The following is a 276,289-nucleotide window of genomic DNA, read 5'->3' on the forward strand; positions in this document are numbered from 1 at the left end:
TGATCGCCAAGCCGTTAAGCACCTGTGTTTTAAGTGTGAAACGTAATCATCACTGCTAGTAGCTTTCGAGGAGATGTGCTATCTTTTCAGTGAAGTCGGAAAGTTACAAGAGGCTTTGCAAGATGGTATGGGATAGTAAAGGCACTTGCGTTAGGACCTCATGATCTGAGTTCAATTCTCTAGACCGATATGGTAGAAGAAGACTCCTGCAAGTTGTCTTTTGATCTACACACACACACACACACACACACACACACACACACACACACACACACTAAAAAAGTAATGAAGTTATGTGAAGCCTTGGGCTATAACAGTGCATATCTGTGGGGGTGTAGTTGGGAGGGCTGTGAGTTTGAGGCCAACCTGGGCTACATAGTGAGTTCCAGACTAGCCTTGGCTCATATAAATAATGTGAGCTGGAAAATGCTATCTGTCCTAAGCCGGACATGGGTTCAAATCCCAGTCCATACATGGAAAAGAAAGCACGTTCTCCCCATGTCCGTGTCCTAGCTCACTAGCTAGTGGCAGTTATTCGTGGTTTAACAGCAAACTCTGGCTCAGCCTTTAGCACTTGACTTAACTAAGCAGGACTTTTCAAAAGAGCAAACTATGACATCGTCATCGGCAGCCATTTTGTGGGCACTTAACCCGTTTATTGGCTGGTACATTAATACGGAAGGGATTTGCAAACTGCAGAGAGCCTCTGGTGTTCAAAGTTTAACAACGCATTATTCTTTATTGATTGAATAATTGAGACGGGGGTCTTGCTATGTAGCCCATGGAACTGGCAGCAATTCTTCTGCCTCAGCCTCCAAAGTGCTAGGATTACAGGGATATGAGCCACCAGCCCAGGGAGCTGATGCTGGGGAGACAGGACCCCGTGACCTGGGAGAGATCATCCGTTCCAGGTGGGAACGAGACGGTAGCTTCTCAGATCACCCCCTACCCACCCCAAACGTGGGAATTCCACGCGCTCCGGAGGTCACCCAGATCTGACTCAGAAGTGAGTGGCAACGTGTTGAGGAACGCCAGGGTGAGATAGCTAACACCCTTGAAGGAAATATTGCTTAAATTAGATGAGAGCCCTCTACCTACACATCCCGAGTGTGCTGGGATTACAAGCTATCGCCACCACTCCTGGTTTTCTGCGGTGCCGGGGACTAGAACCCAGGGCTCTGTGCCTGCCAGGCAAGCACTCTGCCAAATGAGCCACATCCTCAGTCCCAAAATGGCCTTTTCCTAACGGAACGGAGCTTGCGGTCCCGAGGAGGGAGGCTGGCAAATCAGCAGCTTTCCTTCTTCATTTAAAAAAGATTCGTTTAACGAAGGTTCTGTCTGTGAGTCGGCGCCCAGTCAAGACTTGGGGCCCTGCGTGGCGACCGTCCTCCTCTCGAGGGTACCCACTGCCCGCCCTCCAGGCCCTGGCCCTCCGCCCCGGCCGCGCCCTGGGCGCAGCCCCTTTTGGCACCGCGGCTCCCAGGTGCCCGGCGCAAAGGCGGAGCCGGACTGCAGCCGCCTGGGTGGCGCCACCGAGACCCCCGGGTGTTCGCAGGTCCCGGCGCTCAGGCTGCGACTCCCGCAGCATCCCCGGCAGCGGCTCCAGCATCCCCGGTAACTCGAGACTCTCCGATCGCGCACAACCAGCGGACGCCACCACCATGAGCGCGGGGCCGCGATGGCCAGCACCCGGCAGCCTGCCTGCGCTCTGCGCCTCGCTACTCCTGCTGGGTCTGCAGCCGCCACCCGCGCGCACCGAGGGTGAGTGTCCGCAGCCGCAGGGGTCCCGGTGCAGCCGGGAGGCCAGCCGGGCCGGAGGTGTAGCCTGGAACCGGCCACCCTGAGCCCCAGCATCACCGGCCCCCACCTTTCCCCACCCTCCCCGCCGCCTGCTTCCCTGAGAGAGATCTCTAGAATGAAGTCACGTCTAGGCTGCCCTCGAACTTCCCCTATTGGGATTGATTTTTCCATCTTCCCTCGGTTTCTCAACGTCTGTAAGGTCGGTGCCCTTCCCGGAGACTGCGGTCAGAAAATATTCGCGTTGTCTAGGAAGGTTTGAAAGATGAGTGAGGATTCGTGTTCCTGGCAAACGGGGAAGCAAAGCGTCCCGGTGGGAGGAACAGCTCGAGCTGAGTCGCTCAGGGGTGTTGGGGAACATGGGACCTAGGATTTAAAAGCAAATAGCTAGGCGGGAGCCAAGCCGCCAGGTTGGGGTGGATGCCTTGGGACAGGCAGTGGAAAGCCAGGTAGCAGCCAGATGACAAGTTGACCCACTGTGTTTTTTTTTTAACCCGAATTCAGCTTTAAAATTTTTTAAACATTTAGTATTTATATGCGTATGTGTTTATTTACTTTAAGTCGAAATTCAGCTTTAATTAAAAACAATTAGCGTGTGTGTGTGTGTGTGTATGCTTACACGCGTACTTGCTGAGCTGAAGGATTCCCTCGTTCCCCACGCACTACGTGGGTTCCCTGGGGTGGAATTCAGGTCACCAGGCTTGGCAGCAAGCGCCTTTATCCACCGAGCCATGTCGCTGGCCCTTGAATTTGGCTTTTGATACTCGCCTTAAGCTAGCAGGATTAGGGCCCTGTGTCAATGCAATTTCCGTTTGAAAAGCTAATTCAGCTGTGTTTAGTTGTTGAAACAAAACCCCCCAGAACGTGGAGCTGGAGAGTTTGAAGGGAGGCGGCTGTCCTCAGCCCCAGAAGGTATTCTGGAAAGTTCACCCTTGGGACGACCTCGACCAATAGGGGAGAAAAGCCTTCGACCGATTTAGGGAGCTTTGCATACATTGAAATATAGTTATTTAAACCTGGTAAAGCCTAGGGTGACGCTAAAGATCAGGGAAAGAAAACCCTGGAACTTGAGGAAATGATGAGGGGGACAATATGTCACTCGACACCTCAGGTGCGCGCTCCGAGTTTGCATGTATGTGCCCTGTTTTAATCAAGGACTTGGACTCTCGGTCAGCGTCTTAGCCATGCCCATCAGCAGTAAGAAGACACTGTTAACTCTAACGGCTGTCAGCGGCCCCTCTAATTAATTACCAATTAATTTATCTGGCAGGGCTCTAGAAGCATCCTGCCACTGAGCTATATCCTCAGCCCCAATTTTAAAAAGAAATCTAGATATGCTTCTGAAAATTTACCATTTAAAAATGTGTAACTGCGGTTTTTAAAATATGCACGTGTAAACATTTTGCTGTGCAAACAATGTTCGTGCATCTGATTCTAGAGCATTTCATCATTGCCACACGGAACAGCACCTCTCTTCGCAGTCCGTGCATTGGGAAAGCTTTAGCATTTCCGGCCTGACGCTGAGCTTGAAAATTAAGCTGGTTTTAAAGAAAGCAAGCAGCATGGGTCGGGTTAGTGCTAACTTTCCAACAAGGTCTACTCTTGTTCTAGTTTTAATTCCTTTGAACAAGATCTCTTTCCATGATGTTTTATAGAGTTTCGCCCCATTATGAACGCTTAAGCAGAATGCCACGCGAATAAGGATCAAAGTTTTGTGCCTATCTGGACTTGGGGAGGGGCATAGAAAACAGAAGGTGGGGTTGCCTACGACAAAGAGAAACCAAGGACTCCTGGTGTGTGTGTGTGTGTGTGTGCGCGCGTGCACTTTTTATTTTTGGGAATGCTTCCTGTTCCCCACCACCACCTTCCTTCTTCCTCTCTCCACTTGACCTATGGAGAATCATGAGCACACTTCATTGTAAGAAAATGCCATTTGCCAAGCCCTCCGGTGTATAGCAGAGCCACAGAACTGTAAGCTGTATTGTGAACAGCTTGCTGCCTGGGTCTGTGCTTACTGCCTCTCTCACCTCTAGTTATCTGAGTGTGTGTGAGGAGGAGGGGAGGATTCTAGTTATCTGAATCTGTGTGAGGAGGAGGGGAGGACTCTAGTTATCTGAGTCTGTGTGGGGAGGAGGGGAGGACTCTAGTTATCTGAGTCTGTGTGGGGAGGAGGGGAGGACTCTAATTATCTGGGCCTGTGTTGACTGAGGTTTTCTGTTCAGCCCATTTCCCACAGTCGTTAAGTCTCAAAGAAATCACACAGGGGTCTACATTAATTATAAATTGATTGGCCTAGTATCTCAAGCTTCTTATTAACTCTTATAACTCATATTAGTCCATCATTTTTGTCTGTGTTAGCCACGTGGCTTGGTACCGTGTTTGGAGAGGCAGTCACATCTTGTTTCCTCTGCATCTGGGTCACAACTGCAGCCTGCATTTCCCCCTTTCCAGCATTTTTGTTGCCCTGCCTCTACTTCCTGCCTGGTTGCCCCACCTCTACTTCCTGCCTGGTTGCCCCGCCTCTACTTCCTGCCTGGTTGCCCCGCCTCTACTTCCTGCCTAGTCCCCCCACCCATGCTTCCTGCCTGGCTACTGGCCAATCAGTATTTTATTAAAAATAATACAAAGGACAGAATAAAAGACCATGGTCCCACAGCACCCCCCCCCTTTTTTTCAAAACAAGAACTCTGAATTGAATCTCTCTTGTTTAGCTGCTTTTTTTTTTTTTTTTTGACCATTATCCATAATAACTAGTAACCAACATTCTAAACAAAGAAAAATACCCATAGTCCATTTTTTGGGAAGGTGGGCTGATAATCTTATGGGGACCTAAAGAATATTTAGAATTATGATCAAGTCATGACTGGAGTATCCTGTGAGGCTTGATCATCTCAAGCAGTGGTCTTGAATCTGTGCTGGATATAGAACTCAGACATCTGGGCCATCCACTCCTATTGGAGATTTCTCAGGGGGTCTTCCTTGATCAAACCTGATTTTTCTTAACCCAGAATGAATCCACAGCCTCTCATTTTCTGTGTAAACAAAAGTAAAACCTCTTCTCAAAAGTAACATACCTTTTGACTTCAATTTTGAAGTCAGGTTATTTTTAAAATACCTATCTTGCTTTAATTTAGCAGCATTTATAAACAAATATCTTTTAGCAGCAGTTGCTCCTTCCTCAGCATTCAAACAATTCAAAGATAACATAATAACATACAGTATTCAGATTCTCTGGGTGTCTTTCATCTTTACTTGGCTTTATTTTAAGCTCTATTTCTTTTATTTTTAATATTTGGCTTTTTGAGACAGGGTTTCTCTGTGTATCTTTATCTGTTCTGGAATTTACTCTGTAGACCAGGTTGTTCTTGAACTCACAGAGATCCACCTGCCTCTGCTTCCAAAGATCTGGGATTAAAGATGTGTGCCACCACACCCAACTACTCTCTTTTTTTTATTTTAAAGACAATTATCTTTTTTTCTATTTCCCAAGCCTATATATATTTTTAAACACACTCTAAACTGTTTAGAGGTTTTTTTTTTTTAATTTGAATCTGTCTTTACTATATCTCTCTCTTTTTTTAACCATATGAGTCTTTAATTTGCTAAGTGATATGGCTAGGACAAAAGCCATGTCTTTGACAGCTGAATCAAACCTATTCCTTAGCTTTTTGAGATTTTAGCCTCTTGGCAGAGGTACCGTGTAGTAGGAGCTGCGGGCCTGCTTTTCGTCCTGCCCGGCTCCTGCATGGCTAGCTTTATACCCGAAATAACAACACACAGATTGTATTCATTTAAACACTGCTTGGCCCATTTCTATTCATGTGTGTAGCACCTTGAGGTGCGCTTACCAGGAAGATTCTAGCCTACGTCCATCCTGGGTCGGAGCTTCATCGCGTCTGCTCTGGAGAGGGGAGCATGGCGTCTGTCTCTCAGAGGAGCAGCCCTGCATCTGAGCTCACTTCCTCTTCCTCCCAGCATTCTATTCTGTCTACTCCACCCACCTAAGGGATGGCCTATCAAATGGGCCAAGGCAGTTTGTTTATTGACAAATGACCTTCCTCCATCAGTACCGGCCAGAGCCATGTTTATTGTCACAACTCTATAGCGTTTTAAGGACCCTGTCACCACCAAAAAGCATGTAGTCAGCTTTTTATTAACACCATTTAAGTATTTCGTGGCAGGATCTCTTAAAAGAGCTGCAAGGTTTGCAGCTAAAGCTGAGTCAGGAAGCCTCTCTTAAATGAGAGTGCTTGCCTCTAGCAAGCAGAGCCCACCTGAGAAAATGCTGATATCAAGAAGCTGTGTTTAACTTTTTTCTTTTTCTTTTGTCTAGAATTATTTTTTAAACTCTTTTAGGTTTTATGTGGATGCAGTTGTCCCACTTTGGATGCCATTCTGTTCACTGAGTTTTTCTGTCCTGCCCTGTTCCCACAGTCATTAAGTCCCAAAGAAATCACACAGGGGTCTACATTAATTATAAATTGATTGGCTTAGTATCTCAGGCTTCTTATTAACTCTTATAACTTACATTAGTCCATCATTTTTGTCTGTGTTAGCCACATGGCTTGGTACCGTTTTTGGTGACACAGCCACATCTTGCTTCCTCTGCATCTGGGTCACAACTGCAGACTGTGCTTCCCCTTTCCAGCATTATTTATTTATTTATTTATTTATTTATTTTTATTTTTTTTTTTTTGATTTTCAAGACAGGGTTTCTCTGTAGCTTTTTTGGTTCCTGTCCTGGAACTAGCTCTTGTAGACCAGGCTGGTCTCGAACTCACAGAGATCCGCCTGCCTCTGCCTCCCAAGTGCTGGGATTAAAGGCGTGCGCCACCACCACCTGGCCTTCTTTCCAGCATTTTTGTTGCTCCGCCTCTACTTCCTGCCTGGTCACCCCACCCATACTTCCTGCCTGGTTGTCCCGCTTCTACTTCCTGCTTGGTTGCCCCACCCATACTTCCTGCCTGGCTACTGGCCAATCAGCATTTTATTAAAAATAATATAAGTGCCGGGTGGTGGTGGCACACGCCTTTAATCCCAGCACTTGGGAGGCAGAGGCGACGGATCTCTGTGAGTTCGAGACCAGCCTGGTCTACAAGAGCTAGTTCCAGGACAGGCTCCAAAACCACAGAGAAACCCTGTCCCAAAAAAGAAAAAATAAATAAATATAATACAAGTGACAGGATAAAAGACCATTGTCCCATAGCAGGCCTGTGTGGGAACAAGGGGAGGACTGTTCAGTTGATACTCATGATTGTAGATATTTGGACAAAAACAGGCTCTAAAAAAATAAAATTTAAACAAAAAACATTCATTTATATTTGACTAATTCAGTATGTATCACATACACAAAGTAGAAAGACTACTGTATTTCTGTATATTTACTTTGTTTTTCATTTGTATTTGTGTTTATTGGGTGCACAAGAGGATGGAGTCCAGCAGTCAGTACCAAGTGTCTTCCTCAATCCCTTTCTAATCTTAGGATTTTTATTTTTTTTATTTATTTTTATTTTTTTAATATATATTTATTTATTATGTATGCAATATTCTGTCTGTGTATATGTCTACAGGCCAGAAGAGGGCACCAGACCTCGTTACAGATGGTTGTAAACCACAATGTGGTTGCTGGGAATTGAACTCAGGACCTTTGGAAGAGCAGGCAATGCTCTTAACCACTGAGCCATCTCTCCAGCCCCTAATCTTAGGACTTTAAAAATTTATTTATTTTAATGTGTGTGTGTGTGTGTGTGTGTGTGTGTGTGTGTGTGTGTGTAGGTGCCTTCTGAGGTTAGTGATGTGGGATTCCCCTTAGAGTGGAATTCCAAGCAGTTGTGAGCCACCCCATGTGGGTGCTAGGAACCAAACTCTGGTCCTTTGCAAGAGCAGTGTGTGCTCTTAACTGCTGAGCAATTCCAGCCTCTCTACCTTGTGTTTTTGAGACAGGGTCTCAGGGGAACCTTGTCATCCAGTCACAGGAATCCTCACATCTCCACCTCCCCAGTACTGGGATTACAGGCATGTGTAGCTGAACACGGAGTTTATGTTTTTGGATGGGGCACACGCCACATTCACATGTGGAGGTCAAAGGCAACTTTGTGGAGCCTTTTCTCTCCTTTTCCCTTTACAGGGGATCCAGGACCAAACTTGGGTTGTCAGATTCATTCAGCAAGCTCCCTTATCCCCTGAGCTATCTTGCCTGCAAGTGTGGGAGCTAGGAATGGAGCGCAAATCTTTATGTTAGAGCAGCAAGCCCTTTGCCAACTGTTATCTTCTCAAACTTAACTTTCTTGAATTTTTGAAATGGGAAAAAGTCTTCATATTAACTAAATGCAAATGAGTGGTCTGGATAATGATTTAAGAGAAAGACTCATCAATTCATTTCATGTTCAAAGAGTAACTACTGCATACCAGGCAAGGTCCTTGCTGACAAAGACAGAATGATGGGGAGAAATGGGTCCTTCTACCAGGGAGTTTAAAACCCACAGGAAGAGAACTGCCAGCAGATAGCTGGATGAGTGCAGCTGCCGCTGCCGCTTCCATCTCTGCTGAGGCTAAAGAGCAGAAGGCAATATGAGAGTCATGGTGGAGGTTGTCGTCTCTTGTTTGTTTGCCTAGGGTCTCAGACCAGGCTGGTCTCCAACTCACAATGATCCCCCTGCCTCTGCCTCAGAGTATGGGCTACTGACGTCAGTATAAGAGACTTTTTACTTAATGCAGGACAACCTGAAACACAAGTAAAACTTACTGAGCATGGGGTGGAGAGATGGTCAGCAGCTAAGAGGTTTGCTGCTCTTCAGAGGACCAGGGCCTGAGTCCCAGCATCCACATGGTGGCTTACAATGCTCTGTAACTCCACACTCACGCAAGGGAACCCAGGACACTGAGCCCTGTCACATCTTTTTTTTTTTTTTTTTTTTTTTTTTTTTTTTTTTTTTTTTGGTAGAAGGTGTAGTAAGGAGAAGCGGGGGCTCCTTGTTTGTCCTGGCCACCCGGCTAGCTTAGCCCCAAAATAATCACACAGAAATTGTATTGATTAAATCACTGCCTGGCCCATTATATCTAGCCTCTTTGGCTAACTCTCACATCTTGATCTAACCCATTTCTATTAATCTGTGTTCACCACGAGGTAGTGACTTACTGGGAAAGATTCAGCATGTCTGACCTGGTGGCTGGCTCCATGGCAGCAATCCCTGACCCTGCTTTCTTCCTCCCAGAATTCAGTTCTGTCTACACCGCCTAAGTTCTGCCCTATCAGGCCAAGCAGTTTCTTTATTAATTAACCAATGAAAGCAACACATAGATAGAAGAACCTCCTATACCAAGAAGGATTAAATGAAACAAAGCAACACACGCACACATACACACACACACATACACACACACACATACACACACACACACATAATCTCATTGTAGACCAGGTTGGCCAGTAGAACTCAGAGAACTGCCTGCCTCTGTCTCCCAGTGCTAGTATTAAAGACAGGTGTCACCACACCTGGCTAATTCAAACCCATGCCAGACCACGGTTGGTGTGGTTGGTGTGTGTGTGAGGGGAAGAATGCACATATGTGTGTGTGCATGTGCACGGGTGCATGGGGAAGCCAGAGAGCAACTTCAGCTGTTGCCTTTAAAATACCACCCACCGTGTTCCCTCGAGACAGGGTTTCTCACTGGCCTGAAACTCCTCAAGCGGGCCACGGGCCAGGCTGGCTGGCCAGTGAGTCCCATAATTCCCCCCCCCCCCCCGCTCCCCGTTTCCACTTCTCAGCACTGCATCCCCAAGTCAACGTCACCCCGGCTCTATTGTTATGTGGTTTCTGCAGATCAGATTCAGGGTCCTTAAGACCCCAAGGCAAACATTTAACCAATGCGTCTGTCTCCCCACCATAGTTAAATATTTGTTGGTTGGGTTGTTTATAGTAGACCAGAACAAGTGAGACATAGTGTTGTACTCTGGTTCTGGATAGGAGGGAGCATGGGGTGGGAGCGCGGTTTGAACTCATGGGCTTGAAACCCATTTGGACAGCAGAAGGAGCACCCACCTCAAGATGCCTAGAGCTGAAATAAGTGAAGACCCCAGCAGAACTGTCACCACCTGGTCCCAGGGACGGAGACGTCTGCAGACAGCGAGCATGGTGGACTCTCAGGGCCTTGGACCTCACATCACATATCCTTCTCGTCCTGGACAGGGAAACTCTTCCTGGTGGAGTCTCAGAACGGTTCTCAGGGCCTGGACCTGGAGGCAGCTCGCCTCTCCTGCAGGAGCAGGGGTGCCCACCTGGTGTCCGCTGGGGAGCTGAAGAGGGTGGTCCAAGACTGTGCTTTCGCAGTGTGCACGACAGGCTGGCTGGCTGACGGCACCCTCGGGTAAGTCAGGGTAGCCAGGGAAGCATTCTTTTCCAACCACCTCAGCTGCGCTACCTAGGTGTATGTGGGGCTCAACGATTGTCCTGCAGGAGTCAGAGGACAACTCTTCAAAGCCAGCTCTCACTTTACTTTGTCAAAGTAGGGTCCCTCTTGCTTCTTCTGCTCTACCTAAAGCTGCCTGTGCAGACTCGAGCGGTTTCCCCCGTCTCTGCTCCCATCTTGCTATTAAGAATTTAATGGATGGATCTAATAGCTGACTGAAAAGAGCCAAAGAAAGAATTAGTAAGCTGGAAGCTATTTGGGAGGGAGATATGCTGAACAAAGAAAAAAGAAAGAATTAAAAAGGTAGAGAAAATGGTAAATGTGATGAAACTGTATGCAATTAGAATTCTAAAAGGAAGAAAAGAGGGAGCTGGAGAGGTCGGTGGTTGGGAAGTTTCACGTCGGAGGCTATCGCTCTCCCAGCACCCACACAGAGAGTCTGCGCACGGAGGCTGCTCTCCGTGTGGAGTCCAGGCTGAGGGACACTGGTTTGGGGCCTCTCTACAGAAGCCTGCGTAACACAGAGGGCATAACCACAGTGTTCTCAGATGATCCCTTCGCAGGCAGACTATGGAGCCTGTCTGCTCCAGCTTGGTGAACTCCAGTTCCCTTCGCCTGGCAGATAGCTCCGTTGTTCTTCCTCCTTTAGTCCTACCTCAGTTTCTGTCTTACCTCAGTTCCCTCAGTTCCCTGCACTGCCCCCCCCCCACCGCTGCCCAGGATCCCATCCTTGCCACAGGTTTCTGCAGACTTCCGAGACGTGTTGGACGAGGTGATTCAGCAAAATAAGTGCACCCTCCTCTTCCCACCCATAGGCCACTCCTCCCAGCTCTCCACCTAGCCACCCAGGCAGACCCCCTGTTTTCTGAACCACAGAATCTGGGTTCTAGGGGACCTCCCATTAAAGGCTTTAGAAGGAAATGCCAAGCTTGGAAACCTTGTCAAGGAGCAATGGTTCTTGGAGAGAATATTCTCTTTTGGAATATCTGAATAAAAAGAACTACGAACCTAGTGAGGTGCCTCAGCGGGACTCAGAACTCTCAAAGGAAGGGAAAACCCAAGAGTAGGTGTCACTTGGAAGACCTTTCCCCTCCCAAGAAGATAGTTATTCCTCCAGCAGGGGTCAGAAAAGGAAAGGTCTGGACAAGACAGCAGCAGTGTCTTGGCTGACGGCTACTCAAAGGGAATCGATTCTGTTGAAGCTGAAGTCTGTACACCAAGGGAATTTTAGATGGCCTTCCAAAAATTAAGAGCCACCCAACCTGCTCCCAGAATAAAGGCCCCCTGGAGAAGCCCCCCAGAAAAAAAGTCCCCTCAGATGAAGCCTCCTCAGAAAAAGTTGAACCCTCATAACCTAGGAAAAGACCCCCACAAGAGAACCCCCCTGGAAAGATCTCTCTCTCTCTGAAGAATGTCACATAGAAATACACCCTCTCCCACTTAGACAGCAAGGACTCTAGGACGTTCCAGAACTTACTAGGGAAGATGACGGTGACTGACTGTGACGTCAGTGGACGCTGGTCCCAAGGGACATAAGAGTTCCTTAGCTCAGTGTGACCCCATCAGCTGTAATAGAGATGTGCTTTACAACAAGCACTGCCCTCACCTTGCTGAGACGCAGGCAGCTGACAGTACCGAGTGGTTCCCTCGAGCACATGGTGAAGGCTGCTTACGCAGCCAGATCTATAAGATATGCCCAGGGAAAACGGGAGTGAAGCATGCCGTTTACAGTGACTTTTCCCTCACATCCCTTGCTGGAGATATCCCCACTCACCCTCACCCCCAACCAGAAGGCCACAGCTTAGAGAATGCCACCATGCCTCCAAAGTGTCTCACTAAGGAAGCTGTTGGACTGTGACATCCAGTCTGAGAAAGTCAGCTATTCTTTGGCAGAGGATGCACTGGTTACCATGGTGACAGGGGACTTTATGCAAATCAAGCTTTTGACTTTCAGCAGGCAGGGCATGATGAAAAATGTTTCCTCGTTGCATCACCACTAGGGTGACCACCTGTCTTTTAGGAGAGGAGGTAGTAGACAGTACTGTGTTACCCAAGCTGGTCTCAAACTCTTTATTTCAAGTGATCCTCCTGCCTCAGCTTGCCAAGTAGCCGATGCTACAGTTGTGTGCCATTATACAAGACACATGCTATTTTACGCCTTCTGTTCTCAAATAATCTGCTAATTTTTAAGCCTTTGGGTTGCAATTGCTTACCTAGAGTGATAGATTGGTTTGACTTAGGTTCCGCTTTGCAAGCTAAACAATTCCATATAATTTTAGTCGATTTTCTAGTCTTTTAGATTCCCCTGAACCTGGAGTTACAGGAGGTTGTGAGCGCCCATACCCGGTGCTGGGAACCAAACCCAGGTTCTCTGCGAGAGCAAGTGCTCCACTGTTGAGCTTCTCTCCAGCCCTTCTATCGAACCTTTCAAAAACTCAAATGAGGACTGGGGAGATGGCTCAGCAGGTAAAGGCACCTTCTGTCAAGGTTGAGGACCTAAGTTCAGCACCTGGGATCTGCATGGTGGACAGTCTTCATACACACATGATCTCCATACACGTATCACCAAAGTAAACACTGAAAATGTAAAAATAAACTCAAGTGACTCCTTGGATGGATTTTTTCTCAGTGAGGGGGTAAAAAGGTGTTGCCTCTGAAAGCTGTCTTCCAGATGTGACCTTTGTCTGAGGAGAACGTTTCTGTGTCTCAGAGCTGACGGCAGAAATGAATTCTTTTCAGCCTGAAGATGGTCCTAACCCAGGGTCCTCCTTTGTCTGTGCAGGACAACTGTGTGCAGCAAAGGGAGCGGCGAACAGCCAATCGCGAGAGCTGTCGATGTGAGAATTGACAGCCACCCTGCTCCCGGTGCCAAGTACAACGCCCTTTGCATTAAGGATGAAGGTCAGTCTTTGTAAGGGTCTGGGAGAGTGAGTGGCTGCTACCGTCTATGTGAACACATTGGGGTGACATGTCTCTGAGCATGCTTCGCGATTCTTCCCAGGGTGAATAGAGGGATGGCTTGGATGCTAAGATCACTAACTGCTCTTCCCAAGGAACTTTGGTTCCCACCACCTATGTTGGGCAAATGCCTGTCACTCTAGCTCCAGGGACTCCAATAACCTCGTCTTTGTGGGCATTAGCAATCATATGTGCACACGTGCACACACACACACACAATTTTAAAAAAATAAAATAAATGTTAAAAAATACAAGTTCAGAAGGAGACTAACTAGGAAAGCAGATAAGGCAGTGAGAACCTGGACAGGAAAGTGAACATGACCAAGCCATGGTACAATATTCAGCAAAGTTCATGGAGGTGGTGAGGGAGCCAGTGTCTCAGAGAACCTCTGGAGGCGGTGTGCATGGGACAGTGTGCATGTATCGAGAACCTCTGGAGGCAAAATATACAAAGAACTCAAGAAATTGGTCATCAAAAGAACAAATAATCCAATAAAAATGGGGTACAGACCTAAACAGAGAATTCTCAACAGAGGAATCTAAAATGGCTGAAAGACACTTAAGGAAATGTTCAACACCCTTAGCCATTAGAGAAATGCAAATCAAAACAACTCTGAGATTCCATCTTACACCTGTAAGAATGGCCAAGCTCAAAAACACTGATGACAACTTATGCTGGAGAGGTTGTGGGGAAAAGGGAACACTTCTGCATGTCTGGTGGGAATGCAAGCTGGTACCGCCCCTTTTGTTGTCAGTGTGGCAATTTCTCAGAAAATTAGGAAACAATCTTCCTCAAGACCTAGTAATACCACTTTTGGGTATATATCCAAAGGATGCTCAATCGTACCACAGGACATGTGCTCAACTATGTTCAATAGCAGCTTTGTTTATCATAGCCAGAACCTGGAAACAACCTAAATGTCCCTCAACTGAAGAATAGATAAGGAAAATGTGGTACATTTACACAATGGAGTACTACATAGCAGGAAAAAATGGCATCTTGAAATTTGCAGGCAAATGGATGGAGCTAGAAAACATCATATTAAGTGAGGTAACCCAGACACAGAAAATCAATTATCATATGTACTCACTCATAAGTGGTTTTTAAACATAAAGCAAAGAAAACCAGCCTACAAATCACATTCCCAGAGAACCTAGACAACAATGAAGACTCTAAGAGAGACATACATGGATCTAATCTAGACGGGAAGTAGAAAAAGACAAGATCTCCTGAGTAAATTGGGAGCATGGGGACCTCGGGAGAGAAAGGGAGGGGAAAGGCAGGAAGGGGAGCAGAGAAAATTGTAGAGCTCAATAAAAATCAATTTATAAAAACCTCTGGAGGCAGTGTACATGTATTGAGAACCTCTGGAAATGATGTATGTGTATTGAGAACCTCTGGAGGCAGTGTGTGTGTGTATTGAGAACCTCTGGAGAAGGTGTGCGTGTATCAAGAACCTCTGGAGGCGGTGTGTGTGTTTTGAGAACCTCTGGAGGCAGTGTGTGTGTGTATCGAGAACCTCTGGAGAAGGTGTGCGTGTATCAAGAAGCTCTGGAGGCGGTATGTGTGTATCGAGAACCTCTGGAGGTAATCGAGAACCTCAGGAGATGGTGCGCATGTATAGTTACTGTCTCGTTGCTGTAACAAAAGGTGACATAAGGGAGTAGGTGTTTACTTTGTTTCACAGTTTGAGGGTGGAGTCTATCATGCTGCAGGAACTTAAGAGCACTGTGGGCAGTGTGTCCACATCTGGGAAGCAGAGAGAGACAATTGCTGCTGGCCATCAGACCTTTCTTTTCCCTGAGGTTGTGGATGGCACCACCCACTCTGAGGACATGTCCCTCCTTCCTCAGTTGAGCACCTTCACAGACCCACCTGGAGCTGTCTCCTATGTGATTCTAAATCCAGCTAAGTTGATAATGAAGATTAATCCTCACAGTACATAATTATGATTTTCCTTATTGGGGTGAGGGAGCTGGGATAGATATACCACTATAGCTGTCAATCATCGCTCAAGGGATATATGAGAAAATACTGACTTCTGGGGGTTTTGTTTGTCTGGGTACAAGTGGCAAGATCCCACAAAGAGGTGCAGGTGCCCACCAGGAGCCCTGTGCTTGGAAAGATCCAGCTCTCTGGGGAATAAGAGCAGAACCCTGGGCTGGGCTGTAATGGCTCATGCCTTTGATCCCAGCACTTGGGAGGCAGAAGCAGGTGGATCTCTGTGAGTTCAAGGCCAGCCTGGTCTACAGAGTGAGCTCCAGGACAGCCAGGGCTACACAGAGAAACCCTGCCTTGACCAAACAAACAAAAAAGAACAGAACCCTGTCCTTGTCCACTTCAGATCCTGATGGTCACAGCTCAGGCTTTAGTCTCTCTTCCTAGTGAGGACCATACTTAAAAATAATTCCTTTCCTAGCTGGGGAATTGGCTCAGAGGTTAAAAGCACTTATTGCTCTTGCAGAGGACTCAGGTTTGATTCCCAGCATCCACATGGAGGCTCGTGACTGTCTATAATGTCAGTCCCAGGGGATCAGGCATCCTTTTCTGAGTTTTGAGGGTTCCGGGAACACATACGGTACATATGCATACACACATGTAAAACACCCATGCACATTCATCAGCGACATGCCCGTCTTCCAGTGCGAGCACTCAGCTAGGAAAGGGTCTGCATTTGCTGGGTTATATGGAAGGCCACCAGAGCCATCTCTCCATCGGCCCAATCAAGTAACCAAGAGACGCTCTCTCTCTCTCTCTCTCTCTCTCTCTCTCTCTCTCTCTCTCTCTCTCTCTCTCTCTGGCAGCTGTATAAGGAAATTCAAATGACCCTTTGGATCCCAAACCTCGCCAGTGTCTGACCCTGAGGGAAACAGAACAAAGCCAGAACCTTGTCCCTCTAGTGATCTCAAGGGAACAGGTCTTCTTTAGCTTTTGTGACATCTTGTGCCACCCAAAGCAGAGTGACTTAAATGACAACTTGGTAGCCCCACAATTTGTGTGGCACTTGTGCTAATCCTGGCTAGGCTCATCTACCAATCTCTAGCCTGCTCGTGGTTCAGAGGTAGCTTTGCTCCTGGGGAGCACAAGAGCTGCAACGGCAAACTTCCAGTTCAAAGGGAAACCCTGTCTGAAAGGAGTGAGACCGGCAGGACACCTAACATCCTCCTTGGCCTCCACACAAGTGTGCTCAGGCATGCACATCTGCACACACACAAGGATACAGACAGACGCACAGATACTGCCCCATGTATCACACATATACACCCCAACACATAAATACATCACACACACAGATCCTCCCCACACAGCACCACACATACACACAGACACACCTACACATATACATCACACATAGATCCTTCCCCCCAGCACCGCACATACACACAGACACACACAGATACCCCACACGCATATACATCACACACATAGACATTCAACCTCCAGCACCACACATACACACACAGACACCCCTACACATATACATCACATACAGACATCCAGCCCCTAGCACTGCACATACACACAGACACACACAGACACTCTCCCACAGACACACACCACACATACAGACACCCCAGCACATACATTCATCTCTCACACACAGAGATACCCACACACAGAGATACCACCTTACACACAGCGACATTCCCCCCATAGTACCATACACACACAGAGCTACACTGTCAATCCCCCCCACAGCAACACACACACACACACACACACACACACACACATTCCCATACACACACTAAAATAAATAATTAAAACAGAGAATTGGAAAACAGAGAAAGGCTAAGCAACTGCCCTGGATTAAATGGGATAAGAGACTTGATAATAAAATGCAATCCTGGGTTGTTTCCTGGACTAACAACAACAACAACAACAAAAAAGACAACTGTATTTGATCGTGTTTGAATATGGATTGTGAATTGCACAGCTTGATATTGATGGCAAGACATCGTGATTTTGATAATTACTGCTGCTGTGCTAAGAGAACATCCTTGCTTTTAGGAAATGCACAGCCGAGTCTCTTAGGGGGTGAAGGGCATCATGTCTACAACCTACTCTAAAGCGGATCAGAGAAGTGTGTGTGTGCGCGTGTGAGTGTGTGTGTGTGTGCGCGTGTGAGTGTGTGTGTGCGTGTGTGTGTGTGTGTGTGTGCCCTCCCATGCGCTGTGAGTTTTTCTTAGTGAGTTGTAAAGAAACATCTTACCTTGAGAGGACACCAGTGACAGGACAAGACATAGCTCCATTCGAGTTGAGCTTGGCGGCGAGTGTCCCAGGGTTACTCACCGGAGCGGGACAACTCAAGAGCAGCTACCGTACAGAAAGCTCACCCCATCATGAGTACCCAGAGGAAGCTGCACCCATACTGCTCTCCTCATAGCTGTCCCTGTGTCCTGCTCTCATGCCCTAGATGGAGTGCGGAAGTCATTGCTCACAACCCTCCGGGTTTCGTGGCGGAGAGGTTGCCCTTCCTTTATGGGGATCTGATGAACGTCCTTGGCGAAAGCAAACAGGCTAGTCAGAAGGTTCCTATGGATTTTCAAGCACTGCTCAACTGAGCTTTCCTGGGGTTTGTTACACACACAGTGCTAAGAGGACCTGAAGGCGGAGAGGCTCAGCTGAGCGGACCTGAGGGCAGGAGGGTTAGCCCAGCTACAGGGTCTAAGGTTCCTACCAGTGCATAGGTGAGGCTCGACTCAGTGTCTCAGCACTATGCCCTCTTTCTACCCCCTCTCTGAGCGGCATGCCATGTCTGTGTCACCACGATACTGCTCCCCTCTGGTAAGACCAGGGGAATGGAGAGTGCTGACTTCAAAACTGGCAGCCATGCTCCTGCTAAAGATGGAAGCTCACACGCACACAGCCCCTCCTGCAGGTCTTCTGAGCAGAGTTCACCACCAACATAGACACATCTTTTTCCCTCTGGTGTTTTGTTTCAGAGGGTGAATTTCCAGCCCCATGCTGATCTCACTTAAACTAGTAAGTGCACAGTTACTTTTACAGACAGGATGTTGCAGCCTCTTCCACTTGGATTTTCCCCCACTCTACTTGGTTAGATTCTCAGCGGGGTCAGTAGCCCAAGGATTGGTGACTTCCAGCTCCCCCTCGATTCTGGCCGCCACACCCCCAGCCCACACATTGCTGCCCCCCTGAGACATAGCTGGCCTCACCTCCCTTCTTTACAGCCATTGTTACCTTTATTTCCCCTAAAGACAGGAATGTTCAGTTCCATGTCGCCTTTAAGAAGAGCTGGATGCTCACTGTCCCCAGCTCTCAGGTCTGTCTAGAGGAGTCCCCCTACCTCAGGAATGGCTTTGGGAGAATTTCCCAGCTGAATCATCTCTTTAGCCCTGCCTCTGCCTATCTTTTAACCTCATCTATGTGGGCATTTTAGAGTCCAGAGCCCGTGGTCAGGGCTAGTCCTCCTCCAAGATTTTGAGTGTTCCCTGCTCAAATTTAGCCTAGTGACTCCATGTCAAAGAAGCAAGTGACAGATGGGTGAGTCTTTTCAACTCTTCCCCATCACCAAGTCAAGGGCTCTCTCCATGCACTGTGCTCTATCTCTTGTGGGCTTTTTAGTCTTCTGGCCTCTGTAGATGGTGCAGTGGTTCTCAGCCTTCTGAATGCTGTAATCCTTTAACAGTTCCTCACGGTGTAGTGACCCCAACCACAAAACTACTTTCCTTGATAATTCATAACTGTAATTTTACTACTGTTATGAATTGTAATGTAAATTCTGTGTTTTCTGATGGTCTTAGTTTGGCCGGGTGTGGTGACATTGTGTTTTCCTGCTGTGGTAAGACACTCTGACCGAAAGTAACTTGGGGAGGAAAAGAATGATTTGGCTCACACTTCCGGGTCACAGTCCATCGCTGAGGGAAGTCAGGACAGGAACTCAAGCAGGAGCTAAGCAGAGACCATAGAGGAATGCTGTTTACTGACTCATTGACTGGTTTGTGTTTAGCTAGCTTTTTTATATGGTCCAGACCCACCAGCCTAGGGATGGCGCCACCCAAGGTGGGCTCGGCTCTCCCACATTATCCACCAATCAAGACAATCTCTCGCAGACCAATCTGATCATGGTAATTGAGGTTTCCTCTTCCCAGATGACTCTAGATTGAGTCAATTTGACAATAAAATCTAATTGGGCCTGAGAGGCCAGTGTCTTTATCCACTGAGCCATCTCACCAACCCAGTGTATCTCTTTTTGAGCGATGTTTTCTCGGGTGACATGAATGCATGGGCACTAAAACAAAGGATGGTAGAATACTAGAGAGGAAATCCGAACTTCAAGTTATTTTCCTTTCTGGGAAAAAAAAAAGATGTCTTCACTTTGATGATGTGGCACTTCTACACCTACAGACTTATCCTAAAAATAACTACATAACATAAATATGGGACTAGGAGATGGCTCAGCGGGTAAAGTGCTTGGAGCTGAGTTCTGTTCTCCAGAATCCATGTTTTTCAAGAGCTCGCAGTGGGGCTGGGTAAAGCATGTGCTGTGTGAGCTACAAGACCTCAGTGTGGATCCCAGCTCCCACATAAACGCACACGTCTGTAACACGTCTGTAACCCCAGCGCCAGGGAGCTAAGACAGGTGGATCCTGGGACTCACTGGCTAGCCAGTCTAGCCCAACAAGTGAGCTCCAGGATCCGTGAGCAACCTTGTCACAAAACGTAAGGTGGAAAGCAATGGAGGGGGGCACAAGGCATAAGACATAAACCTCTAGACATGCACACATGGACAAATACAAATGTACACACACACACACACACACACACGGTGGGGGGTGGGAAGTGTGGTCTTTTGGCCCAACATGTGAACGTCTAAGAAGCTACACCCCAAAATAACAGGCAAAACATGAAGTGAGCCTGCAGATTGATAACACTGTTTAATTAATTAATTTATTTATTGTGTGTGTGTGCAAGCATGTGGGCACCACAGCACTGGTGTGGAGCTGAGAGAACAACATGTAGAAGTCAGTTCTCTTCTTCTGTTAGGTGGGTGGTAGGAATTGAACTCACATCTCCAGACTTTGTGGCAAGCCCCTTTACATACTGCACCATTTCGCTAGCCCTAAATAGAAGTTCTTAAAGAGAACAAAAATAAATGCTAGAGAGAGAGAAAATGTGCATAGACTCACAATTTTTTTAGAAATCTTATAATACATGAATCAAAGAAAAACTTTCAAGAGATTTTCTTTAACTAAAAAAGAATAAAATACAATGTATTAAAATTTATGAGACCATAGTCAGACAGAAATGTACAGCTTTGAATGCTTATATTAGAAAAAAACAAAGATCTAAAATCAGTTATCAGCTGGGCGGTGGTGGTGCATGCCTTTAATCCCAGCACTCGGGAGGCAAAGGCAGGCGGATCTCTGGGAGTTCGAGGCCAGCCTGGTCTACAAGAGCTAGTTCCGGGACAGGAACCAAAAGCTACAGAGAAACCCTGCCTCGAAAAACCAAATAAAATAAAATAAAATAAAATCAGTTGTCTAAGCTTCAGTAAGACACTCAAAACACACACACAAAAAGACACTCAAAACAGAAGAGCACAATGAAATTAAAAAAGGAAAATAAGAGAAAAATCAATAAAACCCAAAGTTGGTGCTTTGAAATGGCAAATGACATTGTCAAACCTCTATCTAGCCAGACTAAGAGGGAGGAAAACCCTAGGAGAAATGAAAAAGGGAGGCAGGAGAGATGGGTCACTGTGCCGGCACTTCCTGATCCTCTGGAGGACCAGATTTTGATCCCCAGCATGCACACTGCATTGGGTGGCTCATGAGCATCTCTAACTCCAGATGCAGGGGAGCTGACACTCTCTTCTGGCCACCATGGGCACCAGCACACATACACACCATACACAAATAATAAGATAAATATTTTTAAAAAGAAGTAAAAAAAAAAAACTTCTGGGCATAGTGGCATTTGCCTTTCATCCCCGCACTCAGAAGACAGAGGCAGGCAGATCTCTACAAGTTTGAGGCCAGCCTGGTCAGCATAGCAAGTTCCAAGCCAGCCAGAGCTACATAGTGAGACCTCCCCACCCCTGGAAGAAAAGAAAAAGAAAAAAAGAAATGGGAAAAGGAGAATCACTACAGACCTTGTAGATGTTAAATGAATCACAAAAACAATATAAATAGGGCTGAAGCAAGGGCTCGGCAGATGAGCTAGCCTGCTGCTTCCGCACAGGACCCGTTTCGGTTCTCAGCCCCTGCAGCAGGCAGGTTGTGTGTCAGTCAGTCTGACTCCTAGCACATCTGCTGGGTGTCTTACAATTGCCTGTAACTCCAACTACGGGGGTTCTGACGCCCTTTTCTCTCCTCTGTACTCAGGTGCACAAACCCCCACACAGACGCACATAAATGCATATGATTAAATATAAATAAGATCTAAGTAGCTGTGCCCTCAGCTTTGAAAACCTAAATGAAATGAACCAATTTGCTGAGAGAACAGTCTAACAAAACAGTTAAGAAGACAGGAGCAATCTCACAAAGCCCCTCTCTGTCAAAGAGCAGAATAAATAATAACTCCGAGACAGAGAGTATCGGGCACAGATGACCTGAACATTTAAGAAAGAAGTTATGCCGATTCTCTACAAAATTTTCCAGAAGTTAAAAGCAGAAGGAATACTTCCTAATTCATTCCATGAGGCCATTATTACCTCTAAACCAAAACCAGACAAGACATTCCAAGAGAAGAGGGCTACAGACCAATATATCTCATGAACACAGACAAGGAAACATTAGCAAATTAGGCTAACAAGATATAAAAGGATTACAAAGCCATGTGGTAGCATGCCTGGAATCCCATCACTTCAAAAGGCAAGGGCAAGAGAATCACAAATCTGAGGTCAGTCTGGGCTATATAGTGAGACCCTGCTCTCCCTCCCACCCCACCCCCCAAATTACAGGTTTTAGGACAATGGCTTAGTGGATAAGGACACTTGCACACTTGCTCCAAAAGTATTAAGTTCTGAGTTCAAATCCTCATCATGTAAGTAAAAAGCTGTACATGCCTGTTACCCAAGAATTAGGGGTGCTGACAGGGGGGATCCTGGGAGTTTTCTGGGCAAGCAGCCTAGTCAAGCTTCATCTTGCGTGAGAGACCAAGTCTGAAAGCTATAAAGAAGGACGCTTGATGTTCTGCATGTGCACACAGGAGTATGTCCATGCAGACATCACACACACACACACACACACACACACAATGACCAAGTGGGATTGCCCCCAGGTGTACTTAACTGGTTTCACATTAAAAGAACAATTGATATAATCCATTACATCAAGAGACCACAGAAGAAAAATCACATGACGATTTTGACCCATGAGAAAAGCAGTTGACCAGATCCAGCACTGGTGGATGATAAAATAAACTTTTCTTTTTTTCTTTTTGATTTTCGAGACAGGGTTTCTCTGTAGTTTTTGGTGCCTGTCCTGGAACTAGCTCTTGTAGACCAGGCTGGCCTCGAACTCACAGAGATCCTCCTGCCTCTGCCTCCCGAGTACTGGGATTAAAGGCATGCGCCACCACTACCCGGCTTAAAACTTTTCACCATTATTGAAAATAATGAGAGACTTTCTCGAGTTGACAAAGAACATCTAGAAAAAACAAAACAAAACAAAACTCTACAGCTCCCATTTCCCTGAATGGTCAGAGGTGAAGTGTTTCTCACGATGGTGAGAGATGAAGGTTTTCTCACTAAGATCAGAACTAACACACCTCTTACCTCTGCCTTCCAACATCAACTGGAGGCTATAGATAGTACTGGAAGGAAGAAAAGGTGTATGGGGAGGGACGGAGAGATGGCTCCGTGGTTAAGAGCATGTACTGCTCTTCCAGAGGGCAAGAGTTTGGTTCCCAGCAACCACATCAGGTTTATGACCACCTGCCTGTAATTCCAGCTCCAGGGACTCCAAGATACACACGCACAAACCCCCACACAAGTATATGTACTTAAAAATAATAAAGATCAATCGTTTTTAAATAAGATAAAATAAAAGGTATGCAGAGTAGTAAAGAAAAGCTAAAATTGACTTTGATTGCAGATGATATGGCTGTGTAGGTACAAAACACTGAACAATGTTTTGATGCTTCTCTGTTTATTTGCTTAGTGGGTAGAGGGCATGTGCCTGCCATGGTGCATGTGTGGAGGTCAGATGATAATGTCTGAGACTTGGTTCCCTCCTCTACCATGTGGGTTCTGGGAACTGAACATAGGTCATTGATGGGGAACCTTGTTAGCCAACCATCTTTAAGAGGTGTGCATCTCTGTGTGCACTCTCTCTGCACCTTTTCCCATGGGACATTGTTGTGCTTGGATTTCTTGTTTCCTGTTTAGTGAGTTTTCCCCTTATAATAAATAAAATATAACAAATATAATTAGCTAGCCTGGTTATTTCTACAGGTCATCAGGCTTGCAGGCAAGTGCCCTTTCCCAGTGAGCCATCTCTCCAATCCCCACACCTAAAATAATTGACAAAGTGTCTTGAAATTGATCATACAAAGTTGCAGGATACAGATTATGATGATATAGAGTCAGCTTTGACTGTCAACTTGACATAACCTCGAATCACTTGGAAAGAGAGTCTCCATGTGGGATCATCAGCGTTGACTATCGTCATGGCTGTGGAAGACTGTCTTAGTTAACTGATGTGGGAAGCTCTGGCCCACTGCGGGTGGCACCATCCCTAGCCAGAAAAGTCCTGAATGCATAAAAGTGGAGTCATTGGACTGAGTACAATCAACAAAGTTATCTAGTGAGCAAGAATTCATTTCTCTCTTCTATCTTGATAGTGAATGCAATGTGACTAACGTCTTCAAGTCCCTACTGTCTTGATTTCCCCTCGGTGGGCTATAACTCAGAATTGTAAGCTGAACAAACCCTTTGTCCCCTAAGCTTCCTTTGGTCAGACTATTTTTTCACAGCAACATAAATTAAACTAGAATAAAACATTAATAAACAAAAGCTACTACTCTGCTTTCCTGTATAACAGCAGTGGGAAGTCGGACTTGAAATTCAAAAGAGTATTTATAGTAGTGACCCCCAAATGAAATTAGATACAAACCTAAATCTGATGGTAAGTATGAGGTGAGCTACAAAACACTGAGGAAATAAGAAAGAAAAACATTCCACGTTAACAGTAAGACTTGATATCGTCAACATGCTGGGTCTTCCCAAGTAGGTTTCCTTTGACACAATACCATAATCAAAATGTCCAGAAGTTAAGGTTATAATCAATTGCTACAGCTACTATAACTAAAGCACTCAGAGCAGCCAATTCAATTGTAAACAACAAAATCAGAGGTCTGTTACTGCTGGGCTTCAGAACCCCTTTAAAGTTACGGTAAGCGAGAGGGGGGTGTTTGTGGGAGGGTAAGTCACATCAGTGGGGCGGAACAGGGAGCTCAAAACTAGACTCACATAAATTCAGGCAACTGGTCTTTGACAAAGGATCAAAGAAACAATGGAATAAAGGCATTTTTATCAACTGGACATCCTGAAGCTGACCTTAAGCCCCTCACAGACATGAACTCAACATGGATCACAAAAGTATATGCTATGCACTCCTGGAGACAGTATAGGAGAAAGCCTAGGTGGCCTTGGGTAGGGCAGTGAGCTACAAAAGGGCAGTCTGTGAAAGATGTAGTTATAATTGGGGCTTGTTAGAGTAAACTCTGTCCTGCAGGTGCACTAACAGAGTGAGAAAATGAGCCACAGACTGGGGGATAGATCTGTGGACAACACGAAGGACCGACAGACAGATGAAGCAAGCAAAGAACTATCAAGACTCGGCAATAATATAAACAAACAGCAGCTTGTTTAAAACACAGACAAAGCTGGGCAGCGATGGGACACACCTTTAACCCTAGCACTTGGGAGGCAGTGGCAGGTGGATTTCTTCGAGTTTGAGGCCAGCCTGGTCTACAAATCAAGTTCCAGGACAGCCAGGGCTCTTACACAGAGAAACCCTGTTTCGGAAAGCCAAAAAGTAAATAAAAATAAAATAAATAAGAATAGAAAATGGACAAAGGACCTGAACAAATACCTCTAGAAATAGACAGATAGCAAGCAAATGTATGAAAAGGTGTTCAATGCCCTTTGCCATTAGGGGATTACAAAGGAAAATACATTCCATTACTGGTCTATTTTCAGTTCTGTTGGCTGTGATAATACACCCTGATGAAAAGCAACTCAGGAAGGGAGGAAGGGACTATTTTAGCTCACAGTATCAGATTAGTCCATGAGCGCAGGGACTTCAAGCAGCTGGTCACATCACCTCCATGCTTAGGAGTAGAGAGAGAAGGAATGCATGCATGCCCATCTGCTTGCTTGCGTGTTTGCAGCCTCCCCCATTCCGTCTCTAGTTTTATTTATTTTTGTTTTTCGAGACAGATTTTCTCTGTCTAGCCCTGAATGGGATGTCCTGGGACTGCCTTTGTAGACCAATTTGGCCTCAAACCCAAAGAGATCCACCTGCCTCTGCCTCCCAAGAGCTGGAACTAAAGGCATGTGCCACCCACCACGCCTGATGTAGACGTCTTGACAACAGACTTATTCCTTCATCCTAACAAGGCAAAAGGAACTGCTCCTAGCCTTGTATGTCTGAGTCATTCAGGGCAGAGGGTCTTGGTGTCTGACAGTCTAAAAATACAAAATGTAGCATTTGGTACCACACTGAGTCACTAGACAAGTTTTCCTTCAGTCAGGCATCAAGGTTGTCCCTGGGATCCTGGTTCTGGGTGTCAAAGGCACTCAGGGAATAGGGTGTCAGGGTAGGTGGGTTCATGCTGCAGTGTTTGTTTTGTTTGTTTGGTTTTTTTTTTTTTTCTCACAGTCTGGAAATGTTCTCTATCATTTGTATATACCTTATGTGACATGATGCTGAGTGGGATACCTGACAAGGTAGACTTCTTTTGTCTCATACTCTGAGGGTGCAGTCCATACATGCTGACAAAGATTCAAGGCTCTTGCATCCCCAGTCAGCTAACTAGCTAGATCTCTTTCTCTTTCTCTCTCTCTCTCTCTCTCTCTCTCTCTCTCTCTCTCTCTCTCTCTCTCTCTGTCTCTCTCTCTTTCTTTCTGTGTCTCTCTTCTGTGTAATCCTGATTATCTTGTTACTTGATAAGTAGACCAGGCTGGCCTTGAACGCAGAGACCCTCCTGCCTCTGCCTCCCAAGATTAAAGGTGCAGGCCGCCAAACCCTGCTACTTTCTCCATTGTTTTCAGTCCTGGACCACAGGACCACAGCTCATTAAATGGTGCCACCTACGTTAAAGTCCTTCTCCCTCAGTTAACCCAGTCTAGAAAATCCCACATAGACATTCATGCCCAGAGATACATTTCCATAGTTATCTTAGGTCCTGTCAAGTTGGCAAGGTTAACCATCACAGTTCAGGGACGCTGACTGTTGCTCCTTCTCCTCAGAGAGGCCGTGTGGAGACCCACCATCCTTCCCACACACCATCCTCCAGGGTCGCACTGGCTTAGAGATGGGGGACGAGCTGCTGTATGTGTGTGCACCAGGCTCCGTCCCAGGCCGTCGAGAGACCGCCTTCACCTTGCTGTGTAACAGCTGTGGGGAGTGGTACGGACTGGTACAAGCCTGCGGGAAAGGTAAGCACCGCCTGCCTGCGTGGAGCCCACACAGGGCTTTCGAAGGTCGCCCCCCTTTCCACCCACAGACATTGAGAGCCTCTACATCTGGGAATATATGTGCCTAGCAACTCACAACTCCCTTCTTCATCTACCTGCTGGAAATGAATGGTTAACAATGCCCCACCCCTCTTCTCTAAGGAGAGACTTGACCCAGGTGTTAAAAAAGTCGTTTTTTTAAGTTTGTATTATATTACTTTATGTCTTATGGGTGCTTTGCCTGTCAACCCAGAGCTCGCCAATATAAACAGAGATAGTCTTGCTATCCAGCTTGAAAAACAAAAAAACAAACAAAAAAAAGTGTCTTGAAAAAAAAACAAAACAAATACAAAGAAAGAAAAAGAAAGAAAAGAAGAAAAAAATGTTCATTTACGTACCATAGGTTTTCTTATGGAATATTTATAGTTAATATGTTATAAATACTTTTCCCAGCCTGGGAGGTATATCTCATTCATAAAGCGTTTGTCCTGGAACTCGCTCTGTAGACCAGGCTGACCCCTAACTCAGAGATCCGCCTGCCTCTGCTGCCCAAGTGCTGGGATTAAAGGCATGTCAGGTTTGTTTTCCCTCCAGTTAAGGAATTATTTATTTATTTATTTATTTATTTATTTATTTATTTATTTAGTGTACAGTATTCTTAGTACTCTGCCTGCAAGCCAGAAGAGGGCACAGATCTCTTTACAGATGGTTGTGAGCCACCATGTGGTTGCTGGGAATTGAACTCAGGACCTTTGGAAGAGCAGGCGGTGTTCTTAACCACTGAGCCATCTCTCCAGCCCCCAGTTAAGGGATCAAAGGGCAGTAGTTTATATAGTCCTGGGTGTCAGACTCAGGGTTACGGAATGGGGCGCTAAGCAAGCAGTCTAAGTGAGCTACACCCTAACCCATAAACAGAGTTGTTAAAAATAAAGATTCTGTCCTAGTCTGCGGCTTAATCTTGTCACTCTTTTAATGCATGGGTTGTTATTTTGTTTTGTTTTGTTTTTATCCATTTACTAACCTTCCAGACCAGAGTGGGTACATTTAGGGTGGTTTAAACTAGCTGCAAACTCTGGGGACTATTACAAGCTTTTTGGTATTAGATAAAAAGATTAAAAAAAAAGTGAATTATATAAACTAAAATGAATTCCCATTACAAATACATTTTTTTTGTTAGCATAGCTTTTTAAATTCCCTGTGAAATTATTCCAGCAGCATCTCCAGCTGTTCTCTCCACTTGATTAGCAGTTTGTGGTAAGGAAAGCCGCATAGAAAGGCGGGTGCTGGAGAGCTCTGTGCCCACCCTCACCCAGACCAGCAGGGCACCGGGCACCGTTCTCCAGAGGCACTGAGGTCGCACCTTCCTGTAAGCCACACCCATCTACCAAATGGCTGGTTTACCGGCCCGAGGAGGATGGGAACTAAAAGCAGGTTTTGTGTGTTCTGGAAGGTGTTTATTTTCTCACTGTGATGAGGAGTCAAAGCTCTCAACTGATTCTGGCTGCTTCACTTGGCTGGTGGACAGACCTCCACAGTTCTCCTTACTCAGAAGAGCTAGCATTTAAATGCCTGTGTCCTAGTAAGAAGTGTGTGTGTGTGTGTGTGTGTTCAACAACATGGTCATAGTGGCACACACCTGTAATCTTGAGAGTGGGAAGGACAAGAAGAGAGGAAGCTGAAGGGCCATCCTTGACTGGATAGCAAGTTCAAGGCCAGCCTGGAATACATAAAAATACACCTGGAAAAGAAACAGAAAAGGACAGGGACTATTGTTCAACTGGTAGCGTGCTTTCCTAGCGCCGTCGGTGGTGACACACACCTGTGACACCTCAGAGCAGTTTGGAGGTAAAGGCAGGAGGATCTAAAGCTCAATGCTGTTCTCAGTTGCACAGTGAGTTCTAAGCCAGCCTGGGCAACATGAGATTTATTTATTTATTTTATTTTATTTTATTTTTTTGAGGATTGGAGAAGATTATTTTGGAAGGAAAGAAGGAAGGAAGGAAGGAGGGAGGGAGGGAGGGAAGGATGGGGAGGAGAGAAAAATTAGACAAGCTTAGGGACAGCCATTCTCCTGACACTACAGAAAACATAATTGGAACCTAAGGAACCTGGGAGGTGGGGATTTACCCGTTTGATAGGGTGTGAGCATTCCATATCAGAAGCCCTAGGTTTGGTCCCTGGCACCACACACAGTGTGCATGGTAGCACACACCTGTCACCCCAGCGCTTGGGAGGTGGAGGAAGGAGGCTCAAACTGTCAAGGTCACCTCTCCGCTACGCAGCAAGTTAGGGAGCAGTCTGGGATACAAGAGACAGTCTTCAAACAAGGACTAAACACACATGGAATGTGGGGTGGAAGGTTCTACTGGCCCTTTGGAGTCTCGGGGCTCACCATGGGGACGAGGACTAAAGGCTTTAGTGTCCAGGTTTCCTGCTTCTGCCTTTCCTGCCCATAGCCATTGTCTCCCACTCTGGTCACGCAGGACGTGTGGCCACTTTTGGAGCCAGGGGCAGAGGCCACGTACGGCTTCATCCCGAGGTCAGGTGACGGTAGCTGTACTGGAGCACACAAGCAAATGGAGAAGAGCGGTCGGGTCTGTGAGCCAAGAGAACCACAGAGGCGCATTAGGAGGCCAACAGAAGGTGCTTGCAATCGGGGTGGGAACTGTTCTCTTTGCACCAGTGGCCCAGAAAGAAAAATGGCCCGAAAGAAGAACCTAGGTTTGGCATAGTAAGAACCCGATAGAAACCAGACCCAGCATGGAAATCTGTGGCATCTGCTCAAGGAGCAGCACGCTGAGGTTTATGTAATTAGAGCAGCAAGCAGTTATAGTTAGATACTGAGCACAGGAAAGAGGCGTGCCAGACAGCGCTGCCAACCTGGGAGTGGAAATCAAGATGTGTGGATTTGGACAGGAGAATGGAAGACTGAATAGCTAGACCCAGACCAGGGCTCTAAAGCCAGAGCTATAAAACACCAGCGTGTGAGAGAGAGCACAGCAGGCTAGTTAGCTCAGCGGTCAGCGCTCGCAGGACCAGCAACACCTGACTAAGTCTAGGAGATAAATCGTTCCCATTCTTTCAGGACTCAGGAAAACAGAGGGGAGTGGCCTGTCTTCAGCCCTCCTCAAACCCTCCTACCATTTCAGTATCCTAAATAAATAATCTTTAAAATGACAAGAGTTAGGGCTGATGGGATGGTTCGGGGGTAAAAGCACTTGCCACCAAATCTGAAGACCTGAGTTTGAGCCCAAGAACATACATGATAGAAAGACAGAACGGACTTCTAACTATCTCCTGACCTCCACACATGTGCGCTCTCTCTCTCTCTCTCTCTCTCTCTCTCTCTCTCTCTCTCTCTCTCTTTCTCACACACACACACACACACACACACACACACAAATTAATTAATTAATGTTTTTTAAAACCAAGCAAGCAAAACCAGTCCTCACACCGCTTGGGCAGCCTGCTCTACCAGCCAGCTCCACCACGTGTCTCCCGTCTCCTCCATGAGAATCAGGGATTAAAAGGTGTCACCACACCTTTAATGCCAGAGCTCAGGAGAGAGGCAGGAGGATCTCTGTGAGTCCGAGGGCCTGGGGAGAGAACATTCCCTTGGTCCCCTTCCTCATTCCCTCTTAATCACTTCATGACTGCAGTACAGCCCTAGTTCACTCCCACTCAAAAAACCCCACTGCACAGAAGGGCCATTGACTCTCCTGAAGCCTGGGAAGCCAAGCACAACTCCTCAGCTTTCATTCCCCCGACTTCTGGAGCCATTAAACCCCTCTGAGTCCTTCTGTGCAGAACCATAGCTTCTTTACTTGTCACCGAAACACCAGCTTCCCGGCTTCTCCACTACCTCCTTGTCCTCTGCCTCATGGGCTTCTTGAGGTGCCCAGTGACTAGCAATTGGTTTGACTCAGCTCTATAGACACACTTAAGAAACTGCCCAATGACAGCACGTGACGTGAGCCAGTCTACCTAACCAGGGTGAGCGCTCATCCAAACCCATGTGCCCCCTCCTCAACGTACTTCCCCAAACAGCTGTTCTCCAATCTGAAGCAGTTCCCTAACCTAAAAAAGATGCTTTCTGGACAAAAAAAAAAAAAACATGAAAGTGAGTAAAATATTTGTTGAAGATGTGTGTGTGTGTGTGTGTGTGTGTGTGTGAGAGAGAGAGAGAGAGAGAGAGAGAGAGAGAGAGAGAGAGAGAGAGAGAGTTGCGTATCTGTGTATGTGTGTATTTATTTTGTTTAGGGGTTTTTGGATTTATTAAGTTATTATTTATTTTGTGTGGACAGATGTGCCATTGCACCTGTGGAGTTCAGAGGACAAACTGCAGGAGTGGGTTTTCTCCTTTTACTGTGTGGGACCCAGAAACCCCACACAGGTCCTTGGAGCTGGCACCTTTACCCCATGAAAAAGCTTGACTTCTCTGTATCATGTTGCCTAAGGGTTTTTTGTTTGTTTGTGTTTTGGGACACTATCCCCTGTTGCTCAAACTGAGCCTAGAACTCACTTGCAACTGGGGATGACCTTAAACTCCACGTCCTCTTGCCTGCACCTCCCACATTCCAAGGTTACGAATGTCTCGGTGTGCCTGGCTTTCTCTAGCCTTTCTTTTTAACGCCCCTAGTGTGATTAGCCATGGACACAAGACACATCACAGTTTGGCACTAAGAAAAGAGCTGTTACCAACCAAGTATCTGTTCCGTGCTATCGCTGTCCTGGGAATTGTGATGTTTTCTTCCTAAACCTTGGTTGACAGCTTCACTTACATATAACATATAATTTATAACATATAACAAACCTCCCACTTCAGATATAAAAGTATTTGACTTATCCCAGGCAGATACACCTGTGAACCCATTATCACAACCAAATACAGAACTCCAAGGTTGGAGAGGTGGCTCAGTGGTCATAGCACTGGCTGCTCTTCCAGAGGACCCAGGTTCTGTTCCCAGCACCTACTTGGAAGCTCACAACTGTCTGTAACTCTACATGAGGTGGGTTCTGGGAACTGAACTTAGGTCCTTTCCTGTCTCTTCCGGCACCAGGCATGCACGTGACGCACAGACATACATGCAGGCAAAACACCTATACACATGAAATAAAAATATTAAAAAATAAGAATATATCTGTGCATCACCCCAACTTTCCCCTGTGCCTTTCTACAAAAGGCGTTTTACACACTCTGCCTCATTTAGTCTTTGAAAGTATGGGTATGTTAGTGGCTAACTCCAATGTGCAGATGGGGAAACTGAGGTTCACAAGCTTCCTTGACTTGCCTATGTCACACAGACATGAAAACAATCACAGAGCTGGGACTTAAAGCAGGCCCGAGTCATTCCACTGTCATCCTGGGATCGTGGTGCCTCTGCCAGGAACCTCAACACTTCTAGCAAGCAAAGGCCAGGAGCTCGCTCCCAAACTCTTTTGCTTGTGCTCTCGCCTCGGAAGACATTCTTTTGGTTTCTAAAATCAACTTCAGTCTCTATTTTTCTCTGCCATTTGGGCTTCGTTTTCCTCATTGACTCAAACATGAGCCCAAAGCTGAATTTAGAATTCCCTCGTCAATATGACCATATTTGTGCAGCGGTTCATTGAGCCACTGGTTATTTCTGGCATGTCTGGGTGTCTTTTTATAAAAAGACTATTTTTAAAGACTATGTAGCCAGGACCAGAGGGCAAAGAAAACCAATATGTAGGTTTTCCAAAATGAGACAGGACAAGGGCCGACAGTGGTGGCATCAGGAGAACCCTGGAGCTCTGGGTTCCTTCTGGACATTGGCCCCTGACCACATCCCTGTGAGAACTACAGACATGCAAGTGTACAGAGGTGGCCACTCCAGCTGAGGATGGGGGTGAAGGAAAGAAGGGAGGGAAAGGTCAGAGATGTCAAGAACAGATCCCATAGGCTGAATAAGTCAGGGAATTGTTTATCTCGTTTTCTGTCTCTGAGGGGATGTAGGGGGGCGTATGTGTGTGTGTATGGGGACCAGAGGACTACTTGGGGTGTCATTCTTCTTGTGCTATTTACCTTTAGAAAAAAATGTTAATGTGTGTGTGTGTGTGTCTATGTTGTGCATGTCACTTGTGTGAATGCCTGGAGAAGCCAGAAATGGGGGGCGGGAGCCTCTAGAGCTGGAGCTAGATGTGGCTGTTAGCCTCCTGATACGGGTGCTAGATACCAAACATGGCTTCTCTAGAAGAGCAGCAAATGTTCTTAGGCACTGAGTCATCTTTACATTTTTATCTGTTTATTTGAAACTTGCCGTCTCACTGGCCTGGAATTCACCAAGCAGGCTAGTCTGGGTGGTCTGTCTTGGTCACTGTTCTGTGGCTGTGAAGAGACACTATGCCCGGCACCACTCTCATAAGAGAAAGCATGTGAATGGGACTGGTTCTCAGTTTCAGAGCTTTAGTCCACTGTCATCACAGTGGGGAGCGTGGTAGCAGCAGGCAGACGTGGTGCTAGATCCACAGACAACAGGAAGAGAGAGACTTAGGCTATTGAAGCCTCAAAGCCCACCCCTAGTGACACACTTCCTGCCACAAGGCCACGCCTCCTAATCCTTCTCAAGTAGTGACACTCCCTGAAGACTAAACATTCAGACATAGCCTATGGGGGTCATTCTTTTTTTTTTTTGGTTTTTCGAGACAGGGTTTCTCTGTGGTTTTGGAGCCTGCCCTGGAACTAGCTCTTGTAGACCAGGCTGGTCTCGAACTCACAGAGATCCGCCTGCCTCTGCCTCCCGAGTGCTGGGATTAAAGGGGTGCGCCACCACCGCCCGGCAATGGGGGCCATTCTTATTCAGACCACCACAGCACCTATCCCTACCTTTCCAGTGCAGAGGTTGGAGAATCAATGCTCCTACACAAGCTTCCCATCCCCTTCTGGGTTCTGGGGACTGAGTTCAGGCCCCTGTGCTAACAAGGCTCAAGTCGTCACCACAGTGTTATTGATTTAGATGGTTTTGCTAATCCCAGAGGGCAAGGGCAGGACCACTGCCATAGTTTTTAGTCAAATTTGAAGCAAAGGTTATTAAACACTGGCCAGGTCCTTGGATACTGGTCAGGTCCATTCCCAGGATTCCCAGAATATGTCACCAACTTACATTAGGCTGGGGCTTAGAAAGGCAAAACTCACAAGACTGTGTGCTTCCTGCCTTCATCCAATCAGAGGCAAGGATACAACCTGAGGTACTTCCTGCCTATGTGTGATCAAGCATACATCCTGTGATGTTAGAGCAACCAAGCTTGTTTACAGAAGAAAAACACAGGGTTTGCTGTCTTACATGAACAGCCCCCCGCATTCCAGGAAATTATTTGTCCTTGGAAAAGTGGGGCTCACAGGTTAGAGGCATTTTTGTTTTATAGACCTCTTAAGCATGGTAATATAAACTTAAAACATGGCTTTAGCTCTCACAACTTTTATTTTGAGACAAGAGTCCATGATGTTGCCTGGCTGGCCTGGAATCTGCTGTATTAGACCAGGCTGGGTTCAAACGGGGTGATTCTCCTGCCTCCGTCTCTTAAATATCTGGAATTGCAGGCAGGAGACTCTACCTGACTCAAGTATAGAGTTAATCATGAGACTCACATGCAATATAACTGTGCTATATAAAATTGTATAATATATTATTGTGAAGTTCATGGCAAATAGATTTTGTAATGGGGATGCTAGTGGCCATGCCCTGGCTCAGAGAAAGAATTGAACATCTCGGGGAGACAAAAGACCAAGCCTCAGAGAAAGGGAGAGTAAACACTTCATTCCTCAAGGATGGGAGAGGCGTGAGACTGAAGTCCACTAAATAGACTTGGGGATTTTATAGGACTCCTTCCCCTGTTGGTCCTGTTTAGATACCCACCCCATGGTTTCCTGGAACAAGAAGCCACCACCTCAGGAAGCTGCTCTCCCCTTCCTTGTCTATGCCCCGCCAACTCTCCTTCAGGTTCTTTTAGTTGCTATTGTACAACAAAACACAGCGTGGATGCCTCTGAGATATCAGGTGCTGATTCCTTAACTGTGTGGCATTACTCTCAATGCGTCCCTTAGCTTACTGTATGCTTTGTTCTTTTCTTTACATTTAGTTATTCTCTCTCTCTCTCTCTCTCTCTCTCTCTCTCTCTCTCTCTCCTCTCTCTCTCTCTCCTCTCTCTCTCTCTCTCTGTCTCTCTCTGTCTCTCTGTCTCTCTGTCTCTCTCTCTCTCTCTCTTGTCTGTGTGTATACACTTGCGCCACAGCACGTGTGGGGAACAGCTTCTACCATTTGGTTTCCTGGGATGGAACTCAGGTCATCAGGTTTGGCAGCAAACACCTTTATTGCCTGAGCCATCTCATCGTATACTTTAACTATACACAATAAACACACGGGGAGATGGCTCAGCAGTTAAGAACACTGGCTGCTCTTCCAGAAGATGCAGGTTTGATCCCCAGCACCCATATGAGATGAACGCTTACAATCATCTGTAACTCCAGTGCTTTTGTTTATTTCAAGACAGGGTTTCTCTGTGTAGCCTTGGTTGTCCTGGATCTCACTCTGTAGATCAGGCTGGCCTCAAACTCACAGAGATCTGCCTACATTTGCCTCCCAAGTGCTGGGGCTAAAGGCGTGCACCACCACTGCCCGACTGTAACTCCATTTCTAAGAGATAAACTCTTTTGACTTCCTTAGGCACTAGACACACACACACACACACACACGGTATGCAGACATATATGCAGGCAAAACAACCATATGAGCTGCCATGTGGATGCTGGGAATCGAACCTGGATTCTCTGAAAGCACAGTCAGTGCTCTTAAACTGTTAAACCCCTAAAACTAGTTTGTTTGTTTGTTTTTGTTTTTCAAGACAGGGTTTCTCTGTAGCTTTGGAGGCTGTCCTGCTAAAACTAGTTTTTAATTTAAAATTTTTATCGATTTGTTTTTCTTTTTGAAATAGATTTTTGTTGTAAAGTCCAAACTGGTCTCAAACTGCCAACCTTGTATCTCAGCCTCCTCAAATATTGGGATCGCTGGCATGTACCATCGTGCCTCAGTAAAACGGATTGATTTTTTTATTCTTTTTTTTGGGGGGGCAGGGTCTCACTCTGTAGCATAGTCTTGACTCAAAAGCAGTGATTCTCCCACCTCAGCCTCTCACATGCTGGGATTACAGGCATGAGCCACTATGTCCAGTTTTAAACTTGATTTTTTTATTTAGAGAAAAAAAAAGCCAGGTTGTGGCACACCCCTTTAATCCCAGCACTTGGGATTGTGAGTTCAAGGCCAAGACAACCAGGGCTACACAGAGAAACCCTGTCTCAGGAAACAAACAAAAAGACACAGGCCAAACCTCTCATTTACTCCTGACTTCTGTATTCTGTTTCCTAAAGTAGCAGTCAAATATAAATGCCTAGCGTCTGACCTGGTTTTTTGCCAGGAAAACCACGATCTCTCTTTTTCGGGCCTTGCTTGTGTTAATTGCAGGCTCCAGGCTGTGTCATTCCAGGCTCCTTGGAGAGTGCCATGTAAGGAAGACCTAGGAGGCTGGGCGTGAAGTCAGCTTTCAGTAAGAACATGGGCGAGCTGAGAGAAGTCGCACCTGAATAGCAAAGGGCTGGCTTTCTGCATCTCTGGGGCAAACGCACTTTCTGGTAGAGTTCAGTCAACAGCAGACTTTGCTGTCTGCTGTTAAAAAAAATGCCTGGGATACTCTTCCATGAGGAAGCTGTTTGTAAACACTTGATGGTCCTTGTCCTCATTTGAGATTTTGGGAAAATAGACACAGATTTGGGGGAAATAGCCAGGACTTTATGGGACCTGGGAATCTGGGGACAGGAAGGTCCTGGCTAGGACACTGGGAGACCATCCAGGGTTATTTAGCCATAGGGAGCTAAAGGCAGATATGCATGTATATACACACAACACACACACACATGAGCTGAGAGTGACTTTAAGTATCTCATGGACACTGTCCATTTCCTAGCCCAAGTGGGTGACCTTCCCCATCCTCAGCACTTCAGACACCATACACAAGGCCAGTGTCTCCTACTCCGGGCAGTGGGACTGAGACCGTGGCTCATCTCTTGTCCCTGCTGAAGATGCTACTTCACTTTGCAACATCCTTAAGGCGAGACGCAGGATAAATCACATAGGAGGAATTGAGCTGTGGTTTTCCCAGTGCTGGAAATCACAGGCTCTGTCCATCTGGCTCACTGGCTTCAGACCCAATAGAGCTTTACAAAAGCTGTCTTCTCACCGGGTGTGGTGGCTGCGTGACTGTGATCCCAGAGCTAGGGAGGCAGAGGCAGGTGGCTCTCTGAGTTCAAGGCCTGCCTGATCTAGATGATGAGTTCCAGGCCAGCCAGAGCTACATAGTAAAACCCATCTCAAAACACGAAATCATCAACAACAAAACTACCATGGCTGAAGAGATCTGAGGCCAGAAGGGTGAACTTAATCATACTGTTTAGCTAAATTGCCATGGTGCCAAGATGCCTTTTAACTATTTATGATGATAACCATATAGACAAATACTGCTCACAGCCTTTAGAAAAGAGTGTGTATGTGTGTTGTGTGTGTGTTGTGTGTGTGTGTACATATACCACAGTACAAGGGTGGAAGTCAGAGGACAACTGTGGCCGTCAGCTCATTCCTTTCACCATGTGGAGAGAGAACTCAAATCACCAGACAGCAAGCGTCTTACTTGCTGAACCATCTCACCAGCGCCCCCCCTCCACTTTTAATTAAAAGCAAATTGGACACTGCCTAGAATAACTTGTAGGGCTGAGAGGAATGCCAAGCTTCTGTGCAGTAAGATTTGATGCTGGTGAAAAATCTCCTCTCTTCCTCTTTATGATGAAGCCGCCAGCAGTGGTCTGCCGGGGTGTTCTGTTAAACTGGGGGAGGGGGGTTCAGGCATCAAGGAGGAGCTGGGCTCTTGGCCTCGTGTGTGTGTGTGTGTGTGTGTGTGTGTGTGTGTGTGTGTGTACCCAACAATGGCGTCTTTTCAGAGGACTTGGTACAAGCCGTCCGTTCCTCATCAGTTGGCAGTGGGCCAGTATCCCCCTTGCGTTTGGCGGGCTGAGCTTCTGGAAATAGGTCTTTGGTTCTGAGTGGTTATGAAGCCGCTTTGGAGAGCAGTTTGGGGTGTGAGCTACTTCAGATTTTCTCCTTCCTCATGCCAGAACAATTTACTCTTTCATTCATTCAAAGATGCCTCTATGAGGCAGACTTGAGGACTAATATCTGTAATCCCAGCAATTTAGGAGATTATGAGTTTTAGGACAGCATGGGCAACACAGCAAGACACTGTCGATAGATAGATAGATAGATAGATAGATAGATAGATAGATAGATAGATAGACAGATAGATATTTTTTAAAATACTCGCAATAGGTCTTCTTATTCTATCCTAAAAATTCAATACCTGGATTCCCTCCTGCAAGCAATCCATTGCCATGTCTTAGCTTTTCTGCATAGTAAACCACCCTCTCCCCAAAACCTGGCTCAATCAATTATCGGGGAACTGGAGAGATGGCTCAGTGGTTAAGAGCAACGGCTGCTGTTCCAGAGGACCTGAGTTCAGTTCCCAGCACCCACGTGGCAGTTCCATGTTGGGTTTCATGGCAGCAATGGCACTAAAGATACTTCGGCCATGTTATAAGAATGAATGATTGGCAGGTACCCAAAGATAGCACTGCTTGGAGGAGTGCATGGGGTAAGGCGAAGAGGAAGAACCCCAAAATGCTGGATAGACAGCATAAAGGAAGACTATGGAACCTTGGGTATGACAGTAACACAAACATCTAGCGCTGTCCAGGATAGGAACAACTGGAGAACACCATAAACGGCCTGCCCATGCATGCTTAAGCATTGCTAGGACATGAATGAATGAATGATGTGGTGGTTCACAACCATCTATAACTCCAGTTTTAGGGGTTCCAATGCCCTCTTATGGCTTCTGTGAGCAGTACACACATGGTGCACGCATGCGCGCGCGCGCGCACACACACACACACACACACACACGCAAAACACCCATATAATATATATAATATACATAATAAAAAATTTAATAAGAAACAATAATCATTTAGAACCATGTGAAGTGTCTAGTAATTTTACAATCTAAGCACTGAAGATGTGGAGGTAAGAGGCTCTGGGGAGAAGTTTAAGACCATGCTCAGCTACTTGCTGGGATGAATACATAATGCCCTGGGGAGGCAGAGACAGATGAACCTCTGAGTTCAAGGTCAACCCAGTCTACTGCATTTCAGTCAGGGCTACATGGAGAGAGCCCAGCTTTTAGAAAAAAACAAAAAGACAAAAGGGAAGAGCGGGGAGCACATCCATGAGCAATGTTTCCGTCAAGGCCAGTCAGTGAACTCAGGCAAACCTAACCTCTTTATTCCTGAGGTCCAAGACGTCACGGAGGCCTTTGTAAATCTCCTCCTGAATCCAGAACAACTGGTCAGTTTCACATAAATTTTAGAGAAAAGTTTTGTCGTCTATCTTGTGTGTTTTGTCTTAAAGTACAGTTTGTAAACAAAACCCCGCTGTTTATTTAGCATGATGAGTAAGACCTCACATATAAAAGCTTGTGAACCTCAACGTGACAGATTTCAAGACAGGCAGTTGGCCTTCCCTCAAGTTCACTAAGTGTTGGAGTTGGGTCAAAGCAGACCTGGAACGATGACAAGGAGCAAGCTCGGGTTCTGGTCCTTTACTCTGAGACAGGTTCATTTTCCTACTGAGACACAAGACCAGCAGGCCGGTGAGCCTTGGACATCCTTTGTGTTTCTCCTTGGAGGAGCACTGGGATGTCACAGGCTTACGACACCCACTGGGCTTTATGTGGGTTCTGGGGATTTGAACTCATGTCCTTATGCTTACATGACAAGCGCATTTGCCCACGGAACCATCTCCCCAGCTCCTTTCCCCTTGTTTTGTTTTGAGACAGTCTCTCACTGTACCTTTAGTTCTGTTTTTGGCTAATCTAGCTGGACAGCAAATTTTGGGGGATTGTCCTGTCCCTAACCTCCAGCACTTGGGTTAGACACATGTGTTCCTGACCTCTTTTTAAATTTTATTCATTCAATATTTTTACATTTTATTGATTTACAATGTGTGTGTGCACGTGCACGCACATGTGTACACGTGTGTTTGAGACAGAGTCCCATATATCCCAGACTGACCTCAAACTCCTTATGTAGCTGAGGATGGCTTTGACTTTCTGATCCTCCTGCCTCCACTCCTCGAGAGCTGGGATAACAGGTAGGCATGGTCACATTTGGTTTATGTGGTGCTAGGGATCAAACCCAGGACTTGTGCCCTGTACTGGTCACTGTAGTTGGCTTGATACAACTTTGAGTCACCGGGGAAGAGCGAATTGCCTTGAGCAGGTTGGCCTATGGGCATGTGTGGGTCACTGTCTAGACTGATGGATATTTAGGAGGGCCCAGCCCATTGTGGACCTGAGCTGTATATGAAAGTTAGCTGAACTCAGGAGACAGAGGCAGGTACATTCGGGTTGGAAGCAAACCCATCTACATGGTGAGTCCCAGGTCAGCCAGGGTTTCTGAGAGGGAGAGGGAGGGAGAAGTTAGCTGAGCACAGCCCGAAGAGCGTACTGGGAAGCAGTGTTCTTCCACGGTTCTGCTTCAGTTCCTGCCCTGATTTCCTTCAAGGAAGGAGTGTGACTCAGAGTCTAAGCTGACCAAATTCCATTTAGTCGTGGTATTTATCACAGGTATAGAAAACCAACTAGACTGTGCATGCTAGCAAACACACTCCTAACTGAGCGACCCCGTCGCGCTCCCCTCCCCCCTCCCCCCCCCCCCCCCCCCCCCGCCACACACACATTCTTTAGACAGGGTCTTACTGCATGGCTTAGTCTCAAACTCATGGCCCTCCTGCCTCATTACTGCAAATGTCAGAATTGCTGGCATACGCTACCATTCCTTAAAACAGTTTCCTGAAAATCCCTTTAAAATGATGGTTTCTAGTATATACAAATATGCTTGATTTTTTAATATTTATAGCGCCCCACTGCCTGTGATAAGCTCATTTTTTAGTTATAATTGCCTAAATGTGCATTCTTCCAGGATGGCTATGGTTCCCGAGCAACACCAGTGCTGTTTATTCTCTCCAGTCTCATGTTCTATTCCCCTTCAGGTTTTCTACATTAATTCCACGTCTTTAGATCTAACGAGGTTTCTCCCCTTTCCCTTCAGATGAGGCCGAGGCCCACATTGACTATGAAGACAATTTCCCAGATGACAGATCTGTGTCACTCAGGGAACTCATGGAAGACTCCCGGGCAGAGGGAGACGAGGAAAAGGCTCAGGAGGACGCCTCTGAGGAGACACCAAAACAAGACCGTCTGGTCTTCACCTCTGTGTCTAAAGAAAACATAGCCCAGGAAAAAGCCTTCATGCCCACCACAGGCTTGCCCGGCACTGGGAGCAGGGTCCACACAGACTGGCCCAGATCCCGCCTAAACAGGAAGTACTCACTCTGGTTTCCTGCGGAGACGTTCCACAAGTCGGAGCTGGAAAAGGAAGTGGGAGATGAGACCAAAGATCCACTTCCTGCTGGAGAAAATCACAGCGAAGGAAAGCTGGTCCCAGGGGAGTCCGAAACCAGGCTGGTCTATGCCACCACCTACAGCCCCTCGGAGCCGTTTGTGGATAGGAACGACAGCAGAGCAGAGGACCCGGTGGTGAGCAGCAGTGACGACTCTTGGTTAGATGGCTACCCTGTGACAGATGGGGCCTGGAGGAAGGTGGAGGCAGGGCGGGAGGATGATGGCTCAGTGGGACTGGACGAAAGTGTTCTCGTGACCCCTGACCAGCCTACTGGGAAAGTTGAGGTGCAGAATGCCACCGTCACCACAAGCGAATCTGTGATACACAGTTCGGTTGTTCCATCTGAAATGCTCGATGTAGAGGCATTGGTTCCAGGGCCCATGGATGTGTCCGAGACTGAGGGTCCCCACACCGGCGATGGTGACTTGACTAAGTATCAATCAACTATACCCCGGAGAGTCACCACAGAGCGGTCACCCATGGCCACCTTACCCTATGAACTCACCATCTCCACCCAAGAGACGGTCCCAACAACTGTGCAGCAGACATTTAAACTCAACCCCTCAACTATTGTGGAGGCCACCCAGCCTCCAGCAGAGGCCACAGCTCCTGAGGTTCAGGACAACTTCCCATACCTACTGTCTGAGGACTTCTTGGGACAGGAGGGTCCTGGGCCTGGTGCAAGCGAGAAGTTTCTTCCAACCTTGGCACCATGTGTGGGGAACGAGTGTCCCAGCTTAAGGAGAGGCCCAGTGATCGCCATCATTGTCACTGTCCTGTGTCTGCTGCTGCTCCTGGCGGTGGTGGGGGCTGTGTGGGGCTACCGCAGGTACCAGCACAAGAGTTCTGTATACAAGCTGAATGTAGGACAGCGGCAAGCTAGACACTACCACCAGCAGATCGAGATGGAGAAGGTCTAGCCTCTGTCAGCATGGCTTTTCACAAAGCCGCTCAGAGGAAGGCTAACTGTGAAGCACCACACTGATAATTCTCAGGATCGAAGGTGGAAAGGGTTCACCCTAAAGTTCAAGTCTTCCTTCTACACACTGAGAAGTGTCTCTGGAGGCACCTAGAGAACGGAAAGGGTCTGGTGGAGTCCCCCTCAACCGTGCTCCCTGGAATTCACTGCCCAAATCACAGATCTCTGCTTTGGCTCTGTTCCAACGTAAGGTTGGGTTGTTGTTTAAATCACCTTCTGTTTTTATCGCACTAATGTCTTTGCATCTTTAGGGAGTCACAGACTCCATGCCCTGAAATATAGGAAAGAGTTTCGATGAGCTGCGCATCCGGGGGCCGTGTTAGGAAACAGACGTCGCGCTGTGGACCGGGACAGGGAAGGGTCATGCTGTTGCCTTTCAGTGTGACAGTGCCGAGGACAAACGAGTCGCGAGCCAGAACATACACTATACACTTTGGAGTTCCTTCTTCTGTTTGTTGAAGTTGGAGAGAATTTAACACTGACATTTTGCCTTGGGGCATGAGGACCAAACAGGCACATGCCCACCCCCGGTCCCGCAGTTGTGGGACAGCCGACTGTTTTCCTTTAAGAACAAGGTGACCTTAGTGCCAGTGAGGACAACATCCGGTGTCCCTGTCTGCTCTGTGCCTACAAGTGCCTGGGATTGCTACCAGGGCTGATGACAAAGCCCAACTCTTAGTCTCTCTCGGGATTAACTGTTTCTCTGAACTCCAGTAAGAGGGAGCGATGTGGAAGGGGGAAATGTCTGACAAAGCACAAAGACTGGCATATTGAATACGGGTGCCTGCTTGGCAGAGAAGCAATGAACGTGGACATGGATTGCCCTGGGTTGATCTAGCCCAGCCATTTCCTGTCACACTGACCGTCGAGTGGCATCTCATCAGGTGTGGTTTCTACAAGGATGTTTATCAGACCAGCAACGCATTACCGGGTGATTGGTTGGAGACATACAGTCTTTTCTTTTGGCATGGAGGGTTGTTTTGGTTTGGTTTTCCAGACAGGGTTTCTCTGCAGCTTTGGAGCCTGTCCTGGAACTCTCCCTGTAGACCAGGCTGGCCTCGAACTCAAGAGATCTGCCTGCCTCTGCATCTCGAGTGCTGGGATTAAAGGCGTGCGCCACCACGAGATGGTGCACTGTAAGATGTAAATTCTCACCCCAGACTCAGGAAGCCTGGGACGGGGCCAGCTCTGAGCTCAGACTCTTCAGATGGCTCTGATGTGTATTCATACGAAGAGCCGTTGGCTTCTGTCATCTGTGGTGGTCTTGGAACCCAGGAAGGACTGGAGACAGGGTGGTGAGCACCTCATGTGCCCTGTCTAGCCTGACCTCAGCATCTCGACAGCGACTTGTAAGGTGTCACCCCCATCTGACTCCAGGGTATTAGCCCAGGAGTAAATACACCATATTTTTCTATATGAATTCCTTCCTGAAGGTGTCAAAGTGACGGCGGCCATACATGTATTCTGAAGCACCATGGGAGTGTCTATTTTTGTATGGCACAAGACATCCTGGCTCATGTCTTTGGTGGTGGTGGTTTTACAGTTGAAAAGGAAGTGGCTTAGTGGGGGTGTGGCTTAGTGACAGGGCACTGTCTGGCAGGTGTGAGGTCCTTGGTTCAATCTCCGGTGTTGTACATGTTTCACTCTTTTGGCTTTTTGGGGGGGCCACCACCCAGTTCCCAAATAAATCATACAAATAGGCTTATTATTACTTACTAACCTCGCCTTAGGTGGACTTGTTTCTAGCCAGCTTTTCTTAATTTATCCCATCTGCCTTTTGCCTCTGGGCTTTTAACTTTCTCTTCTGTAAATCTTTCACTCTTACTCTGTGGCTGGCTGGGTGGCTGACCCCTGACATCCTCCTCTCCTTGTTCTCTTGCTCTCCCTTTTCCTTGTTTCTCCTCCTATTTATCCTCTCTGCCCACCAGCCCCACCTATCCTTGCTCCTGCCTCGCTATTGGCCATTCAGCTCTTTATTAGGCCATCAGGTGTTTTAGACAGGCAAAGAATCACAGCTTCACAGAGTTAAACAAATGCAGCGTAAACAAAAATCACACACCTTAAAACAATATTCCCCAACACTCTTGTACCACAAAAGCAAATGTGTTGGCTATGGGAGTTTACCAAAGGAAGAGAAAAGATCTCACGATGTGTTTTCAGTGCTGTCACGTGTTTGATGGAAGCTTTGGGAAACGGTAGGATCGGTAGCTACGAATCGGCATAGAACATCATACAAAATCCCACTGACCATAACTAGGTTAAACAAAGGCCTGAGGGAGCCTGCTAGGATAGTCTGCTGCAGAGGAAATGGAGAAAATGCTTCCGGTATGTAGCCAAAGAAGAACTCGACGGAATCAACCTAGAGACTGTATATTTTTAAATTAGACTCTAATCTCTTGTGAAGTGGCACTTCTATTTTTATTACTAGTTATATAAAATAACCTCTGTCTCCACATGGGGATTCTGTCAGTAACTCAAATTAACCCAGAACACTGAATTTACAACAACATGTAAGTAGATGGTATTAATACAAGGGTATTAATAAGTTTATTGTAAATTAGTAACCCGTGCCAATGCATTCTTTTGTAGACATGGAGTGTAAAGTAAGCTCAATGCATTAGCTCATAAATTTTACTGACTTGCTGTCTTCTAAATAAAGATGAAAGGACATGAGCCTGCATGTCAGAAGGGCATGAGTGACTGGCTCACTAGGAACCCAAGCTGTTACTGCAAATGCTTTCAGAATGGTAATGCTTGTGAAAATGGGGAGGGAGAAGGGTTTCCTTAATATAAAGCTTTTGATATATTTAAAATAAACAGTTATTTCCCACAAACACTTGATAAATGTATTTAATTTCTACATTATTGTACCATTTTTTAAAGAATTTATTTGTGTATATGATGTGTATGCACGAATTCAAGTCTGTGTATATGTCTGTGTGTTCATGTGTGTCTGTGTTTCTGCATGTGAGCACCTGTATGTGGGTGTCTGTGTGGGTGTGTTTATATCTCTGTGTCTGACTGTGTGTGTCTGTGTGTGAGCATCTGTAAGTGGGTGTGGAGGTGTGTTAATATCTCTGTGTCTGACTATGTGTCTGTGTCTGTGTGTGATCATCTGTGTGGGTGTGTTTATATCTCTGTGTCTGACTGTGTGTGTGAGAGAGCGTTTGTAAGTGGGTGTGGGGAGGTGTGTTTGTATCTCTATGTCTGACTGTGTGTTTGTGTGTGAGCATCTGTAAGTGGGTGTGGGGGGTGTTTATATCTCTATGTCTGACTGTATGTCTGTGTGTGAACGTCTGTGTGGGTGTGTCTATATCTGGTGTCTGTGTGACTGACTGTGTGTGTAGGTCCGAGGGCCATCTTAGGTGTTGGCCCTCACCTTCTGCATTGTTTGAGACAGAGTGTCCTGTTGAGTACCTCTACACAGCCAAGCTAGCTCCCTGTGAGCTTCCAGGGACTTGGTCTCTGGCTCACATCTCTCAGCAGGAGATCTGGTGACACAAACGTGCACTCCTGTGCCTGGGTTTGTGTGGGTTCTGGGGATCAATCCCAAGTCTCACACTGTAAGTGCTTCATCTGCTGAGCCATCTCCCTACCCCACCATAACTGTTGTTTTAAGTATTCACTAGTCATCTTGAAAGCAGTATCTTAGGGCTTGCAATGTTGACAGTGGCTTTCTCTAACTCCTGACCTCAGCTGTGTTACCTCCTTCTGCAGGATGGGGAGGGGGCTACAGAGCTCTTTCCCCCCCCCTTCTATAGTCTGTTCATCTTCCTTATGCCAACCACAGAGGAATTTGGAGAATGTGCTAGAAATAGAGAATTTGGGCCTTCTCCAGAACTGCTGAGCTAGAACCTTGCTGAGCAAGGTACCCGGTGATAAGTGTGTATGGGAAGATCTGAGAGATTACAGCCCATGTCCCCTGTGGAGAGAGAACATGGGTTGTGGAGAGGAGACATGGGCTGTGGAGATGGTGTCCCTGTGGGGAGGGTGTCCCTGTGGAGAGGGGACATGGGCTGTGGACAGGGGACATGGGCTGTGAGTTGAAGGGAGCTGTGGGCTGCGTTCCCGCCTCCCAGCCGCCTGGCTAGCTTATGCCCCGAAATAACAACACACAAACTGTAGTCTTTTAAACACTGCCTGGCCCAGTAGCTCTAGCCTCTTGGTGGCTAACTCTCATATCTTGACTAACCCATTTCTAATAATCTGTGTAGCACCATGAAGTGGTGGCTTACCAGAAAGGATTCTAGTGTACGTCCATCTTGGGCTGGAGCTTCATCGCGTCTGCCTTGGAGAGGAGAGGCATGGCATCTGCCTCACTTCCTCCCAGCATTCTGTTCTCTTTACTCCACCTATCTAATTTTCTGACCTATCAGACCAAGCAGTTTTCTTTATTGATTAACCAATGAATCAACAGATTGACAAATGACCTTCCCACATCAGCTGTGGACAGGGGACATGGGCTGTGGACAGGGGACACCATCTCCACAGGGACACCCCTCCACAGGGAAACCCTCTCCACAGGGACACCCCTCTCCACAGGGACACCCTCTCCACAGGGACACCCCTCCACAGGGACACCCTCTCCACAGGGACACCTCTCCACAGGGACACCCTCTCCACAGGGAAACCCTCTCCACAGGGACACCGCTCTCCACAGGGACACCCTCTCCACAGGGACACCCCTCTCCACTGGGACACCCTCTCCACAGGACACTCTCTCCACAGGGACACCCCTCCACAGGGACACCCTCTCCACAGGGACACCCCTCTCCACAGGTAGACTCTCAAAGGAATAATTAAAGAGGGTCAGATAGAAGTCTCAAAGGTGTGGCCTGAGAGAAGTAGCAAAAGTTGGTAGGGAGCTGGCAAGGAACTCAATGACAGACAATATCAGTAATTGTAAGGATGCTGCAAGGGGAGTTCTAGCCTTGGAGAAGATGCAGCCATGGTCCAGCCACGACCTAAAGCATTTGGGGGTAAAAACCCGACACCTTCTCTCTGCAGCCTTCTGCATATGTGTCCAATTAGCAACAGGAAGTCAGAGAGTGGGGAAGCCCCGTAGGAATTGGGAAAGAGAGGCAAAGAGGTCCGGCTGGGTGGGATGCAGTATGCGGAGAAAGATCTGGCATCAAATCATGGGATAAAACTAGAAAATAATAGCAAAAGAAATTATAGAAACACAGGGATTGAACAGCACACCTGAGTGATTAATAGGTCACTGAAGAAAGGAGACCATAAACTAGATACAAATGATTGTGAAAGCTCAGTTCTTGGTTGCAGCCAAGAAGGAAGTTTACAACTGAATGCTTACGTTTAAAAATCCAGGGCTGTGGGCTGGAGAGGCTCAAAGCGGTAGGAGCACTTGTTCTTGCAGAAGACCCAGGTTTGAGTTCCAGCCCCACACGGCAGCTCACACACAACCGTCTGGAACTCAGTTCCAAGGGCTCTTTTGATCTCCATGAACAACAGGCACGAGGCTCACAAACATACCTGCATGGAAAACACTCACACGTAAAAGAAATAGACCTAAAAAGTACTCTTTAATCAGGGTCAGAAAGATATCTGAGTGGTTAAGATATCTGTTCTTCCTGAGGACCTGGGTCCAGATCCCAGCACCCACAGGGCAATTCACAACTTTCTGAAGCTCTGGTTCTAGGAGATCTGACACCGTATTCTGGCCGACAAAGACATAGAGACAAAACACCTATACATAAAAATAAAATAAGCCGGGCGGTGGTGGCGCACGCCTTTAATCCCAGCACTCGGGAGGCAGAGGCAGGCGGATCTCTGTGAGTTCAAGGCCACCCTGGTCTACAAGAGCTAGTTCCAGGACAGGAACCAAAAACCTACAGAGAAACCCTGTGTCAAAAAATTAAAAAATAAATAAATAAAATAATAACTGTTCTCAAATAAAATCTTTAAAAATCAAAGAGGAAACTGAAGCATTGGCTCATGTTAAAAGCACTCTCTGCTCTTATAGACAAGAGGAGCTTGGTGGCCAGCATCCACATGGGCCTCTCACAGCCACCGTCCGAAGCAAATAACTTAATGAGTATGTCTCGATACTTTTAGTGCGTAAGTCAAACTCCAACCAGTAGATTAATGTAATAAAGATGAAGGCTTGAGAATGAGACTAAGAGAGCAATCCAAAGAATCAAAGAGTTGGTTATCGAGACATAAATAAGGAAAAAGAAAACCTAAATTTAAAAAAATTAGAGATGGGTCAGGCAGCGGTGTCCTAAAACTCACTCTGTAGACCAAGCTGGGTTTGAACTCACAGAGATCCACCTGCCTCTGCCTCCTGAGTGCTGTGATTAAGGGTGTGTGCCACCACTGCCTGACCTACCTGTAAAACGAGATAAGGTCTTGCAACGTAGTTCAAGGTTAGCTCAAACCGCAATCCTCCTGCTTCAGCCTACGGTATGGTAGGCTTGCGGCCATGCACCACCGTGCCCAGCATCCCTTGTTTCTGTACGGGCCAGTTCTTTATTCCTTCCGCTTATTGCTTTTCATTTCTGTCCCCTCCACTGCCTTTTAGTGACATACATGAAGCAGTCACCATGGGCATTCATGTCCAAGAATGCTCTGGGTCCTTGGACTGCAAACATTTTTCCTTCTGGGTCCCCAGATCTCCTCCAGAAGTCTTCCCAGGGAGAGGGATGGGCCTCTCCTGCTTCACCCAATCCTGGCCAGTCCAGGGCTCTGTAGGGAGGCCACCTGGACTTTGGGAGACCCAGGGGTCCTTCTGTGAAGATTCTGCCCTGGTAAGTGAATGTCAGAAATCTCATAGACTTAAGAGAAAGGAGTTCACTGCAGCTGTGTCCTGGAATGACTGGGTGTGGCTATGATCCCCGAGCCCATGGGATGGAAGAGAAAGTGGGAAGGAAGCAAAACAAAACTTTTTAAGTAGCTTTTTTAAAAAAGCTTCTTTTCCCAACTATTTTTCCAAATTCTAGTTTCCTCCGAGACACAGACTGAACATACCACCCTAACTCAAGAGAAAGGCAGGGCCAGAAATAACATTTAGGGCTATTGCTCACCATCTTTGTGGGAAATGAAAGTCTATTTTACATGTACTGGCTGTATTTACTAATAATCCCTCTCCTTTGTGTGTGTACACTGTGCAGGAGGAGGTCAACCTTAAGTGTCGTTCCTCAGGAGCTGTGCTTTGGGACAGAGTCTTTTACTGGGACCTAGGCTGGCCCAGGAATCCCACGGAGGTCCCTGTTTCTCCCTCCCCAGTGCTATGATTATTACCACGCACCACTACATCTGATGGTTGTTGTTGTTTATTTGTGTTTTGTTTGTTTTTCTCTTACACCGCTGGCAATCGAGCTCAGGTCCTCAGACTTGCACGGTGACAACGGAATCATCAAACCTCCCTTTGTTTTTGTTTTCAAGACACAGTCCTGCTATTTACCCCAGGCTGGCCTAAAACTCCCAGTGCTGACTTCGAACATGTGACCCTCCTGGTTCAGCATCCTGTTTGCAAGCTCGGACCACCACAGCTTACAGCTCTTTCCACTTGTAAACTGAGGCACTGATAATCTTGAGTTGCCAGCTCCAAGATGGTACCAAACCAAAGCCACAAGCCACCCAAGCCAGGAATTTGCAGCAGATGGTCTGAGGCACTCGCTATGTAAGAGCTGTTTATGTGCTACTGAGAGAACTTTTTCAAAAGCACTAGCACCGCCTCGCTGGCCCTGGCTGGGGTGTGAGCGGACCAGCCCATGCAAACCTGAGCTGCCCCGGTGTCTGTTCTTGCAGGAACACGCTCTAAAGACAGACATGGGGAGTGGTGCTGCCCCTGGCTGCAGACAGGAAGGGCAATACATAAACCTTTTGACTGAGGCTCACTTAAGGTCCCCCCTACCCCACCCCCTTGTACATAGTTTCTCCTCTCCACACTAGGTCATTCAAGTCTGGAGTCACCAGAAAAATGAAGTCGCTGTTTGGGGGATGGCAGATGATCAAGAGTTCAGACAGCTGCGATGAACGATTAGCTGTGGTTTCTTCTCACAGCCCCGCTACAAACTGTGCTGCCATCCCGTGCTCAAACACTATTAAATGAGAATGTTTTCTCTGGCACCAATCCATCTTCTCCCCACAGTTTAAGTATTGAATTTTTTTAAAAAAAGAAAACTGAAGTAGCTTTGGTTTGCAGCTCACATTTAAAACTTAAAAAACGTTATTTCCATAAAAGTTGGCAGAAACCGGCCACTGTTTATTCCCCCGGTGGCTATAATAAACCCTTGCCCACTGACAATCTAACAGATCTTTTTCTGTTTGCCACTGGGTTGGGCTCACTAACATTTCTGTGCTTAACATTCCCTTAATAAGGGCTCCTAAGAACACAGGTTTCCTTCCTGAGGCAGCCTTTGTGGGTGATATTCCCAAATGCTCTCCTGTAGCCCAGAGGTGTGTGGAGCCCAGGTAGTGCTCATCAGGGTGCCTTAACCCAGAAAGACTTGGGTATTGAACCTAGTGGTCTGGGCTGGGAATGTAGCTCACTGGCTGAGTGTTCACCTAGCATGCACAAGGCCCTAGGTTCAATCCCTATTACTGTCCTCCCTGACGTGCTTTCCAAAGTTCCTGCTACTCCAAGGATGATGGCTCACACCTGTAACCCCAGCACTTGGGAGGCTAAAGGCAGGAGGATCAATCAGGAGTTCAAGGTCATCTTCAGTTATATAAAGAGTCTGAGGTAAGCCTGGGCTATATGAGACTCTGTTTCAAAAAAAAAAAAAAAAGGAAAGGAAAAAAAACAGAAGGGAGAAGGAGAAGGAGAAGGAGAAGGAGAAGGAGAAGGAGAAGGAGAAGGAGAAGAAGAAGAAGAAGAAGAAGAAGAAGAAGAAGAAGAAGAAGAAGAAGAAGAAGAAGAACAACAACAACAACAACAACAACAACAACAACAACAACAACTTGGCATTTCTCCTCTCTGCCAGTCAAGTCTAAGGCTGGTGTGAGGCTCACTGCTATCATCCCAGCACTGGGGAGGCTGAAAGAGGAGGATTGTCATGAGTTCAAAACCAGCCTGGGCTATAAAAGTACGGCTCTAGGTCTCAAAAACAAAAATATTACACTGCTATCATCCCAGCACTGGGGAGGCTGAAAGAGGAGGATTGTCATGAGTTCAAAACCAGCCTGGGCTATAAAAGTACGGCTCTAGGTCTCAAAAAACAAAAATATTACACACAGAGTCTGAGTGACGCCAAGTACAGCCCTCAGGCCCTCTGGAGAGCTGTGACGCTCAGACTGCTGGAGGTTCCTAGGGCTGGAGAGATGCCCCACTGTGGGGGGTTGCCACAGGATAGCCCTTCCTCCATACTGTGGGACACAGGACAAATAAGGCATCTCGAGGCAGACATGGAAAGTCCCTTAAACTTAAACTGCATGCTTTAAAAGAAAACTTTTTCCCAAAAGATAGACCAAGCTGATGTTGGCCCTATGGAATGCAGAGACCGTCTAGGCTCTTCCAAGAACCAGAAGCAGGAAGGCACGAGCTGAGCCACTGAGCGATTGCATGGTAGATACCAAGGAACAAGTTCACATTTATTTTCTCAAGAGAAAAGATTTGGCTTCCTTTGAAATAAAATAATTACACTGGGTTCGGTTGTACGTGCCTAACATCCCACCATTCTGAATGCTAAGGCAAGAAGTACAACTTCCCAGGCCAGCCAGAGAGCTACATTGCAAGTTCCAAGCCAGGCTGAGTTACACAGAGATACCCTGCCTCGAATTCACAAAGTTTAGCAATTCAAATCACAGCATTGTCAAAGTCAACCATCTTGTCACCAGAGATCACATTGCTGGGATGGGAGGCCGACTTCTAGGGGTTCCAACTCAACTCACCAAATCACCCTGACTCCAAAATCAAGGACCAGGTGGCTACTTTAAGGGACTTAGAGAAGTGTGAGTACCTGCAGATGTCACCTTTCCCTTTATCACATGACTGGCAAGAAAACTACAGCCTTAAAGCAAATTTAGCAACTACTGGGTTCTCTGTGCAGACTCTGGAGGTCTGGGGCAGCATCTATACTGTACTTGCAGGGTCGCGTCCCTGACTCGTGACTCCCAACCCCCATCCTCCTTCTCTGGTAGAAGAGTGGGTGGGGCAAGCTGAAGAAGGAGAACACGCCATCCTGTGGTGTTTTTACCATCCACCTTTGATGGAAGCCAGGGCGGGAACTCAAGCAGGAACCCTGCAGGCAGGAATCACTGAGGATCACGGCTCACTGGTCCACTCACAGACTCATGCCTGATTGGCTTTCTATACAGCCAGGACCACTTGCCCAGGAAATGGCTCCACCCACAGTGAATCAGACCCACCTACACCAGCTAAAATAATCCTTCAGGCCTGGAAAGTCGGCTCAGCAGTCAAGAGCACTGACCGCTTTCCCAGAAGACACAGGTTCTATTACCAGCACCTACTGGTGACTCACAACTGTCTGTAATTCCAGTTCCAGGGCATCTTCTGGCAGGTATGCACACTTGACACACATATACAAAGGCAAAAAGCCTTGTGGTGGTTTGAAAGAAAATGGCCCCCAAAGGCAGTGGCACTATTAGGAGGTGTGGCTTTGCTGGAGTAGGTGTGGCCTTGTTGGAGGAAGTGTGACACTGTGGAGGCAGGCTTTGAGGTCTCATAAATGCTCAAGTCCCATCCTGTGGCTTTTAGGGGGAGTGGCTCTTAGAGGGAATAGCTCTAGGGGGAGTGGCTCCTGGGGGGGGGGATGGCTCTTAGGGGGAGTGGCTCTTGGGGGAGTGGCTCCTGGGGGAGGGGGATGGCTCTTAGGAGGAGTGGCTCCTGGGGGAGGGGGATGGCTCTTAGGAGGAGTGGCTCCTGGGGGAGGGGGATGGCTCTTAGGAGGAGTGGCTCCTGGGGGAGGGGGATGGCTCTTAGGAGGAGTGGCTCCTGGGGGAGGGGGATGGCTCTTAGGAGGAGTGGCTCCTGGGGGAGGGGGATGGCTCTTAGGAGGAGTGGCTCCTGGGGGAGGGGGATGGCTCTTAGGAGGAGTGGCTCTTGGGGGAGTGGCTCCTGGGGGAGGGGGATGGCTCTTAGGGGGAGTGGCTCTTGGGGGTGGCTCTAAGAGGGGCAGGGGTGAGGTGAGGGGGAACAGGATGTTGTTGAAAGTTCCCAAGTGGTTAAAAATATATCCTAGGAGCCGGGCGGTGGTGGCGCACGCCTTTAATCCCAGCACTCGGGAGGCAGAGGCAGGCGGATCTCTTTGAGTTCGAGACCAACCTAGTCTACAAGAGCTAGTTCCAGCTTTAAGCTATAGAGAAATCCTATCTCAAAATAAATAAATAAACAAACAAACAAAAAATTAAAAAACAAACAAACAAAAAAAGAACCCTCAAGTTCCAAGACCCCACATCCTCCTGGCCTTCTCTGGCCCAAGGCTAGCTCCTCTGGTCTTTCCTCATCTCCTGCAGGCCTGGGCTCTGTTCTTGGCTCCCCATGGCAGCCTCTCATCATACACAAGTCTTCTGTCACTGATGGCTTTGTGTGCTACTGACATGCTGGGACTCGCCGGTTGGTGGATATCCCAGACACTCACAGAACCCCAGGCATGCTGACTATGACAGACCTGTGGCCTCTCTTGAAAAGAAAAGGCCTTAGCAGCAATCACCAGCCATTAAAGGTTGCCAAAAAGTCCCTGGAAGAGGCTGTCACGTAAATCCTTGAGAGTGCCCCATAAGAAGCCATCTGTGGGGTTAGGGGGATGGTCAGTGGGTAAAGTATTTACCTCACAATAATGAGGACCCAAGCTCAAACCCCCAGAATCACATCTGTAACCCCAGCATTTCTATGCCAGGCATAGGGAAAAGGCAGGGGCAGAAGAATGGCTGGGCCCACACTGGTCAGCTAGCCTGGACTACAGACAAACTACAGTGGACGACACCCAAGGTTGCCTTTTGACCTTCACATGCTTGCTGCGGAATGCACGTGCCCATACACATCCACATAGATGAAAAAGGAAGACCATGTTGCTGGGGTCCCCGCCTCAGGCTCTGCCCTCTGAGTATTCCAATCTGATTTGCAGCCTCCCAGACCAATGTCAGGCCACCAGCCCCGTGCCAGGTCCTTCCCCCACCCACTTAGCTACTCCCCTGGGGCTGAGACCAAACTGCCGACAAGAAGCAGTTTAGGGGGAAAGCGTTTATTTCCGCTTACAGTTCAGGAAGATACACTCCACTGTGGGAAAAGGGGATGGCAGCAGCTGGTTACCCCCAATTAGCTCAGGGAGCAGAGAGAGAGGAGGCTAGTACCCAGCTCACTTTCTTTCTTCCTTTCTTGGGTCTAAGGCCCCAGCCCAGGAGGGAGCCAGGCACAGTTAGGGTGGGTCTTTCTACCTCAGTTTACCTACAGAACCATCCTCATAGGCACGCCTACAGGCTTGTTTCCTAGAGAACCCTAAATCCTGTCAAATTGATGACATCCAGCCCACATGCCTGCCTAGCCATCCCTCCCTGGTGCCTGCCTAGTTGGCCTCCCTGCCACTTCCCAATCACACCTATCTCAGTGCCCTTCCTTCCAGGCACTGCTCCTATTCCTCCTTGGATCCGGAAGGCTACATCCTGAGACCTTGATGCCTCAAAGCCTTGGCTTCAGCATCACCTTCTCAGTGAGTCTGGCCTCGCTTCCCCTCATTCCAACTCCTGCTCTTCCCTGCTTCATTCTCCCCAGCCAGCATCCCACACCCAGGACACATTGGCTCCTACAAACCCATGAATGTCCCTCTTCCTGCAGATTCTAAACTGAGAGAGCAGCATAGTGGTTAACATTGAACGTCAACTTGACAGGATCCAGAATCGCCGACGAGAAGAGCTTCTGGGCATGTCTGTGAAGGAGTTCCCACATTACATTACCTGAAGTGAGAAGACCCACCCTGTGTGTGGGCAGCACCATTCCTGGGGCTGGAGCCCAGACAAAATAAAAAAGGAAGTTATCTTGGTGGTGGCGGGGCACGTCTTTAATCCCAGCACTGGGGAGGCAGAGGTAGGCAGATCTCTGAGTTCGAGGCCAGCCTGGTCTACAGAGCGAGTTTCAAGACAGCCAGGAAGGACGTGACCTAAGCACCAGCGTTCACTGTCTGCAGATGCGACATGACCAGCTATCTCAGGCTCCTGCTGCCATGGCTCCCCCACCATGATGGAATCCACCCTCCAGCTGTGAGACAGAATAAAACCCTGGCTCAGTTGCTGTGTCGGTGTATTGTCCTTGCTCCCGGACCAGAAACTAAGACGAGAAGGCTTTTTTTTCCCTTTGGGTATTCTGTACTGGACCTCTGCTGTGGGTTAAAGGCCCCTGGTGCAGGACAGGAACGTAACAACACTTAGAAGAGCAAATTAAACTAGAGCCCGCCCCTTTCTAACTCAGGGACTTGTAACTGGGCACTGAAACCCATTATGGTCTGAAGACTCAAAGGAACTGGGCCTACGTCTCCTTCTGTGCATCTACTAATTTGTCTCTCAATGGGTGCAGGCGTCGCTTGGGTCAGACCAAGTGAAGACCATCATGAGGTCCCAGGCAGCTTAGCCTTTATCTTCTGCCATCTTTCATCTTTAACAAGTGGCATGAAGGAGACGAGGTCTGGAAGACCAGAGAGACCAAAGAATTCTTCAAATATATTTATCATCTTTTAGTGTTTTTCTTACTTAAAAAATAATACTGATTTTTTTTTTAGGGATTAAAAAAAAAAACAGACCACAGAAGACTGTCTTTCTGAACATGGGGGAAACAGGAGGGGTCAGAGGGAAGAGAGATATGAACGTGGGGAGGACCGATGGGATGACGAGGAAGTATGCGTGGGCAGAAAGACAGGTGTGAACGAAGGAAGATGGCTGGGGAGACATGGCCATGAAGACGAGTGTGAGTGCAGAGAAGACAGCTGGGTGGACAGGTGTGAACACAGGGAGGGCAGGCTGGACCCTGGTTCCGTGTGGTAAAAGGGATGGTGGCCCCCCTTGCCTTTAAAAGGGGAGGCTCTGAGGTATCAACAGCCCAGGCACTTGAAGAAGGAACACGAAGAGAAGTCTCTGTAGTTGCTGTGGACTAACCAGCCTCTTCCATCTCCAGCAGGTCATCCACGTATTCCACAACCTCTCCCTGGAAGAGAGGGCAGACACATCAGGAGGGCCACATGGCAGGAAAGGCATCCAGGAGGCCACCACTGGCTGTCGGCTCTGGGAGAAGCAAGTCCCCCCTAGTGGCTCAGAGCCCAAATGACCCGAGTCCTCTCACTGAACAGAGTCTTATCTTCTACCCAGTGTGACCTCAGCGTCAAGTGACCGGCCACCCCAAAGACGACCCATTTAGGTGGTCTAGCCACCACTCTAAAAGGCTCCAGATGGTTCCCTGCTCTGGGTGTCCTACTGTCTCCCGCCAGACCCCTCAATTCTGCCTCAGGAACCGGCACTTTCTGCTTTGACCAGCAGCCCACACTTCCCATACCACCACAGCCAAACTCACTCTGAGCACATCCCTGGGACTCTCTTCAAGGAGACCCAATCTAAGGTGCAGGCCTGAGAATCATTTATTTATTTAGCAGCCCTGAGGATTGAACCCAGGGCTTTGTGCATCGCAGGTAAATGCGATACTATTGAGCTATGTCCCCAGTCCCCACTTCCTCACTGGTACAGTACTTTCATACCCAACTGGTGCTCCGTTCTCACAACTTATGGTCGCTCCTATTTCACAAAGGGCTGACGCTTCCTTCCTTTGTGGCAATGGCCATGTGAGTCAGCACGGTGAAACTCCCCTGACCCCGTCTCCCTCAGAGGTGGAGAGGAGCAGGGAAGGGGCAGCACAGAGCCACCGGGCCTGGTCCAGTATCTCCCTGAGCTTCCCCTCCCCCAGGCTCTCCCAGGATGTGAAGGGCCAGAGCAAAACCAGCTCCCAGATCTCTTCTGGCTCCAAACACAGCAAGTTCCCAGCTTTTGTACAAAGCATTTTCCAGTTCCTTCCAAAGGCATCCATCTAAATAAATTATAGGGGTATCCACAGATGGCTTCTCCATGGCCCGGATGCCCCTCCTCTCAAGGTCAGGATGCATCAAGAAGAGATATCTGCCGTACAGTAGGTAGAGTGCACGCCTGGCATGTGTCGGGTCCCCGGGTTGACCCTGGGCATGGTGGTACATGCTAGCAACACCAGCACTTGAGAGGTCTCAGCAGGAGGGTCACAAGTTCAAGGTCATCCTCAGCTACACTGCAAGCTGGAGGCCAGCCTGTGCTACATGAGACACTGTCAACACAAAACACCTCCAACAAACAAAGGGCTGGCTAGAGGAGATCCAGTCAGGGAATCGGCTGCCACAACCAAACGAACTGCTGGCAGCAAGGACAAAATTATAATAACCTGGAAGGAGAATGGGATGGGATACAGTGTCTCCAGTGTGAGGAACAAGTGAAACTCGCAAGAGGCGCAAGAAATGATGGTGTGGGAACCTGTGAGATAACTCAGTCGGTAGAGGTGCTTGCTGTGGAGCCCGACGACCTGAGTTCAATCCCTGGCCCCCACGTGATGAAGGAGAGAACCAGCTCCCTCAAGCTCTCCTCTGACCTCCATACTGGGGCTGTGACATGCCCCTGCCCCTCTCACACACATTTAAATAAGGTTTAAAAAAAAAAAAAAAAACATGGCTCAGTGAGACACACACATTCACTAGTACTTGAGACTTGGGCAGGAGAAAGGGCAGTTCAAACCTAGCCTGTGCTACATATCACTTCTGAGGCTAGTCTGGGCACATGGCAAGACCTTGTCTTTAAAAAGGGGAGGGGGGTTGGGGAGATGGCTTCATGGATAAATGCCTGTTTCTCACGCTTAAGGACCTGAGTTCTGATCCCCAGTCTGCATGCAAATACCGCCAAGGCACACGCGTTTGTCACCTCGACACTGGGGAGGACGACAGAGGAAGGCGGACCCGGGAGCTTGCCGCCTGGTCACTCTGGCTGAATGAATAGACTCCGGGTTCTGCAAGAAACTTTGCTTCAAGAAATCAGGTAGAGGGGCCAAGATGGCTCACTGGGTAAGATAATTGCCCTGCAAGTCTGGTGACCTGAATTCAATCCCTGGAACCCACACAAAGGTGGAGGGAGGGAACTGACTCCACAGGGTTGTCCTCTGACCCCCACACATGCAGCGACAAGTGCCCCCAACCTACAGCACACGCGTGTGCGTGCACATACACAGACATGGACACCTGGTGCGTATTCCAAACGCATTTCCCCCCACAGAAGAAATAGCGGCACAGCCTTGGCCTCCTAGAAAGCTGGACTTTTCCACACCAGAGCCCTGGCTTTCATTAAAACCCCCACAGCAGCTGATTCCTTGAGGGCCCTTTCTGTTTCTTGAGGGAGGACTCAGCCTTCGAGGGACTCTGACAGAGACATGAGTCATGGTCTCAGGCAGACGCGTGCAGAGCACGGAAGCTCTTACCTCATCATCATCCATTAGGTGTTCCCGGGCAAAGCTGTACAGCTCCTTCTGGAGCGTCGTCACATTAAAGAACTGCACTGCTTCCTGTCGGACACAAGCGAGAACCATCAGACAACCGGGTTTCTCGTCTGAGAACCGACAGCAAGTGGGCATGCGGTACTGGACTCCATTCAAGGGATGAAAGCGTTCACGAGCGTACATGGAAAGGTTGGACAGATGGGAATGTACCCGACACCCTGAACTAGGCAGACACGAAGGCGAATTCTATCAGACGTAGACGATATCACGGTTCTTAGCGTGGGGGAAGGGTCTGGGCGCGGTTGGTATCACGCTTGCCTGGCATGCTTGAAGCCCTGGGACCCACCCCAGGATGGCATGGACCAACTGTGGCAATGCATGGCTGTAATCCTGGAACTTGGAAAGAGGATCCAGAAGACGTTCAGAGTCATCCTTAGCAAGTTCAAGGCCAGCCTGTGCTATATGAGACCCTGTCTCAAAAACAAAACACAAAACGCTGGGAGTGCAGCTTAGCGGTAGAGCACTTGACCGGTACACATAAGGTCCTGGGTTCGATCCCCACAGCTTAAAAAAAGGAGAAACTGAGTAAATGTATGCATGTGTGTTCAGCAAGGAACTGATATGTGGAAGATTTACCTATGAAAACCTAGTCTGGGTTTCTGTTTTATTGGGACAAGGTGTTGCTTTGTAGCCCAGCCTGGCCTCACACTCACGATAGTCCTCTTGCTTCTGCATCCAGAGCGCTAGAATTACAGTCATAAGCCACTATGCCCAAAAGTGACAAATATATTTTAAGTCACATATAATTAACCCCCTGACAATAGGTATAAAGCCTCAAATTTATCTGCCAAAGGAATTAAGTGATGGTTTACCCATGAACGTCTATAACCCGGGCACTTGGGAGGCAGAGGCAGAGGCATGAGGACTGCAAATTTGGGACCAGCCTGGGCTAGACAGCAAAATTCTAAAGACCAAGGGCTGGAAGTGGCTCAATGGCGGGGCACCTGGTTAGCACATGAGAGCTCCTGGTTTCTAACACCATAAGGGGGGGGGGGGGTGCATGACAAAGTAAGTTACAAAAACAGCACGTGTAGTAGAATCCTAATTTTGTACCAAAAAAAAATGCAGGCAGGCTGAAAAGAGATGGCTCAGAGATTAGGAGCACTGACTGCTCTTCCAGAGGTCCTGAGTTCAATTCCCAGTAACCACATGGTGACTCACAACCATCTATAATGAGATCTGATGCCCTCTTCTGGTCTGCAGGCACACATGCAGACAGAACATTGTAAACATAATAAGCCGGGCGGTGGTGGCGCACGCCTTTAATCCCAGCACTCAGGAGGCAGAGGCAGGCAGATCTCTGTGAGTTCGAGACCAGCCTGGTCTACAAGAGCTAGTTCCAGGACAGGAACCAAAAGCTACGGAGAAACCCTGTCTCGAACCCCCCCCCAAAAAAAATAAATAAATAAATATTTTTAAAACAGTAAGTGCAAGCTGTGTGGATAAGTAAATACAGGGACTCAGAGAAGGAATTAAAAATCTGTGGGGGCCTGGAGAATGGCTCACTGGGTAAAGGTGCTTGCCACCAAGTGTGACCCCTTGGGTTCAATCCCTGGGACCCACATGTGGAAGGAGGGAACTGATTCTCATAAGTTGTCCTCTGACCTCCACACGCATGCTGTTGTGTGCGCAGGACCACATACATACACACGATAAATAAGTAAAAATATAAAAAAAATAAGCAGGGTATGATGGTATAAGCCTCCAATCCTAGCAGTTTGGAGGCCGAGTCAAGAGGGTCTCTGTGAGTTCAAGAACAGCCTGGTCTACACAATGACTTCTGGGACAGCCAGGGTTACAGAATCAGGGCCCGATTCAAGAGGGGCAGGAGAAACCAACGGTAACCAGAAGCAGAGAGAGTTCTTTCATTTCAGAACTGATTCTCTGTCTGAAGGGCAGGCAAGGCAGTCTCCTGAAGGTGGGAAGGAGGAAGGAAGGAGTGGGGCGCGGTCTGGGACACTCACGGCTCTGGGCTGGAAATGCTCGTCCGAGAGGCCCCACTTGTCCCTGTGGTACTGATAGTAGACCAGATTCTGCTGCATGACCTTGTCATCCTTGTCGAAGAGCAGGTAGCTGACGGCACAGGGGGCTGCGTTCTTTAGATCGTTCACTGGAACCAGAGAGAAGAGGCTAAGCAGGCAGGAAAACCATGCCCTAAAGCTCCGGGGCTACCCCAGGACCTTCCTCCAGGAAGAGACCAGGCCTAAGGTTTTCCTCCAGGCTCTCCTCTAGAAAACCCTTGACCTCAGAAGGCGGGTAGGGCACAGGCTAAAGGACACAGAGGCCTCGAGCCACCCTCAGGCTGGGCTGACTTCAGACAATCAGGGCTGGTGGCAGGAGGTGGGTCTCAAGGCCTGGGTCACACTAGGATTGAGGAAGACGGAGGCTGTTTAACTATGCATCTCCCTCTGGAGGCTGAGTTCCTGAGTCCCACCAGGCTAGGACAACAATACGAGAGGAGGTGAGCCCTCCTCCATCCAAACCATATGTGGAAGACATGATGAAGGGCTGGGGGTATGGTTCAGTCGGTAGAATGCTTTCTGAACATCCATGAAGCCCTGGCTTCCATCCCCAGCTCTCCACAAACCACACATAACAGCATATTCCCAGCACTTGAGAGGTGGAGGCAGGAGGCTCAACAGTCAAGGCCATCCTTGGCTATACAGTGAGTTTGGGGCCAGCCTGGGCTACGTGAGACTTGGTTGATAGATGATAGATAGATAGATAGATAGATAGATAGATAGATAGATGATAGATAGATAGATAGATAGATAGATAGATAGATAGATAGATAGATAGATAGATAGATGAAAAACCATTGGTAGGCCCTCAAGACAGGAAGAGTCAAAGGTTACCTTGTCCAGCCATCTCCTGCCCCACTGCTCAGAACTAGACCCCCACATCACCATCAACATAAGGACTCTGCAGAGTGGCATTGTCTTGGGAGGGAGAGGAGTCAGGCAAAGCAGAAATGAGACACAAGACCCAGGGTATTTATTCAGGCACCTTCTAAGGCCACTTCTGTTAGTTAACAAAACTCTGGTTGGCAGGAATGACCCAGCTGAAGATGGCTCAATTGTCCCACCTAGTGGTTGGTTTCCATCACGACAACTTTAAAACCTGAACTTCAAGGCTCTTCCCACACAATTTGAGCGTGAAGGTTTCAAACGTTCAATAAATGTTAATTTTTATGTACACTACCTATCTACATCCCTTGAAAGCAAAGATTTCCCAGGAAACAGGAGTCAAACCGTGAGGCTCAGGGTCTCCGCTCTAATCGGAGCCACAGGCCTCTTCGCGGATAGCATGTACATCGCCTTAATGAGCCTTCTCAGCCACCATAGCTGGTAACAGGACAGTCTTGGGACCTCATTCAAGGTCCTGCACGGGGCTACTTACACTTATAATAGGCGAACTGCAAATAGTGGTACATGGTGGCCACGAATTTCTCCACGGGGTAGCCGCCGATGACCGGGGTGAGGGTCTCCTCGCACTGAACCTTGCATTCCAGAACTTCTACGTAATGGTCTGCAAAACAGATACAAATTCTCAGAACAGTCTCAACCTCTCTCTCTCCTTCCCTCCCTCCTCTCCCCTCCCCTCCCTCCTCTCCCCTCCCCTCCCTCCTCTCCCCTCCCCTCCCTCTCTAGGGATGACACCCAAGGCCTCGTACACTCTCAGCAGTGAGTCTTCCACCACTACTAACTCAGCCCCAGCCCCTTACTACCTTCGGTCTAGCTCTGCCTGCCACACACATACAGGTAAAAGAAAAAAAGAATACATTTAAAATAAAGAACTTGGAGCTAAGGGCTGGCTCAGCGGTGAAGAGCCCTGGCTGCTCTTCCAGAGGACTCAGGTTCAGATCCCAGTACCACGTGGTGGGTCTCAACCGCCTATAATCTCTGTTTTAGGGGATCCCATCACCCTCTTTTGGCCTCCACAGGCACCGAGCACATATGTAGTCCATAGACACACACGCAGGCAAAGTACTGATAGACATAAAAACAAAATAATAAATTAAATAAATCAAGGGACATCCATCTTTAATATTCAAAGTGTCTTTAGATCAAAAGAAAATGACAAACACCTATGATAGAATTGCCAAAAGGGGCTTGGGGTAAAGAAGATGGCTCAGTAGTTAAAGAGGCCACCACCACGACTGCAGACATAAGTTGAATCCTTGGGACCCACATAGTGGGTAGAGAGAACCAACATCCACAACTTGTCATCTGACCACAAGTGTGCCACAGCGCTGGAGCCCCACCCCCTCAGCACAAAATAAATAAGTAAAAACAAAAATACAGCCGGGCGGTGGTGGCGCATGCCTTTAATCCCAGCACTTGGGAGGAAGAGGCAGGCGGATCTCTGTGAGTTCAAGACCAGCCTGGTCTACAAGAGCTAGTTCCAGGACAGGCTCCAAAACCACAGAGAAACCCTGTCTCGAAAAACCAAAAAAAAAAAAAAAAAAAAAAAAAAACTTAAAATATTTTAATGGGGGGGGGGCTGGAGAGATGGCTCAGAGGTTAAGAGCATTGCCTGCTCTTCCAAAGGTCCTGAGTTCAATTCCCAGCAACCACATGGTGGCTCACAACCATCTGTAATGAGGTATGGTGCCCTCTTCTGGCCTGTAGGCATACACACAGACAGAATATTGTATACATAATAAATAAATATTTTAAAAAATATATTTTAATGGCCAAAGAATGCTAATATGCATTAATATGAACAGCAATGGAGCTCTGTCAAGACACGATGGCTCCTCGGCAGCGAGCAGCGCCACTTTCCGAACAGTTTAAACCAGGTCGGGAGTCTAGCTCGGTGGCAGTGGGCTGGCCTGATAGGCCACAAAGGTAACAATAGCAAATTGTCAGTGCTCATGTAGCCCGGGGCTGGCTTCAAACTCCTGTGTAGCTGAGGAAGGCCTTGAACTCCTGATCCTCCTGGCTGAGACAACAGGTGCACCTCCAAGACCAGATAATGCAGAGCTGGGAGTTGAACCCAGGGCCTTGTGCACGCTAGGTAAGTTCATTAACTGAGAGCTACACCCCAAGCCCAAAATAATATAAATTCTATGTATGAAGTTGAAGGTGTGAAATGCAAAAATGAAAACCAGAAGAGAGCTTAACATATTATGGCCTCCTTTATCTAAAATAAGCACACAAAACACAAACACGGGGAAATACTTATATATGCGTAACCTTTACAGAAAAAAAAATGATAGAGGGGAGAATCTCGAGGGGCAGAGCTGGGAAGAGGAGGAGAGGCATCTAAGGAATGTGAAGTCCTTAGGTTTGGCTGTTAACATCAGGAAGTCAGGAGAGAAGGCCAGCCCTGCTCAACCAACAGGGAGAACACTAACTAAATGCTTAAAAAACAAACAGCCCTGGGCTAGGGACAGAGCGTAGGGGTTGAACATTCCTGTAGCATATGTGAGGCCCTAGGCTCAATCCCCAGAATTGCAATAAAAAAATAAATGGCACCTTCTATAAGAAAGTAAAGACATCACACATCTCTGGGTGTGACATTCTGAGGCTACTTCTAGTGCTCTAGCCAAAAAATGGACACTCCCAATAAAACTGTCAGAAACCAAATAAATCTGCTCATTTGTTTGTTTTTGTTGTTATTTTTTGAGAATGGGTCTCACTCTGTATCTCTGGTTGTCCCAGAAGTCACAGAGATCTGCCTGCCTCATGCGTCCCTGCTGCTGGGATTTTTTATTTATTTATTTTTTGTATTTTTTTTGATTTTTCGAGACAGGGTTTCTCCGTAGCTTTTTGGTTCCTGTCCTGGAACTAGCTCTCGTAGACCAGGCTAGCCTTGAACTCACAGAGATCCGCCTGCCTCTGCCTCCCGAGTACTGGGATTAAAGGCGAGCGCCACCACCACCCGGCTTCTGCTGCTGGGATTAAAGTTGAGTGCCATCATGCCCAGCCAAAATGAGAAATATTTACAAACTAATTAGCCTAAATGTCTCTAAAGGATTCTTGGTGGCCCGGCGGTGGTGGCCCATGCTGTTAACCCCAGCACTCAAGACACAGAAAGGAGGATCTCTGTGAGTTCGAGGCCAGCCTGGTCCACAGAAGGAGTTTCCAGGAGAAACCCTGTCTCAAAAAAACAAAAAGAGAAAAAGAAAGGAAAGGAAAGAAAGTTGGTAATGTAGAAAGAAGGAAGCAACATGGATGAGAAATTCTCAAGGAAGTGGAGATGGGGAGGGCAGAACGCTAGAAAATTAAAAACACAGTGAAGTCATTACCAATGATTTCAGAAGAAGGCATGGAGATAGAGAACAGGTTGAGGAAAGACTCGTTCAGATATCAATAAAGAAAAAAGCAAGCATAACCACCTCCTAAGAACTCCACCAGAGTCAAAAGCCAAACCTAAACTGAGTGCAGTGGCCCACACCTTTATTCCCAGCACCCAGGAGGCAGAGGCACGAAGATTTCTTAAGTTTGAGACCAGCTTGGTCTACACAGCCAGGCCAGCCTGGGCTACACAGTGACACCTTGTCAAAAAGAAAACCAAATGTCTTTCCTATCTTAAAAAAGGATTCGTTCCTCTTTTTCGTGGCGCCTCCTAGGCAGCTGGCTGCATGTCATCTCATCCCCTGCCACCAGCTGTCAGAAACTCATTGATGTGGATGAAGAACGCAAGCTTCATACGTTCTGTGAGAAGCACATGGCCATGGGAGTAGCTGCTGATGCTCTCGGTGAAGAGCAGAAGGGTCACGGGGTCCGACTCGGTGATAAGAATGATAAACCTGGCGGTGGCGCAGGCCTACAATCCCAGCACTCAGGAGACAGAGGCAGGCGGATCTCTGTGAGTTCGAGGCCAGCCTGGCCTACAAGAGATAGTTCCAGGACAGGCCCCAAAGCTACAGAAAAACCCTGTCTCGGAAAAAAAAAAAGAATGATAGGCAAGGCTTTCCCACGAAGCAAGGCATTTTGAGCCATGGCAGAGTGGGCCTGCTGTTGCGTATAACAGGGCATTCTTGTTATAGAGCAAGGAGAACTGGAGAGAGGAAGCACACAGGTCTGTTCGTGGACGGATTGTGGATGCCGGTCTGAGTGCTCTCAACATGGTTATTGTAACAAAAGGAGAGAAGAATATTCCTGGACTGACAGATACTACTGTCCCTTATCAGCTGGGACCTAACAGAGTTTGCAGAATCCGAAAGCGTTTTAATCTCTGTAAAGGTGATGTCCCCAGTACGTTGTCAGAGAGCCCTTAAACAAAGAAAGCAAGAAGCCCAGGACCAAAGCGCCCAAGATTCAGTGTCTCGTTTCTCCGTGTGTCCTGCAGCACAAACACTGATGTGTTGCTCTGAAGAAACAATGCACTAGCAAAAACAAGGAGGAGGCTGCAGAATATGCTAAACTTTTGGCCAATAGAATCCAGGATGCCGAAGAAAAGAGCCAGGAATGGACTGCGGAGAGACGTAGGCTGTCCTCGCTGGGGACTTCTGCTCCTAAGTCTGGGTCCAAAAAAAGAAATCTTTAAGGGTAACAACTAACTAGTCATACCTTGGGGGGAAAAAAGTGTTCCTCAGATGCCAATCAAGGCTCCTGGCGCACAGGCCCCGCCCACCACCAACCTGCAATGGACAGGTAGAAGTCCTTGAAGTCCTTAATCTCCCTGGAGCCTTCACAGGCTGCCAGGCACTCATAAAAGGCTTTCAGGAAGTCAGGGAGCGCCAGCTCCATGTCCGTAATGGACGTCCTCCAGTTCTCCCCATTGTAGGCCCGCACCGCACGGACGAACAGGTTCTGGAACGCAAGGGGATGCAGTAAGCCCCCTCCTGGCAAGCAGGAGACACGCTTGTCCCTCCCAAAGAATCATGACCCCTACGGAGCCATGCTTCATCAGCCCTGGATGACCCTTGACTCGGTACAAACCAGGAACCGTGTACACGAGTGTGGATCTGCCTATACACTCACCAGAGGTACGTTCTTATAAAAACAGGACCCAGGGTAGCCCGCGCTGACTTCAAACTCCCAGAGCAGCTGAGAATGACCTTAACCACTTTTTTAAAAACTTATTTTCACAGTCTATTTAGTGTGGACTTAAAGAGTCAGATAACAGTTTAGGAGACATTTCTCTCCCTGTGAGTCCTGGGGATCAAACTCAGGCTCGGCAGCAAAAACCCTTACCCAGTGAGCCATCCTGCCAGCCCAAGAAATCACAGGCATATACCATCATACCCTGTTTTATACAACACTGGGGGCTGAGCTCGGGGCCTTGTGAGTCTAGGTGAGCACTCTACCAATTGAGCTATACCCCAGCCCAAATCACTATATTTCTTCTTTAGTTCAACTTAAAATACTGCAAGTATTTGACAATGAAACCAAAAATCAAACCAAGGAAACAGTAAAAGAAATCAGATCAATGATTCCCAGGAGTCAAGGGCTGGGTGACGGCCAGGAGGAAACTTGTCAGGCTGGTGACAAAGAAACTCCTCGCCGTGCTCTCTGTAGCCGTCACATGACACGTGAAGCTGTCTCCGATCACTGAGTTATGTAAAGTTCATTAACGCTTAGACAAAAGGGCATGGTGGTGCATGTCGTTCAGCCAGGCTTTGAACCTGCAGCCGTCATCAATGCCTCAACCTCCCAAGTGCTAGGATTACAGGCAAAACCACCATGCCCAATTTGTTGATTTTTCTTCATGGGAATTTTGTGCTCAGCCAGTTTCCTACCATCATAACTAATAAATATCACTGAAAACAACAAGAGCATTCTTTAGACATCAGCATCTGGGCCAGCAAGAAAGCTCAATAGATAAAGGTACTTGCCACCAAGCCTGAGGACCTGACTTCAAATCCCAGACCCCCCTGGTCAAAGAAGAGAACTATACGTTGTCCTCTGACCTCCACATAAGCTCGCTTGCCCCACCCCCTCTCTCTCCCCTCTCTCTCTCTCTCTCTCTCTCTCTCTCTCTCTCTCTCTCTCTCTCCACACACACACTTCTCTTCTCTCTTTAAATAATTAGAATGTAATTAAAAGGAAAAACGATGCTAGTTGCTCCCCGAGACATGCCCCTTTAACATATCCTGTTGCACCAACTTTGGGGTGAAGCCAGCAGGTACCTCGTATGACTTGGTCTCCAGGTCTTTAATGTGGTCCTCAGCTCCAGGCAAGCTCTTGTAATACGCCATGTTTCTCTTCATCATCTCATCGTCAGGGTGCTTCAGAAGGTAGGTGTGAGCCGCAGCGATGGCCTTCGGGAGGTCATTGGCCTGAGCGCACAGCGAGAGGGTCACGGTTCAGACGCCTGCTGGACCTTGCATTTTAGAACTGAGAGCTTCATTTCAGCTCTTTCTTCCTTCCTCTCCCCCTCTCTTTCTCTCCTTCCTTTCTCTTGACCCAGTCTTAAGCAGCTCAGGGTGGCCTCAAGGCTGAGGATGACCTTGAACTTCTGACCTCCTGTCTTTACCTCCCCAAGTGCTGGGATCACAGGCATCCAGGAATACAGCCAGTTTTATGTGTTGATGAGGCTCAAGCCCAGGACTGTTGCAAGCCAGGCAAGTACTCAACTGGCTGATCTACAGTCCCAGCCTCTTCAGGGAGCCCTTTGGTTCCTTCTTACCAAATAACACTTCTGGGGGCTGGAGAGATGGCTCAGTGGTTAAGAGCATTGCCTGCTCTTCCAAAGGTCCTGAGTTCAATTCCCAGCAACCACATGGTGGCTCACAACCATCTGTAATGAGGCCTGGTGCCCTCTTCTGGCCTTCAGGCATACACACAGGAAGAATATTGTATACATAATAAATAAATAAATATTTAAAAAAAACAACAACAACAAAAAAAAACACTTCTGGTTAAGAGGTCAAGACCTATCAAGACCTGGGCCAACCATTCTGATGAGCCTTTGTTCCCAGAAGGTGACCGTGCGATGACTTCATTATGCCTTTCCTCGTTTACTGTCCACGGTTCCCACCATCCTGGCCCAGGAGGATGGCCTATTGGCACTGACAGCAGTCCCCAGGCTCTCTGGCTTCCACAGGGGTCCCCCAGGAGGAGCCCAATGGGAAGCTAAAAGGGAGGAGTGTATTCTCTCCCATCTTCTGGCTCTCTCCCTGCGGTCACCCCTGACTGCAATGGTCTCAAACCGAAGGTCACAGATCCTGTCAAGGTGGCCTTCTCTACGTGGTTACTCCTCCCGACTCCTAAGTAACTGCTCACTCCCTCGCTCCTTCCAGCCAAGGGTTGGGTACAACTGAGTGGCTCTACGCTGGGGGATTAAAAATCCCTTGTGGGTCCCTGCACCTGCACCTGCACGCACTTCGAGAAACAACCGTCTTGATAAATTTTCCTCACATCATATCTTCTGAGGCAACCTTGTCAAGCACTGTTTCCAGATCTCTCACAGAACCGTCTGCCTCCCTTCTCAGGGACCCCAACTCCCTCTCTCTGGCTCACCTACTTCACAAATACTCCACAATATTCGTGAGGCATCTCCTATAAGGAGGCACTGTTTTCAGAGATCAGGTCGGTGACAGTTAGTTCATCCAGAGTCTGCAGGAACAGGCAGGTCCGGAGCCCTGGGTTTACAGCTGACCACATGATCAGTATTACCAGGACAGGCAGGTGTGCCAGGGGGTGGGGTGGGGACCTTAGGCGACAGTGTGATAATAAACCTCCATCGCAGACGTGATGGAGTCTAGTACCAGAACCATGAGGACACGAGCCTCTCAGCATGCCATTCTACAGCCTGGGTTCCCAGACTTAAAATAGGGAAGGTGAGCTGATCACCGGCATGCATTTCTCTCTGCCTCTTGACTGGGGACACATTGTGGGCAGCCACCTCATGCATTGATGCCTTGACTTCCCCCCATGATGTCAAACTGTGAGCCAAACAAGCCTTCCTTAAGGTATTTCTGTTGGGCACTTCGTCTCAGTAACCAGAAGAGCAACTAACACAGGCAGGCAGATGGTGATGAGCCAGCTTCCCTGTGGGGACACATTACAGCCTGAGAGTTCCGTGTTGACAGAATCCTGGCAGAGGGAAGGGTTCCCATCATGGGTGCAGATAAGGCCTCCTTCAGCCTACCAAAGGAACACTCTGAGGCAGGGATTGTGGTTAGGGTGAGAGATAGACAGACAGACAGACAGATAGACAGACAGAGACAGAGAAAGAACTTGTGAGACCCATCAAATTCTTGAGAATAAGGTTAGAAAAGGTGACATCCATCTGTACCAGAATGCCCCTAAATTTGAAGCAAGTCATCAGATACAACGGTGGTTTCCCGTGGCGAGGGGGTGGGTGGACAGGAGGGCAGGCTCTCAGGTGTTGGCTGCCACCTAGAGAATGACAGTGTGGCCTGTGGCTGATAGGACTTGGGCGGAGGCCTAGGCTGAGGTACAAGGGCCAGCAAGAGGGCTCAGTGTGTAAAGGTGCTTGCCACCAAACTGGGTGACTAAGTTTGATGCCTGGAGCTGACGTGCTAGGAGAGAGCAGGTCCTAACATGCTGTCCTCTCTGACCTTCACACACGAGTGTGTGCCCCTTGTGCGCACACACACATAAACACACACACAATAAATGAATAAAAGCAAAACATAAATTATCTTTAACCAGAAAAAGCAGAAACTGGGTTTTAGAAGTTTTCTCTCGGCCACGCTCTGTGAAGGCCCAACAAGCTGAGGCCTTTCTGTCCAGCAACTGGGATTCCAACCTCCCAAGCAAGGACTTAAAGGGCAGAGAACTGCAATTTGTAGCTATTTTTAGCAGGCAATCACAGGCAGAAGTTAAGCAGCCATAAAGAGGAGGCAGTGAACTGTGTGCGTTAAATTCTAACAGAGAAGGAACAGAGACGAGCCTGGCGAACCACAGGGCAGAGACTTCTGTGAGCAGAGAGGAGCCTGTCCCCAAAGACCAGGCCACATTATGAAGCCCTTTCTCCAGTTCCAGGTACTTTGCTGGGGCATCCCGAGACATATTTGCCACCTTAGAAGAGGCTGCGACAATTTTCACAGGGGCTGGGAGGGGCGGCGTGTACAGGAGGTATGCAGGCAGGAGGATGAAGAATTCGCCTCAGCCTCAGCTGCAGACCAAGTTTGAAGCCAGCCCAGGTTACATAAGACCATGCTTCAAAAAGAGGGGGGCAAAGGAATTTTCATGTCTAAGATGAGGGAGGAAGGGCAGTGTTGTGAAACAATCTTTCTGTACACTGGGAACTTGTGTTGCACTCATTGGTTTAATAAAGAGCGAAATGGCCAATAGCTGGGCAGGAAGAGGTTAGGCGGGACTTATGGACAGGAAAAAAAGAGTGTGGGGAAGAAGAGCAGAATCACGAGGAGAGGCAAAGTAAGAGGAATATGACATACCACATGGTAGAGCATAGATAAGAAATATGGGTTAATTTAAGATGTAAGAGCTAGGGCTGGAGAGATGGTTCAGAGGTTAAGAGGTCCTGAGTTCAATTCCCAGCAACCACATGGTGGCTCACCACCACCTGTAATGAGATCTGGTGCCCTCTTCTGGTGTGCAGGAAAAACACAGTATACATAATAAATAAATAAATCTTTTTTAAAACAGATGTAAGAGCTAGTTAACCACAAGCCTAAGCTATTGGCTGATCTTTCACAAATAATTATAAAGTCTCTGTGATGTGTTTTGGGGAGCTGGCGGTTCCAAAGAAAAACTCCACCTACAGGGCAGGATTTGGAGAGCTTGGGAAGAGCTGTGTGGAAGAACCTGAGGGAAGGAGATTGGAGCCATTATCTCAGTGGGGAAGGGCACTCAGGTTGCATTGGGTGGCTCCCAACTTCCTCTAATTCTAGCTCCATGGTATTCGCTGCCCTCTTCTGGCCTCCAAAGGCATTCACACATATGTGGCATGGTACACACACATAGAAAAATATAAACAAAGAAAAAAATTTTAATTCAAAGCATTGATGCTCAACGTTGAAGGAAAGGCTGATCTAGAAGAGGCCCGATACGGGATGTTGCTGGTGGGTGCTCAGAAGGGTGGGCTGGGAGAGGCAGGGTGGGGCTCAGTGGAATAAGGTGGAATCTGGGGGTGGTGTGGAGGGAGACTTGGTGAGGTGGGGCTCAGGGGCAGCCTGGAGGCAAGGCTCTGTGGAGCCGACCCTACTGCAGAGGTGGAGAGGTTAGGAGGTGAAGTGTGGCTCCGGGAACTGGTAGGAACCTCAACTGGGCGGGGCTCAGCTGAGGTGGGTTTTGGGACAAGATGGGGACCCTGATCAGTGGGACACGGTTTGAGAGAGGGTGACTGTGGGGAGGACCCTCAGCGGAACCGGAGTGTGACGGGAGGGCGGGGCTCGAATGGGGCGGAGCTCCGCTGAGGGGCGGAGCTATCCGGACTGCAGGCCTGCTGGGCGGGGCTTGGAGTGGAGCGGGAGTGGTTTGGAAGCTGGGTCAGCTAGGCGGAACTTAAGGGGGGGGTCTGTTCTAAATTCAGTCGGAAGGGGCTCGGGTGGGTGGGGCTCAGGGGCAGGGCCATGAGCTCACGGGGTGGGGCTTGAGTTTGTGGGCGGGGCTCCGTGGGACGGGGCTCTGGGTGGGGCGAGAGCACATACCTTAAAGTAAGCGAACTGCAGGAACTTGTAGGGCTCGCGCTGCTGAAAGTCGGCCAGCACCGCGCGGCTGGGCTGCGACTGACGGAAGGCGGGCAGGCCCTGCTTGCAGCGCTTGAGACACTGCGCCCGGCGCAGCACGCTGCCGAAGAGGCGCAGCTCGGCGTGGCCGGCAGCGCCGGCGGGCATGGGAGCGGGCGTAGCCGCGCTGCAGTTGCGGTGGCAGAAGGCCTCGCTGTCGCGCAGCAGACGGTGCAGCCGCAGGCTCACCTCTAGGTAGCCCACGCTCTCGGCCCAGTGCTCGCCGCTGTACTGGTCGAGCGCGTGGCGGTAGGCCGACTCGAGCGGCATCAGCTCGTCCCGCGGGAAGCTGCGGAAGCTGTAGCGCTCGTACTGTGCGCGCCCCGGTGGCAGCGCGCACCCGGCACTCAGCAGCACCAGCAACGCGGCCGCAGGGCTGCGGGACCCCATCGCGCGTGGCCCGATGACCCGAGCCTGAAGCGGAGGACGCGCGACGCGGCAGGCCCGGGAGCGGAGGCGGGGACGCCGACCGTGGCCCGCCCCGTCCGGCAGGCCTCCCCGCCCGGGGACCGAGATGGGTGTGTCTTGGGGAGGCGCTCAGCCCTGGAGTCAGAGGTGGAGAGGAGAGGAGAACCTTAGGGAATTCCAGGCCAGCATGGGGTACATGGGACCCCATCTCTGAAAGGAAAGAAAGTTTGCAATCACTTGAAGGATGTATGGGCCGCGCACCGCTAGTTTCTTGTTCAGCACATCCGGATTGGGGTGCGTTTTCTTTTTTTCCACTGGGTCTCCTTGCTGTAGCCCAAGCTAGCCTTGAACTCACTGTTTAGTCCGATTGACTTTAAATTTGCTCCTGTCCTCCCGCCTCCCCACTGCTGAGATTCACAGACATTCGCCACCACGCCTGCCCTGAACAACTGAGGCTGCGGGATTAGAGACCACACTGTGAATAGCAATGCTACTAAACTAAGATTTTAAAAGATGTTTCATAGATAAAATTAATAAGAATGCCGGTGGCTCTTTGTAAATCGTGTGAGATGTCAGGTTGAGGATGCATTGCATATAAGGCGGAGTACGCTGGAGAAATTTGTGCATGAGCAATGATAAAGACAGTAATTTTTTTAAAAAAAAATCTTTACATTTTTTGAAGTAATTTACAGCAAAGGTGCAGGGACAGAATCCAAAATTCCTATATATTCCTCTTCATGAAAATTTACAAAATTGACGGCACACCTTTAATCTCGGCACTCAGAAGGCAAAGCAATGAATCCCTGGGCTCCAGGCCAGCCCAGGCTACATAATGAGACCTAGTCTAAAACAAACAAACAAACAAAAACCCAAAATTTATTTAGAGCTTTGAGATTAGCAGCTAAAGGCATTTGTTACCAAACCTGAGTTCAATCTTAGGCTACACGCTGGAGAAACAGAGTCAATGTTCCGGGTTGTCCTTTGACCTCCACACGCGTGCTGTGGTACCTGAGTGCTCTGTTCCGAGTCGGGGCCAGAATGATGCTCTTTGGGAGACTCCTCTAGAAGACTGATTAAGACAAACGTTCCTTTTCCAAACCACATTGTCTGTGCTAGTCAATAAACAGATGGCCATTGTTTAGGAATAAGATTAGATTAGAATTAATCTATTAGATTAGAATAATTAGATTCGGAGAGATCAGAAACCTGAATAAATCAGGCACATCTTGGGTAAATAATGCCAACCAAGGATTGGTTTTCTTGTAGGTGTCATGGTCACACCTTATCTCCTATACTAACTAATTAATAATGGGGCTGCAGAGATAACTCATTGGTCAAGAACATTGGCTTCCCTTCCAGAGGTCCTGGGTTCAATTCTCAACACACACATGGCAGCTCACAGTCTCTGTAACTGTAGTCCCAGGGGATTTAAGCTCTTCTACTCCCTCTAAACACCAGGCATACATGTGGTGCACCATGAAGGAAAAACACCTGTACACATAAACTTTAAATTAAAAAGTAGCCGGGCAGCGGTGGTGCACATGTCTTTAATCCTAGCACTTGGGAGGCAGAGGCAGGGGGAGCTCTATGACTTAGGGACCAGCCTGGCCTACAAAGCAAGTTCCAAGACAGCCAGAGCTGTTACACAGAGAAACACTCTCAGAAAACCAAAACACAAAAAACAAAAAGAAAAAAGAAAACAAAACCAATACAGACGGGCTCAGTGGTTGAGTACCTACCTGACATGTGAGGTCCTAGGCTTAGTAATCTATAGATGGAGGCTGCTCTTTCATTTCCCAGCCTCCCAGACTCAAATAATCACACAGAAACTATATTAATTACAACACTGTTTGGCTAATAGTATAGGCATATTCCTAGATATCTCTTACATCTTAAATTAACACATTTCTATTGATCTATGTATCACCATGAGGCTGAGGTTTACCGGTAAAAGTTTTGGGTGTCTTTCTCCTTTGGCAGTTACATGGTGTCTCTTTGACTCCGCCTACTCTCTCTCTATATATCTCTTCCAGCCTGGCTCTATTCTGCTCTGCCAAAAGCCAAAGCAACTTTATTCATTAACCAATAAAAGCAGCACATATACAGAAGGACGTCCTTAGAACTAAGGAGGGTGGGTGTTTGTCCTCCGTACTTTATGTTGCTGTGTTAAAGCATCATGACCAAAAGCAACTTAGCAATAAAATAGTTTATTTGGCTTACAAGTTGTGGTCCATCATCAGAAGCCAATGCAGGAATCTGGATGCAGGAACAGAAGAAGCCATAAAGAAACACTACTTACTGGTTTGCTCTCCATGGCTTGCCCAGCTTGTTTCTTTTTTATACCACCCAGGACCACTTACTCAGAGTGTCACTGCCCTCAGTGGGCTGAGCCCTCCTGCAGCAATCATTATTGGAAAAGAAACACCCCTACAGGCTTGCCGACAAGCCAGTCTGAGAGAGGCATTTTTTTCAATGGACTCGTCCCTCTTCCCAGAAGACTAGTGTGTGTGTGAAATTAACAAAACAAAGCAAAATCAAACAATAAGCAAACAAACGAAAAACCACAACAGCACAGTGTTCTGTTGCTGTGATAAAACACTGGCCAAAACAACTTAGAGAAAATCTTACACTTCCTGGTTACTTACATTTCCTGGTCATAACCCATCATTGAGAGAAATCAGGACAAGAACTCAAGGCAGGAACCCTGCAGGACTGCTGCTTGCTGGCTCACCCAAACTCATGCTTAGCTGCCATTGCCTCCCCAGTGCTGGGATAAAAGATGTGTGCCACCACGCCTGCCCTAGAGAGTTCTCTTGTACAGCTCAGGATCATCTACCCAGGCAATGGTGCCACTCACAGTAGGCCAGACCCTCCAACATCAGTGAATCATCAACACAGTGCCCCACAGACGTGCCCACAGAACAACATGATCTGGGCAATTCCTGAGTTGACGCTTCTCTCAGAAGACTATAGACTGTGTGAAGGGGACAAATCTCGCCAGGACACGAGGTTCCCAGAACTCGCGTGTGGTGTGTCGTGACTCTCTGGGACTTTGGGCCTGGTATGGCCAGATTTTCTCACCTTTCAAGAAAAACTGGAAACACACCTTATGCCACCCTCTGGTCGTGTGTTGACAGCTGTAGAATTAACTTAAAATTAAGACACTAGTGAGCCAACATAGCTCTTCGGGCCACGTCTGGTTATAAGATTTGATCTAGATAGACAACCACTATCATTATCCAGAGACTCAGTGAATCACAGCGTCAGGTGTGGCTGTAAACGCAGAGAGAAGGGTCAACCTAAGGAGCTTCCCCAGAAGAAGAAACAGCAAGATGTGGGGACTGACCAAACATACCAGAAAACTAACCAACGAAAAACTCCAAAGCAAACATTAAAGTGGGTGGCACAAGGAAGCACAAAGAAATTTGGGGAGTATGGTAATGGTGGCGGTCCTTTTTGCCCCCACCCCCTCCGCCCCCTGCCCCAGGCCTCCCATGGGTCCTTGGATGCTGTCAGGCAGTTCAGACTCCTGAAAGGACTAATGAAGACATCGCAGAAGACCTCGCTGTCATGTGCACAAGTCGCTTCCTGACACGTGATCACCAACTTTTGCTTTTGTTTTTGTTTTGTTTTTGTTTTTGTTTATCGAGACAGGGTTTCTCTGTAGCTTTGGAGCCTGTCCTGGAACTAGCTCTTGTAGACCAGGCTGGTCTCGCACTCCCAGAGATCCGCCTGCCTCTGCCTCCCGAGTGCTGGGATTAAAGGCGTGCGCCACCCCCCCCACCCCCCCCCCACCCCCACCCCACCCCCCGGCTGATCACCAACTTTTCCTGGCTTCCTTATTTCACAATTTTCATTGCTTTATACTGAGCCCTTCGCTTGTTGCACAACTTAACCCTGAGATCTGGAGTTCATGGTTTTCTTTATCAGAAAGCTTAAAGAAGTGAGAAAGATAAGAGGACTGTGGAGCCGGGCGGTGATGGCGCACGCCTTTCATCCCAGCACTCGGGAGTCAGAGGCAGTTGGATCCCTGTGGGTTCAAGACCAGCCTGGTCTACAGAGAGAGTTTCAGAACAGCTGTCTGTCTCAAAAACCAAAACACAAAAGGGAAAATGACTGGCACAGTAGAACTGCCCACAGTTTTACCTGGGGCAGGGATGGGAGGGCAATGCTGTTTAGTTTAGATTACTTTTTTTTTTTTCCTGTTTTCAGGCACACACATGCCCCTGCTTGTTATATAGAAGTCAGTGGGCAGCTTGCAGAAGTTGGGTCTTTCTTCCCATCATGTGAATTTTAGGGATTGAACTCAGGACTTCAGGCTTATTGGCAAGGGCCTTCCCTGCTGAGCTGTCTCTGCCATCCTGTTTGATTTGAACATCTCATTCTACAGCTGGGCTGGCCTTAAACCTGCAGTTCTATCAATCACTGTGCCTGGCTTATTCGTTTACCTTTTAGGTGACTTTTAAGTTCATAGCACTAAATGCCCACATAAAGAAGCTGGGAAAATCCCACACTAGTGAATTAACAGAACATTTGAAATCTTTAGAACAAAAAGAAGCAAACTCACCTAAGAGAAGTAGTCAGCATGAAGTAATCAAATTTAGAGCTGAAATCAACAAAATAGAAACAAAGAAAACAATACAAAGAATCAATGAGACAAAGAGTTGGTTCTTTGAGAAAATCAACAAAATAGACAAAACTTTATCCAAACTAACCAGAAGGCAGAGAGAGAATATCCAAATTAGCAAAATCAGAAATGAAAAGGGGGACATAACATCAGGTCATATTTCAAAAACCTGTACTCCACAAAATTGGAACATTTAAAGAAAATGGACAATTTTCTGAATAAGTATCACTTACCAAAATTAAATCAAGACTAGAAAAGCAAATTAAACAACCTATAACTGCTAAAGAAATAGAAATAGTCATCAAAAGTCTCCCAACAAAGCCGGGCAGGTGGTGGCGCACGCCTTTAATCCCAGCACTCAGGAGGCAGAGGCAGGTGGATCTCTGTGAGTTCGAGGCCAGCCTGGTCTACAAGAGCTAGTTCCAGGACAGGAACCAAAAAGCTACGGAGAAACCTGTCTCGAATATCCGAAAAAAGAAAAAAAAGTCTCCCAACCAAAAAAAGCACAGAACTAGGTTTCAGTTCAATTCTACAAGATTTTCAAAGAAGAACTAATACCAATACTCCTCAAATTGTTCCATGCAATAGAAACAGAAGGAACATTGCCAAACTCTTTTTTTTCTTTTTTCTTTTCTTTTTCTTTTAATAAAGATTTATTTATTACATATAGTGTTCTGCTTACATGTATACTTTGCAGGCCAGAAGAGGGCACCAGATCTCATTATAAATGGTTGTGAGCCATCATGTGGTTGCTGGAAATTGAACTCAGGACCTTTGGAAGAACAGCCAGTACTCAACATCTGAGCCATCTCTCCAGCCCTGCCAAACTCTTCTTATGAGGCTACAATTACCCTGATACCCGAACCACATGAAGACATTAGTAAGAAAGAGAATTACAGACCAATCTCACTCATGAACATTGATGCAAAAATTCTAAATAAAATATTGGCAAATCAAATCCAAGAACACATCAGAGCCATCATCTGCCATGATCAAGTTGGCTTCATCCCAGAGATGCAGGGATGGTTCAACATATGAAAATCTGTCAACATAATCCACCACATAAACAAACTGAAAAATAAAAACCACATGATCATTTCATTAGATGCCAAAAAAGCTTTCGACAAAATACAACACCCCTTCATGATAAAGGTCTTGGAGAGAGCAGGGATACAAGGAACATACTTAAACATAATTAAGGCAATATACAGCAAGCCAACAGCCAACATCAAACTAAATGGAGAGAAACTCCCAGCGATCTCACTGAAATCAGGAACAAGACAAGGTTGTCCACTCTTTCCATATCTACTCAATATAGTTCTTGAGGTCCTAGCTAGAGCAATAAGACAACAAAAGGAGATCAAGGGGATACAAATAGGAAAAGAAGAAGTCAAACTCTCACTATTTGCTGATGGCATGATAGTTTACTTAAGCAACCCCAAAAATTCTACCAAGGAACTTCTACAACTCATAAACACATTCAATAATGTAGCAGGATACAAGATTAACTAAAAAAAAAAAAAAAAAAAAAATTAGTAGCTCTCCTGTACACAGATAGGCTGATAATGAAAACAGAGAAACCTAACATAACATATAACCAGGAAATGCCAATCATCTACATCAGTCAGAGGAAAGTCCACTTCTTCAGGGATCAGGGACCCCATCCCTTCACATTTGTGATTAAAAACCTGTGGGTTCAAGCCACCACAGGGAGACCCCATGAACAGCTGACGGAAGATTGCAATGTGTCCCATACATGTCTCATATGAAAAAGGATTGTAAAGAAGCCAGGCAGCAGCTGCGTGGCCGACCTGGCCATCTTCTAAGGAAAGAAGAAAGAAAAGAAAAATGAGGAGCTGGAGAGATGGCTCAGCGGTTAGAACACTGGACCTGGATTTGATTCACATGTGGGCATGGTGGCTCACAACCATCTCTAACTCCAGTTCCAGGGGATCAAATGCCCTGGACTGGCCCCCATGGGCACTGGACATACCCCCTAGTTCATAGACATATATGCGCCTTTACACATAAAATAAAATTAGATAAAAAGCAAGATGGAAGAGAGGGAAGATGGTGCGAAGGTTAACTCAGTAGGGATCTGGGGACTCCATGTTGACTTTGCTGACTCATAGTGGAACCTAATCTTTGCTAGGTAAGTGTTGTGGAAAATTATTTTAAGGTGTGTTATATTTGTTTAAGCTCTGGAACATTTGTTTAATAATGTAAAGATGTGGGCTGGAGAGATGGCTCAGTGGTTAAGAGCATTGCCTGCTCTTCCAAAGGTCCTGAGTTCAATTCCCAGCAACCACATGGTGGCTCACAACCATCTGTAATGAGGTCTGGTGCCCTCTTCTGGCCTTCAGGCATACACAGACAGAATATTGTATACATAATAAATAAATAAATTTAAAAAAATAAATAATGTAAAGATGTGTCGCTTTGGTTTATGCTTCATTTAACTCTGAAGCTGTGTTACTTACTGTGTCCGTATAAAACACTTGATAATCTAATAAAGAGCTGAATGGCCAATAGTGAGGCAGGAAAAAGGATAGGCGGAGCTGGCAGGCAGAGAGAATAATTAAGAGGTGAAATCTGAGATGAGGAAGAAAGGAGGAAAAGGATCAAATAGAACGAGAAGAGAGAGGAGAGAAAGATTTCCAGGCCAGCTACCCAACCAGCCACGGAGTAAGAAAGAAAGATATACGGAAGTTAAAGTCCAAGTGGATCAAAGACCTCAACATAAAGCCAGCCGCACTGAAGAAGAGAAAGTGGGAAGTACACTTGAACACACTGGCACAGGAGACCACTTCCTAAATATAACCCCAGTAGCACAGACACTGAGAGAAACAATTAATAAATGGGACCTCCTGAAACTGAAAAGCTTCTGTAAAGCAAAGGACACGGTCAACAAGACAAAATGACAGCCTACAATATGGGAAAAGATCTTCACTAACCCCACATGAGACAGAGGTCTGATCTCCAAAATATACAAAGAACTCTAGAAATTGGACACCAAAAGATCACGTAATCAAAAAAAAAAAAAAAAATGGAGTACAGACCTAAACAGAGAACTCTCAACAGAGGAATCTAAAATGGCTGAAAGACACTTAAGGAAATGCTCAACATCCTTAGTCATCAGAGAAATGCAAATCAAAACAACTCTGAGATTCCACCTTACACCTGTAAGAATGGCCAAGATCAAAAACACTGATGACAGCTCATGCTGGAGAGGTTGTGGGGGGAAAGGGAACACTTCTGCACTGCTGGTGGGGATGCAAGCTGGTACAACCCCTTCGGATATCAGTGTGGTGATTTCTCAGAAAATTAGGAAACAACCTTCCTCAAGACCTAACAATACCACTTTTGGGTATACACCCAAAGGATGCTCAATCGTGCCACAAGGACATGTGCTCAACTATGTTCATAGAAGCTTTGTTTGTTATTGCCAGAACCTGGAAATAATCTAAATGCCCCTCAATCAAAGAATGAATAAGAAAAATGTGGTACGTTTACACAATGGAGTACTACACAACAGAAAAAAATAATGACAGCTTAAATTTTGCAGGAAAATGGATGGAACTAGAAAACATTATTTTGAGTGAGGTAACTAACCCAGACCCAGAAAGACAATTATCACATGTACTCACTCATAAGTGGTTTTTAAACCTAATGCAAAGAAAACCAGCCTACAAATCACAATCCCAGAGAACCTAGACAACAATGAGGACCCTAAAAGAGACAAACATGGATCTAATCTACATGGGAAGTGTAAAAAGACAAGATCTCCTGAGTAAATTGGGAGCATGGGGACCTTGGGGGAGGGTTGAAGGGGGAGGGGAGAGGCAGGGAGGGGAGTAAAGAAAAATGTAGAGCTCAATAAGTATCAATTAAAAAAAAAAGATATTCGGAGCCGGGCGGTGGTGGCGCACGCCTTTAATCCCAGCACTCGGGAGGCAGAGGCGGGCGGATCTCTGTGAGTTCGAGACCAGCCTGGCCTACAAGAGCTAGTTCCAGGACAGGCTCCAAAACCACAGAGAAACCCTGTCTCGGGAAAAAAAAAAAAAAAAAATATATATATATATATATATATATATGTATGTATATATACGGAAGAAAAAGAAATAACCTAGAGGCATAAGGTAGTAGATGAGATAATTTTTAAAAAGCTGGCTACCCAGGTGGTAGTGGCACATGCCTTTAACTTCAGCACTCAGAAGGAAGAAACAGGTGGATCTCTGTGAGTTCGAGGCCACCCTGGTATACAAGAGCTAGTTCTAGGACAGCCAGGGCTGTTACACAGAGAAAACCTGTCTCGAAAAACCAAAAAAGAAGAAGAAGGAAAAAAAAGCTAGCTAGAAACAAGCCAAGTTAACACAGGGTATTTATAAGTAAGAATAAGTCTGCGTGTGTGATTTACTTGGGGAGCCGGATGGTGGCCCTCTCCCCGCCAAAAGTCAAGAGTAAAAAAAAAAACAAGCAACAGGTAAGAGAGGCTTTGGTGGATCTGAAAAACTCGGACTAGAGAGTAAGTCCAGGTACAGCAGACAAGGAGGCCTGCCTGGGTCACTCACATACAAAAGTGGCCAGTTTCCCAGGGGAAAACTGAGAGAAAGCCAAAAGCTGTCCTGGTAGCCTTTGGAAGCCTGTACAGCCTGAAGGGTCCACCAGAGAGGTGGCCAGCAGGAACTGGCAGTGATGGTGTGCAAAGAAGCAGGTCTCACGAGGTGGGGACCATCCAGCGGCTCCACATTGAACTGCAGATTTATTCGTTCCCTGCTAATAACATGCAGACTATTTGGAGCTTCAGTCAAGGTTGGGGTTAGGTGAGCCTTAATTCGTGGTACCCCAAAGCACCAAAGACAGCAGGGGACGGATGTGGAAATAGGATGCTACAGATGACCAGGTTATGCTTGTCCCTTAGCACCATGTCTAAGACTATGGTGTGTGTGGTCCTCAGTTGCTGGAGGTGAGTGACCTGCCGACCACATCCTGCATGCCACCGTTAGACCATTTTACCCAATCTTGTGTGGTTGGGGAAATGACAGCCTGCAAGGCGAGAGATTATTCGTCTAAGATAAAGCTCTTTAAAATGACAAATGTGGACAACGGAGACTCCAGATGGCCCATGGTGAATGGCCACAGATAATGGAGAGCGAAATAAGCCATGCCCCTCCCGAGCCACTGTACCTAACAAGCTCTTTTGACAAAACAATCAGTGTGATGGGATCTCTTCATGCTGTCTTGGACCTTGCGTGTGTGTGTGTGTGTGTGTGTGTGTGTGTGTGTGTGTGTGTGTAAAATCCTTTCAGCTACTGAATCCCAAGTCCACTTCATACTTCCTTGAACGAAGAAGACTGGGCCTCAGGATTCTACCCTTAGTAAAAAATATATGATTGAAAAGACATCTAAAAGAACAATGAAAATCAATAGTTGTTAAAAACTGATCCAGGCATGTTGGCACACTCTAATCCCAGCACTCAGGAGGCAGAGGCAGGGGGATCTCTGTGAGTACCAGGTCACCCAAAGCTACATAGTGAGACCCTATCTCAAACAAAAACCCCAAACAAACAAGAGTTTGAAATGAGCCAGGCATGGTGATCCACGCCTGTAACCCCAGCACTTGGGAGCCTGAGCGTAGGAGGATCAAGTGACTGTAATCCCAGCATGTGGGAGGCTGAGTACGGAAGAGCTGCATGAGTTCGAGTCCAGCCCGAGTTATATGATGAGTTTTCAGATCTGTTTGGGATAGAGTGAGATTCTCTATGGGAGAAAAATAAATTATTATTATTTTTTTTTTGGATTTTTCGAGACAGGGTTTCTCAATAGCTTTTGGTTCCTGTCCTGGAACTAGCTCTTGTAGACCAGGCTGGCCTCCACCAACACTCGGCGAGAAAAATAAATTTTAAAAAGTGGGTGCCTGGGGCCGGGCGTTGGTGGCGCACGCCTTTAATCCCAGCACTTGGGAGGCAGAGGCAGGCGGATCTCTGTGAGTTTGAGGGCAGCCTGGTCTAGAAGAGCTAGTTCCAGGACAGGCTCCAAAGCTACAGAGAAACCCTGTCTCGAAAAACAAACCAAAAAACAAAACAAGGCACCAGGAGAGCCAGCACCGGGAACCTTCATCTGGCGATGGATGGAGATAGAGACAGAGTCCCACTTTGGAGCACCGGAATGAGCTCCCAAGGTCCCAATGAGGAGCAGAAGCAGGGAGAACATGAGCAAGGAAGTCAGGACCGTGAGGGGCGCACCCACCCACTGAGACAGTGGAGCTGATCTATTGGGAGCTCACCAAGACCAGCTGGATTGTGACTGAAAAAGAATGTAATAAAACCGGACTCTCTGAACATGGCGGACAATGAGGGCTGATGAGAAGCCAAGGACAATGGCACTGGGTTTTGCTCCTACTTCATGTTCAGGCTTTGTGGGAGCCTAGACAGTTTGGATGTTCACCTTCCTAGACCTGGATGGAGGGGGGAGGACCTTGGACTTTCCACAGGGCAGGGAACCCTGACTGCTCTTTGGACTGGAGAGGGAGGGGGAGAGGAGTGGGGAGAGGGAGAGAGGAGGGGGAGGAGGGGGAGGAAAATAGGAGGCTGGGAGGCGGCGGAAAATTTTTTTTCAATAAAAAAAAAAAGTGGGTGCCTGTCTCCTCTCTATCCAGGGGCAGTCCTTTGTCCTCTGGGACAAATACCTCTGCCCCTTTTCCCTTGCTCCCTCCCCCTTCTCCCTCTTCCTTTATCTCCTGTCTTTGTCCCTTATCCCTACCCTCTGTCCCTCTGCAGCAAATGAATCTCCTGTGTGCTGAGAACTTGGTCTGAGAATTTGGTCCTAGGGATCCTGTGCTGGTATTTTCCTTTCTGTGGGGCCAGCATGACGGCTCACTAGGTCAGGTCCTGCCAGCTCTGACAACCTGGGTTTGATCCCTGTGACCTACATGGTAGAAGAGAAGTCATTACTGCAAGTTGTCCTCTGACCTTCACATGTGTGTTTTGGCATGTATGGACCTACACACACGCGCGCGCGCACACACACACATATGCACACACATGCACACATGCACAAATAAATGCATAAATGCAACAATGTGAGATTCTTTTTGTAATTTTTTTTTTTTTTTTTTTTTTTTGGTTTTTCGAGACAGGGTTTCTCTGTGGTTTTGGAGCCTGTCCTGGAACTAGCTCTTCTAGACCAGGCTGGTCTCGAACTCACAGAGATCCGCCTGCCTCTGCCTCCCGAGTGCTGGGATTAAAGGCGTGCGTCACCACCGCCCGGCTCTTTTTGTAATTTTTTAAGTGAGAAAGGGGACTGGAGAAAGCTCAGCATTTGAAAGTTCTGACTGCTCTTGCAGAAGACTAAGGTTCGAGTCTCAGCAGCCACATGGAGGTTTAAGCATCTATAATTCCAGCTCTGGGGGATCTGACACCTTCATCTGGCCTTTGCTGGCAACAGACACACAAGTGGGGCACAGAAGACATACATGCAGGCAAATTACCTATGAAGTAATTTTAAACGTGAGAAAAGGCACTCCTGGAAGCCACAGAATGTTAGGTGAAAATCCTAGGAACAGGAGGATTAAAACCTTACAAGCTGCTGGCCAGGAAGGCACGTAAGGACTTATAGTAAACACCATTGCCATTGTCGGTGGTTGCAGACCAGAGCTGGATGAGAAATCTTTATTGCCCAAATACTATATCCTCTAGTGGAAGGACACAGACGTCAAGCTGGGGCAGAGCTGGAGGCTTCCTTCCTGATGACAGACATATGCAGTACCAGAAGGTACTATGCCGGCTGCTGAGAATGATTGTTGCCATCAGTCCCACTCAGTGGGAGATCCCACTCACCACCACAAGATATTTATTCTACTTACAGTAATGTCATGACAGTTACTGGTACAATCAACTACTGACTGGTTGGATTTAAAGCCCTACTCACTGTAGAGGTCCTGTGTGTCAGGGCCAAACCCTGTGACTGGCTCGTCTTAGGCACCGGCGGGAGGCTAAGGCTGTTGTTTCGGTGAGTGGATGTGTGTTTGTGTCTACATTCAGCTGAGGTCCAGGGAAACTCTTTTCTGGTATGGGGTAGATGTGACTAGAGATTCATAACCAGTCGAGCTGGTGGGAATAAGCAAGCAGACATTCTTTTGGTGTCAAGTCCCAGGGTTTAGGAAAGAATCATACACATATCACCCCTCAAAGACAGAACATGACTGAAGAGGCAGTAGACCTGGAGGAAGGGGTGGAGGGTTGTGGTGCCTCCGTTTCCTTTTCACCAGAAAGCAGAAGCTGCTCAGGGGACCAAACACTACTTGGGTCTTGCAGCCATAGAACAAAATAAGCAAGGCTGTGACAGTTAGGTGCAATGTGGTCATCACGGGTCTGGGGAGAGGGTCACCAGACCCTCACCTGGGATTCCTGCCGCCACTCCTCCCTGCACCCATCTGCTGATGATCTTGGGGAATGCTGAGTGTATAAGGAGAGGAAGGTTGAAGGGTCAAGACCCTGTGACACATTCCACAACCATCTGAGGGTGGTGTGTTTCTCTAATGTAGCTACTCTGAGTCACCCTGGCTCCTCTAATGAACCCCAGTAAAAATCAGTGATCTACCAAGCGGGACTTGGATGGAACCATTTCTTTCCACTGGCTTTCACAGCAAGAGTCTTAACCTGCTGCGCCCTAGCCCTGGCCCCAAGGAAAGTTTATTCTTGCACATTAAAATTGAAGAAGCTGGGCAGTGGTGGCGCACGCCTTTAATCCCAGCACTCAGAAGGCAGAGGGAGGCAGAGGACTCCGTTACGGAATAATCTTATTTATCATCTCTGAAGTATTCTTCTTCGCTGGCTTCTTCTGAGCATTTTATCACTCAAGCCTAGTCCCAACACATGACCTTGGGGGCTGCTGACCACCAACTGGGATCACACCACTAAATCCACTAGAAAAGGCCAGCCTGGTCTACAAGAGCTAGTTCCAGAACAGGCTCCAAAGTTACAGAAAAACCCTGTCTCGAAAACCACCCCTCCCCCCCAAAAAAAGGAAAAAGAAAAGGGAAGAAACAGGGGTTGACACCATTGCAGTAGGAGAGTGATCCAGCTGGTCCCTAAGCAGAGCATACAGCTCTGAACATCCAGCCAGCATGTGAGTGAGGGGCTTCATGTGTGGAAAATTACTAAGAAGAGACATTGGGTCTAGGGATGTCTATCTAAAGTGACATGTAACCCAAGCTAGCCTCTTATTTGTGACAATCCCACCTCAGCCTCTGTAGCATCATGATTACCACCCCCAAGATAGAACTAACTGTAATGGCCAAACTAGAGATCCGGGTGCAAAAATGACAAGGACTTTAAACTCTGGTCTGTCAATCATGTAACTTAGCCACACATTTATTATCAAAATAGAATGTGAGAGTGGACACGGTGGTACACACCCTTAATCAAGACCAGCCTGTTCCATATAGTTTCAGGGCAGCCAGAGCTACATAACAGAGACCCTGTCTTATACAACCCAAACAACAACAAAAACGACTGTAGGAAATTTGAGAACATTCTGTACTACTTGAGATCCTGTTTTTAAAAACTTAAATTTAAAAACCAGCTCTACTTAGGATATTTATTTATTCATATATGTATATAGTGTATATTTCTGTATATATGTTCATGGGTGTATTTATGTGTGTCCATGAGTGTGTGCCATGGTGTACATGTAAAGGTCAGAGGATACATAGTGAGAAGCTGTCTCAGATAAATAAATAAATAAATAAATAAATAAATAAATAATAAAAGCACAAAGAAATAAAGAAATAAACAAACTAGGGATTTGGGGTATGACCCAACAGTAGAGTACTTGCTTGGCATTAATGAGGACCTATGACCACCCGCAGCACTGCAAAAATAAATAGATAAATAAAAATGAGACGGTGCTTAAAATAAATGAATATTGTTAGAAATGACAACTAATTAAAGCTGGAAAATCCTACGTCTGCACACTTAAATGAACTTCACTTAAACCAGGGGAGGTGGCACATGACTAATTCCAGCAAACGGGAGGCAGTAGACCAGAAGTTACCCGTGGGAAGTGCTGCTGTTCTCACCACTAAAATTCAAGGCAGCCTGAGGCTGGCAGTTGAAAATAACTTCACCCTAGCTGAGTCACACTTAGAATTCCTCAGGAACCTAGCGCAGCGCTTCTCCAACTTTAGCGTGCACTGAAACTCAGAGCTGGGTCCTGTCCTAGAGTCTGTGTGTCAGGGCACCGGCGCTAGGTACCAGAGCGCGCCTTTTCCAGGCTTTAGTTGCCAGGTCTGTGAACCACACCTCGTGAGGGTTAGATCACGTGCTAGGGAGGGTCTACCGGGCTAGGCGTCTACTGCCCGGAGCACCGAGGACTGGCTGTTTTCCTTTTCTCTGTTCAGCTCCTTCCTGGTAGCCGGGACATCCTGAAGGCCCTCGTGGATCACCAACCCTTGCGCTTAACCAAGGCTGATTCAGCGGAGCTGCCATACAGATGCGGGAAATGATTAAACAACAGCTGCTCTGGAGTCACGTGGCCAGGAGAGGCTGGGTCTCCATTCCGAGCCAAGAGCCCCGGGGCGGAGTGGGGCGGAGCTGGGGGCGGGTCCTCCTGGGGCGGGTCCAGGCTGAGGGTCCTGAGCCCTCCGAGAGGTGCGGCGGCTGGCCCGAGCGCCCCCGGCCGAGAGGAGAGCTCCCTCCCGATCGCCGTCATGTTCCGGGTCCCGCTATGCACGCTACTTCTGCTACCGGCGCCGCTGCTGCTGGGCGCTGCGCACAGTGTCTATGTAAGTCTTCGGTGCCACCGCGCGGGGACGCTCCGCCGCTGGGAAGCGGCCAGAGGCCGAGGAGAGCCGTGGCTCTGCAAAGCGGGAATCCGGGGGACCTTCGGTCACCCCTCAGAGCAGGCAGGCCGCCGAGGCGCAGGCAGTGGCCAGGCCTCCCGTAGGGGGCGGACCGGCGACCGGGTGGGGCGCGCGTCCTTCCTGGTTGCTGGCGCGCGTGGGTTCCGCTGCGGCTGTGTCCTGCGCGCGGACTTGCTTCCCCGTTTGTGCAAAGCGATCGAGGGCTAGGTTGAGGTGCGCCCGCAGCTTTCCAGCTTCGGTTTCGGGGGAGAGGGGCTCCAGGCTGCGCGGGGGGCTGCGGGAGGGCTCCGCGGGCCGTGGCGCGGAGTGCGATCTTTGCGGAGTTCGGGCTTCACGGAGCGCTCCGGAAGGAGAAAAATGGGGTCAGGAGAGGCTCCTGAAGTGGGGTCACAGAAATATTTGCTTTTTTCCCTTCTCAAATATCTTGTCCGCTTCTCGCTAGCCACCTGCTGGCTGCTTTTCGTTTGGGGTGTTTCATCACCTTGCTGGAAGCCTTTCCTCTTTTAGGGTGGAGGGTGGGAAGAGGCAAACTGCCGCAGGCGAGATCTCGGCGGCGTGGGGGGGGGGGCGGTGAGTGGCTGGGGTGCGTTGGACACGCACCTGGGGAGGTCCGCACCGAACCTGTGAAGGGGACAGTGGGTGGTAGAACGCGGCTGCGGTTTCTTTAGACTTTGAGCGAATAAGCCTGGAGCCCTCCATATGGACTGAGTCGGGGCGAGGGGCGGGGGTAAAGTTAAAGTGCAAGTTAGTAGACTTTGAGCCTTGTAAAAATTACATTCTTGGAAATGGCACGCGTTTATCTAAAACCAGAGGTGAAACTTTAAGATTTTGAAAAACAGTTGCTGAGAAAGCTTTCATTTACGGCTAGTTGAGTGTGCCTGCTGCTCCAGCCGAGCTTGATGTCCTTGAGAACCCGTGAGCCTACGCTAATGGGAGCCGGTCGGGGTAGAGGGCGGAACTCCTTTAGTACCAGTAAGGGAGGGAAGAGATAAGGATTTATGGAGATGCCAGGTAAGATGCCCTGGGAGAGGCCCCTGCAGAGGCTGCTGTCTCGTCGGAATCTAGGTACCCTCTTGACCTGTTAGACTAGAGCCAAAGGAAAATAGCAGTCGACAGCTTTCATTTTTTTTATTTTTTTATTTTTTTGCATTTGCAACATTAATCCTCAACTTTAGTCCTAGATGGTGAGTTAAAATGTGTACTTTCTTTTTTCTGTTTTTGTTTTTTGCAAACAGGGTTTCTCTGTGTAGCCCTGGCTGTCCTGGAACTCACTCTGTAGACCAGGATGGCTTTGAACTCAGAGATCTGCCTGGCTCTGCTTCCCAGAGTGCTGGCATTAAAGGCCATAAAATGTGTACTTTCTTAAGAAGCCATAAATCAATTGAACAAAATACATTGTATGAAAAAGAAGTATCTCAGAGTTTTCAGACAGGGTCATAGTTACGTCCGTTCTTTTGTCTTGGTGTGTAGTCAGACACAGCCTTAAACTTCGGATCCTTCTGCCTTCACCTCTCAAATGCTGGGGACAGAGGTGTGCACCACCATGCCTGCTTATGTGGTGCTGGGGATGGAACCCAGGACTTTGTTCGTGCTCGGTCACTCTACCAACTCCTCAACTACACCCCCACCCCCAGAACTCAGGGACCCTATCCCCAGAGCTCAGCTACACCCCATCCCCAGAACTCAGCGTTTTCTGTTGAACTTTGCAGTCTGCAGGGAACTCACATGTTGGTGGTCTTTGCAAAACTCTATTGTGCACTCACTGGAAGAGAGAATGGCAAGGCAGTGACAGTTTAATATTGTTACGAGAGTAGTTTTGACTCAGGGAGAGACATTTCCTAGACTTCACGCTGACAACTGATCATTTAGAATGTTTCTCCTATCATTCAGAAAAGGCAACAGTTCATACCCGTTGAGGGAAACCTTTAAAATATGAAACACTGTTAAGACAATGGAAACTGAGGCCTGGTTGGTAGGATGCCTGCGGAGCATGCCTGAAGCCTTCGATTCCATCCTCAGAGCCACATAAAGCACCTGCCTGTGGTGGAGCACACCTATAATCCCAGCGCTTGTTAGGTGAAAGGAGGAGGATCAGAAGTTCAAGTGTACTTGGCTACTTTATGGCTTCTAGGCCAGCTTGGCCTACACGAGACCTGTCATGAAAGAACAGAAAGAAGGAAAGAGCAAACTAAAACTGTCCATCGCGCGTCCTGTGATGACTGTGGCGTGGTTTTTTTTTTTTTTTTTTTTTTTTTTTTTTTTTTGGTTTTTCGAGAGAGGGTTTCTCTGTGGTTTTGGAGCCTGTCCTGGAACTAGCTCTTGTAGACCAGGTTGGTCTCGAACTCACAGAGATCCGCCTGCCTCCGCCTCCCAAGTGCTGGGATTAAAGGCATGCGCCACCACCGCCCGGCTTGTGGTGTATTTTAATAAGGAAGCATAGCAAGCAACTGGTATTTGAGTGGCTTGGATCCGAGGCATGCAGGAGCTGTGTGAGTGGTCTCTGGTCCTTTATTGAATGGGGACGAGAATGTTTTAATGACCTATCCCATAAAGCTGATGCCAGTTCCTGGTTGCAGGCGGAGCTGATCTGGAAGTCTCTCATTGGCCACTGTCCTTTCTAAAGAAGTCACTTGCCTTCCAGAGTCCACCTGCCTGAGCTGCTGGGGACTCTTCGTGAGCTGAGAGAATGGCCCTCTTCAGGCAGCTGTCCCTGGGTTCCAAGGCTGCCCTGGCGGCAGCCACTGTCTTCGTGTCCATGATCCTCTCCCGCTCCTTTCTGGCTGAGACCCTTGAGCTCCAGGCCTGGCGCTGGCTGTTCCGCCTGCAGCTGGCCCTGTTTGTCAACTCGCTCATGCTCATTGGTTCCTTGTACATCTGGCGGAGCACCGTAAGCAACCTCAGCCATTCCCCTGCCATGGAATCGACCTGTTTCCAGGTTTGGAAGCTGGTTGTCATGGCATTCCTGGCCCTGGCACATTCCAGTTTCTTCACCATGCTCTTCTTGGTGGCCGAGGAACCTTACGTGTTTTCCTTAGCAGCCTACTCCTGCCTGGGTGCTTACATCATCATGGTTTTCTTCCTTTGTATCTTGAACGCCATGGAGCAGGCCTACCAGTTCTTAGCCTGGCGCAGCGGTAGGGTGGTGGGCAGCCTTGACAAGACAAGGCACCTGGTGCTCAGGCCTGCCCTGGCCGTGGTAGTGACAGCTGTGCTCAGTACCATTGGCCTTCTGAACGCTGCCCAGCCCCCAGTGGTGAAAACCGTGGAGGTGCCCATCCATCAGCTACCCCCCTCTTTGAATAACCTCAAGATAGTGCTCCTTTCGGACATTCACTTGGGGCCCACGGTGGGCAGGACCAAGATGGAGATGTTTGTGAGGATGGTGAACACGCTAGAGCCGGACATCACAGTGATCGTGGGGGACCTCTCCGATTCGGAAGCCTCCATCCTGCAGACGGCAGTTGCTCCTTTGGGCCAGCTCCGTTCCCGTCTTGGCACCTACTTCGTCACGGGTAACCACGAGTACTACACGTCAGATGTTAGCAACTGGTTCACCCTGCTGGAATCCTTGCGTGTTCAGCCCCTGCATAATGAGAACGTGAAGATTTCTGCCCCCAGGGACCAGGGCGGCCGTGGGGCCGACGCGGAGTGGATCTGCTTGGCGGGCGTGGATGACATAGAAGCAGACATCCTTCACTACTCAGGCCATGGCATGGACCTTGACAAGGCTCTGGAGGGCTGCGGCCCGGATGATGCCACCATCTTGCTGGCTCACCAGCCTCTGGCTGCCAAGAGGGCCCTCCAGGTGCGGCCAGATATAAACTTGATCCTTTCCGGACACACTCACGCCGGGCAGATCTTCCCCTGGAATGTTGCAGCCTATCTCCTGAACCCTTTCTTTGCTGGTCTCTACCAAGTGGGCCAGGCTACATTTGTGTACGTCAGTCCGGGCACAGCCTACTATGGGATACCCATGAGGTTGGGGAGCAGGGCAGAAATCACAGAACTCATCCTGTGGCGAGCTCCCTAAGCCTGCCCCAGCGGCCCTGCCCTGCCTTGTCCTTGCTCAGCACCTTTGTCTATCTCCTGCTCCCGCCCAGCCCTGCCACCACCCTTTGGCCCTAGCCTGGTGGGATCAGTGATTTGCAGTGGGGCTGCCTGGCAAGTTCAGGGTGGTTAAACTCTTCAGAAAATCCATTGCTTTTTGGTAGTTTACCTGTGAGTCCACTCGGCCACGTAAATGCGAACACACGTTTGTTTTCCAGCTGTGGTAGAGAAGGGCCCTTGTACAGAGGGTGGGGTGGTGGGAAAGGACACCTCTTGCTCAGATTCAGGGAGGAACAAGAACCCTTGTCTCCTGTGGGTTTAACCCTGGTTAGGACTTGGGTGGATTCTTGAAGTTTCTCGGTCTGCGGGCAGTTGGTTTGGGCAGGGACCAGGTTGAGGTCAGGCGACCTTCCCTCATCTGTGCATCAAGTTCACCTTTGTTGACATCAGCAGAACCACCAGAGCACAGGGCCCTTCCTGTCTGGACCTTGAGGGGTTCTGATTGCTTGGCTTGGTGGCTGGAGAAGCAATCTTGGGAGTCGTGGTGGGTGATGGCTTCGCGGTCTCTTGAGATCTCTGCGGCTCTGAACCCTGCTTCTGTGTCCTCTTGGATACAGAAACCAAGGATAATAAGGACAGGCTGCTTCTGTGTTCAGGGTGAGGAAGGGACACGGGATGTGATGGGGTGTGTTTGAAGGCTGGAAGTGTGGCACGGTACCAGAGCGCTTGTCTAGTTGGAACTCAAATGTGCCCGACTTTGAGTTACAAAACAACTGTATATATATATGGTAGAGAGAGTGAGTGTGTGTGTGGAGTGTGCGTGTGTGCGCGCATACACACATACATACGAAGGGGAAGCTAAGTCCTTCTGAAAGTTCATTTTATGGCCTGATGGTTAAGTAGCTTTATTGGTCATGGTGAATGCAGGATTCTAAGCACAGATAAACATTAAACAAGGCCCTAGAGCCCCACGTTCCCCTCAGTAGTTTGCGTGTTTGAGGCGGCTTCAGTTCATTCATGGCTAGATGGGGGGAGGCTGTCTGTTGAATGAGTCAGGAACTTGGAACCACCCCCAGCCCCACTACCCATTACTTCAGGTTTGGGACTAGGTTTTTTTTTTGTGAGAAGCTGAGGTTTCTTGACCACCCATAGGAAAACTGAAGCCAATATGGTTGAGGTCCAGCTCTGCCCCTGCAGGTTCCTTCAGGTCCTGGCTATGAAATGACAGGTCTTACCTGAGGGGGGAATTCAAATCCATCTACCCTGGCCTTTGGCCACAGAAGCACAGGGTCATCTCTAAGATTTCTAGACCCACAAGAAAAACAAAGTGGGGCTGGAGAGATGGCTTAGGGGTTAAGAGCACTGGCTGTTCTTCCAGAGGTCCTGAGTTCAATTACCAGCAACCACGTGGTGGTTCACAACCATTTATAATAAGATCTGGTGTCCTCCTCTGGGAAGAACACTGTATACATAATAAATAAATCTTTAAAAAAAAAAGAAAAGAAAAGAAAGAAAAGAGACAAAAGGAGCTATTTGTGCACTGCGTAGATTTCTTGGTCTAGCCTTTGCCAGTGGCGAAAGAGAGACTTTGTTCTTTTTATAGCGGAAAGCCATTGAGATGTGCTCAGGACCATCTGGGTAGCTTAGACTCAGGGCCGAGAAGCCTCTGGAAGGAGATGCAGACAGATGCCCTCTGCCTGGAGAGAAGCTTCCTGCTGCTTATGAGGGAGAGTTGATGAATGACAGTGAGTGACCGTTCCTCCTAGATTCTTGGCTTTCTTCAGCCCCGAAATGGGTGTAATTCTTGTATCTACCTCAAGGCTGCTTTGCTGGGAGAGTGTGGGAACTGTATGTGCCCACAGTGAGCACTTAGTGCTCGTCAGAGGCCTGCTGAGGAGTGGGCCTGGAGAGTCTCTGGAGCAGCCAGGCCTGGGGCCTGTCAGTGGGTGGCACACTGCCCACCAACCGAGTCCAGATGTCCGTGTGGTACCTACTGAGAGCTCCTTCCTGTCATGTGCCGAGTGTCCTGTGCACACTCTGCTTTGTCCATCCCCTTCATCTTCTTGTCCTTCTGGTGTGACAGGGTCTCGGGGGTGCAGGAGGCTACTCAAGCATCCTTGTCTCCCAGCAGATAAGATTGACAGTGGACCATCAGTTTTTAAAAACATTATACACCTGTAGCCCCATACTCAGTGGGTGGAGACGGGACAATTAGAAGGTTCAAAGCTACTAGTGAGCATGAGGCCATCTGGGCTACATGAGACCCTGTCTTGAAGAAAAAAGAGAGAAATAGCTTTGTCATGAAACTGTGACAGTCTCGTCGCCCTCCCACCTCTCACAGGATTTCAGTGCCCTGGGAGAGACTTTGTAAAAACCACGATTTATTATTGATGGGATCCTAGGAGAGGCCACCACTCAGCCCCAGCTCTTCCAGACCTGTGGGCACCACCCCTCCACCCTCCAGCCTCACGAAAGTCGCTTTGTTCTCCATTTCTGTCTGGCGACTCGATCCCTTTTGGGATCATGACCGGCCTCTCTGTTCTGCTTTCCTCCAGAGTGATTTTGACATCTTGTGCCATAGGGAACTCTTCGACTCTCACCATTCTTGTTATTTTTACTGGTTCCGTGATCTCTGGGTCTTTCTCTTCAGGGCCCTATACTAGGCTTGATGAAGTTATCTTTGGCCACCCTGGGTCTCTTAGTTGATACTGTCGCCTTGTGGGCCGTGTGCATGTCATCCATTCTGTTGTTTGTTTCTTTCTTTGATGCGCAGGGTCTTGTCATGTATGCCAGATGGTCTTCAACTTACAGCTATCCTCCTGCCTCTGCCTCCCAAGAGCTGGATGCCAGGCCTGTGTCACCACCCCTGGCTCCTTCATCCTCTCTTAACTCTCTGTCTCACCAAACTTTCCTGTTAACAGAGGGGGTGGGATTACAACTCAATGGTAGAGAACTTGCCTTGCGAGTGTGAGGCCCTGGGCTCAGTCTCAGGATCATCAGAGAAAGGAAAAGTTGGCTCAGCGGTGACAGCCCCACAAAACCTGACTTCAGTTCAACCCTGGAACCCCGTGGTGGAAAGAGAGACCTGACTCCACAGAGCTGTCCTCTGACAACCCCACGTGTGTCGTGCCAGGTGTGTGCCCACACTTAACACAAAGATTACATGGCACACACACAGTAATATGAATAGAATAATTCTCTAAAGAGATGATGTTTCCTTATAGAAGGGAAACAGCTACTCTGTTCTCCTCAGATCCTCTCTCTCCTCCTGCTCTGGTCATAAAAGATTATTTCCTCCTTCACTTCCTTCATGCCTCCGGGTTCTGCAGCATGCCTGGGTCACAGGTGTTTGTGGAACTCCCTTCTTCCCTCCCTGACTGGTCTCACTAAGGAGCCGGCTGCCCTGAACTTCACACTCTTCCCGCCTCAGCCCCCTGACTCTCGGGATTACAGACGTGTGTCACCATGTCTTACCGACCGTCATCTTTATTTCTGGGGTACCAGTTGCAGTGTTCCCTCTTCCTTTCCAAATTCAGTTGTTGGAGTGGAGCTAAGGGTTTGTTGATTGTGTTGTTGCCAAATATCTATTTTGCTTTTCCTTTTGTGCTGGTTTTTTTTTTTCCTGGTTATTATTTCATTGATCTCCGTTCTCGTGTTTGTTTTGGTTTCGTTGTTTGTTTGTTTTGGAGACAGGGTCTCAATAGGTATCCCTGGCTGGCCTAAAACTCTAGAAGATCCTCCTGCCTCTACCTCCTGAGGGCCGGAATGAAAGGCATGCACCACCATGCCCAGTTCTTTCTCTAATTTCTCAAGGAACTGTCCCTTTACAATTTTTTTTTTTTACTTATTTATTTATACAATTTTTTTTGTTTGAAACAAAGTCTGAATAAGTTCCATATGTTGTGTGTGCTATGTATGTTTTGCGTGCTATGTCGCTTTAAGTATGAAACATTCCTCTTACACATGTATGCAAAGAAGTAGATGAAAATAATTGAGGGCATTTTTATTTAATGTATTTTTTTGGTTTTTTTTTGTGTATTTTATTTTGTTTGGTTTGGTTTGGTTTTTCGAGACAGGGTTTCTCTGTGTAGCCCTGGCTGTCCTGGAACTCACTCTGTAGACCAGGCTGGCCTCGAACTCACAGAGATCCGCCTGCCTCTGCCTCCCAAGTGCTGGGATTAAAGACATGTGCCATCACCACCCAACTATGTAATATATATTTTAAAATTAATTTGTGTGTGTGTATACAAGTATGTGTTTGTGTGTGTGTGTGTGTACAGTGCTGATATGGAAGTCAGAGGACAGCTTGCAGAAGGTAGTTCTCTCCTACCATGTGGGTCTCTGGAATTGTTCAGCTTGATGCCACGCGCCCTTACTTAACCTTTTTTTCTTTTCTTTTCTTTTCTTTTCTTTTCTTTTTTTTTTTTTTTTTGGTTGTTGTTGTTTTTCGAGACAAGGTTTCTCTGTAGCTTTGGAGCCTGTCTTGGAACTAGCTCTTGTAGACCAGGCTGACCTCGAACTCACAGAGATCCGCCTGCCTCTGCCTCCCAAGTGCTGGGATTAAAGGTGTGTGCCACCACTGCCGAGCTTCAACCATTTTTTTTAAAGATTTGTTTTTATTTCTAATCATGTGTAGGTCTTCGTGTCTTACACGTGGGCGTGTGCACATGATTGCTGGTGCCTGAGGAAGCCAAAGGCCTGGAGCTGGAATTAAAAATGGTTTTGTGTTGCCCGACTCGGGTCCTCACTGAGCCCTTTCTCCAGCTTCCTAGTTTTTTTTTTTTTAACTATACATTTGTCTCTTCATTTCCCCGCTGAGCTTAAGCTGATCACTGGTCAGGAGTGCAGGAAGGTCAGGATCCAGACCCAAGGTGCTCATTGCTCTCTGTGTCCTCCCTCTTGCTGTCCTCTGCCTCTCCCACAGCACTGCCCTCTTTTTAGCCAGACCTTTGAAATGTGAAAAAAAAAAAAAGTTTAACACAAGATGTATATGAATAAACAAAATTAATAAATAGAGATGTGGGGTAGAGCAGGTATCTGTAAATCTGTCCCTTGGGGTATTGTCACCATGGACCTCAATTGCTGCTCTTCCCCAATCCATGGGAAGTGATGTATGGACCCCAGCAGCCTCTGAGCGTCTGGTCATCTGGAATCGCTGTTGACTTTCTCTTTGATTTGTGACCTTAAGGGACTATAGAGGCCTTAGGTATGCAAAGCCCTCCCAGCCACCTCCCCTCCCTTTCCACAGTCCTGGGTTGCTAGCGGATTGCTGGGTCTTTCCAACCTGGAGCTGAGGTGTCCCTGCCCAGAGCTCCACAGGCCCCTAGGGTGAGTTGACAGGGCTTGTGGAGATAGGAATTTCCCAGCTTTCTCCCAAAAGACCTGGAGGCCGAGTTGTGACCCTTCACCTGTGATGTCACCAAGCTGCTTTTACTCTTTGTTCAAGTCCAGGAACGTGCACAAGGGATGCAGATATCTATTCATTTTTAGCCCGAGGACTAGAACTCTTGGAGGAGATGTTCAAGTTACCCATCGATGCCTGTACTGTTACTGTTAACATTTTGTTTTGTTTTTTAAAGAGGCTGATAACTGAAATAAGAAACCCACACTGGTCACTATTGGACTCTTGAGGACTGGCCTAAGGGTGTTTTGTGCATACTGCCTTTTTAAAAAAATCCTCCAATGTTTGTGCATTATGTGTATGGTAGGGGCGGGGACTTGAGGGAGCCTGAACATCCAGTATGGTTGCTTGGAATTACGTTTTGTGTCATATTCCTGTGGTTGTAATCTTTGTAAACACTGATGCCACTGCACCCTGCAGGTGTGAAATAAAGATGTGTCTCTCCTGATGCCATTTCAGTCTCCGTTCATGCAGAAGGAGTTGAATTGTACTCCGGGCAAATTGGAGGGGTTTTCTGACTACTAGAAGCTAGCTCCTGTCTTCCCTTTTCCTCCTTTGCTTTCTTCTTCCTTCTCCCCTCTTCCCTTCTGCCTCCTCGTTTTGAAAAGATTTTATTATTTATTTACATGTGTGTGTGTTGGACTCTAGCATCCAAACACCGAGGAGGAGTCGCCCCCAGAGACCACCTCACACACCACAGCCGATGCAAAAGCATGAGGATTTTATTAATTCTGTCATGACAGGGTCCCCCAGCATTCGGGAAGCCGAGGGACCCCAAATAGCTGGTATAGTCTACTTTTAAAGGGGCCACAGAAGCAAGGGGGGTTGTTCTTTGACTATTTTGATTGGCTTATTCCAAAGGGCTATTACCAATAATTGACTGGAGAGCTGTTGCCAGATCAGGTGAGGTAAGAGGTCATTTTGACCCCGTTTCCCAGGGGACTGAACCAAAACATACGTATATGGGTAATTGTTCAGGAACTGAGTACGTGCGAGTGTAGCTGTTAGGTCCTTGGTTCCCAGGGGAGGAGGGGAAGCACTATGGCGCGGAGGCTGAGAGGATTCAGAATTGTCAAAATGGCTTCAGAATTGTCTTAAAGTCTTACATGTGCCTATGTGAGTTTATATGCACCCTATGTGCAGGAGGCCAGAGGAAGGCGTAGGATCCTCTAGAGCTGGAATTACAGGCAGTGGGCTGTGTGATGTGGATGCCGGGAGCTGAACCAGGGCCTCTGGGTGAGCGGTGAATGTTCTCTTTACCCCAGAACCACCTCCCCAGCCGTCCTCCCGTTTTCTGTTACCCTTCCATGTGTCGATGGTGCCTGGCTCAGTAAGTCCAGAGGAAGCTGGTTGTTGAGGTTGGACCTTCATGGGGTCCTTCAGTGTTGAGAGGGACTGATTGCTGTTGAACCACAAAGTGCATTTTCCTTGGCAATGAAGGTTATAAATGACCGGAGGCTGGGCAGCGGTGGCGCACACCTTCAATCCCCGCACTGGGGAGGCAGAGGCAGGCAGATCTTTTGAGTTTGAGGCCAACCTGGTCTATAGAGTGTATTCCAGGACAGCCAGGACTATACAAAGAAACCTTGTCTCAAAAAACAACCCCCCCCCAAACAAAAAGACAAAAAGAAATGACTGTTGTTTAGATCCCCACCTCTGCTGTTGGCCTTACTGCTCCTTTGAAAATTACCCCCTTCTCTGGGTCCAAATAACATGATGTCGTTCATGTATGGATGAGCAGGACAGTCTTTATATGAGTTATTTTTTCCTTTTCTTTCTTTTTTTTTCTTTTTTTGTTTTTTTGGGGCAGGGTTTCTCTATGTAGCCCTGGCTATCCTGTCCTGGAACTGGCTCTATAGACCAGGCTGGCCTTGAGCTCTCAGAGCCGTGCCTGCCTCTGTCTCTGGAATGCTGGGGCTAAAGGTGTGCACCGCCACACAAGGCTTAAGTTACTTTTCTTATTGCTGTGACAAAAGACTTGGCAAAGGCAATTTATGGAGCAAAGGTTTTGCTGGGGCTCACTTATTAAAAATTATCACATCTATTTGTATATGTATGCACGTATATCCATGTGCACATGCTACACACGTGTGGAGATCACAGGACACCTTTCGGGAGTCAGTTTTTCCCACCATGTGAGTCACAGTTGAAGGAGCCGCAGTCCATCCTGGGGGGAGGCATGCTGAGGTATGGTGGTCACACTGTGTGAGCAGTCAGAAGGTAGAATTGGCCCTACTATACCTTAAGGCCTGCCCGCAGTGACAGGCTTCTCCAACAAGGGCTGACTTTCAAAATGTTCCCCAACGTTCTAAAACAGTGCCATTGTCTGGAGACCAGATGTTTGGACTCTGTGCCTATGGGTTTCACATTCAAACCATAACAAATGCCCTAACAATCATAGCCTCATGTGACACAGAGCTGGGCGGTGACTGTGGCCCTGTGGCAGGAGAAGGTGAGTCACACAGACTGCTTTTGTGCCTCTTGAGGGACAAAAAGATTCCCATGTCATCCAACCAAGTGCTGGAGGCCATGGTCTCTGCTCTTATGATAACCCTGTGGTTCTCGGAGCCGTGCTTTGTTATGAATAGCCCACTGTTGTCCACCGTGATGCTCATGTTATTGGCGCGGCCCTACAGGTGGGTCAGATGGGATTCGATGGAGATGACCTTTAACCCTCGGTGGAGGAGAACCTGGTAGCTCTTCCAGGAGTGTCGTCTCCTCCAGGTTTATCTTAAGGAAGAGTAAGTTCTGGGACTCTCCCTGGATCCATAAAAGCCCCTGTACGTGGTGAGGATTCTAGTAGCTGTTGATAGGGAAAATCATTCCAGTATGGTCCCAGTTTGCATTCAGACAAGGGAAATAACGGTAGGATGCACTCTCTACTTCTGGAAGCCACTGTGTGAAGGACCTGGGCCTTTTGGGAGTGACAAGGGGGATTGATGGTGTGTCACATTTCCTAGTGTAAGTGTTGGCCTAAACTGTGCAGACAGTATTCCTGAGGCCTGGGTGCACTCTTTCCTGAGGACACAGATAGGTACCCTAAGTCTCATTGTTTAGGGCTTGTGCTGGTAGTCACACTGTAGGGTCCTTCCTTCAGATGATCCAGTCACACATAGCCCTTTAGCCACTGTGTTAGGAAACTGAGTCAAAGCTGAGAACTGGAAAAGGCATTTCAGTTTTCTAGAGAAGGACATCAGCCTTTACCTATCTCACTGCATGGGATGCTGTGACTTCCAAGCCATTGCCTAGGATCACTATTGGAAATTGTGTCCCTCAGCTTTTGATGTTTACGATGGTCCCCCTTGATAATGCTGCCATCTTGGCATCCCCAGTAGTAGAGAGGGCTGTTGACGGAGTTTCTGTCCCTCCTGGTCCTGGAGCTGTTCAGTCCCGAATAAACACACAGAGGCTTATTAATTATAAAATGTTGGACCTATTGCTCAGGCTTATTATTAACTAGCTCTTACAACTTAAATGAACTCATAATTCTTTTTTTTTAAGATTTATTTATTTATTTTTACAGTATACTGCCCATAGGCCAGAAGAGGTGGTTGTGAGCCACCATGTGGTTGCTGGGAATTGAACTCAGGACCTCTGGAAGAGCAGTCAGTGCTCTTAACCACTGAGCCATCTCTCCAGCCCCTGAACCCATAATTCTTATCTATGTTTAGCCACATGACTTGGTAACTTTTCTCAGTAAGACATTCTCATCTTGCTTCCTCTGTGTCTGACTTAGGATTGTGTCTTAGCCTTTCTTTTTCCTAGAATTCCCCTAGTTTGGTCACCCACCTATACTTCCTGCTTGACTTCTGGCCAATCAGCATTTTATTAAACCAGTATGAGTGACAAATCTTTACAGAGTGCAGGGAGCCCAGTGTCACAGCCATTCATCTGTCATCATTCATCTTTTGAAGGCACCGCCATGGGGACTCTAAGGTTACCAAAGCCCTCCTCACTGATGTCCTCACTGGCGGCACATCTCTGAGGCGTGTGGTTTATATAGTCACACAGTGGATTCTCTCGTGTCCATCTTTACATTGCTTCCTCCCCGAACCATCACTTCCTAAGGGTCATAGGATCTCCTGGCATCTCCCCTCCCTTCCTGCAGGCTGCTGTCATGGACCAATGGTCCACATGGTCCATGGTGAACTGTGTCTAAGAGCCATTCCTGCTTAGGGATCAGAGCCAAGGTGATAGCTATGGCTCAGGGCAGATACTCCTTCCCAGTATCCTCTATCAGGGCACTATGTCCTTTGCCCCTCCAGATTCATTCCCAGTGTCCCACCATGGTTAAACCCTCCACCTTGCTTTTCTGGTTGGAGGTGAGGGTTTCTGTAGACACCCATCACAGAAGTGTGTATCACTCATAGACTGCCCTGAACCCATCCGTCCCTTTCTTCAGAGTTTCCAAACCTGCTAACCAAGCCAGCCAGCCTTGCAGTCTCTCCAGTTCCTGGTAAGCCAGAAGAGCTAAGTCTCGTACCAGCTCCTGCATGAGGAGATTCTTCCACAGGCAGAGCGCTGGCTGTGCAAGCCTGATGACCTGAGTTCAATCCCACAACCCACAGAGAGGATGAGGGAGAGAACTCACTCCACAGTTGTCCTCTGATCTCCTTGTGAGTGCTGTGGTACATACACAACACCATGCGTGCTACACACACACACACAGATTTAAAAATAAACATGCCAAATCCTGCCCCCCTTAACCTGGGCTTCTCTGTCCAGCATAAGTGAGGAGCAAGGCATGCCTTTGGGGGTCTCCTTTTGCTCGCCCACTAAACACTAGCTGTAAGGTCTGGTTGCTAGTTGATACCTGTAAAAGCTCCAAATGCTGACCCACAACCCATGTCTAGGTGTATTTGTCACAGTTTTCTTTGCTCAGACAGAGGAAACTTAAGGGGTTATTTTTGGCTCACAGTGTGAGGGTGCAGTCCATGTGTTGGGCAGGCAAGATGGCAGGAGTGTGGAGCGCCAGTCACATTGTGTCCACAGTGGAAAGCAAGAAATGAATGCCGGTGCTCAGCTCAGTTGCTCCTTTTTCTTCAGCCAGGGACCCCAGCCCATGGCATAGTGCCACCCACAGAGCGGGTCTCCCATACCTACTTAAAATTTACTGGAAACACCCTTACAGACATGCTGTAAAAAGACACTGTGACCGAGTCAATTTATAAAAATTTTTAATTGGGGGCTGTTTAGCGTTTGAGAGGGTCAGAGTTCACGATGATGGCAGGGAGAATGGCAGCAGGCAGGCAGACATGGTGCTGGAACGGTAGCGGAGAGCTTACATCTGGTCCCCAGAGAGAGCTGCTGTGAGGGCTTGGGCCTTAGAAACCTAGTGGCCACTCCTAGTGGCACACCTCCTCCATTAAGGCCACGCCTCTCCCAGAGAGGCCAGACAGCCTCCAACAAGGCCACGTTTCCCTAGTGGCACACCTCTTCCAGCAAGGCCACACCTTATCATCTTTTCTAAACAACTCTGGGGACCATTCTCATCCAACCACCACATTTACCGCAGAGGTCTCTCCTTGGTGATTCTAAATTCCACTAAGCTGACAGTCAAGGTAACCAACCCTTCACATGAGGCCATTCCTGGTACCACCTGTCCTAATCCCCTGAAAACAGAACCTGAAACAAAGGTTTGGGGCAGGTAGCTTGAGAATCTAAACAGGAGCACAGGAACGAGGGGCAGGGGAAGAAGGGAAAGGCCGTGAGAAGACACCTCATTTTCTAGCCCAGATTGCGGAGGTCAGCCAGTCTGTGTGCCTTTTTCTTCAGCCTCCTGGTGCTTGTGACTGGGTCCTGTATACCAGGGATGAGCTTTTCCAGCTCAGTTTCAGCTTCAGTAGCAGTAAAGTGGTCATGGTCGTGTCTGCCTACATCACACGTCATAATTCCATGTGAAGCGCACAGCCCTGCCTAGACAGTGCTCCTAAGTCATCATTGATTTGACCTTAGTGAGTCTAGCAGAGAGCTAGACCTGAGGGAGAGACGTTCTTCAAGTCCAGCCATCCAGCTGACAAATCAATGGAGCGCTGATCTAGGACTCGGTGCCCTCACGGTTGCTTCCAGATGTTTCCAGATAGCTTCCAAAGCTACCATAGGCTATGATGCTAGCTTAAAGGTGCATGTGGCAGCTTGTCAGCACTGGGCGGGGAGGGGGACAGTAGGCTGATGACTCCTGGTAACCCTGGCTGCAGGAGTTCCTGTTGCCCATTGCTACCTGTCTTTGTCCACCAGGGTGCAGTGTTCCACTTTGCCTGACAGCTCCTGAAGGGAACCCCAAACTGGGTTCCTTGAACTGTCGACTCCTTATTTGACATTTCAGCCAGTGGAGGCATGTGTGTGTGTAATGCCTCACGGTGTAACAAGCATTTTGGGATTAATGCTGTGCTGTGTGCAGCGCACTGTTTTCTGTTCTTGTGAAAAGGCGCTGACTGACTCCGACTCCTCCCCCCAATTCAGATCAACTCACCTACAGCTTTAAACATCTTGCTTTAAAGTTCCTGTCCTCTGATACCTGGTACTTATGGCTGAGATGTAGACCTGGAGAGGACAGTTGCGACCTGGAGAGGACAGTTGCTCGGGTCACTCTGGGACTCAGAACGGCAGCTAGGAGGGGGCTTCATGGATCTGTTGCTTTGTTTGTTTGAGACAGGGTCTCATGTAGCCCAGGCTGACCTCAAATTCTGTATATAGCCAAGGGTCACTAAATTCCTGATCCTCTTGCCTCCGCTTCTCCGTCACTGCACCCCACCACCTGATCCATTGGTTTCTGCCCTGCGTTTTATTCTTAGGCTTTTCTGAATGGATCTTGGTGATCCCAGCGGCATGGCTGTTAGCTTCTGTCTCCGTGCTCACAAACAGCACAGTGGATATAGTCTCAGCTCTAGAACATCTATGGGCTCCAGATTTTAAGAGTAGAGCCAAAGAGGGAGATGGCCTCCTCAGTGACTCTTAACCACGTCACCCCGTGTGCTTGGCTGAGCAGTGGCTTGCTTACTACCCCAGAGACTGGCAGGGCGTACTGAGACATTATGTCACTGAAACAGACAGAAAGCCATCTGCCCCCACCCACAGCTCCGCTTCTGAAGTAAAGGTCCTCATTTTCATGGGGTCCCTTTCTTCTTCTGCAGAATGTCTCCCGGAGGACGTTTGAGCTCGACTACAGCCAGGACCGCTTCCTCAAGGATGGACTGCCATTCCGCTACATCTCAGGGAGCATCCACTACTTCCGGATACCCCGCTTCTACTGGGAGGACCGGCTGCTGAAGATGAAGATGGCTGGGCTGAATGCCATCCAAATGTAAGGAAGGACGTTCGGCTAAGACGCTAATGCTCACACCTCGCTTTATTTCTCCCTTATCAGCTATTCCATTGCTCAGAAGTAGGAGGGAGCCCTGTGTGGATTTCTGAGGGACTTGTCACAAGCTCAACTGGCCTTTTTTCAGATAACGAACCATTTCTCACTTAAACTTTGTCATCAGAAATCATAAAGTAGCCGGGCGATGGTGGCGCACGCCTTTAATCCCAGCACTCGGGAGGCAGAGGTAGGTGGATCTCTGTGAGTTCGAGACCAGCCTGGTCTACAAAGCTAGTTCCAGGATAGGCTCCAAAGCCACAGAGAAACCCTGTCTCGAAAAACCAAAAAAAAAAAAAAAAAAAAAAAAAAAGAAATCATAAAGTAGAAGTCAACTTGAAAAGGCAAAGGTGGGGGCCCGGAGAATGGCTCAAAAGGTACAGCTGCCTACTGCCCAATTTGACAGGCTGAGTTTCATCCTGGGGACCTACATGGTGGAAGAGAAGAACAGACTCGTGCAGGGTGTTGCCTGATCTGCATGTGTACACACACACAACACACACACACACACTCCAATAATAGAGACTTTGAAGGTGTGATAAGATGAACTCTTGGAAAGCGCAGGGTACTTCTGAAAGAGTGGTTCTCTTTGTCTGAGATAGACATCGTATTCCTGTTTATAGCTCATAAAACTTAAATTTCTGCCAAGGTCATTGGTCAGAGGCCCATCAAGGAGCCAAACATGAGGGAGTTTGGAGGCAGCCATAGCTGCTTTGGGTGTAGGGGAGTAAGCCTTGTGCTTGGGTTATTGGAACCCAGCTTGCCTTACTGGGTTAACCTTTTGAGTCTGGGCTGTGGGGACTGTCCCCGTCCCCTCTGGTGCTATGAAATGACTAACTGGGAGGGAAGCCGAGGCAGCTGACCACTCTGGTTTTTATAAGCTGATGTGGATTACTGATACCATCTTTAAAGATAGAGAGAGAAAACCTTAGCTGGTTTAGTAGATAGATACCCAGGGGGAGTCCCACTTTCCTGCTTCTGCAGCCACTGGCAGAATGAATCCAAGTTCACTGACAGAGGTTGACACGCTGAGTTCTAATGGGCTGTGGCTGATTGTTCTGGGGCTACAGGATGCGCATGGAGCTCACCAACAGGGGTTGTGTGCTGAGAATGAATGGTTCACGTGCAAGTGTGTATCTCTACCGGATTTGGTGGAGCCAGTTGAGTTTGGGTCCTTTTATTTCCTGGCCCCAGTATTCCTGACACAAATCTTTTTTCTTCTTGTAGTGGTTGGAGATTTTTCTGTGGTTTGGTTTCAGTGCTGAGAGTCAAATTTAGGCTTCACACATGGTGGGCACATTGCCACTAGACTACTAGGTCTCTAGACTGGGTAGGGGTTTTTGTTTTGTTTCCTTGGTATGGATGTTTTGTATGCATGTATGTCTATGTAGCATATGCATGCAGTGCCCAGAGAGACCAGAAGAGGGAGCCGGATCCCCTGAAACTGTAATTACAGATGGTTGTGGGAGGCCGTGTGGGTGGGAACCAAGCCTGGATTCTCTGAAAGAGCAAGTACTCTTAACCACTGAGCCATTGACCAACAACCCTCCGCCCCCATACACACTTTTAGAGATAAGAACAATGGGCTTTATGTGGGTGCAGTTGTCCACACGTTGGCGCCATTCTATACTATGAAGGGCCAGTTTGTTGGGGTTTCTGTCCTGCCCAGTTCCCACAGTCATTAGGTCCCAAAGAAAATCACACAACCAGTTATAAATTGATTGGCCCCTTAGCTCAGGCTTCATATTAGCTCTTATAACTTACATTAGCCCATTATTCTTATCTGTATTGGCCACATGGCTCAGTACCTTTTTCAGCGGCGTGGTCACATCTTGCTTCTTCTGTGTCTGGACAGGACTGTGGAGAGAACTTCCCTCTTCCCAGAATTCTCCTGTTCTCATTGACCCACCTCTACTTCCTGTCTGATTGCCCTGCCTGTACTTCCTGCCTGGCTACTAGTGTTTATTTAAAACATAATTGACAGAATATAGACATTGTTCCACACCACTCCTGCTGTCCTGGAACTCTCTATGTTGACCAGGCTGGCCTTGAACTCATAGAGATCCACCTGCCTGTGACTCCTGGCTCCCAGGATTAAAGGTCAATGCCATTATGCCAACCATTTCTTTGTTTATTTATAGATATTTCTCATATTACTTTTGCATGATAATTAGGGCTCGTGTGTTTGTGGTGATATTTTGTTTTTGCTTTAACAAATAAAACTTGCCTGAAGATCAGAGTGCAGAGCTAGTTACTAGGTAGCCATAGAGGCCAGGCAGTGGTGGCACAGATCTTTAATTAAAGCAATCGGGGAGACAGAGGTAGGCAATCTCTGTGAGTTCAAGTCCACCCTGGGCTACACAACGCTGAACCGTCTAAAAGAGAAACAGAGCCAAGCAGTAGCGGCTCACACCCTTAATCCCAGCACTAGGGAGGTGGAGACGGGAAGTGCTATGGCTGAGCGGAGAGAGGAATAATATAAGGCAGGAGGAGACAGGAGCTCAGGATTCAGTGTGAGGTTTCACAGAGATGGCATTGAGTCTGAGGATTCCTGGAGACAGGATACCCAACTCAGTCTGAGGATTTCGTAGAGATGAGAACTAGTGGCTGACTGCTCTGTTTCTCTGATCTTTCGACTTTCACGCCCTGATATCTGACTCTGGGTTTTTATTAAGACCAATTAGAATTCGCAATACATATATTTTGTCTTTCTCGGCAAAGTTTTCAGTGTGCTGGAAGGTACTTTTTCTTTTCTGTCAGTTTCTTATTTATTTATTTATTTATTTATTTATTTATTTATTTATTTATTTATTATGTATACAATATTCTGTCTGTGTGTATGTCTGCAGACCAGAAGAGGGCACTAGACCTCATTACAGATGGTTGTGAGCCACCATGTGGTTGCCGGGAATTGAACTCAGGACCTTTGGAAGAGCAGGCAATGCTCTTAACCACTGAGCCATCTCTCCAGCCCCTGTCAGTTTCTATATAGATTGTTCTCATAAAGGGCTATGTTGGCTCTCCATGTTAGAGCATGTCCCTGGCAAGCTCAAAGACTGTGCTCGATCCTCAGAGTGACAAACTAGACAGATACAAAGTGAAACCAAAGGAGAATTGGATGAGGTATACAGAGCTGGCCAAGATAGCCACCTGAAAAAAATCCATCTGGGCGGATGAAGCTGGTGAATCCCATTCATGTCCCTGAATGGGAGTGGTTGTCTCTGAACAAAGTTCAGCATGTGTAGTAGCCCTGTCAGACCACAAACAAACAAAATCTGCAAGTTCATCTCATTTTCACGATCTTCCCCCATCACCAGTCAGTAAGTAAGCAAAGACGACACCATGCCTCTTGCTTTAGGTCAAGTTCTGTCTCCCACACAGGTACTAACCGGGCCCGGCTCTGTTTAGCTTCCGAGATCAGAGGCAATCTGACACTCCAGTGTGTTATTGCCATAAACTGGCTAATGGTTTTCAGTAATGCTCCCACTCATTTTTTTGTGTGTGTGTGTGCGTGCGTGTGTGCACATATGTGTAAGTGTGTACTGCAGCATGTGTTTGAGGGTAGAGGACAAAGTGTTGAAGCTAACACTCTCCTTCCATCATGTGGGTTCCAGGATTGGCACCCACAGGGTCAGGTTGGCAGCAATACCTTTACCCATGAGCCTTTGCAGGGGCCAGCGATCCACCTTGCGCCTGTGTTGTCAAATTGTCCTACCACCTAGGCTCCCCTCGCCTTCTTCCCGCTCAGCTGCCACCTGTGAGGATTTTGGCTGTGTGTATCTTCATAGGTATGTGCCCTGGAATTTTCATGAACCCCGGCCAGGACAATATGAGTTTTCTGGGGACCACGATGTGGAGTATTTCATTTATCTGGCTCACGAACTGGGGCTCCTGGTGATCCTGAGGCCCGGGCCCTACATCTGTGCAGAGTGGGACATGGTGAGTGTGTTAACGTGGGGCTCTGCCTGCCTGGGGGCGGGGGGGTCTGGGCAAAGCAGATTAAAGCAATCCGCGGCTCAAAGACAGGAGCCTGTGGTGCGGGGCCTCCTCAGGTGTCTGTTCCTTTAAAGAGGTGCCAGACAGAAAAGAGCAGGCTTGAGCCAGGGCATCAGGGCTTCCTCTTAGTCACATAAGCTGGTTTCCTATCAGAGGCATGGAGTGGATCCTCTTTGTCTGCCTTGTGGACTAGTTAAGAAACTAGCTAAGAGACGCCGTGTGCATAGAAATGTAGAAGAAACAGTGGGCTGCGTTCCTGTCACCCAGCTCCCGGCTGCCTGGCTAGCTTATGCCCCGAAATCACAACAACACAGAAACTGTATTCATTTAAACACTGCCTGGCCCATTAGTTCTCTCCTCTTAATTGGCTAATTCTCACATCTTCATTAACCCATTTCTAATAATGTGTGTAGCACCACGAGGTGGTGGCTTACCGGGAAAGATTCTAGCCTACATCCATCTCAGGTCGAAGAATCCATGTCATCTGCCTCACTGCCTTCTTCCTCCCAGCATCCTGTTCTGTCTACTCCGCCTATCTAAGCCGCTGTCCTATCAAAAAGCCAAGGCAGTTTCTTTATTAACCAATGAAAGTAACACATAGACAGATGACCCTCCCACATCATAGAAAGAGTTTTGTAGTCCAGTGGTTGGGCACTTGCCTACCATGTACAAAGCCACACAGTCAGTCCCCAGTGCTGCAAAACCAGATAACAGCAAGAAAACTAAAGTAGGAAGAAAGAGAAGGAGAAAAAAAAAAAGAAAAAGAGGCTGGAGAGTTAGTTGGCTCAGCCATTAAGAGAACTGGCTGCTCTTCCAGAGGACCTGGGTTCAATTCCCAGCACCTACATGGTGGCTCAACCCTCTGTGATTCCAATTCCAGGGGCTCCAACACCCTCTTCTGGCCTCTGAGGGCACTGCATGTACACGGTGCACAGACATGCATGCAGACAAAACATCCACATAAATAAGTTTTGAAAGAGGAAGAGAAGGGGGAATTTGTATGGGTGTGGTGATCATGCCTGTAACCCAGGCAAATCAAAACTCTAAGACCAGCCTGTGCTATATAGGGGTTCCAGCTTTAGGCTTAACTACATAGTGAGACTGTCTCAAAACTAAAGGGGAGGGGGTGTTGGTCCTCAGACTATTGTCAATAGAGTGATCTTCATTTCCCTGTATTCCAGTTTCCCAGAAGCCCAGGTCGTTTTCCCCCTCTGTCTTTCCCCTCCCTGCTGACAGGAATCTCATCTCTTTTCATGCAGTCTGATGACTGCTTTTGCTTTTCTGTCTTGTAGGGAGGCTTACCTGCTTGGCTACTAGAGAAAGAAACTATTGTCCTTCGATCTTCTGACCCCGGTGAGTTACTGCCGCCTTTAAAGGATTATAGGAGATTAGACAGTTTATATCAAAAGAGCCAGGCATTTAAAGGTAGGGCTGCTTCTGTACAGCTGCCAGTTAGTGGGGTGGAAATCACCCTTCACCGGACAGTGAGCGTGCAGGAGACATTGCCTCTTCTGTAGGCTTGAACGGATCTCACTGATAAATGGATAACTTTGAATTCGAAACCTGGTTAACCAACTGGGTTCAATAACTTGTTTTCTCTTCCTACACACTTAGTGTATTACACAGCCAGCTAGTCAAAATGGCAGGGTTGGTTCTGGAGTGATGTCACTAGATTTCCTGGTAGCACTGTGTCTGCTGTTACTTCGCATTTGTGGAGGGATTTGTAAATGACAGCTTTGTCTCATCTTTTTAAACCACGAGGGGTTGTTTTAGCGTAAACCCTGAGGAGTCATTCAGTTGCATCTGTCTGTGTGCGTGTGTGTGCATGTGTGTGTAGTGTGTGTGGTGGTGGGGGTGTGTGTTTAGACTCTATGTTTCTCATACTGTATGAACTTCTGTTTTTTGTTTTTTGGGGTTTTTTTTTTGTTTGTTTGGTTGGTTGGTTTTTTTTTTTTTGGATTTTCGAGACAGGGCTTCTCCGTAGTTTCTCCGTAGCTTTTGGTTCCTGTCCTGGAACTAGTTCTTGTAGACCAGGCTGGCCTCGAACTCATAGAGATCCGCCTGCCTCTGCCTCCTGAGTGCTGGGATTAAAGGCGTGCACCACCACCACCCGGCTTTGAACTTCTGTTTTATACTCCTGCTATATTATTGTTGTTTTTACCTGTGTTGCCTCATGAGTCCGCATGAGAACTTTAAGAAGCACGTGTGTTTGTCAGTCTCTTTTGTTTTTTTTTTAATATTTATTTATTTATTTATTATGTATACAATATTCTGTCTATGTGTGTTTGCAGACCAGAAGAGGGCAGCAGACCTCGTTACAGATGGTTGTGAGCCACCATGTGGTTGCCCGGAATTGAACTCATGACCTTTGGAAGAGCAGGCAATGTTCTTAACCACTGAGCCATCTCTCCAGCCCCCGTCAGTCTCTTTTGAAGTCGTAAATATATGATTTATTAGATGTTAATTTTGTCTGGGTGTGGAGGTACAAATTTGTAATCATAACACTTGGAAAGCAGAGGTGGGATTCTGGGGAGGTGGCTCAGAGGTTAAGAGCACTGACTGCTCTTCCAGAAGTCCTGAGTTCAATTGCCAGAACCCACATGGTGACTCACAACCATCCATAACGAGATTTGATACCCTTGCTGGAAAGTAGAGGCAGGAGAATCAGGATTTCAAGGTTATCCTCGGCTACATATTAGGTTTGAGGCTTGCCTGGGCTATATGACCTTGTCTCAAAAACAAACCTTTAAGCAAGTTATTATTTATTTATTTATTTATTTATTTTGGTTTGGTTTGGTTTTGAGGCAGGTTTCTCTGTGTAGCCCTGCGTGTCTATAGACCAGGCTGGCCTTGAACTCAAAGATCCTCCTCCTTTGCCTCCCAAGTGCTGGGAGCATATACCACCATACCTTTATCTTTTTAATGTATATGGGTGCATGTATGTTTGTGCCATGTGTCTGTGGGTGCCCACAGAATTCAGAAGAGAGTGTTGGATGCCCTGGAATGTAGTAAAGACAGTTAGACAACATGTAGGTGCAGGGAATTCAGCCGAACACTCTATATATAGTTGTGGACGATCCTGAAGTTCTGATCCTCCTGTCTCCACGGCGTTGGGATTACAGGTGTGTGCTCCCGTGCCCAGTATAGGCACTGCTGGGGATCAAAAGCAGGGCCTGGAGTATGCTCAGCAGGCCCTCTACAAACCGCGTCACACCTCCCTGTGCCTGTCACACATTGCCTGGTAGCCTGTTCTGGCTCTGAGCCCCGCAGCAGGGTAAGTTGCCAGGTGAACAGGACTACTAGCTTGTAGGACCGTGCCCAGCATCCAGCAGACTGGCTGCTGCATTTTAGAAGACAGTTGTTGAGGCCACCGGCTGCACTGTCGTTCTCCGGGCTTTAAAAATCAGCCAAGATCGCCTAGCTGACTTGACCCCTGAAGCCGACACTGAGACTTTACTCATGCACACTCACACACAATAGAATGTTTGCACGCACACACACACGAGAATGAACTAGTTGACAAAGGTGTGTGACAGTGACCGCACCGTCTTGTTTTGTAGATTACCTTGCAGCTGTGGATAAATGGCTGACAGTCCTTCTGCCCAAGATGAAGCCTCTGCTCTACCAGAACGGAGGGCCGATTATAACCGTGCAGGTACCTGGGGCTGAGCCTGGACTGGGAGGAGAAAGGGGGGGAGCAGCTGTCCATCAACATTATGGAAATGATGGTAGTGGCACCAGGATACAGTGCTAAAAACGACACTTCTGCTGAAGTTGAATTTGGGACAAGCGTTAACCTGTCTGTCTCTTCTCCCTCGTCCCCCCACCCCCACGTCTCTTTGGGCCTCTCTGTCTCTGTGTGTGTGTGTGTGTGTGCGCGCGCGCGTGCGTGACGTAGTTATAGATATATATCATACAGGTTCTCATGACTCTCGGGCAGATTTCAAACTCTCTGTACCTGAGGGTGGACCTTGAACTTCTGACCCCTGTGCCTCTCTAGAGTGCTGACAATACAGGCGTGCACCGCCATACCATTTTCTGTGGTGCTGGGAAACCCAAGACCTTGAGCAGGCAAGCGCTCTACCAGTTGAACTATGTCCACAGCCCAGGATCTACCTTCCACTACAAAATCATTTTACATATTTAAACCACCACCAAAAGAAAACAAAAAAAAAATCCATTCCATGATAGAATTAGAACTAGAAAAACCACAACTTTACTTTTAATGTTTTTATTTGATTGTTTTATCATAAGTTTTTAGATTATTATTCTACATGTGTGAGTGCTTTGTCTAAAGTACGTATGCATGCTATATGTGTGCCTGGTGCCTGTGGAGGTCAGGACCGCATCCCCAGGGACTGGCAATGAGTGATTGTCAGTTATCGTGTGGTTGTTGAGAACTGAACCCGGGTCCTCTGCAAGAGCATCAAGTGCTCTGAACCACTGAGACATCTCTCTAGCCATCTTTTTTTTTTTTGTGTGTGTGTGTGTGTGTGTGTGTGTGTGTATGAACTCACCTGAGTTGATGTGTACCACATGCCTTTGGGAACCTGCAGAGTCCAGAAAAATGTGTCACATCCCCTGGAACAAGTTACAGATGGTTGTGAGCTGCCATGTGGGTACTGAGAATCAAATCCGGCTCCTCCAGAAGAGCAGTCAGGGTCTTCATCACTGAAGGATCCCTTCAACCCCTCCCTATTTTTTTTTTAATTATGTGTATGCATGTGTGTCTGTGTGGCTGTCTGTGCATGTAAGTGTAGTTGCTGGTGGAGGCCAAAAGAGAGTGTTGGATCCCCTGGAGCTGGAGTTACAGGTGGTTATCAAACCCAGGTCCTCTGGAAGAACAGCCAGTGCTCTTGACTGCTGAGACATCTCTCTTGCTCCTCATGCTACTGTTTTTTGTTGTTTGTTTGTTTGTTTTGTTTTTCTCAAAACATGGTCTCTCTATATAGTGCTGTCTGTCCTGGAATTGGACCTTCCAGGAAATGTGGAAATTCCAGGAAATATGGAAAGATAGACCAGGCTGACCTCGAACTCACAGAGATCTGCCTGCCTCTGCCTCCCAGTGCTGGGATCAAAGGCGTGTGCCACCATACCTGGCTCATGTTACTATTTTGTTAATGCCCATGGCTATCTGCTTCTGTTCTGAGTGTCCTGCCAATGCCATTCAGTTCTCCCAGACATCCCCTTTTAAATGAAGAAGTTCAAAAGGGGGACTGGGGAGATGACTCAGCAGTTAAGAGCACTGACTGCTCTTGCAGACGACCTAGTTCTCTCTCCCACTTCCGTTGCAATCTCCTTCTACCTGCTCCAGGCCCTGCATGGCTGTGGTGCATACTGGGCACACAGACACCTGACTGTCAGCAAGTCTTAGTAATATTACACAGGTGAAACATGAAGCCTGGCTCAGCAAATACTGGCCAGGCGTGGTTTTAGTGAAATGAACAAAGTTGTGTGGAACTGCCTGGGTCCTGGGACGCCCAGGGGATGAAGTGTGATTCTCCCTGAGGAGTGTGGTTCATATTTTTGCTTAGGAACTGCTGTAGGGATGAGTCCTGATAAAGAGGGAGCGTGGCCACTGGGTGGCACAAGGTGACGGGAGGGCTGAGTAGGTCAGGCGTCCACTGCGAGAGGCCGGGTGGCTGCTCTTGAGAAATGGAGCTCGTGAACCCTAAGTGCCCCTTGGTCTTTTATTTTTTTATTTTTTTGGTTTTTTGAGACAGGGTTTCTCTGTGGCTTTGGAGCCTGTCCTGGAACTAGCTCTGTAGACCAGGCTGGTCTCGAACTCACAAAGATCCGCCTGCCTCTTCCTCCCAAGTGCTGGGATTAAAGGTGTGCGTCACCATCGCCCGTCTTCCCTTGGTCTTTTATTCAAGAAGAGTTGGCACCAAGAGGCCACAGCTTCCTGTGTGAAGACAGTGAGTCTGAAATGTGGGCATGGCTTTGCTCTGTGCAGCTGGATCTTCTGTGCGCGTGCGTGTGTTTGTGTGTGTGTGCGTGTGTTTGTGTGTGTGTGCGTGTGTTTGTGTGTGTGTGTCCCAGAGGCCTCCTCTCACTGCCGACCCCGACACTGAAGTTACCTGTGCATGTGGACAGGCCTGGCTTTTCACATGGGATTTGAACTTGGGTCCTCGTGCTTAGGCAGAAAGCACTGCTACCCACAGAGCCATCTCCCAGCCCCTTGGCTCTTCTTCCTTTGACCTGGTCTTGGGGGAGAGCCACTTCTCAGCTGCTCTGTCTCTGTCTCTGTCCTGACTACATCTTGAGTCACTTTCAATTTCTGTTCACAACTTTCCAGCATCTTTTGGTTAGAGAAACTTCATCAAAACGATGATCAAACATAGGACATGGTGACACACACTTAAAATCTCAGCGTGTGGAGGCAGAGGTAGATGGATCAGGAGTTTGAGGCTGGCCGCTAACCTATTAAGTTCTTGGCCAGCCTGAGCTACTTGAGACCCTGTCTCAAAAGCCAAGCCAAAGGCTTTTGTCAGGCAACCATTCTGAATGCAGCTATTGTTTTAGCAGATCAGAAGGACTGCAGGAAGGTGTGTGGGCCAGCCTGACCTACATAGGGTGTTCGAGTGCGGTGAGATGGTAAAGGTGCTCACCTCAGGTCTGGCAGCCGCAGTTCCATCCCAGAGTGTGGAGGTCCAAAAATGTGAGCCTGTGCCACCGTGTCTGAAGGTCAGAGAGTTTCAGCTTGCGCCAAGTTGTTGACAACAGCTGTGGCTACACACCCTGACCTAGGGTGTGGTTACTTGGCGTTTTTAGATATTAAGACACACCTTCCCCCTACAGGTAGATCTACTCCGCCCTGACCAAAAGTCAGAGAATTCAAGCATACTTCTGTTCCTTCTTTTGAACTAGGAGGCTTGACCTAGGGAGTGGCTGCCTTCAGGGTACTTGGTCTAGGGTGGGTTCACTGCCTACGCAACAGAATGCTTTTCTCACGAATTACTGGTTTGATCTCCCAAAGTACTGAAACAAGTAAGTGTTCTAGTTGTCCTTTGTATCACGTTAAAGCGGTCTTTTGCCTCCTTCCCCCTTTGTGTACTGGGGTATAAAAGTGTATGGAGTATTAAACATGGGTGGACTCAGTACTCAAAAGTCAGAATTCAACATTCAGGATCCGCTGAGTTGCCCTCCCTGCCCTCCCGGTACTGTCCTATGCTTCTGTTTGTTTTCAGTCGCATCTTCTTTCTCTTTACTGATTTTTCTAATCCTCATGCCCCTACCCTGGAAAGGGATATACTGTTGAAGCTGGTCTCCCACACTGGAGCCCGTGTGAAGGTGGAGGAAGAGAACTGACTACTCAGAGTTGGCCTCTGACCTCCACAGATCCATGGCACTCTTGCTCCCCAACACACGCATGTGTATGTGTGCATGTGTGTGTGCACGCATGTGTGTGTGTGTGCGTGCGTGCGTGCATTCACACGCCCACTCATTTGGGGGACATTTCTTCTGTCCATCTTGGCCACTGCTTCTACCTGGCCACTCTGCCCTCTTCTGGTCCCCCTCCTCATCCCATTTCTCTTCAATCTCTGCCGGTTACCGTTGCACCTGTTCATCCCCACCCCCATTCACTAAGTTAACAAGCAGAGGGAGCAGAAAGCCATGCGTCTGTCCCTCAGCCCTCGGGAGGCAGAAGCAAAGCTCGCCGCTTCGTGGGTTATTTCTAGAGGAGAGTTTGTCTCCCCTGTCTCTTCCTTTCTGCAGTTCCTATGATGTGACCCATTTCCTGTGCGGTGTTTTCACTTCATTCACAGGTCCGAGACCTTTTTCACATCTCCATGTCTTCGCACGTAATTGGGTATTTCCCTGCTTGTCATCCTGGGTGTTTTGTTTTGTGTAAGGCGTAGTTACCCTGTGTGTAACCCAGACTGGCCTCAGACCTGATGGTCCTCCTGCCTCAACCTCCTTGGCCCTAGGATGATGAGTGTGGTCCACCATGCTGGGTCTCACCAGCCTCTAACTCAATGGAGCTGAGACTGGTCTTGAACTCCTGACCCTCCTGTCTGCCTCCAAATGCTGAGATTACAGGTGCACTCCTGTGCCTGGTTTATGCACAGTTGGGAATCCACACCAGGGCTCTTGTACCTACAAAAGCACTTTACCAACTGGGCTACATCCAAGTCCCACCCCATTTACTTTTTGTTTTGTTTTGTTTTCCAAGTTATGGTTGCTCTGAGTAGCCCTGCATGGCCTGGAACTCATTCTGTAGACCAGGCTGGCCTCGAACTCACAGAGATCTGCTGCTGCTGCTTCCCGAATGCTGGGATTAAATGCACCACCACTGCCCAGTTCCCATTTACTTTTTAAAGATAGGATCTCACTGGGGCTGGAGAGATGGCTTAGTGCCGCTCTTCCAGAGGACCTGGGTTCAATTCCCAGCACCCGTATGGCAGCTCACAACTGTCTGTAATTCCAGTTCCAGGGGGTCTAGCATCCTCTTACATACATGCTGGCAAAATACCAATGTACATAAAATAAAGTTTAAAAAAAGAAAGATGGGATCTCACTGAACTTAGAGCTTACAGAGTGACGAGGCTGGCTGATCAGTGAGCCCTGGAGTCTGCCTGTCTCCTCATCTCAGCACTACAGTTACAGATATGAACCACCAGCTTGGGTCTTCATGCACTTGATCTTAACCAAGAGGCAGCCTGCGCCCTTCCAGATTCAGGACACCAGATTTGCCCCAGATATGTAAATGTTTATTTTCAGGAGAGGTAAGCCAGCCAGGGACGCCAAGGGTGGGGTTTCACATGAACTGTTAATCTCAGTTTTCACCTAAAATGAGTAAAGAGGAGTCAGGCTTGCTGGTTCACGCCTATAATCCCAGGACCCAGCAGGCTGACACAGGAAGACTGTGTGAATTCAAGGCCAGCCTGGGCTACAGTGTGAAACACTGTCTCACAACAATGACAGCAAATAAATTTGGCAGCACTCATCTGTTTCCAGGGAGGAGAGGAAGGAGGGCGTCACTGTCAGGACTGAGTGTCCCCAGGTTGCGGTGTCTTCAGAAACCTAGAACCACACAGACTCTGCAGGATGACTACGGAGCGGCAGAAGGGACAACACAGAAGCAGAGCCATCGCGCAGGGCAGGCGCTGCAAGAGCAGCGACTCCTTGAGTTAGAACAGTGGTTCTCAGCCTGGGGGTCGAATGCCCCTTTCATGCATATCAGATAACGGTAGCAAAGTCAGAGTTATGAAGCAGCGGTGAAAATAAGTTTATGGCTGGGGTCACCACAGCATGAGGAGCTATAATAAAGGTTGTAGCTTTAGGGAAGTTGAGAACCACTGAGTTAGAATAAAACTCATTAGTGTCTGAGACCTCTGTCTCAGTCGGGGTTACGGTTGCTGTGATGAACGCCATGACCAAAAGAACTTGGGGAGGAAAGGGTCTATTGAGGGTTTATCCATATCACTGTACTTCTTCAAAGGAGGTCACTTAAGAAAATGCCTTTCAGACTGACCTGCAACCTGAGGCATTTTCTCAGTTGAGGCTCCCTCATCAGGCAGCACAGCCTCCTTCTGGGGGCTCCTAGAGGAGGAGCTGGTTACTAAGGGGTACACTGTCAGTGTGGGTGGGTTTCTGGCCTTTTTCCCAGTTTGTTTCTTTTGTGTGTGTGTCATTGTACACATGTGGAGGTCAGAGGTCAAGAGCCAGGATTGGGTTCATTGCTTACTCCAGGCTAGCAGGTTCGGGACCTCTGGATGAGCTGCCTGTCTCTGCCCACACCCCCTGCCCGCTTCTTGCCACAGAATTATAGATGCGTACTGGCCATCACATATTGACCTGGGATTGTCAGACTTGTGCAAGCTAACTCCTTTACCATCTTCCCACCTGTTTTGATTGACAGACGGGATATGCAAGCTTTTCTCTACTGTATATGTCTTTTCCCACCGTGCGCCCAGTTTTATATGTACATCTAATTAGGCATAGGTCTAAGACTGCAAGTAGGGGATTCTCCCCAAAAAGTTCACTCAGAGGACACAACTTGCTTTATTGCTCACGCACTCCAAACCAGTTCAGGCTGGATCTGCCCCTGCCTCTCTTCCCGGATAGAGGGTATGTTTTGGGTGTGGGAACTAGAGTTCCCAGGGATGCTAAGTCTGTCCTGGCATTTTTCATTCTTCTTTCTAAACGTTTCTACAGGTTGAGAATGAGTACGGCTCCTACTTCGCCTGTGATTATGACTACCTGCGTTTCCTGGCACACCGCTTCCGTTACCATCTGGGTAATGACGTCCTTCTCTTCACCACCGATGGGGCAAATGAAAACTTCCTACGGTGTGGGACCCTGCAGGGCCTCTATGCCACAGTGGATTTTGGAGCAGGTCAGTGTTTGCGACAACTAGAAAATTGGTTTCCGTGCAGCCGCTGTGGGCCCAGCTGTTGCTTAAGTGGCTTGAGCAGATAGAATGAGCTGTCTCAGCAGTTCCTTTATCAATTGAGCTAGTTGGCTTAGCATTGCTGTGACAGAATACCCGAGGCAGCAAGCTTATAAAGAGGGAAGGCTCGGCCGGGCGGGGGTGGTACACGCCTTTAATCCCAGTACTTGAGAGGCAGACACAGGTGGACCTCTGTGAGTTCAAGGCCAGCCTGGTCTACAAAGTGAGTTCTAGGACAGGCTCCAAAACTCTACGGAGAAACCCTATGTGGGGCGGGGAGGGGAGTGTTTGATTTACTTCACAGTTGTGGAAGTTTCAGTCCACAGTCTTGTTTGTTCTGGAAGCGTATGATAAAGGAGACCATTTACCTCAGGGCCTAATATCTTAAGAAACTGAGCCAGAGATGGGACTGCCAGTCTCTTTCAGGAACATGTCCCTAATGTCCTTGAGACAGGGTTTTTCATAACTTAGGCTGGCTTCTTACTCACAGTTTAGCCAAGGATGGCCTTGAGCTTCTGAACCCCTTACTTCCGGCTCCCGAGAGCTGGGGTTCTAGACGTGTGCCTCCCCTCCCCTCAGCTTCTTTGTGCTGTTCTTGCACTACTGCACAAGATTCAAGGTGGCTCCGTAGGTAAGGGTGATTGCTGTCGAGTCTGATGACCTGAGATCGATTCCTGGGACCCTCAAGGTGGAAGGAGAGAACTGGCTTCTATAGGCTGTCCTCTGGCCACCAAGGGCGTTCCATGGCATGTGTGTGCTGATGTGTGTATTCACACACACACACACACACAAGTGACTAAATAAGAATGTCATGAAGAAACAGATTCAAATGGAGATTAAAAAGTTTTAAAGCAGGGCTGAAAAGACTATATAGTCAGACTTTTCTTTCCCACCAGCCGGTTCTCATAGCCACACAGAAACTTATTATTAATTGTAAATGCTTGGCCAGTAGCTCAGGTTTGTTACTAGCTAACCCTTACATTTTAAATTAACCCATATTTCTTACCTACACTCTGCCATGTGGCTTGGTACATGTTGGTAGGTAGAGGTAGACAGGCCGGAGGTACGTGTTGGTAGGTGGGGGAAGACAGGCCTGAGGTATGTGTCGGTAGGTGAGGGTAGACAGGCCGGAGGTATGTGTCGGTAGGTAAGGGCACTGGCTGCTCTTTCAGAGGACCCCAGTTTGATTTCCGGCACCCACATGGAGGCTCACAATCATCTATAGCTCCAGTTCTGAGCAACACTAAGCCTTCTGACCTCCGTGGTCACCCACACATAGGTACACAAATACATACATAAATAAAAATATTTTTTTAATGAGAGTTCAAGGCTGGTTTTGACTATATAGCAAGTTCAAGGCCAGTCTAGGCTACAAGAGAGCCTGACTTCAACAACAACAACAAAACCCTTTCAGGGCATGGTGGCGCATAACTGTAATCCTGGTATTCTGGACACAGGGAGGAGGCAGGAGGATTGCTTTGACCTAGAGACCAGCCTGGACTACAATAGACACGTGATAAATTCTAGACTAGGAAGACTACATATTAAGACCCTATTTTAAAAGATTTACACACAAGGGGACTAACTCAGAAGTCAGGAGTGTTTGCAATTCTTACAGAGGACCTCAGTTCAGTTCCCAGCACCTACAGGCTCACAACCATAGCTCCAGGGTATCCAACACCCTCTTCTAGCCTTGGCAGGCATCATGCATGTGGTACACAGGTGCACACTCAGGCACAAACATGTACACATAAAATAATAAATAGCTCAATCTTTTTTATAAAGAGGATACACACATAAAATGAGAAGAGAAAGAAGAGAGGGGAGGAGAGTAGAGGGAAGGATGATTGAAAACAAGGAGTTGAATGGCTGAGGTGTATAGACTGATATTCAGAACGGTCTCCGTTCATCAGAGAGTAACACAGTTAGAGTGGCCTCGTCCCTATCTGCAAGTTAGCTGGTAGACATCCGGAGCTCCCTTGTGTGGACAGTGCCCTGAGTCACAAGGAAGGTCTCTAGAGCAGGCCCATCCTGGAGGGGAGCAGCTCAGTCAGCTGGCAAAAGACAGACATGGAGGGAGGGGGGAGCTTGGGAAGTGCAGCTTGGAAGGCAGTAGACCTGTGGGCATGCATTCAGGCAAAGCCGTAGCCATGGAGGCCTGCTTGGAGAGACAGCAGAAAGAAGGGGTGTAGGGGAAGACAGGGACTATCTCCCTCAGTTTAAGATGTTATGTTATTGTTGTTGACAGGTCCGTAGTCATGACTGGGCTCAACTCTCTTCATAGGTAAGGGTTACCTTGAACTGATATCCCCGCCCCAGTCCTGGGGATACACAGGCTTGTGTCATTCCCGCAGTTTGTGTGTCTGAGCCCAGAGCCTTGTGCATGCTGGGTAAGCACTCTACCGATTGATCTCCACCCCAGCCCAGTTTGGATTATTACAGTAAATTAATGTGTGGGTGTGGTAGTATACACCTGTTCTCTCTCTGAAGGCTGAGGCAGGGGGATCATGGATTTTGACATCAGTCTGGGTTGCATGGTGAATTCCATGCCAGGCTGAGCTTCACAGTGAGACCCAGGAAAAATTAAAAGAAATAAACAAAAAGCTGCTGTTCTGTTCACAGTTCTGGGTGCTGCAGATCCAAGGTCGGGAGTCCCATGGGTGCCGTGCTGAGCCAGGACCTCTCCTTCTGTGTTACATGTCAGTTTCTTGTTGAGTCCTTACATGGCAGAGAGGGCTGAGAGGTCCCGTCAATTCTAGGACATTAAATATCATTCATTCATAATGGGAAAAGGAGGGACTGGCTAAGTCACTTCCTGGAAACTCCACATCTGTAAGACAATTTTTTCATGCATTTATTTATATTGGGAGGGGGTGCTCAAGAGCCACGGAGCACGTGCCACAGTCAGGGCTAACTGTGAGAGTCATTTCTCTCTTTGTACTGTGTGGGCCCTCGGGATTGAACTCAGGTCATCGACTTGGTGGCAAGCACCTTTTTCCTCTGAGCCCTCTTGTTAACCCTCCGCTTCCTATACATTTTCTTTGGGATTAGAGTCCAGCTTGTGAATTCCGTACCAGTGACCATAGCAGACTGATTGGTTTCTTACGCCTGTGACTGACTTTCCTTCTCCCGCTTGTCATTTCCAGGCAAGAATGTCACACAGGCTTTCCTAATCCAGAGGAAGTTCGAACCCAAAGGACCTTTGGTAAGAGCTGGGGGTGTGGCGTGTAGAGACTCCATCCCAGCTGGTCCCAGAGGAGGTGACAGGCTGCAGAAGAGAACAAGTCCATCTGTGGTTGTTTTTAATATTTTTGGCTCTGGGATGAGCAGCTGATGTAACTTTGGGATGGGGGATAGAGCCCTTCTGGACTCATGAGTGACTGGGTCTGGTGCAGTCCAGGGCTCAGAACTCAGCGTGTGACCTCTCGAGCCTCCTATTTCCTCCTTTCAGACGCTGGGAACAACCGGGCACTGCCACACCCAACTTCCTGTGGTGAATCAAACCCAGGGCTCCCTGCATACAAAGGATGCCAGTCTGCTAACTGAGCTACATCCATCCCTAGGGAGCAGTCAGTGAGGACATAGGAGCAGCTAGGCCAGGATCTGTCTCACGTGTGTGTTTTGTTAAGGTTTAATTTTATGTCTATGTCCATGCGTGTGAGTACTCTCAGAGGCCAAAGAGGCATGCAGGATCCCCTGGAACTGCTCCATGTGGGGTCCTAGGAACTGAACTCCAGTTCTCTGGAGGAGAAAGACATGCCTTAGCCTAAGTAGTCTCTCGCTGGGAGACTTGTTTCTAACACTTTGAGCTTCCCCACCTGGCTTGAGAATCGGGTGAAATACAGAAGTCATTCTGCTGTACTTGGGTGGACCTGAGGAAGAAGCACCAAGAGTGTAGGTTCGCTGAGCAGTTCTGCAGCTGCTTAGGAAGAGAGGGAGGCCGGGGCTGGGCCTGCATCAACCCAGCAGCTTTGCTCTTCCCTCCGGCTGCAGCAGCAGCTACTGTTGTTTTATTTATTTTTTATTTTTTTGGTTTTTCGAGACAGGGTTTCTCTGTGGCTTTGGAGCCTGTCCTGGAACTAGCTCAGCTACTGTTGTTTAGACAAGAGCACAAGTTTTGTTTGCAAAGCAGCACTGCTGGAGTTCTGCGGAGCATGCTCAGATGGGCGGAGCTATTTCCTGGAACCTCTCCAGGGTCCTTTTTTCTTTTCTGATGGTGAACTAATGTTAAGTTGCTTGTGGACAGATCGTCCTCATGTTAACTGGTGGGTCTCAAGATCAATATTCAAGCAAAAAGAGTGAATCGTGTGTAAAGGATGAATTTGGAGCTGTTTTTGTTTTTAATTAAGGTGTTATGGGGAGCACACCAGAGAGGACCACTCAGACTCAGCTTATAGCCAGTTGAAAGTCTTTATTCTAGTCAGCTGGTACGATGCTCAAGGATTGGGGCCTTAATGTGACCCTGACCAAGGGACTTTCATTTTTATTATTTTTTTTAATATTTATTTATTTATTATGTATACAATATTCTGTCTGTGTGTCTGCAGCCTGAAGAGGGCATCAGATCTCATTTCAGATGGTTGTGAGCCACCATGTGGTTGCTGGGAATTGAACTCAGGACCTTTGGAAGAGCAGGCAGTGCTCTTAACCTCTGAGCCATCTCTCCAGCCCCCCAAGGGACTTTTAAAGGCAAAAATCATACCTTACTTGCTCAACGGCAGCAGGAGGGAGATTTCCTCAAACAGACAGTTTAACAGAAGCTAAAGTACACTGTTGGCTGAGGGGTTTGTGCAAGCAGGCAGTTTAACAGAGGCTAAGATAAGCAGTTAGCTGATGCCCTTATCTTGGCCTCAAGGCTTAGAGCAGAGTTGGGTAATTTTTCACTGGATTCTCCATCAAGGAGATTGAATTCTAGTTAAACCTGAAATGGCCTTGCAAGAATACAAGATGGAGGAGCCTGTGCACTGTCTTGCCCCATCACACAGTGATTAAATGCAGGGCTTACACATGCTAAGCAATTTCTCTACCATCGAGATATATCCCCAGCCTTTGTTTGTGTGTGTGTTTTCATTTCCAATACAGTCTTCCTAGGTGGTCTCCAGTTGGTTTCAGATTGATTAATTATGTAACCCAGGTTGTCTTTGAACATATAATCCTCCTGCCTCAGCTCCCCAAATACTTGGGTTATATTTCTGCATCACCATGCCTGACTGGGTTAATTATTTATGAAACTATCTTGTCAGACTAAATGCTTTGGCGTTGGGAGGAGGGGGCATGAAACGTGGGAGCAGCTGACAAAACTGATGTAGGTAAAAAGAACCAGTTGTTCCAACCTGGAGAGATGACTCAGTGGTTAAAAGCACTGACTGCTTTTCCAGTGGACCTGCGTTCAATCCTCAGCACCCACAGAGTGGCTTAGTTGACTTTTTTATGATTTATTTTGTGTTCATTGGTGTTTTGCCTACATGTGTGAAGATGTCAAATCCCCTGGAACTGGAGTTACAGACAGTTGTGAGCTGCCATATGGGTGCTGGGAACTGAACCCAGGTCCTCCGCATGAGCAGCAAGTGATCTTAACCACTGAGCCATCTCTCCAGCCCCCACTCAGTTGATTTTTAAGCCAGGTAGTGGTGATGCAAACCTTTAACCCCAACAATCCCAGCACTTGGGAGACAGGGGCAGGTGGATTTCTGTTGAGTTTGGGGTCAGCCTGGTCTACAGAGTGAGTTCCAAGAAATCTGAGGCTATCTAGAGAAACCCTGTCTCAGAAAGAAGAAGAAAGAAGAGGAGGAGGAGGAAGAAGAAAGGGAAGGGAAGGGGGAAGAGGAAAGGAGAAAGGGAGAAGGTGGAAGAAGGGGGAAGAGGGAGGAAATGAAAGGAAAGGAAGAATCAGTTGTCCCAACTGGAGGATTGATTATGGATGTGAGATTCTAAACCTCAGGTACTGGAATCAGTAGCTGCTCAAGTCCCTTCTGTAAAATGGTGTGGTTCTTGTGAGTTTACCCTGTACATCCTGTCCTAGGCTTAAATCCTCTCTAGGTTGCTTAAACCTGATGTAGCATAAATGCTGTGTGCATTAGGTAATAATGATGGGGAGGGGTGGAGACCGCACCTACTCAGTACTGACGCAAACTTTAAAAAGGATACACACACACACTATATATAGTATATAGTCTCAGGTAGCCCAGGCTGGCCTCTCTAGCTCATCAAGGAAGCTGAAGGTTTCCTTGAATTTGTAACCTCTTGCCTCTATCACCTGAGTACTGGGATTAGAGATGGCTACCACCATACCCAGTTTATACAATTCCAGGGATGGAACCCAGGGCTTCATTCTTGCTAGACAAGCATTCTACTAATTGAGTTACGGTTACGTTTCCAAATATCTCTGATTGGCAGAGGGTTGGGTCTACAATGAGTAAGATGAGATGTCACTACTGGCTGGCACTCAGAGACCCAGGATAGACACTGTTGTAATTGGAAGTCCTCATGGGGCCCTCCGAGCTCCAGGTTAAACATGCGTATCAATTTCCCTTACCACCTGTTGTTTGGAGAAGAGGACAGGGTATGACAGGGACACCTCAGCATTGTTTGAAGGTCGTAAGTGTCTCTTAAGTGCCACCCCCTTTTCCTTTTTCAGATCAACTCTGAGTTCTATACTGGCTGGCTAGACCACTGGGGTGAGCCCCATTCCACCACAAAGACTGAAGTAGTGGCTGCCTCCCTCTATGAGCTGCTGGCCCGTGGGGCCAGTGTGAACTTGTGAGTATCCCGTTCTGGGAGAGGGAGCCCTGTCGCTGTGGCCCACAGTGAAGTACGTGTGTTCTCTTATTTCTCTGTAGGTACATGTTTATAGGTGGGACCAATTTTGCCTATTGGAATGGTAAGATCCATTTAACGTCCATTAGTAAAAGCTTATTCTGTTTCTGGTGCGTGATTTGGGAAATGGTACAATGGCCAATTTTTATTTTCTGTTTCCATTTGTCTTCTAAATTTTCTAACACATAAGAATCATTTATTGTGGAAAAAAAACTTAAAGGGGCATAATTTGATCATTTAATTACTTCCAGCCAGGTCTCTCTGGCAGTCTAATCTGGACTGTGTGTTTGTTTACATACTCTGCTTTGGTCATGTGTGTATGTGTCTATATGTTGTACAGATGCATGTATAATATGTATCTGTGGGTTTCATGTATGTGGATGTAAGCAGATGTTTCTTGTCCCGTCTGCCTGCACCTTGTCCCAACATCTGTTTCCAAATTATCATGTAGAGACTCAATATTATTTATAAATGCTCAGCCGACAGGCCAGGGTTATTACTAACTAGCCCTTACATATTAAGTTAACCCATATCCCTTATTTACGCTCTGCTACGTGGCGATACCTTTCTCAGCACATCACACACATCTGCTCGCGCTGCCCTCTCCTTCCCATCATCCTTAGTCTGGTTGCCCCGCCTACACTTCCTGCCTGGCTACTGGTCATTCAGCATTTTACTAAACCAATATGAGTGACAAATCTTTACAATGTACACGAGGATTATTTCACAGCGTGTGTAGGCCAGGGAACAACTTCAGTTGTCAGTCCTGTCAAAGAGCAACTTCTGGGAGGTGGTTTTCTTCTTCTACCCTGTGGGTCCTGGGGACTGAGCTCAGATATTTGGGCCTGGTGGAACATCTTTACCCCCTGAGCGTCTCCCCCACACCCATTTTAATTGTTTTTAAAAGCCATAAAACTGACGATTCTAAATAAGTATTCCAGGTGTCCTCAAAGTTGTACAATCGTTCCCCTCTACTTCCAGAACCTTCTGCCATCCATTTGAAAGAAAGGCCACCTGTCACAGCCACTCCCTCTCCTCCCACAGCCCCCGGCAGGCCACCATGTTCTTCCCTGCCTGGAGGCTCTCTGCCCTAGACGGTTCATAGAAACAGAACCATGCAATAGAAAGGTTTTGATCTGATTTTTTTCATCTAGCCTAATATTTTCTTTTTTTAAAGATTTATTATATATACAGTGTTCTACCTGCGTGTATGCCTACAGGCCAGAAGAGGGCACTAGATCTCATTACAGATGGTTGTGAGCCACCATGTGGTTGCTGGGAATTGAACTCAGGACCTCTGGAAGAGCAGGCGGTGCTCATAACTGCTGGGCCATCTCTCCAGGCGCTAGCCTAATATTTTCAAGGCTCATCCATATTCTATCACATACCAATACTTCATCCTTATTACTAAATAATATTCTAGAGGTGGGAGGTAGCTTAGTTGTTGAGGTACTTACCTACCTAGCATCCACAAAGCCCTGGATTTGAGCCCCATGCACAAGCCTGTCATGATGATCCGCACTTTAATCCCAGCACCTGGGAGGTAGAGGCGAAAGGGTTAGAAGTTCCAGGTAATTTTTAGCTACACAGTGACTTAGAGTCCTGTCTGGACTACTTGTGACCCTCTTTCAAAGAATCAAGAGAAAGCTGAGTCAGGTGTGGTTGTGTGCACCTATAATCCCAGCATTGGGGAGGCAGAGGCAGGAGAACTACCACAAGTCTGAGGCCAGCCTGGTCTACATAGTGAGTCCTAGGCAAGCCAGGGCTACGTAGTAAGACCGTCTCAAAACAAAACAAAGGGTAAATAAAAATAGAATAGCAACAGCAGCGATGAAAGGCAAAAGCTGTCAGCCCTCCAGGGGCCCTGCCCTACTGTGGCCGGAGAAACCTGTCTCCTGCTCACCTTTTGTTTGGTTCTCTTATCAGGCTTGTTCAGAATAGCGGTTATTGACATCACTTTACAGATAAGAATATAAGAGTGCCAAGAATCACCCCCACACTTCCTCTTCTGCTGGCAAAGGACAGAGCCTGGATTAGAGCCCAGGCTGCAGTGAGCCAAGACACTGCCATTCAGATAATGCCCTACAGCCTGTAGGTCTGGAACAAACCCCAAACCAGCCAGGTTTTGTTCTCCAGGCCTCTGGAGCTGCTTTTGGCAGAGCTGGCCTGAACTTAGCGGCTGTATTTAGACCCACTTCCCAGGGGAGGGACTTGTGCATCCAACCTCAGGAAGTGTGCGTGTCTGTGTGTATAGTGTATATCCCATCCCCATGTGTCCACACCTCAGTACCTAGGGTGCTCCACCCTTCCTGGGGGGAGGGGAGGACCACTCCTGCTCACATTGCTGTCGTCTTCTTGCCTTGAATCCCCACGTATGGCCGCTCCCCAGTGGTACTGATAACTTGCTGCGCAAGACAGCGGCTTGAGTTTGAGCCCCGAGCCCATGTTAAGAAAAGCCGGGCAAGCCAGGTGTGGCGGTGCACACCTTGATTCCCAGTACTCCAGAGGCGGAGCACTTTTAAGACCAACCTAGTCTATAGAACAAGTCTCGGGACAGCTAGGGTCACACAGAGGAAACCTTGTCTCCAACACAAAGTGAAGGGAATGGAAGAAAGGCCAGGCATGGTGAGGTCAACGTCTGTAATCCTAGTGTGAGCAGGGGAGACAGGCAGGTCCCTGGGCTTCCTCGCCAGCCGATGGAGTGGAATTGGGGGCTCCAGGCCGATGAGATACCCTGCCTCACAAACTAAATTAAGGGCCAGGGAGATGGTGCAGTGGCTGAAGGTTCTTGCTGCCAAACCTAATCACCTCCGGGCCTATATGGTGAAGAAAAAAGGGGAAAAAAAATGACTCCTGAAGCTAGCCTTCACATACGTACCATGGTATATATACAAACAAAATTAATTAATTAACTCAGTTTTTTCATCCATTCAAAACCAGATGGGTAGCTCCTGGTCTGTACATGCATTTGCACACATAAACATGTCCACACATGCATGTGCACATATGCACGCCTGCCTACACATACAGTGCACCTGAGTGCATATCTGCCCGTGTGTGCATGCACACACTCACACACACATAAAGAACTAGAAGGAAGAGTCTCCAGTTGACCCATTAGTAACCCCGTTCATTTCACTCCGGCTGTTGCATTTGAGTCTGGAAGTTACACCTGTCATATTCAACAGCATGCTACACACTGATCTCCCCACCCCCATGCCAGGCTTGGGCTGAGGACTCAAGGATCAGCATGGCTTGGTCCTGCCTGTAAGGTGCTGAAACTTAGTGCAGATTGAATCAAATAAGAAACCCTGTCGGAAGAGGAGCCACACAGCAGGTGAACTCCTTAGAAGAGGATGTGGTTTGTGATCTCTGTGTGTAGTGGGGAGGGAAGTGTTTGAACTGTGCTCCTATGCTGCCCTTGGGGCAGGCAGACCGGATGGAGAGCTGTCTCTCAGGAGTAGGAAGGAGGAAGTGTTGGCTGAGTGGTCTTCCAAGGTGAGATTCTGCGCGGATTGATGAGAAAGCGAGGCCAACCTGATCCCCTGGCTCTTTCGTCAGCCGCTCCGACACCAGGTCCTCAGGCCCATCGTTTGGGAACTGATCACTGAGTATTGGCGAACTGTCATAATTTTTGCCTCGTTTACTTACAAATTACTTACAAATTAAAGAGAGCCATCATAAAGCCACTTCATTCTGACATGACTGCGTGGCAGAGGGCTGTCTGAGCTAGAAGACGCACAAGCCTTGCTGGTTCACGGTAGTTGCGGCAGCATGCCTGTTAGAGCAATGTCGCTTGCCCAGCCTGCAGGTGGCCGTGAATTTCACCCCAGCACTGCAAAAACCAGGCTTGGTGATTCACACCTGTGACCCCAGCAGCTGGAGATCAGAAGTTCAAGGTCGTCCTTGGCTACGTTGTAGTTTGGAGTTCACCTGGACGTCTCTGCTCCCACCCCCATGGGAACAAGGCTTTCCATTGCAGGGTTCTAACACCGTTTCTGCAGGTCCCCATATGTCCTTTATCCATGGGTGTATTTTCAGGGAGCCTGAACCTGGGGGCGTCATCTTTGGCAAGCTTAGGAGTTTCTGGTCTAGACTCTGCACTTTGAACAATAATTGCCAGGAAATTATTTTTCTGGTCAGTTTGTGTCCTCAGCCCCGACCTCTCCTGATTGGTCTTTGTCATGCATGGGTCAAGTTCCAGGGAAGTTGTATTGATTATACTTAGCATTGCTGTGATGAAACACGTCACAAAAGCAAACATAAGGAAGTGAGCAGGAACTTCAGGTGGTCATACCACATCTGAAGTCTGGAAGCAGCAGAGACGAATGCCGGTCTCAGCTGGCTTGGTCCTTAGGGTAGGACACCAGCCTGTAGAATGGGAGCTTCTTCCATATTTAGGGTGGATCGCCTCACTTCAGTTAACCGGGCCTGGAAACTCCCCCACAGACATACCACAGAGGCTTGTCTTCTATGTGATTCTAAGTCCCTCGAGTCTCAACCGTCACAGGAGCAGGCCCCCGCGGTAGCCAGACAAGACCATCCTTAATGTGTTCTCAGGAGCAGCGCCTGCCACACGGGGGAATGACTGGGTGCAGAAGGCGGGGTGATGTAGCTCTGAGAGTGGCTTCAGCCAGTCCTGAGGAACTCTGGAGCAAGGGAGGTGGCTTGTCCGGCCCCAGCCTTAATGGTTGATAGATAAAGGCGGTCCCCTGAGGGACACGAGCCAAGGAAAAGCAGGTCCAAGAACCAACTGCTCTTCCAGAGGGCCTGGATTTGATTCCCAGAATCTACATGGTTTCTCACAGCCATAAGTAACTCCAGTCCCAGGAAATCTGACACCCTCTTCTGGCCTAGGTGGATCAAACATGACATATATGCTGAAAAAACACATATACACACAAAATTAAATTAAAATGAGAAGAGAGAATGACCTTGAACTTCTGATCTTCCTGCCCTACCTCCCAAATGCTCAGTTGCAGGCCTGTGCCACCACATCCCGTGTCTGCGGTGCTGGGGAAGCACTTGGCCAGCTGGATCCCAGCTCTGATGATTTGGGCATTTATGTGTCTGTTTATTGTTTGGTTTTTTGTGACAGGATTTCTCAGTGTAGCCCTGACTGTCCTAGAAATCGCTCTGTAGACCAGGTTGGCCTCACAGAAATCTGCCTGTCTCTGCCTCCTGAGTGCTGGGACTAACGGCATGCGCCACCACCGCTTGGCTCTTTAATGTGTCTTGCATTTCTCCTCGCCTTAACCTGAGCCCCTGAGCAAGGCCCACAGTAGTGACCAGTGACATTTTTCATTTTTTTTCTGTCTTCTAGGTGCCAACATGCCCTATGCACCACAGCCCACCAGCTATGACTACGATGCCCCACTGAGTGAGGCCGGGGACCTCACTGAGAAGTATTTTGCTCTTCGAAATGTCATCCAGAAGGTGGGTCCTTTGGATTCTTGGCAAGCTGGATTGGTAGGGAGCCTGCCATGAACTCCTTATGACTCTGTAGGTGACTTCCTGCCTGGAACCTCATTGAAGGGAGGCATGGTTTGGGGTGCAGCCGCACCCAGTGAAGACTCCATGAGTTTATCAGCAAGGCTGTAGGCTCCGTATCCTTTGTCTCCGTAAGAGTGGAGTTAGGTACCTAGTCGAGAGTAGGGAGAGCAAGGGATGTGACTAAAGCCATCCAGGGTGGTCTCTGACGTCCAGCAAGTAGAAGCCAGAATATGTTGTCCTTGTGGGAGCTCACGTGTGTTGGAGGATAAATGGTTGATACCAGCGTGCAGGCAGATGTGCACCGTGCTGGCGAAACACGGTGTTCTATCTGGACCAAGTGACTGCTGCTGCCTCTAGCTGCCTCTGGAACCCCTTGCTCCTGCTAGCAGCCAGCAGCCAGCCTTTGAAGCACCTAAAGTACTCAGGTGGGGTTTCCTGTCTCTGCGGTGAGTTAAAAAAAAGAAAGAAAGAAAGAAAAGAAAACAAAAAAAACCCACAGTTTTTCTGCTCAGTCACCAGAGTTTTGAAGTTTAGAAAAATCTAGGTTTTCTGTCTATAGTGGTAGAACTTAAGTGTTATGTAATGTCAGTTTTAAGCATGTGTTAAGATTTGTATTAGGAAATATTTTCTTTCATTTTTTGGGGGGGTTTCTTGTTTGTGTTCTGAGACAGGATCTCTCTGCATACATGAGGTCGGGACTTTGAACTCACAGAGATCCGCCTGCTTCTGCCTTTCGAGAGCCAGGATTAAAGGATTAAAGCCAGGATTAACATACCATAGCTGTCATGTTCTGGAAAAGCATGATATAAACCAGGTGGGGTGCACAGCTGTAATCTGGAGGTGGAGCAAGAGCACCAGCAGTTAAATAATTCTCGGTTACATGTTCAAGGCCAGCCTGTCTCGAAAGATAGAGAGAGAGAGAGGAATAGATTCTCACCTGAAGTTTCTTTTACTGTTTAAAAGTTTTATTTACTTTTTTAAGATTTATTTTTGTAGCCAGGCAGCGGTGGCACATGCCTTTAATCCCAGCACTCAGGAGGCAGAGGCAGGCAGATCTCTGTGAGTTTGAGGCCAGCCTGGTCTACAGGAGCTAGTTCCAGGACAGGCTCCAAAGCCACAAAGAAACCCTGTCTCAACAAACAAAAAAGTATTTATTTATTGTGTGTGTGTGGGGGGGGTACCTGAGGATGCCAAAAAAAGGCCACTGGACCCCGGAGCAGAGTTACAGGCAGTTGTGAGCTACCCAATGTGGGTTGGTACTGTGAACTAAACTCAGGAGAGTTCACATTTAACCCCTGGACCATGCATCCCAATTCATCATAACTCTTGTTACATGCAGATAGATTTCTATTTTGTATGTGTGCATGTGTATGATTGTAAGTATGTGTTTTGTGTCTTCCTTGTCCTTCCCCACACTACTCTTGAGGCAGAGTCTCTCCCTGACCCTGGAGCTCCCTGATTCAGCTGGCCAGAAAGACCCAGGAACCCTCCCATCTCCACTCCCATCTCTAGGATCATGGGTACATGCCACCCTGCCCAGCCTTTTGTGGGGCGTGGGATTTAACTCAGCCCCTCTTGCTAGTGTGAAAAGTACTTTAACGTCAGAGCCACTTCTGCTGCCTCACACAGAGATTAATTTCAGCTACTTATGTTTTTAATTTCTTCATGTTCTACCTTTTATTTATGTTTTTCTTCTTATTTCTCTTTTGCATTATTTGAGGATGTTTTTGTTTTGTTGTTTTCCTTCTTCTGGTTGGGAAGGGTTTTTGCTGTGTTTTTGTTTTGTTACCCATTCAAGTGTGTTATTACCTGTGCCCTTAGAGGAACTGGGTTCCCAAGGCTACTGTGTATGCAAAGTGAGCAGAACACAGCAACCAACACCCAGTGGGAGCCTCCCTGGTGTTCCTTCCTCATCCTCAGCACCCACCCACCTGCTCTGAGCTTCTGTTGAGTATATTAACTTTACTTGTTTTGACCTTGATATAAATGGAGTTGCACCCCTCTGTGCCTGGCTCTCAGGAAGCGCCAACACTCAGTTGTGGTTCCTAACAGTGAAGAACTCATTAAAAGAGTACTTGCCTGGCTTGCATGGAGCCCTCGATATGATCCTCAGCACTGTGTAGAGGATATGGGGGTGCACACCTGCAATCCCAACATTCGGGAGGTGGAAGCAGGAGAATCAAGAGTCACCCTTGGAGCCGGGCGGTGGTGGCGCACGCCTTTAATCCCAGCACTCGGGAGGCAGAGGCAGGCGGATCTCTGTGAGTTCGAGACCAGCCTGGTCTACAGAGCTAGTTCCAGGACAGGCTCCAAAGCCACAGAGAAACCCTGTCTCGAAAAACCAAAAAAAAAAAAAAAAAAAAAAAAAAAAAAAGAGTCACCCTTGGCAACATAGTAAATTTGAGGTCATCCTGGACTATATGAGACTCTACCTGAAAACATAATTTTAAAATGTGATAAGGAGCTGATGAGATGTATCAGCAGGTAAAGGCACTTCTGGTGGATCTGAGTTTAGTCCCCAGCCCCCACAAAACCTGGGCTGGGCATGACGACAGACACGTGGAACCCCACTTGAGAAGTGGAGGCATGAGGATCGGGAGTCCAAGATCATCCTCAGCTACCTTGAGAATCTGCTACTTGGAATCATGTTTTAATTGATTACTTATTTAGTACTCTTTTGGCTTCAGGTCATGTTTTTATCTATGTGTCTCATTCCTTCACAGATGACTAAGCAGGTATCTGTCATGTACTGATTTATGCTAGCTGATTTTAGCTTCTCGGTACATACAGGCCTCCTACAGAAGGTAATATGTGAGCCAAGACTTGTAGGCAGAGGCGAAAGAGCAGCGTGTTGATGGCCAGGCCTGGAACATTGTCGGAACTCAGCCAGGGAAAGGAAAGTGCCCTGCTTATAGCACGATTGGAAGGAGCCAGCCAGTGCCGTTCAGGGAGATGGATGAAGCCAGGGTCAAGACGGAACTGTTGCATACATCCGCTAGGCCAGACTGAGACTGCTTTACTCAGGGCATAAAGGACAACCGGGGAGTTGAGCATAGCTGCTATAGGCTTGTGCAGCTGCAGGCTTGACCAGGAGGCAGGCACATGTTACAGACTGGTGGTGATTGTGACACGTGCATGCACACCATCAGGCAGACTCAGACCACAGTCTGAAAGTGCAAAGCCGTGTGCTGCGGCTCACACCTGTAATCTCAGCACTTGGGAAGCTGAGGGAGGAGGGTTACCATGAGTTTGAGATCAATCTGGGCTACATAGAGTTCCGGGCCAGCCTAAACTAGCCATAGTGTGAAACCCTGTCTCAGGGAGGGAAGGGAAGGGAGGGGAAGGGTTAGAGGGAAAGGAAGAGAAGCGAGAGTGAAGTACGTGTGTTTCTGAGGCAAATGTGAGAGAAAAGGCAAGAATCAGATGCCTCGGGCTGGTGCGATGACTCAGGAAAGTGCTTCTCTCTGAGGACCTGAGTTCAAGTCCTGGGATTCACAGGGTAGAGAGAGAAAAGTGACTCTTAAAATTGTCCTCTGATCTCTGCGTGCAAGATCATGGCAGTGCATGCACACACACGTGCACACACACACAATAATTTAAATAGAAAAAACCAACAACATGCTGTGCAGTGGCGGCACACACTTTTAAACCCAAAGCTCAAGAGGCAGAGGCAGGCAGATCTCTGTGAGTTCAAGGCCAGCCTGGTCTACAAAGTGAGTTCCAGGACAGCCAGGGAAACAGAGAAACCTTATCTTGAAAAACCAAAAAAAAAAAGAAAGAATGAAAAGAAAAGAAAAAAAGCCAACACAAACCCCATAATAACCAGAATCAAATGTCTCTCACCACTGTCTGGTTTGACAAGTCAAAGGATGAGGTCATCACTTCTGTAGTGGAAATCAAGTGTGGCGTGTGTGTGTGTGTGTGTGTGTGTGTGTGTGTGTGTGTGTGTGTTTGTGCATTGCATGTGGAGCATGAGGGAGAGGAGACGGGGCCATGTAAAAGACCCAGCCAGGAGAGCACATGTATCTACCATCTGGCCAAGTGGGAGACCTGGGAGGGAGAGCCATCTTCACGGTGACTGTGACTGAGTCAGCAAGGCGGCTCAGTGGGTGAGGGCTCTTGTCAACAAGCCTGACAACCTGAACTCAACCTCTAGGCCCCACATATTAGGAGAGAATTGACTCCCACAAACGATCCTCTGACCTCCACGGTGTATACCCATGTAATAATTTTTAATGTAATAAATAAAATTTTTAAAATAAATGTGATAGATTCCAGTTTAAATGTGACGCTCTCATTCCCTCCTCTTCTCGCTTCTCTCTTACCTCCTCGTCTCGTTTCCTCTTGTTCCTTCTTTCTTTTGTGATATTTCAGGTTTATAGGACAGGAATGCCTTCTTTACATTATCATCATCATAGGGTCTAAAGGACAGGAATGGCTGTTTTTTCATTCATTCATTTGTTCATTTACTTATTTAGGTTGTTCGAGACGGGGTTTCTCTGCATAGCCCTAGCTGTTCTGGAATGCATTCTGTAGACCAGGCTGGCCTTGAATTCACAGGGCTCAGCCTGCCTCTGCCCACCCCACAAGTGTTGGGATTAAAGGCTTGGGCCATCACCGACCGACTCTGGGATGGCTTACTTTAAAAGACATAGTGGAGTCTTCTGTTTGTTTCCCCCAGTGCTGGAGATCACGCCTAGGGCCTTGCCCGTGCTAGACAAGTGGTCTACCACTGAGCCAGTCTCTGGCCCTTAGCGGTCTTTCTCACGGGACTTGTAACTGATTTGTTAAAGCGTTTGGAATATTTGCTTGCGTGAGGAAGGGAAATAGCTGATGACCAGTGCCCATGTAGAGTCTGCGGGCCCCTGCCTTCCTCAGAGAATGGAAAGTTTCTCTCTCCCTATGAGTCAGGGTTAAGGGTACCCCAATGGAGATGGGGAGAACGGCTTCCCCGCAGGCTGTGCAAGCCTATAGTCACTGATAAAGGTCACATATGAATCTTCAAATCATCAAGGCTTGACAAAACTTGTGACATTTGCATTTTTCTAAGATACTGTCTTTGGTGTGGGTAAAGCTGAACCAGGCACGGTTAACACTTTGACCATAAAACTATAGAGTAAAGCGGCCCTCCCGCTCCCATCCTAATGAGGTACTGGTAACTCTGTTTTTATGAGCTCTTAAATAAATTAGTAACCTGTTTTAATAGTTCTCTAACGTGTGTGTGTGTGTGTGTGTGTGTGTGTGTGTGTGTGTGTGTGTGTGCACTCCTGTGTGCTTGTCTGTTCATACATGTGTCAGGGACAGAGGCCACTTTCTGGCATCTTCCCCTGTCTCTCTCTGGTTTGTTGTTTGAGACAACAAGCAAGCCCTGGGGATTCACCTCACTTCAGTCTCCCCTGGTGCCGGGTTACACATGTGTAGCACCACACCTGACTTTCATGTAAGTCCTGAGGATCTGAACTCGGGTCCTCATGCTTCCACAGTGGGCACCCTACCCACTCAGCCATCTCCCCCAGCCCAGCCGTTGGCCTCTGACTCGTCTCTGAGCAGAATTGCTCACACTTTCTGGCTGTGTGATAATCTGGGAATCTTGAACACGTGACTTACTACGAGGTTCATACAGCCTATGCAGGTGTTTCTCACTGAACAAGGACTCTTTGTAGCCTTCCACTACCGAGCACCGCCACACGAAAATGCTAAAGAGGCTGTGTGGGAGGATGAACGAGACTGAGCAGAACTAGCCAGTGTCCTCAAGATCTACTGGATTGGGGGGGGGAGCAGCTCTCTGCTGAGTGCGCCCCTTCCAGTGCTGGACAAGCCATATTGACGTTCAGTTTGGAAGCCATGTTTCAGGCATAGATTATGATGGAGAAATAAAGGATAAGAAGTATTGCATTTGTGTGTATTTGCTTATTTTCTGAAACAATTACCTGCATAGGACGTTACGATTTTGCTAAGCAGTAAACTACTACCAATAACACATTATTAAACAGAGATGAGACATGGTGGTACATGATTTTAATCCCTGCGCTTGGGAGGCAGAGGCAGGCAGATTGCTGAGTTTGAGGCCAGCCTTGTCTACAGAGTGGGTTTCAGGACAGCCAGGGCTGTAACACAGAGAAACCCTGTCTAGACAAACAAAAAAGAAAAGAAAAGAAAAAAAAAATAATTTTACAGGTGTTTGTCCAAAGGGTTAACTTTTTTTCCCCCTCTTCTCTCATCCACTCTGTTTTATAGTTTAAAGAAGTCCCGAAAGGTCCTATCCCTCCATCGACTCCCAAGTTCGCATACGGAAAGGTTGCTCTGAGAAAGGTAAGGCACAAGGTTGGGAGTGTAGATCAGTGGGTAGAGTGCTCGCCTGGCATCCGTGGCGTCCTGGGTTCCATCCCCAGTACCTCATAAACGAGGTGTGCTGACACACACCTTCACCCCAGCTTTCAGGAAGTAGAGGCAGGAGGATCAAGTGTTCAAGGTCATCCTTGGCCACACAGTGTGTGAGAGGCTAGCCTAAAAATCCTGTCTCAAAAAGAAAAACAAAGTCAAGACCTCATGGAGAGTCAGATGAGGAGACAGTGAGTGAAAGTGTCTCGGGGCGGGCCGGGGGCTTGCCGGGTTTCTCCGAATCTCTCTTCTGAGAGCTGGCGGAGTGACTGACGTTTCTAGGGGAACGCAGCGATGGGAGATAAGATGTGGATGTCAAGTGACAGGATGCAGAGACACCGCAGGAGAGTGAGAGCTGTTCCTGAGCCACTCGGGTCCCTTGGCTCTCAGAGGCAGAGCTGTGGGCTGCTGTGGGAGGAACATCCTGCTCCTATCCTGTCCAGTGAGGCTTTCTCCCATCGTTCACCTCTTTAATTTCTTTTTTCATTATTGCATTTATTTTGGGGGTTGGGAGAGATGCATACCGTGATGGAGGCCAGTGGGCAACATGAAGCAGTCTGTTAGCTCTTTCTACCGTGAGGTCTGGGGACTCGAACTCAGGTCATCAGACATAACGACAAGAGCTCTTACCTGCTGAACCATCTTGCCAGCCCCATTCACCTGTTTTTAATGAGTTCCTCCAAGCCCCAGGACTTTTGATATTTCTGCCCTTAATTTAGATTCAAAAACCATATCCTAGTAGCTTATGAATGCTAGAACATCAGAGGAAAAATATAGAAATTATTCATTAATAAGAGGTAAGATCCTTTTATTCTGGGAAAACAGGAGAAAGTTACCTAACTGATGGGAGGAAGGTTGTACCAAAATTGGTTTGTTTTTACCCTCTGGGTCTTCAGGTTTTCCCCTCAACCCATCCTTACTCCCACATGTATTCGTTCACCAGAAAAAGAAGAAAACATGAACAGTCACTTATTTCTTAAGAATCTTGAAATTCTAAAATAGCAACATACATTTTTATCTTTAAGCCAAACGCCAAACACCGTAGTGTACTTTTTCCATTCACAGCCTCCTGACTTCTGGTTGGCTGCCTGCGCCTCTGTAATAGTTTCCACCCCGTGTTGTGGAATCTGGGCCACATTCTACAAAGACTGTGGTCTTTGATAGGAATCTCTTCTTAGATTCATTACGCTTGAATCAGACAAGGACGGGGAGCCTGCTCGTCACTGAAGCTGCCTAAGAATGGGTGCTTGGTTTTAAAAAAGTTCTTGTACGTGATATAAAATAGCCCCAGATGTCGAAAACAACAGCAATAATAAGTTGAAAAACATACAGCTTAGTGCCATGAAGGAAATTTGGGCGTGGTGGCTCAGGCCTGAAATCCTAGCACGTTGGAAACTGAGGCAGGAGGATTGCTGTTATGTTCAAGACCAGCCTGTGCTACATGGTTGAGTTTGAGGTTAGCCTGGGCTATAGAGAAAGATTCTGTCTTCAAACAAGAAGGCAAGGCGGTGGGGAGCAGATGTGTCCGCACAAGCTTGGGAGGAGGAGGTAGGAGGTCAGATGTTCAGGTCATCATTTTGCCTGAATAGAGAGTTCCAGCCTGGGCTACAAAAGACACTTGCTGGCTAATAAACTCAAAACAAAAGCACAAAGACGAGGGAGGGGGGGGGAGGAACTAAGTGGAGAACAGTATCCAATTTATACAAAACATAGTTATAGGATTACATTCTTCATTTAAGGTTTTGTGTGGCGTGTGCGCGTGCGTGCACGCGTGCAAGAGAGAGAGCGCGTGCATTGGCACTGACACTCGTGGAGGTCAGAGGGCAGGTTTTAGGCGCCGTCCTATGGGCTCGTGCCACCCAGGCTTGGAAGCCGTGAAGCCACTGTGCAGCGTGTGGTGTGTGGCATGGTGGCAGATCTAATCTTAGAGTCATTTGCCTCTCGCTACTATCTAGGCTGCAGGCCTCTTCCTCACTTGAAAACCTGTCGTCATGCTTTACAGAGTTGCGGCCTCACATCTCGGGTGCCATTCGTTTTGAAGCCTTTCTTAGATAGATAGCGCTGAGCTGTATTTCTGAATGGGGTGCGCGTCAGACTCTTCTTAAGACTTCCATCATTTACATTTTCATCAAGAGTTAGGAGCAGGGCCTACGTCGAGAGCTCAGCAGTTAAGAATACCGACTGCTCTTGTTGGGTTTTTTTTGTTTTGTTTTGTTTTAAGTTTAGCTTATTTTGTTTGAGATAGATTTTCCCTACTCGGTCTTGGGTGTCTCTGAGTCTCAGTATCTAGACCAGGCTGGCCTCTAAGTCACATTTGCCTGTCTCTCAAGTGCTAGGATTAAAGATGTGCACCACCATGCCCATGTTTGACTACTGCTCCAGAGGATCGGGGTTCCATTCCCAGTACCTATGCAGCAGCTCACTCCAGTTCCAAGATCTAATGCCCTCTTCTGGTCTCCTTGGGCACTGCACACACCAGTGCACAGACACACAGGCAGGCAAAACACCCACATACACAAGAGAAAGAAGGAAAGAGGAGCAATTAAAATATAGTGACACCCAGAGACAGAGGCAGGTGGATCTCTGCGTTTGAGGACAGCCAGGGCTACTTACTAAGACCCTGCCTCAAAATAAATAAATAAATAAATAAATAAATAAATAATGTTAAGAACATGGCCTGGGGCTGCAACACAATGGTAGAAAACTTGCTTGTCCACCTCTTGGGAAACCCTGGGTTTGGCCCCCAACACTGCAAAAGATCATAATAGTGAGAAATAAAAGTTGTGTATTAGCTCAGTGAGTGGAGGGCCTGCCTGGCTTGCAGGAAGCCCTGAGTTTGAACTGAGTTCCAATATAAGATGGGTGTGGTGACCCCCGGCACTGGGAGGATCAAGGTCCTCCTTGGCCATTTCGCAAGCTTGGGGCCTACCTGGGGCACATGAAACTCAGAAAGGGGGGGTAAGAGAAGAAAAGGAGGAGTGGGGTGAAATGAAAGGTGATTGGGAAGCCAGCAGAACTTGGGCAATCGAGGCTTACTCAATGTCTTTGATAATTAAGACTAATGTTGCCCCTGCTCACTGGCGATGGTAGAGTCTGTTTTGCTTCTTTTCAGTTCAAGGCGGTGGCTGAAGCTCTGGACATCCTGTGTCCCAACGGACCTGTGAAAAGCCTGTATCCCTTGACGTTCACCCAGGTAAAACAGGTAGGTCTCCAAGGGAGCACTTTGTCTGGTTTCTCCTGGCAACACAGGTGTTTCCTGATCACTTCCTACATGGCTTCTTTGGTAAGGTGTTTGCCTGCCGTGAGCAAGGTCTTGGGTTCGATCCCCAGCACCACATAAACCGGGTATAGTGGTGTGCCTGTAATTCCAGCCCTTGGGAGGTAGAGGCAGGAGGATCAAAAGTTCAAGGTCATTCCCAGCTACACAGTATTTAAAGGTCATCCTGCGCTACATGAAACCCTGTCTCAAAAAAAAAAAAATTCATTTAATTTTTCCTTCTTAGAGGCTCTTTTCCTGCCTTGGAAAGAAGACTGTACGTGTGCTCTGTGCCTCTCTATGCTTCATTTCCTGCTGCTCCCTTGCTCTCTAGAAGTTTCTCTCTACTTTTTATTTTACGAGATTTTGCCTTAGCCACTTTTTTTTTTTTTTTTTTTTTTTTTTTTTTTTTGGTTTTTTTCGAGACAGGATTTCTCTGTAGCTTTGGTGCCTGCCCCGGAACTAGCTCTTGTAGACCAGGCTGGCCTCGAACTCACAGAGATCCGCCTGCCTCTGCCTCCCGAGTGCTGGCTTGCCCTAGCCACTTTTAATCTGATTCTTCAGTTAGGAATAGCCTTTCCTACTTAGTGTGTCTACATAGTGAACTCCTTTTTCCTTTTAAGCATCTGTCTGTCTGTCTGTCTCTGTATGTGTGTGTCTGTCTATGATGACGGATTCCTCAGAGGCTGTGGACAGCCTAGGCTTCCAGGAAGGGAAGCTAAGTGTTCTCTGCAGACGTGGCTCTGGCAGCCCTTGCAGGCACCCTGTGAACGAGTGGGCCCACTTTTTCAGCTTGTACACACATAGTTAAAGTGGAAAGTATTGTATGGACTCGTCCTAGCCAAAACATGGAGGCCCAGACACCCACCCTGTTCCAGAGCTGTATACTGCAGGGGTCCAAAAGCAGAGCTGTGGGGCCGGTGGTTCCAGGGCGGGTGGCCCCTCTACAACGTCATTGCAAAGCCTGGTCGAATGTGGGGCTCGGTCTCCTGGAACTGACTGTGAGATGGTGGTTGAAGCCAGATGAGTATAGACATAGCAGCTGGAAGCAGATACCAGGCTACGATGAGATGTCCTGCTGGGTGTCTCCTTCTCCAGACTTTAAACGCCAGGAAAGTTCAGGTGACCTAACACTTCAGAGAATAGGGCTGAGATCCCAACTATGTGACCAAGTGTGGCAAGGGGCCAAGTGGCCCATGGAATCCCCATGACGTCATCCCTGTGCCCCTCCCCGCCCCATTAGTACATGTCTCCTCTCCTGTGTCCACGTAACAGGTATTTTAATACTCCAGCAAGGGAGGAATGGTCTGGGATCAGTCTGAACCCCTCAACAAATATTGATACCAGTCTAGCCGAGCTGGCCAAATATGTAACTGTGGCATGTGAGAGGCATAGGCAAAGAGATAGAGAGCCAGAGGCCAGTCTGACCTCCAGATTAGCCTCCAGAGTAAGGTCCAGCCTGGCCTGAGAAACAATTTGTCTCAAAACAAAAACAAAATGGAAAAATCCAACACAACAACAAAAATTCCAGTGATCTCATGCATTGGAGACCAAATTTAAGAAGAATTTAAGGGGCTGGAGAGATGGTTCAATGGTTAAGAATAATGGCTGCTTTTCCAGAGGACCTGGGTTCGATTCCCAGTACCCACATATCAGCTCACAACTGCCTGTAACCCCAGCTCCAAGGGATTCAAAGCCTCTGGCCTGCATTCATGAGAACATACCTGCACACACACACACACGTGCGCACATACACACATGCCAAGCGTGGCATGATTATCACGTGTAACCAGGCATGATGGCACTCATATACACGCCCAGCACTTGGGAGGTGGAAGCCAGGAGGATAGGAAGTTCGAGATTGTCCATGGTTGCCTAATAAATGTCAGGACAGCCTAGACTACCAGAGTCTTTGTCTTACAAATACTACTCCTGATTTGATAAAAGTACCCACCCCTATTCTCTCTTTCCTCTTTGCTTCTTTGGTTTCAGATTGAGTCTTGTTTTGTACCCTAAAGCAGATTTAGCCCAAGAACCTGGAGAATGTTTTACTGAGCAGAACTGGGTGTTTGTCCTGTGCTTGGGGCTTTTCCTGGCTTTTAAAAAAAAAAAAAAGTGTGTGTGTGTGTGTGCACATGTGTGTGTATGAGTGCTTTGCCTACTTGTATGTGTGTACATTACCTGCATGCCTGGTCCCTGCAGAGACTGAAAGAAGCCTTCAGATCCCCTGGAACTAGAGTTACAGATTGTTGTGAGCCCAGGTCCCCTGCAAGAGTCACAAGTGCTCTTGATTGCTGAGCCATCTCTCCAGACCCTTTGTAATATTATTACCATACTTATTTACTTATTTTGTTGGTGTGTGTGTGTGTGTGTGTGTGTGTGTGTGCCACAGCACACATATGAAGGTCACAGGAGTGAGAATGGGTTCTCTCCTTCCACCATGTGGGTCCTGGGGATTGAACTCGGGTCGTCAGGCTTGGTGGCGAGCACCCACCCTCACCAGCTCTTCACTGGTTTCTGAGTGAATACTAGTGACTTCTGACATACAGCATATGATTTTCCTAAGTCACTCTCAGTAATGGCTTGACTTTTGTTATCCTGTGTGGTAGAGAAGAGAGTTCCTGGCTGTTCAAATAGTTCGCCAAGATCAAAAAAGTCAGCTTGAGTTTGGCTGTGGGTGGGGGAAGAAGCTTTTCATTCCCTATGGTTTCCAGAAGGTCGCTTTTACCCAGATCAAGGGCAACTAAGTTCTTAGTAGCTGAACTCTGAGAACATTTCTCTTCTGTCCTTTTCTACACAGTATTTCGGGTATGTGCTGTACCGAACAACACTTCCTGAAGATTACAATGGCTCGATGCCCATCTTCTCTTCATCCTTCGATGGCGTCCGCGACCGGGCTTACATCTCTGTGGACGGGGTAAGCGTTATCCTTGAACTATACATCTAAGCCTTGATGAGGGTGGGGCCGGCTACACTTACTAACTTGGCATTTGAAGCTTTCCTCACATCTCCAGTTTCAGCCTCTGTCCCTTGGCAGTGACCTTGCTTGCTGATATGGCCCACGTGCTACAGACTCAGGCCTGTTCTCTGACATTCACACTCTAGGAAATGCGGGGTCTCCTGAACCCAAGGTTGCCTCTTCCCTGTGTGAGCTCAGCATATGTCACCCAGACTGCTTTTTAGGGACCACATCCATGTCTGCCTAGTACCTGTCACCGTACAAAGTGTGTTTAAGTGGGTGTCTCCCCATAAGTGAGATTTTTATACTGTAAAGATTTGCTCATGACCGTTGTAGCTAAAGGTCACCAAGGACTTGATTTCACAGCATACTGCAGGTACATTTTTAAACAGCCTTTCTGTCATCAAGTGTGATAGCGCGTGCCTGCTATCTCAGCTGTCAGAAGGTTGCAATTGCAAGAGACCAGGCCATCCGACATCTGTAGGATGAAACCCAGGGTCTAAAAAACAACAACAACAAACAAAGTTAAGTGCTGGGACTTACAGGTATGCACAGCCACGTTCAGAGCAGTTTAAAGTAAAATACTTTCCTTCTTGGCCAGGAAGATAGCTGGCCTTGCAGGCAAAACACTCAGACACATAAAATAAATAAAATAATAATAAGAAAAAAAACAGGTGTGGCAGCATGCAGTTATAACCTCAGTTCAGGGACAAGAGCATACCGTGGGAGCCTGGCCCGCCAGCCTGGTCTCCTTGGCAGGTTCCAGGTGTGCAGTGGACCATTGCTGAGGAATGCCACCCAGAGTTGTCCCTCTGTCCTCTGCACACGTATACATATGTGCTTCCTGTGAACACACACAGTGTTGGGGAGGGCTTTATTTTATAACCAACCGATTTGATTTCAGTAGGGACAAGCCCCTGCCTGAGATGTGACTTGTCATCCCCTGGCCTTCTAGTTGTGTCTTAGTGACCTGTGGTCAGTGCAACCAATCTAAAAAAATAAACTCGGGGAGGGGGAGGGAAATGGGAGGCGGTGGCGGCGAGGAGGCAGAAATCTTTAATAAATAAATAATTAATTAAAAAATTTAAAGGAAAAAATAAATAAATAAATAAATAAATAAATAAATAAGCTCTTAAATTAGGGATGGGGTTGGAGACTTAGCTCAGTGGGAGAGCGCTTGCCCAGCAAGTCCAAGGCTCAGGGCTCAGTCCTCAGTTCCGGAAAATTAGTTCAGTAATTAATCAATTCAAATAAAAAGTTAGAGATGTGTCGTTGAGAAAATACTGTTGTTCTCTGTGGTTAAGGTATCCTAGCAAGTGAGGTGAGCTGACTCCACCTAACTCCGATCTTATCTGTCTCCTGATTTTATCTGTTCTCTTCTTCACACCTAACTTGGGCTGTGAGATAATCGCGCAGCCATCCTCCCCCACAAGAACACACCCCTGGAATGTCTCGTCTTTCCCAGTCCTTTAAAAATAGAAGTGTGGGAGCCACACTTGTAATCTCGACGTGTGAGACGTGGAAGCCAGAGAATCAGAAGTTCCCGGGAGGTTTACAGAGGGCAGAGCCATCCTGGGCTACTCAAGGCCCTCTCTCAAAAAACAAACAAGCAAACAGACAAAAAGGAATGAAATGAAGAACGCCTACAAGATGGCTCAGTTGATAAAGGTGCTTGTTGTCAAGCCTGAGGACCTGAGTTCAATCCCTGGGCCCCACGTGGTGGAAGGAGAGAACTGTTTTCAAGTTGTCCTCTGACCTCCACATACAACATGGTACACGTGTCTACACGCCTGTGCGTGTGCATACACACCCCCACATACAAATATTAAAAACGCATATACATATATAAAGCAAAAAGATGCCTGAACCTCAAGCACAGTGGTTCACACCTGTAAATCATTTGTAGGTGGATTCAGGAAGGTCTCAAGTTCTGGGCCAGCCTGGGCTACGTCAGAAGACCTTGTTCCCGTTAGAATAGCCCATTCTCAGATAGAGTGTACCCAGAGCTGTGTGTGGCCGTCCTGCCCTTTGGGGAGCAGTGATTGTCAACGTGGCCTGCTGACCTGCGCATATCTGGACTCCCCTGTAAATCTGGCGACATTTCAGGACAGGGAAAGTGACAGATTAACTGTGCACACTGCTGCATTTCTCTACTCTTACCCTCCGTTCAGCCTCTGGCTTCAACCCACAGGTCCCCCAAGGCATCCTTGATCGAGACCCTGGGACAGTCCTGTACATTCAGGGGAAAGCTGGAGCCGTTCTGGACTTGCTGGTGGAGAACATGGGGCGTGTGAACTATGGCAGATACATAAACGATTTCAAGGTAGGACACTTACGTGAGGGATGAATCTGTGCCTGAGTGGTTGGGGAAGTTTTGTGCATGCCGTCAATACTCAAACATGCATCTTTGTATCCGTCTTCCATTTACACAGAAACAGATTTTGAATAGTTTTTTTTCTCTCTTTCTTTGTTCTTTCTTTCTTTGTGGGGGTGGGGTGGGGGGGCGGTTTCTCTGTGTAGCCCTGAGTATCCTGGAACTCACGCTGTAGACCAGGCTAGCCTTCAACTCAGAGATCCGCCTGCCTCTGTCTGCATAGTGCTGGGATTAAAAACTGCACTACTGTGCCTGTTGACTTTGAATTTTTGCTTCTCTGTCTCCATCTCCCAAGTGTTAGGACCACAGCTGCATGCCACCAGTCTGTCTATAAAATTCTGGGGATTGAATACATGGCTTCTTGCACACTAGGCAAGCCCTCTAGCAGCTGAGGTACATTCCCCGGCCCTTCACATTTTGAGGTGTGTGTGCGTGTGTGTGTATGTGTGTGTGTGTGTGTGTGTGTGTGTGACTGGCCACCGCAGAGCTGTCATGCCTCACAGCAGCTCCCTTGCAGAGCCCACACACTTCACTGAAGCTGCGGAGTGAAGCTCTCTGATTTGTTTCTCTAGAAGACGAACTTCTTCGAAGGGCTCCTTTCCTGCCCAGACCATGAGAGCCTTGAGCTTTGCGAGCAGAATGCTCCCCTTGTGCCTGAGCTCAGCTCTTGTGGAGAGGAAACGGAAGCTGTTCCACCATGCTCTTCCTTTGCTTTGAAGACCCACCCAGCTCATCTGGGGCCCTCCGGGCTCGGCTGAGCCAGCAGGGCGTTTGGTGGGCTCTGTTGGACTGGTGGCCTGCAGCAAATCTATGCTGTGCAAAGCCCTTCGCAGCTGCTCTGCCGCTGGCCTGTTGATTGATTGGTCTCTGTCCTGTCACAGTGTGGCGTTCTAACCAGTATCCCTAGATTATTAAGAAACTTTTTGTTTAATTTGGGTTTTTTTTTTTTTAACTCATTTAAGGAAAAGTCTTTAAGCCCAGGCTGGGCTGGAAGTCATTGTGTAGGCGAGGACTCAAACTCCTGAGCCACCCGCCTCTACCTTCCAAGAGCTAGGTTTATAGGCGCGGTCAACCATACCCAGTTTATGTGGGGCTGGGAAGCAAACTTAGGACAAGCAAGTCCTCCACCAGCTGAGCCACATTCCAGCCCAGGAAACTATTTTATCGGGAGGAGGGTGACCAAGAGTAGTCTGGAACTCACAGCAATCCAAATTCTGAGGTTACGGGGTCAACCACCACACCACCCAGTTCAAAAACATTTGTTACAGTTCTGTAGTGTCCCTAAGGTACTTCCGGGAGTACAAAATGGGGTACAGGCTGCTCTCCCCTGGAGAGAAGGCTCAGGTACTGCCAAGTCTCAGACAGTACAGGGATACAGGTTCCTTCCTGACCATGTTTTTACTTTTTTTTTAAACGTGTATGTGTGTGTGCTCATATGCAAGTATCTATGTATTAATATATGTATGGTCATATATGTGTGTGCGAGCACACATGCACATATGTGCCGTGTACGGAACCGAGGTGACACTGGACTTCTTCCTTAGTCTACCCCCACTTGTACTGAACAGGGACTCTCAAGTGGACAGTCACCCAAAGTTCTTTTGTACCATTGGGGCATTCATCTTCAGCCTACAGGCCCATAGTATCCAGCAGACAATTTTATCAAGCAGGAAATTCCAAAGACAGTTCAGTCATTTTTTGCTGTGTCCTGTAGAATGTCTCGCAGACTCTTTCATGAGTCAGGAACCCCGAAAGACCATCTCACCTTTAGGCAAGTTCAACAGTCCTTTTTCTGTGGGTTCTTTGTGTCCAGTTTATGCAACAGTCCAGGCATGAGCAGTTTCATGCCCAAATGGCTATCAAACTCCATAAGGAGCCTCTTTGATGCCCATCATCCTCTTGAAGTAGATTGGTGCTGCCAGGAGCAGACGTGTCTCATTGTCTTGAAAAACCCTAAGTTATTGAAACATTAAATGCCATGTTCTGTAGTCTTTGAAAGATATGAAGAATGCCTAAATGAAATATATCTCTATATATCTAGAAAATCTAACTAACATGACTACAAGCTTGACTATTATTTATGATTATCCATTAGCAACCTATATTTCCTAATTATACATTACATTTTTTAAATGAACTACACAATCACAATACCATAATCAAGATCAGAAATACATATACATATAGCAAAATTGACCTTAAAATCTATACCAATGTATAGTTTTCCTTAGTCATAATAAAGTATAAAATAGATATAAATATTGTAACTAATTCTTGCTTGATAACTGTTTTATGTAATTTTACTATGTTAAAATGAAAGCCTTCCTTTTTTGTTTAAACAGAAAAAGGGGAAATGATGGAGGTGGGTCATCTTTCTATCTGTTGCTTTCATTGGTTAATTAATAAAGAAACTGCTTGGCCTCTGATAGGGTAGAATTAAGATAGGCAGAGTAAACAGAACAGGATGCTGGGAAAAAGAAACCGAGTCAGTGAGTCGCCATGATTCTCCCACTCCAGACAGACGCAGGTTAAGATCTTCCCTGGTAAGCCAGCTCATGGTGCTACACAGAATATTAGAAATGGGTTAGATCAATATGTAAGAGCTAGCCAATAAGAGGCTGGAACTAATGGGCCAGGCAGTGATTAAAAGAATACAATTCCGGTGTAATTATTTCGGGGCATAAGCTAGCCATGTAGGCGGCTGGGTGCCGGGGACGCAGCCCTGCCGCTCCCGTTTTCAACACTCAAGTACGCCCAGAGCTCACATATCACCTAACCCAGTTAGCAGCTTGCCCTGGGGAATTCCGTCTCCTCCTGTATGCTGGGATTACAGGCTGGCTGTCACTCCCAGCCAGCATGTATGTGGGTGCTGGGACCCAACTCCAGTACTCACTCACACAGTAAGCACTTTACCCTCCCCCGCCTCCAGCCATCGCCCAGCTCCCTTCGGGACCCTCTTGTGGGTAATCACTGACCTTGCTGACCGATTGCTGTGGGCCACATTGACTCATAGAGTGATTAGGGTCCTCCTGCTGCATGTGGTGTGTGGGTCCTGGCACACAGCCCCAAGCCTGATACCGACTGAATCACTAAACAGGCAATCGAGACTGGCTATCAGATGGTATCCTTCAAAGATCCAGGGTTCCACTAGAGTAGAGAAGCTCTTCACGTAAGGAGTAGAGAATGAGCTGGGTAGAGGTGACACATGCCTTTAATTCCAACAGAGGCAGGAGCATCTCTGTGAGTTCGAGGCCAGCCTGGTCTATATAGTGAGTTCCAGGACAGCCAGGACTGTTGCACAGAGAAACCCTGTCTCGGGGAAAAAAAGCTAGAGAATGGTTGAGACCTGGCAGATATACACACACTCACACACACACTTGTGACCCCAGCACTTGTGAGGAGACCAGCCTGGGCTACATAGCAAGATCCTGTCTCAACACACAAATAAAAAAGCCCCAAGTGAGAAATTAGATGAGCTGCTGATGTGTCTGCAATCCCAGTGCTCGGGGGGTTGAAGCAGGAGGATTCAGGAGCTCAAGGCTCTAGCCTCAGCTATATACTGGGTTCCAAGATAGCCTGGAACACATGGGCCCTTGTCTCAGTAACAGTGAAACGGTTAGATACATTGTGACCATAAGTTTCCATGTGATGCCTGTATCCAGGGAACCCTCAGCCCCTGGCGTCTGTGGGACAAACAGGACAACTTCCATCCATTCTGCTGTTCATGTCATTGTCCTCATTGCCCCTGACATCCTTTGCTCTCTTTTTTTCTACTTACTTTTTTAAATTTATTTTTTAAACAATCTTTTATTTTTATTTTACATACCAATCCCAGTTCCCTTTTCCCTCCTCCCGCTTCCCCTACCTTCACCCCACCCCACCCCCATCCATTCCTCAGAGAGGGTGAAGCCTTCCATGGAGAGTCAACAAAGGCTGTCACTTGAGGCAGGACCAAGGCCCTCCTCCCTGTATCTAGATTGAGCAAGGTATCCCTCCATAGGAAATGGGCTCCAAAAAGCCAGTTCATGCACTAGGGTACCAGTGGCCCCACAAACTGCCCAAGCCACACAACTGTCACCCACATTCAGGGGGCCTAGTTCAGTCCCATGCAGGCTCCCCTCTGTCAGTTGGTGAGCTCCCACTAGCTCAGGCCAGCTGTTTCTGTGGGTTCCCCTTTTCTCAGTCTTACAATTCCACAGGTGTGGCCCTCACAGCTGGGCAGGTGCTCAGACACTCAGGATCAAGGCTGTCTCCCTGGCTGGTGTGAGGAGCAGAGGCTGACCCCTACCTTCTGCATTGGGGTGAATCTTCCTAGATTCCCCTCCTTATTCGTTCTCCTTTTCCTTGGTCTTTATTTTTTCCTTCTGATCTAGAGAATTCTGAAAGTAGGGGCATTCAGGCTCAAGGGCTCCCTCAGAGACACCTACTTGCCCTAGAGACAGAAATTAGGGTGATTTCGTGGTGATTTGTGGTGAAGCCAGAGCGTAAGGAGGTTACCTCTCCCCCACCAAGTTGTCGTTACAGGAGTTGTAGGAGCCAGAGCGCAGCTGCCCAAAAAGCGGTAAACCGGAACCAGACAATAGACACTAAAAAGCAGAAAGATTTGTTCAGGGAGGGTGGCTGTTTGGGAACAGGAATAAAGAAATAACATCCCCTCTCTCACTCCACCCCAACCCCATTCCATCCTCAGAATCCTAATATGTGGTTTAGGTTTACATAGAAGGCTAGGGATGCTCTAAGCGGCTGGCCAACAATGTGATCCTGCCCATCAATCACTGACCCATCTCCATCCAGCAGGATGCTCTGTTACTAGTCAGCACCTGGTGGCCTCTCTTCCTGGGAGATAAGCTCCCGCTCTCTCTCAGGACACCAGGCTTCAGCCTTTCTTTCTCCCAGCAGATTTTCAAGGAAATTCCAATTCCTAGGGGGTCCATTGTCTCAGTTGTCTGACAGTCAAAGGAAGGGGCATAAGTGTCTCTTTGGGCTGGAGAGGTGGTGGCTCAGGGGTTAAGAACACTTGAGAAAGGTCCGAGTTTGGATCCAAGGACCCAAGTGCCTGTAACTCCAGCTCCAGGGGATTCAGTGCTAAGAGATGCCCTCTTCTGGCCTCCTCGGGCACCTACATGCGTGTACGATCGCACACGCTCACGCACAGCCCAGACACACACAAGTAGAAGTAAATCTTTTTAGAGCCGGGCGATGGCGGCTCCCGAGGCAGATACAGATCTTTGAGTTGGAGGCCAGCTTGGTCGCCAGGGCTGCATAGAGAAACCCATCCTGGAAAAAAAAGACTTATCTGCATTCCTGCCAGGTTGTGACAGCACCTTCGGCCTGACCTGGGTCACCTGGCTGTACAAACAGCTGAGCCGCACCTCCTGCTTCTTCTCCCAGGAATTCAGTGAAACCCATGAGTCCCTTCCTTCCCTGCTAGCTCATGCTTATGTGTTTTTCCTTTACAGGGTTTGATTTCTAACATGACCCTCAACTGTAGTATCCTCACCAACTGGACAATCTTTCCCCTGGACACTGAGGCTGCAGTACGCAGCCATCTTGGGGGCTGGGAGGCCCATGGTGAGGGCCGCCATGATGGACACCTGACCTTCGGCTCTTCCAACTTCACGCTCCCCACTTTTTATGTGGGCAACTTCTCCATTCCCTCGGGCATCCCAGACCTGCCACAGGACACCTTCATTCAGTTTCCTGGGTGGACCAAGGTATGTGTCTTCACGGAAGGAGGTTGGGTCAAGGCTCGAGCACTTGGTTCTCAGTGTCAGAGAAGGAACCTGAAGACTGTTAACAGGATGCTGTGTGACGGTGGGAGGCTTTTCTGCTAGGTCACACTCAAGGACCAGGACTGTGGCAGACCTAAAAGGACCCAGTGTCCAGTGTGGAGGAATCCTTCTCTGTCCTGTTTCTTTGATTGATAACTTCCTTCAGTGAATGGCGGCTCACTCTCTTGTTTCCTCCAGGAGGATCTAGAGCCTATTTATTTTTATTTGTTTGTTTTAATTTTATTTATGGTGTGCATTTGCGTGCATGTTTATAGGCACCCGCGAGGCACACATGTGGAGCTCGGAGCACAGCCCATGTGGGTCCTGAACTCAGGTCACTGGACTTGCTGGCAGGCTCCCTCAGCCGTGGAGTCATCCATCGCCCCATCCCCAGGATCTTCAGATGCTGTTTATGAAAGGAGCAGTTTGTCTACATAGGTTCTCCTGTAGCTCAGGCTAGCCCTAAAGTTACTATGTAAGCCAAGAATGACCTTGAACTTCTGACATTCCTGTCTCTACCTCAGTTGCACACCAGCACACCTGGCTGGGCAGTGGTGGCGCACCTTTAATCCCAGCGCTTGAGGCAGAGGCAGGTGGATCTCCGAGTTCAAGGGCAGCCTGGTCTACAAAGTGAGTTCCAGGACAGCCAGGGCTTCCTGGTTTTTAATAATAATAATAATAATGGGGCTGGAGAGATGGCTCAGCAGCTAAGAGCATTCACTGCCCTTGCAGAGGACCAAAGTTTGGTCCCCAGCACCCACATGGTGCCTCTTAACTGTCCGTAACTCCAGTTCCAGGAGATCTGATGCCCTTTTCTGGCCTTCACGGTTGCTGCTTACACATGGTGCACAGACACATGCAATAAAATAAGTCTTGTGAGAATTATTTAAAGAGAACTTGGCAATAAATGCATTGAATTTTCTTAGTGATGCCAGGAGGTGGTGGCACATACCTTTAGTTCCAGCACTCAGGGAGGCAGAAACAGATGGATCTCTGAGTTTGAGGCCAGCCTGGTCTAGAGAGCAAATTCCAGAATAGCCAAGGCTACACAGAGAAACCCTGTCTCGGGGAAAGAAAGTCTTGGTGCTGAGGTGGAAGGGTGGGGAAAGTTTTTAGTGACAAATTAATTAACAACTGGAAAAAATGTAGATTAAAAAGTATAATAAAAAGCCAGGCATGGTGACACACACTTGGAAAAGCAGTCCTTGAGAGGTTGGAGGCAGGAGAATCAAAAATTTAAAGTTAGCCTCTGATATAATGTAGAGTGGGAAATCAGATAACAACTTAGGAGACTAGCGAGAGCAGGCAGTGTTTAATATACAACTGTGCAGAAAGAGACGCAGGAATCGAGAAAAGGCAAAGCGACTGGGTACTGATTGGCTCACGACAGTGCTTTATGAAGACCCCAATCGTGAGAAATTCCTCAGTTGAAGTTCCGCCTGCCTCGTAAGCATGGCCTTTCTCCACCCAGCCCCCGGGGATCCCCTCTTTTCTGACCTCCAGGTGGGACTTCTTTTTTTTTTTTTTTTTTTTTTTTTTTGGTTTTTTGAGACAGGGTTTCTCTGTGGTTTTGGAGCCTGTGCTGGAACTAGCTCTTGTAGACCAGGCTGGTCTCAAACTCACAGAGATCCGCCTGTCTCTGCCTCCCGAGTGCTGGCATTAAAGGCGTGCGCCACCACTTCTGCTCCCACTTCCAGATGACTCCCTCCACCCTCACTCTTGGAGGAGGAAGGCCCTCTTCTGCCTGCCTTCTTCCTGGAAGCCAAACCGCTGTTCTTACCACTTTCTCTGCCTGCGGCTCATTGACCTTTTCCTCTCTGCTATCTTCTGCTTTGCAGCAAAGAGGCAACATCTTGGGGGGCTCTAGGACCTGAGAACAGGATGTGCAGCCCTGACTCTCACCCGCAGGGACTTTGCCTCCCAGGCCATCTTTGCTTTCTCTCCCTCCAAGTGGAACCTAAATGAGAAGTGAAAGGGGGAAGGACACCTTGGCGAGGTGGCTCTTCGCCTGTGCGGGCTACCGAGCTTGGCTTTGTGCCTAGCACTCTGCCAGCCTTCCTCCAGCTGCCGTGCCACAGAATGTTCTCTTGTTACTTGAGTTCCAGCACAAAATCCCTGGCCTTGGCAGTCCAGCTACTAGCCCTGGCCACCCACAGCAGTACCCTAACCCTAAGAGCCTGGGGGTATAGCCTGGTTGATAGAGGCTTGTCGCGTGTAAGTGGGCTCCGACCTCAGCACCACGTAAAACTAGGCAAAGTGGTGCAGTCCCAGCACTAGAAGGTAGAGAGGAGGATCATAAACTTAAGGTCATCTTTAGCCATGTAGCAAGCTCAAGGCCAGCCTGGGCTACACGGGACCTTGGGTTGACCTCCGGCCTGCACGTATGAACACACTTAAGAAGCCTTCCACCTTGTTTTTGTTTTGTTTTGCTTGATTGATTTTATTTCACTAGGTGTGTTATTACTGTCAATGCACGGGTGATGTGTGTGTGTGAGTGTGGACTGACATGTTACATCTTTAAAGACTGCTAAGGACATTACCCCTTAAAAACTAAAAGGCCAGCATCCTTGCACAGAACACGGAAGGCCACAGATCGCTGTGCCCCAGCCCTAGGCCTGGCTCCTCATCTGCACTCCCATGGCTAATCTCAGTCTTACGTTGCATTTCTATACCTGATATACTTAAAATACCCAAGTGTGCGCACACATGTCCACAGTGGTGCCGCCCGTGATTGTCAACAGAAGGTTACAAGCCGAAAGTCTAGCTAACGAGGAATATTTATACTTTGATCATCCATGCAGTGGAATCATCTGGCAATTTAAAAAAAAAAATGAAGGGGGCTGGAGAGATGGCTCAGTGGTTAAGAGCATTGCCTGCTCTTCCAAAGGTTCTGAGTTCAATTCCCAGCAACCACATGGTGGCTCACAACCATCTGTAATGAGGTCTGGTGCCCTCTTCTGGCCTGCAGACATACACACAGACAGAATATTGTATACATAATAAATGAATAAATAAATAAATATAAAAAAAATGAAATGCATACATGTTACAACACGGGAGAACCTTGGAAACCTTGAGCTAGCCAGGTATGGTAGCACACCCCAGCACTTAGGAGGTGGCACAGACAGACAGGTGGCTCCTGGGGTTTGCTGGCCAGTCAGTGTATCAGCTTTAAGTTCAGTGAACAGACTCTTCCTCCAAAGAAAACAGGGTGAAAAGTAATGGTGAGGGGCTGGAGATGGCCCGGCAGTTAAGAGCACTCAGACCCGGGTTCTATGCCCGCACCCACATGGTTGCTCCCAGCCATCAGCATTCCTAGTTCCAGGAAATCTGATGCCCTCTTCTGGCCTCCATAGGCATCAGGCACAAATATGGTGGACATCTGTGGATTTAGGCAGATATGTACATGAAATTAAATATGTTAATAAAATAGTGGAGGGAGGTCGAAGTCAACTTCCGGTCCCCATACACACACCTGCAAGCAAATGTCTCCATGTGTACCCTCCATGAACACAAATAGAACAACTCCCTATCCCCAGCTTGTGCCGAGGAGCCCTTTAACAGAGAGTATGGGCGTAGAGGGGGCTTTGATCCCTTGAGCCTGAGCAGTTCTCAGACTAGGTTATGCTCACTGGCCCTCTGTCTTCCTCCTCCTCAGAGGCCCCTGCTGAGGGCCACTTGGCTCCTTCTCCATTTGTTACAAAGGAACTAACATTGTTTAGTGAATGAAATCACTGGTAAACTTGATTCATGAGATAAAAGCATCAGTTCTGATTCCTCTGACTTTTCTGGGGTCGGATGTGGCTTTCTGGTTAAGCAAGCATGCTCAGCGGATATCAGTGGTAAGGGGTCAGGCACACCTATCTGTCCACACAGGTCAGCACCCTGTCTGCACCATGTCCCCGCTGACGGTGGACTCCCTCAGAGAGGCGTGTCCTCTAGGGCTTTGGTCATGGGTCAGATGCATGAGTCATGGTGACGTGCCTATTGTGCAGAGGCAGTGGCATTTATTCTGCTCTTCTCCACCTCAGATGACATTAAAATATATGACAAGCTGTGCGTGCTGTAATCCCTGCACCTGGGAGGCAGGGGCAGGCAGAGCTCTAGGAGTTCAAAGCCACCCTGGTCTACATAGTAAGTTCTAAGACACTATTTAGAGAGACCCTGTCTCAAAAAAAAAAAAAAAAGCAACAGTAAATATATATATATATATATATATAGAGAGAGAGAGAGAGAGAGAGAGAGTGTCGTGGGCCAGATATGGTAACACACACATTTGATCCCATTTGATCCCAGTTCTCGGAAGGCAGAGTCAAAGGAATCTCTGTGAGTTCGAGGCCAGCCTGGACTATAAATCAAATTCCAGAACAGCCAGAACTACACAGAGAAACCCTGTCTCAAAAAACAAAAACAAGGGCTGAAGAGATGGCTCGGAGGTTAGGAGCACTGGCTGTTCTTCCAGAGGTCCTGAGTTCAATTCCCAGCAACCGCATGGTGACTCACAGCCATCTGTAATGAGATCTTGTGCCCTCTTCTAGCTGGCAGGTGTACATGCAGATAAAACACTATATACATAATGATTAAATTTTTTTTTAAAAAGTAGTATAGGCAGATTTTTATACCTTACATTGTAAATTAACCCATTTCTATTCCTTTATTTGCTGCCATGTGGCTCAAGGCTTCTTACCTCATTTTGTACACATCCTGCTTCCTCTGCGTCTGGCTGGCAACTCCTCAGACTCTGCCTGTCTTCTTCCCAGAGTCCTCCTAGTCTAGCTCTCCAACCCAAACTCATCCTAGCCAGCTATAGGCCAGTAGGCTCTTTATTAACCAATGTAATACAAATTTACAGTGTACAAAGATTGTTCCACAGCAGAGGAGAGGAAGAGGTGTCAGGTCAAGGTCATCCTCCAGGTACATACCAGCTTTTCGGTTTTCTTCCTTGAAATAAGCTAATGGCTTATTTGTGTAAAGCTTTTTTATTAAAGAAAAAAAATTTTTAAATCTTGTGCCTAGCACAGTATTGTTATAGAATTTACATGTAACCTTTTATATGGTAGTTTAAGTCTGTTGGTTTCTTAATTTTGAAGAAATTAACTGTAACATACCTGCGTCACTCAAGTCAGCCCTGGCGACTAGTAGACACATCAGCATCAGTTCTCCTGGCGTTTGGAAATTCAGGCTCAGCATGAACTCGTCAGGTAGCTCTAGTACCTGGTCTTTGTTTTCTTTCTCATTCTTTTTCCTTCTTTCCTCCTTTTTTTTCCTCCTTTTTTCTTTTTTAGTTGATGTTTAAGAGGGAAAGTACCAGTGTTCAGATTTGAACTGTAATAGTTTGTATATTCAACATTTGAAGTATATTCTATTTTGTTGTACTCTTGTTTCAAAGTGTATTCAAGTAGGTTTTCTGAAATATAGAAGTGAAATTTAAAAAAAAAAAAAAAAAAGAATAAGCCCTCCCTTCAACCCTCCAATCCTTACTGGAACACAAAAGCATCCTGCCTGTCAGTCAATCCTGGATTGAAACCTCCAAACCTTTCTTCTTTCTGAGTTGAATGTTCTGGGTGTTTGTTATGGTAATGACAGTTATCACGGAATACTTCCTAAAATACACAGAAACCAAAAAGTTGTTTTCCTTTTACTACACTAAGCCCTGGGCGAGTCTAAGTGCAGCACCTGCGGCCAGCCACCAGGTCTGGGAAGGAAGCAGTCAGTTCCCCTTGTGTATTCCAGGGGAACAGTTTACGGTCTAGCTCTACCTGCACCCCCACCCTGTGTTTCACCCCATAAAATCAAGCTTTCTCTCAGCTTCACCCAGCACAGTGTGTCATGAGTTAGGAGTGAGAACCTTTAACCTTGGGGCTTGACCTCTGTTTCCCACTTTGAGTCCCCCCAGGTACCTAGACTTCCTTTTAGTCTAATTTATCGACCCTTGTTTGTTATTTTTGGTTTTTAGAGACAGGTTCTCACTATGCTGCCCTGGCTGTCCTCGAACTGGCTACATAGACCAGCCTGGCCCGGGACACAGAGATCCATCTGCCTCTGCCTCCTGAGTGCTGGGATTAAAGTCTTGTGCCACGATGTTAAGTCTATTTTCACTTTTAGAGGAATTTCTGAAGATCTTAAAACAGGATTGAGGGCCAGGTGTGGTGGTGCACGCCTTTGCCAAGCACTCCAGAGGCAGAGGTAGGTAGATCTCTGGGTTCCGGGCCACACTGGTCTACATAGTGAGACTCTGTTTCAGACAGAAACAAAACAAAAGACGGTATTGAAAGTTTCACTCTAGGGTCTGGAGAGATGGCTCAGAAGTTAAGAATCCTGGCTGCTCTTCAGAGGACCCAGGTTCAGTTCCCACATGACAGCTCACCTGTAACTCCAGTTCCAAGGGATCCAGTACCCTCACACAGACATACATGCAGGCAAAATACCAATGCATATATGAAATAAAAATAAATAATTTTTTTAAAAGAAAGGAAGCGGCACTCTAAATACTGCTCAGAAGATTGACCTTATCAAGGTAAGTTAAAACACATGTGCAAACATGCACACACACACATATACACACACACGCAAACATGTACACATCACACACACACCTACACACACACACTTGAGTGTAAAGATCTATATGATCAACTGAGAAGTAGGTCAGGCACTTCCAAGAATTTCAGCATTGCTGTCACCTTAGCATTAGTAGCAGAGGGCAGGAGTGTGCTGGGGTTGAGATGGTCAGAGATAGGCTTTTTCATGGACCATAGAAGCTGGGGCTGCCATGGGACAACCCCTAAGCCACTGATTCTTTTGTTATTAATGCTTGTCCCTAAACCCCTGAAGTCACCTCATTAACATAAACCTTTGGATTTCCCAAGAATAACTTTAGCATATTTCTTTCTTCTTGGTCTTTGGTGACAGGATTTCACACTTAGCCTAGGCTAGCCAAGTCTGCTAAGCAAGAGTCCTTCTACTGAGCTATATTGGAGGGAGAGAACCAACTTCCACAAGTTTTCCTCAAAATCATATACATGATTTTGGCATGTATATCACCACCACCCCCCAAAAAAGTAAATAAATTCTCTCTCTCTCTCTCTCTCTCTCTCTCTCTCTCTTTTTTTTTTTTTTTTTTTTTTTTGGTTTTTTGAGACAGGGTTTCTCTGTACCTTTGGAGCCTGTCCTGGAACTAGCTCTCGTAGACCAGGCTGGCCTCGAACTCACAGAGATCCGCCTGCCTCTGCCTCCAGAGTGCTGGGATTAAAGGTGTGCGCCCCCACCACCCAGCCTAACTCTTACTCTTCATTGAGAGTAGTGGAACTGTCCATTAGGGCTCTATGTCGCCTCTTCGCTGTATCTTTTCATTCGTTTGGACTTTGTCAACCTTTGATTTGATCTGTGTGAGTTTTTGCTTTCTTGTTTGTGCACAAGTGTGCCTGGTTCCCATGGAGGTCAGGGGACAAGAGCATAGGATCCCCCAGAACCGAAGCTACTGGTGGCTGTGGGCTACCATGTGAGTGCTGGGAACTGAACCCCGGTCCCTGGCAAGCACAACCAATGTTCTTAACTGCTGAGCCGTCTCTCCAGCCCCTCTTCACCATGTCTCAAGTAGAATTATCAGCAAACATGACCTAGTGAGTTAGCTGAGTAGACTTTGAATATCTATGTAGTATGCACAATAGTGTATGTTCATGTATGTATTTTTTCCCTTGTATGAGTGCTAGATTATGCCCAAATAACATGAACAAAGTCTTTTTTTTATAGCAAGTCTGTGCTATAGTCTCCAAGTGATTGACAGACCTGTCACCAAACCAATGACATACCCAACATTGGTAATAACTTGGAAGAGGAGAAAGATTAAAGACTTAGACTAGAAAGGCCAAGATGCAGAGGTCATGGCCCTACCCTCTGAGGAGGTACATGGGACTGCAGCTGTGAACTGTGAGCTCAGGAGACTGCGTCTGGTAACAGTACTAGATCTGAGGACGTGCCGGTGCTCAGGCAAGATGAGCAAGTGTGGGTGTTCAGGTAATAGAGGAAGGTGTGGTCCCGGGATGAGCATGGACAGCTGGGGAGGTGCAGAGGCGGGAACGCGGTAGGGAAGCTGAAAGTTGGAGTGGGTGCCTCCAGGGCTGGCTGCCATGTGTGCGTGTTCACACAGTGGAAGAGACCATACTGCAGTTCATAGGCACAGCACCAACTAGGGCTCTGTATTAGTTACTTTCTCATTGTTCTTAACACATACCAGAAAAAAAGCAAGAAGAGTGCACACCTTTTATCCCAGCATTTAGCAGACAGAGGCAGGCCAATCTCTGGTTAGAGGCCAACTTAGCCTATATAGTGAGTCCCAGACTGGACAGAGCTGCATAGTAAGACCTCATCTTGATAAATAAATAGCAATAAGAGTTGGTTTTGATTTACAGTTTGAGAGTACAGTCCTCCGCTGTGGGGAAGGCTTGGTGGCAGGTGCTAAGGCAGCTGGTCACACCGTGTCCACAGGAAGCAGAGAGAGGGGAATGTTGGTGCTTGGCCCACATTCTCCTTTTTTCCAGCCCATGGGATGGTGCCGCCCACCTCAGGGTGGATCTCCCTCCTCAGTTAAACATGTATAGAAACTGCCTTATAGTTAACCTCCAGAGATGTGTGTTCATGATGATTCTACCTCCAGCCAAGTTGATGATGCAGATGAAACAGGCTCCCTGTGGAGCGTGGCTGGGAGGCTGGAGAGATGGTGGAGTATGTCCTGATGAAATCATAGGCCTCCCTCCGTACCTCAGCCCTGTCTTCAGTCAGTGCTGTTGTTTATCTTTAAATCTGATTCACAGTGACATAGCTCAGTGAGGAAGGTGGTTGCCACCAAGCCTGGGGAACCTCAGTCAATCCCTCGGACCCACATGTAGAAGGGGAAGACCGACCCCTACAAGTTGTCCTCTGACCACAACATGTGCCGTGACACACACACAAATGTAATCAAAAGATTTAGAGTAGACGTTATTTTAGCTTATTTTAAAAACTGAAAAAACATTCTCCTTTGCACTCCCGTGCTGGCGGCTGCTCTAAGACACATGACGGCTGGAGATTTGAACTTGGGTGCTCACGCTTGTCCAGCAAGGGCTGTCACCCACTGGGCCATCTTCCCAGCCTGTTTATGTACGGTTACATGTAGTTAAAAAATTTGTCAAAACTAATGCATGGCAAATGAAATCAGGAGCTGGTCTCTAAGACTGAAAACAAAGGCTCTAGCAGAGATGAGCTGATAAAAGCTGGGGAAACTGTTATGGCTTCTGCCTTTCAGGACAGAGGGAGATAACGGATCCCATGGTAAAAACAAGAGCAGAGCAGTTCTGAGAACTTCGAAACTGCTACCCTTTTCTAAATGACTTAATCCAACAGACAGGCAGTTATGAGTCGCTGACCTCCTTCTGTGGGCCGTGCACGCAGCGAGCTTTGCTTTAGTGTCGTAAGAGAGCTGCTCAGATCCATCCAGGAGCACAGCCCCTGCGCCAGGTGCTAGGGTGGCCACCAGAAATTCCCAACAGTCCTCCTGCTGGGGCCTCCCATGTGCTGAAATGGCAAAGCCCACACTTTCATCTTAGGTTGCTGTGGGGATCATTCTCAGACTGTAGACTCTGTTGTCACTGTCCCTGGGATGGGAAAACTGAAGTGGAGACCTGCCTGAGGACAGACAGCTAGGAAGTGGGAGGAATAAGACGGGAAGCCAGGCCAGAAAGTGGTGGTGCATGCCTTTGGTCCTAGCACTTGGGAGGCAGAGGCAGGCGGATCTCTGTGAGTTCGAGGCCACCCTGGGCTACACGAAATTGATCCAGTCTAAAAGAGAAACAGAGCCAGGCTGTGGTGGCTCACACCTTTAATTCCAGTATTTGGGAGACACACGCCTTTAATCCCAGCACTAAGGAGGTGGAGATAGGAAGGGATATGGCTAGACGGAGAGAGGAACATAAGGCCGGAGGAGACAGGAGCTCAGGGCAGTCTGAGGAGGCAGTCTGAGGACAGGATCGCCCCTTTGGTCTTAGCACTGGTAGAGGTGAGAACTCTAGAGGCTGCCGCTCTGCTTCTCTGATCCTACAACTTTCACCCCTTGATAGCTGACTCTGAGATTTTATTATAAAGACCAATATTTATTATGAAGACCAATATTTATTATGAAGATCCATGCTACATAAACACAATGACACGGACACTCTGCTGAGTAGGCCCCGCCCCCATACTCATCTTTTCCCTTTCTGTGACTTAAGCTCACTATATGGCCCAGGCTAGCTCCAGACTCAAAGCAATCCTTCTGCCGTAAGCCACTCAAGTGCCGAGATGGCAGCGCCCGCCCCACACACCCTCACACAGTCATCTTGCGTTGTTTGGAGGACGGTTCTCCGACTGTGGGCTTTATGCACATCAGACAGCATAGCTAAGCCCCTCTGTGGGGCAGGAAGCAGAGACTCACTTGCTGGAGGGCGAGGAAGCTGTGGCAGGGCTGCTGTACAGACGGGCAACACCTGGGAGCCAGGATAGACACAGAATGTGTTGAGGTGCCCCAGGACTGAAGCCGCTAGCTTCTGGAGACTGGGGCCCCAAATGCATTTTTGTTGCAGTAGGGATTGTCATTTGGGGTAAGCCCTGCCAGTCTTCCCTTACAACATGAGATAGTGGGATGCAGGATTGAGGGTGCCCGATCCTCAGCCTGACTCGATGGGGCCCCTCTTGCCCCTTCAGCTACTAGTGTTTCCACGGCTGATGGTTTCTCTCTCTCCTCAGGGTCAAGTGTGGATCAACGGCTTTAACCTTGGTCGGTACTGGCCCGCACGGGGCCCCCAAGTGACCTTGTTTGTGCCGAGACACATCCTGACGACTTCGGCCCCAAACAACATCACGGTGCTGGAGCTGGAGCGAGCACCCTGCACTGATGGGACCTCAGAGCTGTGCACCGTGGAGTTCGTTGACAGGCCAGTTATTGGCAGCTCCCTGGCCGTCAGTGACCGTTTTCCAGATCGGTCTGGTCAAGACTCACAGCTGTGATGACCTGTGATGACCTGTGATGACCGTGAACCTCTGGGACCACAGGCCTGCACTGGCTGCTTGGGTCATCCTTTACTTGCTACAGTGGAAGATAAATGTATGGGGTGTGTACCCTGCTGGTGTCTCTACAGCCTCACATTGCCTGGCCTCCCGCTCTTGTGGCCACCAGGAAGGCCGAAGGGAGCGGACCTCACAGGAACACGCACACCTGGAGTGCAGAGTTTGAACAAAACTTGAATAATTTCCCTTTTGATTTGAAACAATCATGTCTTTCTCCTGAATAAAATTTGTTCTCATGTGGTGATGGCCCTGTTGTTAATATCAGGCTGGTACTGAGCTCCATGGTCTGACTTAAATCTCAACTAGACTTGAGTAGGCTGGATAAAGCCACTTGACTAGCTTGAGGTTCAAAGTGGGTAGAAGAGAGTCCTGGTTTGGACTAGCAAACGGCTGCTTTTCTGGTCCTGATGTGACTGTTTCTGAATCTCTGTGTCCTCCACTGGATAAGAAATCTACGGTTACACAAACCACCTAAATGGTTAACAGTTGCCCCAAGTAGGTGGTATGGTCGCTCTACATAATTGAATAGGGTTGTGTGTGTGTGTGTGTTCATGTATGTATGCAGATGCATGTGTATGCACGTATGTGTATAGGTCAGAGGTCCATGTTGGGTGTCATTGCTCAGGAATGCCTTAGTGTCTAGGCTCATGTTAGATTTATAAAATATACTGCTTGCCGGGCAATGGTGGTGCACGCCTTTAATCCCAGCACTCGGGAGGCAGAGGCAGGCGGATCTCTGTGAGTTCGAGACCAGCCTGGTCTACAGAGCTAGTTCCAGGACAGGCTCCAAAGCCACAGAGAAACCCTGTCTCAAAAAACAAAAAAAATAAATAAATAAATAAATAAATAAATAAATAAAATATACTGCTTGTGTTTGAGGCCCTGCTAATGTGGGGCTGGGATAAAGCTACATTGGTAAAACAACATGTTTACCATGCAGGGAGCACTGTGTTCTGTCCCTGAGACTTCGTAAAACCAGGCATGCTACTACACACCGGTAGTGGCATCCAGGCAGTTTCAGGCTCCTTTTTAGTGGGCTCAAGGCCTTGGGCTACAAGTAACCTGGTCTCAAAACAATGACTATGATTATATCTGAATGGCAAACATTTGAGTAGTTTGTCCCTTTTTCTCAACTATACTTTAAAGGCGGGGAGGAGGGAGGGAGACATGCAGGCATTTGCAACCACATCCATGTCCAGACATGCTTATGTGATCGCATGCATGTGATGGGCAGAGGACAATCAGTGTTGGTCTCTGCTTTCCACCTTGGTTGGAACAGGATCTCCTGTGGTCCACGCACGCACGACATACCGCAGACTAGTTGGCCTAGAAGCTTCTGAGCCTTTTCCTGTCCCCTCCTCCCATTCCTCCACAGGAACCTCAAATTTGCCGACTCATGCACACTACTGCACCCAGGTTTTACGTGACTCCCCGAGGTCCAGACTCCAGTCCTCACGCTTGTTTGGCAAGTGCTTTTACCTGCTGAGCCTTCTCCACGGCCTTCTTTTTGCTTTTTTGGTTTTTTTGTTTGTTTGTTTGTTTGTTTTTTAAAACAGAGTTCCCACATAGCCCAGGCTAGCCTTGAGCTCATCATGTAGCCAAGGATAACCTTTAATTTCTGATCCTTGTGGCCTCACTTCCTGTGTGCTGGGATTACAAGCATACACTACCATGTCATTTTTACCCAGGGCTTCATGCGTGTTAGGCAGACCCTCCGCTGACAGAGCTACATCCCCGGACCTTTTTTTCTCCATGGTCTGGTATCATTTTGTTGTTTGTTGGCCTGTCCATTTTTGTTTCTTGATAATTCCAGTTTATTCAAAATGAAATTGCTTAGCACTGATCTGAGCCTGGGGTTCTAGTATTTCCCCAACCAGGCCTGTGTTCTTTGTCAAGTGACAGGAACAGCAAAGCATCTCCTGTGGTCTTGGTCTTTATTTCTTTCTTCTATGAAAAATAAAAGGTCAATTTCTGAAGTCACTTCTTAGTCACTGTGAGGGATCTGTCTAGGTCATGGTACAATACCATGTGTGGGCTCAGGAGCATCAGGTGACTGTCCAGGAGTGGGAGGGAATGAGCTGGCTTTTGGTGACGTGGTCCCAGCCCCTGAATGTCAGAGCAGCCCCTCGGCTATCTGGAAATTTGCACTGAGGACTCTATATTATCCCCACCAGACATTTTGTTGTTTTTTTTTTTCCTAGACAGGGTTTCTCTATGTAGTTCTAGCTGTCCTGGAACTCACTCTGTAGACCAGGCTGGCCTCTAACTCACAGAGATCTGCCTGTCTCTGCCTGCCAAGTGCTGGGATTAAAGGTGTATATTGCCACAGTCTAAAGAATTTCCCCAAATCTGAGGAAGCATCCCACAAATTTAGGCCCTTCAGACTCTCTGAACCTTCAGAGTGTCTCCACAGGCAAAAAAAAAAAAAAAAAAAAAAAAAAAAAAAGTCACTGGACCAAGGATGTGGCTCGGTGGATTTGCCTAGCACACATGAGACCCTGGATTCCATCACTGAAAAAAACAGGGTATAGTCAGGTGGTCAGGCACCCATGTAATCCTAGCACTCAAAAGTAGAGGCTGAGCCGGGCAGTGGTGGCACACGCCTGTAATCCCAGCACTCGGGAGGCAGAGGCGGGCGGATCTCTGTGAGTTCGAGGCCAGCCTGGTCTAGAAGAGCTAGTTCCAGGACAGGAACCAAAAGCTACGGAGAAACCCTGTCTCGAAAATCCAAAAAAAAAAAAAAAAAAAAAGTAGAGGCTGCAGGAATCCAAACTTCAAGATTATATCCACACAGCAAGTTCTAGGTTAAAACAAAATTAGCAAAAACACTAATAGGCCAGACTTTGTTATGAAAACTCATGTGAGATTCTCCCCCTCCCTCTCTCTCACCATTGGTGACAAGAAAGTGACTCACTTATGCGCCTTGGTCTCCTCAAGTGTGGGCCCCGCTTGGTAGGCTTTTTGGATTGCTTCAACCCTGGGAGCGTCTCAGCTAGCACCTGCCGCAGAGCGCGTTGTTACAGTTTCATTTCTGTTGTTGTGATTTCATTTTTGTTGTGAGAACACCCTGCTGGCAAGTGCAGCTTAAGAGGGAAAAGGTGTGTTTCAACTCCCAGTTCTGTTACTACAGGGTAGCGGAAGTGGCAGGAGAGATCTTGAAGCTAGCCATATACCCCCGCAGTCAAAAGCAGAGGGAGCCGGGTGCATGAGCCTCTGCTGGTTGGCTTATGCTTACCTCAGTTTGGCCACATTGGGCTGAGATCCCTGTCCAGGGAATGGTGCTGCCCACAGTGGGCTGGGGCTTCCCACATCAATTTATTAAGACAGTCCACCACAGACGTGCCCAAAGGCCAACCCATTGCAGTCCACCTCTCCAATCTAAGGCTCTCTTCTCCCAAGTGAATCTACATTGTGTTTAGTTGACAAAGTTAAACATCACACACGTTTCTTGATTCTTTCCATCCTGTCTTCTGCCTGAGCATTCAGTTCAGCAATAGGGAATCTGACTGTGATGAGGCATGGTAGGAGCCAAGAACTGGAGGTTGGGGGAATGAACCTTCTAACCATGACCCGGGGCCATGGTGGACACTCAGCCTATGGAAAAGGCTCCAGGCCCAGGGTTGGCCTCAAGGGCTACAGTGTGACCCTCTTTGGGGTTCTGGTTCCTTAAAACCACTGTGTTCCTGCTCTCAAGCAGCAAGAGTGACTTTCTGGCTCCGGAACAGTGACTTCCTGCCCACTGGGCAAGTGTCACCCTTCACCTGCTGCTTTGAAGGTGTCTGTTGCTATGTAGCAAGACACTGCAGTAAGCTGGAAGAGGCACAAAGCAACTACTCCTCTCTTGTCTTTGAAACAGGGTCTCATGGAGCCCAGGCTGGCCTCAAGTTTACTATGTACCTAAAGATGACATTAAACTTCTGATCCCCCTGCCACTACCTCCCAAGAGCCTGAATTACAAGTCTAAACTACCATAATTGGTATGTTGGGAATCAAACCCAGGGTTTATGTTAGGCAAACTGTCTACCAACAGAGCTACATGGAACAGATAAAACGGCCAGCCCAAGAGGGGTCTTTTTTCTTCTCTTTCTTTCTTCCTTACTTGAAGACAGGGTCTTTCTACTTAGCCTCGGCTGTCCTGGAACTCACAGAGATCCGCCTGCCTCTGCTTCTAACCCTAACCCTGAGTGCTGGGATTAAAGGCCTGTGCCACTGCACCCGACAATAGTGGTTATTTTTAAAAACTGTTAAGAGTATTGAGTTGCAATCATTTTGTATCTGTCTGTCCATCTCACTGCAAGGTCGAGACACTGATCTGAAACGAATCCTATTCCTGTTTGGTACCTGCCCATTGCAAAGCACAGGGCTTGATCCACACTGGGTTCCCTTGGCCTGTGTTTTACAGCGAGATTTCCTTGGGCCATTTCAGCTTGTCTTGGCCCCTGGTGAACTAACCAGATGGGAGGCGGTAGGAACCCGATTACAGGTTAGGAACGTGCCCGCCAGCCCCACACAGGCGTGAGAATCGCCAAGCTGGGTTTCTTTGTTTCTTATCTGTTGGTGAAATCTTTCACTCAGGGTTCTGACAGGCAGTGCTGTCTATCCCATCTGCTTCCTCTTTGCTTTGAATTTTGCTAAGCAAAGAGACTTTGTGCAGGTTTCATTACATCTGTCCTGTCCCCTTTCCTGTGGACTTTAGAATCATGCAATGGCCCAAGGAGCAGCAGCCGAAGGACTTGGGTCCTTCCTCAGGAGCCTGTTATGATGGTACACACTTCTGTTACACACTTCTGTTTCCAGCACTTGGGAAGCAAAGCAGAAGCTCAGAAGTTCAGGGTCATCCTTAGCTACTTAGGAAGTTCAAGGCCGCCAGTTCAAGAGCCTTTAACCCAGCACTCGGGAGGCAGAAGCAGGTGGATTTCCACGAGTTTGAGGCCAGCCTGGTCTACAGAACAAGTTCCAGGACAAGCTCCAAAGCTACACAGAGAAACCCTGTCTCAAAAGTTCAAGGCCATCCTGGGCTACATCACAAAATCTTGCCTCAGAAACAAATGAATAGAACTGTGTGTAGGTGGCTCACACCTGTAATCCAACCGCCGGGGAGGCTGAGGCAAGAGGATTAAAGGGTTCCCAATCCCTCACGTGATGTTTAGTTCCTGTATCCATGGCACCTGGCAGAGCACATCCAGCCCCCAGTAAGCCCTCAACCAAGGCCTGCACACAGTAGGCCCTCAGCCAAGGCTCAGGGGGCTTGGGGCCCCGTGATCCCACCACTCCTTCAGGTGTGTCTGACACCCCAGTGTCGTCCTCTTGAAATATGCAAGATTTCATTTAAAAGAAAAAAACATTTTTAACCCCTCCCGTTGTTTCTTCTGGCTAGACAGTCTGTCTGCGTGTTCCAAACAATTCAGTTCATGAGAGACAGGGGCATCCTACACACTCTGCTGCTGTATCGTGACTCAGATGTGGAGCAGCGGCCTTGAGTTCCAGAAACCCTCACCCACACTGGGCCTTCTGACCTGTAAGACCACAGAAGTCTTGACGCAACGGACGCCATCCACTCCAATTCAACAGCACTGAGAGGCAATACCGATTTTGCTCCCTTTTTTTCTGTGTTTGTGTGTATGTTTGTTTGTGACGGTGTTTCTTGCAGCCCAGGCTGGCCTTAAACTCACCACGTAGCCAAAGATGACCTTGAATTTCTGGTTCTGCCTCTACCTCCAAAGTTCTAGAATTGTAAGTGTGGGCCATCAGGCGTCACTTGTGTGGAGGATTCCAGGGTCTCATGCTTGCTGGGCAAGCACTGTACCAAGTTACATTCCCAGCCTGCTACCTCAGTCTGGAGAGGTTCTCCCACCCTCTGGACTACGTGGCCATCCTTTTGTCTTCTTTACAGACTTTTACCTCCTCATTTCTATCCATTTTCAGGCTATAGATGTCCCATCTGTGTTCCTAAAATGATACATGTGTGTCCTCGGTCCTGGTCCTGAGGATGAGGCCTTGGGAGGCAAGAGGCTTCTAAGGTCAAAGAGAGGGAGAGAGGAGACAGAAGGAAGCAACAGCTAGAGTGTGGTGGCACCTGCTTGCAATCCTAGCAGCAGGAAGACAGACAGACAGATCTCTGGAATATAATGGTAAAAATAAAACACTATAGGTCCCTGAGAGGTGGCAGCAGGCAGTGGGCTATGAGGGGCAGCGGGTCCCAGGCAGGGAGCTGTATGGCGGGTGAGAGACCTCAGCAGGTCAGCCGGTCCCACAAAGAGCCACTGCAGGTGAGAGACAGATGAATAAGCACACCATGCTGAGAAAGTGAGTATTTATTTAGTGGGTTATGGAAGGGAAGGGAAAAGGGGAGAGGGAGGGAGAAGGGGGATGAGGAGAGAGACAGAGACAGAGAGAGATGGAGGAGAGGAGAAGCTACCTCTTCAGGAGAGAGCCAGAAAAGAAGGGAGCTCAGGCTGGAAGCAGAAGGAAAATCCACTTGCCTTTGCAGAGGAGGGGGAAGTGGGCAGGGCTTGTCTCTTAAAGGGACAAGACAGACCATGACATAGAGCCCACAGACTGGCCAACCCAGCCTCCTCAGAAAGTTCTGACCCAGTGAGAGACCCTGTCTCAAAGAAAGAACAAGGCAGGGCCAGTGAGATGGCTCAGCAGGCAAAGACACTTGCTACCAGGCCTCAACCTGAGATTATTCTTTGGGACACGCGTGGTGGAAGGAGAGACTCAACTCTAGCAACGTGTCCTCTGACCTTTACGTGTGTGTGCCTTGGTACACTTGTGTGTGTGTACATATACACACACTTATTTTATTTTAAAAACTTTTAAGACTTCTTATTTTAAATTATGTGTGTGTGTGTATATATATATACATCTGTGTGTGAATGTGTGCATCTGAATGCATGTGCCCAAAGAGGCCAGAGAGGACTGGAGTTACAGGTAGTTGTGAACCCCTGAACTTTGTGCTTGTTGAGAACCAAACCTGGATGTTCTGCAAGAGCAGCAAGTGCTCTTAAATCCTGAACCACGTCTCCAGTCCCACTTTTAAAAAAAAAATTAAAAATTAAAGAACAGAAAGAATTAATTCTTAAAAGAAAGATGGCTGACCTAAGGAACACCTGAGGTTGGCCTCCAACTTCCACATGCATGGGCACATACGTGCGTTCTCCACACTTACATATGCATTATGCACACGAACACACTGAGCCAGGGGCTGGGGAACATCACTAGGCATCCCACAGCCATCTCACCCTTTTGGGTGGGAGGACACAAAATAGCATCTTAGAGTCTAAGCAAGCAGGTCTCTGAGCCACCACCCTCAGGGTCAAGTTGAAAGGGAACAGCACCCCTGAGGTCCCCTCACGGTGTTGGCTCAGAAGTAGTCAATGCGAGTTGACTTTGTGGATGGACCAGGGCCACCTTCAGGTTCAAGTGGACTGGGCACAGAATGGAGAGAGGAGGGAGGCTTCCCACCCCACCTAGAACACAGTGAGGAGAAAGCCTTGAGTAGCCAGCCCCATGACATCATCTGAAGCCACAGGGTAGACCAGGAGAAGTCTAAACATTTCCCAGGTCTCAAGACTGCAAAAGATCTGAGTAAGATGTGGCTCTGTGGGCTGTGGAGATGGCTCAGTTGGTAAAGCGCTCGGCATGCAAGCTGTAGAATCTGAGTTTCATCCCCAAAAAATAAAAAAGCCAGGTATCGTAGCCTGGCCCCTTATCCCCAGTAATGGGGAACCAGAGACAGGTGGATCCCGGGGACTCTCCAGCCAACCAGCCTGCTTGGCAAGCTCCAGGACTGTCTCAATAAACGACAGCAAAGATGGATGGAACCCTAGGCTGCCCTCCATCGTCCACATGCCTAGGCACACACAGGAGCATGCCCAAAATGGACCTGGGGAAGGCCCGCCTTTGAGAGTGGATCCATTCAGTGACTCAGCAGGTAGTGACATCGGCAAATGACAAAAGTCAAAGTCACCTTTCAAAACCACAAGGACTTTAGAGGATCATCAAGTTCCCACCTTCAGAAGGGCTGGAGGCACAAAAGAGAAACTGAGTTCAGCTGTAGACAGCAGTTTGGCACTGATACCCACACGTCTCCGGTCACACCTTTGGGTGGGAACCGCCCTCCTGCCAGCAGCAGCTGTCCTCTCTCTTCTGCTCGTCTTAACGGGTGTTTTCCTCAGCCCAAGTGAGCAGCCTCCCCACACACAGCGTTTCCCACACTATTTTGGTTGCGTGAACTCACGTGCTAATTGCTGATCCTGTCTATTGCTGTTTCTTTCTCGGGCTGAGCTTTGGGTTGGATGCTATTTTTGCAGGCCAGATTCCCTTGTATTTGTAAACATCTCTCTCCTTCTCTTTCTCCTTCTCGTTCTCCCTCTCTTCCCCTCCATAGCAACTCCTCGGTGGCCCTGAATTGGACAAATTTCATCATTGAGAACCCGCCAGGGATGGTGAATCTGCATTGTTAAAAATTTGCCTAAAGCCGGGCAATGGTGGCGCACGCCTTTAATCCCAGCACTCGGGAGGCAGAGGCAGGCAGATCTCTGTGAGTTTGAGACCAACCTGGTCTAGAAGAGCTAGTTCCAGGACAGGAACCAAAAGCTACAGAGAAACCCTGTCTCGAAAAAAAAAAATTGCCTAAATTTAGGGTCACCATGGAAACACAACTTTGGGTGTGTCTGTGAGGGTGTTTTCAGGGAGGCTTATCTGAGGAAGGAAGACCCCCTCACCCTGAATGTGGGCTGTACCTTCTCACGGCTGGAGTTCCAGACTGGGTAAGAAGGACTCAACGTTCATCCCTGGTTCCTGACTGCGGATGCCTGCGACCAGCTCCCGCATGCTGTGGTGTCTCCCCCGCCATGGTGGACTGCACCCTCAGTCTGCGAGAGACTATAAACCCTTCCTCGCTTGTGTCGGTTATTTTGACACAGCAAAAGAGAAGTAACCAACACAGTGTCCTATCCAGAAAACTTCAGAGTAGGCACACCCTCCTCTAGCTCCTAAAAAGATAGCTCCTCTGTTCCTCACACAGCTACTCCTTATATGCCTGTAGTGCCTGCTCTTGGGAGGCTGAGGCAGGAGGATCACCTCCAGTTCAAGAACAGAGTTAAGTGCAAGGTCAGCCTGAGTTGTTGCATCATTGAGAACCTGTCTCAAAAATCAAAACCAGGGGTTGATGAGATGGCTCAGCAGGGAAAGAGGCTTGCTGCAAAGACTGATGACCTGAGTTCGATTCCCAGTTCCCACATGGTTAAGGGAGAGAGTTGTCCTCTGACCTCTGCATGTGCTCCATGACACGGGTGTCCCTCAAAAAATAGATATAATTTAAATTTTTTAAAATTAAAAAAATAAGAAAATTTTAAAAATTAAAAAAAACAAAAACAGGTGTGTGCCGCACACTGCGCCCCCGTGTCTGCGCTCTGTGTGCTGGCACCCAGTTCGCGAGCTTCGGGCAAGGGGGCTGGAGGTTAAAATACACAGATACACACAGACAGAGAGACAGTGACACAGGTCATCCTTGAATTCCCCAAGAATGCCCCCTTTATTGTGTTCAGGGGCAGATTATATAGAGATAGCCACACCCAAGTCAAACCCACCAGAAACCACTCTCCTGCCATCAGGAACTCCTGAAGGTCTCGTGCTCAGAGCAGCTGTAGGCACTCAGATCAGGGGATTACAAGAAATTCAGGATCTGGGGTCTCACTGCTCCAACAGGCATGCACAACCCCAAAGCACAGCTGTCTTTTGGGGACGCCAGCAACCCAGAGGTGGCACCGGAGTTTGTGCCTGAGGCCACACTGCTCTGAGACAGCTGTCCCTTTGAACTGCAAGCACCGCTCCACCAAGCCGAGCCCAACTCCTAGTCACGCTCCTACTGTTGTTGGGATCCTGTTTCTCCATGTCGCCATCGTCAGCCAATGGCTCGTGGGCAATGGACACACCACTGATCTCTGGCAGAATTGTACCATGACTTTCTCTGGAGCTGTCCAACGTTGCTCCTTGCCATCAGCGAGTAAATGGCTGTAGTCTGTCCAGGTCTCCATGGTCCTGTCTGTCATCTTCAGCGTCCTGTCTCTGTGCCTGTTCTTCTGCCAGCTCTTCACCCTCACCAAGGGCAGCCACTTTTACATCACCAGATTCTTCCAAATCCTTGCTGGTCTTTGCGTGATGAGTGCAGCGGCCATCTACAGTGAGGCACAGAGAGTGGCAGGCCAACACTGAATACTCCTATGGCTTCGCCTACATCCTGGCCTGGGTGGCCTTTCCCCTGGCCCGCCTCAGTGGCATCGTCTTCGTAATCCTACGGAAACGTGAATGAGGGCCCGATGCACCATCCGTCTAGGCTCTGAGCGCGCATAGGGTACACGGGGAGGGAGGAAAGAAACTAGAAAACAAACCCAATAAACCAAAAGAGCTAACCCCAAAGCTCAACTCAAGTCAAACTAAACAGAACGCGGTTGAGTGGGGATTGCTGTCAATTTAAGATGTATATAATACCTATGGTTTATAAAACCTATTTATAACACTTTTTACATATATGTACATAGGATTGTTTGCTTTTTATGTTGACTGTCAGCCTCATGTTGAATCTTAAAGAACTTTACATCTTAACACTATAACCAAGCTCAGTATCTTTGTTTTTGTTTTTGTTTTTATCATTTGTTTTGCTCAGACATAAAAATCTCCCATGTGGCCCCTTTCATCTAAAATCAGATACCTCCCTCCCACTCAACCTCAAAGTGTGGGGACAAACCCCCAATGGCCAAAGAAAGGCCTTCACACTGTGGGTGACCTGGTGCATTTCGCAGAAATATCCACTGCCCGAATCGCTGTGTGGAGCCCTAAGCACTCACAGACGAAACGCCCTGACCAGAGCCCTCTGCAGAAACCTCCTGGTGGCTCTGGGACACTCGTCCTTGTAGGCAGAGTACCAGGGTCACACCTTTCAACGAGAAGTTGGAGACAAGGAGTCTGTGAAATGGTGCTATAGATTTACCATTCCTCGTTATTACTAATCACCTAAACCACTCACTGGAAACTCGATTAACAGTTTGATGACATAAAGTAGAATGGAGACCTGAATAATTGCGTGTGGTATAAACGGTTCGTAACTGCTTTCGTACCTAGCTAGGCTGTTGTTATTACTACAATAAATAAATCTCAAAGCCTCCATCACTCCCACAGTTTCCTCACGGTCGGAGTATCAGGACAAGCGTCTAGACCTCTGGGACTGTGAGTTCCCTGGCTTGCTGGGTCTAGAGTGTTCTGTGCCTCCAAGGACTGTCTGGCAATGACTTGTATTGGCCACCAATTGTAGATGTATATACGGTGCCCTTCTGATGCTACGACTCCAGACCTTTCTCTCTCTCTCTCTCTCTCTCTCTCTTTTTTTTTTTTTTGGCTTGCTTTTCCTGATTTTTTATTTACTAGTGTGGACTAGTAAATTATAAAAATACAAAAAGAAAAAAAAGAAAAAGTAAAAATAAATGAAAGAAAGAAAGAAAGAAAGAAAGAAAGAAAGAAAGAAAGAAAGAAAGAGAGAAAGAAAGAAAAAACAGCTCGGCAAGGGGGCGCACACCTTTAATCCCAGCACTTGAGAGGCAGAAGCTGGAAGATCTCTGAGTTCAATGCCATTCTACTCTACATAGTGGCAGGACAGCTGGGGGTACATAGAGAAACACTGTCTCAAAACAAAACAAAACTGCTGGCTACTAACTGGGAAGGGCTCTGCTGAAGGCACATGAGAGACCAGAGACCTTGTGTGGAGATGGGATCCTTTCTGTTGTCCAGAACCAGCTACAGGGGAGATCCTGGCTCTGTGTCTTCCCCCTTTCTGTGTTAACTTTTCTTTTCTTTTTTTCTTTTTGGGTTTTGAGACAGGGTTTCTCTGTGTAGCTTCAGAGACTAGAAATTGGTCTGTAGACCAGGCTAGCCTCGAACTCATAGAGATCTGCCTGCCTCTGCCTGCCGAGTGCTGGGATTAAAGGCGTGCGCCACCACCGTCTGGCCTGTGTTAACTTTTCTATCTTCCTCCAATGCCCTGAGGAGCAGCCTTGAAATTCCTTAGACTATGTAATGTTACTTTTCTCTTGGGGACAAAAAGGCACAGCTTGCAGCTGGAGACGTGGCTCCAAGGTAGCGTGCTGGTCTAGCTCCTAACTCCTGGGTTTACAGGTGTATACCACCATCCTAACCCCAGCTTGCCTATTTTGAGCGTGTGATATAAAAGTGTTGGCAAATGTGTGTGTATACCCACATCTCCCGTATGCAATGAAATGCAGCAAGATTCTATTGAGCACTGTTAGAAGTTTTTTTCAATAGGTTGTTTTTCCTGTTTTATGATTTCGCGTGGACATATGATTATGCAAAGACCCGTGCACTCTGCTTCCTTTTGTGTCTTCTGAGCCACGTGAGGATGCAGCTCAGGATAGAGGGTCTGTCTATAGGCATGAGATCCTTACTTCAACAAATAAGTTTGGACCTGATTAATCAGGCGTGGTGGATGGCACCTGTAATCTCAGCATGTGGGAGGCTGGGGTAGCAGGGTCTTGAGTTCAAGGCTAGCCTTATCCATTAGTGAGACGCTGTCTGAAAAAATAAAAATCGGGAATTTATGGCTTTTGAATTTATTCTTCTTGATGTTATTTTACAACTTCCCAGAGGTGAAACTACAGACTCTCAGCTCTCACACTTCTGCTCATATCAAAAGTCTCGATGAAGTAACTTTTTTACCCAAAACCCGCCTCTGCTTCTGGAACAACTGGGTCACTCTTTGAACCGGGTCACATAAAGTTTTATTAGAAACACACTTGGGGGATTTTGGAACTAGAGGTCCGCGTCTCTTTATACTTAAAGCGAAACTGGGCTTACTAGAGCAGAGGCCTTAGGCAGACAGAGGAAGCGCATTCACAAGGTGAAAAACAACCAGCCAGTGTTTCTTTCGCCCGTTTCACTACACCTGGACTTGGTGGCTACTGCCGGTGGAGTTAAATACATGGTTACAATATTGTTTCCCTGATCCTCAATTTATTTATTTGCTTGTTTAATTTCTATCATCCCATGTAGCCCAGGCTGGCCTTGAACTCAATGTTGTAGGTGCCTATGAACTTGAACTCCTGATCACTGGGCCAGTGAGATGGCTCTGTTGGTAAAGTTGTGCTGCCAAACCTGATGGCCTGAAATTGATACTTGGGACATGGTAGAAGCAGAGAACTGACTTCTGCAAATTATCCTCTGAATTCCACACACATGCCATGCACAGACAGACAGACAGACACACACACACAACAAGTAAATGTAACTGAAGTTTTGCCTTACTGTTTTACACTGACTCCCCTGCCTCCAGCTCCCCAGTGTTGAGCCTCACAGGCTGTGCCCCGTGCCCCTTTTACGTAGCAAACCCAGGGCTTCACTGGTGCCAGTCAAGACCCTGCCAGCTAAGCTGCATCCCCAGGCCGCTGAACCCCAATTCTGGAAATCATTAAAGTGACCCTATCTCCTTTTTGAAAGTCTGAAATGAGTCTCAGCTTGTGAAAGTACTAGGTGGATTTCTGGGGCTCCGAAGGGGGAATTTGGAACTGTCAGAAACGTTTAAGCAGTAAACTGTTGTGGGTCGGGGAAGCGGCTAAGCCTGCGTTCGACCCCAGGACCCAGCAGAGGGAGGAGAGATGGAACTCCTGTGAGTCACCCTCGGATTGTCAGCGCACAGTGGCAAGTGTGTGCTGCCACACCCACTAGATCATAATAAATGTGAGTTTTAAAAAACAAATGAAGTGCTGTACAAAAAGGGGTTCATTTTGTTGAGGGAAGATTGCAGAATGGGCAGTCGCTGGCAAGCTGCGTCAGACGGCAGAGTCCGGCAGATGGCAAACAGTCGTGAGGAAAATACCTCAGGGTTTAGGCAGGTCACCAGGGTCCTGAAGAGTGCAGGAGCAAGGATCAGGTGTGGCAGATGTTTAGGGGTGATGAAGGAAGGATGCCCTGGTGCAAGGACCAGGTGATGCTTGGTGTCGTGTTTGGCCTTCACCTCCCTGGAAACAGCCTGAGACTCTGAAAGCAGCACACAGGGAACCACACGACACCCCTCTCGGAAACACCTGTATGGGCATGAGTGGCACCAGTTTGGGCAGTAAGAAAGGCTCACCATGGCCGGGTGGTGGTGGCGCACGCCTTTAATACCAGCACTCGGGAGACAGAGGCAGGTGGATCTCTGGGAGTTCGAGACCAGCCTGGTCTACAAGAGCTAGTTCCAGGACAGGCTCCAAAGCTACAGAGAAACCCAGTCTCAAAAAAACAAAAACATGAAATAAAATATACCAAAGAAAAAAAGAAAGGAAGGCTCACCATGACGGGGTACAACAGCAGCCTCAGATAAACTTAGGGGAGCTCAAGAGTTGCTGGGATCCTTCAGAGCTGTCCCAAAGCTGAGTGAGGAGAAAATGCTGCTTGCCTCCATTCATAATGCGGTCACTAGATATAAACTGTCCCCAGAAGATGACCATTCCTGAATAAATAGTGGCTGAACTGTCAGCTGTCAATCTCCTAATAAGTAGTAGAGGAAATGCTTCTGTCCTGAGCTAGAGTGGAGTGGACAGGGATGGAGTGGACAGGGATGGGGTGGACAGGGGTGAAGTGAGTGGGGATGGGGTGGACAGGGGTGGAGTGGACAGGGATGGGGTGGACGGGGATGGGGTGGACAGGGGTGGAGTGGACGGGGATGGGGTGGACGGGGATGGGGTGGACAGGGGTGGAGTGGACGGGGATGGGGTGGATGGGGATGGGGTGGACAGGGGTGGAGTAGACGGGGATGGGGTGGATGGGGATGGAGTGGTCAGGGGTGGAGTGGACAGGGGTGGAGTGGACGGGGATGGGGGGTGGACGGGGTGGAGTGGTCAGGGGTGGAGTGGACGAGGGTGGAGTAGACAGGGGTAGAGAGGACAGGGATGGGGTGGATAGGGGTGGAGTGGACGGGGTAGAGTGGACGAGGGTGGAGTGGACAAGGGTGGAATGGATGGGGGTGGAGTGGACAAGGGTGGAGTGGACGAGGGTGGAGTGAACAGGCTGCTGTCCCATCTTTGAGGCCACTGCAGGATGGTAACTCCACACAGCTGCCTCCTTTGTGAGTGAGTGGAGACAAGAGGAGATCCCACCACAGTAGAAGGATGGGAGCCATGGACCACAATGCAGCATTGCTCGGTCTTCTATGTGCTGGGGACAGGCAGCAGATCCTTTACCAGTCACCACGCTTCTGTGTCACGATGCTAAAATGAGCAAAGCTCTGCCAGGAAACAGGAGGCAGCCGCCGGCTGAGAAACTCCCACACCCTCTGTACAAGCTTGGAACATGCTTGGCATGAGTCCTCTTACCAATTTCTTTCAATCATCTAGAAATACATTTCACGGGCAAGGCGGTAGTGGCACATGCGTTTAATCCCAGCCCTTGGGAGGCAGAGGCAGGCAGATCTCTGTGAGTTCGAGGCCAGCCTGGTCTACAAGAGGGAGTACCAGGATAGCCAGGGCTATACAAAGAAACCTTGTCTCGGGAAAAAAAAAAAATACATTTCATGGCCCAGATGGGGAAACTGGAGCTAAAGGGAACAGCAGCAACATGCTCAGGCTCGCCATGGAGAAGGGGAGCCTAACACACTAGGAGCTAATTTTCTCTGTGTGTGTGTGTGTGTGTGTGTGAAGGTGGGTGTGTAGCAGATGTGTTCACGCGTGTATGGATGTAGAGGGCAGTGTCAGGTGTCTTCATGAATGTCTCTCCTCCACGTGTGTGTGTGTGTGTTTTGTTTTTTTGGGAGATGGGGCCTCCCCCTGGCCCTGGAGCTCGCAGATCCTGCTAGACTGTCTGGGCAGCAAGTCTCCTGCAGTCTCTGCTGCCACCACTTTGGGATGACAAGTACACGCCACCATGCCTGGCTTCTTAAAAACTATCAGAGTTCTAGGGATGCCACTTGGGTCTTTGTGCACTGCAAGCGTTTTACCACCTATTAGCCACCTTAGGGCCAAAGTTTCCTCTTTTTGTTTGTTTTTGACGTTGCTCTTTTATACTTGGCTTCTTTGTGTAGCCCTGACTGTCCTGGAACTAGATTTGTAAACCACGTTGTCCTTGAACTCACAGATCTGCCTGCTTCTGTCTCCCTGCCTCCCGAGTACTAAGGTTAAAGACTTGTGCTACCTCTGCACAGCAAGTCAAAGCTTTCTTTTTTTTTTTTTTTTTTTTTCGGTTTTTCGAGACAGGGTTTCTCTGTGGTTTTGGAGCCTGTCCTGGAACTAGCTCTTGTAGACCAGACTGGTCTCGAACTCACAGAGATCCACCTGCCTCTGCCTCCCAAGTGCTGGGATTAAAGGCGTGCGCCACCACCGCCCGGCTAAGTCAAAGCTTTCTAAGAAAACAAATAAGAGCTACTCCTAAACCAGGCAATGGTGGCGCACACTTTTGATCCCAGGACTTGGGACGCAGAGGCAGGCAGATCTCTGAATTTGAGGCCAGCCTGGACTACAGAGGGAGTGAACAGCCTGGTCTACAGAGGGAGTTCCAGGATAGCCAGGGCTACATAGAGAGACCTTGCCTAGAAAAAAACAAAAGGAGAAAAGAAAAGTCTGGACAAAACCTATATACCCTTCTCCTGCTATCTTTTAGATAGGTGCGGGATGCAAGTACATGTTTATGAGGAACAGTGAGAATCCAGCACATGACTACAGTGTGTAATGGATCATATCTGAGGAGGCAAAGACTGATTGCTGCATGTCATTTCCTAGAGGGAGAAAGCAAAATTTCACACCTATATACACACAAAGTCAGGAGCCGCTCCAACCTCTGTGTCCTCACCTCCCAGTGCACAACACAAGGGCTCCTCTTGGCCCAACTGGGCTCTTAGCTTTCCATTTCTCTCTGTCTCTCTCTGTCTCTCTCCTCTGTCTCTCTCTCTCGTGTGTGTGTGTGTCTATGCATGCACACATGTACACACATGTGCCATGGCACAGATAAGGAGGTTAGAGAACACCTTTTGGGAATCAGTTCTTCTTTCCACCATGTGGATCCCAGAGATTAAACTCAGGTCACCAAGCTCAGTGGCAAGCTCCTTTGCCAGTTGCGCCATCTTGCCAGCCCCCACGTGGAGAATTTAACAGTTAACTCATCCATTCTTCTCTTGGACTTACAGCACGTGGCTAAACCTCTGGTGGACCAAGAACTCCAACTCCCACCCACCCCAGAAGCGCGCACAGAGACACGGCCAGGAGCGGAGGCTTAGTGCAGCTGAATACGCGACTTTATTTTGTTTTCCATAAAGTTCTCAAATTTTCCTCTTGAAGCCACTCTTCAGAAAATAAACTTCTAGAAATGTGTTCTTTATAAAGGCAGCAAGTGCTACAATGTGCACACTTAACAGACGCATTTTAACCCAGTATCTCTCCAGATTGGCTCTTATTTTGGGAGGGATCTGCTCTCACAAGCTTTTTGGAGTTTTCGCTCAATTCTGAGCAGTTAAACTATGGAGCTGGATGTGAGGCTCACATCTATAATCCCAGTACATGAGGACTGGGAAAAGTCAGAGCCAGCTTGGCTACACACTGAATCCTAGGGCAGGTTATGCTCCCGGTGAGGCTGTCTAAAAAACAAAACAAGGGGCTGGAGAGATGGCTCAGCAGTTAAGAGCACTGCCTGTTCTTCCAGAGGTCCTGAGTTCAATTCCCAGCATCTATAGGACAGCTCACAGGCATCTGTAACTCCAGTTCCAGGGGGTCCAACACCCTCTTCTGGCCTCTGCAGGCACCAGGTACACATGTGGTACACAGATATACATGCAGGCACACACCATACATGTAAAGTAACTGGGAAGACTTTAAATTACTTGAGTAAAAACAGACTTAGCAAATTATCTTAATGATGTAACATGATAAATTATTAAAATATTATAAGAGTAACTGTTCTAACCCCAGCTGTCCTGGAATTCACTCTGTAAACCAGGCTGGACTCAAACTTGGAGCTCGCCTTCCTTTGCCTCCTGAGATCTGGGATTAAAGGAGTGTGCTACCACCGCCCAGCACAACTTTATAATTTAATAGCTATTTTAACACCCACTAGTAATGACTTTTTTTGTTTTTGTTTTTTTGAGACAGGGTTTTTCTGTAGCTTTGGAGCCTGTCCTGGGAACTAGCTCTTGTACACCAGGCTGGCCTCATACTCAAAGATGAGCCTGCTTTTCCCTCCTGAGTGTTGGGATTAAAGGCGTGCGCCACCACCTCCCAGCTCAATAATGACTTTTTTATCCTTATCTCAATAGATATTGTCATACTTTATTAATATACCATCTTCTTTCCTTCCTTTTTGTTGCTACAAAGTGTCACTATGTAGCTTTGAGAGACCTGGAACTCGCTCTGTAGACCAGGCTGGGTTCACATTCACAGAGATCCACCTGCCTCTGCCTCCCAAGTACTGGGATTAAAGGTGTGCGCTACCACCACCTGGCTCATAAAGCTCATGGGTTTTGGTTTTTGTTAATGTTTTTGTTTTTCAAAACAGGGTTTCTCCGTATAGCCTTGGCTATCCTGGAACTAAATTCATACACCAGGCTGTCCTCAAACTTGGAGATCCTCCTGCCTCTACCTCCCAATTGCTGGGATAAAAAACACTTGCCACCATGATCACATTTAAAAAGAGAGAGAGAGAGGGGAGAGAGAAAGAGAGAGAGAGAGAGAGAGAGAGAGAGAGAGAGAGAGAGAGAGAGAGAGAGAGAGATGAATTTATGGTACTCAGAAGAGCCTTTCAGAGCTAAACATTGGGGTTTTGCTTGGATCTGGTTTTGGTATTATCCAGGTAATCCTTGAATCTAAAATCCCTTGGTCTCAGCCACAGAGCAGTTAAGATTACAAGGGCATTTCACCCCCTACCCTGATTTGAATAACCACCACCTGTCATAATTAAAACATATATCAGTGCCAGGCGTGGTGGTGCACGCCTTTAATCCCAGCACTCGGGAGGCAAAGGCAGGCGAATCTCTGTGAGTTCTAAAAGCCGGGCGGTGGTGGCACACGCCTTTAATCCCAGCAACTCGGGAGGCAGAGGCAGGCGGATCTCTGGAGTTCGAGACCAGCCTGGTCTACAAGAGCTAGTTCCGGGACAGGCACCAAAGCTACAGAGAAACCCTGTCTCGAAAACCCCCCCGCCAAAAAAAAGAATCTCTGTGAGTTCGAAGTCAGCCAAAGATACACAGAGAAACCCTGTCTTGAAAAAACAAAAACAAATATATATATTTGCATATATATATGCAAGCTAAGCTGCATGTGGATTTTAACAGGTATGCTCTAAATGCCTGTTTCAAGTGGAGACAGGATCATCTGAATGCCTCATCACCTTCATGTATAGCCAGGCATCAATGAACAACCCTCTATAGCAAAAGAACCATGACCTAAAATCCTTATTTCTCTATACATCTGTCTTCATGGAGTACCACTGGAAAAACACCAGGACAACAGCAAGCCAAAGTCATCAAGACAGTTCTACAAAAACTGGAGATTCATTCAAAGGCTCATTTCCACGGCGGAAGAGTGATTTCCTCCACCCATCAGGGCTCTGGATCTCTCTGGAGAGTCCCCTAGCGGGGGAGGCTGGGAAGAGGGGAGGTGTCTTCAGTGCAATCTACAAGCCCACTGAAACTGGACAGGCCTCCCCAGGTTCCCCTCTCCCTGTAGGCAGACCTGGTGTGTGAACAAACTCAGACAGCTAAACACATTTTGGACTGCACTTCTCCAAGGAAAGAGGAAGAGCCAGCTGCAGAGTGAGAAGCCAGCCCTCCATGAGTTTTGCTTGTTTGCTTTCCTCAGACACCTGCTCGGGGCACCCTTGCTGAAAACAAGGTGGGCTAGCGCTGGCTGTGGAGAGCTTGTTAATGTCATGATACCCCGTTCACGTGGTTACAAAGCGTCCCGGAGGTCATGATCCACAGTGGACTGCGTGTAAGAGGAGCTGGGGGTGTTGGCTGAGTAGATCTGAAGGAAGTCACAGTATTGGCAGAGCACAAGAGGACCCCGGCATGTTCTGAAGAGCTGGGCGATGTACTTTCGGAATTTCTCCCCGAGAAAGAAGTAAATGACGGGGTTGAGGCAGCAGTGGATGAAGGCCAGGGTCTCTGTGACCTGGATGGCGTAGTCTAGGTGCCTCTCCAAGCTGCAGTACTGAAGGACCTCAAGCTCCATCAGGGTCTGCAGGAAAAGTACCACGTTGTACGGCGTCCAGAAGCCGAAGAAGAGGACCACCACAGCAAAGATCATCCTGACTGCCCTGCTCTTCTTCTCGTTCTTGCAATGCTGCAGGGTCCGAATGATCATGGAATAACAGAACAGCATGATCCCCAGCGGGATGACCAGCCCCAGGACGTTGATCTCCAGGGAGCTGAGGACCTTCCAGGTCGTCGAGTTGACTGAGTACTTGGTCTTGCAGTACGTGCGATTGTGCTCCGTGTAGCAAGTGCTGAACAAGAGGCCCGGAAGGGAGGCGAACACAGCCACTGACCACGTGACCAAGCTGGTGATGACCCCATAGGTCAGAGTCCTCGCTTTCAAGGAAAACACCGCGTGCACGATGGCCAGGTACCTATCGATGCTCACGAGCATGATGAAGAAGATGCCGCTGTAAAAGCCCACCAGGTACATCCATGACACAATCTTGCAGAGACCCAATCCAAAAACCCACTGGTCGGCGGCGTAGTAGGCCCAGAACGGGAGCGAAAGAACAAACAGCAGATCTGAGATGGCGAGGTTCAGCAGGTACACGTCGGTCATGGACTTGAGTCTCTTGTACTTGAGCAACACCAGAACTACAACGGAGTTTCCAAACAGACCCAACAGAAAGACCAAGGAATAAAGAGGAGGCAGGAAGAGCTCCCCAAAGGCCTTGATACCTTCCTTGGTGCAAGGTTTGGGAATGTTTTCGTCGTGGTAGTAACTATGGTACCCGTTTTCATCCTGGGAGGTGGTGTCTGCTACATCCGTGGGGTTCATCTTCGGGATCTCTGGGCTCCAGGTACAAGCAGAAGAAGCCAATGAAAAGAACAAATGAGATGCCTGGAAGAATGAAAAGAAATCAAAAGATTGCGTAATGCTAGGAACAGCTGTACATGATGCTGCCCCAAACTGTACACCCTGTCCAGAAGGGACTGCAAGGTCAGAGAAAATCACCTCCGCCTTGGGAGTCAGCCAGAAGCGTTCACCTCCTGGACTTCTCTCTCTCTGCTGGGAAGCTCATTTCCCTCAGGGATAGGTAAGGATTGGACTCCTCCCTCAAGGTGGTACAGTTTAAAATGTTCTCTGGCCAGTGGGATGTCCCAGCAGGTAAAGGCACTTGCCACTGAGGTGAAGGAGAGACCTGACTCTCAAGAAAGCTGTCTTCTGGCATAAATGCACCCCCCACACACATACACAATAAATGTAAAAGAATAAAAGGAAGCAGGGCACGGTGATGCTTGCTTTTAATTCCAGCACTCAGGAGGCAGAGACAGAGTTCTGTGAATTTGAGGTCAACCTTGTATACATAGAGGGTCCCAGGCCAGCCAGGGCTAGATAGATAGACCTTGTCTCAAAAATAAACAAGGAGCTAAAGGTGCTGGAGAGGTGACTTAGTGGTTAAGAATTCTGGTTGTGGCCGGGCGGTGGTGGCGCCCGCCTTTAATCCCAGCACTCGAGAGGCAGAGGCAGGTGGATCTCTGTGAGTTCGAGGCCAGCTTGGTCTACAGAGCTAGTTCCAGGACAGCCAGGGTTACATAGAAGAAACCCTTTCAAATAAGTAAACAAAGAATAAAAATGAGTAAGTAAATTGGTAGATACAGAGATTAAAACATTTTTTTGCAGTTATTCACACAAAATACTCACCTGAGCATGGCTGGAATAAGCGGCTTTCTGACCCAGGACCACCCCCCACTGCTTCCTGGTCTGTCTCTCTGGCACCCTGGCAGTCCCTACTAAATCCTTCTCATTTTGTTCAGGAATTCACATCTAATCCCTCCCCATTCTTCACTATTACATGCCTGAATCCTATAGTGCTCCTATGTATATGTCTTTGTGCCGTGTAAACATATGTGTACACATCTGTGGACATATGCAGTCATCTCTGCCTGCGTTTATGGGGCCAGAGGGTCTTTCTCTGTCGCGTTCCACCTTCTCTTTGTGAGACACAGTCTCATCTCTGAGCCCGAAGCTCTCTGTTCTGGGTAGACAGGCTGGTCAAGGAGCACCCAGGTTCCCATCTCCACCCTGCAAGGTTAGGGCTACAGGCACGCGCCACCACACCTGACTTTTGCTTACCTGCTGGAGATCTGAACTCAGGGCCTTGTGCCCACTGAACCACCTCCCTAGCCCCTGCCCTGGTGTTTCTCAACAGAGATTTTGTTCATTTGTTTTTCTTGGAAAGGCACATTGAAGACTTGCTGCATGGCAGGGTCTCCTGAGAGAAGTCTGTCGATGACTAAGAGCACTTCACTAGTGAAAATGGAAGGGAGAAACAACAGGAATGAGGATAGTCTCAGAAGAGCAAACAAAAACGGTCAGCCTGGCACAGTGGCTCCTACCAGCACTTGAGAGGTAGGGGCAGGAAGACCAGGAGTTCAAGGCCAGCCTCGGCCACACAGTGAGTTTGGGGCCAGCCTCGGCCACACAGTGAGTTTGGGGCCAGCCTACACTATATCAAACTCTCACAGACGAGTGAGGCAGAACTGACGGCTCAGCAAATGTAGACACTTGCCATCAAGCCCGAGTCTAATCTCCTGGGTCCACAAGGTAGAAGAAAACAGTCATCTGTAGCAGATCATTCTCTGCGCTCCACACAAGCACCCTGGCAAGTGTGTACACACAAATAAACATATACATACCATATATAAGTAAATGTAATCAAATAATCTCTTTTTAAATTTTTTGTCATTCATTTTAGTTATGTGTGTGTGGGTATGTGCACATGAATGCCGGTGCCCACAGGGGTCAGAGGTGTGAGACTCCCTTGGAGCTGGTGTGACAGGCAGTTGTGAGCCACCTCATGTGAGTGGTAGGAATTGAACTCAGGACCTCAGGAAGAGCAGTATGTGCTCTGAACCACTGAGCCATCTCCCCAGCCCTCAAATACATCTTAAAAGAAAAGTAATACATAAGTAAATAACTTGCTTACAGTTCTGTAATCCCACGTTGTGTGGCATTGCTTGACTTGTTAGTAGAAGCAGTAAAGTTAGCAATCCTAGGGAAAGTTTCGGGTTTGGGGGCAGAGCCAAGTCTACGCGAAAGCCTGGCTAAGGAAGCCTTGGGAGGCACGCAAGCAGGTAGAAAGTGTGAACACTCCAGGATATAGGCCAGCGAGCACCAACAAGAACAGAAGCCTGCATGTGGGGTTGGAGGAACGGCTCAGTGACTAAGATCACTTGCTGCTCTTGCAGAGGACCCAGGTTCAATTCCTAGCATCCACAAGGTGGCTCACAGTCAGCTATAACCCCAATTCCAGGTGATCCAAAGCTCTCATCTTATGACTTCCATGGCGCAGGCACACTTATGGGGTACTTACACATAGGCAGGGAAACACTCTCACATAGAAAATAAATCTTAAAAAATAAATAAACACCTGGATGTTGGACTGGAGCAGGCACCTGTTCGTGCTGCGCACACACCTGCAATCAGATAGCCACAGAGTTCACAAATGTCCCGTCTCCACTTACCTTGCTCTTTTGAGTGTGGTCCTGGAGGCGGTCTGTGAGGCAATGCCAGGATCCCTAAAGCAGCTCAGGTACTTTGAAGGGTTTGTGACTTCCTGTGACATACCAGCTCTTCCCTTACCCGTATGAGGCTTCGTAACAAAAGGAAGAAGTAAAAAGAAAAGAGAGAAAAAAACCCTGAGTGACTCATTTCCCCAAACTCAAAGGTAGGGTGGTATGGTTTGTTCTGTGGGAAGGAAGAAAAATGAAAAGAAAAGCTGGGTGCAGTGCGCATGCCTGTAATCCCAGTACTTTGGAGGGGGAGGCAGGAGGTTTAGGAGCCCAAGGTTATCCTTGGCTACATAGCACATTTAAGGCTAACCTGAGCTACATGCCTCAAAACAGAAGGGAAAGGAGGGAGGGAGAATGGGGAGGGAGGGAGGGAGAATGGGGAGGGAGGGAGGATAAAAAGAAAATATTCTAAAGCTTTTTTTTTTCATTTTTCTACTTTCAAAGCTTTTTAAATTTTAAAATGTAAGCCGGGCGGTGGTGGTGCATGCCTTTAATCCCAGCACTTGGGAGGCAGAGGCAGGCGGATCTCTGTGAGTTCGAGACCAGCCTGGTCTACAAGAGCTAGTTCCAGGACAAGCTCCAAAAACCACAGAGAAACCCTGTCTCGAAAAAAGAAAAAAAAAATTAAAATGTATTTTTGGTGACTTAGGGAGGTAGAGAATTGACAGTGTGATCAAGGTCCCCAGTGCCATACAGAGACTGCCGTTTAAAAAAAAAAAAGTACTGCCGGGCGGTGGTGGTGCACGCCTTTAATCCCAGCACTCGGGAGGCAGAGGCAGGCGGATCTCTGTGAGTTCGAGACCAGCCTGGTCTACAAGAGCTAGTTCCAGGACAGGCTCCAAAGCCACAGAGAAACCCTGTCTCGAAAAACCAAAAAAAAAAAAAAAGTACTGGGCGGTGATGGCACACGCCTTTAATCCCAGCACTAGGGAGGCAGAGGCAGGAGGTTCTTTGTGAGTTTGAGGCCAGGCTGGTCTCCAAGAGCTAGTTCCGAGACTATTATTTCCCTCTTGCAAATATGCAAGGCAAACAAGTCAAACCTGGAAAGCAGAGTCAGGTGGCCAGTGTCATCTACATAGTAAGTTCCAGGAGAGCTAGAGCTGCAGAGAGAGTTTATATTTCAAAAATAATAAATATATATGTATACATATATATTTAAATGCCAGACAGGCACTCGACTGTGTGATGCTCTCCAAATGACTTGGCCTAAATCCCCAGATACTTTCCAGATCTGCCATGGCCAGAGCAAGAAGCAGGGAGCGTCTCAGGGCAAAAGGCACTGATGCATATGTAGAGTAGGGGAAGTTGATCTAACTGTGTCTGTCTGACCTGGAAGGTGACTTTAATTTAATAAGGAGGCTGGTTGTCCTGGATAAGGGGTCGGGCTGTAGTGATAACTCTGATTCCAGAGGATCAGATGCCTCCTCCTGGCCTCTGCGAGCAGGTGCTACACAGATACGCATGGAGGCAAACTACCCATCCACGAAAGAAATAGACAGAAATGGTTGAGCCTGCCATGTCCCCCTTAGCCATTCCTGGGTCCCAGCTGCTGCTTCAGTGAACCGTGAGCTGCTCTTGAGACCAAGGGCCGCTTGCAGCCTTTGAGATGGAGCAGTTATTAGCCCAGAGGTAGCCAGCAGTCGGGGCGGTAAGTAAACCACAGTCCAGAGAACACTAGTCAGGCTCCAAGGCTCCATGACTGAGTGCACTGGCTGTACTTCCAGAGGACCTGGAATGGGTTCTCAGTACCCAAGTGTCTGTAACTCCAGTTCTACATGTGGTACACTTACATACATGCAGGCAAAACCCTCATATACGTACAATGAAAATAAATGATTTTTTTTTTTTCAGAGGCAGGGGTTCTGGAGTTTGAGACAAGGCCTCACCATGTAGCCTTGGCTACCCTAAAATTCATAGAGATCTGTCTTGCCTGCAGAAGCAATACAAGTACTGGGATTAAAGGCGTGTTCCCCTAAACCTGACGAAAACAAATCTTAAAAACCAACAGTAATCAGGACAGGCTCCAAAACCACAGAGAAACCCTGTCTCGGGGAAAAAAAAAAACAAAACCAGTAATAATAAATTAAAAATCAAAAATATGATTGAGGGCTGGAGAGATGGCTCAGTGGTTAAGAGCATTGCCTGCTCTTCCAAAGGTCCTGAGTTCAATTCCCAGCAACCACATGGTGGCTCACAATCATCTGTAATGAGGTCTGGTGCCCTCTTCTGGCCTGCAGGCATACACACAGACAGAATATTGTATACATAATAAATAAATAAATATTTAAAAATATGATTGAGCCAGCCTGGTCTACAAGAGCTAGTTCCAGGACAGGCTTCAAAACCACAGAGAAACCCTGTCTCGAAAAACCAAAAAAAAATAAAAATAAAAAAAAAAATAAAAAATAAAAATATGATTGAGTAGGTAACCAGGATGCATTTTGTGTACATGTATGAAATTTTTTTTCACTATGTCCAGACCACATGTGAAGAAATAGGAAACCACAGGGAAGAAGGCTCGTCCCAAGCCAGAGGGGCACACTTAGGCCTACGATTTTGCTCTTGACGTTTTCATAGCCGCTTTAGGCTTGATTTCCAAAAAAGGAGCCCATGGAAGGAATAAAACTCAATGAAAAGCCTGCCCAGACACCACCACGCCAGGCCTGTGTCCGGCATGGAGCTGTAGCGCCCCCTTGTGGACCAAGTCTGAATCAAACACCAAAGACTGAAAATAATTCGGGCTACCGGTGGGAGCAGCATATCGGAACTAGGAAGCCCACCCCATCAGGCCTCCTGGAGACCCTTGGGATTCTGCGGCGGAACCACAGTGGCTTAGTCCGGTGGCTAAACAGCCAGAAACAGCTAGAAGCGAGAGAAGTCGGCCAGGCAAGGCTGACAGAGCTAGAAAAGCAGGTTGGGAGGACTTCCAGGTGAGGTTAGTTAGTCGCCTGTTGATTGGCTAACCGGAGTAACTCAGCACAGGGGCTAACCCCAGCCATCTACACCTGGGGGATGGTGGGGGTGGGTGGCTGGGGGAAGGGCTGCTCACAGTGGCACCAGACCATGAGGACCTGCCTAAGGGAGAGATTTGGAAAGTGTTTTTTTTTTTTTTTTTGGAAAGTGTTTTTTGCTGCTGAGAGGGGAACTGACTGGATCAAGCCAGGGACTCAAAACTGAGTCCAGGCCGGGCGGTGGTGGCGCAGGCCTTTAATCCCAGCACTCGGGAGGCAGAGGCAGGCGGATCTTTGTGAGTTCGAGACCAGCCTGGTCTACAGGAGCTAGTTCCAGGACAGGCTCCAAAACCACAGAGAAACCCTGTCTCGAAAAAACCAAAAAAAAAAAAAAAAAAAAAAAAAAAAAAAAAAAAAAACTGAGTCCAAACTGGATGTGATGACACACGCCTATAATCTGACCCTTGGGAAGTAGAGACATGGGGGCGGGGGGTGGGGGACGACGACGACGTGAGTCCAAGGTCATCCTCAACCAGATATACTAATTCCAGCTAGTGAGATCCAGTCTCAAGAACAAAGACGACAAGCAAAAACAGAAACTTTGTAAATGAAAAGCTTAGTGAGTTGGATAAAATACATAATGAGAGGCGGGAGAGATGGCTCAGCTGTTAGCAACATTTACTGCCTTTAAGGACACAGGTTCGGTTCTCAGCACTCCCATGGTGGTTGCCAACCATTTGTAACTCTAGTTCCAGCAGGTCACCAGCCACACAGATGGTGCCAGCCACACATGCATGAACAACACGTGTCTGCATAGAATAAATCAATCTATTTTTTTTATTTGAAAGTTTTTTTTTATTTTACATACCAACCACAGTTCCCTCTCCCTCCCCTCCTCCGGCTTCCCGCCCCCATCTAATTTTTTAAACAGGTCGCTCTGACTGTGCTGGAACACAATATGTAGATCAAGCTGGCTTCAAACAGAGATCCTCCTGCCTCTGCTACCCAAGTGCTGAGAAGAAAAGCAGATGCCACCACTCCTGGCTTTAAGGTGGGGGGGGGGGATGAATATAATGAAAAGCAGACACCAGCTGTGGCGCTAAAGACTGGGAAAGTAGGGACAGCATGGGAGGGTTCTATCCCTGGAACAAAGTCATAGAGATTTCAGGGGAGAGTCAAGGCAACGCACTCAAAAAGTCAAATGACAGCATTCGCACTATTGGACAGATGCAACGAAGGCTGAGGATCACCGTGTCGCCTCAGCTAATCCTTGGATGGGGAAGGTGGAGACAGGGTGACAGATCTTTTTTGTTTGGTTAATTTCTGGTTTGTTTGTGTTTTTGAGGTTTCTCTGTGTAGCCCTGGCTGTCCTCAAACTCTCAGATCTCCCTCCCTCTGCCTCCCGAGCGCTGGGATGGGGACTGAGGCTCCTCTGCCCAGGTGGCTGCTGGGAGAAGCAGGAGCCGCAAGGGCTGCCGGGAGGCACAGGAAAGATGGCCTCCCTTTGCTCCGGGTCCCTTCATTTCCAGGGTGCTCCAGGGTCATGCTCTTCATTGAGCCGCATGGGCTTCGACCTGAGCTCTGAGAACTCTCCCGATGGGATGATCTGGGCATCATTCCAGATCACATCACCGAGAACTCAGCCCTTGCCCCCGGAGGAAGGCGTCTAGGGCCACTTACTGGATGTCCCTGAGCCTCCTTTGTGTGAGCTACAGAGGACTCTGGCCCACTCCTCACACGTTCCGCTCAGCTCTTCCCTGACAAAGGTTGGGTTGGTCCTTCAGCCCCAAATTGGCTGTAGAAACTATAGGGGCCAGCAGATGGCAGCATTTCCCACTTTTCAACGACGTCATTTAGGAAGTGGGTTTCAGTATTAAAGAGCTGGAACCAGAGTCCGATGTTGTGCCAAGCTTTTAATTCCAGCATTCCGGAGGCAGAGGTGGGCAAATCTCTGGGGGATTCAAATCCGGCCTGGTCTACCTAGTAAAACCCTATCTCAAGAACAAACTTTTGTTGTTGTTTTTGGGTTTGTTTGTTTTGGGTTTTTTTTTTTTTTTTTTCTTTTTAAAGACAGGGTTTCTCTGTAGCATTGGAGTCTGTCCTGGAACTCACTCTGTAGACCAGTCTGGCCTCGAATTCACAGAGATCCAGAGATCCGCCTGCCTCTGCCTCCCAAATGCTGAGATTAAAGGCGTGTGCCATCACTGCCGGGCAAGAAGTATTATGTATGTATGTATGTATGTATGTATGTATGTATGTATGTATGTATGTGAGGTAGCATGCACTAGCCATGGTTCATGTGTAGGGGTCAGAAGACAACTTCTGGGGGATCCTTCTCTCCTCTCACCATGTGCATCCAGAAATTAAATTTAGGTTGTCTGGCTTGGCAGCAGCACTTTTACCTACAGAGCCATCTTGCTGTCCTCTCTACTTTTCTTCACTGCTGTGGCAGCGCTCAGCGGTAAAGTACATGCCTAGCAGGCTCTGGTCTCTGGGTTCTATTCACACCAGGGAAAAAATCGTGCTCTGTATTTATGATCCATTTCCTCACCCTTCGTCTTTATCTCCTCAACTCCATGAATTCCTGGCTTCAGAGATGACTCAGCAGTTAAGAGCACTTGCTGTTCTTCCAGAGGACTTGGACTGGGCTCCAGCACCCATGATAGGGGACTCACAGCTGTGGCTAACTTCAGCTCTGGGGGGTGGTGTGTGTGTGTGTGTGTGTGTGTGTGTGTGTGTGTGTGTGTGTGTGATCCAATTCCCTCTTCTGGCCTCCATGACTTTTTCTTAAAGATGATTCCTGATAGGGAGGGTTCCCCCTGTACCCTCAGCACGGCAGGATCTTGAGTCAGAGCTACACAAGGATACCCTGTCTCAAGAACTTCCTAATGGAAGTTAAGTATGTAGGCTCCCTGCTGGTGAGGTCTCCATGACTGACACCTCAAGCCAGACCATTGTTCCACAGCCAGGCACCCCACATTGTCACTATGCCCACCACCCCCCACTTGGCAATGAAAGAGATGCCAGTAACCATCCTTTTCTTTTTTCCCCCTTTTTGGTTTTTTAAGACACTGTTTTTCTGTAGCTCTGGAGTCTGTCCTGGAACTTGCTCTGTAGACCAGTGTAGCTTTGAGCTCAGAGATCTACCTGTCTCTGCCTCCTGAGTACTGGGATTAAAGGTATGCGCCACCACCGCTCAGCTATGCTCAGATACCGGTGATCATCTTCAGAGAATGTTACAGATTGGAATGGATGCTTTTTTTGTTGTTGTTGTTTTTGTTTTTTTGAGACAGGGTTTCTCTGTGGTTTTGGAGCCTGTCCTGGAACTAGCTCTTGTAGACCAGGCTGGTCTCGAACTCACAGAGATCCGCCTGCCTCTGCCTCCCGAGTGCTGGGATTAAAGGCGTGTGCCACCACCGCCCAGCTGGAATGGATGAATTCTTTATCACAGCAAGCCAGGGCAGAGCTTAGTGGCTTGGGCCAAGTCTTGTTTGTGGTTTACTTAGAAGATAAGGTATTTAAACCCCAAATGAGATAGGTTTAACACATAGTCAGAGGCTACGGGACCTGAAAGCTGGGTTTATGCATTAAGGCCACAAGTGGGTAATATATTTACAGCGAGAATCTCCCTCGGTTCTGCAGAATGAGATAGATAGGTCAGGAACACAGCTGGAATCAAATCTTTTCTAGCCTAAGTCAAATCACTGACCTATGAATTAGAACAGAATCTTCCAACTGGATCTTCAACTACACCTGGTCCCTACCTGCTCTCAGGATCTCTCCAGGAGCTCCCCCACACACACACACTCCTGTCTGTGTCTCTCCTTCAGGCCTGCCTCTGCCTTTTCACCCACCACACTGGGCTCCTGTACCTGACACGGACCACCCTGTTCTGGAATTACTCCATACCTTGAAGCCAACATGCTTAGCAGTTTAAGCTCCAAAAAGCTTGCTCTTCAGAACCCTATGGGCTACTGGTGCCAAATGAGGGGCCCCAACCCCCATTGCTGTCATGCAATGAACTCATTTCATTCTTTCTAGGATCTTCTCTCCCAATCCAGTCTTCTCCAGGCCACAGCCTCAGTCCTCGGCTTGGATCCTCTGTGTTCTGGGCTAAGCTATGATTGGTGTCCTGGAGGATGGATGTGAAAACAGAGATGAGGAACAGCCATGTGAAAGTCTAAAATAAAACACTGTGTGTGGCCACTGGGATAAAGAATTGAAATAATAACAGATCTCTTGGGCTGGAGAGATGGCTCAGTGGTTAAGAGCACTATCTGTTCTTCCAGAGGTCCTGAGTTCAATTCCCAGCAACCACATGGTGGCTCACAACCATCTGTAATGAGATCTGGTGCCCTCCTCTGGCGTGTTGGCATACATGGAGGCAGAATGATGTATACATAATAAATAAGTAAATCTAAAAAACAAAACAAACAAAAAAAAAAACCAACCAGATCTCTTCAGTGAAACCCCAGCAAACTACTCCACCCAAGAAAAAGAAATTGTTGTTGGGCCACCTGTCCTAGCTATCACCCAGGAGTGCTAATGGGGCATAATGCAATCACATTACAGGACCCAAGAGTCAACACCCAACTACAGCATTGCGCAGTGGCTTCTTCAACACATTGTCACACCTCCAAAGAGCTCTTTCCAAACAGTTTCTCCCGGGAATGTCTGTTTTCACACTGGGAGGGGGAACATGTAGAATTACCACCTGGGGCCGGGCGGTGGTGGCGCACGCCTTTAATCCCAGAACTTGGGAGGCAGAGGCAGGCGGATCTCTGTGAGTTCGAGACCAGCCTGGTGTACAAGAGCTAGTTCCAGGACAGGCTCCAAAAACCACAGAGAAACCCTGTCTCGAAAAACCCAAAAAAAAAAAAAAAAAAATAGAATTACCACCTGGGAAGTTGAGGCAGGAAGATCAAGAGTCCAGGGCAGGGTCTGAAAAAGAGTTGCAGGGCCGGGCGATGGTGGCGCACGCCTTTAATCCCAGCACTCGGGAGGCAGAGGCAGGCGGATCTCTGTGAGTTCGAGACCAGCCTGGTCTACAAGAGCTAGTTCCAGGACAGACTCCAAAGCCACAGAGAAACCCTGTCTCGAAAAACCAAAAAAAAAAAAAAAAAAAAAAAAAAAAAGTTGCAGGGAATCCGACCCCCTCTTCTGGCTTCCTCAGACACCAGGCATGCACGTGGTACAGACGTGTGTGTGTGTGTGTGTGTGTGTGTCCCATTCAGTAATCCTAGCAAGAAAACAAGGGTTCCAGCCTCTCCCCATATCCATGTAAAATACTTGGTTTATATGTATTACTGGGTGTTCACTTTTAATTAGGGGTCTGCTACCTGGTGTCATCAATTCAGCCCTTCGGCTCACTGCGCCAGAGACAGTAGAATCACATGGAACTAAACTTTTTAATTTATCATTAAAAAAAAAAATCACACACACAAAACAGTATGTGGGGGCACATGTGCCACGACACTTCTGTGGGCCAGGAAAACTTCTATCCCATGGGTCCCAGGAACCAATCCCAGCATTCATCAGGCTTGGTGGCAATCACCTTAACCTGCTGAACCGTCCTGCGAGCCTATGAACTTTCGAAATGTCTCCTCCAGGACCTAAGAAAAATCTCCGGGAACCTCCCACTGTGCCCAGTTATGGACGACAGGCAACTAACCAGACCGGATGGAGACGGTGAAGGAAGAGGGAAGAACCAGAAAGGGCACAGGCTCAGAGACCATCCACGAAGTTACGGGCTCTCCAGAAATGCAGGTGTTCTTTATTTTGGCCACATTAGGCAAGTGGCAAATGACAACAAATTTTAGGAAAAATGCAGAATTCCATCAAATGAGTGATCTCCAGTCCCTGCTTTGAGAAACACAATCAGGCTAAGACTTAGCTCTACTAAGTAAATCCCAAATATACCTTAGAACATGCAGGGCTTGGCTTCAATCTTTAAAAACTACTTCCTATGTATGGTCATTTTACCTCCATGTAGGTCTGTGTAGCACAGGTGTGCCAGGTGCCCAGAAGAGGGCACTGGATCCTCTGGAGTTGGGAATCCAGCCTGGGTCCTCTGCCCCCCAAGCAGGAACTGCCAGGAGGGAGTCGCTCACCCTCCTGGGGCAGCAATTTAGCTCTCAAATGGACCCTTCCCATCACTGCAGGTGGATAAAAGGCCAGTACCCACCAGAAAGGAAAAAAAAGAAGGCAGTGGCAGCTGGTGAGTCGCACTCTCCCCTCTGGAGAGACATCTGTTGCCCTCCTCCTTTGGGAGTATGAAGGAGGGGGTGTAAAGCCCGCTTTTTGTTTTAATTTAAATACGGACTCACACAGCTGTGGGGTGTGGGGGGCATGTCACAGTGTCAATGTGGAGGTCAGAGGACAAATTGTGTGAGTTGGTTCTCTGGCTCTACCACCGAGTCATGGGGACTGAACTTGAGTTCTCAGGCTTGGAGGCAAGGTCTTTACCAGTCGAGCCGCCTGCCTGCCTCTAGCCTGTCGTTCTGTTTTCTTTATTTAAAACAATAAACTACCGACCCCTAGTTCAGCAAATGTGCCCATGCAGTCCTGGGGCGGCCACACCAGGGAGTCATCGTCCTGCCCCCTCCACCAAGAAGGTAGATGCACCCATATCTAATCCAGATGGAAAGATCACACAGACACGGTTTCACAGGAAGACCCTCTTTATTTGATTAAACAAAAATAAAATAAGCTGCATAGGAACAATTTTAAAGTCCATAGAGACACCGGCTTTGTTTTAAGGCTGCAGTAGCTGATACGTCGCCTTGCTACTTCCCCAGCCTTCTCTGTGGACCACAGAGATACATTCAGAAGCCTGTGAGCTCACAGGAGGTTTGGAACGCTGCTCCACTGGCTCGTCACCTGCTCATTGCCCGTCATGCCTGCGGCTGGCAATAATAACATTTAAGGTTTTAAAAGGTAAAAGTCCAAAAGCAGGGAAAGGGACTTGCTCCCCCCCTAAAAATTTCTTAATTTAAAAAAAAAAAAAAGTCTTTTGCTTTGAGGTTTGGGGATAGGTCCCCTAACGACCCACTGCCTTGATGAGCTCTGAAATGCCACAGCAATTCTTAAGAGTGGCAGGGGCAGCTGGAGCCCCAGGTGGGCTCTGGTGCCGGGGGGGGGATGCTGGCAGAGCTCCTTGTGTGAGAAGAGACATCAGGCGACACTCCTCCAAGAATCCCACCCAGATCTGACTATTCTTTAAAGAGAAAAACAAACCAAAAAAAGGGGAGACCCAACTGAGTCATATATTCTATAGTTACTTAAAAATTAAAGTTTCTTTTCTTCTTTTTTTGGCTGACCAGGCATGAGAGCTAATGAACAGTATTAAACAAGATCCATAAAAACAAAAACCGAACCCTCCCACCCACAACTACATGTAACATGCTAGTTAAACATCGCTAAATCACCCACCCTCACCAGCACTGACGTCAAGGGAAAAGACATTTACCATCCTAAAAACAAGAGAGTCCCATAGGTATGAAGAGTCTCCCTCTAGAGGAGGCCAACTACCCAGACTGCTAGAAAACATCAAGAACCATTGCAAAGCTGGTTACAGAGAAAAGTAAACGCATTGCTGCCACGAGCGCCAACATTCAGCCAGTGTGCTCTGAGATAGCCTTAAGATACGACCTGAGCTCGTAAGTTAATACAATCATTAAAAGAAGGTCTAAGACCATGCGGATACACAAAAACATTTAGAACCATTGCTGGTTAAATGATGATGGAAAACAGCCCACGAGGCTGGATCTGTTAACCCGTAAGACCAGTTTTAAAAATAGACATTACTGAGGTATTTCTTCATGGTGACATTTGTTACTCTGGTGGCCTTCAGGATGCTCTCATCCAGGTAGACCCGAAGGCTACTGGGACGTACAGAGGTAGAAGGTTAACAGTACAGCATTTCCTGATAATGTGCTTCTCAAATTTATCAAGTATTTAACAAACAAGAAAGGGGGAGGGGGGCATAACAAATGTCAAAGTGTTGCCTTTGGTAGGAAGAACAAATCAAAACAAAGAGCAATGCACACACCACCAGCCACTGTAGAGAGGGCCGCACCACGGTGGCAGCCATCCTGCTGGGTGCAGACAGCTACAAATACAATCACAAAGTCAGAGATTCTCATTCCCTTCAAATACCTGGTGCTCCACTAGCCCTTCAGGGTTCACTCGGAAAGGGTACGTTTGCAGACACTCCTAACAGGTAAATCAGCTTTCTCTTGAAGAGAAGAGAGACCCAAAGGCCTTTATTCTACTCATGTTCTCCATTTAGGTCAGAAGCAGTTCCTAATACTGTATGCAAACTGGGTTTGTGGCAGGGGAATGCAAGATTGGTTGAGAACTATTTGGATGAACGACTATACTGACCTTACATCTCTTGTTCAAGTTCAAATATTTCTCTACTGGAAGTCAAGTCTGGGATCCTAAACGCTGTCTTCAAGGCAGTCTGCCTACTACCCACGGGATTAACACCATCCTCTCAAGACCCACCAGGTGCCGACATGAGGTAGACGACTTTGCCAAAAGTGAGGTAGAAAAATCTAATAAACCAAGCAGTGTGGCAATAAGATCTAATAAAACCAACAGGGCACTGTGTCCTGTGACCCTGGCCCAAACGAAGCCAGAGAAAGCCCTTGAATGCCAGGAGGCTCCAACCCTACCTGATGTGCACAACCTCATTACAGTCCCCAGACTGTCAGAACCTCGGCAGCAGAAGGATGTTCTAAATACATACATTTTGGCACCAGAGTGTGTGTGTGTGTGTGTGTGTGTGTGTGTGTGCGCGCGCGTGCGAGCGCATACACGTATTTCTTAAACAACAGGAAAAACAGGCCTATAAACTTTGGCATACATTTACTACCTACCAGAACACAGCAACCCTAGAACCTCCCAAACCCAAAAAGACAACACACACAAACAGTACTGTGCTGCTTCAAGCCTAAAAGACTTCCCAACTCAAACAACTAAGCTTTGGCTTAACTACAGTGACACAGACTGAGCCATCCACCTCAGAGTACCTGCATCCTGGCAGCCTCTTTGGCCCAGCACTAAGTCCAGTTCTGTTTAGGGTTCCCTTGTATGTTTCCCCAGATAAGTTAGACTTAAAAAGGGTATTAAGGAGTTCTGTGCACCCGGGGGGCAGCCCAGACAACTGGGCTCCACGCCAAATTTAGGAGTCACCTGCCAGCCACAGCAGTACACAGGATTGGAGACTGGCAGGGTAGCTTCATGAACAAATTGAGAGATTAGTGATTATTGTGGAATGTTAAACAGGTGGCAACCAGGGGTTTAATACTCACCAGGGACCTCCCAATGCCCACCTTCTCCATCCTGCCCCCGGAACAGGGCAGATCTCCATGGGGACCACTGCCTGTCTGTCTCTCATGGCTGACAATGTCTCCTTTCACTCACAGCACTCAGGACCTGGTCTCTTTCCTGTCGTGCCCACGCATCGCCTCAGAATGGCAGCAGGCGTGCACAGGAATGCACGTGGCGAACTCACACTAGGGTGCCCCAAACATGGCTTGCGTCATGATAAGGAACAGTCCACGTTATAACAAGCTCCAAAGTGCTTAGCACCGATTCCCCCACAGGCCAGGAGTAGATCTCAGGTGACCACAAATGGCCACTTGTTTTAAAAACAAAAGCTCTCCAAGTGTGGCCATGTTCTTAGAAGGCAGCCATATTCCACTCTGGATACAAAAAGTTAACGAGCCACATACCTCTAAGGACACTCCCACTTTGCCCTAAGCCTTCACTGGCCTATCCACTTACTACTCTTTAAGACCTGACATTTATTTCAGCCACAAGGTGGAAACCCAGGCTGAGTGATCCAATCCTAAGTATAATATCAAATATTTTTGTCGTAATTCACCCAGGAATTTCCTCACCGTACAGCTGATAGTCCTGCCAGGCAAGCTGTGAAAAGGATCGGGAAAAAATAAAACAGCACTGAAAGACAGCTTCTCCCTGGCCGCGATTAAAATCGGGTTTCTAAGAATGTTACCAAGACTCGTCTCTTCGCCTGGAATCTTCGTGAAGGACGTAAAGTCGATTGTGTTGAGTGTTTAAGGGTAGATGTTGGGCAGACTGGGGGAGGAGCCTCCTCCTGGTTATCTATCTGTCCTATAAAAGCCAGTGTAACACTCGGGGGGCACAATAAAGACTCAAGGCGCATATGCTGGGGAAGGATCCACTATTAAATTTCAAAACAGGAGCTTTGCCGAGTACGCTCTCCTCCGTGCTCCTTCCTCTCCACCATTCCAGGAACCTAGAAATGGGGAGTCAGCAGCGGAAACTACTTTTAGGGTTCCTTGATTGTGTACCCTTCTCCCTGATGAAGGGACTCTCCCCGCTTCCCCATTTGGGTCGCTCAGAAACCCTGAAATTACAAGTCCTATGAATGAACACCATAGTCCATACTGGCAAGTTAAATGTCCCAAAGCAATTTGATTGACCCATCACACAACTTCCCATCGTCACCTTCTCCTTGGGATGACAGAAAGAAAACTGCTCCATTTATTAACTTTCTCTTTTAAAACCAAATCCATTCTGGGCAGAAACTGATCATCTGGTCTGTTTCGGGCAGGAGCTTTCCGTCCTCAGCCAGCGATGCGAGAGCTCCCTTCCGAATCAGATCTGATTTCAGTAGTCAGGAACAGAGGCACGACCAGGTCTTCGTCCTGAGACAGACAGTGGCAAGAAGACCCATCCCAATCTGTAGTTTACCATAAAACAGTCCCTACGTGGCACGGGAGCCACACACCCCCACGTTTCTATTCTTTGGTACAGGTTTTTAAAAGGATATATATTGTGTCCTGCACTTCGGGTTGGGGGGGATTTGGTTTACAAATGCTTTACATTCAAAGGCCTTTGGGGGAGGGAGCGGGGTTCACGTTAACCTTTAGGTCTGACTCCACTCAGGTACACGGATCCTGAGAAAGAGACCTGAGCCAAGGGGGTGGGGATGGGGTGCTCCTACTTGTCATTCAAACATTCTTCTATATTCCCTGAACTTCCAAAGCAGGAAAAAAATTGTGCTTTTTCAAATAAAAGTTTATCCCTTTGCCTACTACACACTCTTGCAGAACGCTCACTCTTGCGACAGGATCCCCGCCCCCCAATAGTCCCTGATGTGGGGGTGCCTCACTTCCCCAGCATCCCCAACTTCTGGGGCACTGTGGCCCACATCTGAAAAGCCCCTCTCTGAGAACAAGGTCAACTTATTTGCTTATACCTAAGTCTTTATAAACAAAACACAGAAACTTGAGAACACTTTTAACTGAGAGTCCTGAGCTAAACCTATCTTTAGAAAGCAAACTGGGAAGAAGTTTCCCTGGAATGCCACATGTCAAATCCAGCCCCCCTCCCCCCCAAGGCGAAGATGGCTTTGAAACACACACACACACCCACACACGCATGCACACACGCACACACACACATGCCCTTCTTTATCAAAAACAAAGACCAGACACCTAAAACACGAATGGTCTGCTTTTCTTGGCGAGCAAGCCACAGCCATCCTAGGGATGAAGATGTTAGACTCTGAGGTAACCCGAGAACAGAGGAAATCTCTGTTGCAGCATAGGAAAAAAAAAAAAAAAAAAAAAAAAATCAAACCAAACAACCTAACCCCACACATACACAGTATTCTCAAGAACACAAATACACTAGAATTATGAATTTTAAATCCTATCTTTCCAACACCTTATACTTAGTAGTTTTTTTTTTTTTTTGGGTTTCCTTGGCTCAATCTACAAAATGCACCCCACCCTATTCTTCCAGTGCCCTCAAGGTTGCAGAAGTGCTGGCCTGTGCATTCCACACCCTCAAGAGGGAAGGGACTGTGAGCTCCGTGGAGGAGCAGAGGGTTGCTAGAAAGACATGCAAAGATCTGAGGTAGATAGAAATTACCACTTCACAGGCTCAATCCCTGCACAAGAGAATACATTCAGCTGTAAAAAAAAAAAAAAAAAAAAAAAAATGAAAAGAAAAAAAGATGAGGTAGGACTTAAGCAATTTTGTACTTCTGTTTTCTTTAAAAAAAATAAAAAAATAAAAAGGGGGAGAAAAAGAAAAATATCCCTGAGACAATTTCTTGTTATTAAAAAAAAAAAAAACCAAAACCAAGAGACGCACCACACACACACCCTAAACACAGAAACCCAGAAAATGTGATTAGAAGATGAGGATTCGATTGTTGCCAAAGTCCACCACGACGATCAATCCATCCGGGGTGACCGCGATACCTGAGGGGCGGTCCATTTGCCCGAAGCCACTGCCTTGAGCACCAAACTTGCACAGGAAGTTGCCATTGGCCTCAAACATCTGCACCCGGTGATTTCTGGAATCGGCCACAATAATTCGACCTTCCTGGTCCACAGCTACGCCCTGTGGTCGGAGGAACTGTCCATTGTTGCTGCCCTCTGAGCCCAAGAAGCGTGCCGATTGGCAATCAGGGTGAATAACCAGAAGCCGGTGGTTGTTGAAATCAGTGACGACCAAGTGACCCTCATGGTTGAAAGCCACACCCCGTGGAGAGTCAAAGTGCTTCCAGAGAGCCCCCTCGAAGCCATACTTATTCAGGAAGACCCCATCAGGCCCAAACAGCTGGATGCGGTGGTTCCTGGTGTCTGAAACCAGGATCTTGCCCTCAGAATTCACTGCTACATCCCAAGGGTAGTTAAACTGCCCATTCTTGGTTCCTTTCTCACCAAACTTGAGGAGGAACTGGCCCTCAAAGGTAAAGATCTGGATGCGGTGATTGTCTTTGTCGGCCACTACGATCCTGCGGGAGGCATCACAGGCCACCCCAGCTGGCCGGTCAAACTGCCCAGGCCGGGAACCTAGGGTACCAAACTTGTGGTGGAAGGAGCCGCAGGGCTTGAACACCTGGATGCGGTTATTGCTGCGGTCGGCCACGATGATGTAGCCCTCCTTATCCACACTCACGCCCCAGGGCCTGCAGAGCTTGCCCTCGCTGTCGCCCTCGCTGCCGAAGCTCAGCCCGGGGAGCCCGATGCCTACATAGCTGCGGCCGGACTTGACCACTACCTTGAAGGGACTGTTCTCTATATGCTGGTTGCACAGGGTCACCGACACCAGGTGCTCCCCCTCCAGCTGGGGCCTGTAGCTCACCACGTAAGTCCCATTCTGCTGATCACTCACTTCTGCACCAAACAGGTTGCCGTCGGGGCCCAGGACCACAGCTGACATCAGGTCACCTCCCGAGAGGCGAGGCTCACCATCATGGTCATAGCCTACCACAGTGAAGGAGGCTACTTTGCCCTGAAGGGCTCGCTTAATGCCATCTCCTGTGGCCTTCGTGAGTGGGGCAAAAGCCCCACTGCTGACAAAGCCAAAAGACTTGAGAGCAAGGTACAAGGCCTGGTCGGGGGGTGTGAACATAACTCGATCATCTTCTTGGGGCTGCAGGAGGCTCCGGATGGTCTTGAGCTCCTGCACCTGGGCAAGCATCCGGTCTCGGGCCAGCAGGATATCCAAGGCTCGGCCCTCTTCCAGGACCTGCTGGACGGCACTGACGGTGCTATCCAGCTTATTGAGGTTTTGACGAAGCTTCTCCACCTGCAGGTATAGAGATTTAGCCTTCACCTGCCTTATCTTCTCCACCTGGACAGGGAGACAGGAAACAAGGACATACTTAGAACCAAGCACAGAGAATGTGTGAGAAACCCACGCTGGACCTGGAAAAATTTAGGTACAAAAACCTAAATTATGCAGAAATAGATTTTATCTGACAAAACAGAACGGATTTCCCCCTTGCTCTTTGCCTTCACATCGTCCCAGTTCCCAGGTCTAAGCAAGTTGTCCCTCACCCCGAGAAGTGACTCAACTCACAGGCCTGCCCTAGCATCAAGACTATGCAGTCTTCTCTGGGCTAGGAAAGGCCACTGAAACTTTTCTGAAGTCTAGATTTAAAAACAAGCGAATGTGATTGTTTTAATAATGTGTGAAAGGGCCAGATCACCTGAAACTGGAAATTACAAACAGTTGTGAGCTGCCGTGTGGGCGCTGGTTAATAACTGAACCTGGGTCCTCTGGAAGAGCAGCCAGGACACTCAACTGCAGAGCCATCTCTCCAGCCCCGGCTGGTTCTTAACTGTCAATCTGCTAAAGCCAGAACTACCTGGGCAGATGGTGGGATTGCCTAGCTCATTCTAGCCCTCTAGCTTTGTACTTCTGAGGGATCTTCTGAGATGGACTAACTGGAGATGACCCACCCATTCATATCTCTATCTCTCTCTCTCTCTCTGCTCTGGAATGCGGGTGTCACATGACTAGGCACTTCAAGTCATGCTACTCTTACTTCTCCATGACAATGGACTATAAAGCATAGAATAAACTCTCCTGTCAGGGTATTTTATTGCAACAACAGAAATGAGAATAGAACACACACACACACCAAGCACAATAAAAAAGATGGATGAGGTGGAAGCGTCCACGAAACAAGGAAGTTTATTTAAGAACGGGGATTCTAGGTAAGTAGAAATGATCTCGCAGTACACAGGATGGCATTTTCAAATCCCCTCACCAAAACAAAAACAAAAACAACCACTGTACGGTTGGACACACTGACACCAGCACTTGGGAGACAGAGGAAGGTGCATCTCTCTGAGTCTACACAAGTGAGTTCCAGGATGGCAAGGAGGCTATACAGATGCCCCCCCCAACTCAAAAAAAAAAAAAAAAAGGAAAAAAGAAAAAAGGAAGTTCTACAGAGAGCTGGTGAGAAAGAAGAACCAAAACAAGGGTCCAGAACTACCATGAAAGTCTTTTCCATCAGGAAATCCAGGCATGGATTTGCCGAAGCAGCTCTCACCCCGACACAACATTTCAGGGTATGATTGTACTAAGAAGGGGCCGGGGGCTGGAGAGATGACTCACTGGTTAGGACCTACAAGGGTAGGGCCCCAGTTCAGTCCACACGACATCCCTGTTGGGAGGCTTACAGCCACCTGTAACCCCAGCTCCAGCTGCATCCTTCTCTTCTGGCCCCTACACACCTACACTCACGGGCACAAAGCCACACTCAGTACACATGCTTAAAACCACAACGGGCTGCAGAGACGGCTCAGAGTCTGCAGCATGGAATGCCCTTGGCCAAGGGCCAGAGTTTGGTTCCCAGCACCCATGTCAGGCTGCTCACTAGAAACTCCAGCTCTACCTCGATCCTATGCCTCCACAGGCACCCACAATCACATACACACAGCTTTTAAAAATGAAAGTCTTAAACTAATTTTATGGGTCCTTTTTGGGAACTAAGAATGCTATCCCTACCATAGTACCAGGTCAAAGCAAGCTACCCAACAGGAGGATTCTTGTAACTCAGTTTTGCAGTCCTGTGTTCAGCACAGCCAAAGAATCATGGTTGAATACCAGCCCATAGGTAGCCATAGGCAACCTTAGCTAAGCCGTTTTTCTTGGGTGGGGAAACACACAACCACAATGGCTAGGATGTTATATATGGGTAGGACGGTGGAAGTCGTCACAGCTTATTTTTATGACAGCCCACCCAGAGCTCTTCCTAGACTTCAACAGGAATTGGATACACACACACAGAGGCTTTCCAAACGGGGTCAGGAAGTCCAGCCAGTCAGGACACCAAAAATAAGGGCTGTTTCCTCCCCACCCCTCTGCTAACGAGTTTTGACTGTCTCCCTCTTGTCTGCCTCCTTTCCAGGGCAAGCAACAGAACACCCGAGCCCTGCTCCATCCTGGCTACTGAGCTCTTCTGAAAGGGTTTCTTGTTTTGCTACGTGAGTGACACCTAGCATTCCAAGGACGCCTCCTTCCCCGCTTAGAGCCTGGGCCTCAGATCTAGACTCGGGGGGCCGGCTGGGGCGGGGACATGCACCTCCTTACCTTCCATAGCAGCTCGCACTCACGCTCTTCCAGGGCCTTCTTATGGCGGGCTGTCACAGCCTTGACCTCTGCCTGGACCACCTTCGCCTTCATCTCCACCTGCTCAGCCACCGTCTGGGCCTGCTCAATGCTCAGCTGGAAAAGCAAACAGAACCTTTAGGTGCTGGAAGGAACCTGGCCTCTCACCCGGGACCGAGCTTCGGTCAGGCCCACGGGGCTTATGCTAGGACGACGTTGCTGGTACCTGCTGAGGAGTAACAGAGCGGCTTGCGAGACTGGGTCTCTTTGTCTCGGAAGTGGCACCTCCACTGAGTGCCGACTATGATGGGAAGCTGACAACAGAGCAACCATTGTAGCTAGGTCTGTGCAAATACTGGGAAGGAACGTCGGATAAAAATCTACAGCTCTGGGCTCTCTACAGACTTCAGATTTCTTGGGCTTCCTTCCTGAACCTGAAGGAAATCTTGCAAACCAGGGGAGTCCATGAGGGGAAGGATGGGAGGATGGACGACGGTTAGTGGCTTCTCCATACATTGACATCAGTTGTCAGTCATCCCCCTAACCCAACAGGAAGCAACACAATGCGCACTCTGGGAGTATCACCTGATCTAACCTAAGAAAACCATCGATCACACCCTGTAGTCAGGGGGTCCTTCATCTTACACGACCAAGCCCCGGTGTATCAGCTGGCTAAATCAGACATATTGTTCATGAAAAATTAATCCAGGAGGCCTGGTGTGTTCGTTAATAATACATGAAGTATCTCAAAAAAGCCGCAAGGATTTCTTTGAGGCACTGAGCAGTTAAATCGAGATTTCGACCTGACTGTCAGAGGAACCCTTTTTAGAGCAGCTGATCCACCCAGGTGGGTACAGAAAACACAAGTTGTACAGCCAGCACGACAGGGAAGCAATGGGCAGACCTCCTTGGGCAGAGGGCTCTCTGAATAAGAGATGGGAGGCAGCCTTCTGCACCTCAGCAGGTAGGTGTTTTATTAAAGTAACCCAAGTTCAAATTCCAGCTCCTATTAGTTCTAAATAGGCATTTACCAATCCTCTTTCGAACTCTGGTGGATGGCTAACATGAGAGAAATCCAAGACAAAACATGTAGAGAAGCAAGCAATGGTGAGAGCAGAGCGTCACTGTTACTCGGGGTTCAGCTCCTGGCTGATAAAAGAGAGAAGAAACCGAGGTGTGGCAGGGCTGCAGTGAGGTGGCACACGCCTTTAATCTCAGCACTCGGGAGGCAGAAGCAGGTGGATCTCTGAGTTCGAGGCCAGCCTGTTCTACAAGAGCTAGTTCCAGGACAGGCTCCAAAGCAACACAGAGAAACTGTCTCGGGGAAAAAAAAATATAAAATAAATTTTTATGTATGAGTGTTTTGCATATGTGTGTATATATGAATCACGTGTATGCCTAATGTTGGCAAAAGTCAGAAGGGGGCATTAGATTCCTAGAAGTGGAGTTACAGATAATTGTGAAAGACCACACAGGTGCAAGGGGTTGAACCCAGGTCCTCTTAAAGAAGCAGTAAGTACTCTTAAACACCAAGTCATCTCTGTGGCCACTCCATCTTAATTTTTTTTTTTTGGTTTTTCGAGACAGGGTTTCTCTGTGGTTTTGGAGCCTGTCCTGGAACTAGCTCTTGTAGACCAGGCTGGTCTCGAACTCACAGAGATCCGCCTGTCTCTGCCTCCCGAGTGCTGGGATTAAAGGCGTGCGCCACCACCGCCCGGCCCATCTTAATTTTTAAAAGGAATTTGTTATTATTTTAATTATGTGTTTGTGCACACGCATGTGCAAGTGCCTTCAAAGTTAATCTTAACTAATTAGTCTCTATGAAGTCTGTATTTCTAAAGCAAGTTACCTTCCAAGGGGTCCCCTTTTCCAAGACATACGTTATGAAGCTTCCCGGCCCAAGCAACACACATAAGAGAGCAGAGTGACAGAAACCTTTAATCCCTAAGTGCAGAAGTGTGTGTGTGTGTGGGGGGGGGGGGCGCGCAGATCTCAAAAAAAAAAAAAAGCAAGCCAAGCAGTAAGTGTAGAATGACCAACACCACTCCAATTTTCAGATGGTTCACTAACGCCCAGGGCCAACAAACTGATCCAGCTATCTCTCTCATTTTTTTTTATATTATTTATTTATTTATTAAGTATGCAATATTCTGTCTGCATATATGCCTGCAGGCCAGAAGAGGGCACCAGATCTCATTACAGATGGTTGTGAGCCACCATGTGGTTGCTGGGAATTGAACTCAGGACCTTCGGAAGAGCAGGCAATGCTCTTAACCGCTGAGCCATCTCGCCAGCCCCCTCTCTCATTTTTTTTATAAATTCAAGGCAGGAAAGGGTCTCTGTGTAGCTCTGGCTGTCCTGGAACAAGAACGAGAACAAGGAAGAAACAGGAGGGGAGACGAGAAGGAGGAAGCAGGAGAAGCAAGCAAGCACTCTCTAAATGTGTGACTGAGGGGCTACCAAGTTAGCTCAGCTGGTAAAGGTGCTTTTTGCAGGCTGACAACGCGCACTCGACCCGGAAACCCAGGGGTGTCTTGACAGAAGAACTCCACCAAGGTCTCTGATCTCAACATGAACATGGAGGTCCTTGCCGTCCCCACATACAATTATCTAATAAAATATAGCAAACGTCTGTTTAATGAACTAATATTTTAAACACCTGTCACGAGCTTTGTTAACGAAATACCATCTGTATGGCACTCATTATCCTCAATGGGGACACAGGCCGGTCTGGCGGGGGCATTTTCTCAGTTGAGCTTATCTCTTATTTTGGTTTTTTGAGACAGGGATTCCCTGCGTAACAGTCCTAGCTGTCCTGGAACCAGCTCTTGTAGACCAGGCTGGCCTCGAACTCACAGGAATTCACCTGCCTCCGCCTCCGGAGTGCTGGGATTAAAGGCGTGCGCCACCACCGTCCTTCTTAAACGACACAAAACTAGTCAACATACTACGCAAATGTCATCTTATGGGATAAACGGATTCCCTTGCCAAGCAGGGACCAGGGGAATGCGGGAGCAATGACCATTTTTCCCTGTTTGGGTGGACAAGTGTGCCCTCTTTTGACAATGTTACTCATTTGTCATCCACTTGTATGTCCTAGCATGTCCCCAAAGACCTGTTTGGGTCTCATCCAGCTGTACTGAAGATACATATCTTCCATCAGGTAGAGAGATGGACAGTTTTTATGACACCAGAACAAGCGCAAAACATTTGAGCAAGGGTCACAGCATTCCTAACGGTGATAAAAATGACTCTGTCCAGCAGGGGCTGGGTCTGCAGGGCGCTGGAATGGGGCCGGGAAAATAACAGGGAGAAAAGGGGCTCAGGTGTCAGTCTTTCAGCTTAGAGAGATGTCCATGCCAAAGCTCAACTCCACAGAACATTTTTCCTTTTTCTTTTTTTAGTTTTCCAAAACAGGGTCTCTCTGTAGCTTTGGAGCCTGTCCTGGAACCAGCTCTTATAGACCAGGCTGGCCTCAAACTCACAGAGATCCACCTGCCTCTGCTTCCCGAGTGCTGGGATTAAAGGCGTGCACTACCACCACCCAGCTACATTTTCCTTATTTTAAAAACATGTTTCTAAGCCAGGAGGTGATGGCGCACGCCTTTAATCCCAGCACTTGGGAGGCAGAGGCAGGCGGATCTCTGTGAGTTCGAGACCAGCCTGGTCTACAAGAGCTAGTTCCAAGACAGGCTCCAAAACCACAGAGAAACCCTGTCTCGAAAAAGCAAAAAAAAAAAAAAAAAAGTTTCTATTTTAATTTTGTGAATGAGTGTGTGTCTGCAAGTATGCCTGTGGACCGTGTGTAGGGAGTGTCCAGAGACCAGAAGGAGGCCTGGAGCTGGAGTTACAGACAATTTTGACCCGGTGAGAGGAACTTAACTTGGATCTTCTAAAAGAGCAACACTTTTTCAACTGTTAGATGGCAACAGAGCTAACCTCAGAGCAGAAAAGATGAGAGGCCCTGACAGGGCGATTGTGCATATCAGCTAACTCCTGCGTGGCAACCACTTCACGTGTGGTAGGCTGGGACCAAACCCGTTTCCAGGGTACAGCCAGGAATTAGTCACACTGGCCACGTGGGAACCTCGAATGCACACCTAAGACTTTCAGACTGGAAACAATACACTCCTACCGTCCACTCTTCAGACTGCTCACCTCATGTGATCCAGTTCCATGGACACCAGGCACTCACAAGACACATTCAAAACAGCCATACGCAGAATAATTTTTCAAATTTTATTTTAAAACATTTAGGTTTTTTTTTTTTAAAGGTCAAATGGTTTGATCTCCAGTCCAACACTGACATGGACCACCAACTTGGTCCAGTGGCCTACGCTTCAAATTTGTGCTTAGACAGTTGAGCAGGACACAAAATGCTACACCTCTATTCTTTTCTCTTCGCCTAGAACACAATCATCTACAGAAATGAGATTTCTGTTTTAATCACTCCTTCAAGGGGACAACACATTTTTAAGCTTAGACTTCTTAGTTAATTGTGTCTGAGACTGTTTTCCTATTTGTGCGTGTGTACCATGCGGCATGTCCCAGAAACAGGAGTTATGGATGGCTCTGAGCTGCCACGTGGGCCCTGCAAACAAAACCTGGGTTTAACTATTGAGCCATCTCTGCAAACTCTCCATCCATCCAATCTTTTTGTTTTGTGTGTTTTTGAGAGAGATGGTTTCTCTGGTATAACTGCCCAACTGTTCCGGAACAAGCTCTTGTAAGACAGACCAGACTGGTCTTGGACTCACAGAGATTGCTTGCCTCTGCCTCCCAACTGTTGGGATTAAAGACACCACCGCCTGTCCTGTCCTGTCCATCCAATCTTGACAACTCATTTCTCTCCCCAGAGTGGTTGGTCCCACAAAGCACAAAGAATACACAGCATTAATTCTATCAAGTTCATTGGTCTGCCTGGGTGCTTTCAGTCTCGATGGGCAGAAACTGGAGAGCGGGAAATGGTGACATCCACCAAAGCCCAGCATTTGAATAGAGGCAGGAGAACCCCCCCCCCCCCAGGACAAAGCCAGCCTGACCCAATAAATCAAGTTCTGGAATAGTCGGGACCAACAGGAAGACCCTGTCTCATTTTAAAAACAAGCACCAAAAGCAGAAAGAGGGTATCATGTGAAGACTTCAGAAAGTAGGAGATCATATGGCAGCTGGGGAGAGGAGTGGGGTGGCTGATGGGTGCCTGCATTGGGCTGGACCCAGAAAGGGGTCATACTGTGTCATCATCACCCCACCACCACCCACACCAGCAGCTCTCTTAGTCCCAGGTCAGAAGCAGTGGCCAGGAACATATTAAGCAAAACAGTTCCTAGGGAATTCTAACTTTAACAGTACAAAAGAAGACACTTGGCACTTTATCTGTGGAGACACAGGCATGCCAGCACAAACCAGAACAAAAGAAATACACTAACTTAAGAAGCGCGCGGGGCGGGGGGGGGGGGGGTGGCACGGCACTATACAAGTGTTTTTGTGCCTTGAGATGTAGCCTCGTGTGGCCAAGGCTTGCCTGAAATTCTAAGTTCCAGGTTAAGAGACACCAGGACCCTCAGATGTACAGGCATTTTAAAAGATGGAGAGGGGTTCATCATGAACAGCACTGGCTACTCTCACAGAGAGCCCAGGTTCGGTTCCCAGTGTCTACTGGACAGCTTTTAACCATCGGGAACTCCCAGTTCCAGGAGCAACCTGACGCCCTCTTCTGGCTTCCAAGAGCACTGTACATAGAGACAAACACATAGGAAATAAAAATCTCTTCAAAAACAGACTGATAAAGTAACAATTCTGGTGGCAGGAACTGTCATTCCAGAAATATGTTCTTTAACCTGTATTTAAACATCAGGAGATGGGGGGAAAGAAAAAAATCTGATCAACCAGAAAAGACGACGCGGATGCCACACACACAAACCTGCCAGCTGCTGAAAACCTGATTCATTGAGACCTGCAAACTCAGCCAGGGGTGACCGTGCACACCTGTAACCCAGCTCTGCAAGAGTGAGGTGAATCAAACCCCTGCCAAATTGTCAACAGGGCACTCTCAAATCTGTAGTATAGCCGCCCCCCACCACAAAATGACTTAAAACACTCTTTTTTTTTTTTTTTTTTTTTTTTTTTTTAAGCCTAAATGATTCAAAAGGGTACCTAAACGAGCTTCCTATACAATTTTGGCTGGAAATGTAGCAGTGTTTCTAGTCTTTCAAACTCATATTCATGGAAAACTTGTCATAATTTCCTAAACACTTGTCACGTAGAACAACAGACAGGAAGAATTAACATCAATCAGCCATGTATAATACATCACTGCTTAACACTGTAGAACTCAGACAGCTGTCAAAATGTCACACACGTCCCTCCAACCAGAAAAGGAATGATGGGAATTCAAGGACAAGTGTTTAAATCACAAGGGCTTTATGGCCCAGGGACAGTTCAAGATTCCTATGTTCAGATCTCAGCTTTCAATAAGTAAATCTGTGTATCAAATACCTGTGCCTAAAAAGAGCATCAGGCACACAGCCTGCAGTCCAAACGAAAACCAATGCTTGCTAACTCGGGAAAGCAGAACCAAACCTTGGCAAAGCTAACCATGCATCTGCCATCCTCTGGACACTGTTAGGAGCCCTCCAGAGACCTTGGTTGCTTGGGTGTCACACACTAGAGTCCCTTTGGCTCTCTGGTGCAACCTGCCCCCCAGAAAGGACATGGGAGGTTTGAGTAGACAACTGACCTGGATAGCTTGGCGGCCCTGCTGGGCATCAGCCAGCAGCTGGATGGTGAGAGCCCGCGAGTCCTGGAGGGCATCCTGGAGGTAGGCGAAGCTGTGACCCCCGTGGCGGCTCAGCGTGCACTCTCTGCAGATGGGAACAGAGCAGGTGTCGCAGTACAGATGCAGAACCTGAGGACCAGAAACACAAGTGTGAACACGGGAGGCAGCATAGCTCTAACTCTAGATTCAAACAGTCCTCCTCCAAACATGGCGCGCCCCTCTCCCTCATCAAGACAGACAAAATGGCCATGGGTGCACACTTGATGCCTGTTGCCTCGGACCAGAGGGGAATCCCCACCCAAGTGACTGACGGCAAAGTCGGGGATCATATAGGGTAGCCCTGCTGGCATACGGGTGGGGAAAAGGGAGGCTCCCTGTGTCTCAACAGAATGATATGGAAGGTTCTAGGAATCTCTTGTCTGTGGTTAAAAGTCTGAGTGAAAAGCTTTTGTAGCCACTCCTGTAGGTGAAGCAAGATCAAGAGGTAGCATGTATCCCTCTTCTAAGCCCTCAGCCAGGATGGTCTGTCTCCTGAGCACTCGAGCGAGCTACAGGACGAACATTAACATCGGCCTGCCTCTTGGCTTTCTTCCCTCTGACAAATTATTCCAAGCAGTTGAACCTGGGAAGCAGCCAGGCCAGGGGATCAGCGTTCCCTAAGAGTTCGTGTGCTTGGGTGAAGAGAAGCCCTGGACAGCCTTCAGCTGCTGACAGGCAAGAGGCTCTCAGGAGAGGGCTCTCCTCCCTCTGTGATCGTCCGCTGGGTTGATTTCAAGAGCAGCTGGGGGCGGGGGAAGCTGACACGCGACACAAGGAATCAATGCGTAAGCTGCATTCTTTGCCACACGCAGCAACACACTTAAATCTCCACGTGAAGACAGGAGGTGGTGTGGAGACCACACAGCGGGCACACTCCAAGTCGAGCAACGGGCTGGCTACCCAAACACATGACAAAACACTCCATCTTGTCCAGATCCTGGAAGGGGCCAGGCTCTAATGGACCCAGAATCCAGGAAAAGCTGGGAGACAGGTTTTAAAGCCAGAAGGTCCGGGGCTGAGAAAGAACCACAGTGAGTGGCCGCTGTCTCCCATGCCCATCTGCTGCCCCCACAGGTACCTGGTGGGGTGAAACATGCCTGTACCCCAAGATATTCTTCTTAATCTCATAGAGGAATGGAGTCTGAACAAGGAAACGTGACTGTGATCACTTTGGGTCACTTTTTAACCAACACAGTAGGCTATAACCAGGCAGCGATGTGATGTTTTAAGCAAGCTAACCCTCCAGACATGACCTGGTCCTCCTTGTTAGCTAATCTAAAAATCCAAGAGAACTTCTAAATGGCCAACCAAAAGAAGCTGAGCTGAATAACCGAGAGCAATCCCTCCCTCGCAGGCTGCAGTGTGGTGTAAGTTCTGCTGGGTCGGGCTTTCCTGCTGCATGCATTCCTCCCCTAGGCTCCATCTGCCGAGAGGAAAGTGTGAAAACCTCCCACCAGAAGGTGCCTTTTAAATTAAAACAGATTGGGCTAAGGTCTTTCCCCCTTCTTTGCCAAGCAACTCTGGGGTGGCTATGCAGACTGACCAAAGCACCCTCGCTTTCTTTCCCCAGAGGTGAGTCTATACAGGGCTCTCTACAACAAGAGAGAGGCACCCCCGGCTTCTGAGCCTGGACCACCTGCCCTGCGGCTTCCTCTGCCGTGCTTGAGCTTCTAATCTGAGAAACAAATGGGGTCTGGTGAGGTCCCTCAGGAGACCTTTTCCAACCCTCAAAATCCCAGGAACCAGCCTGTCTGGGAACTGGACAACAGGAAGCAAGGGGCTTCCAAGTAATTCTGGGCTGAGATAAGAAACGGTGGGTGCTGCGGCTGCAATCGTCCGCTTGTTAAGAAACTCCCAGGCCTTTAGGCTTGTCAGCCCTACAACAGGGCTTATGCAATGCCAGGCCTAAGAGACTCCCCCACACACCCCGGAGGCCTTACAGAAACCTGGAAGGACTCTAGGGAAGAGAAATCCCGGCCAGAACCCACAGTGCTGTCAGGCGAATAGACGTGAAGAGCCCAAAAGCATCCAATGAGACAAGAGAGTCCCAGTAAAACGCGGCCCGGAATCCTCCATGTCCAAGGAGCCAAGCTGGAGCTGGGAGGGGCAGCGGCAGTCAAGAGGAATCCACAGATGCACAGGACAGCCTCGGCACGTTTATAAAAAATAAACCGCAACTTCAAAAGACCGTGAAACAAGATCGATTTTTAAGTCTTCTAGTTAGGAGCGGGAGTTGAAATTTGGAAGCCTTCCAGGTTTAATCACCTGCCATTTCCAAGAAGGGGAAGGCAGAGTTTTAGAACTAAAGACACGCGATCAACAGGGAAGGAACAGCACCGGGAAACTTTCAAAAGATAGACGATTAAAGGAATAGACTTGGGGCTGGGGAGATGACTCTGGGTTAAACGCCTGCTGCCAAGCCTGACAACCTGAGTCTGTTCCCAGGACCCACACATGGAGAAGAGATCAGACCCCAAGTTAATCCTGCTCTCCACATAGCCTGCCTCTAAAAAAATAAAATAAAATAAATGTAGTTTAAAAATATACTTGAGGAGGGGGATATCCTTGGAGCCAATGTTTAAGAAAAAAAAACAAGGAATAGACTGGGCTAGGTAGAGGAGCCAGTGACCTCAAAAGTGACAGCCCCTACTAGGGAGCAGGAAGAGAAGTGGAGTCCCCTAGTGGCAAGAATTCCAGGGCCTTCGTGCTGCCTGTTTAGGGCTACCCTGGCAGATGCATGGACACGCCCCCTCAGGCCTGGCGACAATCTGGCTGCTCTAGCTAAATGGAGCTGGCCTGACCTCTGACCCTCCCAGTGACCACCCCCTTCCCTGCCCCCAGCTTCTAGAACATCCCACCCCTCCCGGCCTTCCTCTCCCAAAATTTCTAAAATACCAAGCAGAGACAAAGACCCAGGAATGCGGGCCCAGCAGGAAAGGAACAGGGGGGTGGGGGAGGCTAAAGAAAAATAAATAAATAACAACACAAGGTGGGCAGGCTGGCCAGGGTACCTTCCGAAAGAAAAGGCTTTGTTGGTGAACAAGATACTGTGTGTATAGCCTTCTCCCTCCCCCCACCTCCATCCAGCACCAGCTGGAACACACACATCCGGGGACACGGGGAAACGCGGGCAATAGTTCCAAACACAGTGACCCACATCAGTGAATCAGTGAGAAAGGGGGAAGGGCAGCTGCAATCACCACGTGGTTTCAAGTTTGTCAAGACGCCTTAGCTTGGGCACAGTGACAACCACTGTTTATTGTTTTACTTACTTAAAAAAAATTTAAGTACAGTATTCCTTAAAATGGCTCAGGACATTTGCTTGGTCTCTCACAGAGGAAAGTCTCAAGCACACTCTGGTCAGTGACCACCTCCCATTCCTGAAGTATCAGGCAGCAAGCACAAAAGCCCAACCCTTGGCTACACATGGACATCGGAGACTCACTTTAAAAATCATAAGCTGCGCTCCGGAACCATGAAAAACATCTAAATAACACCAAAACCAGGCTTTATGGCTGGGCTGGTGAGGAGGCTCCGGGAAAAGGAAACTGCCAAGCCTGGCCACCGGAGTTTGAGCTCAGGGACCCATGACTCCAGCAAGTTGTCTTCCGACTTCTGCAGGGGCGCACACACCACAAAGAAGCGTTCACGGGAAGAAAGCGAGAGGGGAACTCTTAAACCAAAGGGCAAGCAAGCCCTCTGGGGCTGGGAAGCCTGAGGAGAGGGAAGGAAGCCACGCAACCACTTTGCAGAAAGAAGGGCAACTCGCAATGTTGCTGCTAGGATGTGGTGGCTGGCGCATGCTTTTAGTCCCAGAACCTGGTAGAGTCAGAAGCAGGAGGATCTCACATAGCAAGTTCCAGGGCAGCCAGGGCTACTGAAAAACCCTGTCTCTCAACAAACAAAAACAAAAGAAACAAACAGAAGAACTGGCCTCACTGTATTGCCAGTGCTGGCTTCCAACTGTAGTACCGAATCATTCTTTTCCATCCTGAAATGGAATCTCTCTCTCTGGACAGCCATGGCACGTGCTGCCGTGAGCCCTGAATAGGGGAAATTTGGGGGCGGGAGAATGCCTACTGAGGGCGGTGTGAAACTTCAGCAACCCCAGCACTGGGGGGGGGGGGGGGATAGAGGCAGTCGGTCTAGAATTAAATATCTGTCTGGATTGCATGAAAACTCTGTCTCAATATATAAACAACAGAAACAAACCTGGGCTGGAGGATGGCTCAGCCATTAAGGGCCAACTCTTACACCCTTCCTTGGCCTCCCAACTTAACACATAGCATGCAAAATATCCATACACATAAAATAAAGAAAACCCAGACCAGATTGGCCTCGAACCTCTCAAGAGCTGAGATTAAAGACATATACCACCACCACCCAGCTGAGACCAACTTTTCAAACAAACAAAACAACCAGTCTGTTGCTTGATTTCTAACGACCTCTCAAAGTATCCCATATTCTAGGCATAGTGCTAAGGATGGAATCCACGCCTTGCACACGCTGGGCCTTGCACAGCTGAGCATTGCACACGCGGGGTGAGCTCCCACCTGAGGTCTTACTCAACTCAGATCAGACACTGTAACCCAGGCTAGCCTGACACCTGCTTCATCATCCTGTTCCTGTCTTGACCAAAGTGCTGGCATACTGGTGCTTGGGTCTTCACTTGCTAAACCTTCTAAAATATCCTCGGAATACTCCTTCATTCCTGAATAGTTTCAGAGTGTTTGTTACATGAACAAATTATAGCCAGTACTTGGTAATAAAAATTAGAAGGTGAAGAGATGGCTCTGTGAAGAGATGCACTGCTTTTCCAAAAAGACCCAAATTTGTTTATTTTGGGGGTGGGGATGTGTTGAGACTATATACTCCTGGAACTCATTATGTAGACAAGGCTAGCACCAAATCCACCGAGGTGCTGGGATTTGACACCAGGCCCGGTCCCACAATTTCTTTACATGAATAACATTGTTGAGTGGTGTTGTTTTCGGGTTATTTGGTTTTTCGAGACTGGGTTTCTCTGTGTAACAGTCCTGGTGGTCCTGGAACTCGTTCAATAGACCAGGCTGGCCTTGAACTCCGAGACCCACCGGCCTCTGCCTCCCAAGTGCTGGGATTGGATTAAAGGCGTGCGCCACCACCTCACAGCTTGTTCAGTGTTTCATAAACACAAATGGGGTTGTGAGATGCCTCAGTAGATGTGTGTGGGCTGCTCACCACCATCTGAGGACCGGAGTTCAAATCCTGTACCATGAGTAGAAAAGAAGAGACTCCCACAAGCTGGACCTGATCTCTAAGGCATACTTGAGTGCTGTGACGCACGCGTGGACTACTGGTGGTGCACACCTTTGACCCCAGCACTCCAGTGGAGACAAAATTTCCAAGGTCATCCTCAGCAAGTTCCAGGCCAGTGCGGGTGGCAGGAATCAAGTCTCAAACAAACAAACAACAACAACAACAACAAAAGCTGCGCCTGAACACCTTTGGTTCCAGCAGCTGGAAGGCAGAGGTAAGTCGAGGCCAACTTTTAGTGTTATGAGTTCCCAACCAACCAGAGCTACATAGTGAAACCAGTCTCAAAAAATAAAGGCCATAAATAACTAAAAACTCGCCACCAGCTAGCGAAGTGTGCTATGTGAACACACACAGGAGGTAAATAGGAAATGGGTTACTGGTTCAGTCAACTACAAACATGAACTAAACAGGCAACCCTTATCCCGGGGAGAAGAGCTGGAATCCCAAGAGGGCGTACAGCGTAACTCCACTCAAGATGCGTACAGCGAGGTAGAAAACAGAAACGAGCATGGGGGAAAACAGGGCTGAGGGCTTTACCACCATCATCCAGAGAGAGAGGTGGGTCACAGAGGAATATAACCAAACTTGAGCTCCCAACCCCCAAACACTAGCTCTGGGGGATCCAATGTCCTCTTCTGACCTCACTAGGAACTAGGCACACACATGGTGTGCAGACTTACACATGTAAATAAAACCAAAAAAATTAATAACAAACTCTAAAAAAGCTGATTATACTTATATCCCAAATTCCACCAGGGGGATGTCTAACAACAAGACAGGGTGGGCCTCAGACTCCTCTGCAGCACTCTCTATAATACGGAACACGAAATGAGTTAGCTCTGGTGGCCCCACAAAATCTGCTTCTAATGGCCTGCCACCAGTCTGTCCACAATGTCCATTAGTTCTTATTCCCCCTCCCCCTCCTCACTTTAAATACTATCTTAAGTTCTATCTCGCCCAAGGCAAGCAAGGACCAACTCCCTGGAGGCTTGGGAAGAAAATTTTTAAAAATTTAAAAAATTAGAATCCCCAGTCCGATTTACAGCACCCTTGGCCAGGGGGTCGCACAAAGCCTATGAAATCATTAGCGTCCCAGCTGCTGCCCGGCAAGCATCTGACCTCTGGTGTTCTAATGAGCAGTTTAATGCGGCTTCCAGGCGGAAATAAGAGAGATCTGTGCAAACACAGAGATCACCGCACGTGTAAATTATAGACTTTCAAATCAGGCCCACCTCAGGAAGGATATCTGAGTCTCCGTTCCCGTGGCCTCCAGGGCTGTGAGAGCAGGTGTAGTTAAGTCAGCTGAGTTCAAGGCAAGAAGGGCACTTGGCTGACAGTAGAACAGAGTGGACTCCATTGGTGGCCTGAAACTCAGCCCCCTCCCCTTCCTCGTAAGGGGACACTGCACACCTGAACCCTTTCACCCCCTCAAGTAGCCAAAGCTTCCTTCCGATGCCGCTGCCTGGCTGGTGGGGGCAGTGGAGAGGAAAGCAAGAGAAAGTACACAAACTGGCCAAAATGAGGAGAAAGAAAAAAAAAAAATCAGATACCAACAGGGCGTGGGGTATAACTTAATGAGTCACATGCACGCATGCAAGCAATGCAATTAGTTTTGTCGTTTTTGTTTTTATTTTTTTAAGAAGCCGGCTAGATGTTTCAGCAGTTAAGAGCCAGAACTGCTCTTGCAGGGAGTTCAATTGGGAGCTCAGGTCCTGTAATTCTAGTTCCAGGGGATCCAATGACTCTGGCTCTCCAGGACACCTGCACATACCCCCTTCCACATACATACTTACATACACAGATATGCACATAGATAAGTATGTACGTACATGCATACATATATACAGCTAATAGCCTTCCTGTCAAATGTAACAGAACCATCTTTGCACTAAGTTGCACGTCCTTGTAGCTGGGCTCTTCCATTACACAGTTGCCTCTGGCTGGTCAAGGGGTCCAACTCCGGTTCCTTCCCTGAGAGCCCTCAGTTCCTGGTTACAGAACACATTCACTGGCATTGTTAGGAGCTGGTTGCCTCCAAGGAAGGTTAAGTATTATTCTAAATCTTGGTATTTACAGGACTCTGTGAAGGGGACTATTTCAGAGCCAACTCCATGCGACCTCTCCGCTGTTAACGCCAGGACATGTCCCGGGAAGTAGGATTGAGATATACCCCAAACTCAAAAACAAAAATAAAAGTTAGTGTGGCTATGGTAGGGACTAGAACCCTAGCAATCAGGACGACTAAGGCAGGGGGATTGCTGTGAGGTTCGGGGTCAACCTGGGCTAGTCTCAGGCCATCCTGTCCTACAGCTTGAGACATTATCAAACACAAAATAAAAACAGAACCAGAAGTCAGTCATTCCCTAGCAGAACCTCCTCATCTACCCCCAGAAAGTCAGGAAGCCCAAACCACCTATACTGTGGACCACCAGGCTTGTAATGATCCTCCTGCCTCAACTTTCCGAGTGCTGGGATTATTGTTTCACACCAAACCTGGCTTGTTTTACTGGAAAAATAAAGAATGAATGTCATGTCTCAGATGAGATCCCGGCTCGGTCTCTGTGCTGGACCATGGGCGTGTGTAATGTGCAGGTGAAGAACCTCCTCGAATGACCTGGTGCCGGCTAATTAACGGCTAATTAACATAACTGAGAAAGGGGCCACTTGAGGACCCCTGCTCAGCCTTACAGAAGTGCTGACAGAGAGAGCCTCTCTCCCCTCTCCACTTTCCCAGATAGCATCTGATCACCTCAGAGGGAAGGGGGAGAGGGAAAGGGAAGTTGGAGGGATGTCTAGAGGAAAACAGACAGGAGAGGAAGGGAAGAAAGGAATGAGAAAAAGAAAATCAAGTCGGCCGGGGTGAAATAAAAGCTAAACCAGAGCTGGCCAGTGATGCCACACTCCTGTAATCCCAGTCCTTGTTAGGCAGAGGCTGGGGGATCAATCTGTGACTTAGAAGACAGAACAGAGCAAGAAAGCTCCAGGACAGCCAGGGCTACATTCGCAGAGAGACCCTGTCCTGAATAAAAGAAGTGAAGCTAGTTAAAAACTAGCTGAATCGGGTCAATAATCTAAAGCTTCAGAAGAAAACTAAGCACAACAACCTTCAGAAAGTTTCTGGGGGTTCCTGGAGTCCCTACATTTGGTCCTGTACTGATGAATGTTAGTTACTTCTATCGGGGGCTAGCAGAGACGTGAGAAAAAGGTGAGACAGAACACACATAACAAGGGCTGGAGAAGCAACTCAGCTGAAGCATTGACTAACATACAAGAATATCTGTGTTCAATGCCCAGCACTGTAGTAAACAGAGGTGGGACCGTAATCCCAGCGTTGGAGAAGTGTGGGCAGCAGGACCAGAAGTTCAAGGTCATCTTCAGCCACAGAGAATTCAAGGCCAGCCTGGACCAAACAAACACAGGTGTGCACACATGCACGACACACACACACACAGAGAGAAAGAGAGGGGGGGGGCGGGCGAGCGAGCGCGCACGAGATCGCGTGTTCTGAGGCTGGGAATGCATGCTTGTGTCCCACAACTTGTAAAAGGCTAAGTGACAAGATTTAGTCTGTCAGGAAGGCCGGGGTGGCCCCAAGGCCAGAGATGCAGCTCCATCGGTTTAGTGCTCAGTGGCCTTACACACGCAAAGTCCAGTATCACATATGTAGACATGGTAGCCCATATGCCTGGAATCCCAACACTTGGAAAGTGAAGGCGGGAGGGGCAGAGGTTTGCAGACTCAAGGCCAGCCTGAGCTAGGGAGACTTTGTTTGGGGAAGGAGGCACCCACAAGACCTTTCGGCCACCATGCTCCAGCCTAAGTCTTCTGTTTGCCTGCTGGAAAGAATGCTCAGAGACCCCAGGGGCTGCCATTAGGAGAGGTGTGCTGACTGACACCCTCTGACACTGCTGTGGCCCAGCTTCCTCTGCAGGCCAGCAGCTGCCCATCTCCACTGAGGAACCACGCAGTGGCTGATCCTTCCTGATGGCAGATCCCAACCCTGCACCTTTCCTCACTGTGCTGGGCTCCGTCCTTCCACGTATGTTCCCTTTCACGTATGTGCTCAGGTCACAGTCCAGCAAACCAGTGAGGGGACAAAAAAAAAAAAAAATTGGGCAAGGGGTACCATGCTTGGGGGGGGGCTGAGTCTGACTTTAGTCACATGTGCAAGCAGAGATGAAGGGGGAAAGCTTCCAAGGGCAGACGCTGTTCCATATCACTTCCCAGAACAGTAACGGGCAGTTTAGTTTTTTGGGTTTTTTGCCCCTGCAATCTCTCCCCATGCAGAGGACAGAGCCCTTTAAAAGGCCTAAGACCTTGCATAAATGCAATTCCTGTCCCTGTGCTTGGAAAAAGCAAGTTAGCATCCACCCTGCCTACCTGTTGGCCAGCACCAGAGCTGAACAGGCCCTGCTCATTCACCCGGGTGGGTTCCATGGAATGCCACTCCACTGCCTTTGGGATTCTTTCCCTTACACTGTGTGCACTGCGACCACCTACTTAAATCCTCCTGGTGAGTCCACAGGAGGGGCGCACCCACCAGCTATTTACATGGCTGCCTGGCTCCGGGCACAACATGGCTTCCTCAAACACTTCCAGCTACTGCAAGTGGTACTGGTTCACCTCAGTTCCATTCCCTTCTTTGTCTTGGGTGGGGTCTCCCTGAGTTGTCTTGGCTGGCCTTCAGCTCAAGTGATTATCCCACTGAGGAGTCATTAGATGTGTGTGTGTGTGTGTGCGCGCGCGCGCGCGTGTGCACGCGCCGCCCTAGAATTTAAACAAGGCTGTGTTTTGTTCACTAGTTAAGTGTAACCCCAGAAACCATCTGGTAGTCCCACCCTCAATAAATACTTGAGAAATAGAATGAAGGAAACAATGGTTTTCAGTAAACAACGATTCAATTTAGTGAAACAGGTTGGAATCTTCCCAGAGTAAAATTGCGGCAGGAAAGAGTCAATGTCCCCTTACCTTCTCAGCCATTTGATGGGGAGTCTCCAAAGTGAGAGGCAACTTTACTATCTATAGCGATTGCAAGGCACACAGAACCCCTATACACAACAAAGCCAGGAGGAGGAAGAGAGAGGGCAGGCCCGGCAGAAATGACATACCCAGCTAGTCTACTAGGAAGCATGGATAAAAATGGAGGCTGTGTTAGGGAACTCGCTCCAGGCGGGAAAGAGAACCTTCAGGCTTCACCCTAAAAAGCTCTTCTCCTGCCCTCGTAGCCGGGCCTTGCCATCTGTACAGATCACAGCTGTAGCATGGCACAGCACAGGGAGCTCAGCACGGTGGGCACCTGAGGGAGCACAGGGCAGGTGTGAGTGCTGGACCTCATACTGTCCGCCTCTGCCTCTCAAGTGTTGGGATTAGACACTGTGGCTGGGGCATAGTCCTCTAAGCTATGTCCGATCAGTAGCCTTGTCTACTGTGTGCACTGTTACCTGAGAGTACACTCAAGGCTTCTCCCCAGCGCTGTCTACTCAGCTAATTCCATCAAAACGAGGTGCAGCTCCCACCCTTACCCCAGCCTTAGTGGAAAAGTCAGGCTCCCCAATACCGGTGTGCTAAGCATAGCTTCCTAGTCCTCACAGCCTAAGCAATGTTTTTGAATTTCTTTCTGTAAAGCTATTTTGGTAAAATGTAATAACTGAGGCAGGCTAAAGGCCAATACCAACACTTCCTCCTCACACAGCTTAGGAACTGCACAAAGAATGAAACCGAGGCTGGGAACGTGGCACTCAGGCAAGTAGTCTACCACTGGCTGAGCAATGCCCTCTGGGGCTGGAACCCCGAGAGAGCACTAGCTGTGCTCACAGAGTAACACTAACACCCACAGCCTCGTTTCCCTTTCTGGAGTTACCCAGGTGGTCTTCCACCCTCCAGTCTCAGCATTCCTAACAGCTAGCCTGGGACAGGACAAGCCACCATCTTGCTTCTTCATTTTTAAATCCAGAAGAGGCTGCTGGGTGGTGGCACTCACCTTAATCCCAGCACTCGGGAAGCAGAGGCAGGTGGATCTGTGAGATTGAGGCCAGCCTGGTCTATATTAACTTCAAGGACAGCCAAGCCAGGACTACACAGTGTGACCTATCTCAATACGTTTGAGTTTCACATACAGAAACTTTTTCTTAGTGACTGTGAGGGCCATTTACCCCAGTTTTATCAGAGGCAGAAGGAGTTTTTATTTACCGGCGGGCAAGTGGTCACATAGCAGGGCTGAGCCCTGGCACTGCTCTGCCCTGGTCACTACTCTGAGGTGACTGTCACCCCTGCTGTTTCACGGATGAAGACTTAGTCTGCTCAAGGCCACAATTAGGAGGCGGCCCCAGGTCACTGCAGAGACCAGTGGGCTCCTCTGCCTCGGCAGGCTGTAACACGACTCCTCTCCAGACCGAGCCAGTGAGGCTCCTGCGGTCCAACCATCGCCACAACCAAAGACTACTTCTTTGTTGAAGTCGACAGCCCAGTGGCTCCCCATTCTGTTACAAACAGGTCGAGAATAAATTCCTCCTGGGTAAACAGGTCTGACATCAATGGCTTATCTCCAGAGCTTGGTAGGGTGAGACGTCCGGCCAGGTGTTGTCAGGCCTTGTCCCATTCCCAGGTCTAGGCTCCTCTTATCATGCTACATTCTTGCCTCTTGCAATGCTGCTCCCAATACCTCAGATTTCTCAACAACCCCTCGGGGGTGAAAGTCAGCAGCAGAAATGGAGACCCTGGAGAGAGACCCAACCCCCACACTCCCTTTGGTCAGAGACCAGGACACCGCCCTCACTGTCTTTTTCTAAGAGGTGCCCCAGATGCTCCAGCCCAGGCCACAACACTATCCTGCTGCCAGAATCCAAAAGGCTACCGCCCCTGGGAATAGATGATCAATTTATAGTCCAAAGCAGAAGATCTTGATGAAATGACTGGTCCAAGATGGCAGCTGGTCCAGAGCCGTGCCTTTGTTCCTAGCCTCACTAGAGGAAGACTTCCAGGCACATGCTCAGGCCAGTGCTCACTGACCCCAAGAAAATACATTCTTCTAAGGCTGGACAGTGAGGGCAGCATGCTCTCCTCCAGGCCCTATTTTCTGGCTCCCTCAAATTGTTAGCTAAGGATAGTCAACAGCCTCCTGTTGGTGAGCTGTCAGATTCTCGTCACCAGGACTAAGGAAGATGTGGCCAGCCAGAGACCTAAGCCACCTGGACACCTTCCCCGGTGGACACCGATCGTTCAGATCAGCTCCATCAAGCTTACGTTACTTTCACTAACGGTGGCTTGAAATTCAGACCTGTGAATGTGCCTGACTGAAGTCAGAGGTGAGGAACCCCAGCTGCTTTTGGAGAGGACCCGGCTGGTTCCCGGTGCTGCTCACAACCATCTCACTCCAGTTCCAAGGGACCTGGCGTGCTCTTCAAAACATGCACACTTATGCAGGAAAATACACACATTAAAGAAAACATAAATAAGCCGGGTGGTGGTGGCGCACGCCTTTAATCCCAGCACTCGGGAGGCAGAGGCAGTTCAATCTCTGTGAGTTCGAGACCAGCCTGGTCTACAAGAGCTAGTTCCAGGACAGGTTCCAAAGCTACACAGAAACCCAGTGGGAGGGTGGGGGGGGAGAACATAAATAAATCTAACCTGGTGTAGTGGTGCGCACCTTTAATCCCAGAACTTGAAGCAAAGGCAGGCATCTCTATATGTAGGTTCCAGGTCAGTCTGGTCTAAATATCATGTTCCAGGCTGGCAGGACCACAGTTAAAAAATAAAAATGAATCTTTTGGAGTAGTCTCATTGTGGGATATGAATTCAACTTTCTATGTATTTCAACAAAAATCATTTCTATATTTCAAAAACAGAAAAAAAAATCGTGCTTTATCTCCATGTGTACCATGGAGGCATGGCGTGGTATTCCATGCGCCTCTCTGGTGCTCAGAAGCCTCTGGACCCCAGCTGGAGACACCATGGGTGCTGGGAATCAAACCTGGGATCCTCTAAAAGCAGAATGTTCTTCATCTGAGCAGTGGGAAGGTAGAGAGAGGTGGGTGTGAGTTTGGGGCCACCCAGCTCTATCTACAGAGGAAGTTCCAGAGCAGCCAGGGTTACAAAGAGGAACCAAAAGACCAATAAAGAGCTGCTTGGGAAGTTACATGTTGGGGGAATGTTCCACTTTTGAAATAAAACAGATAGGGGCTGGAGAGATGGCTCAGTGGTTAAGAGCGCTGCCTGCTCTTCCAAAGGTCCTGAGTTCAATTCCCAGCAACCTCATGGTGGCACACAACCACATCTGTAATGGGGTCGGGTGCCTTCTTCTGGCCTGCAGGCATACACAAAGACAGAATATTGTATACATAATAAATAAATAAATATTTTTTTAAAAAAAGAAAGAAAACAGATAGTCACCTTGTTTTAGGAACACTGAAGTAAACTCCAAAATTATTTTGAGCCACAAAACCTTACCATCTAGCTAGACAGAAGCGACCTTTAATGGTGCACACCACAGCCCTTGGTGATGGTGCATGCCTTTAACCCCAACACTTGAGAGGCAGAGGCGGGTGAGTCTCTTGAGTTTGAGGCCTTTACATACTGAGTTCCAAACTAGCCAGGGTCTGTCTCAAAACCAAGCAAGCAATTAAAACATCTACACAGAGCAAAGACTTTTGATGATCCCAGGGGCCTGCCAACCCCCGTATGTGCGCTCTGCTCCCCAGCTATGTGTGCACCAACCTGTGTTTCAGGCCAGCCTGGGGCTAGAGATCCTGCCTATCAGTAATAAGGGCCCTTAATGTATCCCACTGGAGGACGCCAGTCTGGGGGAATGGACTGGGGAAAAACAGCCACAGGCTAAGCAGGAGTAATTTCTTGTTTACCTGGTCCTATCCAGGATCCTTTCTCTAATCCAGTAGTTCTCAACCTTCCTAATGCTGGGACTCTTTGTTGCTACTTCACAACTGTAATGAATGGTCATGTCAATACCTGCTTCTCGACGGTCTCAGGTGACCCCTATGAATGGTCATTTGTCCCCCAAAAGGGTTGTGACCCGTGGGTGCTCTAATCTCTTACAAACATAACCTTTCCAGTCGGGCAGAGTGTACCTAGCAGTTAGGAGTTATGCAGCAGAAACAGGAGTCTCAGGCCAGCCTGGGCTACATAATGGAGTTTAGACTGGCTCAATTTTTAATAAGTCCTAGGTGGCCTTGTGCTTGCTGAGTTCAGAACACACTGACAGTGGGTTTTGTGTACCCAAGGCCCTGGCTCAATCACATAACAAAAAACACCACTCCTGGGTATCAGAGGGAGATTGTAGCCAGGCTGACAATCTAAAGCGCCAACCCACCCCCCCAAAAAAAACCAAGAATGTGCTGAGGCCTCTATAGGATTTGCCAAGAGCACCTCCTTACTCGTCCCTAAAGTTTTCAGTCCTGCTTCCCCAACCCAAGACCCCCTTTTCCAACATTCTTAGCTTTGACAGGTATGATGGTATACAAGTGGAATCCCTGTACTTGGAAACAGAGGTAGGAAGACCTCCGAGTTCAAGCCCAGCCTTGTCTGCTTCGTCTAGGATAGCCAGGATGGGCTACTTAGTGTCTCAAAACAAACAAACAAACAAAAACCCAAAGAGGGTGATGGCAGGGGATGAAAAGGCACTGCCTGGAACAAAGCTACACACACTTTCCAGGCACCATTGCCCAAATATTAGTATGAGGAGAATGTTTGCTGTGTAAGTGCTAAAGAGTGGAGAATCAGCCAAGTGTCCTTTCTTAGGAGGGGACTGCCCCAGCTGCATGGCGTGGCCTGGAGACTCAACCTCAGAGTGGCGCCACAAGGCTGTGCTGCTGGGCTGACAGTGCAAGGCCAGCTGACTTCTGGAGACAAGATAAGAGTTGGCAGGCCAGACCCTGCAGAACTCCCTAGGCAGGATTCCTCTGACCCCAGAACAAGAGGGCAGGGAGGAACACGCCCCAGGCCCAGGAGCACAGCTGGAGACAAGTGTCCTGTGCTTGCTTGCAGGACACCAGAGGTATGAGCCTGTCAACCAAGAATCCAAGGACTAGGAGAGCCAAGCTCACATGCAGCAAGGAGCAGAAGCTCCTCCATGCTCTCTGGTTGTAACACCCGATTTTGTGTTACACCCTCGGTACAGTTCGCACACCACTGTACCATATGCGAGTCGGGCAAGGGCCTGGAGATTGAAAGAACACACAAAGAGACCTGGGTCATTCGAAAGGAGATCAACCGAATGCCGTTTATTCAAACTTGGGGAAATCCTTAAATACCTAGCTGCTGCACAAGGATTTCCGCCCAGGCAGGTGGGAAATTACCATACCAACGATGGATGGAGTCAATGCCCTACAGCTAATCACCAGGCGGGGCAGGGGGAGCACAGGAACAAACAGGATGCTTAGTTAGCTGACCAGAAACTGTCCTCAAGATGCACCCCAGGAACAAGGGTAGACCCGGGTCCTACATCTGGTAAGTTTTTAGAGTGTCCCATTAGGACGGGGGTGGGGGAGAGAAAACAGAGCTCCATATGGAGTGGATGGAGAAGGCAGGCCCAGGGCAAACCTCAGCTGTCAGGGTACCCAAATGTCCCAGGGGAAGGAGGCCGAATGCAACTGAGTGCAGAGAACAAAGCTCAGAGGCAGGAGGCACACTTGGCAAATGCATAAAAGCAGGGCACAGCCCTGGCCTAGGTGTGTAAGGGTCTCTCAAAACACTAAAGCACTATTATGCTATGACCAGACTGAAGAGCGTATTTGAAAGCATTCATCAGGACAACACTCACAAGACCAGCCATCAGCCTACAGAGCAGTCAGCTGTAAGTGGACAAAGGAAGCAGTCACATGCGATCACTTCTTTTTTTTTTTTTTTTTTTTTTTTTTTTTGGTTTTTCGAGACAGGGTTTCTCTGTGGCTTTGGAGCCTGTCCTGGAACTAGCTCTGTAGACCAGGCTGGTCTCGAACTCACAGAGATCCGCATGCGATCACTTCTAAAGCCTTTTACAGACTGGCTTTTCTAGCCCAGGCTACCCTGACCTCCTGGCAATATGGCCTCAGACCCCAAGTGCTGAGATTACCACAGGTGCAAGGCAACACACCACCAGCCAAGTCCAGCTCTTTATTCTGCACATTTTTTTTGTTGTTGTTGTTTGTTTATTTTTCGAGACGGGGTTTCTCAGTAGCTTTAAAGCCTGTCCTGGAACTAGCTCTTGTAGACCAGGCTGATCTCGAACTCACAGAGATCCGCCTGCCCCTGCTTCACAAGTGCTGGGATTAAAGGCATGTGCCACCACTGACAACTGGCCTATCCCTTCAATTTTATGTTCTGTGGTATGTGGGTGTTTGTGTGCCTGTGTGTAGAGGCCAGGTTAATGCAGACTGTCTCCAGCTCCCCGTTAGACATGCCACTCTGTCCAGCTCTGATGTGGGTGTTGGGGATCTGAACTCAGGCCCTCGGGATTCTACGACAAACACCACCAACTAAGCCAGTTATTCTTCCCCCAGCACTCCTTATACCATCTCTTCAAAGATATTCCATCCATCATTTGTTTTCTGTTTGTTTGAGATAGGGTCTCATCTCTGTGTAGCCCTGTCTATCCTGGATCTCACTTGCACAATGCTGCTGCAGATGTGACTCAGAGGCTTGACATTTGCCTGGTGTGCGTAAGACCAGGACAGGCTACAGAGAAACCTTGTCTTGAAAAAAAAAAGACCTTGATTTCAATACCCCGCACTGCAAACACTCAGGACACCAAGGCCCTGTCTCAAAATGCATTTTCTTATTCATTTATATATTTTTTGAAAAAGCTGAGAGCCAGGCAAGATGGCTCAATGGGTAAAAAGTCTGATACCATGAGTCCCTGGAGCCACCAATGAAGACGAATGACTCCCCAGAGCTGTCCTCGGAACTTAACACCAGAGTATACACACACTTATGTGATAATACATAGAGTTTCTGTTAGTAAATGAATTGTTTACTTCAAAAATCGCTAAGGTCTTCTTTCTACAAAGGCCAGTGAGTACGCAAATGAGCTTGACAGTCACTCTCGGGACATTGTATGAGTTATCAATGAAAAATAAAGTGAGCCGGGTATGGTGGTACACACCTTTAACCCCAGCACTCAGGAGGCAGAGAGGCAGCTCTTTGTGAGTTCGAGGCCAGCCTGGTCTACAAGAGTTAGTTCCAGGACAGCCAGGGCTGTTACACAGAAAACTCCTGTCTCGAAAAAAACCAACATAGAAGAAAAAAAAAAAAGAGAGAGAGAACGAAAAATTGGCCCAATTAATTTTCTACTCAGACATTTCTCACGAAGGAAGAAAGGAGGGAGGGACTTGATGGCCAGTCTCCACCCCCATTTTAAACAGTGCAAGTTTTGCCCAAGGCAGTGTCTTTTTAAGCAGGCACTCAGAAACATTCAAAAAGATCCCAAGGCAATTTACACACAGGGTTGAATGTGTAAATGTTAGAAACCTATAATGCCATCTTAGACAATGCCAGGCTACACACAGTGCCCAGAGTATTTAAGAAATTCTTGTACCCCTAAGAATCCCAATTCAAGACTCCCTGAAATGAGCATGGGGGTGGCAGGTGCCAGTACCAAAGGGCCTACTGCACACCTGCTGCTGGGCCAGGCCAAGCCAGGGACACTGGAAACATCTGCGTTTTGTAGGTGGAGCATCCTCTGGTCTCGGGAACAAACAAAGAGGGAGTACGGATGCAAGGGATAGCACTGACCAAGAATGTAAGAAATAGGACAAGCAAGCAATGCTGGGCGGTGCTGGCGCACACCTTTAATCCCAGCACTTGGGAGGCAGAGACTGGTGGGTCTGTAAGTTCAAGGCCAGCCTGGTCTACAGAGGACAGCAGGCTACACAGAGAAATCCTGTCATGAAAAAACAAAAGAGGAAGGGAGGGGAGATAGAGAAGGAGAGACTCCTAAACAGACAAGGTAGTGTATGCCTACAACCCCTGTGCGTGGAAAGTCAAGACAGGATTGCTCTCAGTTCGAGGCCAACCTATGCATCTTGAAGAAAGGGAATGGGAGGGGAAGGACTCTCAGTTTTTTTTTTTTTTTAAAGATTTTATTTATTTATTATGTATACAACATTCTGCCTTCATGTATGCCTGCATGCCAGAAGAAGGCGCCAGATCTCATGACAGATGGTTGTGAGCCACCATGTGGTTGCTGGGAATTGAACTCAGGACCTCTGGAAGAGCAGTCAGTGCTCTTAACCACTGAGCCATCTCTCCAGCCCCAGGACTCTCAGTTTTTCTGACACCTTATTTTGCACTGGGGCACATAGTGTTTAGCCAGGACACACAGCCTAGAGTTACTTGTACAATATTAAATTCAGAAGGACTTTTTGGGAAGACTCTTCAGAGGGCAGGCTGGAGGGAATGCCGCTTTGGCATCTGCTCTCAAACCCAGCAGGGCAACAGGGTGAGCACGCAGGCGCACGAAGCCTGCTTCCTGGCAGGAAAACTAGCCGGCAGACAGGTGGCGACTGCCGTGCTGAGTCCCGGGTCTTCCAAGCCCTGCTATTTATTCTCCTTCGCCACAACCTGCCACCTCTCAGGCCAGATATGGAGAGCTGGAAGCTCTGCCTGTCCCCCCATTCATATTCCAGCAACTGACAACCCTGCAGCCCCAGGCTGGTCATGTCATGTTCCCAGCTGGCCTTCCAGCCACCCCGGTGGTGATGCTGAAGGTTCCCCTCCACCTCCCAGCCACAGAAGACCAATGGTATTACCATCAAAAAGTACTTAATAAGCGCCACACCGCTTGGGCACACAGAATCAGAGGGGTCTGGCCCAGCCTTCAGAGGAGAGGGTCATTTATGACCATTAAGGCAGAGTAAGGCAGGCTCCCAGAGGCTAATAAAACTCCAGGGAAGGAAGTGGGGATTAACCACTTCCTCCCACCTCTCAAGAGGGGTTTCATGTTGTACCAAATTGCAGAATAGAAGGTTCTAGGGTGGGGGTAGGGGTAACATCGTCAGAATGGCCTACACCTGGCCAGGGCCTTGGCAAAGAGAGGAGGCGGCCACGAGAGTCCTCGTGCTTTGACTTTTACACGTGTGGCAATTTTACCAAGTCCTCTTGGCCCGCCCCTTGGCACGGGTCTGGACTCTGTCCAAGTACAGACCCGCCAGCACTGGAGGATTTAGCGTTTGTTTGCCAAGTGCTGCGACGGCACAATGGCCTAATTCTTTTACATTCCATCAGACAGTTTTGCTGGATCAAAAACAATCCTTACACTGGGCAATAAATACATAATCCTTCAAATTGTACCCTTTTGTCATTTGTTTTGAGACGGTATTATTCTATAGCTCTGGCAGTCCCGAAACTCACTATGTACAGAGCAGGCTGGCTTTGAACTCAGATCCGACTGCCTCTGCCTCCCGAATATTGCACCACAATCAGCTCAAATTTCAACTTTATTTAAAACTTATTTCATCAGCTTTACTCAAGCTTAAGAAATGTAGCTTACAGAAAAAAAAAAAGAGGTTTTTGTTTTGTTTTTTTGAGAAACGGTCACACTCAGGTTGGCTTTGAACCAACTCTGCCTCCAGAATGCTGGGATTCATACACAACACAACCAATGTCTTGAAAACCCCCAGGTAGTTTGAACCTACCCTTGACTAACTCCCTCCAACTTCCTGGCTTCTCTGCCACCTTGGCAGAGTCCTTGGGTCACCAGCCCATGCCACCACATCAGGTGGAGAAAAAAATTTACAGACACAGGCAAGCTGAGCCAAGGAGAGTAGGAAAGAGTCCGAGAGATGGCTCAGTGGTTAACTGCTGCTTTTCCAGGACCTGAGCTCGATAGTACTCACCAGGGTCCGTAACTCTAGTCCAATACCCTCTTCTGACCTCTACAGGTACTGTCTCAGATGGTGTGTGGATACCCATGCAGGTAAATAAAACGCCACACAGAAAATTTAATAAAAAAAAAAAAAAAAGAAAGAAAAGATTAAGAAGCATGCTAACTGGGATGCTCTCCTAAATAGACTGAGATGGAGTAAAGCTTTGGGGATGTCGGACACACAATTACGCCATAATACACCATCAGTACAAAACCAACCCTCACCCACATCCCCACAGCAGGGAACAAAGTCACACATGCTGAATCAGAAGAGGGCAGGTGTAGATCTGTCAGGCACCTCATCCCATCCTGCCCTGAATTGATTTCTCTGAGCCCTGAGGTCTCCAGAAGTCACACAAAGGTTTTCATGGTGGAGGGACGAGGTTCTGGAGTTCCAATCCAGCTAGGCTGGATACTGGTCATGCTTGTTTTATTTTGTTTTGTCAAGACAGGGTTTCTCTGTGTTAACAGTCCTGCCTGTCCTAGAACTCGCTTTGAAGACCAGGCTGGCCTCAAACTCACTGAAATCCACCTGCCTCTGCCTCCCTATAGTGCTGGATTAAAGGTGTGCCACCACTGCCCAGCTGGCATGCTTTTTTCCAATCGCTGCACTGGAGGCAGAGGCAAGAGGATCTCAGTTCAAGGCCAGCCCAGAATACAAATTGAGATCAAGGACAACTTCCTAAAGGACCCAGTTTCAAACAACCAAACAAATAAATAAAAATCATGCATGCACACCCAGAACTGAACCTTAAAATCCTTTTACTGTTAGAATCTGTGTCCTCCTGGCTCAGCTCCAGAGACAGGAATAGGTGGGAGGTGGGGGGGGGGGTCCCATTCGCGCAAACCTGTGTTGCAGCCCTGGCAGAGTCAGAGAAAGCAGAAGCTCTTCCTCGACGACTCACTGCCCTCCCCCTCAGCCCATGGTGTCTGGGGCAAGCTTCCTCCCTTGCCCAAGGCATGCAGGGGTGGGAGGGGTCAGAGAGCCTTTCTGGTCACCTAGGCTAACCCTGGTCCTCCTCAAGGATACCCTGTGGGGCTCTGGAGGTACAGTAGGGAACCCATTCAGGGTTCTAAACGAAGCTGTCATACAAAATGTCAGGCACCATCCCGAACATGGCACACAACACACATACAGGAAAAATGAGGACAGCTTATTGTTCTACCTTTTGTGCCGGAAGGGGAAGGGGCTAAATGTGGTATCAGGACCTAATCAGGAGGCTTTCAGATCAACTGTGGGGACAGAGTCACACCTTAAAAGGAAAAAGTTGGGAATTGAGGCAAGTCCCAACTTAAGCCTATTAAGAAGTAGACGCCCTGGGCTGATGTAGTGGCTCAGCGGTTAAGAGCACTGGCTGCTCTTCCAGAACCTGAGTTCAATTCCCAGCACCTACATGGTGGCTCACAACCATCTATAATGGGATCCAATGTCCACCTCTCATGAGGAGAGGAACATGCCGACAGCACTTATATACAAAAATAAACAAATCTTTAAAAAAAAAAAAAAAAGAAGCAAAGGCCCTCCACAGGAGCAGGCGTGAGCGCTTGCACACACACCTGTCCCCAGGAAACCCAGAAGTCAAGACAAAAGCTAACTGGCTATGTACAATTTAGAGTGTTTTAGAAGGTCTAATCACAGCCAGGTATACCTGCACCTAAGGGGCAGGGCCGGGCTTTCATGATACCATCCATCCAAGACAAGCAGGCCATCCTGTGCAACACTGCAGCAGGACAGCTACTATTCAAGCTTTTGGGGGAGCAAAGACCCAGAGAGGAATTCCTACAGCAGGACATGCAGATCAGCAGGAAAGAAAAGGCAACAAGGACATGAGGTACGAAGAACCCCATTCTCTGGGTGCAGGAAGAAAGGCCAAGAAAGGGTTCTAGTAGCAACTCAAACCAAGGTCTGCAAGCAGCAAGCTGGCCGATGTGGGGTGAGTCCCAGGGCGTGAGGGAGCAAAGTTCAGGAAGAAGCAAGGGAGGAAACCAGGTCCAAAGCCCTGGATTTAATCATTAACCGCTTCCCGAGGGTCTCCTTTGTATTTCTGCTGCGCACTGGCTTTTCGGTAACTCGGGCAAACACTCACACTCGCCTGCCCTTCAAAGCCTGGAAGGTGGGGCTGTTCAAACATCAGCCCAGCGTCACAGCACCACAGGGGATGATTCAGGGAGATTCCGCCAGAGGATGCAGGAGAGAGACCCGCCTCTGCTCCTGACTGCTGGCTCTATGGTGATGGCACGGAGGGGAGAAGGGGGACAGCTAAAGACACCTGGGCTTTGGTGGGGACTAACACGCCTGCCTGGTTATCTCCTCTGAGAGCAGACAGGACAGCAGCTAATTTCCCAGCCCTAAAGAGGTTGAAGCAGGAGGATTGCCGCAAATTCAAGAATAATCAGGGATTCACAGCAGGTCCCAAGATAGCCTGTATGAAACCTTCTCTCAAATAATGTAATTAGCTTAATTAAACAAATATTCAGTGGAACCAAAGAGCTTCCTTCAGCCAATCTAATTAATCAGACGCTGCTGAACTGAACGTCTACTGCAGATGAGGTCTAACTACCCAGGCATTTTCAGATTTCCAAAGGCCCATCTACTCAAAAGCTCCCAGGTCTTTTGGGGACACCACCACCACCACCACCACCACCACCACCACCACCACCACCACCACCACCACCACCACCACCACCACCACCACCACAGGTCTTCATCCCTTTTCTGGGTATCACCCAATCAGTTCCCCTAGTCCAACCCCCTCTGGTTTTTAATACACTCAGATCCTCCTGGAATCCAGAGACTGTAGGTGGGGAGCAAAGCAGAGGATGCCACTGTTCCCGGTCCTCACTGTTGGTGAGGAAGCCTTCCTCCACAGCCAGGCTTGTGGGGTGGGAGAAGGGCTCCGGACCCTGCAGGAAGGAAGCAGCCTGCAGCCTCCTGTAAAGATCAGGGAGTCACGTGCCCCCACTGGTACGAGCAGGTCACTTCCCCTGGGACCTCATCACCAGCGGAAGGCTATTCTGAAAGGCAAAGCTGCCCTGATGGGGACTAGGAAGTAGCTCTGTTGGTAGAATGCCTGCCAACTGGCCCCCATTTCATCTTCTGCACAGTTTACATTCCTGTTAAGAAGCCAAAATGCAACATTTGCTGAAAGGAAGCCACCTGGCTGCCTAGGCAACTAAGTGCTCAGACCCAATCAATGGCCACCACAGAAAATCCGCTGTCAGTTCCAAAGGCTCTGGCTGCTCTGGCTCCCCTGCCCTGCCCTGCGGACACCTCTGGAACATCACAAAAGCTGCCTTTCTGGTAACTTTTAAAACCCTACTTTAATGTAAACATAGAGCACTTTTACCAATGACTCAGGCCAAGCGCTGCTGACCAGCAGTCTTCCCGTAATCCGGTGACGCAAACGACGGTCCCCAGGCGGCAGTCTCTGGGTCTCTGTGTCCCTCAGACACCAGGAGGGAGTTAGGCAAGGCGGACACTCGGTGGAAACCACCGATGGAATGGACTTCACCTCCACATTTTCCAGGCAGTTCCTCGAGGAATTCGCCTCCCAGCGGGTATCTGCTCAGTAAAAACAAAGTGCCCTGGCCATTTGCCTTGTGGCCCAGAAACAGCAAATGTTCACCATGGGGGAGGGGACAGAATGGGGTTTCCTTGGAGAGGATGTGGCTTTTCAGGTAGAGACCTCCTGCACCCATCAGCAGTGAGCCAGGCCGTGACAATTTCTACCATTAAGACCCACCCACTGGGGGCTCAGCAGCTGAGAACACTGGCTGATCTTTGAAAGGACCTGGGTTCAATTCCCAGCACCCACATGGCAGCTCACAACTGTGTAGTTCTGCAGAATCCACACCCACTAGGATGTGTACTCACTCAGAAACACATATAGGAAAAACACCAACGCACATAAGTTTTTTAAAAAATTAAAAATAAATAAATCTTTAAAAAAAAACCCACCCCACTTACTGGGAGTAGTGATGGTGGCACAGGCCTTTAATCCCAGCACTCGTGGAGGCGGAGGCAGGCAGATATGTGAGTTAGTTCCAGGACAGGTTCCTGTCTTTGGTAGGGAGACTTACTGGGCCAGCAAGATAGTTCAACAGGTAGAAGCTTGCTGCTGAGCCTGCCAACCTGAGTTCAGCCCTCAAGACCCACACGGTGAAAGGCAAAAACAAGCTCCCTCAAACTGTCCTCTGCCCTCCATGTGTGGAAAAATAAACAAGATGTAATTTTTAAAAAGAGTAAGAAGTTGGCTAAATATGCTGAGCAGAAAACTCAAAGGAGGAAACCCAAATGAGCAGCAATAAGACACACGAAAGCTACACCCATCCGCCCTTTCTGGTAATCACGGAAGTGTGGGGTAAAACAGGACCGGCCATTTTTCTTCCATTAGATTGATGGCAATAGGCAGACAGTGGGAGGAAATGGGGCTGGGGGTGGGAGGAGCAAGGCCTGGGGCTATTAACATTTCAAATGTGCCTCTTCAGGGTCCCAGAGTCCCAGAAGTCCAAGGGAGCCAGGCCAGGAACTGCTGCTGGAAAAGACCAAATATTCCTGTCAGCCTAAGGAGACCAGGCCCAAGCCTGGAGCAGGAAGGGGTAGCCAGCCCTGAGTGCAGCATTCAATACGGTTCTGCAAACAGCTTCGTGGCTTTGTGTGCACGCGTGACTGCTAGGAAGACACGAGGGTCTAGCACTTTTAATTAATTTGGGACCATCAGGATAGCTCTGCAGTTAAGAATTCTTGGGCCTCCCCAGCACACACATGATGGTTCACAACCATCCCTAACTCCAGGTCTAGGGAATCTGACGCCCTCTCCAGACCTCATGGGAACCTGGCACGTGTTTGGGTACACATACATATATATAAACAAAACTCTCATGCATATAAAATACATTTTTTAAAGCTTTTCGGGACAGGGTTGGATTAAAAGGTGTGCGCCACCACTGCTGGGCACGATTATTATTATTATTATTATTTTTTTTTTTTTTGGCTTTTCGAGACAGGGTTTCTCTGTGGCTTTGGAGCCTGTCCTGGAACTAGCTCTTGTAGACCAGGCTGGTCTGGGCACGATTTTTTTTTTACTTTACATTTACAGATAACCTAAAGGGCACGTTTAGGTACAGTGGTTATGTTAAATCAGGACTAGAATGAACTAGATAAATGTTCTTTAACAAATATAAACAAAGCAAGCTGGGTGGTGGTAGCAGCACAAGCTTTTAATCCCAGCACTAAGAGGGGCAGAGGCAGGTGGATCTCTGTGAGTTGGAGGCCAGCCTGGTCTACAGAAGGACAGCTAAGGCTACACTGAGAAACCCTATCGAGCCTCCTATCCACGATTCCAATATGACCAGCTAGCCTTCTGTATATGACATCTCAATTCCAATCTTCATAGCAAGTATTGTCTCAAAAAAGAAGGAAAAAAAAAAACTAATTCTGAACAAGGCAGTCCCAGGTACGCCTGTTTTCCTTCCATCTCCCGAGTGTAAGATGAGCGAGGCCAGAGAAGGGCAGGGCAGATGAAGGCTAAAGGCTGAACAGACTCAGAAAAATGACATCCTAATGGATGAGCAAACTGTAAAAACCAAGTCAGGCTTTAGAAGACCCTCTAGTGTGACTGTAGGGACACAATTTAAAAATAAAATTCTCACAGACAGGCGGATCTGAGAGTTCAAGGCCAGCCTGGTCTACAGAGTGAGTTCTGGGACAGCCAGGGTTACACAGAGAAACCCTGCCTCGAAATATAAAAAAAAAACCAAAACTGTCATCCTGTGCTCCAGTCTCAAGTGTTACCAAAGCAGCTGCAGTAGGTTTCTGTGGTGTTGGGAATGGAACCCAAGCTTGATGGTGCACTGCTACTTAGAGGCACTCAGGAGTTCATCCATGTGTGCACATCTTCTGGTAACTGAGCAAACCTGCGTCAGATGGAGAGAAAACTCTCAGCCACTGACAACAGGCACCTGGGACAACGGAAATCAAAGGGCCTGGTGGAGACTAGTTAGTTACACAGCACAGAAGGCGAGCAGCCTAGGAGCAGAGATCCCAAAGAGATGACATCACGAATTTAAACGCCATGCTTAGCTTCTCCAGGCGCCCCTGGACAATCGTCAGGACAATGCAGCACCCACAAATTCAAGGCCAACCTGGATGACACAGTGAGGTTCTATCTGGGAGAGGGAGAGAAGTAACAAGACCACATAACATCCCTCCTAAGAGGAAAATAACTATGAGACCTCTCTATTCTTGGCCAGTGAGCAGATCCATGGCTGCGAGGACCCAGGCTCAGGTTCCCAACACCCATATAGTGGCTCACAGCCATCTGCAGCTCCAGGTCCACTCAGGGTCCTCTTTTGACCTCTGCCGATACTGCACAAATGAAATACATAGACACACAAAGTAAAAACTAAGGGGCTGAAGAAATAACTCGGGGTAAGAGACAGGTCTTTCAGAAGACCCAAGTTTGATTCTCACCACCTACCACGTGGCAGCTCACAACTGATGGCCTCTCTAGTCCTAGGAGGTCAAACACCCTCTTCTGACTTCCACGGATACCAGACATGCACATGCTCCAAATATATATACAAGCAAAATACCCATAAACGTAAATAAAAAATAGTAACAAGAATGCTTTTAAAAACTTTTTTTAAACCGGGCGGTGGTGGCGCATGCCTTTAATCCCAGCACTTGGGAGGCAGAGGCAGGCGGATCTCTGTGAGTTCGAGACCAGCCTGGTCTACAAGAGCTAGTTGCAGGACAGGCTCCAAAACCAAAGAAACCCTGTGTCGAAAAACCAAAAAAAAAAAAAAAAAGAAAAGAAAGAAAGAAAAAACTTTTTTTAGCTGGGCGGCAGTGGTGCACATCTTTTTTTTTTTTTTTTTTCGAGACAGGGTTTCTCTGTGCAGTGGTGCACATCTTTAATCCCAGCACTCGGGCGACAGAGGCAGGTGGATATCTTGAGTTTGAGGCTAGTCTGATCTACAAAGCTAGCCCCAGGACATCTAGGGCTGTTAACAAAGAAACCCTGTTTCAGTGGGAGGAAAATTTGAGGGCTGGAAAAGTGACCGCACTAAGCCCCTCCCCACCGCACAAAGGGTGAGCCAAATGCAATCCAAAATTCCCTTCACAGCATTCTAGAGAGAAGTCAAGCACACAGATGGAGAAAGATCCTGAGGCAGCCAGCTGGAGGGGAGACAAAGGGGACAATCTATTCTGCATTTTGGCTAGAGCAATTTTTACCAACAGGTGTTGCCAAATGGGCTGAAATCTATGCTAAATGGTGAACAAACCCACCCAAATAGGGAGCCACTGGGGCAGGTCCTTAGTAGAGGCTAGTCCTCTAACCAAGCCCACAAGAGGCAGCAAGCAAACCCACTGGCTGGAGAGGGGCTCCCATCCTAGGTGCCTTCCTGCAACCTGCCCGGATCCTCTCCATATCAAGGCGGTAACCTCAGGCCACACCAAATTTCATCTCTGGAACCCGCACATTGCCCCGTCTTCCATGGCAGAGGACAAAGCTCCGCACTCATGTCCACCCTCCCTTCAATCAATTGGGAAGCACTATAATCAAATACAAGGATGGAATCGGAGGGCTCACACAGCTCCGCGGGCTAAGGGGTAGGGCACCATGACAGGGAGTCCCCAGCAAGGCCCGGTCTGAGTGAGCTGCTCCCACATGTTGGACACGATCAAATTCTCAGGTTCGCTTGTGAGGCTATTAGGAAATACAAGTCTCATGATACTGAGATTACAGGCTTGGGCCACCATGCCAGGCTCTTGCCCCCTGTGCCAAGCCACCACACTCGACTTCACATTCTACCATGCCTTGCCAGCAATGATCCATGAGCTGAGCCACTCAGCACAAACTGAGCAGCCCCAGGGCCCCACCTCAGGAGCTTCCCACAGTTTGCTTTTATTTGCACCCACTCCCTGACAGACAGGGCAGTCAGGTGACAACCAGCAAGGGTCATTTATTTGACAAATGGGGTCTTGGGAACTGAACTCAGGTCTTCTTCAGGTTTGGAGGACATCATCTTTACCAGTCCTGCTACCCCACTGGTCCTATCTAGGCAAGCTCCTCCTAACTATCCTTGGCTTGGCCTTGAATTTCCAGCAACTCTCCTGCCCCTGCTTCCTGGGTGCTGAGATTACAAGAATGAGCCTCCAAGCCCAGCCTTAGATCTATCAAGATCTGGCTCCTAACGGATACATTCAAATATAGTCCACCACACTCCAGAAAAGAGGCAGAGCTTTGTACCTTCCTAAAAGGTGGGTGAAGGTCTCCATGACGACACATTCCCTGGACTCCACCCACAAGAGGCTCTGTAGAAACCACCTCCACAGCCAACATCAAAATCCCCTCACTCATTCTCCCAGACTTCCAGCCCCACCAGCTCACCTGAACCTGCCAGGCCCCACCAGGCTCCTCAGCAGCTCAGGTTTCACGGAACAGACCACATCCATGTAGAGCAGCCAGACTGGAAGGCTGAGACCTCCTGCCCAGTTCCCTTTCCTCTCCAGCCCACAGGCTGTGTGAAGACAGACGTCCCAGACACACTGAGAAAGACTAAGAGCCACCCAAAGCATTTCAGAGTATCACTTTGGCCATCAACCAGAAACTTTTACCCCAAAAGGAGGAGCCTTGCTCTGTAACCCAGAATGACCTGGGAACTTTCAATCCTCCTGCCTCAGCTGCAATGACAGGTACAGCTAACTACAAACTATCGTCTTAAGGAACAGGAGTAGAACCTGGGAGGCAAGGATCACACCTGCAAGCCCTGCACAACCCTGAACTACAGATGTCTTAACCAATAAGCTGGCTCCAGCTCAATGAGTAAGCCGGGTGACCTGGCCCTATCTCTCCAGGCCAGACCCATCTGTAATCCCAGCACTCTGGAGGCAGAGGTGAGTGGATCTCCCTGAGACCAGACAGCTCTAGGGAGGAAACAAACTCCACCCAAAAACATGTCCTCTGACCTCCCCACGTGCCCCCACGCACATCATGCACATGCACACACACACACACACACCAATGCATTATTTATCTTTATTATATCTGTTTTATTACCCCACACTTATGCATACATTGGGAAAGACGTTGGCTAGAAGCCCACGATAGATTCTAAATCAACATGCTCTCCCTTCGGCACTGATCCTGGAGGGCACAGACCGAATGAAACTGCAGGTGTTAAAATGTCCAACCCACTGCACTGCTGTGCCGCAGCCGGGGGTGCCGCTCTCCGCTTGCAGGAGGCCTGGGCTTCCATGCCCAAGGGAAAGGACAGAACAAACTGAACTGACCTATACTGGTCCATGAGCAACACCACACAGGTCTGTCACTGTGCAGGAGTATGGATGCCCAGAGGCCAGCTGTGACCTGCATGCCTGGGTGCTAGGCACGTAACTCCGGGGCTTAAGGGATGAGCATCTCTCCGGTCCCAGGAAATAGGCTTTTTATATTTAAATCTGTGAAAGGTTAAGGTTCTAAGGCAGCTAGTCAAACATTCCTTAAGTAATATGATGAAGCTAGTGACAGGTAAGATACACAGGATCCCCACCTACTTAGGCTCCAAAATCCAAGACACTGCTCCTGCAAACAAAATGTCCCAGGGAGGCAAAGCCGTTCATTCTGTGCTTTTCTGCTCCGAACTGTTAGCGCTGACCAACACATGCTATTGCAAGAAACCACTCACAGAGAAATGACTTCAGTCAAATAAGAGGGGCTGGAGAGATGACTCAGCACTGCCAGGACTCTGGTTCAATTCCCAGCACCCACATGGTGGCTTACAATCACCTATAAATCCAGTCCTAGGACATCCGACACCCTCTTCTGGCCTCCATCAGCATCAGGCATGTGTAGTATACAGACATAAAAAGCAACACTCACACACATAAAAAATTAATTAATTAATTAAAAAAAATTAACAAAGGCTGAGTCTGGTGGTACGCACCAGCCAGAGAGCTATATCAAAAAAGCAAAATAGCTAGGCGGTGGTGGTACACACCTTTAATCCCAGCACTTGGGAGACAGAGGCAGGTGGATGGATCTCTGTGAGTTCGAGGCCAGCCTGGTCTACAGAGTTCCAGACAGAGTTCCTGGACACGACTGTTACACAGAAAAACCCTGTCTCAAAACAAAACAAAACAAAACAAAACAAAAACAAGACCAACAATAACGACAACAAAAGGCTTGGGGCTGGAGAGATGGCTCAGAATTAACAGACCATTCAAGACAAACAGCCCCCATCCCCAGTCAACTCGCTGACAAACAGTTACAGAAAGCAGACATCCTTAGAGATCACCTCCCCCAGAAGCACCTGGTTAGAGGAACTGGCAAAGTTTGAGGTAGGGATCCATATGATAATTAAACTGGGATCCCTACTGGGAGAGGGTACCCCTCACTAGGTGAGGTTGACGTGAGCAGAATTTAAAACTGATTTGAGAAATCTATTTTAAGAACAAAAACTAGCCCATTAGTAACCTAATATAGATCTCTCAAAAAATACTCAGTAGGTTTAGGTGTAAGAATCCCCCAGCAGAATCTACCTATTCCCCATCCCCTCTATCTGTTTTTCTTTTAAAAGCAGTTGTAAACAAGTTTTCACATTTACCGTGCAAGGAGAGCCGCTAAGTCACTTTCAGATGCAAATATCCAGCGCCTTGCCCACAGCCCCAAACCTGCTAATTCATTTGATTTCAAACTAAACAAAGGCTTGGAGAGATTGCTTTTGGTAATAGCTGAGGACCGGGGCTCCAAGTCCATTTCTGGCTACCGGGGTTCCCTCAAAGATTCAAGAAGACACCCAAAGTGGAAGAGATGCTTACACCACCCAGGAACTGTTGAGTTTGATAAGACAGGTAGAGAGAGGAACAGAAGGAGGGTCTTCAGGCTGCCAGGACAGAACTGTCACTCTTACTGGTATCCTCTTGTCTTCCCAAACAGAGAAATAAAAACAGCCTTGGGGTGCCATATGCTTCTGTTGGGGGGGGGCAGTATTTTGAAACTGCAATCATAGGCTAAAACTCATCCCAATGACCTACCATTAGTTACTAAGAATGAACCCAGCTACAATAAACCTTGACCCACATTTGGAACTGGATGGAGAAACAGCAAGAGTAAGCAAACCTTGTGACTCTGAGCACAGGAGGGGATTACACTTTAGAACTGGAGGACAGTCAAATAAGGGGGGGGGGGCCTGCTGAGTGATGCAGGCTCGGAAGCTGAGGCCGGAACTGAATTTGAAGTCAGTCAGGAACCTGGCTGCAGCCAACAAACAAGACTGGAGAACAAATCAGAATCAAGTTAGAAGAATACACTTTCGAATCTTCATACTTCAAAAAACAAAACCCCAAATTATTCCCACAAACAAGGGCAGATGCAACCGAGTTGTGCTTTAAAAGATAAAGGCTGCCTGGCGTTGGTGGCGCACGCCTTTAATCCCAGCACTCGGGAGGCAGAGGCAGGAGGATCTCTGTGAGTTCGAGGTCAGCCTGGTCTACAAAGGGAGTTCCAGGACAGGCTCCAAAGCTACAGAGAAACCCTGTCTCGAAAAACCAAAAAAAAAAAAAAAAAAAAAAAAAAAAAAAAAAAAGATAAAGGCTGCAGGGCTACGGCTCAGCAGTTTATTTATTTATTTATTTTTGGTCCAGAAGACCCAGGTTTAATCCCCAGCACACAACTGCAACTCCCGCTCCAGAGGATCCAACACTCTCACACAGGCACAGGTTCAGCCAAAGCACCAATGCACATGAAATTTAAAAAAGAAAAAAAAAATGGTAAAAGATAAGCTCAGCAACTGGCTCAGGCATTCAGGATTAAGTTGAGATCATTTTAAGGGTTTTTTTTTTTTTTTTTAACAAACTAGACACTGTGGTTGCCTCCTAAGTCTGTAGGGATGGACTCTTTTCTAAAACCAAGTATTTAAATGACCAAAATAAAAGGGAACACCAAAGTAGAAAAAAAATTCCCTCAGTCTCTAAATCCCAAGGTTTCTCTAGTCTGGATCCAACTAGATTTAAAGTTTAACTTTGATAAAGGACAGTCGGTGAAGCCTGTGAAATTCTCCTTCCCCTAAAAACACCTTCACTGATATCCAAGACACAATCCAAACACAGACAACCAGTTTTTATAAATTATCATGTCCATGAATTCCAAAACAAGAATCTTCCCTCCTTGAGATAATTTCAGAGGCACATACAGCCAGGTCCCCTGCCATACAGATACCACAGCCTCTGTGTTCCAGTTTATGGCCTTTCATGTATCTGAGGCAACCTCATCAAGCAAAACACACCGATGAAATCCCACTAGTCCAAAGTTTAGCAGTCAGCAAGTGCCCGCCAAGTTTTTATATTAAAATATTTTCTAAATGAACCACAGCCTCTGTTATCACTTTTGAGGTATTCGGAGTTTACTTTTGTAGCCCACAGATGAGATACACGCACTGTGACCTGGGGACCTCTAGCTCTCTTCCACCAATGACATTCCAATTTAAATCCCATTTTTTTTGGTAGGAAGTTTACCATACATCTGACCTCCAGAGATGGATGGATGAAGAAAGGTAGGAGAGTGGATTCTGGCTTGGTTTTGACACTGTAATCTTAGCACCCTTTGGCCTGCTGAGGCAGGAGAATCAGGATGAGTTAAGACCAGTATGGGAGATCCTGCTGACTTACAACCAAGAAAGAGAAGAGAAAGGAACCAACTACTTTGACATTCATGTATAAATGATAAATAAAACTGTATGGTTTTAAATCCCATTTTTCATGGATTTTGTAATTCACACACATTTTTTTAAAAATGCATGATTTAAAACACACGCGCGCGTACCCCCCTCACACACTGAGTTCCTGAACACTAAAAGCAGCTTCAATCACACACACTGAGTTCCTGAACACTAAAAGCAGCTTCAATCCTGAATATGCAAAGCAAAATGACAACGTTGCAGAATACGGGTATGATGCTCACTTTGGGAGACAGGAACTCACACAACCAATTATTTTAGGCAGCAAATTGCCTTGTTTGAAGTGGAAGACCTTAGCCAGATCAGAGAGTCATAGGAAGACCCTATATTCTTGAGTTAAATCAGTTTAATTCTGGATCTTTCGGGAACCCAGTTTCTGGCTGAACTCCCTGAGGACGACCTTCATTCACCTTCAACCCTAAATTTCAAAGTCCATTTTCTGCAAAATCCCAGCCAACGCCCCCCAACCCCCCATGGCCAGGAACGATATTGCTATCATAGTGTTCCCCTGAGATCAGGATGGCACCATCATCACCCATCACTTGTCCCCTGCAGGTCCCCAGGAGTCCTGCCATTTTAACCAAGTGTGTTTGCTGCCCAGTTCTGAGACACACACCGATTTCCTTCCCAGTACAACTTCTGAAGAAAGCGAAGGGCCCCCGTCCTAGGTGGCTGTTGCAAACCTCAGAAGGAGCAGTGAGACGTTCACAAGGCACTAGCAGTTTCAAGATGTGTGGCCACGGGGCTCCGTCCCTAGGATGAGAAACCTCCACCCTATCCCTGGGGTACACAGTTGCCTCCAGGGACTGGCTGGCTCTCAGGCTCAGAACTAGCCAAAAGCCCGACCGAGCAAGCATGTCTCCCTTTGCTGGAAAACCCAAGTGCATCCTGTCCTTTAAGCTCTCACTCTGTAGCCCAGGCTTGCCTCAAACTCATAGCCAGGCTCCTGCCTCACACTGGGATTGCAGATGTAACCCATTCCCGAGCTTTTGTAGTTTTTATTTAAACCAAAAATGTTCAGACATCATGTTTCAGTTTCTAAATTCAGGGCTTGGGGGATACCTGAGGCCATCTCCCCAGGGAAGCTGCATTCTCCCCCTCCCCCCCAAGTCAGGTGATGGGCAGGGCATTGGAGCCACATCACCATCCCCAGAAGAAAAAGACACCCCAAATTATTTCTCCCTGTTGACACACAATTAACTTGCCATCCTTTAAAGACCTCATGCAGTGAGGTGTTCTGTGTACCAAAATCCAGACAGGGGTCCCATCTATCATCTCCCCAAAAGTGAAGACAGCAATGCATCAATCACCCACCCCCAAAAAAGGAGCCCAGGTACTTTCCCAGCCAGAGGCAATGACTTTTTAAAGGAACTCCCTGAGACCCCTAGACATCATTTCCTTCAGGAGGGAAGAGGAAGATTTGTTGGTCTTTTTATTCAGAGCACCAGGCTGTCACCCTCACATTCAGTAAGAACAGACGTCTGACCATTTCTTGCTTTAACGGAAAACTGAGAAAGAAGAATCTTGCTCAAGACTCAGCAAGCTTGATGCCTCTTTCAACAGCCTCCCATCTTACTTCCCTGACCCCACATGTTGAAAGGGACTTTTAAAGACATCTGGTTGGGACCCAGGATGGAAACAGGTCTCACTTTGGTCTCATCCGCTCTCCCACACGGTCCACATGGTTTGATAATTTACAGTGCAAAGAAACAATGAAATCACGTCACCTGCAGGGTAATGGATGGAAATGAAGACCGTCCCCTTATTAGCAAAAAGCCCGACTTTTCCTAAGTGTGGCCTGTGAGGATGGGGAGAGACATAGGAGGGGGTGGCACACACCTTTAATCCCAGCACGTGGGAGGCAGAGGCTGATGAACCTCTGAGTTGGAGGCCAGGCTGGACTACAGAGTGAGTTCCAGGACAGCTAGGGCTACAGAGAAACCCCGTCTTTTATAAAAAAAAAAAAAAAAAAAAAAAAAAAAAAAGGGAACAGAGAGAAGACCAGAAAGGAAAAAAGGAAAAACACAAAGCTAGGTATTTATTGACACAAAAGCAGAAGAAAAGGAAGCCAGACCTAGTGATTAAGGAGGTAGCTAGGAAACGCTCTTATGAAGATGCCCTTAAGAAACTCACGGTGGTCAGCTTACTCAAACACGTTTTGTTTTGAAGTGAAGCCAGTCATGGTGGCTCCCATCTGTAATCTCAGCATTGGGTTACATAGTTCCAGGACACCCTAGGCTAAAGAAAAAGACCCTACCTCAAAATAAACACGGTGAGTTAGCTTCTGGCAAATTAGCCAGCACCAAACACCTACAGTCTTAGCCCAAATGGAGCACCTTTGACTAAAAATTAAAAAAAAAAAATTTCAATTCTTTCCCCTCCGTGGAAACAAACCCGGATTCCCTGCCTAGTCCTGGCACTTGATCCTAATCTGCAAGTGAATTGGCTCCATCTCCCCGCTCAGGGATTTTCTAAAAGTAATGAAAGAACATACTAGAAACATCAAGCTACAACTGTGAGAAAACGGGAGTCAACCCACGGCTGAAAACCGAAGTGAACTTCACTTTAAGGGGGGGAAAAAAACTTAAAAAGCTAACTTCCTCGCATTAGCATTTCAAACTTTTTTCCAAACCAGTCAATTTAAGGCCAGAGGGTAGAGGGTGGCTCCGCCCTCCTCCCTCAAATAACACGTTAAAGTGGACCCTGCCGCGGCGGTGCCGGCAATCCCACTCTAAATCACGCGGGACAGCGAAAGCGTTGTTTGTCCCCTGCTCTCCTCCCTGCGATAGGGATAGCACTGCGACCGCACAGGGTCTCATATTTCCAGGTAGAGCTACACGAGCTTACCCAACCCATCAAGGGTGGTCCGCCAAGCCTCTGCTCTCAGCTTCTAGTGGCTGGGCTAAGTGGTGACGGTCCAGTATCAAAGTGGGGGAGGAATCAGGAGCGCAAAGGGACAATCAGGTCCGAGGGCAGCAACACAATCCCCAGGACCGAGCGGCGGGTGGCTGCCCAAGTGGTGGGCGCCTGTGGATGGGCAGGGTGGCGATCAAGTCCCCGCGGGATGGGAGATGGGGCCAGCTTGGGAACAGCGCCAAAGCCCCAACGGCGGTGGTCCCAATCTGGCTTCTGTCGCTCTCTCAGGAGCCCCCACGAGGCCACATGGTCACCGCACGTGGGTACTCACCAACCAGAACATGCTTTACACATAGTACGTAAAACAACTGTTTCCGGGGGTTCCTCGGTTCTCAAAAAGCCATATGCTTTTTTACCAACAACCAGACAACCCGGAGAATGCCAATTTGTGCAAATGACAACAAAATCCAAGTCCTCGGACCCAGCACTCACGTGGGAAGCAAGTCCGCACCTCAACCACCCCTTCCCCACCCTGGAGAGCCTCTCAGCACGTTGGGCGGCCTCTGGCGGGCCCACACAAAAGGAGTCCACGACTCCAAACACACTTATCTCTTCCAAACTCGTGCCCAACTGGATACACCAACTGCACATCTCATCACGCAGGGAAATAATAATGATAAATATAGATGGGCTGGCGAGATGGCTTACTGATTAAAAGGCACTTGCCTCAAAACCTGAAACGACCCGACTTCGATCCCCAGGACCCACAAGAGAAGTGGGGAGAAAACCGATTCCTAAACGTTGTCCTCTGACCTCCACACGAGTGCAACCAAATGTAAAAATTAAATAAATAAAGTTAAATCCGGGGGCTGGGAGTCTATGGGTAGAATTGCCTAGCAAAAGGCCCTGGGTTTTATCCTCACCCCTAAAAAACACAAAAAAAGTAAACAAAAAAAAAGGGAGGGAATCTAATGTTTTGGGACAGGACATACACAGGGAAAGGGGATGTCGCCAGGTCGTGGTTCTCTGAGGAACTTAAGGGGGGTGTGATACAACCCTGCAAAAGTGTCCCCTCCCCTTGCCCGCGTCCCACGCGCGCTCACCTCTTCGTCGTGGTGCTGGCAGAAGCCGAGCCGCTCCGGGAACACCGAAAGGATGGAGAAGGGCGCGCCCGGGAAGGGCGGCCCGAGCCCGAGCTGCTGCGCCGCGGAGGCGGCCGCTGGCCCCGGCGGGCCGCGCTCGATGTAATGGTCCTTGGTGAGGCGCACGCGCTGGTGCGCGCGGACACAGTTGTCGCACAGGTGTTCCTGGCAGTCGAGGCAGCGCGACGAGGCGGCGTTGCCCTCGTCGCACGAGCTGCAGCCGTGCGGTCGGCGCAGCAGCAGCGCCGCGGGAGAGGCGGCCGGGCCGGGAGGCGGCTGCGGCGGCGGAGCGGCGGCTCGCTGGGGCGGGTGGTGCGCGTGGTGCCGGTGGTTGCTGTGACCGCCCGCGCCCCCGGGGCCGCCGCCCGCTCGCCCGTTCTTGGGCGGCGGCTCGTCGGCGGTGGCCACCACGGCATCCAGCAGGTTGCTGAGCAGGAAAGCGGACGACGGCAGAGCGTCCATACCCGCCGCCTCGGCTAGAACCACTTTCTGGTCGCACACGGGACAGCGCAGCTTCAGCGCCTCGCTGGGGCCGGCGCCGCCGGGGGCGGGCAGCCGGTGCGCCTCGAGGCACGGCCGGCAGAAGGCGTGCAGGCAGGGCAGGACGTGCAGGCGCCGCGCCGCCGCCCCGGGGCCGCCGCCACCCGCGGACGACGTGGACGTCTGCGACGACGACGACGAGGCGGACGAGCTGGAGGAGAGCGGCGCGGGCGAGCCGCACATCTCCTTGCACAGCAGGCAGATCTGGAAGTCGGTCTCGGGGAACGAAGCCATTTGCAGGCGGGCCGGAGGGAAGAGGGCGTGCGGCGAGGAGGAGGAGGGCGCGCGGCTCACTCAGCAGAGCGCATCGAGGACGCGGTGGAGGCGACCCCTGGGCCACCTCGGCAAGGCGGGCTTGCACCGCCACTCCGCAGCAAGCGAGCGTCCGCCCAAGTCCCAAAGTCCGCCGTGGAATGCGGTCCCGCGGCGCCAAGGGGAGAAAATTGGTCCCGACGAGTCTTGCGTGTGTTGCTTTTTTTTTTTCTTTTGCCCCCGGCTAAACGGATGGAGTCTCCTGAAGGGAGGGGAAAACGCCCCGAAGTCGCAGCAGCAGCAGCGGCCCCAGTCCCCGCGCGCGACGCCGACCGCCCCGCCGCATGACGCGGCGGCAGGAGTTCCTGCGTGGCGGCCGAGACGCAACCTCCCCCGCGGCGCGGTCGGCTCGAGCGCGCAGCTGCACCTCGTGCGGGGGCCCCCGGCCCGCGGAAGCACGCGTGCCAAGTACGCACGCGCGCTCCACGCACTCCGCGCCTCTGCGCAGCCCGGCCGGGCCGCGGTCTCTGTGCGTTCACACGCACGCGCGCCCCACGCGGCCCGGCGCCCGCGTGTCCCCCGGGCCTCCTCGCTCTCTCTAGCGCGCGCTCCGACCCTTCTCCGGCCTCAGGCGCTCCGCGGCGCGGGGCCGCAGGTCCCCGCGGGCCGCCCTGAATTATTCATCGGCGGGAAGATATTGGATGTACCCGCCGCCCGCTCCGCGCGGGGCCGTCGTGCAATGCTATCCGCGTTCCGCGCGCGCCGCGCGCCCCTCCTCCTCACGGCCGTCCTCTCCGAAACCTGGGCAGCGAAGGGGGGGGATCACATTTCCTTTGTCATCGGGCCATTTCACCCTCGCTCGGGTCCCCCCTGCAATCCCGGAGCCTCGGGGACCGAGCCTCCCTCCCGGGCGTGCTGGAATCAGAGGAGCCGCCGAGAGACCCGCGCGGCCACTTCAGGAGCCGCGTGGCCAACGCCGCCCGCGGCTCCCGCCTGCGTCATCCTCCTGCAAACGAGTCACTGAGCGGGGACGCGGGTGGCCCCGGCTGTGCGCTGCGCCTACCGGGCTCTGGCTCTCCCGGTGACCTGGTCTCCTGGGTTGCTTTGGGTTTTATTTTTGCTCAACTCCCCTGAAACGGGGGGCACCGTGCGCGCGCGTGTCCCCCTTTCTCCGCTTTGCCGCCTCTCGGAACGCCGGTTATTGGGACTGATCGGAATTCGGAATCCTTTTAATCTCCAAAGGAGCAAACTCACTTCCGCCCGAGTGCTGGGAGGGGTGGGGGAGGGGAGGCCGGGGAGGGGGTTCCAGGCAAACAGGAAACATTAGCCCTCTTGGCCCGGCCCGCTTTTGTGTGCGCCTCCCCTCCTCCCACCACCCTCCTCCCCCGCTCCGGCCGCGGGGGAGACGATCGCCCCCAGGCCTCAGTGTGACGACCTTTGGAACCTCCCGGGCGAGGAGCGCGGAGCGACTCTTCCGTTTATTTAAAAAAAAAAAAAAAAGAAAAGAAAGAAAAAAAGACTTCATTCGGAATCCCTGCCTCTTGGAGGCTGATGGCCACTGCCCGGGAGAGCTAGGGTTGCCCTGCTCTACAGCCCCCACCCCCTTTTTTCTCTTTCCTTTCCTTTGCATTTCTCTAGGACTCTGCAAAGCTGAGACCGACCTCGAAGCAGCGCACAGTTGTGCAGTTGGATGTGTGGAAATAAACGAATCTGAATTCTGATCATCCGAGGAGCCGGTTACCTTCTGTTTTAATGGGAGCCCAGGCAGCTGTTAAGAGGAGGTGACCCACGGACGGCCCCTAGGCCATCTGGGTGGTGCCCCAGGCTGTTCTAGGAGAGCAACTCTAAGGCTCTCTGAAGAATGACTTGGAAAGGCTGCTCTCAAAACCTTAAAAAAAATGCCATTTAAGATGGGCGTGGTAGTGCCCCAATTATAATCCAGCAGGAACTGTGGAAGGAGATTGATCTGAGCCTGAACTACAGTGGGAGACCCTACGTCAGATTAACACAAGAGTAAAATACATAAATAAATGCCATCTAAAGTGTGTATAAAATTTCACTGTGTAGGTTATACCCCAGTGGAAAAAAGAAGATGGACACTGGAGCCGCAGAAGTTCAAGACTTGGGCCACATGAGACCTCTCAAGAAAGCAATGAAAGAGCTGGAGAGATGGGACCGTAGTCTTTCAAGAGGACAAGAGTTCAATTCCCAAAACCGGCCATGTGTGGTTCAGAACTGCCTGTAACTCCAGCTGCTGGGAATCCAACTTCTTGCCACCGTCGGGCACCTGGCTTCATGGGCACATAGACACACATAATTAAACAATAAAATAAAATGTAAAGAGAGACTAGAAGAGAATTTAGCCTCCAATCTGTCTGGATCGTGATACGGATGGGATACGATTCTAGATACTGCTTTCTATCTATTCATGATAAACCAGGGAAGATCATTCTGGAACCATGATTCAGTTCTACTGGATAGACTGCTGCAGAGCCCTAATGGCTGGGCTGCTCCTGGGGTGAGAGCTTCCAGACCCAGAGAGCCTTCGGCTCCATAGGAAGACAGCTGTTTCCAGAGCTCCCCTGCTCACCCTTGAAACAACGCTGAAGATCTCTGACCATCTGCTTCTGGGGTGTGGAAGTGAGAAAACTCAGTCCTCTAAAACTGAGCAGAGCTCCACTAAACAAAGATGGAGCGCGGAGGACCAAGAGGACATCTTTTTTCCGTTTGTAATGAAATTGTTGGGGACGCCTCAAAAAAGCATTGTTTGAAATGACCATCTGTGCCGAGGAGATGGTTCTGCAGGCTAAAGGTATTTGCTGCTAAGCCTGAAAAACTGAGATCCATCCCTGGGGCCCCATGGTGGATGGAGAGAAGCAAATCACACGAGTTATCCTCTGTGGTGGCAAAGACTTACGACTGTACCTGTGTGTGTTCAGATGTCCACAGAAACCAGGAGGAGGCATCCGATACCTTGGAACTGGAGTTAGAAGCATTCCTCAAGCTGCTGATCTGGGTGGTGGGGACTGAGCTTCAGTCCTCTGCTGGAGCAGTAAGCACTCCTAACTGTTCAATCTTCTCTGCAGCCCCTGAACATTGTTTCAGTAGAAATGAGGGCAGAAGCTGGGCTGCTGTCACAGCACGTTATCTCACCACTGAGAGGTTAAGACAGAGGTGACTGTGAGCCAGTGCCTGGCCAGCCTTGGCTACATAATGAAATCCTATCTCAAAAGACAAAACAATAAAACTAGGGGCTAAAGCTTGGTGTGGTCTCATAGCCTAAAATGCCAGCATTCGGGAAACTGAGGTAGCAAAATTGAAAGGCTTAGGCCAGCCTGGGCTGCAGAATGGTACCCTGGTTTCTACTGTGAAGATGCAAAAATAAATAAGGCAGGCATGGCCATACATCCCTTTAATCCAAACACTCAGGAGGCAGAAAAATGTATTTGAGGGCAGCTTGGTCTAAAAACTGAGTTCTAGGCTAGCCAGGGCTACAATTTTTGAGACCTGATCTCAAGAAAAATTTGATTGATAAACGATAAAAAATAAAGGTTGGGGCCGGGCGGTGGTGGCGCACGCCTTTAATCCCAGCACTTGGGAGGCAGAGGCAGGTGAATCTCTGTGAGTTCGAGACCAGCCTGGTCTACAAGAGCTAGTTCCAGGACAGGCTCCAAAGCCACAGAGAAACCCTGTCTCGAAAAATCAAAAAAAAAAAAAAAAAAAAAATAAAGGTTGGGGGTTTAACACAGTGGTAAAGAATTTGTGTGTGAGACGGGCGGGGCAGTGGTGGTGCACGCCTTTAATCCCAGCACTCGGGAGGCAGAGGCAGGCGGATCTCTGTGAGTTCGAGACCAGCCTGGTCTACAGAGCTAGTTCCAGGACAGGCTCCAAAGCCACAGAGAAACCCTGTCTCGAAAAACCAAAAAAAAAAAAAAAAAAAAAAAAAAAAATTGTGTGTGATACCTTGGGTCACTGAAAGGCCTTTTCTGTGGCATCTTTTCTTTTTTCTTCATGCTAGCCTCAATAATCCTATATTAGCCTCCCAATTGTCCAAGACATTGATCACCATGCCTGGTTAGTATTGCCAGTTGACAGTACAGGATTCTTCTATTATGATTTTAAGAGACAGGCTGGAGAACTGACCCAGCAGTTAAAAGTAATCACTTTGCTTCCAGAGGACCTGGGCTCAGTTCCCAGCACCCTTATGGCTGCTCACAACCCTCTGTAATTGCAGTTCCAGGGGATTCCCCTCCCTCTTCTGGCACTAGGCACATGCATGCATGGTGCACATACACACACGCAGACAACACACTCACATACGGTAATAAATCCTGGAAAAAAAGGTTTTGGCCAGGTACAGTACAATATCACATATTTTTAATCCAAGCACTCAGAAGGTAGAGGCAGGCAGAGCTCTTGTGAGTTCAAGGCCAGCTTGGTCTACATATTGAATTATAAACTAGTCAAGGCTCCAAGTGAGTCCCTGTCTCAAAAAAATAAATAAATAAATAAATAAATAAAGGTTAATATGAAGAAGGCAGTGACGAATCTATCCACACCTGCATCTTTCCACCACGCAGGCCTGCCTGTACAGGTATTTTATGGATTTTCACTTTGGTTTCTTTTCCTTTCTTTGACTTCAGTTTTGTTGTAGTTTTTGAGTTTTTGTTGTGTTTTTTTTTAAAAAAGAAATTTTAGCTGGGCATGGTGGCACATGCGTGTTGATGTATACCACAAGCAAGCAAGGCCCCTGGAGGCCAGAAGAGAGCCTCCATCCAGTATCCTGGAACTGGGGACGCGCAGACAGATCCACCTTGTGGGTGCTGGGAAATGATCCCTGGTCCTCTGCAAGAGCTGCAGTGTCCTTAACTGCTGAGCCACCTCCCTGGCTCCTGCTTTGTGGTAGGTGTTTGGTAGTCATTGTTGAGATGGGGACTCTCATAGCCTTTCTGGTGACAGACTGGCTATGGAATTGAGAATAGCCCTTGAAATTTTTTCTTTCTTTTTTTTTTAATTTTTATTTTATTTACATTGGTGTTTAGCCGGCATGTATGTCTGTGTGAGGGCGTCAGATCTTGAGTGACAGACGTTTGTGGGCTGCCGTGTGGGTGCTGGGAATTGAATCCAGGCCCTCTGGAAGAGCAGCCAGTGCTCTTAAGCACTGAGCCCTTGAATTTCTAATACTCTTGTGTCTCCCTCCCAAATGATGGCATTATGAGCATAGTCCACCAGACTGCCTTGCATTCAAAACCAGCAATCCAATGGCTGAAGTACATCCTAAAGCTTCTGGTTGAGTACTTAAAAACAAGCAAATGTAGTTAGCCCCAGCACTCAGGAGGTAGAGGATCTCTAAGTTCAAGGCCAAGTTGGTCTACAGAGTGAGTTCCAGGACAGCCAGGGCCGTGTAGAGAAACCTTGTTTCAAAAACAAACAAACTGGAACTGAATGGGTTAAAAGCACCCCCTGCCCTTCCAGAGGACCCAGAATTGTTACACCCAGCACTCACAAGGAAGCTTAACAAACATCCATAACTCCATTTCCACTTAAATAGATGCAGGCAAAATGCATATACATGTAAAATAAAATTAACTTTATCTTTAGAAAAACATAACCAGGCAATAGTGATGCCCAGCAGTCAGGAGGCGGAGTAGGGGGATCTTTGTGAGTTTGAGGTTAGCCTGGTCTACGGAGTGAATTCCAGGACACCCAGGACTACAAAGAGAAATCCTGTAGGGAAAAAATAGATAGATAGGGGGCTGGAGAGATGGCTCAGAGGTTAAGAGCATTGCCTGCTCTTCCAAAGGTCCTGAGTTCAATTCCCAGCAACCACATGGTGGCTCACAACCATCTGTATTGAGGTCCGGTGCCCTCTTCTGGCCTTCAGGCATACACACAGACAGAATATTGTATATGTAATAAATAAATAAATAAATAAATAAATAAATAAATATTTTTTTAAAAAATAGATGGAGGGAGGGAGGGAGGGAGGAAGAGAAAGAAAGAAAGAAAGAAAGAAAGAAAGAAAGAAAGAAAGAAAGAAAGAAAGAAAGAAAGAAAGAAAGAAAGAAAATAGGCAAAACAGATGCAGGTGAGGGTGGAGGGGACTGGGAACATGCCAGAAAGAGGGAATAGGAGAAAATGCCAGAAGGAAGATGGCTCCAGAGGAGACTCTTTGGCCCCACCCACCACCACCAAAAATAAAGACAAGACAGCACAGTGGGGAAAAAAACTAACAGTTCTTTGGGTCCTAAAGTGGACAGTCCCTGAGGAGCAGGGCACCAGGACTTGAAGAAATGACACTTGGCTGCAGACAGTAAATTGGTTTCCTGAGCACAACTGCCGAGAAAATCCAGAGCAAAAAGTTAGGAGCAAAGGAGGGAGGCAGGGAGGAAGGACGGCCAGACTGGACTCTGAGACTATAATCTCAGTACTCAGAAATTCAAGGTCATCCTTGGCTACGCAGCAAGCACAAGGCTAGCCTGAGCTACACAAGACCCTCTCTAAGAAACAAAAGTTACGGTGCGCCACCACCACCCGGCTTATTACATATTTATTTAGAATGTGTATGTACAAGCATGTATGTGCAAACATAAGAAGCTCAGAGGGGCCGGGCGATGGTGGCGCACGCCTTTAATCCCAGCACTCAGGAGGCAGAGGCAGGCGGATCTCTGTGAGTTCGAGACCAGCCTGGTCTACAAGAGCTAGTTCCAGGACAAGCTCCAAAACCACAGAGAAACCCTGTCTCGAAAAACAAAAAAAAAAAAAAACAAAAAAAAAACAAAAAAACAAAACAAAAAAAAAAAAAGAAGCTCAGAGGGCAACTGTGAGGGTTGGCTGTCTCCTTCTACCATATACACTCAACCATCTTGCCAGCCCTTTTCGTTTGTGTTTTTTTTTTTTTTAATTACGTATACAATGTTCTGCCTGCATGTATGCCTGCAGGCATCAGACCTCATTACAGATGGTCGTGAGCCACCATGTGGTTGCTAGGAATTGAACTCAGGACCTTTGAAAGAGTATGTAATGCTCTTAACCGCTGAGCCATCTCTCCAGTTTGGTTTTTTGAGATAAGATCTCACTGTACAGTCCTGGCTGACTTGGAACTTGCTATCTAGACCAGGCTATTCTGGAATTTGTGACCATTCTCTTGGCTTTGCTTTTTCAAAGCTAGACTTACAGGCGTGGACCACCACACCCAGTTAAGCATTGTTTCACGCTACTACATTTTAAAGTCACTTGTTTTGTAGAAATTGATCTTTGGAACCAAAAGAGCCCCCACTGAGTTTTCCTTACCTCTGCTGCCTGATGCAAGCCTCTGATTCCCTCCCTGGAGGGATGAACCCTTGAACTCCCTTGTATTGGTCAAAGTTCCCTGACCCTGGGTTATCCCATCCCCTGACTTTAATACACTGATACTTACTTTTTTTTTTTTTTTTTTTTTTTGGCTTTTCGAGACAGAGTTTCTCTGTGGCTTTGGAGCCTGTCCTGGGGAACTAGTTCTGTAGACCAGGCTGGTCTCGAACTCACAGAGATCTGCCTGCTGGGTTTAAAGGTGTGCGCCACCATTGCCCAGCTCCTGATACTTACTTTGAAGTTAAATTATGTTGTGGTAAATTTCTGTTTGGCAGGGTTTTCTGTTGTTGTTGTTGCTTAGGGTATCATTTGTTTGTTTGCTTGTTTTATTTGGAGACACTGTCTCTACACTGGTAGCTGAGGATGACTTTGAACTTCTGATCCTCCCGCCTCAGTTTCCAAGTGCATGCCCCACTACTGCCACAGTTTATACAGTGCTGGGTGGGCATCGAACTCAGGATTTCCTGCATGTGAGGCAAATACTTCACTACTGCTAGGCAGTGGTGGCACACTTCTTTGACTTCAGCACTTGAGAGGCGGAGACAGAAGGATCTCTGAGTTCAAAACCAGCCTGATGGGGGCTGGAGAGATGGCTCAGTGGTTAAGAGCATTGCCTGCTCTTCCAAAGGTCCTGAGTTCAATTCCCAGCAACCACATGGTGGCTCACAACCATCTGTAATGAGGTCTGGTGCCCTCTTCTGGCCTGCAGGCATACACACAGACAGAATATTGTATACATAATAAATAAATAAATATTTAAAAAAAAAAAAAAAAAAAAACCAGCCTGATCTAAAGAGCCAGTTCCAGGACAGCTAGGGCTACACAAAGAAACCCTGTTTGGAAACAAACAAACAAAAAACAAAAAGAAGTGGGTTGGTGGTGGCATTCACCTTTAATCCCAGCACTCAGGCAGCAGAGGCAGGTGGATCTCTGTGAGTTCGAGGCCAACCTGAGTTCCAGGACATCTAGGGTTGTTACACAGAGAAACCTTTCTTGAGAAGCAAACAAACAAAAACCAAAACAAAACATTTTACTACTGAGCTACATACCAAGACTCAACCTTTTTTTTTTTTCATTTTGTTGTTTTTTGTTTTGAGACAGGATTTCTTTGTGTAGCCCTGATTATTCTGGATTTACTATACAGACCAGATATCTGCCGGCCTCTGCGTCTGGAGTGATATTAAAGTCGCACACCACTGCCGCCCAGGTGGTGGTCTTCTTCTTCCTCTCTCTCTCTCTCTCTCTCTCTCTCTCTCTCTCTCTCTCTCTCTCTGTTTTTGTTTTGTTTGTACTAGAACTCACTTGGTAAACCAGCCTGGCCTTCAACTCACAGAGATCCACCTGGGAGGCTCTTTATTCCATCCTTCCTTTTTCTTTTTTCTATATTTATTTATTTATTTATTTATTATGTATACAATATTCTGTCTGTGTGTATGCCTGCAGGCCAGAAGAGGGCACCAGACCTCTTTACAGATGGTTGTGAGCCATCATGTGGTTGCCGGAAATTGAACTCAGGACCTTTGGAAGAGCAGGCAATGCTCTTAACCACTGAGCCATCTCTCCAGCACCCTTCTTTTTTCTTTTTTTTTTTTTTTTTTTTTTTGGTTTTTCGAGACAGGGTTTCTCTGTAGCTTTTTGGTTCCTTTCCCGGAACTAGCTCTTGTAGACCAGGCTGGCCTCGAACTCACAGAGATCCGCCTGCCTCTGCCTCCCAAGTGCTGGGATTAAAGGCGTGCGCCACCACCGCCCGGCTTCTTTTTTCTTTTTTAAGACAAGTTCTCACTGTGACAAGATTTCACTGTGTATATAACCCTGGCTGTCCTGGAACTCACTATGTAGACCAGATTGCTCTCAATCTCACCAAGATCTCCCTGCACTGGATCCCCTGGGACTGGAGTTACAGACAGCTGTGGGCTGCCATGATTGCTGGGAATCGAACCTGGATCCTTCAGAAGAGTGGCTAGTGCTCTTAACTACTGTTCCCCCCTTTGGTTGTTCGAGACGGGGTTTCTCTGTAGCTTTGGTGCCTGTCCTGGAACGCGCTCTGCAGACCAGGCTGGCCTCAAACTCACAAAGATCAGTCTACATCCGCCTCCCAAGTGCTGGGATTAAAGGTGTGCAGCACCACTCTCCTCCCCCAGTTTTTTTAAGATATTTATTTATTTATTTATTTATTTATTTATTTATTTATTATGTATGCAATATTCTGTCTGTGTGAATGCCTGCAGGCCAGAAGAGGGCACCAGACACCCCTTACAGATGGTTGTGAGCCATCATGTGGTTCCTGGGAATTGAACTCAGGACCTTTGGAAGAGCAGGCAATACTCTTAACCTCTGAGCCATCTCTCCAGCCCCCCCCCAATTTTTTTTAAATATTTATTTATTTATTATGTATACAATATTCTGTCTGTGTGTATGCCTAAAGGCCAGAAGAGGGCGCCAGACCTCTTTACAGATGGTTGTGAGCCACCATGTGGTTGCTGGGAATTGAACTCAGGACCTTTGGAAGAGTAGGCAATGCTCTTAACCACTGAGCCATCTCTCCAGCCCCCCCCCAATTTTTTTTTTTAAAGAACAGATTTTCATTATGTTGCCCGATGCATGACAGATGCATACCAATGCTTGTTTTTCAGATTTCACGCTTGAGACCACTCACCATCTTTCTGTATTTGGCTTCCCTCAGTCAGCTTGATATCTTCCAGGCTTTCCATATTCTCACAGATAGCGGATTTCCTTTCTTCCTGAAGATGAACAAGACCTGGAGAGATGATACATGCTGGGCAGTGAGTGGTGGCTCATACCTTTAATCCTAGCACTTAGGAGGCAGAGGCAGTGGATCTACGGATCTAGGGATCTACGTGAGTGAGTTCAAGGCCAGCCTGGTCTACAGAGCAAGTTCCAGGACAGCCAGGACTACACAGAGAAACCCTGTCTGGCAAAAATTGAAAAAAGAAAAGAAAAGAAAAAGGAAGTGAACACACACTGGGTCTTTAGTCCCAGTACTCAGGAGGCAGAGGCAGGTCTTGTCTATAGAGCGAATTCCAGGAGAGCCAGGGCTACACAGACAAACCCTGTCTCAAACAGAAAAAGTGAACTGCCTGAAACTCCAGCTCTAAGAGATCTGGCATTTGAGGGCTCTGCTCCTGTATGCATAAATCCACACACAGATAAGCATAATTAAAAATAGGATTAATAAACCGGGTGGTGGTGGCGCACGCCTTTAATCCCAGCACTGGGAAGGCAGAGGCAGGCGGATCTCTGTGAGTTCGAGACCAGCCTGGTCTACAAGAGCTAGTTCCAGGACAGGCTCCAAAAACCACAGAGAAACCCTGTCTAGAAAAACCAAAAAAAAAAAAAAAAAAAAATAGGATTGATATTGTGCTGGAGAGATGGCTCAATGGTTAAGAACACTGGCTGCTTGTTCTTTCAAAGGACCCAGGTTCAATTCCCAGCACCTCCATGACAGCTCACAACAGTCTGTAACTCCAGTTTTGGGGGACTGGGCATCCATGGCAAAACACCAATGAACAAAAAATAAAAATAAATAAATTTTTAAAAAGCGACTTTCTAAAAAAAAGGTAAATAAGATTATTATCAGAGACTAAATCATATTCCATTACAGGAGCCTCTTTCTCTTCTCTCTCCCCTCTCATCCGCCTGTTGTCCATTCATCCATTCCTTGTCCTCTCTTATTCCTGACATCCTCAAATTCCTGACCCTCCTCCCTCAGCCTCCAAGTGACGGCATGCGCTGTCTACCAGTGCCCTCCTGCTCTCTAATTTCTGTTACCAAAGGACATTTAAGCTGAGTTCACATTATGAACACTGAAACATAAAAATGTCTTCAACAGGGGCTGGAGAGATGGCTCTCAGTTCAAGAACCCTGACTGCTCTTCCAGAGGACCTGGGTTCAATTCCCAGCACCCACATAGTGGCTCAATACCATATGTAACTCCAGTTCCAGGGGACCATCTGACACTGTCCTCTGACCTCTTAGAGTGCCAGGCACACACATAGTGCATGTGTACACAGCAGGTAAAATACACACACACACACACACACACACGTAAGATAAAAACAATACATTTTAGGCTGGGCAGTGGCGGCACAAGCCTTTAATGCCAACACTTGGGAGGCAGAGGCAGGTAGATCTCTGTGAGTCAGAGGCTAGCTGGGTCTACAGAGTGAGTTCCAGCATAGCCAGGATGTTTCACAGAGAAACCCTGTCTCAAAAACCGAAACAAAACAATACATGTTTTCAAGAAATCTCTCCCACATGCTGAGTTCGGATCCTCCAGGTACCTACCTAGAGGTAGAGTTGCTGGTGTCTCCATCTGCTTCTGATCTTTCTAGAAATCGCCGATACTTTGCCTCAGTGGCTACACGAAGTGCATTCCCTCTCAGACATGTCCATCCCTTCTCAGACATGCCCATCCAGAGGGGACCCTGACCCAGGAACTGCAGCCTGCAGGCAGGTGAGGTCTAGTACCTTGCGCAACTTGGGCTGGGCAGACTCTGTGGCTCCAGGGGTTTGTCTGCACTGGCCTGGCCTCTGCTGTATTAGGGACTGTCTGCAGTTTCCCACCCTAGGGACTGTCTGCAGTTTCCCCACCCTAGGGACTGTCTGCAGTTTCCCCACCCTAGGGCCTGTCCTCCCTGGGGTCCCAGCTTAGACTCTCTGGCCACTGAGGCTGGGCCTGGTGGCCACCTGGGATCTCAGCACCCACAAGATAGAAGAAAGAGGATTGTTGTCAGTACAAGGGCAGCCTGGTCTAAAGATATTGATCCGCCAAAGCTATATAGTGAGTCTCTGTCTTTTTTTTTCTTCTTTCTTTCTTTCTTTTTTTGTTTGTTTGCTTTTTGAGACAGGGTTTCTCTGTACCTTTGGAGCCTGTCCTGAAACTAGCTCTTGTAGATCAGGCTGGCCTTGAACTCACAGAGATCCACCTGCCTCTTCCTCCCAAGTGCTGGGATTAAAGGCATGCTCCTCCACCACCTGGCCCTTAATAATAAAATTATAAATTAAAAATGAATCAACTTTGAAAATGTTTGGCAAGCAGTGGCGGTACACAACTTTTAATCTCAGCACTTGGGGAGACAAAGGCAGGTGGAAATTATGAGTTCTAGGCCAGGCTGGTTTACATAGTGAGCCAGCCAGGGCTATACAGTAAGACCCTGTCTCAAAATAAACAAATGAAGGTAATAAAAGTTAAAAAAAAAAAAAAAACAAAAACAAAACACAACACACACACACACACACACACACAAGCCGGGTGGTGGTGCCTTTAATCCCAGCACTCTGGAGGCAGAGGCAGGCAGATCTCAGCGAGTTCGAGGCCAGAGCCTGATCTACAAAGCGAGTTTCAAGTTAGGCAGCACTGTTACACAGAGAAACCCTGTCTCAAAAAACCAAAAAAAGAAAAAGTAAAAAGAAAAGTTTGGCACAGAAGTGTGTGTCTTTAATCCTAGAGCTGGGGAGGCAGAGACCAGGACTCCCGGGGCTTGCTGACCAGCAAGTCCAGCAGGTCCAACCAGATTGACGAGTTTCGGTTTAGTGAGACACCTTGTCTCAAAAATAAGGTGTGGGCAATCCAGTTCCAGGGATTCTGACGCCCTCTTCTGGCCACCACAGGCAACTGCATACACGTGGTGCACGTACATATGACCACGCAAAACCATAAGCATAAAAATAAGTATACCTAAAAGACAAAAATTGAGAAACTGAAGAGATGATGGCTTGGTGGTTAAGAGCATTGGCTGCTCTTCCAGAGGTCCTGAGTTCTATTCCCAGCAACCACATGGTGGCTCACAACCTGATACCCCATTCTGTCATACCTGCATACATGTAAGTAGAACACTTAAATACATAAATAAATCTTTTTGCCGGGCGGTGGTGGCGCACGCCTTTAATCCCAGCACTTGGGAGGCAGAGGCAGGCGGATCTCTGTGAGTTCGAGACCAGCCTGGTCTACAAGAGCTAGTTCCAGGACAGGCTCCAAAACCACAGAGAAACCCTGTCTCGAAAAAGCAAATAAATAAATAAATAAATAAATCTTTTTTTGGGGGGGGTTCGAGAGAGGGTTTCTCTGTAGCTTTGGAACCTGTCCTAGAACTCGCTCTGTAGACTAGGCTCTGCCTCTGGAGTGCTGGAATTAAAGGTGTGTACCACCATAATAAACAATAAATAAACAAATCTTTAAAAATGATCTGCCTGGAATAATAAATGAACAAATCTTTGGAGAAAAAGAAAGCTAAATGGGCCAGGCATTGGTATATGTCTTTAATCCCAAGCACTTGGGAGGCAGTGGCAAGTAGATCTCAGTGAGTTCGAGGTCAGCCTGGTCTACAGAGCAAGTTCCAGGACAGCCAAAGGTACACAGAAAAACCCTGTCTCGAAAAACCAAAATAATAATAATAACAAATAAATTAGTTACTACTAATAATAAAAATTTAAAAAGCTTAATGGTGGTGATTCACACCTTTAATCCCAGCACTCAGCACTGGGAAGGTAAAGTAAGGTGGATCTCTACCAGTTTGAGGCTAGCCTGGTCTACAGAGCAAGTTCCTGGACAACCAAGGCTATACAGAGAAATCCTTTCGTGAAAAACCAAAATAATAATAATAATAATAACAATAAGCACCAACCTGGTGACTTCCATGCACACTTTGTGCATGTATACCTGTACACATTCACACACAAATACACATAAGAACATATACAATGAAAAAGGAAGGCTGAAGATAGAGGAGCATCTACTTAGCTTCAACGACTTCAAAACACCTACCCCCTAAAGAAAAGAAAACCCCACGTGCTGAAATCCCAGCCCTTGGGAGGAAGAGGACCGTTGGTGCCCAGCTGTGCTGGATTACACAGAAAGACCCTATGTACCCCCACTCCCACGCCCAGCCACAGAACCCTCAATAATGCTGCCAACTCCCCCACCTGTGCACCCAGGCCCTGACAATTACAAATCAAACCTCCATCAAACCTCCGCGCCTGTGAGAGGCCCTCTCACCGCGACCATTTCGGGTGCATTCGCTAAGATCGTCCACATTATCTTATACAACCGAAGTGCCGTTATCAAAACCAGGAAATCCCATGTTGATACAAGTCTACTATCTAATCCACAGACTGTTCACATTTCATCGGTTGTCCCAAGACATCCTTTCTGGGACTGTTTTGCCTCCCCCGGACCCCAAGGACAGAGTCTTGGACTCGCTGCATCCAGAACAGTCCCCGAGGCGCCCGTGGTCTCTCAGGACCCCGCCAGGCCTGCAGTTGGTGGCCTTGTCACAGCCCACACCATGTTTGAAAATTCCTCCTCTGAGCGTCCACACCTCACCTCTTGTCAGCAGCTCTGTGCCTCCAGACCCAGGGGACGGCCGGACTCTTTCCAGGGCCTTGTAAAACCTTAAATAAACTAGGCGAACTAATTTCACTTTGACCACGATCTTGTTAAAATTCCTGAAAAAAGTTAACTCATTGGGCCCGAAGTACCTTAACAAAAGCCGGGCTGTGTTCTCCGGCCTCTGTCAGCTCCTCCAAGTCTTTTATGTGCTGTCTAATGATTGTTTTACAAATACTTTCTCTTGCCCTTAAAGTTCGATTAATTGAATTTTAATTCAGTGGGCTTGCTCTCTCAAGCAGCCCGTTCTGGCAAGTGGAACCTCACCTGTAGGACCGAATTAGGGTTCTTGTTCAAGCGCAGCGGGACTGTGAGGGTGGTAAGCTGTTGGGATCATAGTGAAGAGTCCCTTTTCTGTCTCTCCTAAGGAAGAAATCTGTGTGTTAGCTGCCAACCTGGATGGAGTCACACAGACTCAGTGGGCCCACGACCCCTTTCCCGGGGCTCACGTCACAGTCACATTCTTTGTTCCATTATCTTTCTTTGTTTCTCCTTCTTTTGGTTTTTTGAGACAGGGTTTCTCTATAGCCTGTCCTGGAACTAGCTCTTGTAGACCAGGCTGGCCTTGAACTCACAGAGATCCCCTCCCTGCCTCTGCCTCCCGAGTGCTGGGATTGAAGTGAAGGCGTGCGCCATCACTGCCCGGCTTTGTTTCTGTTTTACAAAAAATTACTTGTGGCTTTCACAGAGAAACCTTGCCTCGAAAAGCCAAAAACAAACAAACAAGCAAGCAAACAAACAAATATAAAATTTAGGGTCTGGAAAGATGGCTCAGTCGTTAAGAGCACTTGACTGTTCTTCCAGAGTTTGAGTTCAATTCCCAGCAAACACATGGTGGCTCACGACCATCTGTAATGAGATCTGGCGCCCTCTTCTGGCCTACAGACATACATGCAGACAGAATATTGTACACATAGTAAATCTTTTTTTAAAAAATTAAATAAAGCCGGGCGGTGGTGGCGCACGCCTTTAATCCCAGCACTTGGGAGGCAGAGGCAGGCGGATCTCTGTGAGTTCAAGACCAGCCTGGTCTACAAGAGCTAGTTCCAGGACAGGCTCCAAAGCCACAGAGAAACCCTGTCTCGAAAAAACAAAACAACAACAAAAAAAAAATTAATTGTATTTTTAATTTTGTATATAATATGTCTGCTTGTAAGTACATGCACACGTGAGTGCAGATGCCCAAGGAGTCATCCAGAAGGGGTGTGGGGTCTCCCTGGAGCAAGAGTTACAGGAGATTATGAGCCGACTGATGCGGGTGCTGGGAACCAAACTTGGGTCCTGAGCCATTTCTCCGCACTGGGCTTGCCAGCTTTAAACTTCACTTGGGCTGGGGAGCGAATTCAGAGGATAGAAACACTTTGCTACTAAACATTCTGACCGGTGTTCAATATCCAGAACCCACGAGATAGGAGACAACCCTCTCCTGCCAGGGCAAACACAGAGGCCCTCACAGGGGCCACCCCTCTGTCTCTCTCCATTGCGCCAGCACAAATAAATGCAATTATTACTTTTACTATTATTATTATTTGCTTTTTGAGAAAGGGTTTCTCTGTGTTGGCTGTCTTGGAACTCACTTTGTAGATCAGGCTGGCTTTGAAGACAGAGATCTGCCTGCCTGAACCACCACCGCCCGGCAAAACATTTTTGTTTGTTTGTTCCAAATAGGGTTTCTTGTTTCTCTGTGTAATAGCCTTGGTTGTCCTAAAATTCTCTTTGTAGACCAGGCTGGCCTCAAACTCACAGAGATCCCCCTGCCTCTGCCTCCCGAGTGCTGGTATTAAAGGTGTGTGCCCCCTCCACCCAGCAAAAGGGCGATTTTTGATTGTGTGTGCAGCCGTGTGCATGCTTCATACATACACGTGTGAAAGTGAGGAGACAGCGTTTCTGGAGCAGACTCTCCCGTTCCACCTTGATTTTAGACGCAGGGTCTACTTCTGTCACCGTATTTTCGAGCTTCTGAACATTTCTCCTTTCTCTGAGGCCCACTTAGCCGAGGTTACACCAAATCTGGCCACCACCACCCCTTTTTAAGATGTATTTCTTTTTTTCTTTTTTTTTTCTTTTTTTTTTTTTTTGGTTTTTCGAGACAGGGTTTCTCTGTGGTTTTGGAGCCTGTCCTGGAACTAGCTCTTGTAGACCAGGCTGGTCTCGAACTCACAGAGATCCGCCTGCCTCTGCCTCCCAAGTGCTGGGATTAAAGGCGTGCGCCACCACCGTATTTCTTTTTTTTTAAATTTTTTAATTTATTTACTGTGTATACAGTGTTCTGCCTGAAGAGGACACCAGATCTCATTACAGATGGCTCTGAGCCACCATATGGTTGCTGGCAATTGAATTCAGGATCTCTGGAAGAACAGCCAGTGCTCTTAACCTCTGAGCCATCTCTCCAACCCTTAGGATGTATTTCTTTTTTTTTTTGGTTTTTCGAGACAGGGTTTCTCTGTGGTTTTGGAGCCTGTCCTGGAACTCCCTTTGTAGACCAGGCTGGTCTCGAACTCACAGAGATCCGCCTGCCTCTGCCTCCCAAGTGCTGGGATTAAAGGCATGCGCCACCACCGCCCGGCCTAGGATGTATTTCTTTTCTTTTTTTTTTTTCTTTTTTTTTTCTTTTCTTTTTTTTTTTTAAATATTTATTTATTTATTATGTATACAATATTCTGTCTGTGCATATGCCTGCAGGCCAGAAGAGGGCACCAGATCTCATTACAAGTGGCTATGAGCCACCATGTGGTTGCTGGGAATTGAACTCAGGACCTCTGGAAGAGCAGTCAGTGCTCTTAACCTCTGAGCCATCTCTCCAGCCCCTCTTTTCTTTTTTTTTAAGATTTTATTTATTTATTATGTATACAACATTCTGCCTCCATGTATGCCCGCATGCCAGAAGAGGGCACCAGATCTCATTACAGATGGTTGTGAGCCACCATGTGGTTGCTGGGAATTGAACTCAGGACCTCTGGAAGAGCAGCCAGTGCTCTTAACCACTTAGCCATCTCTCCAGCCCCTAGGATGTATTTCTTAATGTGCGTTGGTATTTTGACTGTATGGACATCTGCAAAGGTCCCAGATCTCCTGGAATTGGAGCTACAGACAGTTGTGAGCTGCCGTGTGGGTGCTGGAATTGTACCCAGGTCGAACGGAAGAGCAGTCAGTGCTCCTAACTGCTGAGCCATTTCTCCAGTCCCAAATCTGCCTTTTCCATGTGGGTTCCAGGAATCAATGCCGGGCCATCAGGCTTGTATGGGAAGTGCTTCTGCCCAATGAACCATCTTCCAAACTCCTCTATGGCTCTGTTTGTTTGTTTTTTGGAGACAAGGCTTCCCAAGTAGCTTTAAATCACTCATGGTAATTCTTCTGCCTCAGCCACTTAGGAGCTGGGATCACAGACTTAACACCAGTTGTGGTGACTGAGTCAGAGCAGAGAATCAAATGTGAGCCGGGCGGTGGTGATGCTCAGGAGGCAGAGGCGGGCGGATCTCTGTGAGTTCGTGGCCAGCCTGGTCTACAGGGTGAGGATGGTCTACAGTCATGATGATTGAGAGAGAAACCCTATCTCAAAACAAAAAACAAAACAAAAAAAAAAAGAAAAGAAAAAACAAAACAAAAAACACCCAAGAACCCCCAAACCATACCAAGCCAAGCAAAGCAAATGAGAAATCTCCGAAGACACACACCTTCCGTCGCCTGCCGTCCACTGCCACCGTCATGTTCTTCTGGTCTTCCAGGCCTCTGGTCCAGCCAAAAGAAGGGTGTCTACCTGGTCACTGTGAGAAGAGCAAATGAGCAAATGTTGTTCTATTCCCAGCATCCAAATGGCAGATCGTAACTGTACCCAGTTCCAGGGGCTCCAACACCTCTCTGGCCTCCATGGCTCCCACATTCATGCGGTACATAGACACACAGGCAGGCAAACGCTTATACACACCTGGTAAGTTTTTTTTTTTTTTTTTTTTTTGGCTTTTCGAGACAGGGTTTCTCTGTGTTTTTGGAGCCTTTCCTGGAACTAGCTCTTGTAGACCAGGCTGGTCTCGAACTCACAGAGATCCGCCTGCCTCTGCCTCCCAAGTGCTGGGATTAAAGGCATGCGCCACCACCGCCCTGCCCACCTGGTAAGTTTTTTTATGAAACTTTAATATTGAGAATTTCATGGATGCATATCGTGTGTTTCAATTGCTTCCACCCGCAGTCTACCCTCCAACCCATCCTGGATCCCTGCTCCCTTACCTTATTGCCCACTGGGTTCAATGAGTGCGGCACATATGTTGGCGACCTGCCAGGGAACACGTACCTATAGAAAAGTGACTCTTACAGGGACATTTTATTTCTGTTTTATAAATAAAGCTCGCCTAGAGACCAGAAGATAAAACTAAGCCACTAGTAGCCAGGCAGTCGTGGCGCACACCGCAAGGCTACCCTGGGCGACTCAAGATCAATGCAGAAACAGATCCAGGTGGTGGTGACTCAGCTCTAGAGAGGAATATAAGACACGGGATAAGAACTTGTTCTCGCTGAGCGGTGATGGCACACACATTTAATCCCAGCACTTGGGAGGTAGAGGTGGACGGATATCTGTGAGTTCGAGGCCAGTCTGGTTTACAAGAGCTAGCTCCAGGACATGCTCCAAAGCTACAGAGAAACCTTGACTCAAAAAACCAAAAAAATGGTGGCACACGCCTTTAATCCCAGCACTTGGGAGGCAGAGGCAGGCGGATCTCTGAGTTCGAGACCAGCCTGGTCTACAAGAGCTAATTCCAGGACAGGCTCCAAAAAACCACAGAGAAAGCCTGTCTTGAAAAACCAAAAAAAAAAAAAAAAAAAAAAAAGACATTCAAAAACAAACAAATAAATGAGACTGATTGACCTAAGAATTTTACTTTTCTTTAATTTATTATATAATATTGTTTAATATATTATTTTTCAATTATTATTTTTACACTATGGCAACTGGAGAAGTATTTTATATATTATTGTATTACTGTTGTTTCTTTTCTTTTCTTTTCTTTTTTTAGACAATTACAATTCTTTGTAATTGGCTGACCTGAACTCACAAAGATCAGAGATCTGCCTGCCTCTGCCTCCGGGGTGTCAGGATTAAAGTCACAGGCAACCACACCTTTTGGCCTTGCTTGTATTTTTTTTTAATTTATTTTATGTGCATTGTGTTTTGCCTGAATGTATGTCTGTGGGAGGGCGCTTGATCCCCTGGAACTGGAGTAATAGACAGTTGTGAGCTGCCATGTAGGTGCTGGGAATTGAACCCAGGTCCTCTGGAAGAGAAGCCAGTGCTCTTAACCTCTGAGCCATCCCTCCAGCCCTGTATTTTGTATTTTCTGTATGGTATTTTGATTGCATAAATGTCTGTGCATCACTTGCAATTCTTAGAAAGACCAGAAGAGGGCACCAAATCCCCTGGAACTGGTATTACAGATGGCTGTGGTCACGTGGGACACTTGAACCCATGTCTTCTAGAAAAACAGCCAGCATTTAACTGCTGAGCCATCTTCCCAGTCCCTGTTGTTTGACTTTTGTTTCTTTTTTTAAAGGTGTAGTTATTTTTTGTTTACAGTGTTCTGCTGGCATGTATGTCTACATAGTCAGAAGAGGGCACAAGATCTCATGCTGAGAGCCACCAGGTGGTTGCTGGGAATTGAACTAGGGACCAGTGGAAGAGCAGCAGCCCTGTTGTTTAATTATTTTGCAACAAGTTCTCACTCCATAGATCAGGCTGACTTGGAACTCATTATGTAGCCAAGCTTGAATTCTGAGTAATCAGGGTGTTTGAGAGCACTGGCTGCTGAGATCTGGCGCCCTCTTCTGGCCCGCAGGCAGACATGCAGACAACACATACATAATAAATCTTTAAAAAAAACTTTGAGTAATCGTCCTGCCTCAGTTTAGTGACTCCAAGTGTTATAGGCGTGTGTCATAATGTTCAGCTGAAGGACTTATTAATAATGGTATGTATCCAATTAACAGATGCTTGCCTGAACCAGTTATGGCATAAAGCCATAAAATTTTGTTCTTGACAATACCTCAAGGACTTAGGTAAAGCGTTTTTCTTTTCTTAACCATTCCTCAGAACTCAGGCAGAAAGCCTCAAAAAGAGTACAAAAACGGGTTTATATCATCACCCACAGAGTAAAGATAAGTGAAGGAACCGAAACAAATAAATAAAATACACTAAATATCGTGTTATGGCAAAAATTAAAAAAACGAACAATGGAAAAACAAAAAGCTGAAGACAGTGGCCGAAACATTTACTCAGCTAAAATCATTAACCACGTAAGTGATGGGAGTAAAATAAAGTTAAATAAAACGAATTAGTTGAAGAATTCGTTGAATAAGTGAAACGAAATAAATAAAAGAAATGAAAATAAACGAATAAAGCAAGCTCAGCTAACATGAAGAAAACTGGGTAAATTTTTTGGCGGCCTGGGTGACTTAAGAGGCGGGTCTGCGCCGCGTCGTCGCTAGCGGGTGCTCGGTGTGCCGGGGCCCACGCGGGTCCCCAGCAGTGTCCGGAGCCTCTGCCCCTCCGTTCCTTCCCGAGGGCATCCGGCAGGCAGGCAGTCGGCACGGCTTTGCAAGGTGTCTCTGTCCCGGTTGTCCCCGCAGGGAACACTTCGGAAGTTGTGGGAAGCGTCGCACCGTTGTGCAGGATCTGGTCACAAGAACAGATGCGCAGCTGGACCACAGATGTTCCAATGACTTGGACTTCCTTGGTGGGACCATTCACAATAAAGTTGTTTCTCATACGTTAACGGGTGAACATTTAAGTGTGGAATGAAAACTCCCCACCTGCCGGCTGCTTGGGTTCGCTTCCCGAGGCTTCCGCGGAGTGGTGGATGCTGGCAAGCCGTTGGCAGCCGGCCATTGCGGGAGTCCCAGAAGTCCCCTCCAGGGCCGCTTTGGGGTAGGGGGTGGGGACAGGGGCAGCTCACATGCTAATGTGGCAGTGACAATCGTGCTGGGCGCCTCCGCGCCTGGGGAGGCCGAGGCAGAACAAAGCATTAGCGTTTTCTCCAAGTGAAAGGACCGCATTCCTAGGCGGGGAGCGCGGCCCTCCCCATTCACACCGGGGACCACACAGAGCGCCTCTCGCGCCAAATGCTGGAAGGTTCGTTTCAGCTTTTCTTTTGACCCGGGCGATGCATACGAAATGTAGATATTTCCCTAAACGCAGGCTTTGACATTTAATGCGTTCCTAAGTAGTCTGAAATGTGGACAGGATTAGGAGGAGGCTGGGGGCCCACCGGGACACTCCGGCAAATCCCCTAAATCCTCCAAGACAATTGTGTGTCACCACACGGATTCGCTTTGCCCCAAATGAGGGGGCTAATGAACTTCACTGCAGCCTCCCGTGGCAGCCCACTCGTACCCGGCCCGGGACGCTGCTCCCCTCCGGCTTTGTGTCAGCTTGTTTACCTTAGGCCGGGCCAGCTGCCTCCCAGGATCCAGTCTCACCACTAACGCACCTATCCCGGGCCTTTGTTCAACCCTCATTCACAAGATCCTGAGGGTCATGGATCCCGAGGCCCCTTGACCCTTGGGGCTCTTACCGGCCACCCCATCTCAGGCTCCTTGTAACACTGCCAGGCGCAGAAAGAAAAATACCATATTATTTTATTTTATAGGTCTGAGTGTTTTGCCTGTGTGCTGTGTCCATGGAGGCCAGAAGAGGGCGCTGGATCCGGGAAAGAGCTACAGGTGATGTTGAGCCACCATGTGAGTTCTGGGACTCGAACCCAGGTACTCTGAATGGACAAAGGCTCTAAGCCATATAACCATTCCTGCAACCCCCCCCTCCTCCCACTTTCTCACCCCACCCCCCATTTGAGACAGAGTTTCATTATGAATACCTGACTGGCCTGGAACTTGGCATGTAGACCACACTGGCTTCAATCTCCCAGATTTCAATCTCACTCAGATTTCAAGGCTTGTACACCACACAGAGCAAATTTTTCTTTTTTTCTTTTCTTTTCTTTTCTTTTCTTTTCTTTTCTTTTCTTTTCTTTTCTTTCTTTCTTTCTTTCTTTTTTTTTTTTTTTGCAAATTTTTCTTAAAAGAAAAAAAAATTATTCCATTAAGGTGGCACACACCTTTAATCCCAGAACCTGGGAGGCAGAGGTAGGTGTCAGTTTGAGGCTGTCATGATGAGTTCCAGGACAGCTGGAATACAGAGAGACCCTGTTTCAAAGATAACACCACCACTGTTCTGGTTTAAGTAAAATGCTGTGGATACCCAAGTGGCTGCAGTGGGCCATGACACCACGCTGCAGGTCCCCAAAGTGGCGGTAGGCAGGGATCAGGAGAGCAGCCAGTCCCAGGCAGGGATGGCACAGTTCCCTGAGTGGCTGCAGCAGGCCACGAGTCCCAGGCAGTGTGCTGCTTGGTGGGTGAGAGACCTCAATGGAGCAGCGAGTCCCACGAGGAGAGACAGATGGGCACTCCATGAGACCACACCACAGCCGGGCGGTGGTGGCACACGCCTTTAATCCCAGCACTTGGGAGGTAGGGGCAGGTGGATCTCTGTGAGTTTGAGACCAACCTGGTCTACAAGAGCTAGTTCCAGGACAGGCTCCAAAACCACAGAGAAACCCTGTCTTGAAAAACCAAAAAAAAAAAAAAAAAAAAAAATGAGACCATACCACAGGTCTCCGAAGGTGGTTGGTTCTGGGCAGGGAGCCATGCAGAGGGCAAGAGACAGACTACAGACAGGCACACCATGGAGGGTGAAGTTGGATATTTATTTAGTGGTTATGGAAGGGAAGAAGAGAAGGGGGAAGAGAGGAGAGAGACAGAGAGAGACAGAGACTGTCAGGAGCCATGTCCCCCCAAATTATTATTTTTTTTTTTTTAAATATTTATTTATTATGTATACAATATTCTGTCTGCAGGTCAGAAGAGGTCACCAGACCTCATTATAGATGGTTGTGAACCACCATGTGGTTGCTGGGATTTGAACTCGGGACCTTTGGAAGAACAGGCAATGCTCTTAACCACTGAGCCATCTCTCCAGCCCCCCCCCCCAAATTATTATAGGAAGCACCGCCGTGAGTTTTGCAGAGAGCCTCACTTCTCAATTGTATTGAGAATAGTTTTATTGACAAAGCCTATCCCACACCCAAATTGTCTGTTAATAGAGAGCTATCTGTTAGCGGAACCCGCCTCACACTCTAACTATCTAGAGAACTAGGTGTGTCAACTTGTGAACTCCTGGCAGAGGAATCGTGACCTGACCGATCGTAACCTCTTGGCCTACGTGATGGGCATGGACCACGTGGCAAGATCCCGTGCCCCAGACCCCCAAGCTCCTCATCCAGGGGCTATATAAGCTGTAATCATGACCCTAATAAACGGAGGCTTCGACAAATATGCTTGGCCTTCTTCCTCTTAATCAGCCTATGTCTTTCAGGTGGTGCCTCTCCGTGACCCTGGAATAACTGACCAGCCAGGCGGGTTACAAACCCTAGACAAAGTAACCCGTCAAGGCGGTCGACAAGAGACAGACAGAGAGAGAGAGAGAGAGAGAGAGAGAGAGAGAGAGAGAGAGAGAGAGAGAATGGGGGGAAAGGGAGAAGTGAGGAGAAGGGAGAGACGGAAGCTGACTCTTCCAGAGAGATGGAAAAGGAAGAGATTCAGGCTGGTAGCTGAAGATCAGTTGGATGGGGAGGGAGTGGGTGTGGCTTGTCTCTTAAAGGGACAGAGCAGACCATTACAACCACCACCACCCAAGAAAATGAAAACAGGGCTGGAGAGATGGCTCAGAGGTTAAGAACATTGTTGGAGTAGGGTGTAGGGACACAAGCCTTTAATCCCAGGACAAAACAAATTGTTAAATCAGGTTTCTTTTCCCCCACCTTCCGTGTAGTGGATTAACCCCAGGGCATCATCCATGTTTGACAAGGGCTGTATTAGTGTTTAGAGAGGTGACGTGCACTCATTATTCCAGGGGATCTGTGCATGGGAACTGAACCAGAAGTGCCCAAGAGAAGTGAGGTTGTCCGGAAGCCACTTCTTGAGGTCTGCTATCAAAGGAGTACATAAAAATTTATCTTTTCAGTGCAGCTTTTATTGTTTCTATGGTGTGTGCGTGCAGGCACACACGTGTGTTAACCCATGCCACAGAGCCCATGTGGAGAGCAGAGGACAACTTTCAGAAATCCATTTCCTTTCCTCCAAGGGTTCTGGGGGTCAAGCCCAGATCACCAGGTTTGCACACAGCAAGTTCTTTATCCCAGTGGCCACACACAGCATTTTATTTTAGACTTTCACATGGCTGTTCCTCATCTCTGTTTTCACATCCATCCTCCAGGACACCAGTCATAGCTTAGCCCAGAACACAGAGGCTCAAGCCGAGGACTGAGGCTGTGGCCTGGAGAAAATCCCAGATTAAGTGGGGCAGGCTCAGGAGGGCAGCGGTGGCACATGCCTTTAATCCCACAACTCAGGAGGCAGAGGCAGGCCAAAAAACCAAAAACCAAAACAAAAAAACACCAACCCCCGCCCCCCCCAAAACAAAAAACAAAAAACAAAACAAAACAATCTCCTGTAACTGGAGCTTCAGAGGTCCTCTTCTAGGCTTCTGTAGACCCCCCCCCGGCCCCCAGTCACATAAAAAACAACACATACACAAAACTAAATCCCAGCCCACAATCCCTAGGGCAGTCTAGCTCTGCAGTGCTCCCCA

At 48.1% G+C, this 276,289-nt stretch overlaps 6 protein-coding genes and 1 pseudogene across 7 annotated transcripts; 4 read left to right on the top strand and 3 right to left on the bottom strand.

Annotated features, from left to right (window-relative positions):
- The first annotated feature begins 1,509 nt into the window (after positions 1 to 1,509).
- Positions 1,510 to 45,182, top strand: Susd5 (sushi domain containing 5). Its single transcript, XM_057767701.1, has 5 exons — positions 1,510 to 1,761; positions 9,987 to 10,164; positions 12,989 to 13,107; positions 26,607 to 26,795; positions 41,038 to 45,182. Exons 1-5 carry the CDS (start codon positions 1,662 to 1,664, stop codon positions 42,309 to 42,311), a joined length of 1,860 nt encoding a protein of 619 aa, XP_057623684.1. The 5' UTR covers positions 1,510 to 1,661; the 3' UTR covers positions 42,312 to 45,182.
- A 9,455-nt stretch (positions 45,183 to 54,637) lies between these two features.
- Crtap (cartilage associated protein) lies at positions 54,638 to 72,965 on the bottom strand. Its single transcript, XM_057767025.1, has 7 exons — positions 72,433 to 72,965; positions 67,978 to 68,127; positions 66,487 to 66,658; positions 62,295 to 62,423; positions 60,860 to 61,005; positions 58,818 to 58,901; positions 54,638 to 56,486 (listed from the first exon to the last, which is right to left on the bottom strand). Exons 1-7 carry the CDS (start codon positions 72,898 to 72,900, stop codon positions 56,433 to 56,435), a joined length of 1,203 nt encoding a protein of 400 aa, XP_057623008.1. The 5' UTR covers positions 72,901 to 72,965; the 3' UTR covers positions 54,638 to 56,432.
- On the top strand, positions 70,772 to 163,970 carry Glb1 (galactosidase beta 1). 2 transcript variants are annotated; one of them, XM_057767022.1, is made up of 16 exons: positions 70,772 to 70,801; positions 104,991 to 105,160; positions 109,003 to 109,153; positions 110,503 to 110,563; positions 112,771 to 112,865; positions 119,372 to 119,552; positions 122,753 to 122,811; positions 126,244 to 126,365; positions 126,446 to 126,486; positions 131,746 to 131,858; positions 138,153 to 138,227; positions 141,409 to 141,498; positions 144,353 to 144,469; positions 146,703 to 146,834; positions 152,345 to 152,599; positions 163,415 to 163,970. In XM_057767022.1, exons 1-16 carry the CDS (start codon positions 70,778 to 70,780, stop codon positions 163,673 to 163,675), a joined length of 1,947 nt encoding a protein of 648 aa, XP_057623005.1. In that variant the 5' UTR covers positions 70,772 to 70,777; the 3' UTR covers positions 163,676 to 163,970. The 2 variants fall into 2 exon arrangements, with proteins under 2 accessions (XP_057623005.1, XP_057623004.1); XM_057767021.1 differs by lacking the exon at positions 70,772 to 70,801 and adding an exon at positions 88,015 to 88,331.
- Positions 91,096 to 92,439, top strand: Tmppe (transmembrane protein with metallophosphoesterase domain). The gene has a single exon (XM_057767024.1). It carries the CDS (start codon positions 91,096 to 91,098, stop codon positions 92,437 to 92,439), a length of 1,344 nt encoding a protein of 447 aa, XP_057623007.1.
- A 9,788-nt stretch (positions 163,971 to 173,758) lies between the features above and the next one.
- Positions 173,759 to 174,053, top strand: LOC130873797 (peripheral myelin protein 22-like; annotated as a pseudogene).
- Positions 174,054 to 183,646: 9,593 nt separating this feature from the next.
- Ccr4 (C-C motif chemokine receptor 4) lies at positions 183,647 to 184,740 on the bottom strand. Its single transcript, XM_057768764.1, has one exon. The coding sequence runs from the start codon at positions 184,738 to 184,740 to the stop codon at positions 183,655 to 183,657; it is 1,086 nt and encodes a 361-aa protein (XP_057624747.1). The 3' UTR covers positions 183,647 to 183,654.
- Positions 184,741 to 202,624: 17,884 nt separating this feature from the next.
- Positions 202,625 to 250,823, bottom strand: Trim71 (tripartite motif containing 71). The gene is made up of 4 exons (XM_057768932.1): positions 250,011 to 250,823; positions 213,087 to 213,254; positions 206,330 to 206,464; positions 202,625 to 204,076 (listed from the first exon to the last, which is right to left on the bottom strand). The coding sequence occupies exons 1-4, from the start codon at positions 250,821 to 250,823 to the stop codon at positions 202,625 to 202,627; spliced, it is 2,568 nt and encodes an 855-aa protein (XP_057624915.1).
- Positions 250,824 to 276,289: the final 25,466 nt, after the last annotated feature.

Source organism: Chionomys nivalis, chromosome 4 (genome assembly GCF_950005125.1).
Source record: "Chionomys nivalis chromosome 4, mChiNiv1.1, whole genome shotgun sequence".
Lineage (NCBI taxonomy): Eukaryota > Metazoa > Chordata > Mammalia > Rodentia > Cricetidae > Chionomys > Chionomys nivalis.

What these genes read in the sequence shown, in the direction of transcription:
- Tmppe (XM_057767024.1), top strand. Translation starts at nt 91,096, where the DNA reads ATGGCCCTCTTCAGGCAGCTGTCCCTGGGTTCCAAGGCTGCCCTGGCG.
- Ccr4 (XM_057768764.1), bottom strand. Translation starts at nt 184,740, where the DNA reads ATGAACCCCACGGATGTAGCAGACACCACCTCCCAGGATGAAAACGGG.
- Susd5 (XM_057767701.1), top strand. Translation starts at nt 1,662, where the DNA reads ATGAGCGCGGGGCCGCGATGGCCAGCACCCGGCAGCCTGCCTGCGCTC. An exon ending in GCCACCCGCGCGCACCGAGG is followed by an intron (nt 1,762 to 9,986) that starts GTGAGTGTCCGC and finishes CGTCCTGGACAG; the next exon opens with GGAAACTCTTCCTGGTGGAG. An exon ending in GGTACAAGCCTGCGGGAAAG is followed by an intron (nt 26,796 to 41,037) that starts GTAAGCACCGCC and finishes CTTTCCCTTCAG; the next exon opens with ATGAGGCCGAGGCCCACATT.
- Crtap (XM_057767025.1), bottom strand. Translation starts at nt 72,900, where the DNA reads ATGGGGTCCCGCAGCCCTGCGGCCGCGTTGCTGGTGCTGCTGAGTGCC. An exon ending in TGCAGTTCGCTTACTTTAAG is followed by an intron (nt 68,128 to 72,432) that starts GTATGTGCTCTC and finishes CTGTGCGCTCAG; the next exon opens with GCCAATGACCTCCCGAAGGC. An exon ending in AGCATTTCCAGCCCAGAGCC is followed by an intron (nt 58,902 to 60,859) that starts GTGAGTGTCCCA and finishes TGTGTCCGACAG; the next exon opens with GAAGCAGTGCAGTTCTTTAA.
- Trim71 (XM_057768932.1), bottom strand. Translation starts at nt 250,823, where the DNA reads ATGGCTTCGTTCCCCGAGACCGACTTCCAGATCTGCCTGCTGTGCAAG. An exon ending in GCCAGCACCACGACGAAGAG is followed by an intron (nt 213,255 to 250,010) that starts GTGAGCGCGCGT and finishes TCTGGTCCTCAG; the next exon opens with GTTCTGCATCTGTACTGCGA. An exon ending in AGTGCGAGCTGCTATGGAAG is followed by an intron (nt 204,077 to 206,329) that starts GTAAGGAGGTGC and finishes CTCCCTGTCCAG; the next exon opens with GTGGAGAAGATAAGGCAGGT.
- Glb1 (XM_057767021.1), top strand. Translation starts at nt 88,257, where the DNA reads ATGTTCCGGGTCCCGCTATGCACGCTACTTCTGCTACCGGCGCCGCTG. An exon ending in GCGCTGCGCACAGTGTCTAT is followed by an intron (nt 88,332 to 104,990) that starts GTAAGTCTTCGG and finishes CTTCTTCTGCAG; the next exon opens with AATGTCTCCCGGAGGACGTT. An exon ending in CACAGTGGATTTTGGAGCAG is followed by an intron (nt 119,553 to 122,752) that starts GTCAGTGTTTGC and finishes TGTCATTTCCAG; the next exon opens with GCAAGAATGTCACACAGGCT.